This window comes from Lemur catta, chromosome 19 (genome assembly GCF_020740605.2).
Source record: "Lemur catta isolate mLemCat1 chromosome 19, mLemCat1.pri, whole genome shotgun sequence".
In the NCBI taxonomy this organism is placed as follows: Eukaryota; Metazoa; Chordata; class Mammalia; order Primates; family Lemuridae; genus Lemur; species Lemur catta.
Genome location: NC_059146.1, coordinates 28,042,140 through 28,314,656, shown reverse-complemented (window position 1 = coordinate 28,314,656; position 272,517 = coordinate 28,042,140). Strand labels below are relative to the sequence as shown.

The 272,517-nt window shown below is 54.1% G+C and overlaps 12 protein-coding genes, 1 long non-coding RNA gene, 1 other non-coding gene and 1 pseudogene across 29 annotated transcripts; 7 read left to right on the top strand and 8 right to left on the bottom strand.

Annotated features, from left to right (window-relative positions):
• Window positions 1–989: 989 nt before the first annotated feature.
• On the bottom strand, window positions 990–1,130 carry LOC123624935. Its single transcript, XR_006730290.1, has one exon. It is a non-coding gene; the product is annotated as a U4 spliceosomal RNA (small nuclear RNA).
• Window positions 1,131–22,069: 20,939 nt separating this feature from the next.
• LOC123624062 (carcinoembryonic antigen-related cell adhesion molecule 3-like) lies at window positions 22,070–31,806 on the top strand. The gene is given in 4 exon segments (XM_045531611.1): window positions 22,070–22,269; window positions 23,156–23,395; window positions 23,398–23,514; window positions 31,354–31,806. Coding segments are annotated over 4 exon segments (447 nt in total). The 5' UTR covers window positions 22,070–22,205; the 3' UTR covers window positions 31,380–31,806.
• A 14,434-nt stretch (window positions 31,807–46,240) lies between these two features.
• LYPD4 (LY6/PLAUR domain containing 4) lies at window positions 46,241–48,098 on the bottom strand. Of its 2 annotated transcripts, XM_045531609.1 has the most exons (4): window positions 47,912–48,098; window positions 47,574–47,717; window positions 46,782–47,108; window positions 46,241–46,511 (listed from the first exon to the last, which is right to left on the bottom strand). In XM_045531609.1, exons 1-4 carry the CDS (start codon window positions 47,976–47,978, stop codon window positions 46,309–46,311), a joined length of 741 nt encoding a protein of 246 aa, XP_045387565.1. In that variant the 5' UTR covers window positions 47,979–48,098; the 3' UTR covers window positions 46,241–46,308. The 2 variants fall into 2 exon arrangements, with proteins under 2 accessions (XP_045387565.1, XP_045387566.1); XM_045531610.1 differs by lacking the exon at window positions 47,574–47,717 and having other exon boundaries at window positions 47,873–48,090.
• Window positions 48,099–53,666: 5,568 nt separating this feature from the next.
• On the top strand, window positions 53,667–58,039 carry DMRTC2 (DMRT like family C2). Its single transcript, XM_045531607.1, has 8 exons — window positions 53,667–53,894; window positions 53,984–54,141; window positions 54,409–54,485; window positions 54,745–54,925; window positions 55,077–55,203; window positions 56,608–56,668; window positions 56,819–56,993; window positions 57,489–58,039. The coding sequence occupies exons 1-8, from the start codon at window positions 53,671–53,673 to the stop codon at window positions 57,599–57,601; spliced, it is 1,116 nt and encodes a 371-aa protein (XP_045387563.1). The 5' UTR covers window positions 53,667–53,670; the 3' UTR covers window positions 57,602–58,039.
• A 6,421-nt stretch (window positions 58,040–64,460) lies between these two features.
• On the top strand, window positions 64,461–73,009 carry RPS19 (ribosomal protein S19). The gene is made up of 6 exons (XM_045531608.1): window positions 64,461–64,561; window positions 65,035–65,105; window positions 65,336–65,436; window positions 71,231–71,414; window positions 71,898–71,952; window positions 72,944–73,009. The coding sequence occupies exons 2-6, from the start codon at window positions 65,035–65,037 to the stop codon at window positions 72,968–72,970; spliced, it is 438 nt and encodes a 145-aa protein (XP_045387564.1). The 5' UTR covers window positions 64,461–64,561; the 3' UTR covers window positions 72,971–73,009.
• A 2,326-nt stretch (window positions 73,010–75,335) lies between these two features.
• Window positions 75,336–79,013, top strand: CD79A (CD79a molecule). Its single transcript, XM_045531606.1, has 5 exons — window positions 75,336–75,667; window positions 77,209–77,511; window positions 77,758–77,876; window positions 78,345–78,413; window positions 78,523–79,013. Exons 1-5 carry the CDS (start codon window positions 75,409–75,411, stop codon window positions 78,634–78,636), a joined length of 864 nt encoding a protein of 287 aa, XP_045387562.1. The 5' UTR covers window positions 75,336–75,408; the 3' UTR covers window positions 78,637–79,013.
• A 1,120-nt stretch (window positions 79,014–80,133) lies between these two features.
• Window positions 80,134–99,679, top strand: ARHGEF1 (Rho guanine nucleotide exchange factor 1). Of its 2 annotated transcripts, XM_045531602.1 has the most exons (31): window positions 80,134–80,292; window positions 84,486–84,528; window positions 84,609–84,692; window positions 85,190–85,303; window positions 88,073–88,171; window positions 88,372–88,414; window positions 88,636–88,882; window positions 89,288–89,317; window positions 89,606–89,705; window positions 89,866–89,962; window positions 90,045–90,080; window positions 90,328–90,465; window positions 91,479–91,584; window positions 92,117–92,128; window positions 92,769–92,936; window positions 93,227–93,372; window positions 94,819–94,965; window positions 95,295–95,377; window positions 95,556–95,681; window positions 95,816–95,930; window positions 96,046–96,146; window positions 96,361–96,438; window positions 96,635–96,710; window positions 96,793–96,960; window positions 97,482–97,569; window positions 97,702–97,788; window positions 98,123–98,190; window positions 98,300–98,386; window positions 98,750–98,913; window positions 98,986–99,086; window positions 99,326–99,679. In XM_045531602.1, exons 2-30 carry the CDS (start codon window positions 84,505–84,507, stop codon window positions 99,067–99,069), a joined length of 2,916 nt encoding a protein of 971 aa, XP_045387558.1. In that variant the 5' UTR covers window positions 80,134–80,292; window positions 84,486–84,504; the 3' UTR covers window positions 99,070–99,086; window positions 99,326–99,679. The 2 variants fall into 2 exon arrangements, with proteins under 2 accessions (XP_045387558.1, XP_045387559.1); XM_045531603.1 differs by lacking the exons at window positions 92,117–92,128; window positions 92,769–92,936 and having other exon boundaries at window positions 80,135–80,292.
• A 244-nt stretch (window positions 99,680–99,923) lies between these two features.
• Window positions 99,924–119,134, bottom strand: ERFL (ETS repressor factor like). The gene is made up of 6 exons (XM_045531605.1): window positions 118,738–119,134; window positions 105,083–105,162; window positions 102,064–102,298; window positions 101,480–101,675; window positions 101,254–101,371; window positions 99,924–100,883 (listed from the first exon to the last, which is right to left on the bottom strand). Exons 2-6 carry the CDS (start codon window positions 105,147–105,149, stop codon window positions 100,435–100,437), a joined length of 1,065 nt encoding a protein of 354 aa, XP_045387561.1. The 5' UTR covers window positions 105,150–105,162; window positions 118,738–119,134; the 3' UTR covers window positions 99,924–100,434.
• A 19,142-nt stretch (window positions 119,135–138,276) lies between these two features.
• RABAC1 (Rab acceptor 1) lies at window positions 138,277–140,863 on the bottom strand. 2 transcript variants are annotated; one of them, XM_045531600.1, is made up of 5 exons: window positions 140,675–140,859; window positions 140,177–140,389; window positions 139,845–139,942; window positions 138,580–138,681; window positions 138,277–138,510 (listed from the first exon to the last, which is right to left on the bottom strand). In XM_045531600.1, the coding sequence occupies exons 1-5, from the start codon at window positions 140,728–140,730 to the stop codon at window positions 138,422–138,424; spliced, it is 558 nt and encodes a 185-aa protein (XP_045387556.1). In that variant the 5' UTR covers window positions 140,731–140,859; the 3' UTR covers window positions 138,277–138,421. The 2 variants fall into 2 exon arrangements, with proteins under 2 accessions (XP_045387556.1, XP_045387557.1); XM_045531601.1 differs by lacking the exons at window positions 138,277–138,510; window positions 138,580–138,681 and adding an exon at window positions 138,688–139,526 and having other exon boundaries at window positions 140,675–140,863.
• A 3,142-nt stretch (window positions 140,864–144,005) lies between these two features.
• Window positions 144,006–162,462, bottom strand: ATP1A3 (ATPase Na+/K+ transporting subunit alpha 3). Of its 2 annotated transcripts, none has more exons than XM_045531598.1 (23): window positions 162,276–162,462; window positions 158,283–158,369; window positions 158,123–158,182; window positions 157,780–157,983; window positions 156,798–156,911; window positions 156,548–156,682; window positions 156,098–156,215; window positions 155,713–155,981; window positions 154,093–154,291; window positions 153,907–154,016; window positions 153,693–153,827; window positions 151,858–152,050; window positions 151,477–151,652; window positions 151,260–151,396; window positions 150,408–150,558; window positions 150,100–150,268; window positions 147,962–148,116; window positions 147,743–147,866; window positions 146,992–147,137; window positions 146,385–146,515; window positions 145,872–145,973; window positions 145,393–145,484; window positions 144,006–145,091 (listed from the first exon to the last, which is right to left on the bottom strand). In XM_045531598.1, the coding sequence occupies exons 1-23, from the start codon at window positions 162,279–162,281 to the stop codon at window positions 145,063–145,065; spliced, it is 3,042 nt and encodes a 1,013-aa protein (XP_045387554.1). In that variant the 5' UTR covers window positions 162,282–162,462; the 3' UTR covers window positions 144,006–145,062. The 2 variants fall into 2 exon arrangements, with proteins under 2 accessions (XP_045387554.1, XP_045387555.1); XM_045531599.1 differs by lacking the exon at window positions 162,276–162,462 and adding an exon at window positions 161,449–161,481.
• A 4,858-nt stretch (window positions 162,463–167,320) lies between these two features.
• On the bottom strand, window positions 167,321–221,182 carry GRIK5 (glutamate ionotropic receptor kainate type subunit 5). 3 transcript variants are annotated; one of them, XM_045531596.1, is made up of 20 exons: window positions 220,180–221,182; window positions 216,640–216,768; window positions 216,172–216,336; window positions 213,817–213,914; window positions 213,561–213,726; window positions 211,245–211,423; window positions 209,435–209,488; window positions 209,172–209,333; window positions 207,559–207,711; window positions 207,039–207,143; window positions 206,812–206,919; window positions 199,340–199,543; window positions 183,852–183,965; window positions 183,558–183,667; window positions 182,955–183,128; window positions 174,042–174,207; window positions 172,944–173,169; window positions 171,105–171,233; window positions 170,886–171,007; window positions 167,321–167,749 (listed from the first exon to the last, which is right to left on the bottom strand). In XM_045531596.1, the coding sequence occupies exons 2-20, from the start codon at window positions 216,716–216,718 to the stop codon at window positions 167,321–167,323; spliced, it is 2,943 nt and encodes a 980-aa protein (XP_045387552.1). In that variant the 5' UTR covers window positions 216,719–216,768; window positions 220,180–221,182. The 3 variants fall into 3 exon arrangements, with proteins under 3 accessions (XP_045387552.1, XP_045387550.1, XP_045387553.1); XM_045531594.1 differs by having other exon boundaries at window positions 183,852–183,968; window positions 220,180–220,553; XM_045531597.1 differs by lacking the exon at window positions 167,321–167,749 and adding an exon at window positions 178,095–178,349 and having other exon boundaries at window positions 170,920–171,007; window positions 171,105–171,192; window positions 183,852–183,968; window positions 220,180–220,553.
• Window positions 221,183–224,673: 3,491 nt separating this feature from the next.
• On the top strand, window positions 224,674–230,209 carry ZNF574 (zinc finger protein 574). The gene is made up of 2 exons (XM_045531593.1): window positions 224,674–224,832; window positions 227,238–230,209. The coding sequence occupies exon 2, from the start codon at window positions 227,258–227,260 to the stop codon at window positions 229,946–229,948; it is 2,691 nt and encodes an 896-aa protein (XP_045387549.1). The 5' UTR covers window positions 224,674–224,832; window positions 227,238–227,257; the 3' UTR covers window positions 229,949–230,209.
• A 3,382-nt stretch (window positions 230,210–233,591) lies between these two features.
• Window positions 233,592–237,059, bottom strand: LOC123624049 (annotated as a pseudogene). The gene has a single exon (XR_006730053.1). The product of XR_006730053.1 is annotated as an uncharacterized LOC123624049 (transcript).
• POU2F2 (POU class 2 homeobox 2) lies at window positions 233,592–271,579 on the bottom strand. Of its 9 annotated transcripts, none has more exons than XM_045531587.1 (15): window positions 271,485–271,579; window positions 262,407–262,472; window positions 262,244–262,278; window positions 262,053–262,109; window positions 258,662–258,778; window positions 246,558–246,663; window positions 246,367–246,458; window positions 243,546–243,659; window positions 243,266–243,407; window positions 243,030–243,178; window positions 242,772–242,948; window positions 241,274–241,340; window positions 239,484–239,685; window positions 239,281–239,354; window positions 233,592–239,004 (listed from the first exon to the last, which is right to left on the bottom strand). In XM_045531587.1, the coding sequence occupies exons 1-15, from the start codon at window positions 271,510–271,512 to the stop codon at window positions 238,664–238,666; spliced, it is 1,767 nt and encodes a 588-aa protein (XP_045387543.1). In that variant the 5' UTR covers window positions 271,513–271,579; the 3' UTR covers window positions 233,592–238,663. The 9 variants fall into 9 exon arrangements, with proteins under 9 accessions (XP_045387543.1, XP_045387540.1, XP_045387541.1 ...); XM_045531584.1 differs by having other exon boundaries at window positions 243,546–243,707; window positions 258,662–258,844; window positions 271,485–271,547; XM_045531585.1 differs by having other exon boundaries at window positions 258,662–258,844; window positions 271,485–271,547.
• LOC123624051 lies at window positions 243,902–245,489 on the top strand. The gene is made up of 3 exons (XR_006730054.1): window positions 243,902–244,079; window positions 244,300–244,359; window positions 245,399–245,489. It is a non-coding gene; the product is annotated as an uncharacterized LOC123624051 (long non-coding RNA).
• Window positions 271,580–272,517: the final 938 nt, after the last annotated feature.

The following is a 272,517-nucleotide window of genomic DNA, read 5'->3' as shown; positions in this document are numbered from 1 at the left end:
AGAACAGGAATGATACAAACACGAAGCCCACCAAATAATCACTCCTTTCCTGGAACAGTTTATGAATTTCCCCACTTCTCCAGGTGCCCCAAGGGTGGATGTCCCCTGAGGAGGTATCTTACAGAACTCAAACTGTCACAGAGTTGTAATGTCTAAGCACCTACAACATACAGTAAAGGTCTTCCTCACCTACACATGGAGTCTCTTACAAGCGGCAGTAAGAGGCATCGTGCCTGATATTGCACTGACTTCCTAAATAATACTTCCACCTACAGTTTCTCCCTTTCAAACTAACGCTGTAATTTGTCATTGAAATAATCCTCCTGTATCATAAGAATCATAGACTCTCTAGCTAAAGAAACTCCTCTACAATCACATGGTCCAAACTTTTTGCTTTATAGATGAGGGACCTAAGGCCAAGAGAGGTTAAAAGAATAAGTGACCAAATCAAGGTCATAATATTAATATCATTTCTCTCCTCAAAAACCTTCAGATAAATTCCCAACTCTTTAGCATGGCATTCAAAGCCCTTCACAACCTGGTCTCGACCTACCTATTGAACATCGTCTCCTCTAGTCTCCCCTGCAACCCCTTGCAAAACCCTTCCTTTGGCAAGGGTGGACCTTGGGAAGACCTCAGGAGGATGGAACCTGCTGTTGGAGCCAGTCCCAGATGTCACCCTTGGTGAAAACCATTACAATACCCTGAGAGGTAGGACCATCCCAGACAAAGGTCAGGCTAAAGCATATATTCCAGCGAGGTCAAAAAGACAGAAAAAAGGTGAGTTTCAGGCACAGAAGAAATCCAGGGTCTCAAAATTAGAGTGCTATCAGGTAGATTCCAATCCAAACGGTTTCTTCTCTATCTCCTGCACTTATTCTACTTGGCCTCATTCTGATGTTTTCCTGGACCTTCCCCTGCACCTTCCTCTCCAACCTTTGCACATTCACTTGTTCAGAAAGCCTTCCCTGGCCAGCCTAGCCCATAGGGCAGCTCTCCGGCCTCCAAACTCCCAAAGCCCTCACTGTCCATGACACTTGATGGCTGGTGTTATAGGGAAATTTTTCAATTAGCAACAGTTGCACCTTGGATAAATCTCATTGGCTACGACACTGCCACTGTGCAAAACTGGCCAGTGTTACGTTACATGCATTACGTTACATACATGATTTACATGTTTATCGATCATATTGCCCCTCACCCCACCTAGACTTTAATCTACTTAAAGGCAAGGGGTTCTATTTATATTTCTCCACAGCCCCCAGCTGGACCTAAGCATGACTGTGGACGTTTACTGAGCACCTCCAGTATGTAAGTCACTGTTCTAGGGGCTGTGTGTATGTTATTTCATTTGATCCTCATAACTTTCTCACAAATGAGAAAACTGAGGCTCAGAAAAGATGAATAAACTGTGGAGGTCACACAAGTAAAAAGTGGCTGAGCCATGACAGAATCCAGGTTCCTCAGCCTCCAACACACCTAGAGCCATAAGCCATGCTGCCTCTGGCCCAGCTGGTGCCTTGCAAGGGGCAGGTGCCGGAACTGCTCACAGACCTATGGAGCCACTCCCAGGGCCACGCAGAGGGCCAAGGTACACATGACAAGGGAACAGAGCAAACCTGATGCTCCCTTCCTCTGAAACGTACATTTGGGTTTCCCTGGGTTACTGCAACGCCTCCTTGGCTTCCTGGCAATGACCCTTCACCCGGTGCCAATTCAAGCAGTAGCCCCACTCTGTTCCACAGGTGCTTATCTGGGAGCCCTGACCAAACAAATGGGTGAGACATCAGGAAATGAAAGGCCAGATTCCTCTGAAGCAGAGTCAGAAAAGTGATTCTTGAGCAATTGACTCTCTGGGAAGGAGCCCCTCCCTGTGGCCACCCAGTTTCAGCTCCTGTGTTTTCCTTTCGGGGCCTGTCAGGCAACTTTGGGGTTGCGGGGACAAGACTTTTGCCAATAAACCCTGTTGAACAGAGCCTCGCTGGAAGAAGCCCTGACACCTTGCAAACTCCAGGTCAGCAGGAGGACCCGTCTCTGTCCTGACTCACCCTGACCCAGGGCCACATCCCCCACATGCCCAGGTGGACACACGTCTCAGAAAGTCGGCTTCTCTACTCTGGTGGCAACAGCTACCACTTACTGAGTGCCTACTGTTTGCCAAGCACTATACCTGCTGCTTTAAATGTTTTTTCTCAATTACTCCTTGTTAACATTCTGTGGACTCCACGGTCTAGTGCAGTAGTTAAAGACACCTGACTGAGGTGGAACTGTCCACGTTCAGAATCCCAGCTCCACCACTTAAGAATTCCGTTAACAGGGGCATGCTGCTTCGCTTCTCTGTGCCTCCATTTCCTCGTCTGAAAAATGACAACTATAATAGTGCCTAATCTCTAAAGATGTATGAGGATTCACTGCGCTGATGTATGTAGTGAAGTGCTCACTACATTAGCTGTTATAACTATTAGATGTTACAACTATCATCTCCATCCTACAAACATAACAGTTGAGTCTTAGAGAGCTTAAGTCAACTGCCCAAGGTCACACAGCTAAGTGTGGATTTAAATCCAGGTCCATCCAGTCTGACTCCAAAGGCACTGAACATCTAGTGCCTGAAGCCCCTCTCCCTTCCTCCCTCCTTCCTCCATCCTCCCTTTCTCTCCCCCAAACTCTCCCTCTGTCTCAGGTTGAACTGTACTTCGGGACCAGCTGGGCTGGTCAAAGAGCTACAGTAGGACCCAGGTTAGAATTAAGTTCCCATGTCTACGGCCATACCACCCTGAACACACCTGATCCCATCTGATCTCAGAAGCTAAGCAGGGTCGGGCCTGGTTAGTACCTGGATGGCAGAATTAAGTTCCCAGGGTCATCTTGGAGAAGTGGAAATGGGTAAGGCCCAGAGCTTCTGTTAAGAATGTGGAGTCTGGGCCGGGTGCGGTGGCTCACGCCTGTAATCCTAGCAGTCTGGGAGGCCGAGGCGGGTGGATCGTTTGAGCTCAGGAGTTCGAAACCAGCCTGATCGAGAGTGAGACCCCATCTCTACTAAAAAAAAGAAAAAAATTAGCTGGACAACTAAAAATATATAGAAAAAAATTAGCCGGGCATGGTGGCGCATGCCTATAGTCCCAGATACCTGGGAGGCTGAGGCAGAAGGATTGCTTGAGCCCAGGAGTTTGAGGTTGCTGTGAGCTAGGCTGACGCCACAGCACTCTAGTCAGGATGACAGAGCAGGACTCTGCCTCGAAAAAAAAAAAAAGAATGTGGAGTCTGGTTCAAGACCAGCCTGAGCAAGAGCGAGACCCGTCTCTAAGAAAAATAGAAAAATAGAAAATTAGCCAGGTGGCGTGGCACACACCTGTAGTCCAAACTACTCAGGAGGCTGAGGCAGGAGGATCGCTTGAGCCCAGGAGTCTGAGGTTGCAGTGAGCTATGGTGATGCCACGGCACCCTACCCAGGTCAACAGAGCAAGACTCTGTCTCAAAAAAATAAAAAAATGTGAAGTCTGGGAAATTCTCACTCACTCTACCCCCAGTTATTTTATACAAGTGACATCAGGCTAAAATGAATATCAAGGGCAATATTGAAGGCAGAAAGAAGTCACAAAAGGGCATCATGAAGCCTTAAGAATGGGGGGAAGAGGGGAGTTGTGCAGCTTTGGTGCCTCTGTGTGGCAGAGGGGACATGAGACTAGTGTATGAGCCTCAGATGAAAGTGCGGCACCCACTGGTCTGAGCACTTCTTGTGCATCTTTCTCCCTACCCCACCCCCTTAACTACTGCCCAACACCCTGGTCTGACTGGAGGGAAGTCATGGTAGTTTCCCGGAGACAACTCTGCAGGGCCCAAATTGCCCTGCCACGTCCTTGCTAATCCCATCTCACTGCTGCTAGTGTTCTTAGGAACAGACAACTCCCATTTCAGGTCCCCCAGAGAACATGCACTCCTTCTCCACTTCTGGGTGTGTCTGAGGCCATGCTTTTGTACCCTGAGCAGCTGAGGGGCAATCACAGTTGCCATCCCCACCACATTCCCTGTGACAGCGTTTCCTAAGGAGCCCAGTGTCCTATCTGCCATGGTCACCGTGCCCTGAAGGAGAGAGTCAGAAAGCTGCAAGGGGCTGGACGCCCGCCCCACTCTCCTCCAGCAGCCGCCTGTCTGGTTCTGAGAGCTCCCAGAGGTTGCACTAGTGAGAGAGAGGCAGGTACTGGGGGCATTAGCCCCAGAAAGCCTGGCTCAAGAAAAGACAAACTATTAGTAGTTCCTGAGGGCAGAGATCAGACACGATTTATCTTTGAAATTTCAGCACCTGGCCCTTGGTAGGTACATGACAAGTATTAGTGAAACTGAAGTGTTTTTAAAGGTCGGAATGCTTAAATATTACTTAGAAACAAGCCACGAATCTGGCCAGTGTCCTGCATGTCAATGGCTTCTAATCTTCCTGGAACAGGATGATACCTCTGTCACAGAAACTATAAAATTCTCTGGGTTCCACCCACAAATCCAAGGGTGGCAATGGCTAAATAATCAGCATCTAATTTCTGAGAACTGACCTCACACTGTTCAGGAAGGCCTGGGTGTTTCATCCTCCACCGCCCCACCCTCTCACATGATGCACACCCAAGAACAAAACAAGGCAGGTTTCAGCCTAGATTGAGGAGATTTCTAGCATCTTATCAGCCTCTGACAACAAGTTACCAGTACACTGCACAAAAGGCAGACACAGAGGGACAGCAAACTCAGCTCCTAAATTCCTTCCTCTCAGCATTAACTGCCATTGGCCCCACACACCGAGCCACATGCACACACATGCAGACACACGGACACATGTAACACCCTCACACACAGTCACAGCACCCGCCCTAAACTCTTAAGTGGCAGTGACATACAAGACATTAGGACATCACACAGGTTCACATATGTGTTATCGGAGCTCCCCAGACAATTGTAATCAAACCATAAGAATGTGCCATCCCAGCCTTCACCATACTATGAATGCTGGAGCCAGAGCATGCACATGTGTCTCTTTGTGCCCTGTGTGTTCTGTCAGGTTCTACGTAGGAAGGGAGAATATGAAGCAAAGACGCCGATGTCTACGGAAAGAATTCCCTGCCATTTGTTTCACAGAACTACAGGCAGGAAATAGCCAGGAAATTTATTTAAACAATCACAGCCTACTCCGGAAACTGAATGTCATGCTCGGGATAGGTTGTAGCGGGAGGTGGGACAACAGGAAGAGAAGCCATGTCACTACCGAAACACGTGCAACGGCAGGGAAACCACCAGCTGGGCCCTCCTTTCCCAGGAGCAAGGGGGCTCCCGGCTCCAGAGATTCCTCACCACACCCGCAGTGGGCATCTTCAGCCACGGAAACACAGAGCCGTTCACGAAGAGACACGAATTGAACGCACAACCTGCTCGTTTGGGGTTCGCAGGCACGTGTGACAGAAAAAAGAAGCATTCAGGTCTGTCCTGCAGCTGCCCCTGCCTTCCCGCTGCTAATCATAGAATCAGACCTTGAGAACACTAAAGATTATCTGCTCAAATTCAATAGCTACAGATACGGAAACGCCAGTCCAGAGTGGACAAGTGACTGTCTCACAGTAACACAGCAAGTTGGTAGCTTTGCTGACACAGAACCGGGTCTCCTCACTCCCAGCCCAGGCCCCTCCCCTCCCTTCTGGATCTTCCTGAGGGCAGAGTGTGTGAGCATCCAAAAAGTAAACTGCATGGAACTCTCTGATGTCCCTGCCCATGACAGGGGATCAGCCCTCCAACCGTGCTCATGGGTGAGGCGGAAGGAAAAAGATTCGTATTTCGTCCTGTTTACCTGCACTGCCCGCCCGGGACCCTCAGGGAGCCTGACCCTCCATTTCAGGAAAGATGGGGATGCATGAAGACTGCAGGTGGCAGGATCCCCTTCACATCCCAGGCTGCCACTCCACTGCTCCCCACCCGCTGCTCCGGGCAGGTCCCCACACTTGCTCTTGAGCAGACCAAGGGGAAGCCGCTCTACCTCCAGGGCAGAAGGCGGGAGCCCCAGAGGAGCACCTCTCCCCCTCTGCCCATCCCCCACCCAGCACCAAACCACACAGAGGTCCCTACCCTGCTGGGAAGCCCCCCCAGGGGACTGGCAGAGAAGTGAAACCCCTACCTGGGGGGGAGGGGAGGGGAGACAAGCAATGAATGAACAGTGAAAGGCAAAGGTGAGTAAGAGTCGCTGCCTCCAAACGCCTCCTCTGGCATAAAGGCAGCACCGTTTCCTCCATGCTCGGTCCTGCTCCCTACGGCTCCAAGAGCCCAGAGAAAGAATGAGAGCAAAGACTACATTGCTAATCTCACAGAGGAGCAAGACCCACACTGGGGTGACTGGAGAAGCCAAGATTCCATTCCCTTCCAGACCCAGACATCCGGCCTCAAGTCAGTAGGTCTCAAACGTCAGTGAGAAATTCTGCTTTCAGTCGGCCCAAAGGGAGGCCTATATGTCTCAGTGTTTAACAAACATCCCAGCTGAGTCTCATACAGACGGTCCTATACAGACGGTCCCAGGACCACTCTGTGGGAAGTCCGACCCCATCACCGTCCCCAGCCTTCCTGCTGTCAGTCAACCTGGGAGTCGACCTGAGATTCAACACTTTCTATACCTGAGTTGCATTTTATCTATGTCTTCTTCTAAGCAGAAAAAAAGCATAGAATATCCTGAATTCCCCTTCATATCTCAAAATTAAAAAAAAAAAGAACGTCCTGAACTGCACTTAACTGAACTGCTGATGGCCAAGGGCACTTGCTATGACATCCCCCAGGCAGCCGGCCTTCCTGCGCCGGCTCCAGGGCACAAGCTGCAGGGGCCTGGCAAACGACTATACCTCAGTCTCCTCATCTGTAAAATGAGGCCAATAAAAGTCCCCACCTCCTGTGCTGCTGTGAGATCACAAGAGGTAATCCAGTGGGTGTTTAGCACCCTGCCTGGCACGTACTGAGCACACAGTATTTGTTGACTGTGAGTTGTGCTGGTTGCATTAGATGGACTAATTGTAGGCACACAACGTTTGTTGGCTATTGGTATTTAATATTGTCATGTGAACATGTAAAACTCATTGTTCCCAAGAGACTGAATACGCCAAGTCATTTCTAGCCCACAGGGAGCCTTCCAAGGAGATTCTAGGAGCTTCATCCTTTGAAGTGACTTCTTCCCCTTTACCCTTGAGTCCCACCCTCTCGCTTCTGACCCATGGACACGTGTTCTCAGCAGAACTTCACATTCATGTTTTGTTTTTATGGTTTACAGTGACAGTTAAAGTGCACAGTGTGTGTTTGACCTGCCTGCTCCTCCCTGTCATCCTTCCCCAAAAGTCCTTCCTTTCCTCACTTCTGCCCTTTCTGCCTCTCCCTTTATCAACTCACAGTCCCCATTTTCCAAAAGACTTGATAGTCAATATGTGACCCCCCAGGCTAAGAACGTCTGTGCAGCCGAAACCCTGAAGAATCACTGTGATCAACAGAGGGAAGGGTGAGAAAGAGCAGAACACAGCCTTGACCTCCTGACGTGACGCAGGGGAGCAGGCGGTTCCCACAGAGGCGGAGACCCCGGCTCCTCCCCCATCCTCAGCCTCCACCCCTCCCTGCTCCAGCCCCTGCACCTCCCAGGGCTCACCCCATAGTTCCCCCTGGACCACCCATAGGAGTCCTATCTAAACACACCCAGGACTGCGCCTGGCATCTCAGTCCCTTACCAACCTAACCCTCATCCTTATCTCAGGGCTAATGACATCTGATCCACCCAAAGGCCAAACTAGACACAGCTCAGACCATCTTCAGGCCTCCTCTCAGGACACTCACAGAGGCCAGCCAGCTCTTCCTCCAACAGCTCTCATCTGCCCCCTGCCGCCATCCCCTCTGGTCTCCCAGTTCGGATCTGAGTCTCTCTTGTGGACTCTCCTCAGCACAGTTCTCCCAACAAGCCAGCTGCCAGAGTGGGCCCTGGACAAGGACCTGGCTGGGTCACTTCTCGCTTCAAGCCCCTGCTAGTTCCCCACGCAGAGAGTCCAGACTCCTTAAGCCGGTGGTCGAGACTTTCGCCGTCTGGCAGAACCTACCTTCCTGCTACCAAAGAGCCCCCAAAATAAGACCAGCCCAAAAATATCCACTCCCTCCACTCTTGCCTAAAAGGCCAAAGGGCACGTGAAGCCTGAGAGTTGGTCTCTTCTCATAGGGACATTGGCCATATTGACTTCATCTCAGGGTGGGTTCTTGGCTCTCAAGGGACGACACAGATTTCAATGAGGAGGAGGAAAGAAAATGCGCGGCCGGAGCAGTCAAGCTGTAGAGCTTGGGTCCATCTCCTCAAATCTCATTTTGCAAAAGGCACATCTACAGCCTGGAGAGGAAAATCTACTCATTCAAGGTCAGAGCTCAGTCACCAGCACCGGGACCCAGATCCTGGCCCACAGTTCTGCTGCTTCTGCCAACAGGCCTAGAGGACTCTCTCATGCACAAGTGTCACCGATTACCACAAACTTCCCTTTCCATGAACACATCTCAGGATCCCCTACCGCACCCCACAAGCCTGCAGATTCTGAGGTGACCTGGAAGGAACAGAAGAGGAAGCCACGAGCTTTGGCACCAGTTTAGGGTGGAACCACAGGGCCCAAACACAGGGCCTTTGATGATAGAAAAAATAGGCCCATTGACTTGCTGGGTGGAACCAAATCATAACAGGAGCCAGCAAACCAGTTTCCTTGTGCCCAGAGATGAGGACTTGGCCCTAAAATATTAAGGTGGAGACAGGGGGAAGGGTGAAAGGAACATATACTTTAAGGAAATAGAGGCAACTAGGAGAGTTCTCACCCCTGGGTTTTGTTTTGCTTTGTTTTGTTTGCTCACATCCAGCTCTACAAGGCTCCTGATTCCCCCAGTGTCTGGAGAGCTGGGAAAGGCCTGGCTCCCTGGAGGGCAGGGGAATCAAGAAGAGATTCAGATGGCTCCATTATGAGGCCATTAGGAGAGAAAGGAGTCACTCTACCATTTCCTTAATTGCTAATAAAGAAATAACAAACAAAAAACTCAGAGCTACATACCCAACTGCCAACAAAGGAAAGGACCCCTCCTGCAAAGTGCAGGGCACCTGTTTGAGGACTGGGGCCCGCCCCACCTCAGTACTGCAAGAAATAATACGAGGAAAAAATCAGAAAAGGCTGAGCCTTAAACCCCAAAGATTTCATGAGCTCATTCTACCCTGCCGCCAAGTCCAAAGCCACTTAATACTGATGCCACGTTGCCAGAATGTCTCAGCTCATCCCCTAAGAGGTTGCTGACCACAGTCCCGGATTACTAGAGATTACTTCCTTTGAGTTTCATCCATGGAAATGATGGAGCATTTATAATAAAGGACATGGTCCTCCCTTGCTGCTTTTGCAAGAGCTGTTCCTGTACTGTGACATCCTTTCTTTCCCACCCCTGCGCTTAGCAAATTAATCCTTACGCTCAAATGGCACATCCCTCAGAGATCTTCACAAGGCTCACACAGGAACATTGAACATACCTCCATTAACATCACCACGTAATAATCTTTAATTTTTTTATCTTTGAAAATTAAGCCATAAAGTATGAAAAAGAAAATAACTGTCACTCATATTATATTTTCCATCCAAATTCTAGATTTAATCATGGTTTAACATTTTGGCATATTTCTTCCAGTCTCTTTTTTGGTGTAGTAGATTATAAACTCCAGGAATGCAAAAATTACATGCATTTTTTCCCCTAGTTCTTACAATTCTGGAGGTCAGAAGTCCAAAATGGGTCTCTCCAGACGAAAGTCAAGATGTTGGCAAGACGGGATTCCTTCTGGAGCTTTGAGGGGCAAATCCTCCTCTTGTCCTGATCCGGCTTCTAGAGGCCGCCGCATTCCTTGGATCATGGGCCCGTCTACCTCCAAAGCCAGCCATGGCCAGTGGAGTCCTTCTCAGTCCACGTCATCCTGCCCCCGGCTCTCCTGCCTCCCTCTTCCACTTACAAGGACCCCTCTGATTACACGGGGCCACTCAGACAATCCAGAATCATCTCCACATCTCAGGATCCTTAACTTCGTCACATCTGTAAAGTTGTTTTTATCAAATAAGTAACATTGAAGGGCTCCAGGGACTGGGAAGTAGACATTTGTGGAGGCCATTATTCTGCTTAACACAGGTGCCTTTTATAAACTTGACCCACAACAAAAATTGGCTTTGCCTTCCTTCCGTATCTCTCACTTTCCTGTCTCAACAACAAGCAAGAACACAAACTTCGAGGTGAAACACACAGCTCTGCCATGCACGGGCTGGATGACCCTGACCAGTCACTTCACCTCCCTCAGCCCCTTTTCTCATCTGCAGCACAAGGTGACGCTGACTGCATCAGGACCTCCGCGTGGAAGAGGAATTAACATCCTTGACGCATTGAAGAAAGAGCCTGGAAGCTGTGAGCCCTCAGGGACATCCCTCTCGGTCCTTTCCCTTCGCCATCCTTTTGCTCTCACCTTGCCCATCTCTCCTCTGTCTTCCTTCTCCCCAGGGACTTAGTCTAACCTGCCAGTTTGCAAAGATGCCACCCTACCCATTCTCTCGTGATTCTGCTGGAATGTTCTCATGACAGTCTGCTAGCGACTCAAGGCAGCCACTATGTTTATAGGGAGACGTCTGCTTAAAAAAAAGTCCTTTTTATGTTCACATAAAATTTATACATGCGTCCTCTCTACGTACACACACCAATCCCACTCCCACCCTGTTACTGTGGACGGCGTTTCCTTATTTCATCCTTCTTCAGTCTTTCTCTTTACACCTTGTAAATAAGGAGAGTACAGAGACAGAAATTATGACCTGGGCCACAAGAGGGGGATTCCTTTAGCAACATGGCAGCTTTCCTTGAACAAGATGAGTACTTTCTTTGGCTAAGATCAATGCTGTTTGCAAGGCACCCTGAATCTTGTTTCTAGGCTTCACTTTCAGTAAAACCATTTGACTCAAGGACACATTCCTTGACAACCCCCCCCCCCAGGAGACAATAACTGTGACAGAAGCCACACCCACTCAGGGTATTCCTGCTGTTGGGTAAAGGTATTTTCCAGAATGTTGTGTGTGAGCTCCTGCTCCCTAATCCTTCCACTCCTGGAAGTTAAGCCACCCCCTTAACCACTTTCATCTCCAGCCGGCCTGCCAGGGGCTGCAAAACACCCCCCACCCTAGATGACCAGGTGGCCCCTATTCCCATAACTACAAGAGCTCACACTGACTCAGCACTCACTGTGTGCCAGGCACGATCCTATGGGCTTTACTTGTAGTTACAATCCTCACCAAAAATCCTGTGAGCATAATCACTCCCAGTTTTACAGATTAGAAAAACCGAGGCAGAGAAGTTAAGTAATGCACCTAATGTGGCCCAAGTCCATAATTTAACCTCATCCCCCACCCTATCTGGGCAGAGGATGCCCTAAGGTTTCTGAGGTCTCCTGAATGACATCCACCTTCCAGAATGACTTTTGCCCCCTCTACTTTCAGGATGTGACAAACAGCATTTTGTTTTCTGTCTCGCTGTTCACCTGTGCACCTGTTCCCGAACACCACACTCACAACCGCACAGCCCTCCATAAATGTTTGCCAGTTTCCAAGTCTCATAAAAAGCCACTTTTATTGAATTGTCAACTATTTGCACAGTCATTCTCTGGCCCTAAAAGGGGTGCACCAGGGAAAGAACATATAATGAGAAGGAAGTAGGAGGAGGGCAAGTCCCTGGAATGGTCACAAAGAGGAGAAGATTCTAAATCCAGAACACTCATAAAACACACCCAGAGTTTATGGCCTTTAAACTATGAAAGCCCCACCTGTCTCTTTCCATGCCTGCTGGCACCTGACTTCCTTCTCAGCCGCCTCTCCTGGCCTTGCCTTCTCAGACCAACACTAGAGGCCTGGGAGCTGGGGCCAGACCAGAGCACTTAGTACTGAGCAGTGAGGATAGAGTCAGCAGAAAAGGGAGATGAGTGTTCCAGTCATAGAGGACCTGACTCTCCTAGGTACACATCACCTGGGCAGGGAATGGATCAGTGAAGGGTTATGCAGGACTCACAGCTTAGGGACTTGTACTAAGGAGTTGTACTTCCTTGATGCTGTCTGACTAAGAGCAAACGGATGGGTGTGGAAGGAATCACAGCTTTCTCTCATTTAGAAACCCACTGTCCTCCCTTCTTCCTTGTTGGGTTACATACCTCTGTCCATAAGTCACTTATTTACTGAGCTGTGTTCCAGGAAACAAAATCTCAGTTGAATTCCTTAAAGTCCCAAGCATTGAGTTCAGTTCAAGAGGGTCTGTCAGGCTGGGTGTGGTGGCTCACACCTGTAATCTCAGCATTTTGGGAGGCCAAGGCAGGAGGATTGCTTGAGACGAGGAGTTCAAGATCAGCCTGGACAACATAGCAAGATCCTATCTCTACCAAAAGATTTTCCAAAATTATCTGGGCATAGTGGTACATGCCTATAGTCCCAGCTACTTGGGAGGCTAAAGCAGGAGGAACACTTGAGCCCAGAAGTTTAGGCTGCAGTGAGCTATGATCATGCCACTGCACTCCAGCCTGGGTGACAGAGTGAGACGCTGTCTTAAAAAAAAAAAAAAAAAAAGTACCTATCATCTTAGTGATGACCAGGCACAAATATTTTTTCTTTCTTTCTTTCTTTTCTTTCTTTCTTTCTTTCTTTTTTCTTTCTTTCTTTCTTTCCTTTCTTCCTTCTTTCTTCCTTCCTTCCTTCCTTTCTTTCTTTCTTTCACTTTCTTTCTTACTTTCTTTCTTTTTTTCACTTTCTTTCTTTCTTTCTTTTTACAGAAGTGCAGAATGGGTCAGGCAAAAATATTTCAAAGGCTCCACAGGAAATAAGAGCCTTTGCACCCATGATACCTTTGGGGACCACCGACCCACAAAAATGAACAGGAAGGAAACTGCTATGTGCTGGGGACCTTTGCGTTTGCATCTCATCTAACGCTCACAATCACCCTTTGAAGTGGGTACGACTGTCCTTCTATTCCGAGACATCAGTTAACTTGTCCCTTATCTCAGAACTGGTAAAAGATGGAACCAGGATTCAGACCCACACATTTCTGAATCTAAAGCGCATGTTTCACTCCACACCATTGTAACAGAATTCAAAGAAAGGAACCATTTCTCCTTCTGACAGAAAAAAAAACCATACAAGGTTTCAATGAAGAGACAGGATCTGAAATGGGCCTTAGGATGAAGAACAGTTCAGGAGTGGGAAGGCAAGGGTATTAATGGAAGAAGGAAAAGAAGGAGAATAAATTCAGACTTGAGAAAGTGAAATGTGGGTCAGGTCCTTCTGCCTAGCTCAAGGGAGTAGATTGGGGCAGTGCTATGGGGGCTTTGAGTGGCAGCCTAGGGAATATGAACCTTATCCTATAGATGATAGGAGTCACTTGAAAGCTTTGAGAAGGGCAGACACCTGACAAAAAAGCACTTTCAGGCATATTACTCTCACAGTATTAGGCAACAGAACTTAGGGAAGTGCTTTGCAACTTTGGCAACTCACTAGAAATATCTAGAAGCTTTCTTTTCCTTTTCTTAAACTTTTTATTTTGCAACAATAATTTCAGCCTGCATGAGCCCCTAATTGCCCCTGACTGAGCAGGATTATGAACTAAGTGATATAAACATATGACCACACATGCGAAGTTGCACACTTCTGGGTATGCACAATGAACAATTCACAGAATCCAGGCCAGAGCTACGTGACATCCCTTAGATAGCCTTGTCCTCCCCACTTGGTCTTTTGTCCTTAATCTCTTCAGAAGTAAGAGAGTAAAGACCCTGGTATAAATTTCCTGAAATAGGAAAGTGTACACATCTCCTGCTACCAGGCTGTTGAAGCAATAAGACATGGTGTTCAGCTTCCTTAGAGTCATTATCCTGGGGTTTCCATAAAGCAATTTCATCAGTCCCTCCCTTAGAGGGGCCATCTGAGAATATGCAAAAGGAAACACCAATTTTACCAAAATCCAGAGGCAGGAAGGACCCTGACAACAGCAATCCCTAAGGTGCTCACAAGACCACCAGGGTCTGGACGACTGGTGCAGGAGGAACTGCTGCTAGGCAACAGCTAAGAAAAAGAGAAGGTAATTTCAATACTTAGGAAGCATAACAGAAGAATTAACTCAATTACCCCTCAATTATCACAAACCCAATATCCTTCAAGCCGGCCTATGGGGTCTCACTGAGAGGGCTGGCACATGACTAAATGCAAACACAGGTGAGATGATTTATGGAAGGGTGGGATCAACTGGGTCCGGAATGGCTGGGAAAGTTTCCATGAAAGAGGCAGAATTCAGGTCAGGCCCTCACTGGTTAAGCCTCAGGAAAGCAGAGACAAGGAGAAATATGAGCCCAGGGAGCCAGGTGTCAGGCACCACCATAGATGCTAGTTTTGAAGAGGCCCTCAGGAAGGAGAGTGGGTTTCCATGTTATTTTATTCATTCCTCCCAGCCAACATACGGGGTTATTTCAGAGGAGGAAGCTGATCCTTAGAAAGGTGAAGGAACCTGCCAAGGCTGGTGGTGGGTCTGGGATGAGAAACTGGGACAGTGTAGCCCCAGAGCCCATCCCAGCACCCCCACCCCAGAGAGAGAACTGAAAGCAGCACATTTAGGGACAGGCAGGAGCAGGGAGAGAGAGCTGGTGCAGAAAGAGATGATAAAAAAATAGGGAAGTTAGGTAAGCTTGCAAAGCGGGCCATATGTTGTCGAGCCATGAACACTAGACAAGGACATTTGAACTTGATCTTGTGGTTACAGAAGAGCCACTGAAGGTTTTGAGTAAGGGAGTAACCAACGTGACACCTTGAGCAAGACCAGGGGGATGGTGAAAATGGGTCCTGGGTTCCTAAGCTAAAGAGATGCCACTCACAACAGCAAGGGAGGCCACATGATGCAGTGGAGCAAGAACTGGCCAAAGAGGCCATAGCCCTGGGTTTAAATGCAAACTAAGGTCATGGCTGTGTTAGGGAAGTTATATGCTCTCCCTGGGCTTCAGTCTCTCTTCAGCCACAAATCAGGAGCAGGGAGAATTAACCTAAGTCACCCTGAAGTCTTGCAACTCAAAGTGTGGTCCCCAGCCAGCAGCAATGGCATCGTCCAAACATCCACCAGAAATGCGGAACCTCAGGCCCCACCAGAACAATCAGAATCTGTATTTAAGCAAAAGCTTTGGGTGATGCAAAGCACGGTACAGTTTGTGAAGCGCTTCTCTAAAGTGTCTTCCAGTTCTTTTATTTCACACTCACCTCGACTCTGTCACTTCCCAGGAGAAGGAAAAATAAAAAAGTCTACCTGTTCACCTCCTTTGTGCCCTTTCCTAACCCTAACAGGCCCTCTCGGACTCGCCCACATCCGGGTAGCGCATTAGGGAACACCGGTGGGGCAGTGCTGCCACCGTGTGGCCATACTCGGTAAATGCACGTAACTCTCGGACTCCGGTGAAGGAGCGGGAGGGGCTGGGGTGAAGTCCAAGTCACAGACTAGACAAGAGAATCACACCCGCCCATAATGACTGGAAGTAACCGTCAGAGAGAGGGAGCTCAGCCTGCACCATGCAGCGATGTCACATTTCAAAGGACAGTTTTCATAATACCTAATATGGTGTATCGGGGGAAACCTGGGTTCCAAGCCAAGCTCTGCCCTTGCAACCTTAGAAATCACTCTGACAGGTATTTTCAGACACCCAGTCCCCACCTGAACTCCGCCAGTAAACTTGTAATTTTCTAAGGAAACTTAGTCTCCTGTCACAATTCTTTTTCATCCTGAGCCAAAGTGTGTCCGATACATGCTCGTCAATCTTCATCCTACTCTCTGTAGGCACCAAAATGAGTCTAATACCTTCTCTTACAACCGATCTTCAAATCTTGGTGAACAACCACCAAGCGCTGCCAGCCCCATCTTCCCTCAGCCATCTCCCACGCGGCGGACTCTGAAGACCCCACATGCTCAAGTCACTTTCCCATGGGCAAGTGAAGTGCAGCAACCACAGGGACACTCCAAACTGTAGGGGGGTCCCACCAGAGCAGCAGACCCACGGGACTCCAGCCCCTATTTGGCACCACACCCCATTCAGAAAGCCAAACCCCACACCAGCTGATCTGGGGACACTGACTTTCCCTGCTTGTGCTTCTGCTCAGCCATCCCACACCTGCATAGGTGTAGACTTTTTATTCAATTTTATTTCTTAAGACACGTGTCTTGGAGCCTGCTCTGCACTGTGTGCTGGAGAGACAGAGATGATCAGACCTGGTCCCTGCCCTCACAGAGCTCCAGGCCACAGAGGGACCCCCACCCACAGCCAGACCAGTTCCGCTCAGTGAGACACACCACGAGAGCCACAAACACAGGCTTCTTTCGCCCATCTCACCAATGCCCTGTGGGAAACCTTCCACTTGGTTTTCTGGGCTCAGTTTTCCCATTTCAAGCTCACAGTGAAAACAAGAGAATGCAAATGTCCCCAGCAGTCCTTTGCACAGTCACAGTTGGACCAGGGGTTTCCTTCTGGCTAATCCAGGGTGTTCGGGGCTCCTGCTTCATTCTGAATGTTCTCTCTTCTGTCGGAGCTCACCACACCTGCACGTGCAGCAGCTGGTAGCTGCACACCAACAGAAAATCTAGCAAGTCAGGAAACTTGTCTTACCCCCATGGCTTCCAGGCTGGCTGACTGTACGATGTTAATTAATCCTATAACTTCCCTGCACTTTGATTGTCACTTCTGTAAAACACGGCAGGTGGATCAGGTCACCCACGGTCTGTGTGTACAGTGAGGGCTCCCCCGAGACAGCACCACCCCTCATCTCCTCAGTGTCCACCATCGAGCAAATACCAGGCACACATCAGGCACTGAAATGTTCACTGAATGTGTGTGTGAATAAACGACTATTACTTGAACAATAGTCGTGGAATTGATCAACAAATATTTCCAAATGTCTACCACACTGGAGAATGGGGAAACCAAATACCCGAGGAGAATGGCGTTTTCTCCCTACCTTCCCCTCACCCCCTGCCTGGCAGAAGCCTTCGCACCTCAGAGGGATAAAGAGTGTTCTCGAGATGGGTCATAAGAAGTTGTCAATACTAACAAGAGAAAAGTCCATTAGTCTCCGAGGAGTTTTATATCAATGGACCTCAGGGACCCAAAGCCCCCTCCTGTGACCCACAGGATGCCACCCCCACCCCAAGTCCATGGAGGAGAACCAGACGGAGTGAAGGGAGCCAGGGCCTGGGAGAACAGAAGGGTAAACAGACTGAGGGGCTCAACAGGAGCATTCTGGGTAAGATTTTCTTGCTGGTAATGGGGTGCACTTTCACACACTTTCTAACATATCAGGCCTAGTTAAGGGGTCACAAAACTATCACTCAGTTCAACAAACATTTATAGAGTAACTCCCAAAGTGCAGGCCCTGCATAAGTTCAGGAAATACAAAAACAAACAATAAAACCTCTTCCCTCAAAGGCTCCCAGCCAATAACCTCCAGAGAGTCCGTGTGCTACGACATGCCCCTCTCTGCCCTCCACCAACGCAGCCCTACCCCACCTGTGAAACCAGCTCAAGTTCCACCCAAGCCACAAGCCCGAGTCCCTCTTGGTCCCCAGGGCACTCCTGCCACTTCTGAAACTTGACTGCACTTGCACCTCTAGGCTTTATGAAGTGTATTCATCTCCCCGGCTAGACTTGAGCCTCCTGAAGACAGAGACCATTTTTAGAATTTTCCAGAAAGAATCCACATCCATGGTTTTTACAAAACCAAGCCCAGGCCAAGCCTGAGCCTTCAACTCGAAGACAGTGTCCACTGCCCAGCACAGTGCCCGGCCCCTGCGGGTGCTTTATAAACTCTGTGGTAGCAAAGCTACAATCAACTCTCCAACGTGCCAATGGGCTGGGACTATTTGAAAACTGAGAGACAAAGAATAATCAAACAAATCTCAAAAGGGGGTTCACTCATGCCTCGCCCCTTCTCCCCTCTTAGTGGAAACAAAGTCATCCCACCTGCTCTCACTCCCACCTAGAGGCTTCCAGGGGGAGCTTCCTGTTAACCTTCCCTTCAGCCCCCACAAATATCACCCAGCATTCAAGCCCAGCCTCTCCTCTTTCTCTGAGCACATTTCCTATTGTCTCTGGAATGGACAGCAAGTTTTCCCATAACCCTTAACATTTACTGTAAGTATTATTAACATTACCTTTCCTCTTTTGTCTGGGGCCATTTCCAAACAAAGTCTGGAGCCAGGAGCCCCAGCAGCTGGGCAGACACACTTTAGTACTCCTTCCGTCCTGTGGCTCCTGTTTCTCAAACTCTCTTGGACCTGAAGCTCTGGGTTCCTCCCAGCCCAGAGCCGCCTGCTCACCACATGGGTCTCCCGAAGCCTAGAGCCTCCCCTGAATCACAGGGCCTCTCCCTGTCCCAACACAGGAACAGCGACCTAATGTGGGGGATTCGGTGCAAATGAAAATGCAGGATGGCAGCACAGTATTCAGAGTTTCAACACAGCCACAGAGGGCGCTATGTTAAGTGCAGGACGCTTCCAAGCACAGGGCCCCACATGACCACACAGGTCACAGGACACGACCCTGGCCCTGTCCTGCCCTCCTGCCTCAGGTCTAAATGCCCACACTTGGGAGTGACTCAGGGATTAAGAAGACCAAAGTTCACCAGACACAGGGAGAGACACAACCCTACCATTTCCCATGCCCTGCAGACCCTCAGAGCAGACAGCCCCATAGGTGATGTGACAAGGATGGATGGAACAGACCTCCCTCTGGGCCAGGAGAACGTGGCCAACTTGGCTCTGCAAGGAAAGTCTTCATGTCCAAGTCACCCCTGAGCTCCCTGTGCCCCAGGAGGACCAGGGGCTAGAGTCCTAAGGTAACAGGGCCCTGCACCAAATGCCCTGCAAGTGAGGTCATTGTCCATCTCTGCCCAGGGGACAGTGGCCAGGGCACTAATCTGAACCCTGATCTTTCCCTGATCCAGGATCCAACAGGTGCATCCCAGCACTGAGACCATTAAGACGTGGCCAATGTGCCTCTCTCCCCATGGAAACGTTGATGGCTCCAACTTTCTGCAAGACACCATCCCCACCCGACCCCTGCAGATGCTCTTCCCTCTTTGTCTGTTTCACCACATTCTGCCTCTAATCACACCTGTGCCCCCACAGTTCCCAAAATTCCCTTGAGCATATCCGAGAAAGATGCATTCTCAGTCTTGATGCATGCTCATGGCTGGGGCAGCCTAAAAAGAAATTGGAAAAAATTGCAATGAAATAAACCAAATGGTGGCATAACAGACCTGGAAAATCTGAATGTAATGTAATCTCATTGGGGTAGACCCAAAGACCTTAGACCAAGATATTGTAAAATAGAAGATATGGGCCATGAGACAGCATTGAAATTTTGTGTAGGGCCTAAAAAAATGCTTTAAAACTGATTTTCAAATAAAAACTCCTTAGCATACTTTTCCATCTACACTTTCCCAACTTCCCACCAGGGGGCGGCAACGTCCCCCAGCCTGGAGCCTCCGGGGGCGCCGACCTCCCTCAGCGCCACCCTCAGCAGGGCAGGGTCTGACCCTCACCGGCAGCGCCTCAGTCCGTGGTGCTCCTGGCTCTCCAAGCTCCCCACACCACCCTGTCAGCTCCTCCGCCACCAGGGGTCTGCCACCTGAAGGCCGCACGCACCCGCTGCAGGCGGCTCCTGCCCTCGGCACCTGCACTTTCCTGCGGAGGGTTCTGTGATCCTCAGCGTAGCTCAGCCCTGGGGTGCCCCAGACACATCCCTTCACAGCCCTTCTCTCCTTCTAATTAACTGTTTAGTTCCATGCTGTTCCCTGAGCGCCTGTCTCCCCTGGTACCGGGAAACCCCATGAGCACAGGGACCACGTCTGTCCTGCTCTCTGTGGAATTCCCAGGGCCCAGCCCAGTGCCCTGACACTGACAGATGCTCAATAAACCCTCCTTAAATGGATGGGGACCACACAGCAGCAGCACTCACCTCCGTGGGACACCTGCAGATCAGAGCATGTCCCAGGTGGACACAGGGCACTGCTTCAGCCCGGGAAGAGGCCAGAGAGTGCCCTCGGCTGTCCCTTTACACTCGGAGCCTCAGGAGGGAGCACAGGGGCCCTCCTAACAGTGAGGAGTCAGGACACAATCATTCCCAGAACACTGACACCCCTCTCCACCTCTAACTTCTGGGTGACACCCCATCTCCTGGGCAGGTGGCCTGTGTCCTTCCTCTTCTCACAAAGACACCACACCGGCCACAAACTCGGGCTCCTCCACCCCAAAAGGAGTGGCCACAAGGTGAGGACTGAGGCCCATCCAACTACAGGAAGTCAGGAGGGGACTCCTCAGCCCTGAGGATCCCTGGTGTGTGGGGACATCTGACTATGGTCCCCTGCAGACACGTCCCCAGCCCAAGGATTCCTGGGGAACCAAGGGAACATCCCGTACAGGATGGAACAGGAGAGTCCAGGATCTGCCTTTGCTCCATCTCAGGGGGCTGAGGGTGTGAGGGGCCTCCCTCCCCTAACAGAGGAGCCCAGGGCTCTCTTGGCTGAGTGTCCAGGTGGAGCTGCCACAGTTCCTGAGCCTTGTTGGGGGTCCTGGAGCAGATGACAGACAGGGACGCAAGTGACATTGAGGTAGCACCCATAGTCCTGGGATTTAGGGGACACAGGGCATCTGGGGACCACCTCCCAGCCCAGCGTCCTCCTCATGAAGCCTCCAGAGCCATCTCCCCAGGCGCCTCCTTTGAAACCTCAGGGATGGGCTCCTTCGGAGACAACCTGTCCTCCTGGTGGACAGTTCTCCTGACACTGGACCAGGAGTCCTCTGGACAACTCCCATCCTCCCCCTGGGCTCACCCTGCACTGGATGGAGTTGGGCAGCCTGGGAACCCGCAGTGAACAGGACTCGGGCTGACCTGACCCTGCACCCTGACCTGGGGGTCAGCGCCCACCTCTGTCCAGGGGTCAGAGCCAGCTCACACCCTTTGGAACCTGGTCAGCCTCCCTGGGGCAGCCCCTGACATTGGCCACAGGTCTCCTTGTTCCCTCCAGGTGGCAACAGGACACAGACAACACTGAGGGAATTAATTCCCCCATGCAAGCACCTGGTTTTGGCTGAGGAGGTGGAGATGGAGCCTGATTTCCATCCCTTCCTTCAACAGACCCTTCTGGTCCCCCGCCACATGCCTGCTGTGTCCTACCTGATCCTTCCAGGGGCCTCTGAGGTCCCTGCTCTGCCAGGGGTCCCTGTGCAGATCCCCACTCCCTCCTGGCACCCCCCATGGGGAAGGTGGGGTGACCACAGGAGGGTCAGCTGGGCAGAGGGCAGAGGCCACCCAGGACAGTCAGGGAGAACATGGACGGGCCCTGAGCCACGGCTCAGCCACTAAACATGGAGAGAAAGGGTCTCCCTGAAGCCTTCCCCTGGAGGACAGTAGAGCCCAGAAGTCCCCAACCTCCCTGCACCACTGTCCTCTCTTCCCAGGACACGAGGAGGTTGCCCCCTCCACACCCAGGAGCTGCAGCTCCTCCTAAGACCCCCAGGCCTGGGGCTCTGTGCCTGGGTCAGAAGCCAGGATGGTGACTCTGGAGATAGAGGATGGGTCCCTCCCCAGTCATCACTCAGCTGCTCCTTTCAGGCCCCCAGAGCTGTCCCTGCCACTTGCATACCAGGCATCACTCTTCTCCCCAGAGAACTGGAGAACATGGGAAGACCCGGGGCGCAGCTGGGTTTCTTTGTCACAAAGGAAACATTCCCCCAGTTTGGGAGCCCCCATGGTTCCATGTGCAGTGCTGACAGACCTCATAGGGTCAGTGCTGAAATGTCAGGTCATCCTCTCAGGACACAGGGGACCCCATCAACCCTGCTTCTCAAAGTGTGGTTTAGGAACTGGAATGTACACAGAGGGAAAGGGGAAGGAGGAACAAAGGAAGGAGGACTAGAGGGGAGGGAACAGGGAGGTGTCCTGGGCACAGATCCTGTCCCCGGCACATGTGACCAGCCAGCTCTGGGCCCCAGGGAGGAGGCTCAGCACAGAGGGAGGAAGGACAGCAGAGCTGACGGGTCAGAGCAGCCGTGCTCAGGAGCGTTCATGGAGCTGAAGCTCTTCTGCACAGAGGACGGAGCAGACAGCAGAGACCATGGAGCCCCCCTCTGCCCCTCCCCACAGAGGGCGCGTCCCCTGGCAGGGGCTCCTGCTCACAGGTGAGAGGGACAATTTCCTGGGGATGGGTGCAAGGAGAGAGCACAGACACCGGCTGGGGTCTCCTGAGGAGGACAGGGCTCTGAAATGGTCAGAGGGCTTCTGTTGGAGCCTGAAGAAGGTGGAGGGGGATGTTCAACAACAAAAGTTCTCCGGGAACTACAATTGCTAAGGGACAAGAAAATCTCAAGTGTTCCCTGTTCCTGGTGAATCACCACTGGCTACTACACTGTGAAAAATCATAGTAACTATATCTGAGTGACATTTGACATAAAAACATTAACAGGGCATCAAGCATTGTCCTGAGCCACCAATCTCAGAAATTGGGAAATAAACACCAGGACGTGGAGGGCCCTGGGAATGATCATTCACTCACCCACAGGTGTCGCAGCCTGTCCCAGGCTCTGGGGCACAACAAAGGTCAGACACGTCCCTGCCATCACGAAGCTCGCATTCTAGTGGGAGGAAGACAGACAAGCAGAGACATCTCGAATGTGAGGTCAGCTGTGGACAAGAGCCACGGAGGGAACAGGCAGGGAAAGGTCAGGAAGGGAAGACCCAGGGTCCCTAGAGGAGGTGGCCAGGGAAGGTCCCTCCCAAGGACACCCCTGAGTGTGAGCAGGGATCTGAGGGCAGTGGGGGGTGAGCCGTGCAGACACCTGGGAAGAGGATTCCCAGCAGGGGCATGGCCAGTCCAGAGGCACTGGAGTGATGGTGGTCACACTGCTGACCTTGACCCAGAGGACACACTCACACACACTGACACACACACACATACATTCACACCCCAAGGCTGAAGGTGAAGAGACCTACTCAGGACCCAGGGCCCATCTTTCCATCCCAAATCCAAGGTCCCAATATGGATTGATTCTCTCTCTTCCCTCCTAGTCTCACTTTTAACCTCCTGGAACCTGCCCGCCACTGGTGAAGCTATTGTTCATTCCCTGCCTTTCAATGCCTCAGAGGGGACGAATGTTCTTCTACTCGTCTACAATTGGCCATTGGATGTCTATGGCTATGGATGGTACAGAGGGAAAATGATTAAGAGCAACAATCTACTTGCAACCTTCGTAATAGACACTATAGAACAGAGGCTAGGGCCTGCATACAGTGGTCGTGAGACCATACACCCAATGCAACCCTGCTGTTCCAAAACGTCTCCCTGAAGGATGAAGGATACTACACTCTACTAATCGTACATAGAAGTCTCAAGAATGACCTAGTGACTGGACAGTTCCACGTATACCGTGAGTGATCCCTCTGTGACCTCTGGGTGTTGTGGGGGTAGATGGAATGGACTGTGCCTGCCTCCCCCTCTGCATCATGTCCCATGTTGGGGTTTGGGCACTTAGTGCAGGACACACACAGGGGAGACAAACATCAGAAGATCAGAATCCTTTCCTGAGTCCAGACCCTGCAGACATTCCCTGCAGAGGAAGGACCAGTGTGACGGGTAACTCAGCAGGGGGAGATCAGTCTCAGTTTAGCCCCTGTGCCCTCCCCATGGACATGGCCCTATGAAGGACCCTGTAGGACCCGGTCAGGGCCTGGCCTGAGGGCCCCGCTGGGATCCTCACAGAGAAGCTAAGGCCCAGGGCTCCTGAGTCCAGGTGACCCTGGGGAGCCTGTAGCAGGGCTGGGTTTTGATCCCCTGGGCAGGGCTGTCTGAGGGCAGCTCAGTCATCAGCCAGGGCCTGACCCCAGAGCCTCATCTGGGCAAGGGCAGAGCCAAGTCCTTCACCTGAGACTTGCTGTGGAGAGGACAGAAGGACCAGCTCCCCAGGCCATCAGCCCAAGGATGGGGAAATTAGGAGATGCCCTAGGGCTTTCAGTGTCCCCAGGGCTTGTAACTGAGGAGACGAAATATTTCTGGCAGCTCCTTGTCCACCAGGGATCAGGCCCAGGGCTGCTCTCTCACAGAGGCATCTGTTAAGATGCCATGTGCTTGGGCAGCTCCTCTGCGTCAAGCTGTAGGTCAGGTCTGTGACTATTTTAAGGTTAATTCAGAGCCTGGAAGCCTAATATTATGTATCTTACCCTATTGTGGGGAAACTGAGGCATGGGGCGATGAAATCACTGAACCAGGGTCACATGAACAGGAGTGGCAGCTCAGAGTCACACAAGGTCTGTCTGCAGCCACACCCACATCCTCTCCTCCTCCAGAAAGGGGTTCTTAGGTTCCATGGATGCCAAGGTCATCCATTGATTCAAATCCTTTCTTCTTGGGTATCCAAACCTTAGAGGAGTGAGGAGCAAATGAGAATTAATCCATTTTACTCTAGAACTAAACCAACAATCAGAGTCAGGGCTGGGAATGCCCAGGCCTCCCCCTCAGACCCCCTGCCCACTGGACTCTAAACCCCATGTGCTTCCTGGTGTGTCCATGTCACTCCCACAGAGGGTACAGGAAAGGATGTGGCTTTCTCTCTCCCCCCTCACACCCTGCACCAGCACAGGGCCCAACGCGCAGCACTCTCAAGTAGTTCTTTGATGAAGGAGGGAATGAATGAATGAATGAATGAATGATCCACAACCTCTTCAGAGACTGGATCCTGGATGCAGAATCCTAGGAGGTTCTGACCCCGCCTGTTCCCTGGCCCTCAGGGCTGAGACCCTGCCACAGACCTTTACTCTCTTCTAGAGTAACATTCCTTTCAGCAACAAGCATCAGACCCTTGTGTATTAATGATAATTTTCACATAGGGAAGAAGTTTAGCTGCTGCTCAAATTTCTATCCCATCTGACCAACACACATGGTCCATGAGGGCCAGATTTCCAGCATGTTCATGCTCTCCTCTTTCCACAAATCTGTTCTGCATTTGCAAATGTCCATGTGTGTTTCTGGAAAGATCCACATGGTCCTCACATGTCCCGGCAGGGGGAGAAGGGACATTAAAGACCAAAGACAGGGAACATGGTTCTGCTCCAAATTGACCTGCTCCTGCCTGAGCCCTCACTCTTTCTAGATAATTCCTGGAATCTCCTTCACCACTTATTGAGTCACTGGCCAAGTCAGTCACTGTCACCTGGGCAGAACTGTCCCACCTCCAGGCCCTGCAGCCTGAGAACTCAGCTGGCCCCTAGACTTGCTCCTGGTCTCCCTGTGTTATTTCCACTCAACACCCAGGCCCCGCCATCACCCATCTCTAGGGCGTCCGTGAGAGGTGAGGCCTCAGAGGAAACACACCTCGGCTGGGCAATGTAGGACTGTGCAGCTGGAAAGGGTCAGCACCCACATGTCCCAAGGTCACTCAGGCAGTCAGCAGGTCAGGGAAAGACCAGGAGAGGTGCCAGGGAATCTCTGACTCCTGGTCCTGTGTCTGTCCCCAACTCAACGCAGCTGCTCCTTAATTCACACTTGAGAATGTCTGTGCGTCTCCCAGACAGAGCAGGCGGCCTCATGTTCTCTGAGCCTTGAGATCATCAAGCATCTGTCTCGTGACACGCACGCTTGCCTTGGTCTTTAAGGACTAAAGGTTGGCTGAGAGGTGAGAGACTCTAAATCTGATTGAATGATGCCTTTGGAGGAATCAAAGATACCACACAGGGCAATCATCTGTTATCTGTATAGTGGAGTTACCCAAACCCTCCATCATAAGCAATAACTCCAAGCCCAGGGAGGATGAACACTCAACCTATAAACCAGAAACTCAGGACACAAAATACCTGTAGTGGATAAACAGTCAGAAACCACTGGTCAATCTCAGGATGGAGCTGTCTAAGGACAACAGTACCCCCACTTTACTCAGTGTCACAAGGGATGACCCAGGACCCTCTGTGTGTGAAACATAGAACTCAGTGCCAGCCACAGTGACCCAGTCACCCTGATTGTGCTCTGTGAGTATATTCTATTCCACTGTTGCAGGAGCTGCCAGCCCAAATCCACATGGACAGACCCAGGCCACTCAGTCCCTCTTGGGTCCAAGTGCACAGACCCTTGCCCGTGAACACCCAGGCTGGCCAAGACTTCCTGTCCCAGGCAAACCTGGGCAGGCCCAGCCTTGACCAAGAATAGGAGGGATGGGCTGCTGCTGTCCTGGGAGGCTCGGGGCTAACAACCTGTGATGGGAGAAACAGGTCAATGTCTCAGGCTCAGACTCAATGGAATACAGGGTTATTGCTGTGACCTTTCTATTTAAGAGATGGTGTCTGACTACATTACCCAGGCTGGTTTAACTCCTGGCCTCATGTGATTCCCTTGCCTCAGTCTCTGGCCACCATGCCCAGCTTGCTTGGGACATTTTAAAACAAGATTGGGACACAGCTCAGAGGGACACTGTAGCCCTTCTGCAGACCAGGAGCTTTCCCTTCCCTCTGATGACATCACATGTGGCTTTATTCTCTTTGTCGGGATGACCCCGACAGCTCCACCATCCACCCCACCCACCAGACTCCTATTATCATCCAGGTGCAAACCTCAATCTCTCCTGCCACGCGGCCTCTAACCCTCCTGCACAGTATTCCTGGCTTGTCAATGAGAGTCTCCAGCAACCCACACAAGAGCTCTTCATCCCCAACGTCACTGGGGATGAAGGCCCTATGCCTCCCATGACCACAATTCTGCCACTGGCTTCTATAGGACCACAGGCAAGAATATCACAGTCTCTGAGCTCACACCTGTAATCCCAGTGTTTGGGGAGGCAGAGGAGGGACGATCACTGGAGGGCAGGAGTTAAAAACCAGCCTGGGCAACATAGTGAGAGCCCATCTCTACAAAAAAATTTTTTAATTTGTTGGGCGTGGTGATGTGCACCTGTCTGTGGTGAAGCAGGAGGCTGAAGCAGGAGGATCACTTGAGCCCAGGAACTCAAGGTTACAATAAGCTGTGATCGCACCAAGGGACTCCAGCCTGGGCAACAGAGCGAGATTCTGTCTTTAGTAAACAGATCCCTGGAGCATTGGCCCTGAGCTCTGGGTTGGAGTCTGTTGCTTTTCAAAGAAGAGCCAGGAAGAAATGATTTCCCAGTCTGTGTCCTGAGCGCAAGCAAATTCCAGCTTCCCCGCAAGCTCTCCCACTCCGTCCCGTCTCTGCAGACTGTCTGCTCCCCTGGCTTCTCTGATTTCGCACACCTGACCTTAGGTCCAGTCTAGAGTACGGGGAGGGGGTTCCCTCAGCCCCAGAGAGCCCCATCTAGTGGAAGGGGCTTCACAGGGGTGGAGGTGGAAGGATCCTCAAGGTCAAGTGGCTTCTCTCTGTCACCAACACGTCCCTCTCTGTCATCCCTTTGTTTTCTTTTACCTACTCCATGAGCTATAAGGAACATAGGAGGTTACAAAATAGGTTCATATTATTTTTTCCCCAAATGAGAGGAGGAAACCCCGTCGGAAGAGAGACAAACATCTCGGAGCTCTGCTCCCTGCTCCGCTCCTGGCTCATCTGGTGACCAACTCTGCTCTGACTGCATCTAGGGTGGGGCAGGCCATGTGGAGAAGGTGCCCTGGTGGCCTGGCCTGAATCTGGCCACATTGTGCTACCAGTTGACACCAGAGCCTCTCCTGGGTCAGGCTGCAGGAAATGGGAAGAGAGAGAACCTGAGGGCAGACTCCTGACCTGTGTCCTGGCTCTGAAGTCACCAACCACATAAAGCTGTGGACACAGCACCTGAGACACACCACAGAGAACAGTGAGTGATGGCCCCGTGGAGAAACAGGGAGATCCCCCCGTGGAGTCTCTGCATGGCAAGGAAGGGGAAGTGCCAAAAATGCATGTTGACAGGAGGGCACGAGCACCAGCCTTTTATTTTAGTTGTGGCAAAATATACATAACATAAAATTTACCATCTTAAACATTTTTAAGTGGACGGTCCAGTGGCATTAAGCACAACCACATTGTTTTGCTACATCACCCCCATCCACCTCTTTTCATCTTCCCAAACTGACACTCTGTGCCCATTAAATACTAATTCCCCATTTCCCGTCCCCCGCCATCCCCTAGCAGCCACCATCCTACTTTCTGTCTGTATAACTTGATTACTCCAGGTACTTCATACAAGTGGAATCACACGGTGTGTTTCCTTTTGTGACAGGCTTATTTCATTTACCATAACATTTTCTAGTTTCATCCATGTTATAGCATGTGTCAGAGTCTCCTTTCTCTGAAAGACTGAACGCTATTCCATCATAAGCACGTACCACCTGGTGTTTATCCACTCATCCGTCTACGGGCACGTAGGTTGTTTCCACATCTCGGCACCTGTGAATGACGCTGCTATCCACAGGGATGTGCAACTATCTCTTCAAGACCCTGCTTTCATTTCTTTTGGATGTATACCCACAGTGTGATCACTGGATCATGTGGTACTTCTATGTTAAATTTTGCAGGGAATCACAATACCATTTTCACAGATCATGAAGTATTTTGTATTCCCATCAACACTGGACAAGGGTTCCAACTTCTCCACATCCTCACCAACACTTGTTACCTTCTAGGTTTTTTTTGAGAGCCATCGTAATGGGTGTGAGGGAGTATCTTATTATGGTTTTGATTTGCAATTCCCCAGTGATTAGTGATGTTCACATCTTTCATGAGGTTATTTTCCATTTGTAGATCTTCTTTGGAGAAAGGTCTATTCAAGTCCTTGACCCATTTTTCAATCAATTCATTTTGTCTCTTTTTGTTGAATTGTACAAGTACTTTATACATTCTGGTTATTAACCCCTTATGAGAGGTATGATTTGTGAACATTTTTCCCAACTTGTAAGTTGCTTTTTCACTTTGTTGATTGTGTCCTTTGTTAAACAGAAGTTTTTAATTTGGAGATACTCCATGTCATCTGTGTTTACTTTTGTTCCCTGTGTTTTTGGTGTCATGTCCAGAAATCATTGCCAAACCCAAGGTCTTGGAGCTTTCCTCGTACATTTTTTTCTCACAGTTTTTTAATTTTAGGTATAATGTTGAGGTCTTTGATCCTTTCTGAGTTAGTATTTGACTATGGTGTAAGGCAACTTCAGTTTTTTAAACATGTGGATGTCCAGATTTCCCAGCACCATTTATTGAAAAGACTGTCCTTTCCCCACTGGATGGTCTTGGCAACTTTGTCAAAAAATTCTTTCACCGTATATGTGAGCGTTTATCTCTGCAATCTCTATTCTATTCCATTGGTCTATATGTCTTTTTATGCCAGGAGCACACTATTTTCATTACTGTAGCTCTGTAGTAGGTTTCAAATCTGGAACCGTGAGACCTCCAATTTTGTTCTTTTTTAGAATGTTTTTGGCTATTCTGAGTACCTTGGATTTCCATATGAATTTTAAGATGGATTTTCTATTTCTGCAAAACCTGTCATTGAGACATTTATAGGAATTTTACTGAATCTGTATATAGCTGTGGGGATTTTTGGCATCTTAAAAATATTAACTCTTCCAATTCATGAACACAGGATGTCTTCATATTTATCTGTTTCCTCCTTAATTTGTTTCTGCATCATTTTATATTTTTCAGTACAAGTCTTTCATCTCCTTGATTAATTTTATGCCTGTGTTTTTTTCTGTCTGATGCTATTGTAAATGAATTGTTTTATTAATTTCCTTTTCTCATTGTTCATAGTTAATATATAAAACACACATGCTTTCTGCCTGTTAATTTTATATCTTGCAACTTTGTAAACTTTATTAGTTCTAACAATTGTGTGTGTGTGGAATCTTATAGTTTACCACATGTAAGATCATGTCATCTGCACAGACAATTTTTCTTCTTCTTTAGAAATTTGGATGCCTTTATTTCTTTTTATGGTGTATTTGTTCCAGGCAGGACTTCAGGTTCTATGCTGAATTGAAGTGATAAAGGCAACACACCTGGCTGGCCTGAGTGCAATGGTGTTTACAACTAATTGATCACAACCAGTTACAGATTTCTTTGTTCCTTTTCCAGTTCACTGCTTCACTGGACTAGCCTTAAAAACAAAACAAAACAAAATAACAGCATCCTTGTCTTGTTCCTAATTTTAGAGGAAGGGTTTTCATGTTTCTCCTTGAGTTGGATGTTAACTGTAGAATTTTCATGTGTGGCCTTTATTGTGTTGAAGCTTGAGGCACATTTCTTTTTTTTTTCTTTTTTTGAGACAGAGTCTCACTTTGTTGCCCAGGCTAGAGCGAGTGCCATGGCGTCAGCCTAGCTCACAGCAACCTCAAACTCCTGGGCTTAAGCGATCCTACTGCCTCAGCCTCCCAAGTAGCTGGGACTACAGGCATGAGCCACCATGCCCGGGTAATTTTTTCTATATATATTTTTAGTTGTCCAGATAATTTTTATTTCTATTTTTAGTAGAGACGGGGTCTTGCTCAGGCTGGTCTAGAACTCCTGACCTAGAGCAATCCACCGGCCTCGGCCTCCCAGAGGGCTAGGATTACAGGCATGAGCCACCGCACCCGGCCCGAGGCACATCTCTTCTATTCCTAGGAGCGCTAGTCTTTTGTCAAAACTGTGAACACTTCTTCTCTCTAGAGATTTCCTTCACTGTGATATTCAACATGCAGACCAGGAAGTAAAAATTCTCTTAGATTAAGAAATCTTTTAGGTTGGAACCTCTCCAGGTAGGTCCTGAGATCTTAAAGACTGAGTTAGGTGTCCTTGTTCCATAATAAAATAACCCACAAGAGGAAATTACCTCCTTATTTCATGTAAATGTGCCCTGGAAAACTATGAACGCAGCTGGCAAGAATGCCTTCCCCAGCATACCCACAAGTTCATAGGAGGCGTGAGGTCTGATCTTTACGCAGTCAGAGAAAGTGCCAGGAAGGGTCACCCACAAGTCAATGGGAGAAACATTCCATCAGGCAGTGAGGACGCTGGACACACAGGACAAGAAGAGGTTCCTCCTGCAGATACGATGGTGATGTCCCAGGGAGCAATCAGGGGTCAGCCTGGGGTAATCTGGGGTCTGAGGGTCAGAGGGGAAGTGCTGCCCTCTCCTTAGAGATTGTCACCTGAACAAACACCCAACTTTCTGCAGAGGGTCAGGACCATCTCCTGGTGGTCACTCGCTGGGTGCCCAGCTCACTGGGCAAAGCTAACCTGAGGTATCTGAGGAAAGAGCATGTCCCCAGGCCCCAGGCCATGCTCAGTCGGTCACCTCCTCTGTCTTCAGGGACAGCGGCTCAGCCCTCCGTCTGAGCCAGCAGCACCACAGTCACAGAAGAGAGGAGCCCCTGGTACTGACCTGCCTCACAGATGACACTGGAACCTCCCACCCATGGACCTTCAAAAAGCACAGTCTGCGCGTCACGGAGGAGATGGAGCTGTCCTGAGACCACAGTGTGCTTGGCATAGACCCCGCCAGGAGGGAGGATGCCAGGGAGTGTCACTGTGAGGTCTCCACCCCGGTCAGTTCCAGCAAAAGTGACCCCTTCAGGCTGACTGTGAACTGTGAGTCATCTGAGTCCCCTCCTGTCAGTTAGTAAACTCTTTAAGTTGATTTTTTTTCCTGTAAAGGGATCCTTGTGATGCTCTTACTTTGGAGCTGCGGTGAATAATCAATGGGATGAAGGTGGAAAGTCCTTAGAAGATTTGCATTCAGTCAATAAACGCTCAAAACTGTGAACTGACACTGTCATTACTGTTGGCTTAAGGTCCCATTCAACACCAGATCCCACCGCTTGTCCATCTCACTGTGTCATCTCCACAGTGAGGGCGACACCGTGTTCTGTAGAGAGAGGGATACCCTGGGCGGAGACCCAGCAAGAGACAGACACTGACAAGGACGTGATCTCTCCCCGTGGGGTTTTACCATCACCCAGTAAAGATGCTTCCAGGCACCTCTGCTCACAGCAGACACAAGCCCAGGCTGAACCATGCTAGGGATGAACCCCAAAAGCCTGGACACCTCCACCCTCCATGCCCACACCAGCCCTGCAATACTCATCCTCCTCAACCTGCACCCTCAGTTCCCAGGCTAAAGGGAGTGGCCTGCACCCCAAAGGCCACAGGAGATTCTTGGAAAAACTAATGTCCTGCAGAGAGAATCCACAGAGTATCCATGTGGGGCCTGGCCTTGGTCCTCCCCTCAAGTTCCCCAAGGCTCAGGGGCTCTCACTCTGGCATCTCCCTCTCCCCACAGGCTCTGGGAACTGTGCACCCCTGAGCTGCTCCTCTGCTCTCCCTGACCCCGTGGAGGGCAGCTATGCACAGCAAGTACCAAGATGCACAACTCCAGAGGGCGCCTTCCCTAGAATACAATAGCAGGTGCTTATAGGGCTGTCCCCCTGTGGTCCTGGCCGGTGGTGCTGCCCCTCTCTAATGCACAGACCATGGCTCCTCTGACCATTCAGCCATCCTGGTGAGCTCCACCTCCCGCCACACCTGTCCCCAGGGAGCTCTCAGTGTCCCTGACCTGAGCATGGGGGTAAGGATCATACCCCACGGAACCAGCCTATGGGGGCTCATCCAGGGAAGGGACAGGACTGGGGACCCCAGGAGAGGAGCCCCTCACACTGCCACCAGGCAGGTGACTGGTGAGTGAGCACCCAGGGCCCCCTGGGCTGAGCTCTCACTGCCTCCCACAGGCTTCCCCAAAGGGGACCCAGGCATCTTCCCACATCTGTGAGGTGGGCTCTGGGGAGGCCAGGGAGGGCCAGGTGTTTGTGGTGCTGGGAGGTGGGCATGGAATGTGCTGGGTGTAAGGGGCTGCAGAGAAGCCTGGGGTCAGGGTAGGCCCTGGGCCTGAGAATGCACAGGAGCCAGGGCAGGGGCAGTGGGGAGGTCAGGAGGCTACCCCACCCCCGTCAGGGAGAGCGATGGGCCCAGCGGGCTCTCAGGATCTGAGCGTCCTCTGTTCCTGGAGACGAGGCTTGGGCCTCTGCCTGGGGCAGGGGCAGCCCCTGCCCGTCCTTTGGCACACAGGACTGTGGGGCCCTTTGCTCTCTGATGCATAGCGAGGTTCCTGCTATTCAGAAATGAACGTGGATCCTTTCTCTCAGCTGACCTCCTCCTCCTCCCAGAGTCTCAACAAAAAAGTGGGCATCTCAAATCTTAACATCCAATATCCCAACCATGTGAGAAAGGCATAAATGGACTGAAAATATCAAACTGGAACAACTGAGCACAGAGCCACTGCTGGTGGGAATAGAGGTTTGTTCAACCATTGGGCAGGAGAATCTAAAATGTGTAGATATCTTAGGAGATGTTCCAGCATATACAATGATATTTATACCCAAGGAAATGAGTTAGGCTCACAAAAGTACAGGTATCAGAATGTCCACATCAGAGTTATTCAGAAAAGCCAAAAACTGTAACCACCCAAATGTCCAATGGGACAGTGGTTGAATCCTGGGGTGTATTCCCACTAAAGGACATTCCACAACACGGGACAGGAATGGATTGCTGCTGCACACAACAGGGGTAGCCTCACATGGACAGAGCGGAAAGAGAGGAGCCGGTGCAGAGGGAAAAACGATGAATGATTTTACTTATACACAGGTCCCAAAGAGGCAAAACCAATCTCTGGTGCTGGAGATCAGAGTGGAGGGGACGTCGGGCTTACAATGGCTGGGAGGGGGAGGAGAGGGTACTTGGTGCAGGCAAAGTTCTCTGTCTTGATCTGGGCAGTGGTTTCATGGGCACACACAGATGCAGGAATTACTGCTCTATTCATTTTACTTCACAAAACACAGAGTGTGAAATCTCTTCAGGTTAAAGAAAAAAAACAATATCCACAAAACAATCAACACATCAGTTCACTCCAATCTTATGAAACTCTTGTGGAGAATAGGAAAAATAAAGAATGCACATTAGCTCAGTTTATGTGGCAGTATAACCTTCACGGCAAAAGCAGAACAGGAAAGAATGAGGACGCCAAATTGCAGGCCTTTCTTGTGAACTGAGAGGACAAGCCCCTAAATAAAATACCACAAAAGGAATCAGGATTGCCCACATTGAGTTTGTCCCCCAGGAATGCAAGGTGGGTTTAAACACTCGAAAAGCAACTGCTGCCTTTACCACATCAAGAGATTAACTAGAAAAAAACTTATAGTCATCAGAAGAGAAGCAAAATGATCTGTCATGAAATTCCACTCAAATCCATTCATGATGTGGACAACACAGAAGCCAGAGGCAAACTACGAATTGAGGGCTCCTTCAGCTGAGGAAGTGTCTGCACACCTATGGCAAGTGCCAGGCTTCCCAGTGAGTCCCTGAAGCCTCCCACAGTAACCAGCAGTGAGGCAAGGCCACCTGCAATGCCCACATCAAATCCAACCCACAGGCCTCTACCTCCCACAGGGGCACTCCTGTGGCCACCGCATGGGGACAGCTCAGAACAGGGGCACAGCCATCTGACACCCAGACCCTGCAGAAGTTAAGGCGAGAGCCCCAGGGAGCCTGGGGAGCAGAACCCTGGCTGAGGCCAGAGCTCCCTGAGGAAACATGGCCAGAGGGAGGGAGCTCTCTAGATAAGGAGAACCAGGCCCCCAGCTCCAACCTCAGACCACACACGGGAGGAGCCGATGCTCTGGGCCTTTCCTAGGGGTTCCTCTGAGGGGACCTCAGGTGTGTGACACACAGCAGGTTCCCTGAATGCACCAGAGATAAAAGGGCCACCAGGGGACACTCTTCTTGTGGCAGATCAGGCCAGAGGGCGGACGCCCTGCAGTCCTTCAGCTTCTGCAGGTCACATGGCCATGTCCAGGAAGATGGGGGCACGGAGGGGAACACACTCTCCTTCCAGTGGATGGAACCCCAAGGTCAGTGGCAAAAGGGTGTAGATGTGTAATTCTTATTTTTTTTTAATTCCCCACCCAGGTGTGGATGTGTAATTCTAACACAGGGAGGCCATGAACAGTCAGGAAGAGTGGTCTAATCTACAACACAAACCATTGTTTAGCATAAGCAGGAGGCCTGCTCCATGAATCCTTGCATTTAAATAAATATTTGTTGAAGGATTCAAATTCCCTTCCTGTGAGATCTCGCATGCGTGCAGGTGCCCATCACACACACACACACACACCACTCCGGGAACCTGGAGGATCACGGACAACACCAGGCAGGTGTCAGGAGCTGAGCACACAGGGCGAATGACCTGGGGACGTCACTCAGAGATCGTGTGAGGGTTGAGTTGGGGCTGGAAGCTGGGGAGGGAGAGGCTTAAAGAGGGCAGGGCTGCAGGGAGGAGGCAACAGGGGGCCAGGTGCTGCCTCCCTGGGAGGAAGGAGCTTCATGCCAACAGAGAGCACACCTCTATGCCCCAGTGAGGGGATTTGCAGTACAGAGTGTAGCCCCCATGACCAGGCTGACAGTGCCCCTCCATGCCTATCCTGTACCAGGTGTGCAATTTGAAGTCTGTGCTCCAAATGGGTGGGAACTGAGGTTGACAGTGACATCCCAGGAGAACCTACAACGAACAGAAACCTTTCAAAAGAAGATAGACAAATAGCCAACAAGCATATGAAAAAATGCTCAACATCACTAATCATCTGGAAAATGCAAATTAAAACCATAATGAGATATCACCTTTCCATCGTCAGAATAGCTATTACTAAAAGGTCAAAAAACAATAGATGCTGGTGTGGATGCAGAGAGAAAGGAATGCTTATACACTGTTGGTGGGACTGCAAATTAGTACTACCTCTGTGAAAAACAGTATGGAAATTCCTCAAAGAAATAAATATAGACTTACTATTCGACCCAGCAATCCCACTACTGGGTATCTACCCTAAGGAAAAGAAGTCATTTTATCAAAAGGACACATGCACACAAATGCTCACTGCAGCACAATTCACGGTCACAAAGATATGGAATCAACCTAAGTGCCCCTCAGTTCATGAGTAGATTAACAAAATGTGGTATATGTATACTATGGAGTACTACTCAGCCATAAAAAGGAATGAATTAATGTCTTTTTCAGCAATTTGGATGGAACTGGAGACTATTATCCTAAGTATCTTCAGAATAGAAAAACAAACACCACATGGACTCTCTAATAATTTGGAACTAATTGATGGGCACACATGGGCACAGAGAGAAGTAAAAGTCATTGGAAATCAAAAACGGGGAGGGGGAGGAGGGGAGGGGTAAAAACCTACCTAACAGGTACAATGAACACTATTCAGATGTTGGGCTCACTAGCAGCCCTGACTTTAAGCATTATAAAAGCTATCCTTGTAACAAAAACATTTGTACCCTCTTAATATTTTGAAATTTTTTAAAAAAGAAAATATGGTATATATACACAATGGAACACTATTCAGCCATAACAAAAGAATGAAATCATGTCCTTTACAGCAACATGGATGGAACTAGAAATTATTATGTTAAGTGAAATTAGCCAGAAACAGAAAGACAAATATCACATGTTCCCACTCATATGTGGAAGCTAAAAATTTGATTACATGGAGGTAGAGTGTAGAATGACAGATACTAGAGATTTTGAAGTGTTTGTAGGGAGAGGGGGATGAAGAGAGGTTGGTCAATGGTCAATGGTCAATCTAACATACAGTTAGATATAAGAAATAAGTTCCAACATTTGATAGCAGAGTACGGTGACTATAGCCAACAACAATGTATAGTATTCTTCAAAAGAGCTAAAAGAGAGGACTTTAAATGCACCCAACACATAAAAATGTTAAATACACAGATCATGGATAAACACCCTGACTTCGTCATCACACGTTCTATGCATGTAACAAAATTTCCCATGTACCCCATAAATATTTACAAAGATAATGTATCATAAAAATTAAAAATAAAGAGAAAAACTTTTAATAAAAATAATAAAAGATCTAAAAAACCATGTCCCTAAACAGTGTCCTCTATGCCCATCATCACAGAACTCACTGTCCCTCATCATATGTGCAAGAGCTTCAAGTGTCTCTCAAGTCTTTCACTGGGAGATATCTTAGTCTGTTATCAATTGCAATAACAGACTACAAGAGACTGGGTAATTTATAAAGAAAATAAATTTATTTCTTACAGTTATGAAGGCTGGAAAGTCCAAGATCAGGTGGCCACCTCAGGTTGGCTTCTGGTGAGGGCCTCATGCCATGTCCCACTGTGGCAAAAGGCATGAAGGGTGAGAGAGGCAAAGGCTGAGAACCAGAATGGCTTTATAACAAACACACACTCATAACTAGTCCACTCCCCTGATAACCAATTAACCCATTAACCCATTGACCCAATAATCCAATGGGTTAATCCATTCATGAGGACAGAACCCTGACGATCCAATCACCTCTTCATGGGCCCTTAGTAACATGAGTTTTGAAGCAGACAAACATTCAAACCATACCAGGAAGCAACTTAGCAAATAAAATGAGGATATTTTATCTACTTAAATAAAGTTCCTAAAAATATTTCCAGACCATCAAATTCATCTGGGAGGGGGTAAGGAAAGGTTCCCAAATGAGAACCATGGAAATACATTTTTTTAAATATACACAGATCACCCAGAATAGCAAAAACAATCTTAACAAACAAAAAGAAAATTGGAAGACTCACAGTTTCTTACTTGAAAAATTACTACAAAGCTACAGTAATCAAAACAGTGTGGAACTGCAATAAGGATACACATATACCAATGGATTAGAATTGGGAGTCCAGAAATAAACCCTCATATTTACAGTCAATTGGTCTTTGACAAGGTCTTCTGTAGGAAAATAGGGGTGACGGTTGTTTAACATCGTGAAGGTAGTTGATTCTACTTCATTGGACAATTAAAAATGGTTAAGCGGCATCTTATTATATTTTTTTAACCACAATTTTTTAAAAGTTTTTGGTGAAAAAAACCCCACCATGTAAGACACATTCACCCCAATCAGAGTCCTCATTATACTCAGGTACGGACTACAGACCCCTCATGACCTTCTGTAAGAGAGATCCAAGGATTTAGGGACATGAGACTGACCAGCCAACTGTAGATGCACAAAATAAATGTATTTGCAAAGAGACTGAGAGTTAAGCTGAACACACAGACCACAGCACTCCCAGGACATGCACCCTTCCAGTGGATTCTCACTTTATCTGACCCCGACCACTATTCAGATCTTGTTGTGGGGTTCAGAAAGGGGAGATAATGGTCCTGTCCCCTGGACGCTATGCACAAGGACCTGGGAAGCTCCATTAGGGCTCCACACACAGCTGTGACCATCTGGACATTATGAGGAGGACTCTAGCATGGGCTCAGGGACAACGCAAGAGAATCAGCTACTGAAAGGAACCCAGAGCTGGAGAAGCTGGTTGACCAGCCTGAGCTGGGTCCCTGCAGTTCATGCGTCCATTCCACCCTGGAGCAGGACCCCCTGTGATCTGGAAACCCCTCAAACACAGCTCCTCCTGGGGCCTCCTCCCTGGTGACACATCAGGGTCCCTCATCCTCAAGCTGTCCGGAAATGCAGCACCCTGGACAGCACCAATCTCAGCTCCACCCTTCCCCCCTCACAGGGATCAGGGTTCAGAACACATGACAGAGGCCGGGTGCGGTGGCTCACGCCTGTAATCCTAGCACTTGGGAAGCCGAGGAGGGTGGATTGTTTGAGTTCAGGGGTTTGAGACCAGCCTGAGCAAGAGCGAGACCCCATCTCTACTAAAAATAGAAAGAAATTATATGGACAACTAAAAATATATATAGAAAAAAATTAGCCAGGCATGGTGGTGCATGCCTGTAGTAGTCCCAGCTACTCGGGAGGCTGAGGCAGGAGGATCGCTTAAGCCCAGGAGTTTGAGGTTGCTGTGAGCTAGGCTAATGCCACGGCATTCTAGCCAGGGCAAAAAAGCAAGACTCTGTCTCAAAAAAAAAAAAAAAAGAACACATGGCAGAGGCCAGTGAGGCCACAGACTGAGAGGGGGCCACGACCACAGGGGCAGCTGCCTGGAACAGGAACAGATGAGGGCAAGCGTGGGCAGGAGACGACACAGGCTCTGTGAGGTGCAGCCCAGCGTGAGACTGTGAGTGTGACGCCATCTCAACAGGTGAGGCCAGGACCAGGTGAACAGGAGAGGAAGCAGCTCACACTTCCTGTTCTGGCCCCTGGGAGTGAGAAGTGAAGTTGCCTTGTCCCTCCTTTCCCCTCTGCTCCCCTGACACTGAACTTTCCCTCCTGCCCCTCACTCTTCCACTCTAAGACCCCTACCCAGCGCTCAGCCCAGACACATCACTGCCCCCCAGGGGCATGCACAGTGTAATCTACTGCATACAAACACAGACAAAGACATTTACAGGAATCTGAGTTTGGGGACATCTCATTGAGAAGGAGGGAAGGGCTAGAATATTTGAAGCAATAGAGATTGGGACTCACAAACCCAGAACCTGATGGAGTTCTGATATAATACAAGCAAGACCCCATGGGAAATGTCTACACATGTATGTTGAACAAAACACTCCACCTGGCCTAGGCTGGAGTGCAGTGGTGTGATCATAGCTCACTATAACCTCGAACTCCGGGGCTCAAGCAATCCTCCCACCTCAGCCTCCTGAGTAAGTAGGCCCACAGGCATGTGCCACCACACCAGAATTCTTTTTTAGAAATGGAATCTCGATATGTTGTCCAGGCTGATCTCAAACTCTTAGCTTCAAGCAATCCTCCCACCTCAGCCTTCCACATTGCTGAAAGTACAGGCATGAGTCACCATGCTTGGTTTTGTTTTGGTTATTAGATATGTTTTCTTAGAGATTCTTTGTAATTTACCTGTTGACTTTCTATCTTTTTTTCTTTTTTCCCCACTAGGTCACTGCCTCTTTGGGGGCACTAGATGGGGCCTTAAGCCCTGGTTTTGCCTTGGTTCTAGTAAACAACCAGAGTGCTGTCCACCAGAATGAAGGCGGTCCCAGAGGGGATATCCCAGTAGTGTGGGAAGGTGTTCATGCCCAGGGGATCTGTGGAAGGAACCTCCTGTAGCATGTGGCTGCTGAACAGCCACTCTCATTTGGCATCTCCTTTGGCTGAGCTACAGAGTTTCCAGGTCTAGGAGTGGTAGGCTTCCCTCCCACTTTTGTCTCACCTGACCCCAAGGATATTTCTCCCTTTGGGCACTCTCTATGATTCCTACGGGTTGAGACAGGGACAGGTATCCTGCCAGGAAACCCAAGATGGTGGGGAGGCTTTTCCCAGTATAGAAACTGTGAATCAGGGGAAATTTTTCCACATGATTTGTGCCTGGCAGATTTGGGGGAGGGGTGTCACAGATATGGATTTTTTTAATGGGAGGGATGGGAAATGGCATCTTAAGTGTTTATAAACAAAATTATATGATTTCTGATATTTAACCCAGTGGGTAGGGGAATGGATATTTATAGACACAGCAAAGTCCATCATGAGTTGATATTTCTGAAGCTGTCGATGAATATATGAGGGTGTACTATACCATTCTCTCTAGTATAATAAACTCGAGTTCATTTGTATATGTTTGTATACAAATTCTCTTTGCATATATTTGAAAATTTTTATGTGAAAGGTTTTTTTAAAAAAAGAGAGAAAAAATACCCAGCCCAGAAATTTTGTCAGTGAGTCCTACAGAACCTTCAAGATACATCATCTCAATCTTACACAAATTCTTCCATAGAATGGAAAAAGAAGGAATATGCCCCAACTCATTCTGTGAGGTAAGTATAAACTTGACATTGAAACCAGAACAAAAAAAAAGGTACAAAAGAGGACAGTATCAGGCCAATCACACTCATGAACAGACATGCAAAAAATCCTAAACAAGGTATTAGAAAATCAAATAAGTAATACATAAAAAAGATGATGCACCATGACTAAGTTTTGTTTGTTCCAGGAAAGCAAAAATGTTCTAACATTAGAAATCTATAAGTGAAAGGGAACATGAGGGAGTTTCTAGGGTGCTAGCAATGTTTTATTTCCTGATCTAGCTGACAGTTACATGGGTGTGTTCAATTTTTGAAAACTCATCAAGTGGTACATTTATGACTTATGCATTGTTCTATATGTAAGTAATATATCAATTTTAAAAGTGTGTTAAAGTATACATGACTTACCACATTAACAGAATAAAAGGAAAACTCATGATTATCTCAATAGATGCAGAAAAACCCCTTAGTAACATTTGCCACCCATTTTTCTTTAAATATTACACTAGGAATAGAAAGGAACTTACTCTGCTAAAGTACATCAACCCTCCCCAAAAAGAAGGAAGACAACAACAACAAAAAAAAAACAATAAACACCATCCTTAATAGGAAAATGGAAGCATTCCATTTAAAATCAAGAACAACCCAGCCGGGCACAGTGGCTCATGCCTGTAATCCCAGCACTTTGGGAGGCTGAGACAGGAGGATTACTTGAGGCCAGAAGTTCAAGACCAGCCTGGGCAACATAGCAAGACCCCCTTTCTACAAAACAAAATGTAAATTAGCTGAGCATGGTGGTGCACATCTGTGGTCCTAGCTACTCAGGAGGCTGAAGTAGGAGCATCACTTGAGCCCAAGAGTACAAGTCTGTAGTAAGCTACAGACTGGGCAACAAAGCAAGACCCTATCTCTAAAAAACAAAAACAAATAACCCAAAGATGCCCTGCACTGTCAATATTGTACTGGGATGTGCCAGCCGGCACATATCAGCTGTCATATAGTTATGACAAGTTATTATTATCTACCCAGAGAAGCCCAAAAAGCCTATAAACCAATTATTAGAAATAATAAAAGATTCCAGAAAAATGTCTGGTTTTAACATCAATATACTATACAAAAACCGATTGCATGTCTATAAATTAGAAACAAATAGAAAGTATAATTTTAAAAAGACACCATTTACAATAATAAATACTATAGATTATTTTGGAATAAATATAACAAAAGATGCACAAGATCCTAATGCAGAAAATAAAAATACCTTATTGAAAAATATTAAAGAAGACCTAAAGAAATGGAGAGACAGCACATGTTCATGGATAGAAATGCTCAATTTCATAAATATATAAACTCTTCCCCCATAGCATCTATTTTTTAACAAAATTCCAATCAAAAATGCCAACAGGGTTTTTATGGAACTTGACAAGCTGCTCCTAAATGTATATGGATGTGCAAAAGTCCAAGAATAGCCAAGATTCTCTTAATGATGAAAAACAAGTGGGGAGGGTGGTTTGTCTTATAGAAATAAGATTTATTTTAAGATATAAAAATTACAGGGGGTAATAAAAAAATAAATATAAAAATAAAGAAAGTAAACAATAAAATATTTTTTAAAGATATAAAAATTAAGACTGTGTAGTACTGGCACAAGAGTAGCTAATTTGATCAATGGAAAAAATAGAAGACCCAGACAGATTCATACAAATTTGAACTTTGAAATACAGCCAAGATGCCATTGCAGATAATCACGGAAAGAAAGAATTAGTCAATAAAGAGGGCTAAGCAATTAGTTACCCATATGAAAAAATAAAATTAGATTTCTACTTCAGAGATGAACCAAAATCAATTCTAAACGGATTAAGAATTTAAATGTGAAAAGCCAAACAATTTGGCCCAAACCTAATTTTTTTCGAGGAAATAAAGGATAGTATCTTAGATTTGGGGGTAGGGAAGGATCTCTTAAAACAAGGCAGAAGAAGAATCAGCCATAAAACTGGAAGGTTGATAAATTCAACATTAAAATTCTCCACTTCAAAAGATACCATAAGAAATGAAGACAATCTGACAAAGAGTTAGTGTATAATATATAAAAACACAAAAGAAATCCTACATATCACTAAGACAAAGATTAACAACCCTATAGAAAAATAGGCCCCCAAAAAGGGGCATTTACAAAAGAGGCACAATCAATACACCCATGAGAAGAAGCTCAACCTATGTAGTAACCAGGGAAATATGAGTTCAGACCATGAGATACCATTTTACACCCACCAGACTGGCAAAAATTTTTAAATCTGAAAACTTGGAGGGCATGTGGATCAACAAAAATTCTTTACTCTCTCACTAGTAATGTATAATTGGTACAACCATTTTCGAAAGGGATTTGGCATTATCTCCCAAGGCTGAACAAACCCTACAGCCCAGCAATTCCACTCCTGTGTGTATACACATACATACAAGACAAGGACACATGTATAAAAATATTCATAGTAGCCAGGCGCAACAGCTCATGCCTGTAATCCTAACACTTCGGGAGGCCGAGGTGGGAAGATCACTTGAGGCCAGGAGTTCGAGACCAAACTGAACAAGAGCGAGATCTCATCTCTAGAAAAATTAGCTGGGCATGGTAGCATGTGCCTATAGTCCCAACTACTTGGGAGGCTAAGGCAGGAAAATCGCTTGAGCCAGGAGTTTGAGGTTGCAGGGAGCTATGATGATTCCATTGCACTCTATCCTGGGTGACAGAGTGAGACCCTGTCTCCAAAAAAAAAAAAAAAAGAATATTCACAGTAGAAATGGTCATAGTAGTAGCCAAAAACTGGGGTAAAAATCCAAACACAATTGAAGGAGAATGGATAGGTCAAACATGATATAATAGCACAATAGGATGCAATACATCAATGAAAATAAAACACTGGAACATGGGTGAATATTAGAAACATAATGATGAGCTTTTTTAAACCACCTTCCAGAAAACTAGATAGAATAAGATACCATTTTTACAGAGCTCAAAAGCAAGCAAATCTAAACAATATTTATCATTTTAACATATAATACAGCCATGTGCAGTGGCTCAACCCTGTAATCCCAGCTCCTCAAGAGGCCAAGTCAGGAGGATCACTTGAGCCTCAATTTGAGACCAGCTTGGGCAACACAGAAAGGCCCTGTCTCTAAAATATTTTTTTTTAATTATCTGGGCATGGTGGCACGTGTCTGTAGTTACCAGCTACTTAGGAGGCTGAGACAGGAGGATCATTTGAGCCCAGGAGTTTGAGGCTGCAGTGAGCTATGATCATACCACTGCATTCCAGCCTGGGCAACAAAGCGAGAATCTGTCTCTTAAAAATATATGTATATATTTATACACACATATATATAATTCATATATAATCAAAACATATAAAAACCCAAGAAAAACTAAATAAAATGTGGAGTGGTGGTTATTCTGTGGGAGGAGGCAAAGAGATGGGATGGGAAAAAACACACAAGTAAGATGCAAATTACTCCTGATGTTCTAGTTCTTGGGTTGGGTGATATGTCCATAGGGTTCATTAAATTACACTCTATACCCAATATTTTTGTTACACATAGTCTTTTGTATACAGTAAACATGTCCCATCCCTGGTATCAGGATTGGGGCCATCCATTTGGGACACGTAGGACAACACTCCCTTTGACTTGTCAATTCCCTTTGAAGGTTGTTGAGATCCTCACCACCTTGGCTAGTGGAATTAAGAGAATCTGTAGAAGCGTGCATGGCCCACTCAGGCCTTGGCTGAGCCCTATAAAACTACCTAGTAGCCCAACTGATTGGAAGTTAGGAAAGGGTGGGTAAGTCCACTGACAAAACTCATCCCTAAGAAGCTCTTCAGTGACCTAAGAGCCTCCTGCCACAGGCTCTCTGCTCTCCATTCAGCCCTATTCCACTTACCATCGCCTCCTTTGGCTTCCCCGCCGCTTCCAGAACCTAGATTGGTAATGGAGGTAATCCAGGTCCATGGTAATCGAGACCTCGTGCCATTCCCACTTCTGAGGCCAGTTGCAGGCACTTGTACTTCAGATCCCGCTTTCTCAAGCTGGTAACAAAGGTGGGCTCTGGAAACTTAAGCCTGTTTCCTCATCTGTAAAATGGAAATATAGAAATGACAATATCTGTTTAATAAGATTGTAGTAAGGATGAATGAGGTAATACACAGAAAACGCTCAACCCATAGTAAACCACCCTAAGTCCCTCCCTCTAAACCTCATAAAATAGTGGAGAAAATTAAACAGAGATCACACACATGAATGGCTTTACACAGAGACTCTTCCTTCCCTATTCCCCACCCCTAACACTCACACACACTTTCTCTCTCTCTCAACCTGAAGTCATGAAGTTGCAAGGTAGGTGTATCTGCTGCCCCCTTATGGCCAGAGAGAAGAATCACACTGTCCTCTCCTAGGAGCCCAGAAACTAAACTTTGGGTGAGTACCAGCCATCCCAGCCCTGCTGTCCTCTCTCCTCCTTAACAAAGAAATGACTACTGGGCAGAGGAAAGCAGGTCTCCAAAGCTTCCAATGAAATTCCCTCAGCAGGACAAAGATCTGCCAGAAGCAAAGGAGATGCTACTCTGGGCACGTAATTTAAGACTCAGCTTCTTCTCTGCAAAATAGGGATAAAAGTTCTATCACTGGGGTCTTGTAAGGATTAAATGAGATCTGGTATGTAAAACACTAGCACAGACACTAGTACTGTGTCTGACACACACAGAGTAGACACTCAGTAAGCGATCACAGTTAAAAAATCACCATAGGCTGGGTGCGATGGCTCACATCTGTAATCCTAGCACTCTGGGAGGCCGAGGTGGGAGGATCGCTTGAGGCCAGGAGTTCAAGACCAACTTGAGCAAAAGCGAGACCCCATCTCTACTAAAAACAGAAAGAAATTATCTGGACAACTAAAAACATATATATAGGAAAAAAAATAGCTGGGCATGGTGGTGCTTGCCTGTAGTCCCAGCTACTCAGGAGGCTGAGGCAGTAGGATTGCTTGAGCCCAGGAGTTTGAGGTTGCTGTGAGCTAGGCTGATGCCACGGCACTCTAGCCCAGGCAACAAAGTGAGACCCTGTCTCAAAAAAAAATAAATTAAATTAAAAATAAAATATTAAAAAAAATCACCCTAATGAAACTCAGCTCTACCTCATAAGACCCTTCCTTTTAGAGAGAAGGAAACTGAGGCCCAGAAAAGGGGAGAGATTTGGCTGGTATTTCATATGTCTAGGGTGAACCCAGGCTACAGATCAGGCCCTCAAAGGAGGGGGAAGGAGAAAAGGAATATTTGAGTTCCCCCAGTTGCTGGGCATGACATTGTCACTTTGCCTGGCTTCTCTTCCTCTGGGCACCCCTGCCTCCCTGGACATGTCTGGCCCTCCTCACACCTTCCACACCTCCACACTCTCATGGACCACAAGACAAAGCAGAAAGGTAACTCTGCAACTTTATTTGGTGATGCAAAGGGGTCTGGGTGTTTGTCTAGTCCAGCTAGACAGTCAGTCCCTGAAGGCAAGCAGGAGACCTAAGAGGATGCCCCAAGCAGGGCGCTGCCTGGAGGGCCCTGCACCAGCAATCTGGGACTTCTCTAAGATGTTGAGGACCTCAGACACTCTGATGCTCCCAATATGCTGAAAATCTGCTAAAAGCTGGTGATGTTCACGAGCACAGCCCATGAGGAGGAAGGTGGTATTGAGAAGCCCTACGAGGAAGAGAGCGAGGAATCAGGGACACTTTCAAAACTCAGAGCCCTGCCCTCTTCCCAGGCCCCTCATAAGCCAGGACACCTGCTCTCCCACCAGAGACTTGGGCACCAGGTACCTTACCCCTTGTTCCTTGGAATTCATGTACCTGGTCCCCTGCACCCCCAGTCCCATCTCCAGATCCCACCAGCCTCTCTCAGAGATGTAAAGACACCAGACAGCACCTGGCATAGAGTACGATTTGATAAGCAAAGTTCCTCTCCTCTCACCTGCCTGAAATTTTAAGGTAGAACTGTAACACGTAGGAGCGGTGTCGGGGCAAGCAGCGGTGGTGACAAAATTTGGAAGGCAACTCTTAGTGTGCTCGCCCACACAGGTTGGACAATTGTAGGAAGAAGATGTTGTAGACTTAGGAGCTTTGGCTTTGAGGTTCACAAAAGGCTCCAAATTGGTAAGGTTGTTGCAGAGATAAGTCCGGCAGACTCGACTATAGGAGGCAATGGACACTCCAGGTGGTGAAACGAGGTAGGAGATTTGGGAAGGGTAAGATAAGGCTGAGCTGCAGCCTTTAAAACCCACAACTCCTCTTCTGGCCCCTGCAGAGTAGAGGATTAGACAGCTCTGATCAGTGTTGTTGCCTTACCCAGAGCCCCCTGCCCCCTGCTCCTCCTGTACCCTTCCCACCCCATCACCAGCTTTGCTTCTGCCCCTGTGTCCGCTCCTAGCAGCTGCACAGGGCACAGAGTGGGGTCTCCATCTAGATCTCTGCATTCTTTGCCCCGCAGTAGCCCTGCTTCTCTCCCTTGCACCCCTCCTTCTTTTCTACTCCCCCAGACAGCCCCTTCCTCCAGGGATCTGCCCACCTCCATGCTGCCCTTTTATCCAGCTCACACCACAACCACCTGGGTCCTGCCCCTCTCCTGCCAATGTCCTGACATTATTCCAAACATCTAATGAGGGAAATATTTGGAACTCCAGTCCAGAGTCCCTGGGTGCTGGGAGTGGAGCTGGGGATCAGCAGAGCAAGCAAAGAGAAATGTGTCAGACCCACCCCACTTCACCTGTCTCGATGAGCACTAGCGTCTCCTCGCAGCCTTCCTTCAGCTTACACACCATACTTCTCATCAGAAGCCACTTCCAGTTATGAAAAGCAACAGCTCTGAAGGCTGAGGCTGTTGCCTCATAGCACAAAAGAGCTTCAGTCCCTAAAAGGAGAATGCTCTTCCAGTCATCAGCCCCTCACATCACATTCTCAGCCCCTGAACTGCCAACCAAGAGCTCAGCCTCCACAGGTCCTGTCCCCTGAGGGACCTAGACAGCCAGCCCTCCTTCCCCCAGTGATGTGAATCCGGCCTCCCACCTTTTGGGGTCTTAAAACATCCAGCCCCACAGGACATACGAGGCAGCGTGGAGATAGTCCCCAGGAGGCAGAGCAGCTGCACAGGTCTCAAATGCTGGGGTCCCATGGCCCTGTGTCTGGGTCCTGGATGCTAGAAGTCAATCTGGAACCAGTTTCAGTCTGGGTTCCAAGCTCCGTTTCTGTCAGTCCCTGAATTCTTTGTCCACCTGCTTCTGGGTCACTGTTTCTGAAGCAAAAAGTTGATTGGGTCAGTTTCTGGGACATAGGCTCCCTGAGACCTTCAGGGACACAGGTCTTCCCAGCTCCATTATTTCCCTTCCAATCTAACCTATACCCACCATATTATTTAACAGCTTTTCTTTTCTTTTTTTTTTTTTTTTTTTTTTTGAGACAGAGTCTCACTCTGTTGCCCGGGCTAGAGTGCCATAGTGTCAGCCCAGCTCACAGCAACCTCAAACTCCTGGGCTCAAGCGATCCTCCTGCCTCAGCCTCCAAGTAGCTGGGACTACAGGCATGCGCCACCATGCCTGGCTAATTTTTTCTGTATATATTTTTAGTTGTCCATATAATTTCTTTCTATTTTTAGTAGAGACAGGGTCTCACTCTTGCTCAGGCTGGTCTCGAACTCCTGAGCTCAAACGATCCACCGGCCTCAGCCTCCCAGAGTGCTAGGATTACAGGTGTGAGCCACCTCGCCCGGCCTACTAACTTTTCAAAGCACAACTTTCACCCTCCCACTTAGGTCCTTCCATCAGACACGGTGTTGAGTAGAGGATGCTGGCTCATCCAGACAATCATTATTTCACAGGCTGTTCTCCAGCGAGCGACAAAGAGACAGTACAACAAATGGACAACCAAAACTCCTGTGTGTGTGTGTGTGTGTGTGTGTGTGTGTGTAAGTATCAACACATTATTAAATAACCTTGGTTCAATAAGGAAATTTTAAAAACACTTAGAAACGAATAATAATAATAAACATACTACATATGATGCACATTCAGACTTACACACACACAAGTGCATGTAAAGTCTGTTGAAAACCTAAATAAAGTCTATAGTCTAGTTAAGAGTATTGTACAAATGTCAATTTCCTACAGTTATATTACGGTTATATAAGATGCCTCCATGGAGAAGCTGGAGGAAGGGTTTAAGGGACTCTGTACCATTTTTGCAACTTCCCATGAGCCAATAATCCTTTTGAATATCAAGTTTTTTTTAAAAAAAACTACATGTGAAAATTCGGGACACAACTAAAGTAGCATTTAGAAGTAAATTTATACTTTCAAATACAGTTATCAGAAAACAAAAAGCATTTAAAAATAAATACATTCATAATTAGCTCAAGTTGTATAAGAAGCAACAAAGCAAATCCTCCCCCACAAAAAAAGAATGAAAATAAGGATGGTGGCAGAAATCAATGAAATAATAACCAACAACAAACATTATTACAAAAAAATCATTCTTTTGAAAAGATTAATGAGTTAGTTCTTTGGTAAATCTGATCAAGATAGAAAATGCAAATAAAACACAGAATGAAAAATGGGGAGTAACAGACATCAGATGTTTCGTGAATAATAAAAGTATCATTGGTCAGGCACCATGGCTCATGCCTATAATCTCACACTTTGGGAGGCCAAGGTGGGAAGATCACTTGAGGCCAGGGCAGCAAGACCCTGTCTCTACAAAAACTTAGAAACAAATCAGCCAGGTGTGGGGACACGCACCTGTAGTCCAACTATTCAGGAGGCTGAGGCAGGAGAATCACTTGAGCCCAGGAGTTTGAATCTACTGTGACCTACGATCACACCAACGAATTCCAGCTAGGTGATACAGCGAGACCCTGTCTCAAAAAATAAATTAATTAATTGAAGTATCATTAACAACTCTACATTTGTAAATTTGAAAACCTAGATGAAGTAGATAAATTTCTAAGATAAGATTAAATGCCAAAATTGGCATGAGAAGAATATATATAATGCCTTAAACCAACAAGAATGGCCAAGTATCTCCTGCAAATTGACAAGAAAATGAGAACAACCCTAGTAGGAAAATGGGCCAAGCATATGAAGAGACAGTCCTCAGGGTAGCAAACCAGAAGGGCTAACACACACGTGAAGAGACACTCAAACCCAACAAAAACCAGGGAAATGCAATCTATAGAACTGTACATCTATCAGACTGGTAAAGATTGGTAAGCTGGAAAAAGACAAGTGTTGGCAGGGGTGTAGGGATGAATGAATCCTTGTGTCCTGTTGCTCATGGGGTGGTTTGGGAGGAAGGGCTAGGACCCTCTTCTAGATCCCCAGGAACAGAAGTCGAGAGCTCTGATCAGTGTCTCAGGCCCAAAACAGCAAGCAGCAGGGAGGAGTTTGACAATACTTAGTCAAATTACGTTTATAAATACCCATTTCTGGGACACTCTAGGTATAGAAAACAAAAATTTCCAGGCCACATGTGGTGGCTCGCGCCTGTAATCCTAGCACTCTGGGAGTCCGAGGCGGGAGGATCGCCTGGGGTCAGGAGTTTGAGACCAGCCTGAGCAAGAGCAAGACTCCACCTCTACTAAAAATACAAAAATTAGCCAGGCGCAGTGGCGCATGCCTGTAGTCCCAGCTACTCAGGAGGCTGAGGCAGGAGAATCACTTGAGCCCAGGAGTTTGAGGTGGCTGTGAGCTAGGCTGACGCCACAGCACTCTAGACCAGGTGACAGAGCGAGACTCCATCTCAAAAAAAAAAAAAAAAATTCCACCTTCATCTACAAAGGAACATGTGCAAGGATGCAGCAGCGTTGTTGTGGTGACACTACATATCTTGGAAGAACACACACAAACCAAAAGATACACACTAATCATCTTAGAATGACTGCCTATGAGAAGGTTCAGGAATGAAAGTGGGAACTGGGCCTTAGCGAAAATAACAAAAACAGTGTGGAAGGGTTCATAGGCGCTGGACTCCAAGATAGACCAAGGTTGGAATCTTTATCCCTCTACTTACTAGCTGTATGATATTGTGCAATTTGTTGAACTCTAAACCTGGCTCCTCATTTATAAAATGGGTTAATAATACATCTCATAGGGTCACTGTGAAGATTAATAAAATTATTAATGTTTCAGGCAAATGGGAAGCTCTCTATAAATGTTGGTTCTCCTCTGTCTGTCTGTCTCTTTCTCTCTCTCCACTACCTAAAGGATCAAGTTCAACCTCTTTAGCTGGCATTCGAGTCTCCCCTCACCCCAGCCCAGATTGGCCCCAAACCACCTTTCCAGTTTTATCTAGTACGGCTCCCCTGCACAGCAGTCCAGCTAGAGGTCATTTTTGCCACCCTTTTCTGCCTGGAAAGTCACAGACACCAACGCCCTATAACCCAAAATTCTGTGGCAAACAAAGGGACTGAGACCCACAAAAAAGATGGGACATGGGAAGGAGAGATGAAGGCTGACGAAGGATTACACAGAGGGGTTGGGCCAATCAGAGAAGATGGCACACACCAGCGTGGGATGAAGAACGAGAGGACTCAACAATCTGAGCACAAGTGGGGACACAATCAGAAAAGACTGAAATGAAATCCTCAAGAGAAAAAGGATGGAGTAGTCAGAGGGGATGCCACCCCTACAAAACACAAACCTACAGAGGAGGTGCGAACTGATGGAACGGACCTGGCAAGGACACCGAGGAGCAGCAGAGAGCACACAAGCGGAGGGGTGGAAAACGGGGCGTGGGGCACAAGGACGGGGCTCTCGGGGTGGCGGTGGGGGAAGGAGTCAGTCTCAGAGGATGAAAGAGAGAAAAGGAGACAGGGCGGGTTGCACAGAAAGAGGCGGGAAAGCGTGAGTTGGCTCCACTAGGGATACACAGACAAGGCAACGCTTTTCTGTGGGAGGGGAACCCCAAGAGGGGGTGAAATCCGAGAGGGAGATGCACACGGGGCGCAGGACAGAAAAACTGGAGGCGTCTCAGAAAGCCAAGAAAGCGGGGAAGGGGACCAGGCTATTAGTTAATGAAGCATGGGGAGAACGTGGGTTCGGAAAGCAGCAGGATGGGCAAGCAGAGAGAGACCGAAAGGGAAAGCCGAGGTTAGGAAAATCAGAACTGACAGACAGGGAGACACGAGGCAAGGGGCGCAACCTGAGAAAGTAGAACCCAGGAAGGAACAGGAAAATCACAGGGTGGGGCGGGCGCATGAAAGGAGAGGGGAAGCTCGGGAGTTAGGTCACCGGGTGAGAAGCGAGAGAAATCACGAGCGTCCAGCCAGCGAGGACGAGCCACCACAGCAAGCGCAGCTGAGGCGGAGGCAGGCCACACAGGCGAGGATGCGCGTGCGCAGACGGGGCCGACTCACGGCTGAGGGGCGGAGCTGTGTGGGCCGTTCCTGGGGGGCAGGGCCAGCCTCAATACCGAAGGTGTACTCGACGCCCCATTGGCCACCTTCCCAAAAGGGAAAGAACAGTCCAGGAAGGCAGGCCACATGGGGGGAGGGGCAAGGGGCAGGAAACTCAACTCGACGCGCCATTGGCTGGCCTCATAGTCTGGTGCAGGGAGAAGCTAGCGGGAGGGAAGGGGCAGGTCATCAGGTCAGGATCTCGAAGCGCATTGGTTGTCCGCTACGGCAGTGGGAGGCAGCGCTTGAACCTCATTGGTCCTCCTGAGAAGGGGCGGGAAAACTGGCGCGAGCGAGGCCGTTCCTCTCTCCACTTTCTGGCCCGGTACCTTTGTCTCCTCCTGTTTGAGTGTGACAGTGCTCGAAGCTGTGGTAACCACTGGCCGGTTGTGCGAACACGGCGTCTCCCCTACCTGCCCCTTCTCCTCCCTCTTTCTGGCGCCAGACCACTCCACCCCACCCCAAGCCCCCCCTCGCTTCCCTCTGGCGTCCCTCGCGCCCCTCTTCTCCCCTCCCCCACCCCGCGGGCCCCTCGAAGCGTTCCCCGTGCCCCGCCCCCTCCCTTGGATCCCAGATGTGGGTGGCCACAAGCCCGTTTTAGGGGGAAGGCTGCCTGAGGGAGCGGGGAGGAGGATGCTGAGATAAGTTGTTGGATGCGGGCACGGGAGCACGAAGCGCTGGGTGTAGCGACTTCGTGGGTTTGCATGAAAACCTGGACTGTGGGTACAAGAGAAAAATTCGTGCCCTGGGAGAGGGCTTTCGGCCTAGATCAGGCCTGGTACATGGCAAGGGCTCAGTAAACTTTTGCAAAATTAATGGAGTGAATGAAAATAACTATTGAAAGTGGGGCAGGAAATCCTGAGAATAATGTAATTACTTTGGGTGCAAGAGGATTCTGATTTAAAAGGGTGCAGGAACAAAATCAGTCTAAAGGATTGCAGACAGGGGATTGAATTGCAGGGCATGCATGAGACTAAGAATTGAAGAGGGGCATAAAAATACTTGTAGAAATTGGATAAATGCAGGAGGGTAGGATGATAATCGTTGAAGGGTGTGCCAGGAAAAACTGTTGGATGAAACTAGATGTTTGTGGAAAGGGGGTGTAGGAATCGTTGAAGGGAGTATGAGGGGCTTGAGGATGCCTGAAACTGATTTATGCATGGGAAAGTATGCAGGTGAGCAAAAGGGAATACTGTTTGGATTGAAAGAATGAATGCAGAAGAAAGGAAAGAGGAGAGGGGTTTTTCTTAGGAAGGAGGATACCTGAGAAAGGTCATGGGGTGGAAAGGGCAGAAGCCAGGATGAAGGCGGGGTCCAGAGGTGGGCAGGAGGGAGACCCACAGGTGTGGCCTCCCAGGGCAGGAGAGTTAGGGGAGGGCCCACATGGCCGTCCTGACCCTCTACTCCTGCCTCTAGATCCATGGAACCCAATGAAATGCCTGCTGACCACCACTGCTCCTCAGACTCTACCCCAGGGGGAGAGACCAGAGCCCCCCAGGGCACCGAGCTTATCCCCAGAAGAGCAATCAGTCGCTCTCCAACTTGCGCCCGCTGCCGCAACCACGGTATCACTGCTCACCTCAAGGGCCACAAGCGCCTCTGCCTCTTTCAGGCTTGCGAGTGTCACAAATGTGTCCTCATCCTGTGAGTATGAGGTCCAGGAGGGGAGGAGGATGGACCTCCTCTAAAGGGTAGCTGACTTTTGACTAACAACAACCTCCCTCCACTTGCAGGGAGCGCCGAAGGGTCATGGCTGCCCAGGTGGCCTTGCGTAGGCAGCAGGAGGCGCAGCTAAAGAGGCATCTGGCTCAGGGACTGATGAGGAGAGGGGCGGCCCCTCCCAAAGCTCCCAGCCATGTCAAGAAGGGAACCAGTCTACCAGGGGTCTCCTGTGAGTGTCTTTGGCCAGGGGTGGGGCAAGGATTTGGGTGTAGAAAGCATAAGTGGGGAAAAGAGTCCCAGTCCTGCCACTGAATTGGTATATGACCAAGAGCAAGGGGTTTCTACTCGCTGGGACTCAGCCATCCCAGTGTTGGGAGGATACAGTGAGATCTGCTGGTAGAAAATGGCCAGAGGAAGATAAGAACTCAGTCTGGGGTTGGGGTAGGGTACAGGTCAGGAGAAAGGGCTCACAAGAGCTCTACCTGGTCCTTCACAGCTGGAAAGGAGAACATAGCACCCCAGCCTCAGACCCCCCATGGAGTCGTCCCACTGGCACTGACACCCCCTGGGAAGGTAAGGAGAGGCTGGGCCCTGAGAGAGTGGCTCTCACCCTAGCTCCTGCCTCTGTGCCCTCAACACCTGGCTTCTAGCCCCAACGCTGACTTGCTATGAAATTGTGGGCAAATCACTTTTCTTCTGTGGGCAAAATGAGAGGGTGGGACTTTCAGGCCCTCCCAGCTCTAAAGTTTAGGGGTTCTACCCCCATCCCAGAACATGCCCACTCCTTTAGCCTGTACCAAACTCCAACCTTTGCCCTCTGCCCTTGCAGGAGAACTCTCGGGGGCCTCTGCTACTTAGCCGTCCCCCAGAAGCCTTGCCTTTGCCCTGGACTCCAGTGCCTCCGGGCCCATGGGCCCCTGGACACTGGCTGCCTCCAGGCCTTTCCATGCCACCCCCCGTGGTGTGCCGCTTGCTGTGCCAAGAACCTGCTGTCCCTCTGCAACCCTTCCCTGGTAAGATGATAATTCAACATTTCTTCAACAGATATTTGCTGATTTGCCATGTGTCAGAAAGGGAGGAGGAAGAGGACACAGGTGGGGAGAGGACAGACAGAAACCATAACCTTTGACCCCTACACATTCTGCATTCTCTTATCCTCATTAGGCTTTGACCCTGGCACTTCCCTCCGGCTGCCCTCTCATGGGCCCTTCACCCCCTGCCCAGGATCTCGCCCGGTATTGACAGCTCCTCTTTCTGGAGAGCCACAAGGGCCCTCTAGCCTACCCCGCACGTGAGTACAGAGAGAAGGATGTATGTCATGAGACTAAGCCTGTGCTGGACACCACAGTGTATGATAAAGAAGAAAAGATCTCAGACTAATAGGCAAGGCAGAGCTCTCCTAGTGCCACATTTCTTAGCTGTGAACGTTTGCACAAATACCTTTGCCTCTCTTAGACTGTTTTTCTATCAGTAAATTGGAGACACTATTATTGAACTCTTGAGTTACCATATGAATTACCAATAATGTATGGAATGCACACAGCAAAGTCTCTGGCCTTGAACAGATAGTGGCTATTAAATCTGCTTAAACAGATTTGGTGGGGTAGGATTGCCTACTGAAATGCAGGGCAGCGATGATGAGAGCCTCAGAGGCCCAGGAGAGAGGCTAAAGGCCATTAGGGAAAGCTTCCTAAAGGTGAACCAAGCTCTCCTTCAAGTTCCATGGGAATTGGAGAACTCGGGGGAGAGGAACCAGACTCTGGAAGGGCAGTGACAGTAACCCCAGTCCCTCTAGGTGTTTTGTCAGTTTTTTAAAAACTGATACCAGGCTGGGCCTGATGGCTCACACCTATAATCCTAGTGCTTTGGGAGGCCAAGGCAGAAGGATCAGTTGAGGCCAGTTCAAGACCAGCCTGGACAATATAGCAAGACCTGAGTCTCTACCAAAAAAAAATTAGCTGGGCATGGTGGCATGTGTCTGTAGTCCCAGCTACTCAGGAGGCTGAGGCAGGAGGAGCCCTTGAACCCCAGAGTTTGAGGTTGCAGTGAACTATAATCTCACCACTGCATTCTAGCCTGGGCAACAGAACAAGACCTTGTCTCAAATAAATAAATAAAATAAAAACTGATACTAGGCCGGGTGCAGTGGCTCACATCTTTAATCCCAGTGCTTTGGGAGGCCAAGGTGGCAGGACTGCTTAAGGCCAGGAGTTTGAGACTAGCCTGGGCAATATAGTAAGACCCCATCTCTACAAAAAAAAATTTTTTTTTTCATTAGTCAGGCATGGGGGTACATGCCTGTAGTCCTAGCTACTCGTGAGGCTAAAGTGTGAGAATCACTTGAACCTGGGAGTTGGAGGTTACAGTAAGCTATGATTGTGCCACTGCACTCCAGCCTGGGTGACAAAGTGAAACCTTGTCTTTTAATTTAAAAAAAAAAAAAAAGCTGACAACAGTGATTTCCTGTAATCCTCACAGTACCCCTGGGAAGAAGAAGCTGGCATGGATTTTCACCTTACAGAAAACACACCAGGCCAAGACAGGGGACAGGATTTGTCCAAGCCCACAAAGCCTAATGGCCTAGCAGGCTCCTTGATTCTCAGATCAGAATATAGCAAAATCCTGCCCCTCTTTCAGTGTGTACATGGCTGTCCATGTGTTTAACCACCATGGTATCTTCTCTCCTTGATTCTAGGTGCTCAACTCTGATACTCCAGTCCTGTGGCACATCAGACCCTCTTCTGCTACAGCCACAGGTCCTGGGAAAGAAGTGGGATCCAGGACTCTGGGAAGAGGTTGAACCTGGGGAAGAGAAGAGCAGGAAACCGTGAAGGACCAGGGTTTGAGGAAATGGGATAGCCAGAAGTAGGGGTTCCCAGTCTGTTTCTCTCCCTTTCCCTTTGCAGGCCCCCGGAGCCTCTCGCCTGGCCTGGACATCTGCCCCCTCAGAGAGGCAGCTGCAGCAGGAGGCAGCTGAGGCCCTCGTGGGCCTGAAAGATTCATCCCAGGCTCCCCGCCTGACCCCTTCTGTCCCTCCTAACCCTGCCTGGATCTCCCTGCTTCACCCCTGTGGCCCACCAGGTAACCTGTTGCCTGAAAGGAAAGGATGGGATAGGGATAGTTGGGAAATGGAGGTCGCTGAAGTAAGCAGGGACTAACCAAGGAAATCAGAGATCAGCAAGTTGAATATCCTCGGGGCCAGGCCCCCAGGCTCCTCAGCCTAGCCCCTGGGATTGCAGTTGAGAGTTATTCAGTGTATCCATTTCATCGGTTTTGCACTCAACAGCAAATATCCAGTGCTCTGAGGTCAAGGAAAGTGAGGCCCTGAGAGGGAATGTTGCTGAACTAAAGCAGTGACAAATTCAGAGACCCTGAGCTTTAGAAAGACAAGTATGGTGGGTTTGATGGAGGGATTAGAGGCGGCAAGACTGTAGGTGGGAAAATCAGCAAGGAGGAGGTCTGCATAATAAACCAGGTGAGCAAGGATGAGGCCTGAATTGGATGGAGTAAAAAGAGGGGTAGTTGGGAGGGGAAATGGATGTGACCTCGTTCTGCCCTCTTCCTTCCTGCCTATAGCTCCTGCTGGAGGAAGAGGATTCCAGCCTGTTGGCCCCTCTCTCCGACCCAGCCCAGCCCCTGCTGTCGCTCTGCATATTGGGCGTCTGGGATCCATCTCCCTCCTGAGCTAGAAGCCAGAGGTGGAAGCTGCCTGGCTGAGGCTGGGAGGTGACAGCCTGCAGGCACTATGTATTTAATGTTTTACTTACAGATTTATGCATGGAATGTAATGTAGTACAAGCTTTCAGCTTTTTTTTTAAAGCTTTCAGGTGCTTCATTAGCTTTCAGTTCCTTTTGTAATGTGGGCATTTACTTGGCTGAAGGTGGATATTCTTGTACCGCTTCTTGGGTCCTGGGACCTTAAGTCTCCAACAAAGAGAGTTGTGCAGTTTAAGCTGACTGGTATCTAAATATGTTTTTCCATGAGTTCATGTTCCAGGGCTCCATGATTCTGTAAATACCTGTACGCTCATGTCTGTCTCTGTGCATGTGAAAACAGGAGAGTATTTCCATTCTGTGTGTAGGTGTGTGTGAATAAGCAAGAAATAAACCTTTGTTGTTTTAAGCCACTGAGACTTGAGGGTTGTTTGTTACCACAGCCTAACCTAGTCTATCCTGACTGACCGAAAAGATTTGTTCAATTCACTTCTGAAAGTGAAAATCAGTTATTCAATAACTACCACAGATAAACACAAACTTGGATTTCTTATTATGGCCAGATAAGAGTGATAGAGGGAAATAGTGACGGATTCACTGATTCAATAATTTGAGTGCTCTGTGCCAGGTACACAGTTCCAACTGTCTAGAGGACCACAAACTGAAATGCCTACATGGCCAAGCAGATCACATGAGTAACGAAGGCCAGACAGACCCGGGCAAACTGAAAGTGTATGCCTTACCTGAGGGAAAGCCTCCTCTAGGCCCTGCGGATTGTTGCCAGGCAGGAATGTGGGCTTGCTGTTGCCATATCTTCTGATTTTTCAAGAGAAACTAGACTTCTATGTAAAACATCTTAATTTTCAAATGTTGGCATAGTTTTCTTCTCTAAATCCTATGTGGGCCAAATAAAACATATCTTCCAGCCAGCTTTGGCCAATGAAATGCCAACTTGATGCTAATCTAACATGACATTTTTCAGATGGTGAAACTGAGGACAACCAGAACAGGCAAGAATCAAGTTAGTCTTTATCAAGGGTTTTTCCTCAACTAGGAAGGTTGATGTGTCTAAGTTCTGAAGGATCCATAAAAGGTTAGAGACAATCACTAACATTTATTGAGTGCCCACTGTATTTGAATCACAGATATCCTCACAGCAACCCTGTAAGCTATGCATGATTATTCCCATATTGCAAATCAAGAAATAAGCTTAAAGAAATAAAATTACTTGCCTAAGTATTTTAGGGAAAAATTCTACACAAAGATCAGGGGAGGGGCCGGGTATGGTGGCTCACGCCTGTAATCCTAGCACTCTGGGAAGCCGAGGTGGCCGGATGGCTCGAGGTCAGGAGTTCGAGACCAGCCTGAGCAAGAGTGAGACCCTGTCTCTACTAAAAATAGAAAGAAATGATCTGGACAGCTAAAAATATATATAGAAAAAAATTAGCCAGGCATGGTGGCACATGCCTGTAGTGCCAGCTACTTGGGAGGCTGAGGCAGGAGGATCACTTGAGCCCAGGAGTTTGAGGTTGCTGTGAGCTAGGCTGACGCCACGGCACTCTAGCCCAGGCAACAGAGTGAGACTCTGTCTCAAAAAAAAAAAAAGATCAGGGGAGGGTTCCTTCTCTTTGCAAGGCCCCAAATTAGTTCATAGATAATTTTATAAAGCATAGAGTGAAAGATTCAGGACTCTGGGAGACAGACATGAGTCAAAAGTGTTTTTCAAAAAAAGTCTTTTATTTTTCTACTCAAGATACCACTAAGTAATAATACGATCTTACTTGCATTTGTTTCTTAGTCCTCCACTGTCAAGTCCTTCTCCTTGAACCATTCCTTACACATAAAGACCTGTTGAGCTATTCCAAAGATTTGAAGACCTGGAGACTCCCAACTCCATTCCCATCTTTAGAAGGGGCTCAGGGGACATGCCTGATCACTGATTCTTTTTCCTGAGGTTACCCACACCCCTCTTTTTCCTCAAGATGATTGTTGGTGATGGCATCTAAGTACAACTTCTTCTTTCTTATTTAGGGTCTTAAGAAAGAGGGGCTATTTCTACTCCTTAACAGATTACAGAGTAACAAACCTGCAACACTTCTCAGGAGGCATTGCAAGATGTCAAAAGACTAAAATCAGCTTTATACTTCCCTTCTCTCCCCTAGTTATAATTTGGATATACATTTGTGCTCCTTAATAGACCTGCCTAAGACTTGCTATGCCATGCTGTCCCAGTAACAGCTGACTAAACTCACAGTCACAGAAAAGGGAAGCAGGCAACATGGCCACGACCCTGCTACTCAGAGCTGACCAAGGGTCCCCAGAACACCAAGGTCACACAGCTGGGAAGGGCAAAAGGGAAACTATAATTTGGGGTTAGAGGATGGCATGAGATAAGGAAGAAAAGAGGAATAAAGTGACAGAGACTGGGGAAAGGAGCAGAGACGGGCCCCTCTTTACAGGCCCCTTCCATTTCTCTGCAGCCCACCTCTCCTCCAGCGCCACACCTGGCAAGGCTTTTCACACCAGTGGCCAGGCCAACTTTGTCTTTCAAACCATTAGGGCCTTCCCATTGGTACCTGAGGGAGAGAGGGAGCTTCTGCAGAGGTCAGCCTTGGGAAAAAGGGCAGATTTAAGAATTGCTCTTGCTCCTAAATTGTTGCCTCTTGGGGTGCAGCACTCTTTACCTGCAATTGTGGGGAGCCAGTGGGCTCCTGGCCTCTGACCTGCTCTCAGAGATTATTACAGCTAATGAACTATGAGCACTATTTCCTATACCACCCCCTTTCCCACTTCCCATTGCAGGGTGGGGAAAGGCATTCATTGCCCTGGTCCAATAGTATTAAGTAAATGATCCCCCTTCTAAGCTTCCTTTGTGTACCCTCCTGGCACTCTGCCGAAATAACCAATGAGAACCCAAATATAAAGCACTACCCCTGCTCCTCTCTATTCTCACAAGACTTCTTCCCACAGCCACCAGGTTTTATTTCAGGAGCTCATTTCACATTCTGCCCTTTGGGAACCCATGCTCCTTTCACTTCAGCCCTGTTAACTTGGTCCACTCCTGACCACACTTTTAATCCAATGTAGAACCATTCTATACTCAGATCCTCATTGCCTGGTCCACATAGGCCTCATTCTGTACCCCCATTCCATCGTGTAGCTGGATTTGCAGCCCCTGACATATTTGCCTAGACACAGTCCTGTAACACGTGTCCTGCGTAGACCCTCACAAGGTCCTGAACTCTTCTCAAAAGCAAGATTCATCCTTTTCACCTAACTCAAAATAATAGCCCCGTTAAGCCCTTCAGGCAGAGTTTCCCATATTCCTTAGGGGCCCTTGGTCCCTACTTCATAGGCCTGATCACCCAGGGCTGTGCCTATCTATGTCTCCTCTTCCAAGAATAAGTACTCTCAAAGGACAGGGCCTGCCTTCAGTTCCTCTCTGGGGGCTCAGAATAAATGACTAAATAAATACAGTCTGTCCGACTCCTTAGGAATTGCTTTTTTTCCTACTCAGTTAATACACTCCAACGCGGCCCCTTCCCCCATCAAAACATGAACTTCCTGACCTCAAACCATTTCTTTAAATATAGTTCATTTTTTAGAGCAGTTTTAGGTTCACAGCAAAATTGAATGGAAAGTACAGAGAGTTCTCGTATATCCCCTGCCACCCCCCACACAAAGACAGCCTCCCTCCCTAACAACATCCCACACCAAAGTGGTACATTTGTTATAATCAATGAACACAGCATTATCACCCAAAGTCCACTGTTTACATTAGGGTTCACTCTTGGTTTTGTACATGCTACAGATTTTGAAAAATATATAATGACATGTATCCACCATCATAGTTCCACAGAGAATGGTTTTGTTGCCCTAAAAATCTTCCATGCAACACCTGTTCATCCCTCTATCCCCCCAACCCCTGACAACCATTGATCTTTTTCCTATCACCATAATTTTTCCTTTTTCCAGAATGTCATATAGTTGGAATCAGACAGTATGCACCTTTTCAGATAGGCTTCTTTCACTTAGTAATGTATTGAAGGTTCCTCCATGTCTTTTCACAGCTTAATAGTTTGTTTCTTTTTAGTGCTGAATAATATTTCATTGTCTGTATATACTACAGCCTCAAACCATTTTTAAAATCTCTCTTTAAAGAGTTTATCAAAAAAGCTTGAGCAGTCATCAGTTGTGGGTATAAACCTTAACGTAAGGCTTTAACCTTCCATGACTTTGGACAAGTGACTTGACTCTAAGCCTCAGATGCCTGGTCTATAATCATCTCACAGAGTTGTTGATTATGAACCTGCAAAAACTAAAACCTATAAAAATTAACACCAAGGATGTTAGATGTTTAGAAATGTTTAGAAAATGTGTTCTCTTAAATCATAGACTATCAGAAGTTTGCTCTTTAAAAGCATAGCAATAGTGAGAATGGGATAGCTCACTCTTACCTGGAAGGTCTAAGTCACTTTGACACAGAGAAGCAGTCATGATTTCCAACCAGGCTGAGAGCTTCAGAGGAGAGGTTGCTGGATACAACATTGCACATTTATCTTAACCTTGTAAAGGAAACAGGATCCTAGGGCTGCTCCTAGCCCAGGCATGATGTAACTCCTTTGCCTTAAGTCCATCAAAACTCTGCTTAATATAAATTTTACCTAGGTTTCATCCTTCCCAAAATCCTATATTTACTCTGTCTCTTCCTTTGATGAAACATTCCACACTTCCTCTGCAGAGCTTTCTTTTTCTAGAAGAAATATTTAGTGAATTGACTCAAATGAATTAAGTGTAAATGATTCAGAACTGACATTAGAAATATACATTAGAAATCTATAAAAAGTGAATATAAATTACCCAAGTACCTGGAGATTTCTAGTTAAACATACCTAACAAATACATATTCAAACACATATGTTGATTCTGAAAAAATAAATGAAATAATAAAATCATTCTCAAGTTTTAGAAACAGTATGAAATAGATTTTGTTAACTTAAATAATAAATGGCAGAAAATGAGAGTCACACTCAACTGAGGTTTATTAAGCCAAGATTTTGAGAACACGCCTGGGAAATACACAAACCTTAGACAAGCTGTGGCTGTTTTTCAGAAGGGAAACTTGGAACCTTCAGCATTTTAAAGGCACAGAGAGAGAAGGAAAAAGGTAGGGGGAGCAGGCTGATAAGGCAAAGTGGTTACATGCTTGTGAGGCCCAGAAAAACTAAATTTTAGATAAAATAAGGGGAATGTTAGAAGGGGGAAAGGGGAGTGAAGGAAGCATCAATTATGTAGGTGTCCCTGGGTAGGTGGAAGAATGTCTGATTCTGTCTTGTCTCCAGTTCTGTTACCTGTAAAGATAAACCTGTGATTCGTTATTAGATTGAAATTGGATAGGCTTTAGTTTTCAGTACTAGACATAGGTACAATTTGCATGTCCTTGCTTATAAGAGGTTAGCAAGGAATTTCCTTAATGAATGATCTATGACCCAGTTCTTCACAGGTGCCTGAAGCTTTTACCTTCTCTTTTGCATAAGGAATTGAGAGGGAGGGGAGTGGCCCTGAGACTTTGATTTTCTTTTTACAATTTCCACGACATTCTACATAAATGTAAAACCCTGATTTAAGTACCATTTTATCATGCTAGAAGCATGGTTTTAACTTTTTAACAGATATTACTATCAGAACATATTGGCTTAATCATAATTAAGACATTGTGTATACATGGTATTAGTGTGGAAAAAATTTTAACATTATTTGCTCTGTTTTAAACTCAGTATTTCCAACATAAGAAAATAGCTACATATGTTTAAGTGTTTCCTTTTTGCAGCAAGTTAACATAATTGTATTGGACTACAGGGGGGTCCCTCATGTTCTTTCGTTGCTGGGTCTTATAAGGATTGAATGAGATCATGCATGTAATAACTACAGGACCAGCCACATGATAAACTTGCAAATAATGTTTACCTGTGCCTGGCACAGAGCAGTCACTAAAAAAATATATTTATTGCTAGAATGTGTGACGCACCATGTACAGGAGCAGTTAAAATGTGAAATAATGACGATTTCAGAGTCTTTTTTTTTTTTAATGGTGACATTGAGCTCTGAACGAGCAAATGGAGTGCCTAAAGCTACACAGGTCAGCGGAGCAGATAAATCTAGACAGGCAAGGTAAGCCTAAGTGCGGAGCGAACAGATACAGACACAAGGCAGAGCTGAATTAACTTCTCCAAATGTCCCGCCTCCGCCTCTTTGTCCCTGCCCTCATCTCCTCCCTCCAGTGCCTCAGTCCCACTCTGGTGGCCTCAGCCGAGCTGAAGCAATTTCCGCCCTAAGGGTGGGGCTTCCGTCTCGGGCTCTCGCGACTACTAGCGGTGGAAGGAGGGGAGATGGTAGCCACATTGCTTCCTCGCCCTTTCTCTATGTTCCCCATCACAGTTCCGCCCTTACTACTCCCACTTCCGGCCAGGTAAAAATCCACTTCCACCCGGAAGAGGGGTTGTCCCGTTGTGGGAACCGCCTATGACTGGGTCTCTTTCCTGTTCCCTCAACTTACCCCATACTTCCGCCATCATCGTCTCCACCATCGCTGTTCCTTCCAGCCACGAACGAAGCAAACGAAGCCAAGTTCCCCTAGCTCAGGACAGGAGCTCTCGTCTCCTCTATTATGCTCTGGGAGAAGGATGGGCGAAGAGGAAACCGGCCTCCACGCCTGTCCCCCGGGCCTTTTCTTTTGCCTCTCCAGCCCTCACCCCACACCCTCCCACCGCCCAAGCGGAAACGAAGCCGCATTTGCCCTGAGAGAGGCGGAGCCGCCTAATCTCTAGTCTCGCTCTCGCGAGTTCTGGAACTCTCGCGAGATCCAACGCCCGACTTGTGCGCCCGGGAAACCCCGTCGCTCCCTTTCCCCTGGCTGGCAGCGCGGAGGCCGCACGGTAAGCGGGCGCTGCGGGTCGAACTGGGCTCGGGGCGTCTAAGCCGGGCCCTTTGGCCCGGGAGCGCGTGTCTGAGGGTCCCTCGGCCCGGCCCGGGGTCGCCCCGCCCCCTGGAGCCGCGGCCACGTGCGAGCGGCAGGCCCGGACATGCCCGGTCAGCGCCGTCTAGGAACCGAGAGTGGGCCTGGTGGGCAGCGGCGGGGTGCGTGGGGCGTCCAGAATCCCGGGCCTGAGGGATGGGTCGCGTAGGATCTTAAACTGGGACCAGGCTGTGTTCGGGCGACCCATAGAGACCGTGGGCGTCGGTGAACTCTCGCACCCACAGGAGCCGGGGCCCGGAGTTGTAAGGCCTTGGGAGTCTCGGGGGTGCTGCGGCTTAGGATACGTTGGACTGAAAGCTTTGGGGCTGGGCCCGGCTCTTGTCGGTCGCCTCCACCAGGCCTTGTGTTCACATGCTTGACCTTATCTCACAGATGCCTGGAGTTACTGTAAAAGACGTGAACCAGCAGGAGTTCGTCAGAGCTCTGGCAGCCTTCCTCAAAAAGTGAGTCTGGGGACTGAGGTTCCAAGTGGGTGGAGGCTATCGCCTTTACCTGCTCCTGGACCCCAGTGTTTGTGCTTTCTTTATACGGCCTGGGTTGTGTGTCAGTATCAGTCTTTTTGTTTGTATCCTGGGACATATCAGGCTCTTGTTAATCTACAGTTGTGTTGCTGAGGGGATAAAGTAGTTGTGGAGATTTCTGAACTGTGCCTTTGTCACTGTCTTGGTCCTAGGTCCGGGAAGCTGAAAGTCCCTGAATGGGTGGACACAGTCAAGCTGGCCAAGCATAAGGAGCTGGCTCCCTACGATGAGAACTGGTTCTACACACGAGCTGGTAAGGAAATTGGGCCTTTGGCTGGAGAGTGGGAAGCTGGGTGAGCCCTAGCACAGACCTGTCTCCTCTGTGAACTCTTTTCTTGCTCCCAAGGTTGCAAGAGGAGGAGGAACCTTTGACTGTGTCACCACATGCTTTGTGTGACACAACATTCAATAACTTCATGCTCCAAGTTGTTCTTCCCTTCTAAGAGGCTTGTGAGAGGACCCGTGGCTTTGAGTGAGCTTCAAGGGAAACCCAGAGACAGATGTACGTTCATATTTTGCTTAGAGGTGGTTCGTTTTACAGAGGCAACATTCTTTCCATATCCGTGGAGTCAGGCTTCCTGAGTTCAAATCCATCTCTACCATTTAACTAGCTGTGTGATCTGAGGCTAGTTATTTAACTTGCCTGTGCCTCTATTTTCTCATCACTAAAATGGGGCTAATGATTGTGCCAGTACAAGATTATTGCAAGGATTAAATGAGTTCGATTAAGTCAAAGTGTTTAGAAACGTGCCTGTTGCATAGTAGTCCATTTAAGAAAAGTCAGCTGTCTTTATGGTTAATCTGATCATTGTGCTAGTTTTCTCCCTGTCTCTTACAAGTTGTTTTCTAACTAAGTGGTTGGGGATCTGGCCAGGTTACTTCTTGCTGTAAATCTTGATGTGACTTCGAAGTCCTCAAAAGAAAACTTGCTGACCTTATGGTCACCCTGTGACCTCGTGCCAGCTCTCTCTCTTGTCTTTTTAATTTCCCACTAATAATTTCAATACAGTTCTGACTACATAGTGCTAGTTCTCACTTGTCCTGACATTTCAAAGTTCAGTAAGCTGTCACTCTTGAAGGCCTAACAGAGAATGGGAGGGTCAGTGCAAGGGGCTTTGGCCTCTCCAGTCTTCCAGCTTTTCTCTGTGAAGTGGGGGCCCCATCAAGGAAGTAGGTGGAAAGCAGTTTGGAAATTGCCAAAACTCCAAAATGACCCTGGGAAGAGTTGGCCTTGGTACAAGATGCTCAGCACTTAAGAACATAAAGCATTTTGCAGATTGGTGGTGCGTGTGTCAAATGGCCGTGAGGCCCACTCTGTTCAGACCTTGAACTGGGCAACATGACTTGGCCCCAGCCTCTGGCCTCTGAGGACTAAAAGATGTGCACTGTGGGGTGGGTAGGGTTGATGGCATACCCACCCACTCACCACTATATTTTTAGAAGGAAAATGGGGCTGGTGAGGGGAAGCTAACTCCTTGGGCACACAATGGTGATGAGGCCTGGATGAAATATACCCTCTACCCCTTGTCTTGGGAGGCAAGGCTGCCTGGTCCTGAATGTTCGTTGGCAGTGCTTTGAGGGTCAGTACACCAAAAGCGGCTTTGGATCTAGGGTTAAGAATCTAATGGCCTTTCTCATTTGGTGGGATGAATATACATTCTGCATTATGTGCCCATATCAGAAATCTCCAAGATAGGACTGGTTGTGTCTGTGTCACAGTTGATGTTGGAGAGGTTGAGTAACATGTCCAGGGTTGGTCAGCTAGTGGTGCCACAATCACCCACACTTGTTGCAACTTGGAGTGGATTCCAGTTTGGGTTTTTTTTGTTTGTTTGTTTTTTGTTTTTGTTTGTTTGTTTTTTAAGGGGAGGGATTAACAAGGAAGGGGATGAAGACCCTGAATAATAAACCTAGGTCATTTTTACAGTTACTGTGGCCTCTTCCCGGACATCTCACTTAGAATATGCACCCCCGCCTGCCTGCTGGTCTCCCTCACTTGAGGTTCCTAAAGGTTCCTCTTTGACCTCATTTTTCCCAGCTGCCCTGGTGGCATCAGGTGGTTGGGTTCTAGAGCAGAGGCCTGTTGGCCATGTGTTCATGTGCACAAGGGCAGAGTTGTGGCAGAACCTGTCACCTGCAGACCCTGGAATACTTAACTATCTGAATCTTTACAGGAGAAGTTTGCCAGCCTCTATTCTAGAATTTCATGTACTACCACCTGGTTTGGCAGTCAGCTTACACTCTTGACGAGTTGTGGTCATAGTAGAAATCCATTTTACCAAAGAGGAAGCTGAGGTATAGACTAGTGAAGTGACTTCCTTAAAGTCACCCTGGGAGCTTCACAGGCTGGCTCTGTCCAAAACTAGGTTCTATGGTGTCTTTCCGGTTTTCCTTCTATGGATCCTGGGGGCTAGCCTATTTACACCCCTCCAGGGGGTTGAGGCTAAAGTACAGTGGGGTGGTGAACAGGGGTAAATTCTGGAGGCATGTAGAAACCAGCATGACATTGCTAGGTCTTGATCTTGGGGTGCGGGGGATGGAGAGGTCCACAGCAGAAGACTGGGTCCTCCTGAGCATGGTCTGGGAATGGGGCAGAGCTATGGGAGCAAGAAGTCCCAATACAGCAGTATAAGGGTTGGGGCTGGGGCTGAAGTAGAGATAGAAAGAACCCATGTCAGGAGAATGGAGAGTTACACAGGGCTGAACACGCACTTAGGCTATGTTGGCGGAAGGCATGAGGCCTGGGGGGTATCACAAGATTGAGTTAAGGGATGAGTGGAGGTCAGGGAAGTGGTTTTTTCTTATAAGTTTGGCAGAGAAGGGTCAGGGCAAAGTACCTGGGAGGGTTTCTTTCTCCTCTTTTTGACTCAGTTAGGATGGGGCCATCAATCTTAATAAATTATTGGGTGCTGAGCTGTGACAATTCTTGAGAAGCCTTGCTTGTTTGATCTGCCCTTGGCCCGGTAGGAACACACAGCTATTCTCCCGTAACTGTGGACTTGACAGGGGTGGCCTGCTTTGCCCCTGCTTTGTACTTCTGGGAGAGGGGGTGACTCCTGGACAGGGTTTCCTGGGGGAGTGAGTTGCCTTCCCAAAGACATGCAGGAGAGGAACAGAATGCCTATGGAGGGACTGCAGGAGAAGCTGTTTGTGACAGCTCCTGGCTTACTGTCATAAATACCATCTAAGGTGGCCCGGATTTGCACAGCTCCACTTCAAAAGGTGGGGCTGGGGCCTGGGTCTCTAGGGGTGAGAAGAGGGTGGAAAAGATGTTTGGAGGACACAATGTTTTGACAGCTTGTGATTTGTAAAGTTAATTCCCTTCCTCTCTGTTCTAGTGGGTGAAAGCATGAACTGGGGAGGCAGAGGAAGACCTGGAAATATCTGACAAAGGTTGTTCTCCATGTGAGATAGTTTTTAAAAGATGTTAAGAAAAATTTTAAGCCCCATTGAAGAAGCTAATAGATTTTATTGGAGCTTATTCTCTGCCGGTTCCAGTGCTCAAAGTAAATCGTCTCCTTTGGTACCATGGCAGGATCTACCTGAAGGATGGGTGGATTCTGTGGCGTTGCTCATGAGGAACAACGTTGGGTTTCAAACCACCGTCTACCTGGCAGCCCAGAGCTTGGCTACCTCTTCCACGCTGACTCCAGGCCAAGACTGATCTGAGGTCTGAGCACTGTGGTCCCAGCTCAGCAAGACCGAGGTGTGGAGTGTCCCATTTCTGGTGCACAGCATCTTTGGGTGTCTGGGCTTAGGAGTGTGCATCTTACTTCTTTCTGGGGCTAACCTGCTCTCTCCAGAGCCAGGGCACAGCCAGGTACAGGTGTAGGAGGGACGGCAGTGGCTATTGGGCATTTCAGCCAGTCTTGTAAGATAGAGGTTTCCAGTGATGTCACTCTCCTGGCAGAAAGAGTGTGGGAGATGGCTTACACCAACTGAGTATCTTGATCCTGGCTCGGGTGGGGGACTTAATGCCTGGCCAAGGGGTAGGGTTGTAGGAATAGGAAGTCCCAAGGCAATGGAGTAGGAGGTGTAGGGCCTTGGGTAAGGTGCAAGTAATAAAGTGAGCAGAGGCAGTGAGACCATGGTGGGGCTGCACTCTTGGCCCCCAGCACAGCGTGGTTGTATAGTCCCTCAGTATCCCTAAGGGAATTGGTTCCAAGATGGCCCCTGGTACCAAAATCCACAGAATGCTTGTCCTTAATATAAAATTGCATAGTGTTTGCGTATAACCTATGCACATCTTTCCGTGTACTTCTCTAGATTACTTTTATTAGTTAATGCAGTGTCAATGCTATGTGAACAGTGGTGCTGAATTTGTTGGGGTTTTTGTTTTTTGTTTTTTTGAAACAGAGTTTCGCTCTGTTGCCCAGGCTAGAGAGTGCTGTAGTGTCAGGCTAGCTCATAGCAACCTCAAACTCCTGGGCTTAAGCGATCCTTCTGCCTCAGCCTCCCGAGTAGCTGGGACTACAGGCATGCGCCACCATGCCCAGCTAATTTTTTCTGTATATATTTTTAGTTGGCCAGATAATTTCTTTCTATTTTTAGTAGAGACGGGGGTCTCGCTCTTGCTCAGGCTGGTCTCAAACTCCTGACCTCGAGCGATCCACCCGCCTCAGCCTCCCAGAGTGCTAGGATTACAGGCATGAGCCATGGCACCCGGCTAAATTTTTTTTTAATTGTTGTATTTTTTTCCCCTGAATATTTTTGATCTGTGGCTGGTGAAATCTGCAGCTACCTAGGGGAGGGCTGGCTGTATCTGGAGATGATCTCAGGGCAGGAGGCTGGGAGCAAGTGTGCAGGGACTGCTTCTGGGCAGAGGCAGCTGGAGGGGAGGAACAGCTCCCCTCACGTCGTCAGTCCCACCCAAGCGCGCACACATGACACTGCCTGGCACCTGGTTCTTAGTAGTTAACTGGAGAAATGAATCCCCAGTTCCCTTACTTCATCTTCAGAGCTAATGGAGAGAAGTCACTTGGGCGGGGTTAGGCCATTTCTTGGTCTTTGGGCCCCAGGGATAGACCAGAGTCCCTACCCTGTGCTCCCCAACCAGGCAGGACCGTGTGATGGTTGAAATCTGGGTGCTTCTGCATCTCAGGCCCCCGTGCCTTCACACACAGTGGCAGAACCAGGGTGGTCCCTCCAGAGCTATGTGATGGGGAGCTAGTAAGTACCCTCTGGAGCCTCAGTGTCCCTTTCTACAAAGAATAGCACATGACGTGTACCTGTTCCGTCCTCACGATAGCTGCAGTCTGAAAGACTGTTACTCCTGGTCCTCGGGTGAGATTAGGTGACTTGTCTAAGGCCGCACCATCAATCCAGCTCCTGAGGCCATCTCAGTACATCAGGAGAGAATGTGTGAGAAGCATTTGGCACAGGGCCTGGCAGACCCTGTGTGAGCATTACTGAGGAGGCTAGCATCTCAACTGGCTTTTGCTGGGCTTGCCTTGCAGGCAGGGAGGGTGGCCAGGGTGGACCAGGGACTTACGAGGCCAGTCTAGGGACAGTAACTCCTGTGTACATTTGGGGAGAAGCGGGGGAGTGATGCACATTGCACGCGGTGAGCATGCACTGCAGAGGATGTCTGCCCTGCCCCTGGTGTCATCCTAGGCCCTCCAAACTGATGTGGCCCATAGAATACACTCTGGCAGTAGGTTCCTTCTCCACTATCCTGCCTCTTTGGGGCACATGGAGATGGTCACAGCTTCTTAAACATTTGCTAGGCTCCACCCTTGCAGCGCCTCATGTTCAACCTCACAGCGGCCCTGCTAAGGCTGTAACAGCAAAAGAAGTCAGTCTCAAAGAAGGGGTGCCCCACCCAGAGCGCAGGGCCATGGGAGAGCTAGCTGGGGGTCAGGGACAGGGAGAGAGATCGGTCAGGTCCAGGTCTTAGTCAGTTTCTCTCCTTATAAAATGGTGAAATTTAGCTGTCGACACAGACATGGAATTATGTGTGGCCTTGAACAGGCCCTTGCCTCAGCTGTGGAAAGGAGACTCCTCTGCCTGAGAAGCATCCTCAAGTCTCCCTCTTACTCTGCCCCCAGCTTCCACAGCACGGCACCTGTACCTCCGGGGCGGCGCTGGGGTTGGCTCCATGACCAAGATCTACGGGGGACGTCAGAGAAATGGCGTCATGCCCAGCCACTTTAGCCGAGGCTCCAAGAGTGTGGCCCGCAGGGTCCTCCAAGCCCTGGAAGGGCTGAAAATGGTGGAAAAGGATCAAGATGGGTAAGCAGGGTAGGGGTCAGTACCCCCAGGTTACCTATAATGAAGTTGTCGGGCACCACCCCCATAGTCCCCATGAATAGAGAGGTGCAGGTGCCAGGCCTGTCCTCGGAGGCAGGCAGGGGATTCTGCAGAAAAGCGAACAGCGAAGGGCCTCACCCCGACCTCTCTGGCTGACTACCCCGAGCTCCGGGAAGGTAATTTAGCGACTGTCCACTTTCATTAGCCTGCTCGTTAACTTTTCCCAATTGATTTTTCGGGGCTTTGATCTAATGCTTGCACAAACAACACCCTGTCAGCTCTCAGGGGGGCTCCCACTCCTGCTCCCAGCTCCTTAGATTGCAGCCAACCTGGGCCCTCAGTGGGATTTGGCTGGCATCATGTGGTCCCATAGCTAGGTGCCTTCTTGGGAAGCCTGGCTCATGACCAGGAGGGAAGGGGCTGAGAACCTGAGCTCACGGACTGCATGATCCTTCCCTCCTGCAGGGGCCGCAAACTGACACCTCAGGGACAGAGAGATCTGGACAGAATCGCCGGACAGGTAAGGACTGTCCGTGGGCCAGGGATGGGTACTTAGTCTCTGGGGACTTGTGCTTTGTCACTAGATCTGGCTTACTTTCTCCCTTGGAAGGCATAGCCCGGGGTGGTGGGGTTCAGAGGAGGGCTGCCCAGGGACAGGAGAAAAAGGACATTTCTGACTGGCTTTCCTACTCAAGCTGCTTGGAAATCTGGGTGCTGGGGTAGAGGGAACCCAGGCCCAGGGTGCCACTTGGCTTCTGCAGGGCACATAGCTGCACCCACACACGTGACTCCCTCTTCCCAGGTCAGCCTACTTACGGACTCTGGCTGCCATGTCTGCTTCGTGCTTACCGAATGTTGGACAGGGGCAGCTTGGGAGAGGTGGAGATGGGGAGGCAGACTAGCTTAGGCCCCAGAGTCCACATCTCCACCCACATTCGGGTTGCCGACACCTTGGGGCAGGGTGGCTTCACCTCTGGAGCCACAGGCTCCCTGTCTGTAGAGGTCTACTCTGGCCCACCTCGGGCAGTGGTGAGGAGTCAGAGCTTCATACAGTTCCGCAGGAGCTCCTAGGGCCTGGCATGAGCTTGACACTGGTTTTATTTCTGTCATTGGCACAGGCCTTCTAGCAGCCGTGGAGTATTTAGTCACTTAGTTGAGTGTCACAAAGAATGGAAGATGTCAGCCCTCTGGGAGTTGGGGATGACCTGGAAGGAGAAAGCTCTTCCAGGCAGAGTGGGGCCCGGCACAGCCATCAGTGCTGATGGTTGTTCTTCCCCTCACGTGGGGCGGTGGGCGGAAGTTGGACTCCTGCTCTTCCACGCCCTTCTCTTGAGTCCTAGTTTACATGTCTGTAAAATAGGAACATGCCTGCAATCGTGAGGGTTTCGGGAGATGAATGCATTTGAAACCATGAGTCGGGGTGCCCAGGGTCTGGTGGGTAGTACGTGGCTATTACAAAGTGCCCCAGCAGAGACCCATGGTTGATCTTAACTCTTCCATCTTTCCTACAGGTGGCAGCTGCCAACAAGAAGCATTAGAACAAAGGATGCTGGGTTAATAAATTGCCTCATTCGTAATCCTGGTCTTGTTCTCTCTTGATCCAGATGCTCTTTGCGGGCATGAGGAAGAAGCACTTCCTCCCTTCCCTTGTGGAAGGGGGCGCAGGGGTCCCTGGGTGGCTGTGTGCCCAGCAGCTGGCAGAGCCTTCTCAGTTCCTCCCTGAATGGGCAAGATGTCCCGGCTGGGCTTGGGTGAGGAGGCCCTAGTGCCTCCCCCACATCTTGTCTTTGCAATTATCAGAAAGTGAGAAAAAAGAATGCGTGGTTAAGCAGTGGCCCAGGCACCACGGGGGTGGCTTGTCCTGGAGTAAGGACGGAGTCGCGGAGGGATAGACCTCATTCCAGTCACCTCCTTTGATGTGCCTACACCAGCAGGAAGATGTCAGGGCTGAAAGATTTGTGCTTAGCACTTAAAGCCAGGCACTTTACAACTACATTATATACACTTAGCAACCCTGTGAAGTAGGTGCCCAAAAGCACCACATTTTGGAGAAAGGGAAAGTAAGTCATAGGATGGGAGATTTGCTGGTTGTCCAATGGCTAGAGGGTAGCTAGAGCCATCAGTTGAACCCAAGCAAACCAGCTCTATCCCTTGGCCTGGCTGCTACAGGACACTATGCCTCAAAAGTGAGGGAAATGAGAAAATGGCCCAAAGGGTTACACTCCCTGGCCTAGGGTCTGGTCCATGTGCGGCCCGGTGCCATAAGTGGAGGTGGGGCTTCCTTCATGAGCCACGTGGGCCTGCAATCTGGCAGCCTTGGCTCTGTAGCCACTAGGGGGCAGCCAAGGCCTGGAAACAGGCTCAGCTGCAGAATGATGCTGAAGAGGGTGAAGTCCTAGGGCTTCTGGGTCTGGAGCCAGGCTTATTCCTGGGAGGGAGTCAGGAGGAGGAACTAAGCACAGAGGGATTGAAGACCTGCCACACAGCTTGGGACCCAATGGAACACGGGTCCCTGGTCCCCAGCGCCAGAGAGAAGTGGGTCCTAGGTCGTGTGCTAGGTGCACTTTAGAATATCCATGGTATCACAAAGTGAGAGATTGTGCCCACGTTACACGAGAAGAAACAGGCTCAGATGAACCGGTCAGTTGGCAGATCTGAGATGTGAACCCAGGAATCTAGAATCCTTGAGGCTCATGCTCTTCAGTGTGGGTGACAGTTGTACTTTTTTAAAATTAGGAAATATCTCAGGCATGCAAAACAGTATTCACAATAGGGTAAGAAAAACCTATGAACCCAGCACCCAGTTAAAAAAGTAACAGGAAATAAAACCAAAATAGACAAAGTCCTCTGTGTCCTTTCCCAGCCCCAGCCCTCCTCGCTGTCCCCAGAGGTAGCCCCACTCAGGAACTGGGCATGTGTCACTCCCCATGTATGTCCCTAAGCCACACACGGTGCTGTTTTGTCTTTTGGAAGTAAGTCAACTGTATCATACCACAGTATTTTTTTCTCATGTTCATGTTTCTGAGATGCAGACATATGGACACTTTCCCCTACTCTAGTGTTCTGTTGGCTGACTGCGCCACAATTTATGCATTGATTCTCCTGTAAATGAACTTTCCCTTAGCTTATCAATTTTTGCTACCAAAAATCTCCCTGCAATGAACTTTTCTCTATGTGTCTCCATGTGTGTGTGTATAGGTCCCCCAGCTGCTCACAAATATCTCCACAACCCCACTGTCCCCACTGAGACCTCACTTCCCTCCTACCTGGTCTCAAATGACAGGCTCAAAGGAACCTGGGAGTCACACAAAGGTGACTGGATCAATCCATGCTCCACCACTCCCAGACTATGACACTGGAAAAGGGACAACCTCCCCTCTCAGGGCCTCGGTTTCCTCCTCTGTAAAATGGCGGCCTCCCCTTGCCCAGCTGTGGGGAGGCCAATATCAAAGAACTCCAACAAAGAGCTGATCACGGCTCTCACTCCTTGGGCACCAGGAACACCAGCTCCTGTCACAAGGCCAGGGAGGTATTCTGATCATCATCTTGCAGATTAAAAATGCCAGGGCTGGGAGGAGGGAAGTGACCATCTAGTGGCCTGCCTTATGTATTCCTCATGATCATTGACAGTGACTAACATTTCCTGAGCACCTGCTATGGGCCAGGCCCTGTGGTCAAGGCTGTACATGCAACAACCCCTTTAAGTCCTTGTTTCCAACCCCAAGAATCCAAGAAACAGAGGGTCAGAGAGGGAACAAGGTTGCCCAAGTCCAGGGAGGGGCAGAGGTCAAGCTCAGAATCACCACCCTGTCCCCAGCAGCCACCCAAAACTCTGGCTCCCTCAGCTTCCTTCCCGAGACTAGACTAACCCATCCTCTTACCCGCCAACACCCCCAAACAGGCAGCCACGCCTCAGGGGAATTGCGGCCACCACAGGTGCAGGGAACAGTTCCTCTGCACTCTCGGCCTGAAGCATATGGCAGGCCTGAGGCATATGGCAGGGGCTGTCCCCAGGCCTGACGGCCCAAGGTCCCAGCAGCAGGGACCAGTGGAGCCCATCTCCGGCAGGGCTGGGCAGGAAGTGGGGCGGGGTCTGGGGTGGGATCTGGTTCGCCGGGACTGCTGCAACTCAGACAAACCAACCCACCGGGAGAAGATGCCTGGGGGTCCGGGAGTCCTCCAAGCTCTGCCTGCCACCATCTTCCTCCTCTTCTTGCTGTCTGCTGCCTGCCCAGGTACGTGGCCAAAGGGCAGGTGCTGGGGGGAGGTGGTGGGGACCTAGAGAGGCTGGAGAGAGGACACAGGCAGAGGAAGGGCGCTCAGGAGTGGGGGAGAGGAGGCAGAAAGGGGGAATTGCAGAAGGCCCCTGTGGAAATCACATCTGTCCCAACCTGGGCCAAGGTGTGGCTGACTGGAGGGAGCTAGGGAAGGCGAGGGGTGTCCACAGCGCTGGGGAGGGAGGCAGGAGTGAGAGAGACACCTCCCCCACCTTCTCATCCCCATAGGTGAAAATAAGGAACTAAGGCCCCTCTTGACTGAGCACCAGGGCTGGGGGCAGGGAGGGGACGTGCGGGTGGCGTTCAGTGTCAGAAAGGAGAGAAAGCTTTTTCCCCCTCTGCGGTAAATCTCAGTCAGTCCCACCCCTATGTAGGGCGCCCCTTCTCAGCATGGGGGAGAGGATGCTCCCTGGACCCGTCCTCACCCTCCCCTGCCCTGCCCAAGGCCAGCTGGCAGGGCCATGACCACATCGAGGAGTTCAGAGAAGGCTGCTCGCTCGGGGGACACTGGGAGCAGGGGTTGCAGCTCTCAGCCCTCTGAGTTTTGAGCCTGTGACCCTGAAGTTGCTCGGCCCCTTTCCCTACCTCTTCCTCCTTCTCTCTTCCTCCCACCTCCAGAAGAAGGGGAGGCAGTCACAGGGGCTGGCGGGGGAGGCTGACAGCTGGGACTTCCCAGAGGAGCCAGCCTGGGCTGCCTCTCTTTCTCTGAGACATCCCTGTCCTCACCCTGCTGGGCCCCTTCCCAGCCCCCAGCCCAAGGGCTGAACTCCCCTCTAACTCTTAGGCTGACACATAGTCGCTGCAGAGAATGAGGGACAGGCCCAGGTCACAGGCCCAAAGACTGGCTCCTCAGTCCCAGGCAGGGAGAGGCTCAGAGAGCTGGGAGTGTGAACCAGTGCCACTCTTGACTGCCTGGGGACGCTGGACAACCCACCTGCCTGGGCCTCAGCCATCCCTCCTGTAAAATGGGGATAATGACAGAAACTACTTCTAGGGTTTCGTGATGACTACACAAGATAGAGTGCCAGGTGCAGGGCCTAGCTGAGGCTGAGGGTGGGAACATGGACCGGGAAAGCCTTCAGGAGGAAGGGATACCAGACCTGATTCTGGAAGGAGCTATCTGGGCAGGGGCACTTCCAGTTCCAGGAAACCAAACCTCAAAACACCAGGGAGTTCACAGGGACCAAAGCACAAAGTGGGTGTGCAGGAGGGTGGCAAGAGATGGTGCTGGAGAGGTGAGAAGGGCCCCCGGGGTGTCTCACCATCCCCAGGAGTTTTATTCTCCTCTCCACCAAGTGTTTCTTCTCTCCTCATTCTCCCCTAACCCCCCACCAAGGTGTGTCAGCCCCTGCCAAGGGTGTCTTTCCCTCCCGCCCCCACCAGGAGTGTCCTCACCCTCCTCCCCCTCCATACCCAGCAGTGCTGGAGCTGCAGGGGCCAGGGCTGGGGGCCTGTGCCACTGTCCCGTCCCTAGTCTTGACGCACCCCACCCTCCGCAGGTCCTGGGTGCCAGGCCCTGTGGGTGGACAAGGGCCCGCCATCGGTGACGGTGAGTGTGGGGGATAAGGCCCGCCTTCCCTGCCAGTACAATGACAGCAGAAAAAACGTCACGGTTACATGGTTTCGCATCATCCAAGGCAACCATTCCTGGCCCCCGGAGCGCATAGGCTATGGCCACAACCTCACTGGTGAGCTGACCATCCCCAACGTGAACAAGAGCCACGGGGGCATGTACAGGTGCCTCGTCCATGAAGAAGGCGAACCACACCAGCACTCCTGTGGCACCTACCTCCGCGTCCGTGGTGAGTGGCCCAGCCCTGGCCCCTGGGTCCCACTCTCCAGCTGGGGACACTCGGTTTACTCATCTGTGAGCTGGGGAGAGAGCTGGTACCTTCACTGTGGGCTTGGAACCAGCAGGACACAGTGACTGATGTGTCCATATGCAGAGTGGGGACTTCAGGGGTCTCAGGCCTTGCTGCAGGGGTGGGGCTGGGAGGCCAGGGAGGGCAGGAGGTGCCAGGGCTCTGAGCAGCACCCCTTCCTCACAGAGCCACCCCCTAGGCCCTTCCTGGACATGGCGGAGGGCACCAAGAACCGCATCATCACAGCCGAGGGGATCATCCTTCTGTTCTGTGCCGTAGTGCCTGGGACTCTGCTACTGTTCAGGGTGAGCCACCTGGGACCCCCGAGGCAGCTGGGCGAGGGCTTGGGCTGCGTGACTCCCAGTGCCCAGCTGGGCCTCTCAAGTCTGAGGTTCCCCACCCAAAACTTGGGAGAATGACCGCACCCCCCACTCTCAGAGGCTATGCAGGTTAAATGAATTAATATCATGAAAGCATTTTCATCGGTGCTGGGCCCAGAGGGGTGTCCTTGTTTAGTTTCCCCTTCAGGATTGTCCTCACCATCCAGCCCCCCAAAAGTGTCTCATTCTCCCCCCAGGGGTGTCCTCACTGCCCTCTCTAGGGGTGTCTCACTCTCCTCCTGCCCCCACCCCAGAGTGCGGTTGCCCCCAGATGTAGCCGAGACCTTCACCAGCCTCTCCTCTGGCCACAGGGCAACTATTAATATTACTATTTATTACTATTACTATTCACCTCCCCCTGCTCACCCCACTCACCCCCCCCTGCCCCCACAGAAACGATGGCAGAACGAGAAGTTTGGGGTCGATGTCCAGGATGACTATGAAGATGAAAATCTCTATGAGGTGAGCGGAGGGCGGGTGGGCAGGGGCAGGTGTGCTGGGGGCCTGTGCGGGTTCCTCCCTCTCCCTGGGAGTGTCGCGTACTGATGTCCACTGCCACGTTCCACCCCAGGGCTTAAACCTGGATGACTGCTCCATGTATGAGGACATCTCCCGGGGCCTCCAGGGCACCTACCAGGATGTGGGCAGCCTCAACATCGGAGACGTCCAGCTGGAGAAGCCATGACACCCCTCGCCCCCACCAGGCTGCCCCTGCCTGCTGTGCCCCAATTCCAGCGTCTGTCCTCACTCCCCTGGAACAAGCTCTCCGCAGTCTTCCCTGGGAGCTTCCTCAGTCATCTTCTGCCGCGGGGTGTCCTCTCTCTTCTCCCCCCAGGCCTCCCCAGACTACTCCTGGGTGTCCTACTGTTCTTCCCTCTAGACTGTCCCATCCTCCCCCAGCCCAGTCCTCCCCCTGCTGCCTTTCCCAGGCTCCCTCCCCAGCGGGTAATGAGCCTTAATCGCTGCCTCTAGGGGAGCTGATTGTAGCAGCCTCGTTAGTGTCACCCCCTCCTCCCTGATCTGTCATGGCCACTTAGTGATAATAAATCCTTCCCAACTGCAGACCTTGGCAGGAGTCATGGATCTCATGGGGACCGATTCCCACTCCCCCCCCCACCTTCCCTAGGACCCAGGAGCTTGGCCCCAGCCTTCTCTCAGACCCTGCAATCCCGGCCGAGCCATCCCCTGCCCACCCCCCACACCGGGTCACAGGTAGCCAGTCTTGGCTGCCCCCCAGAGAGAAACAGGAAGTCTCTTGGGGAAGTCCCCATCCCAGTTTAAGGACTGGTTTGGCCTCCCTCGAGGGCCTCACCCCAGAGCAAAGAGGGGGTGTGGCTACCGAATTATTTACGCATATTTAAGCCCGGGAAACGCAGGGGACTATCTTGAGGGACTGGTACAGAAAGCAGACCGAGGCCACCCTTCCTCCATGGCTAGACTGATAGAGGGGTATTGCAGAGTTTGTGGCCCTAACTTGGGGACGATGGGGAGACCCAGGGGCAATGACAGAGAAGCACTGACACACACGGTTCCTGAGAGAGGGAGAGGACAGACACTGAGGCACGGGGACAGTTAGGAGACGCAGGGAATCAGAGAGACAGAGCTCCAGACAGAGAGGCACGGAGAGAGGGGCCGAGACAGAGGCGAGGAAGAGAGAGACCAGGAAGAGGGGCCGCTGAGAACGGACACGGAGAGGCTGACTCCGAGGCCCTGAGGGAAAGCGACAGTGGGGCAAACGACAGAGACGGAGGCTCAGAGGGGAGGAGGCTGTGAGGGAGAAAATGAAGGACAGGAGGGACAGCGGGGAGAAGCGGAGGCCAAGGCGGGAGAGACCCCGACGGAGACGGGGAGCCAGACAGAAGGACACAGACGGAAACACACCCAGAGGAGCGAAGGAGGAGAGGAAGACCGAGAGAACCACAGGGGCAGGGACGGAATGCAGGGAGGCTGCCGCTCAGGCTGGGCGGACGGGGGCGCAGGACTCGCCCCGGGCCCGCGCGGCCGGGAGATCAGAGCCCCGAGCCCGCGCAGCGGACGGCCCGACGGCCGGGAGGGAGCGGCCGGGCGGGGGCGGGGCGCGGCCGGAGCCGGAGCCGCGGGGCCGGGCGGGGCGCGGAAGGGAGGGCCCGGCGGGCGGCGAGAAGGGGAAGGAAGCGGAGGTGCCGGGCGGGCGCGGGGCGCGGGCAGGAAGCGAGGAGGGGCGGCGGGGCAGGGGCCTCCGGAAAAACGCCCCAACTTCCTGCCCCGCCAGAGCCAGGAAGCGGGAGCCGGGACTCAGGGCCCGGGATCGCCGAGCTCGACCTCGGGCGCCCCGCCGGTCACCTCCCCGCGCGGACACCAGGTACACCGGCCCCGGCCCCGCCCGGCCTCCTCCCCTTCGCCGCTGGGGGAAGTGGGGCGGAGGAGGGAGGGGCCTGGGCGCTGCCGGCCGTGGAGGGGCCTCTTGGGGCCCACGGAGCCGGCGGCCGCCCCTTCCGGGGTCTCAGTTTTCCCATCTGTCAAAGGGGGCAAAGAGGGGAGAACTAACATTTGCCGAGCGCCCAGCAGGGGGGGGATGAGCGGTGCGAGGCCGGGGTCCAGGCCTCCCAACTGCTCGGTGGAGGACAGGTGATCGCTCCCATTGTACGGGTGGGAAAACCGAGGCCCAGGGAGCGGAACCGACTTGTCCCAGGGAACACACAGCGTGAGACTGTGTGGAGTTGGGATTTGAACTATCTGACGTTTTCCGCTAAGAGCCATCCTCCAACCCCGCATGCTTTAGCGCCACCTAAAAACAAAAAGGACAATAATAACAACGCCCATGGGCCAATGTGAAGCTGAAAGTTGCAGAGCACGTTTGAACGCGCTTTCGGAAAGCTCTTTTCTGAGCCATTGATTATACTCTGGGAAATGAGTGTAGGGGAGAGAGCTGGAGACCTTCCCCCATTGTACAGATGGGGAGACTGAGGCCTGAAAAGAAGTCATTACTTTTTGCAGGTTACACTGCTTGTCAGAGGGAAAGGTATGCCCAAATCCAAGATTTTTGCATTCCAGCTCCTGCGGAACGGGTAGTGGGGGCGCGGAGGGAATTGATGTACGAGCATTAGAAATTCAGCTGGTTTCCGATTTGGGGAGGCATATAGAGCAGGGGAGCCCCAGTCCGAGGTTCGGGTGCTTAGCGCCGGGCGGCTCGGGTCTCTGATTGAGCTCCGGCCAGGTGTTGGAACAACCCGCACTTCTGGGCAGGGGGCGGGGCCCGCAGAGTGACGGGGGCAGTCGAGATACGGAAACGCCGGCCCTCCAAGACAGGCCAGAGCAGCCCTATCTGGCCAGCGTGGCGCAGTGGAGAGCTAGAGCGGCTGGCGGGAGGAGTAGAGTCGCCGGGGCAGGAGCCGGGCAGAAGTCGGGCTAGAGCGGCTGGCAGGAGGAGTGGAGCTGAGCGCCAAGGGGCACTCTGGGGCGGCTAGAGCGACTCGGCGGCGGGGGTGGGGGGAGCCTGGAGCCGGCGCGCGGAGGCTTTGGTTCCGGCGGCTGCAGTGGCTTCTCTTCCCACCTGGAGCAGGTGAGGGACGCGGCCCCTGGCGGGCGTCAGACCCTAGGTGCGCGTCCTCCCCGACATCCCCTGCTACGCATATTGCCACGTTCCCTGCAGGATTTAGGGCCGTGTAAACCTGCCATGTCTATGTAAGATTTGGGACTCGTGTAGACCCGCCAGGTTTCTTATAGATTACGAGATGTTACAGGCCCTCCAGGCTCCTGCTAGCCGCCCTCCCATTGGAGACCCAACTTCTTATACACGTGGGGTCGTCATAGATAAATAAGAGCATCCCCCAGAGTCCAGGGCCCTATAGACCCTGGGTCTTGGGACCCACTGCACACCACTGCACCGCTTTTACCTCTCCAGAGGTCCCATGACCGGCTTCTTTCCTTGTAGAATCATGATCCCGTATGATCCCCAGATCCTTTAGAACCACCGCGTGTCAAGTAGAATCTGGGGCCTTACACGTTCCAAGGGCTCCTTTAAGGTTAATGTTTTCAGAGGTTCTTGGAGGCCGTGGGCCATCCACTCAGTATCTTATAGACCCTGAGCCCTGCATAGAACCCAGGTGCCCATGTAGTCCCCTATGTGTGCCAGCTTACAACCCCCACCCCTGTGGACCTTCTGAACCTGCCCTAACCACCCCCCCCCAAGAGCCCCATTCACACAGTGCTCCCTCTGCTAGACCCCAGGCCTTATTAATTGGCTATAGATCGTCTACCCTCTGACAGCTTCACTTGTAATTCCTCAGCCTTTGTGGGACCTCCTCACCCCATCATCTCCTAAACAGCCAACACTCCCCGTCCCCATCCTCTCTGAGCCCCAGTCTCTGTAGAGCAGCCGAGTCCAGCCTGCATTCCTGCCCAGGCCATAGTGACCACATACTCCTGACTTTTCCTGGCACCATAACACCATAAGGAGACTTGATGTGTCTCAGAGCTTTGGGTCAGATTTTAATTTCCAAAAGGTGGGGTGAGGGGCGTCCCCATTCCCTGAAGCAATGCAGTCTGTGTTAAATACATAAATTCAGGCAACATTGCCTATGTCTGAATTTTGGCTCTGTCCCTTATGAGCTGTACCTCAGTTTCCTCTTCTGTAACATGAGGATAAGAATAATCTTGGGATCATTGAGAGGATTAAACGAGTTAATACCTGAAAAGCAGTAACGCTGTGTCTGGCACATACTAAGTGTACCTTAAGTGTTAACTGTTATTTCATAATGTTGTGCTGAGGAATAAGGAGATACTTGTCAAGTGCACAGGTTGGGGCCTGGCATCAAGCATTTGCTCAGATAATGTGCAATCCCCTCCTTTACCCTTTTGGAATCTCCTTGCCTCAGTCAAACCTTTCCACCCCTGCATGGGATGAGTATGGACCATCCAGGTCCATGGCCATGTTTTCCAGCTCAGAAATTGCACCTGGTGGTGTGGTGAAGGTTCCCCATCTCTAATGGGAATAAGAACAAGTTGGGGTGCTTGTGGTTGGGAGTGTTTATTGAGTTGATACATGAGAACACTTAGAGCAATGCCTAGCACCCTGTGCGTGTTACGTGAGTTTAGCTCTTGTAATAAATTACTACTATTGTTCTGCCTTGGTTTGCAAATTTATTGATGCAAATGTTTAACAATGCTCAAATCTTGAATTCTAAGCTTGGATGTTAGACAAATATACTTTATGGAAAAGAATAAAAATGATGCCTGCTTGGGTGGACCCATAGGATCTGGCATTTGGACACTCCAGAAAGCATCACTGTTTAATAATCACAGTCAAAATCATAGTGACCATTTACTGGGAAGCTAGGGAGGAGGCCCATGGAAGAGGGAGAAGGGTGGGTCTCAGGCAGCTATGGTTATAAATAGCTTCGGGCTGTGGGGAGTCCCCCCACGGTCCACCACACCCGTGTTTCCACAGCTCCTTCCCGCCTGACACGGGCTCCATGGCATTAGTCAGACTAATTAAGGACACAGAAGATGTCAGTGGAAAGACTCAGGGAGAAGTGAAGACTCGAGGAGAGGCAGCAAGACATGGGGGAGAGAAGGGGATGGAGAGAGATGAGAGACAGCACATGAGACCGGGAGGAGGTGTGAGGATGGTGGCTGCAGAAGCCAGATGTGGGAAGACAGAGGGGCAGAGATGGGGGGGAGAGAAGCAGGGAGGGAGGCAGAGTCGGAGGGAAAAGTGAGACAAACCTGGAGGAAGGGAAGGAGAAAAATGAGGAAACTGGGAGAAGAGAGGCAGAGACATGAGGCAGTTTTGAGCAGAGCCAGCCAGGGAGAGCCGGCTGGGGAAAGGAGGGAAGGCAAGACGGACAGAGGGTGGAGGGAGACAGACACACCTGGGCTTGGGCTGCCTGAGGACCCCTCCCTCGTTTGCTGGGACTGGAAGCCGGGAAAGATAGGAGGCCCCTGAGGGAAGGAAGAACTTCTGGGTTTGGGGACTCCTGGTCCCAGAGGGAGGAGGGCTCAGAGCTTTGTTTTCTTAAGGTGGAGAGAATCGGGGATTGGGGGTTTGCCATCGTGACTTCCTGTCACAGGAAGTGGGGCGGGTGGGTTCAGAGGCAGCATCCTGCCCCGGGCCTATCACAGATCAGAGGAGAGCCCCCCACACCCCGGTTCTCTCCTTCCACCTCCCCTTTAGCTTTCCCAACTCCTCTTGCCTCCGGGCCCTGCCCCATCAGGAGCCAGCCCCCGGCCCCAGGTCCCTCCGACCCAGGAGTACGGGCCCCCAGCCCCCTCCTCCATCAGGCACCCCAAATTGCAGGCTCTCAGACAGCCCTCCCAGGGACCCAGGATCCTTAGCCTCCAGCTCCCGCCCTCCAGGCTCCATCCATGGGCTCCCCGCCCTGGCTGGCTGGACTCTGAAGGGCTCTTTGTCGCCACACAGAGGCCCCATTGAGCTGTGGAGGCCGGGATGGGGGGAGGCTGTTTACTCACCTTCACACCTGGGCCAGGAATCTGTGAGTAACCGCCCCTGCCTGCTCCTCCCACCCCTAACCGCGGCCCCTCCTCTTCCCACAGCCCTGCGGAGCCCAGGGAGATGGAAGACGTCGCCCGAGGGGTGGTGAGTGGGGAGAGCCAGGGGCGAGAGCGTTGGGGCTGTGGGGGGGGGCCTGTGGACTGAAGCCCCCTCCCCTTCCACAGGCCCCAGGGCCCCCCCGGCCTGGCCTGGTGCCCGTCAGCATCATCGGGGCTGAGGATGAGGATTTTGAGAACGAGCTGGAGACGGTGAGCAGGAGATGGGGTGTGGAAAAGCTTCTGTCAGCGTCCCATCCCGTGTCCCCTCCCACCGCAGTCCAGTCCTCCCTCCTCAGAGGCCGCCTCCCACAGCCCGTCTCTCTTTCTCTCACCTTCTCGGCATCTCCTTCCTCATCTCACTGACCCCACCCTCAGGGCCCCCACTGCAGCGTCGACTCCCACCCTTAACCCCAATTTTGATCCCTGCTCCCTTCTCCCCCACCTTAGCATGGGTCCTGTTCCTTCCCTCCTAAGTTCTGTCCTCATCAGCCACCAGTACAACATTGAATCTCATCCATCCCCCCTGACCTCCTGTCCTTGCTGTCACCCTTGCGGCATAGATGCCATCACCACCCCGCACTTCCCAGCATCTTCCCAGCTTGGATCCATCGGGAAGTGCCAGGGACCGGGTAGGATCAAGCCCAAGGCCCCTCCTCTTCTCCCCATTGTACTCACACACCCCCATCCCTCCCCATTTCCACCCCCAGCACTCAGAGGAGCAAAACAGCCAGTTCCAGAGCCTGGAGCAGGTGAAGCGGCGCCCGGCCCACCTCATGGCCCTCCTGCAGCACGTGGCCCTGCAGTTCGAGCCGGGACCCCTGGTGAGGGCGGGGCTGGGGAGGCATAGGGAGGGTGAGGCTGGGACGGGTCAGTCATCTAGGCCCATGAAGATGAGCTGGGAGGGTCTGGGACCCAAATCCAGACTGCACAGCACCAGATCCAGAAATAGCACCATAGTCGAGAGCCCGAGGGCATGCCGTGGGATCTGGATAAGGTTGAAGGTGTCCCATGTAAGTCTCAGTGAGCTCCCCGTGCTGGCCAGGAGAGTTCACGTGGCAGGGTCGTGCAGAGAGCACCAGAGACTCCAGCGGCCTGGCAGAAACCACATCCTCATCCCACCCCTATTCTGTGCCTGTGGCAGTGCCACCCTTCAATGACAGTGCCCTTCTATGGACTCCAGGGGATCACACCCTTCTCTGCGAGGCCTTCTCGGGCGGTGCCACCAGTTAAGTCATTCAGGGTTGGTGCTTGGGAGAGAGCTGTCAGCCGTCCCAGTCTAGGCGACACAGCAGGCCCTGTTCCAGAAACAAGGAAAGCCCCACGAGCAGCCCACGAGGCAGACAGGATATAACTGTCGACCCAGAAACCTCCTGGATGAGGCAGGTGACACCTGGGAGGTGTGAATGCCCAGCTGTGCTGTCCAGAAACACCTGCAGAGTCTAGAAAACCCTGCAGGTGATTTAGGAAGGTAGAAGCCAAAGTGCTGGCACTGGGTGTGTAGACAATGGTCTCGTCCCAAGAAGACCCCAGTGCAGCCCAGCACAGGACAGGAGTGGGAGACAGCCCAGAGCATTGTGCTATACGGAAACGCACAGCAGATCCCTCCAGAAAACTAGGAGACCTCCTGGGGGTGCAGCAACAAGGGCACATTATCCATGAGGCAGGAGGCTGGTTATCCTGACACCAAAGCTTCAGAACCTGGTAGGAAATGGAGAAATTAACCAGGTGCGGTGGCTCACGCCTGTAATCCTAGCACTTTGGGAGGCTGAAGCAGGAGGATCGCTTGAGGCCAGGAGTTCCCAACCAGCCTGAGCAACACAGTAAGATTCTGCCTCTACAAAAAATTAGCTGGGCATGGTGGCACATGCCTGTAGTCCCAGCTACTCGGGAGGCTGAGGTAGGAGGATCTCTTGAAACTAGGAGTTGGAGGTTGCAGTAAACTAGGACGATACCACTGTACTCCCGCCTGGGCAACAGAGCAAGACACTGTAGCAAAAAAAAAAGAGAAAATGGGTTATTGCCAGTATCTTCCCTGTCTGCATTCTCTCCCCTGGGGCATGGAGGCTCCCGCCCTCTGGGCAAGGGGTCCCCCACTTGAGCCTTGGGGTTTCTAGAACAGGAGAACTCCAGATCCTGGACCTCAGCTCAGGGATGGTGCTGACTGCCGTGATCTTTTACAGATGTGTAAACTGAGGCCGAGGGAGGGTCAGGGCTTGCCTAAGGTGACCCCGACAGCCTCCAGCATGTTGAGATTTATTCTCATGCTGTGCTGCTCCCTCACCTCCTCAGCTGAGGGGAGCAGTCCAGAGACAGCTGTGGCCCCAGGGCTGCTTCCTGCTGGGCTTGCTATTTTGGGGGCGGGGAGAGCCGACATAGATGTATTCTAACTGCTTAAAGTGGAGAAAGAGTCCCACCCCCATTGGAGTGAGTCCCTGGCACACTAAGACCATGTCACTTACCAGCTGAGAGCCCCCAGGAGCCAGGACAGGTTGAAGTCCCCACTGCATCACCAGCATCCCCCAGCACAGGCCTGGCTCTCGGGCAGCCTCGGGAAATGTTTGAGGAATGAGCGAGCCCCACTTGCGCACCTGACTATTTGCCACGCCCTCACTGTGCACTGGGCCCTGTCTGGATGCGGATGAATCAACGTACCCCACACACAAAAACCCTCTGGATGCTCACAGTATTTCTAGGGAGTGGGGTGGAGTGGACACAGGCTGCTTGAGCTCTGTTTTCTCATGAGCAAAACAGAGACAAGGATGGTCCCTGTGGTTGAACAGCATATTTCTCATCAGCACTCCGTGTAGCTGGTAGTGATAGTTATTGTCATCATAGGGAGGAGAATCGCAAAGAACCATATCACAGGATAGAAAAATCAGAAAATGCTCAAGGTGTTCCCAGGGAGGCTGCAGGGGAGGTGGGGGCGGGGGCTGGCGTGGAGATCTGGGAGCGCTTCCCAGAGAGGGTTCTGGGACCTGAGGCTGAGGGGGTTGAGGGGAAACAAAGTCCAGAGGTGGAGACATGGCACCAGGAGAGGGTGGGGCCAGGCAGGACCAGGGTGGGAAGGGCACCCCAACGGAAGGGTGAGGTTACTAGTAGCACTAGTGACCAGGAGCAGGGAGGAGCAGATGCCCAGACCAAAGGGGATGTCTTTTTTGTTTTTTTTTTGAGACAGAGTCTCACTCTGTTGCCTGGGCTAGAGTGCCGTGGCGTCAGCCTAGCTCACAGCAACCTCAAACTCCTGGGCTCAAGTGATCCTCCCGCCTTGGCCTCCCAGAGTGCTAGGATTACAGGCATGAGCCATTGCACCGGGCCGAAGGGGAGCCCTTGCAGGGAAAGGTTTCTGTTCCAGGGGGCGCCACCAGGGGGCTGGCCCCACTCCTGTCCTGTGGTCCTAAGGACCTCACAGAGCCCGGACCCAGATACTGTCACCTGGTTCCCGGTCTGGGTTGTCCCCGGACAGAGGGTGCAGAGAGATTCCCACAGCCCTGGGGTGCCCAGGAGGCTGGGAAGCTCTTTAGGCTTTTCAAAGGGAGAGCGTGGCTTGGGAGGGGAGGGAGGCGGGAGAGTCACGCCGCTGTCTCCCCCAGCTCTGCTGCCTGCACGCAGACATGCTGGGCTCCCTGGGCCCCAAGGAGATCAAGAAGGCCTTCGTTGACTTCTACCACAGCTTCCTGGACAAGACCGCAGTGAGAGACCTTTACGTGGCCCCAGTTCCCCACACCCTGCCCAGCCCTGAGAGCCAGTGTGCAACCCCAGCCTCCGCCCAGCCAAGGGCCGCATGAAGGGTGGCCAGGGCGATTGCCAGCCGGGCCTTCCCCACTGGGCCCCCTGGGCTGCACCCCACCTCTCCCAGCCCTCCCCTCACTGCAGTCTCTTTCCTGGGCAGATTCTGCGGGTGTCTGTCCCTCCCCACGTGGCCTTTGAGCTTGGTAAGAAGGGGAAGAGGGGCCTAGGGTGAGGGAGAGGTCTCTATAGGGGCCCCTGGGAGGGAGGCCACACTCCAGTGCTCTGGGTAGAGTAGCCCAGACTCATTCATTCCTTCTTGGTGGTGGCAGCCCGAGCAAGCATGGCCTTTGGAGTCCAAGGACAGGCAGGAACCTTGGTCCAAGTGACTAGGGAGCCGGTCCTCAGCCCGAGTGTGTCCCTGCAGACCGCACCCGGCCAGACCTCATCTCCGAGGATGTGCAGCGGCGGTTTGTACAGGAGGTGGTGCAGAGCCAGCAGGCAGCCGTGGGCCGGCAGCTGGACGACTTCCGCTCCAAGCGGCTCATGGGCATGACGCCCTGGGAGCAGGAGCTGGCCCAGCTGGAGGCCTGGGTTGGGCGGGACCGAACCAGCTACGAAGCTCGGGAGCGGCACGTGGCCGAGCGGCTGCTGACCCATCTGGAGGAGATGCAGTGAGTGGGCCGGCCCTGGGGCACCCCCGCTGTCTCTGGCATGTCCCATCCCCAGTGTGTGAGCTCCCTCTTCAGCCTCAATGTCCATTTCTCAGCATCTGGGGCGGGTTCTTCACTTAGTCCTGGCATTTCAACTCATCTTTGCAGTTTCCGGGTCTTCCCAGCTTTGGGGTTCCCTTGCAGTTTCCGGGTCTTGTCTGTGGTCTGGCACTTAGTCTCAGCCTCCCAGACCAGAGGTCCTCTTCCCACTTGTGATGGTCCTGGTCGCTTTGGCAGTTCCCCCCTCCCCTGCCCACCCCCACCTCTCTCTCCCTGCCCATCCCAGGGGAAGGCCACCTGCAGACCGGGTGGATAAGGACCTCAGGCTTAGCGAGTTTGTCACCAATATCTTTCTTCTCCCTACAGACCTACCATCTCTACCGATGAAGAAAAGAGGTGATAGAGCAGGGAGGACGGCGGGGAGAGGCGTGTTGGCTCCTGGGTCTGAGGGAGGGGGCGCTGGGGGCCGGACCCCCTGGTCTGAGCGGGAAGGGGCTGGGGCCCAGACTCCTGGAACCTGGGCATTGAGCAACATGCCTGGCCCTGTCCTCTTAAACCCTCTTTCCTCAGACACTGGCAGGAAATAGTTGTGGGGCTGGGAAGGGAAGGCGGGGTGTCTGCCTCTAGGGGCAGCGTGTGTTAGAGTCTGTGTGTCTGTCGGGCCCTCACCGTCCCTCCCCACAGTGCCGCTGTGGTCAACGCCATCGGCCTATACATGCGCCACCTTGGGGTACGGACCAAGAGTGGGGACAAGAAGTCGGGGAGGAACTTCTTCCGGAAAAAGGTGCTTCCCTCAGTGCCCAAACCTGGCCCTTTCCTCTGCAGAGGCCGCCCTTCCCCCCCCAGGACAGCAGGTGTCATGGCTCTGGACATCTCGGGTCAAGTTCGGCTCTGCTGGTGTTTCAGGAATGCTCAGCTCCCTCTCGCCCCTCATCCTCCTGCAGGTAATGGGGAACCGGCGCTCAGACGAGCCTCCCAAGACCAAGAAAGGACTGAGCAGCATCCTGGATGCCGCCCGCTGGAACCGGGGAGAGCCCCAGGGTAAGATGGCCCTGGCCTCTGCCCTGCCCTGTCTGTCGTACCCAGGCTGCACCCGCCTCACTGACTCTCCCTCTTGTTGCAGCTCCAGATTTTCGACACCTCAAAGGCGAGGTTGATGGTAAAGGACTTGTAGTCAGAGCTTCCATACTGGGGGCCTGAGGGAGGAGGAGGGCCTGGGGGCCTGGACCCCTGGGTCCGAGGGAGTGGGTGTTGGGGGCCCGGACCCCTGGGTCCCAGGGAGGAGGAGGGGTATGCTGGTGATGGGGAGGAGGGGGTTGGTTCATAGCATCTTAGGTCTCCCTGGTGGCTGTGGGTTAGAGTCACTGTTCTCTCATTTCCTTCCTTCTCACTTGCTGTCTCCCCAGGTGAGAAGCCAGCACTTACAGAGCGGAAAGGAGGCCTGGGCATGCCCTCTCGGGACCGGAATCTGGGGGCTCCTGGGCAGGACACTGCTGGAATCTCTCTGCACCCTCTGTCCGGGGACAACCCAGACCGGGAACCAGGTGACAGTATCTGGGTCTGGGCTCTGTGAGGTCCTTAGGACCACAGGGCAGGAGTGGGGCCAGCCCCCGGTGGCGCCCCCTGGAACAGAAGCCTTTCCCTGCAAGGCGTCCCCTTCTGCCAGGTGCAATGGCTCATGCCTGTAATCCTAACACTCTGGAAGGCCAAGGTGGGAGGATCACTTGAGCTCAGGAGTTTGAGGTTGCCGTGAGCGAGGCTGACACCACGGCACTCACTCTAGCCCGGGCAACAGAGTGAGACTCTGTCTCAAAAAAAAAAAAAAAAAAAAGCGTCCCCTTGGCTCTGGGCATCTGCTCCTCCCTGCTCCTGGTCACTAGTGCTACTAGTAACCTCACCCTTCCGTTGGGGTGCCCTTCCCACCCTGGTCCTGCCTGGCCCCGCCCTCTTCTGGTGCCATGTCTCCACCTCTGGACTTTGTTTCCCCTCAACCCCCTCGGCCTCAGGTCCCAGAACCCTCTCTGAGCACAAGGCCAGTTGCCCTCCTAGCTGCATTTCCATGTCCCCTTAGATAGTGAGCCCGCCGGCCCCTTGGCGCTCAGACAGTGGCTTGGCCAGGCCTGGGTGCAATCCCGCTGCTTCCTTGTGTTGTATCTGAGCCTCAATTTCCTCATCTCTAAATGGGGTAGATCTATTTTTCCCACAAGGCCCAGCTGGGGGCCGGGGAGGTGACTGGATGTGGAGGCATCGCAGCGTCCGGCCCGGCCTCGGTCTCTGGGTGGCTGCAGTCTGGTTGGGTGGGCATGCACAGGGAGCACCCCAGTGCTGCGGCATCTTCACCCACCTGGCCCCCAGCTGCCTACCGCCGTGTGCTTGGAGGTCTTAACATCTATCTGTCCCCTGAAGACTTACAGGGTAGCTGCTAGGTGTCTGCCAGGGACAGGGTAGCTACTGACCCCCATTCCAAGGTGGAAGAAACTCAAGCCCCCAGAGTGTGGGTCTCGTCACCGTCAGGGCCCCCCCCCAGCCAGCCTCACTCTCTCCTTCCACCCCACAGGTGCTGACAGCCCCCTGGAGCTGGGGGAGCCACCCCTACAGGGCCCGACCAGCCTGGATCCTCCAGCGCCCCCAGAGAGCACTGAGGAGGGGGCCGAGACAGAGAGGTACCCAGGCCAGGGCGGGAGGCAGGGCCGGGCGGTGGGGGGTCTGCTCAGCACTTCTCTCCTGCTCTTCCTGGTCTTCCTGCACTCCTGCTGTCCCTCCTTTTCCTTTCTTTTGCCCCTTTCTTTTCTCATCTCTCTCCTTCTTCCTCCCTTTTTTCTCCCTCCCTCCTTCCCTCCCTCTCCCTCTCCCACCCTTTCCTCCTTTCCCTCCCGCCCCCTCTCCTGCTGGGTTGTCTCCCCTCTGCTTCCTCCCCACCCTCCACTTCTCCAGCCTTTCGCTCTTCCCCCCTTTGCCTTTCTCTTCCCAGCCCAGCGCCCAGCCTTGCTCCTGCCTCCCAGCCCCAGCGCCCTCCCTTGGTCCCCCACCCTCTGTGCTCTGTGCCTGGGGGCCCTGTCCCCCTCACAGTTGGGGGGCAGGCTCTGCCCCCTGCCCGTCCTCGTGCTGCTGCTTTGGGGACCCTGTGGTGGGTGTGGGGAGGTGGATTGGGTTCCATCTGGGTCCACCTCTGACCCTGTGCCCCTCTCTCCCCAGAAGGTGGAAGAGGTGGGTGCCTGGGCCCTGGGCGGGGGGAGGGCTAGCCCCTCCCCCATTTCTCCAGCCCCTTCCCATTCCCCATGGCCACCCCCTCCCCTTCACCCCCCAATGAGGGCTGGGTGGGGACGTCACCCTCCCAGATGAAGAGCTAAGTATGGCAATCCTCCCTCTGCCCCCAGCCCCCTGCTGCAGGGAAGGGAGGGGGTTGGTCCTATGCTCCACACTGGGTTCCCTTCCCCACCAAGCTTCACGTGTCCCTCCTGGCCACCCCTCAGCACCCCTCAAATCACACTACTCTTCTGACTCCCCTCTCTTCTGTTGCATGTTCCATCCCTGTCCTGGTCTTGCCTGTCCCTGTCCTGGTCTCTCCCTGTCTCTGTCCCTGTCTTGGTCTCGCTTGTCCCTGTCCTGGTCTCTCCCTGTCTCCCTGTCCTGGTCTCTCCCTGTCTCTGTCCCTGTCTTGGTCTCGCCTGTCCCTGTCCTGGTCTCTCCCTGTCTGGGTCTCTCCCCATCTCTGTCCCTGTCCTGGTCTCCCCCCGTCTCTGTCCCTGTCCTGGTCCTGGTCTCTCCTCATCTCTGTCCTTGTCTTGGTCCCTCTTTGTCTCTGTTCCGGCCTCTGCCTGCCTCTGTCCTTGGCCTCGGGGTCCAGGCTATCAGGGCGTCTGGGGCGCTCAGAGAGCCTGCGGGTGAGTGACCGCCGCCGGCCTTCCCGGGGCAGCCTCGGGGCTAAGGGCCGGGGTGGGGGCCGCTCCAGGAGCGACGTGGACATGGACCCCAGCTCCGCCACAGCTGTGCTTGGCCCTGCCCAACGAGCCACGTACGTCACTCCCCCCTCCACCACCATCCACTGAGGAAGCCTGGAGAATTGGGGAGGGGGGTTGTTGCCAGAGGCGCAGAGAAATGGGCATCGGACGTGGAGGTCACTGAGAACCACCTGCGGTCACAGGCCTCGGAGGAGGAGGGGGTGGAACGCTTCTAGAGATTTGGGGACTGGTCTGCAGCACAGGCCACCCTGGGGCGTCAAGTGCTGAGGCCGTGGAGAGGGGTTGAGCACTAAGGAATCGAAGGCTCCCCAGGGTGGGGCCCCAACAAGGCCTCTGTCCACAGCCCTGAGCCCGGAGATGAGGCGGAGCCGGGACGCTCAGGATTAGAGCTGGAACCAGAAGAGCCTCCGGGCTGGCGGGAGCTCGTCCCCCCGGACACCCTGCACAGGCTGCCCAAGAGCCAGGTGAAGCGGCAGGAGGTCATCAGCGGTGAGTGCCACCCCCGCCCACCCCGGGATTGCCAAGGACACAGCCCAGCTCTGGCAGAGGCTGGCGCAGACAGATGTTCATCCTGGTGTTATTTACCGTGGGGAAGACTTGAAGGCAGTTCCAGTCTGCTCCAAGTTCAGATTGTTCCAACAGAGAACAATTTGTTACGTAAATCATAGAACAGCCACTCGATGGGACATGAACGCAGCTGTCAGACGAGTGACATTCCCAAGAACTCGTAGTAGTTCAGGACAATGCTGGTGTGAAGAGCCAGAAACAGTGTATAAAGTTGTATTTCTGGTATAAGCCTCTGTGACATGGGCACAAAGAGTTGCTACCTGCAGAGATTGTCACGAAGACGACACGATTTGAGTGCAGTGTTGGGCACAGACGAGCCATTAATGGGATTGTTGTTACCTGTGTGATCTTAGTCAATGAGGGGGAAAAAAATTTTCCTTCCAGGTAGAGAGATGATAGGTGTATCATTTTTGTCTTGTTTTTTTTCTTTTTTTGTTTTTTTTTTCTGTGCTTTGTGATTGTGTATGAGGGCAGAGTGGTGGCAAAAGTAGAAAACTTTTGGAAGCTTGTTTGAATGTTTATTTACAGGTTGCTTAATAGAAAATAACTCATTTATTCAGAATTTTTAGGGCAGTAGGTGACTACTTTTTTGGGTCACAGATCTCTCTAAGGATAGGATAAAAACATGATCGGTGCTATCCCATAGAACTTTCTGGAATGATGGAAATGTGCTTTATCTGCATGGTAACCACCAGCCACACGTGGCTGGTGAGCACCTGAAATGCAGTGAATACAACTGAGGACTGAATTATAAATTTCATTTTGTTTTAATTAATTAAAACGTAAAGAGTTGTACGTGGCTGGTGGCTACCACATTGGACAGTATAGTAATTTTTCTCCCCCGAAAAAATATGCATAACACGCAAAATTGTGAGTTTAGTCTCAGGGGACTTCTGGGCCCCTGGAACTCACGCACGTACCCTGTCTGGATCTGAGGCTGCCAGCCCGTGCGTAGAGGGAATCGTTGCATCAGAACTGAAGGCTGGGAAAATGGCTGGACAGTTAGATATTGAACACAGCTGCAAACTTGCTGGCAGGGCGGCCACCTACCCGCTCATCCTGGTTTGTACAGAAGTTTCCCAGTTTTGTCACTGAAAGTCCCATGATAGGCAGACTGGGACCATTGGTCCCCCTGGCTGGCTGCCACAGCAAAAAGAGAAAGGCAGTGGGTTGAGGAACCCTCAATGGCTGCTTAAGGGGTCAAATGACTCCACCTAGAGAGAGCTCCCCTAACCCCACCAGTGTCCAGGAAGCGCCCCTCCCCTGCTTGGGTTCTGCCCCTCCTCCGAATTCCCCCAACCTGCCTCTGAGGCCAGCCCCATAGTCTGCATGCTCCCCAATATCCTTCCTGCCTTGGTGGCCCCACAGAGCTGCTGGTGACGGAGGCGGCCCACGTGCGCATGCTGCGGGTGCTACATGACCTCTTCTACCAGCCCATGGTGGAAGGGGGCTTCTTCCTCCTGGGGGAGCTACAGAACATTTTCCCCAGCCTGGACGAGCTCATCGAGGTGCATTGTGAGTGCAGGGCTGAGGCCCCTCTGCGCGCCCCACCGCTGTCTCCCTCCTTCGAGGCCTGTGCAGTAGACCCGCAGCCAGCACCTTCCCCTGAGCTGAGTGCCTGCCTCTTCCAGGACTGGGGACAACCACCCCAACCCCCAGAGCTGACACGCGGCGGGGAGGGGCAGACTGCCATCTAAGCACACTGGGGTGGGGGACAGGCTCACCAGCCCCAGGGATCAGACACAGACACACCTGCAGCCCGACCTCCACCACACCCAACCAGGTGCTACATGCCACCTTCCGGGCCATAATGAAGCACCCCCTTTCCTCACTGCCCCCCACAGCCTTGTTCCTCGATTGCCTGATGAAGCGGAGACAGGAGAGTGGCTACCTCATTGAAGAGATCGGGGACGTGCTGCTGGCCCGGGTGAGGGTGCCCAGCCCACCCCCTCCTCCCAGCCAGGGGCCAGGTCCTGAGAGGTCCCCTCGAGTCCAAGGGCCTGGACCCCAAGCCTGTCCTGCTACTCTAGGCCTCCATCCCCGTGCAAGGCCCCGTTCTTGCCCAGCCCACCTGAGACACCTCCCTGGCCTGAATCTCTCTGTAGTTTGATGGTGCTGAGGGCTCCTGGTTCCAGAAAATCTCCTCTCGCTTCTGCAGCCGCCAGTCGTTTGCCTTAGAGCAGCTCAAAGCCAAGCAGCGCAAGGAGCCTCGATTCTGTGCCTTTGTGCAGGTGAGGTGGCCGTCTGGGCTCCGGGGTCCCAGGGGAGGAGGGGGCTGGGGACCTAGACTCCTAGGAGAGAGCTGGTGGCCCTGCCCTGGGGTGAGCCTGAGGCCTGGGCCACCTCAGCACCATTTTCCCCTCAGGAGGCCGAGAGCCGTCCACGGTGTCGCCGCCTGCAGCTGAAGGACATGATCCCCACGGAGATGCAGCGCCTGACCAAGTACCCGCTGCTCCTGCAGAGCATCGGGCAGAACACAGGTACCGCCCGCCCAGCCCCTGCGGGCCTCAGCTCTCCTTCCACTGTCCTTGGGTGTCGCACTGGGAGCCTGCAGGGGTGGGGCTCACCGGAGCCGGGTCTCTCCCCTGCCCGCAGAAGAGCCCGCGGAGCGAGAGAAAGTGGAGCTAGCAGCCGAGTGCTGCCGGGAAATCCTGCACCACGTCAACCAAGCCGTGCGTGACATGGAGGACCTGCTGGTGAGCCTTGGCATGGCCCTGTGCCCGGACAGGAGGCAGGCCCTGCCTCCACTTGGCCCTTAGCAACTCCCTCTCGGGGTCACTAGAGGTCAGGCCTGGCCCTCGGCTTGTCCCCCTTGGAAACTGGTCTTGGCTCTCAGCTTATCTTGCGGGGTCACTGTGGGTCAGTCCCAGCACTGGGCTTGTCCCTATAACACGGAGGTCTCTGCTCCAGCGGCTCAGGGATTATCAGCGGCGCCTGGATTTGTCCCACCTGCGGCAAAGCAGCGACCCCATGCTGAGCGAGTTCAAGGTGGGCCCTGCCTGCCCTTCCCTCCCTCCCCTCGGCCCACCCTGGCCCTGCCGCTCGGGGTCTCTAAAACAGCCCCCAGCCCTCCCTGCCTATCCTCGTGCCCAGCATGATTCAGCTATGATCCCCACCCCATGGTCACCCTGCCCTCCCTCCCCTCCTGTCACCTGTGTGGGCCATTGCTGCCTCCTGCCCCCAGAACCTGGACATCACCAAGAAGAAGTTGGTCTATGAGGGCCCACTGACGTGGCGGGTGACGAAGGACAAGGCTGTGGGTGAGTGCCAGGGTGGCAGCGGGCGGGGGGCCGGGCCGCGTGGAGGGCACCACGTGAACTCCTGCCTTGGCCTGCCCCGCAGAGGTCCACGTGCTGCTGCTGGACGACCTGCTGCTGCTGCTCCAGCGCCAGGACGAGCGGCTGCTGCTCAAGTCACACAGCCGGACGCTGACACCCACCCCGGACGGCAAGACCATGCTGCGGCCCGTGCTGCGGCTCACCTCCGCCATGACCCGCGAGGTGGCCACCGGTGAGCACAGCGGTGGTCTGGGCTCATTGGAGCAGAGCTGCCTGGTGGGGCGGGGAGGGGAGTGCGCATTCTGAGGTGGGGGAGGCCACTGCAGAGGTTGAGAAGGGGGCAGTCTGGTGGCCGAGTGGGGGTGAGCAGGGCCAGGCTGAGAGCGTTTATTGAGCAGGGTGGGAACCTGCCCCAGGCGTTTGCACAGAGGCCCAGTGAGGAGGGCTTTGCAAACCGCTGCTGAGAAGTTGCACCAAGGCCATGGATACCGGGAGTGGCTGTGTGGTGGGGGTGGCTGCAGGGTTTGTGTAGCAGAGCCAGCCGGGGACTTGGGGCCTGATTCCGTAAGGGGTGTGACAGAGGGAGGGCTCAGGAGGGCATGTGGGGCCCTGGATAGTTATTAGCAGGACAGTGAGGGGTGAACTGAGTCATGGGACCCCTGAGGGTGCCACCTTTGGGGCGGCTTCCCCAGCCTCCAGCCTGTGCTCAAGGAGGGGCCCTGCTCTGAGCCCCGTCTCCTCTTCCCCCTGCAGACCACAAAGCCTTCTATGTCATTTTTACGTGGGACCAGGAGGCCCAGATATATGAGCTGGTGGCACAGACTGTGTCGGAGAGGAAGAAGTAAGGGGGAGTCTGGGTTCTGAGCGGGGTGGGAAGCCCAGGCCTTTGGGCTCCCAGAGATGGTGCGGGGTGGAGGCCCTGGCACAGGGCCTGGCGGCTCTGACTGCCCAGGGCCTTGGCCTGTCTCCCCAGCTGGTGTGCCCTCATCACTGAGACGGCTGGATCCCTGAAGGTCCCTGCCCCTGCCTCCCGCCCCAAGCCCCACCCCAGCCCCAGCAGGTGAGGGGGGCCAGGGAGGGAGCTGGATTTCCCGGGTGTTGGAAGGCAGGGCTGGCTGCCCTGTGCATCCCCAGAACCTGAGCCCCAGTTCCGTCTCCATGTGCGTGCGTGTGTGCGTGTGAGTGTGTCAGCCCCACCATGGCCCTGTCTGTCTCCTATCCCCAGGCCTCTCTGTCTTCCATTGTCTGGGCCTCTCTGTCTCCCGGCCTCAACCCCTGTCTCTGTCTCCGGACCTCCCCATCTCCCCACCTCCCCACCTCCAGCTGTCTGTCTCCCTGTCCCTGCTGCCCCCGGGGCCAGGGGTGTGGGGTCACCCAGCACTTCCTCCCCCCAGCACCCGAGACCTCCTCCTTAGCAGCTCTGAGAATGGCAACGGTGGCCGAGAGATACCTCCAGCTGACGGTGAGGCTGGGGGCAGTGGGGGAGGGGCTGGATCGGGTGTCCTGGGTGACAAGAGGCGTCCTTAGGAAGCCCAAGAGAACCTGAGCACCCTCCCTGTTCCCCCACCCAGCCCGGACTGAGAGAATTCTCAGCGACCTCCTGCCCTTCTGCAGACCAGGCCCCGAGGGCCAGCTTGCTGCCACGGCCCTCCGGAAAGGTAGCCCAGCCCTGCCGGCTCCAGGGCGGCCCCCAGCCCAAACCACCTCTGTTCCCCCCTTAAAATTCCTGTATGCCTAGCTGCCAAGAATAAGCCCATCCCCCCAGCCTGCACCACCGTCTTGGGTGGCCCCATGTCCCTCTTCCTTCCACAACCACCAACCCTTCCTTGACCCTAAATTCAGCCTCTGCCAGGACGCATCTCCACCCTCAGTGCCTTCGTGTCCCTGGCCCAACCCTAACTCCAGCCAGACCTCTGCACCCTTTTGAATCTCCCAACCCCATGTGCTCAGTCTTGCCTGGACCTACTCTCCCCTCCAGCCCAAACCCCTGTGCCCCTGACTCCACCCTCTGTCCCTGCCAGTGCTGTCCCTGAAGCAGCTCCTGTTTCCTGCTGGGGAAGACAGCAGGGCGGGGCCTCCCCGAGATGGGAATGGGGTCCCAGGGGGTTGCCCCCTGAGCCCAGCGCAGACCCAGGAGATCCAGGAGAACCTGCTCGGCCTGGAGGAGACCATAAAGCAGCTGGAGGTGGGGCGCAGCTCGGGGGACCCTGAGCGGGCTGGGGAAGGAAGGGGCCCCCCTCACGAGTGACCCCCCCAGGAGCTGGAGGAGGAATTCTGCCGCCTGCGACCCCTCCTGTCTCAGCTCGGGGGGAATCCTGTCCCCCATGCTGGCTGTACCTGAGGTCCCTGTCCAGGCAGGTGAGTGGGGGACCTGGGGGTGGATGCTACCCTGAGATGAGGGACCACAGTGGGCGTCTCAGGTGCTCCGGTCCCCCTACAGCCCCAGCCCACCAGTCTCTCCCCCTGCCTTTGTCTTTTCTAAATCTTCCCGTTCCACCTCCTGTTTCCTGTCTCTGCCCACCTCCCTCTCTCCGCTCTCCCTGTCTGTCTCCCCCTCTCTCCTTCTCTCCCTGCCTCCTGTCTTCTCCGTGCCCCAGGCCTTTCCAAAGGAGAGGAGGGGGAGAGGACGTGTGGGGGCCGCCCCCACCCACACAGCTGCCACAGCATCTCATACCCCGAGGCCTGAGGAGAGGGAGCTGCTGCCGGGCCACACCTGGGAGGGGCCCAGCTGGGGTCACCGTGTCCCCATTGGCCTCGGCCTTCTCCCTCCTGCCTCTGCTTGGGGGACTCAGGGCTTCATTCCAGGGTGGGCACCACAGCGACCCCCAGATCCTGGGCCATCTCAGTATTGCCTGCGGGGGCCACCCCTCCATCCCCTGCCCCCAAGTGCCTTTGCTCTGTTTTTATACCCTGAATTGGAGGTTTATTTTTTAATATATATTATCTAAGGAGAGGTCTGTGTTTGTGAGGGCGGGGTGGGGCCCGGCGTGGTGTCTGGAACCCTCCGTGACTGGCGGTGACATCCCAGGTCTGTCTGCCACGTTGCCTCTGTGCCTCTCACCTTCCTCTGGTGGTTCATTCACTCCTTCCTTAAACAGTTCTCCCCCGGTGCCCCCACACACAGAGCACAAGGAGCCCCCCACACCCTCCCAGCTCCCACCCCGAGCCCCCACGGTCGACGCTGGGCGCCCCACATCTCACTGTGTTCTTTTATTTTTGTAGTAAACTCTGGAGGTGGCTGTGAGGGTCGTGGGGGGCTGGTGGGGAGGGGGCCCCTCCTGGGTGGGGGCTGGGGGCGGGGTTATTGCTCTGAGCTCCCTGTCCCCAGGGGAGCCTGTGTGGGAGGGTGTCAGGACTGGGGCCGGCACGGGGGGTTAGAGACACGGCCACACAAACACACAGGTCACAGCACAGGGGCGGGTGGGGGAGGCTGGGCGCCATATTGCACTTTGGGAGTGGGGCCAGGTGGGGACCCCCTCCAACAGGAGCCTAGGGAGGAGGCTGGAGGCCATCACGTTCGCTCCCCCTGCTGTGGAGGGGGAGGTGGACCCCCACTCTGGGGCTGGGGAAGAAGGAGCCGAGGGCAGCAACGGGCCCGGCCCTGGGAGGGTGCCAAGGGTGGTCCTGGGCCTTGGACAGCACATCGAGGGCAGATGGGTGGCTGCCCTGGGCCCCGCCTCTGTAGAATCCGTCAGCCCACGCCTGCTCAGCTGCCGGTCCCCCCTTTGCCCGCCTTGGCCTTGGGGGGCACGGGGAGGCCCTCATCGCCCTCACTGTCAGAGCTGCAGCCGCTGACGTCGGTGATCTCCAGCTCCGAGTCGCTGTCCTCCTTCCCACCCAGCGCGGCCTCAGAACCCCCAGCCCCAGGCAGCGCCAGCCGGGGGGCCGCTGCCAGGCCTGAGGGTCGCTCAGGGCCCAGGCCCTCCCCTGTCGCAGCAAGCAGGGGTGCGGCTGTGGGGCCTCCCCCTGCCCCTGCAGAGGGCAGGTGGCCCAAGGAGCTGGCCAAGGGGTTGGGGTAGAAGTGCGGAGGGTACAGAGAAGGGGGCAGCTTGGGGAAGGGGCCCGTGAGGTATGGGTTAAAGTTCCAGGGGTACTCAGGGAAGGCGCGGCCGTAAGGACCCAGCAGGCCAGGGGGCTTGGAGTAGCCGGTGGCACCTGGGGGGGCACAGGGGTACATCAGGCTGGGCCCCTCTGCCACAGCTAAGTAAGGGGGCCGCCTCCTGCCACATCCCATCCCTCCTTCCCCACTGTCCCTCCCACACAGCCTCCTGCCACCTTCACGTGCCTCCCCCAGCTCCAACTCCCCCACCCCGTCTCCCCATTCCTTTAGCACCCCTGAAAGCCCTTCTCCCAGCTTGTTATCCCCGTTCCTTCCTCCCCTGCCTCCTGTCCTCTGGCTTTTAAATATGCCACAAATGCACCCCAGCCTCGCCAGGGCCTCCTTCCTCCATCCTGTCCCTCCTCCCTCAAACACGTGCAGCATCCCCCCCTTCCCCGCAGCTCCCCAGGACCCCCAGGCTCTTACCAGAGCCCAGGAATGGGAAAGGACTGTCCAGACGCAGTTTGTCCGTCTCAGGGGAGAACAGGGGTGTCCGGGCCCCCGGCTCTCCCAGGCGTGGGGCAGAGAACAGGGTCTGCAGGGTCTGGAGAGGGAGGTGGGAGGTGGCTGCTCAGATTAACTGCCCCACCCGGGGGTTCATGGCTGGGGGGGCCCAAATGCCCCAGTTCTGGGATCCCAGAATCAGACTCACCTCAGGGGTGAGGGGAGGAGCATCTGGCCCAGGGGCCCCCCCAAAAGGACTGGGGGTCAGCAAGAATGGGGAGCCAGTGGCAGCTGCCGCCACATCCAGCAGCGGGTAATTGACAAGCACGACTTTGCTAAAGTTGAACTTGTAGGTGAACCTCTTCCCTTTGGTCTTGTGGAGAATCCGTTTGTTGTAGTAGTAACTGTGGGGAGAGGCGCGTGGTGCTGGGGGGACACCCAGGGAGGTAAAGGGGGGCCCTGGGGCAGGGTCTTGGGTTTCATAACACGTGCTCTTTGCCCAGAGCACAGCAATTTGGGGAAACTGAGGCTCACGGAAGTCCCTTAACCAAGGTCACAGGGCAAGGAAGGGGTGAGGCAGGAGCTGGGATCCTGCCGTGTGACTCCAAAGCCCAGGACTCAGGTCTTTGCCTCCCGTCCGCTGACAAGTGGTTATAATAGCTGCACATGCAGAGCCCTGCGCCTGGGATCCAACAGGACCATGTCCTGGGATGTAGAGGGAAGCCCCCAGGGGGTCCCAGGAGGACAGCAAGGGAGAAGGAGGTGGGAGCCCAGGCCCCCAGCCCTCCTCACCGCAGGGCCCGGCTCAGCTTGTCGTAATTCATGTGGGGCTTGCACTTGCGGATGCCCCAGAGCCGGGCCACCTCGTCGGGGTCCTTGATGACGAATTCCCCGTAGTCCCCCTGCCAGGCAATGACGCCCTGGTACTCCTCCTTCTGCAGCAGCTCCAGGATAAAGTGCCACAGCTGGATCTGCCTCGAGCCAGGGGACGACTCCGGCTTGTAGGCCCAGTCCGGGAAGGCAAACCCTGGGGACAGGAGGCAGAGAGTGGCGCAGGGTCAGGACACCAAGTTTGGGGGCTCTAGGTCCTGCTGGACTTAGGAACTGGGAGGCATCCAGTCTTCCCTGACTCCAGGTCTGAGGAGCAGCCGCCCAGCCTAAGGCATCTTCAGGGACCTGGTTTCCACTCTCCAAACCTCTTTCCCTGGTGTCTAGTCCCCAGATTGTCCAAATATGGGAGAAAACCCAGTCCTACGGGGACCCTGGGTTGGTACTTCCGTCCTGATCCCCTCCCTTGGCACAGCTCCCCCAGGCACATCGGGGGTGGCGGGTGAGGGGGGCTGGTTTCCTGCACCCATGTGGTGGGGAGGAAAGGGTACCCACCTCACAGCACTGGCCCTTCTCCCTGCTACCCCAGCCTGCCCTGGGAGCCTCTGGTCTCCTGCACCCAGAACCCCCCGGCTCTTGCCCCCATTCCCAAGGCCCACTGCTGACCCCACCCTGGCACATCCCTGCTAGATCTGGGTGCACATCTGTCTTGCAGCTACCTGTGTACTCGTGCCTTTCACAACCCTGCATCCCCTCCCTGTGTCCATGCCCGTGTCCGTCTGAGAGCACACACACACACACACACACACACACACTCAACAGATACCCACAGAAGACAACATGTCACACAGACATCCGCTCACCCACCAGAGACTCTCAGCCACGCCATGGGACACACACACCAGAATGCCACACTCCTGCTGGGGGCCACCAAGGCTACACACCAGACACAGGCTGCCCAAGACATGAGGTCACGTCATCTCAACACACATTACACACCCGTCACAACACACACAATTACACATCTCAGGCCCCTCAGAACTGGGACCCACTGTATGACAAGAGACATGCAGGACCCCAAAGGCCTGGATAACACAGTGAGATGGAGACAGCAAATGCAGCACCAAGACATTCCTGTCCCCAGATACACAGCCCGACGGCCACACACAGGGTGACACCATGACAGCAGAGCAACCTCCCACACCCACACGCAGGCACACACGTGTCAACGCTCTGACACATTCATCTGCATCACATTTCACACTCGGGGTGTCCTGTGCCCCACTGTCCACAGACACCCAGAAGCTGGGTACACTGGGGGGCGTCTTGCCCGGCCCTGAATTTCACCTCCCATCCAGAAGGCCCCAGGCTTGGTCCAGCTTCTGTGCCCACTCCCATGCATGTCACATCCTCTGTCCCCTTCCCCTCCTCAGAGACCCCAGACCCAGGCATGAAAACAGAAGGCAGAATTAGCCTATAAAAAAGCTGGGAGCAGTGCAAGAAAGGGGAGGCCGCGGGTTGGGCAGGGGACGACCCTGAGCTGAGAGACCAGGGTCCTTGTATCCACTTGCTGTGTGGTCACAGGGCAGGTTTATCCACTTGCTGTGTGGTCACAGGGCAGGTCCTCACCCTCGCTGGCTTAAAATTTCAGAGGTGGGGGGCAAGGAGGAGCAGGTCCTGGTGTATAAAGGTGGGTGCTGATGCCTCCTGACCTGAATGCTGGGCAGTTTCCTCTCTGAGAGAGAATTTTTCTCAACTCCTTTTGGGGTCTTCTCAGATGCCAGGGCTCAGTGAAGACCGAGCTCTGGCTCATCCTACACCCAGAACAAGTCCTACTGGGGAAGCGACTGTATCACAGACACACCCACACACGACCCCAAGAAGACAATGCAAAACCCAACCTGGAAATACCAGTTGTCCTGGAATCACGTCCTCAAATGTGCTATACCTACTGAGACACAGCCAGAGAGGCCCCCCAGCCTCAGCAGGCAGACACACATCGTGACAGCCCCCAGTACTCACACTCACACACAGACCATGGGCTGAAAACCAGACACAGAGCCCAGGGACGCGTCCCCCCGCATTGCCCCAAACGCCGAGACATCATTTGGAATGCTACACACCACGCGACAGACCTGCAAGAAACAGGCGAAGCCTCTTCACCCGACTGGGGCAGGGGCACACTCGGGGGAGCTGGCGGACTCCCCAGTCCTAAGACACAGACATGCCCAGCCCAGAGACACTCAGGTGGCCCCCGATGCGCACGTACAAGCAGTCACGCCACTCACACAAAGATAGGAAGACACTGTGCAGACACACACTCCCAGTGTGACCCCTTCTTCGAGAAACGCAGAAGTGTGACAGGGACACACTGAGAGGAAACCCCAAATAAGCAGGCACAGAGTCGCGGTCTCTGCCGTACACACATGCACAGACACACGCACATGCTGCACATCGGCAGCGCCTGGGACCTGAGCTCAGTGCATGTCCCGCAGCCTTACTGTCCACACCCCCAGTTCTGAGCCTCTGCTTCCGAGCAAGCCGTGCTCTCTCCGGCTCTCTCTTCCCCAAGCTCGGGCCGGCTGGGTCACGTCTCTGTCCACACCCCCCTTCCTGGGTCCTGCCAACTGTCCATCTGTCCATCCGCGCATGGCCTAGTGCCCCTCCAGCCCCAGTCCCTGCTCTCTCTGCCCACGGGTCCCGTGGGAGCAGGCTGAGACGGACTCCTCACCCCTCCCTGCCCTCCATGCCGAGCCCACCCTCCGGAGAGCCCGCAGGTCCCAGCAGGAGGTGGCAGGGAGATCTGGCTGTGAAGTTTTGAGCCAAGTTTTTCAAGAAGGGGTTTGACTGGGGGGTCACCGACTGAGACGAGGGAGATGGACTCGGGACATGTGTGAGCACACGGAGATACAGAGAAGCGGGTGTGGCTCACTGGGGGGGCCTGAGGGCGGGGGGACGGGCTGGGGAGGTCCGGGCCAGTTACCGGGGGTCCAGAGAGCCGGCAAGGCGGGCGGGGCGAAGAGAAGGTCGGAGACACAGCTACAGTCCATGGCGGCGCCGGCTCTGCAGAGGCCGGGACAGACACGGGGACAGGGACAGGGAAGGCAGGAGAGACAGACACAGGTCAGCCAGCAGGGGCACTCCCAGGGCTTCCCCCCTCCCAGGTGCCCCCCAGCCTGACACCCGCGCCCTCTCCGCCCACATCCCTCCCGGCTGCTCCCTCCACGGGCTCCCTCTGCCCGCTGGTCTGCTGGTCCCCGTCAGTCCCCATCAGCCGATCCCAGCCTGAGCCACCGTTGCTGCCCTCCCAGCCTCTCCTGCCCGCAGCCTCCTCCTTCCTCCGGAGCCTCGATCGCTGACCACCCGCCCCCAGCCTCCCTCCTCGCCACTCGCGCGCTCACACTCGCTGGCTCTCGCGCCCGCCCGCCCCGCACCGGCTCTGCTGCTGTCTCTCTGTCCCCGTCTCTCCCTGACCTCTCAGGTCGGCGGTCCCTGCATCTCTGGGTCTCCCTGTCTCTCTCTGGCTGCCCCAGATTTATCTCACTCCGAAACTCACCCCCACGCCCACCCCGCCCGGCTGACCCCCAGGCTGGCTCTTCCAGCCCGGCGCAGCCCCGCGCTTCTTCTGAGGGCTCAGACCTGGCAGCAGCCCAGGGCGGGCTTGGGGACAGCCCCAGCCCCTACCCCTGCCCCCTGCCCCACCCACCCTGAAGGGCAGCACTCCCACAGACCCCCCCAAACCTGCTGGCCACCCTGAAGACCTCAGCCACTTGGATATGCCTCCCACGTGGACACCCCCACAGACACCCCTTCCCCTCAGATCTGCCTCCCCCCAGACACCCCTCAGATCTGCCTCCCCCCTCAGACCAGCCCTCCCTCTCAGACCCCCTCCCTCAGATCCCCCCTCGCTCAGTCACCCCTCTGCTCAGACACCTTGTGCCCCTAAGGTGCTCCGCCCCTCCCACCCCTTCCCCCTTGCGACAGCCCCTGCCCCTCGGACACTCGCCCCACCCCACACCCAGTGCAGACTCAGACTCGGTGCCCCTCAGACACTCCTCTTTGGGTTCCCCTTAGATACTTCAGCCCCTCACAGGCCACCCCCTCAGACCCCACCTCTCCAACACTTTCCTCAGACTCCCTCCTTCAGACCCCCGAGACCACGCCCATCGGAGCCCCCACACCTTTCCTCTCAGACCCCCAGCAGCTCCCCACAGGTGCCAACACCCTCAAGCCCCGTAAGCCGCACCCCGGGACACTGGACAAGACTTCTCAGGACCCCATGTCCCAAAGACACCCAGCATCCTTCCCCACGGCCCACCCCAGGATCTCCCCCACGTGCACCCCCAGCCTCGTCTGCCTCCTGGGGTCTCCCCTGCCCCAGGTCCCCCCTACTCCCACCAGCCCCCATCTCCTCCCTGGCTCTCTGCGTCCTTGGTCTCTCCTCCCTGCTGTGTCGCCTCCCACCAGCCCTATTCTCTCTCCTCCACCTGGGGGGGTCTCGCCCTCTGTGGCCCCCTGCACCTCTCCCCAGCGCCCTCTCTCTCCCGCTGTCACTCAGTCCCTTCCCAATCTCGGTCGCCCACCCCCACCTCTTTTCCAAGTGTCTCTCCCCGGCCCCTCTCCTGTTTCTCCCTCCCTGTCTCCCTGTCTCTGCTGCCTGTGTCTCTCCCTCTCCCACCGCTGCCCCACGTCCCGTCTCGTCTCTCCCCCCCTCCCCGCCTCCCGCGCTCGCCTCCCCGGCCCCTCCTTCCTCCCCCGCCCCCACCCCCCGTTGGCCCCTCTCATTTCCGTGTTGGTTTTGATTTCTCTTCCCGACGCTTTCAACTCCCCGCCGCCTCCTCCGGACACGTTATAACGAGGAGCCGTGGGATCGGCGCTCCGGGCCCTGCTCCCACGCTCCCCCCGCTGTCTCTCGCATGCATCTCTGCCATCTCCAGGTCTCTGCTGCCACTTTCCCCGTCTCTGTGCCCAGCCGCGTCCTGCTTCAGGCCCCACGGGGACCTCGGCCCCCACCCCACCCCTCCCGCTGGGTCCCCGCCCTGCCCCACTCGCCCGCCCTTGCCTGCCTGGGTCCTGTGCGTCTCTGGGTCTCCACATCTCTCTGTCTCTGTGTCCCCCCATCTCTGAGGCTCCACATGGCTCTGTTTTTATGTCCAGGGTCTCCACACCTCAGCCTCCCTGCCTCTGTTTCCTCATCCCCACATCCCCTCCTCCCCACGTCCCTGTCCCCGTGTCTCTCTGTCTCTCTCTATCTTCACCTCCACACCCATCCCCGTGTCTCTGTGTCTCTGTCTGTGTGTCTCCATCTCCATGTCTCTGTTTCCGTCCCGGTGTTCAGTGTTGGTCTCCTGGGGTCCCTTTGATCTTGCCCTGCCCCTGGCACCCCCCTGGCCCCATTGATCGCTGATCGACCAGCCAGCGGAGGGAGTGGGGCCTGCGGCCCGGGGCTGCAGGGCCGGACAGGGGCCCGGTAGGCCGGCTGGACAGACGGACAGACGGCCGGCCCAGTAGAGGCGGAGGGGGAGCAGCCGCAGCCCCCGCCCCTCCCCGCCGGCCGGCGCGGTGCGGATGGGGACTCCGGGCAAGCTTTAATTTTTAATTTTATTTTGCTTCCTCCACCCCCCTCCGCCCCCCACCACCGCCGGCAGCCATGGCACCGAGTGTGTGTGCGCATGTGAGTGAGGCAGCGTGGAGGGCACCGGGCAGCGAGAGGCCGCCTCCTGCTCTCCCTGCCGAGCACAACCGCACAGACCCGCCAGCCCCGGCACGCACACCCCCATGTGCCACCCGGCACACTGCACAGGCACACACATCAACACTGGCACACACACCACTGCCACACAACACACATCTCACAGATGCATGTGTCAAAGTCACACGCACCAACACGGGCACACACAGTCTCACACACACACATCAGCACAGTCACATTGGCTCAGAAACACAGACGCACGGTTTACAGATACACACACAAGACACCAATTGGATCCCTCACCGAAACAAAGACACACAATCACTACACAGACACACACACTGCACAGACACACAGTCACACGCTGAGGCTCCCAATCAAACACAGAAACACGGATCTACAGCACACACGCAGAGACATCGCACAGGGACACACCCAGACACAGGTGCACAGCCACGCCAGTGACACAAAAGTATGCAGAGTCACACAAGCAGCAGAGACCCTCGAGTGCGCACACCTGTACTTAGTCAGGTGAGGAGCAGCAGAGGTGCACACACAGCACCAACCTAGACGGCCAGACCAGACAGCAGGCACACACGGCCACACACACGCACACACACACACACACACACACACACACACACTCTCACAGGACGATCCTAGGACCCGCACAGCGGCTCCCGCAGACACACACTCACACACAGACAAGACACACTCGATGCTCAGTGGGGCGGGGGTGGGCGCTCAGAGCTAACCCCACCCCAGGGTCCCTGCTGTTCCTGCTGCCATCTGTCCATCTGTCTGCCTGTCCCCCCGTCCTTCTCTGCACTTCTCAATCACGTCTCCGCACGTGTGTGAAGTGTGCACTTGTCTCAGACCTGCCAACGTCGCTGTCCCTCATGACACAGGTCTCCGGGTCTGGTTGTCAGCGCCTCTGTGTCCCCTTCTGTCTCTCCCACTGAAGGTCTTTGTTGCTCGTCTCTCTGTCTGCCTCTCTCTCTAAATATCTCCATCTCTGAGTGTCTCTGTCTCCACCTATCTCTGTCTCTGTCTCTGTCTCTGGGCTTCTCCTCTGTCTCTCTTTGCCTCGTCTCCTTGCCCCCCCATCACCCCGGCCCCGGGCTGGGGTTTAACCAGTTGTTTTGATTTCTCTAAGCTGCGCCAGCCGCCTCGGGAGCCGCCTCGGGCCTCGCACCCCCCCAAGCCCCTTCATCCCTCGCCCAGGCCCCCCCATCCCCACCTCCCCTTAACACAATCTGCACAAGTGGAATGAAAATTGATTTTTTTTTTAAATTTCATATCTTCTCCGGGGCTCTGTCTAAAGAGGAGAGAGACGCGGCCCAAGACCCTTCTCCCGCCCGCCGCCCCCGCGTGTACACACCATGCCCTGGCTGCACCCACCCGCGGCCACACATCCAGACACAATCTGGGGACACATCCCTCCCTACGCCACATGCCCGTGCAGGACACATCTGTGCACACAGTGGAGACCCACAGCAATGCCCACCAGTGGGCACAAGCACCATGCACACCCTGGTGTGGGCCTGCTGCCACCCCCCACCCACTTGTCTCCGCAGGGATTAGAGAAGACCAGCCCCCACCCCGTCCCAGCTGGGCACAGCAGCCTGGCTCCCCGTGGTCACACCCTCCATATGTGTGCTTACACACCTGTCCACCCAGATCAGGACCACGGCCACGTGCACACAGACCCAGGCTCAGGGGCTGTCCCACCACAGGCACTGAGGAGACCCCGTGGCTGTCCTGGAGAAGAGGGGGCCGGGGGGTGACAAGGGCTTTCCTATATGGACGTGTCCCCCTCACCCCCAATGCCACCCCCGTTCCTGCCCCGCCCACATCATCCAAAGTCCCTGGCCCGACCCTGGGTGGGGATGTCTCTGTGCCTGGGGCATACACACACATCACACTACACACACATCACACCACACACATCACACCACACACACATCACACCACACACATCACACACACATCACACCACACACATCACACACACATCACACCACACACACATCACACACACATATCACACCACACACATCACACCACACATATCACACCACAGACATCACACCACACACATCACACACACATCACACCACACACATCACACCACACATATCACACACACATCACACCACACACATCACACACACATCACACCACACACATCACACCACACACACATCACACACACACATCACACCACACATATCACACCACACACACATCACACACACATCACACCACACACATCACACCACACATATCACACCACACATATCACACCACACACACATCACACACACATCACACCACACACATCACACCACACATATCACACCACACACACATCACACACACATATCACACCACACACATCACACCACACATATCACACCACACACATCACACCACACACACATCACACCACACACATCACACCACACATATCACACCACACACACATCACACACACATCACACCACACACATCACACCACACATATCACACCACACACATCACACCACACATATCACACCACACACACATCACACACACATCAAACCACACACATCACACCACACACATATCACACCACACACATCACACCACACACACATCACACCACACATATCACACCACACACATCACACCACACACATATCACACCACATACACACACACATCACACCACACATATCACACCACACACATCACACCACATATGCACACACACATCACACCACACACACATCACACCACATATGCACACACACATCATACCATATATGCACACACACACCACAGAATACACACATCATACCACACACACACATCACACCACACCACATACACACACCACGCCATACACACTCATCACATATAAGACACCACATCACACACATCAAACCACACACATCAAACCACACACATCACATACATATGCATACCACACATACCACACCACAAACACACACCTCACACCACACACATCACACACCATATCACACATATCACATCACACACATCACACTACAAACCACACCAACCACACACATCACACCACAAACACACCACATACACACACATCACATACACACATCACATGTACACACCATATCACACACACATCACACCATCCCACACATATCACACACCACACACATCACACCATATACACACATACCACACCACACACATTACACACCACACCACACACATCACACACACCATATCACACACATACCACACACATCACACACCACACATATCTCATATACAATTACACACACCACATACACATACATACTACACACATCTCACGCACACACCACCTATACTACATATACACATACCAAACTAGACACACACCACATACACACAGTACACCGTACCCATCACACACGGACACCACACACACACACACACATACCACATACACACCACACACACACACACAGATGCACCTTACTACTCCTCTCAATGCCACACACTGCCATCCCCACACGGGCACACAACAGGACAAAAACACACAGCCACTCATAACACACAGACCAGGAAAGCACACACAGAAGCACACACAGTCACACCAAACACACATCAGTGTTCACACAGCACAGAACACGGCCTCACACACAGACTTGGGCACAAGTTCACACAAGTTGTACCCACACGCACCACCCAGCAGCCACACACAAACACACAACCACACAAAGACACTTAGGCATACCCTGTGCACACACAGCCACTGGTACTCTTTAGGGCTGGACACACCGTCTCACTCACTCAACTGGTACGAACAACACGCTTCCTGCCCGCCCCGCACAGAGAACACTGCCCACGTCCGAACCCAGACTCAGACACAAGCCCACGGGCTCAGAGACAACAGCAGCCCCTTAACGCAAACACACAAACTCACACCTCCAGTCTCTGACACACAGATTTCGGGGGCTCCTCCTTGGTGGCATCCCTCACACCCACTCACCAGCCCAGCTCCTGGGGTCCTCTCAGGGTCACACCCGCTTGGTCCTTCCACCCTGTTTCTCTGAGACTCAGCCTTCTCATCTCGCCCTGGTCACTCGGGCCCACCCTCCATGACCACATGATTTGGGGACACAAGACACAGCACAACTCTAGAGCTTAGGACAGTCACACCAGACACCACTGAACACCACACACAAGTCACATGGACATGCTCACAGACATGACATGTGTGGCTTTACGTGGCCCCATGCTTGGTCACCTGTGTCCAGGAACATGCATATCTACACTTGTCACATTTACATACGCTGTGACACAGTCACACAGTCATGCACACACGTACTACTAGAAGGCGCACACACACACACACACACACACACACTCATGGGGACCTCTGCCAAGGCTGCATTGCACCAGACAGACAGCGACAGGCTGGCAGACAGACAAGCACTGGCTTCCTGGCCTGGAGCAGGTGCGTCTGTGACCCCAGGTTTGGGGGTTGGGAGGCGCCAGGCTAGGGACAGGGAGGCCTATCTGGTGGGGCAGGGCGGTGACCCACTCCCAGCCCCTCTCTGTCTGGGGCCCTTATGTGTATGTCTCTGAGTCTCTGTCTCTCTCCCCAAGTCCCAGTCTCTGCACGGATGTCCCTGGGGCTGCAGCCAGCACTCAGAACAGTGTCAGTGGGGGAGTTGGCGAGGGAGCGTCCCCAGGGAGGTGGGAGCCGCAGTGCCACGCACCCCGCCTACCAAATAGCACTGGGGGAGGGAAGCGGGAGGGCGGGAGGCGCCACCGCCAGGCTCCGGCTCTCACTGCTCTCCCACCGCCTGCGCCCCCTCCCCTTGGAGACCCAGAGAGATGGAGGAGGCTGGGGGCTGGCGGGGGTGGGGGGCACAAAGACACAGAGACACGCAAAGAAGTAGAGAGACAGAGGGGGGAGAGCAAGAGGGAGAACAGAGGGGCCGAGAGAGGAAGGGGAGATGGGGAGACAGGTTGACCCTGACCCCAGAGAGGGAGGAGGGGCAGAGACAGAGAGAGATGGGGGACTATGGGGAAGACAAGTCCCACAAAAACAGGAAGAGGAAGTGAGATGAGAGAGATACAGAGAGAGATAGTCAGAGACAAAGAGACACAGGGGGATCTGAGCTGGGGAACGAGGGAAGAGGGAGCGGGTGGAGGGAGGCTGAGACAAAGTGAATCAGAGGGCTGAGGTCGCGGGAGAGCACAGGCCGGAGCCCCCGGTGAGGAGGAAGGACAGGAGGGGCAGAGATGCGGAAAATTGAGGGATTAGGGCGAAGGCAGAAGAGTGGATGCGGAGGGCTGGGGCCAGCAGGGAGAAGGCTCCACCCAGCCCACCCGTCCTTCTTCAGTCCTGGGGGCAGTGTCCCTGGGGCCTGACCCACCCCAAATCCCAAGCTGCCCCCCACTCCTCACCTCCCTGACAGCCCCACGCCAACCTCACCACATCGTCCTCCTCATCCCCTTCCCAACTCCAAATCCTTCTTTAATCCCAGCTCCACCCCCCACTGCATGCCCCAGACCCCAGACCCTGCCCCACTTCCTGGGCTAGACCCCCAGCCCCACCTCCTGCACCAGGGAAATGCCTGGTGTCCAGTGCTACTGCAGGGGTGGAGGACGGAGGGCTGAAGGGGAACTGTCCTGGCACCAGAGCCCCTCCAGACCATAACCACCGAGGGCCAGGGGCTCAGTGTCCCGTTTGTGAGGCTGGCACCTAGTGCGTGCTGAGGAAATAGTGTTTAAGTGGAATCCGGATGAAACTGAGCAGGGCAGGGAATCAGGACAGAGGGACAGGGATGGGGAACTAGGGATGGAGCTGAGAGCTACAGAGGCAGGGAGGGACGGGGAGCTAGACTGACAAGGAAATGGGGAGAAGTAGGTGACTGAGGGTTAGGGAGAAGGAGGAACAGAGAAATGGGGCCAAAGACCCAAGAGGGTGCACGTGAGGGGCAGAGAGTTGGGGACAAGGAAGCAGGAGGCAGAGGCAGCGGACAAGGCCCCAGGGCCTGGGAGAGGTGCGGGGCGGGCGGCTGGAGCTGGGTGCCCCGGCTGCCAGGATCCCACAAGGGCCAGGGTCCGGCCGGCTGGGGGAGGCTAGGGCTCCAGGGGCATCAGGCGCGGTGCTAATTCAGCGCCATCGATCAGACGGGATGAGAGCAATAAATTATTGTGACAAGATGCAATCCTGGCCCGCGCACTGCCGCCGAGGCGGATCGATCCCTGTCCCCAGCCCCACACCGGGTCCCATGCCCAGGCCTGGGCTGGCTGGGATGCCTCTGCCCACCGCTCCCTCCATTCCCCCTCCACGCACTCTCTCCCACCGACAGCCAGGCGGGTGGCAGCGCTAGAGAAAGGCAGTACCAGAGGGGGACCCACAGAGGGAAGTTCAGCCCCTCTCTGACCGGCCTTTTCCCTCCCTCAGCACGCCATTCTCACCACCATCTGGGAGGTAGGAAATGCCACAGTGCCCATTTCACAGATGTGGAAACAGAGGCTCAGATAGGAAATGTGACATGTGACGTGGCTAAACTCCCTAGGGGGCGAGGGGTGGAGCCTGGACTTGAACCCAGGGCAGTACGACTTCAAGCCCTCCAGTACTGGCACTGTTAGGGAAGAGAGCACAGGACAGAGACAGAAAAAGGGGAGAAGAGACAGAGAATGAGACAGAGACAGTGAAGAGTACGGAGAAACAGAGTCGGAGAGATATACAGAGACATGGAGAGAAGCAGAGACATGGAGACAGAGAACCAAGAGAGACAGGGAGAGAGACTGAGACTGCAACAGAGGGATGGAGAGACTGAGAGACAGAGACACAGAGACAAGGAGACACTCAGAGACAGGCAGAGATGGGCGGATGAGGGGAGGTGCAGATGGGGAAGGGAAGAAGGGTGGGGTGGGATGGGCTGCAGGAGGCCAGGGTGTGTGGGGAGGCAGGTGTGTGCTGGGAGGGGCTGTGCTGGCTCCACAGGGCTGGGGGCAGGTGGGGTGAGGATGCAATGACAGCCCTGGCCCCAGGAGTCACTCACTGGGAGCAGGTGTGTGAGCGGGGTGGAGGGCGAGGAAGTGAGGCCAGGTGCAGGGAGCCCAGGCAGTGATGGCAAAGAAAGTGCTGCCGCAGTCACTAGGTGGACGGCTATGTCTGTGGAGGGAGGAGGTCACCTGATGGGCAGGTGTGGGAGGCAGGGACACCTGGATGACAAGAGAGCAGTCTCCGAAATCAGACGGCCGGGGTTAGACCCAGATCTCCAATATCTACTGGGCTCTGGGATGGCAAAGAAGCTCTCTGGGCTCAGTTTCCTTCTCTGTAAAATGGGGATAAGAGTTAAATGCCTGCCTCATAAGGCTCCCATGAGGACCAATGGGACAATAGGTGTGGAGAACTTAAACAGTGCTGGTCACAGGGTCAGGAGGTCTCCTCCTCCTTCTCCTCCTCCTCCTCCTTCTCCTCCTCCTCCTCCTCGCCATTGCTATGTATGGGTGAGGGCAGGTGTTCCCTGGTGAAACAGGTGGGGAGCAGTCAGGAATGCAGACTCTCAGTCCCTTGCTGAGGCCCCGGAGTCTGCGCTCTAAGGAGCCCACCAGGTGTTTCTGATGCAGGCTGAAGCTGGGGAACCTCAGACTTGAGGCATTCTGTCTGCTGCAGGGAGAGGTGTCACATGTGTTTAACACATGGTACAGGTGTTACTGTGTGCACGGAGAAAGGCGTTCCCTGACGAGATAGCTGGTCAGCAACACGTGCTATGAACAGGGACAGGTGTTTCTGGAGAGAAGCAGGCTGGAGACAGGTGTGAGGGATCTGAAGGTTTGGTCCTGAGGGTGTGGAGGTGACAGGTTGCATGGACAGTCAGTGAAAACGAACATAGAGAATGAGGCAGTTGGGGGTGGACAGTGGGTTCGTGATGCTCACAAAGGGACGAAAGGACACGGGTCGTGTGGATGTTTGCGGGGAGTAAAAGGAGAGCGCTGGTGCCATGTGGGGGCCAGGTTCCCATATGTGTGGCAGGGCTGTGTCCAGGAGGAGCTGTCCCCTTTGGGCACAAGTTGCTGAGGACAGGAGTGTGGCAGAGACCCATCTGAAGACATGTAAAGAGAGATTACGGGGCTGCAGGGGTGTGTGGAGGTCTCAGTACCTGTTTGCTGAAGAAACGAATGAATGCGGCACCTGAGCAGAGGAAGCCTGGGATAAACAGGTGAGCAACAGCAGGTGTGTGGAGGTGTTCGTGTGACCTTGAGCAGAAAGGAAAGAGGAAGTGACAAACACGGGAGGGGAAAAAAGAAGAGACATGGACAGATAGTACCTGAGGGACAGATGTGGGGAAACAGGTATACAGGTGAGGCAGATACCTGTGGCCAAGGACGTATTTCCTGTCCAAACGTGTGTATGTGTGAAGTGGTGTTGTGTGTCGTGGGAGAACAGAAGTGGCAGAGACAGAGTGAGGAAGAGTCAGACCCAGGTGAGCAGCAAGTGTGCAGGTGGGACTCAGAGGACAAGGGCTTGCGGGATACAAGGGATATAAAGGAGGGTGTGCACGACACCCAGGGACCAGCGGATGTGTGAGGAAATAGGTGAAGACGTGCCTCTGTTTTCTGGAATAAGTTACCTGCAAGACAAGTGGGAAGGACAGGTATGGGGGACTGTGGTGGAGTTGAATGAAGCTGGCAATTTATGTGGAATGAGACAGGAGTCAGGGAGTTAGGTACAGGCAGAGAGTGGTGTGAGCAGCAGGTGTGTGCCAGAAGCTCTTCTGGAAGGATGCGGGTGGGGTGGAGGGGGAGGTGCAGCATTATAAAGAGCGGGTGGGAACCAGGAGGGTGGGCAGGGCAGCCGTTACCTGAGCAGACAGGTTAAGAGGTTGCCTGTGTGAGCGCTTGAGGGGGTGTGAGTGAGTGTGTGTGTGTGTGTGTGTGTGTGTGTGTGTGTGTGTGTGTGGTGAACAGGTACTTTGTGCTTGAGGGGAGGGCGAGGTGAAGAAATAGGAATGTGTGAGAAACAGGTGTGTTCAGAGCATTAGAGGACAGATGGGATGGTTCAGGTACGGGTAGGAAGGGGACAATGTGGCATGAAAAGAGACAGATGCAGAGATTCAGGTGGGAAGGGGCACATTTGTTACCTGGAGGAGCAAGTAAAAGGGGACGTGTGTTACCTGCAAAATCACGGACATCTTTAGGGTAGGTTTGAGGGGGACAAGTGTTACTTGGAGGGGCAGGTGAGAGAAAATAGGTGTTACCTACAGGGGCAGATAAAGGAAACAGGTGTGGAGGACAGGTGTTACCGGCAGGGGACAGGTATAAGGAGACAAATGTTACCTGGAGGTCCAGATGTGGGGAGCTGAAGGGGAAACATGGATGTGACAGGTGTGTTGACAGACAGGTGTGAGTGAAAGGTGTTACCTGAGGCCACAGGTGTGTGCAGCATGACTCTGCCAGGTGGTTTGCTGACTCGGTTTCTCTCGCTTCCCTCTCCTCCCCTCCCTGGGGACCAGTTCCAGTTCTTAGTTCCCTCCCAGGGCTCCTGCGCTCCGCAGGACACGCAGTTAGCTCTGGGCTCAGCCAGGCCCAGCCTGCCGGGCAGCCGAGGCTCCTGAGGCTGCTTGGCGATGCGGAGCGCGTCTGGGCCTCGGCGGGCCGGCCAGGCGGGGGGAGCGGGCGGGGGGGGCCGTTTAGCCGTGATAGATCCGCGCGCCGCTTGTCTCTTAATCTCCGGAGCGACCGATCGATTCGCTATTTCCCTTTGTTGCCAGAAAATTCGATCCTGGGCCTGGAATTAGGTCCCCGGCTTAATCTGAGCGGAAACCAGCGAGGGGGAGACAGAGACAGAGATGCTGGGAGAGACCGAGACAGAGAGATAGTGAGAGACAGAGAGAGGCAGAGACTGAGAAGCAGAGAGATGTTGAGAGAGAAAGAGATATGGAGACAGATAGGCACAGAGATTGGGGGGAGACAGTCTAAGAGTTGAACCCAAAGAGCTGGAGAGAGAGGCTGTGAGAGACAGAGATAAAGAGAGAATCCGGGGAGATTTAGAAGTGGACACAGAGACACTGTCAGAGACAGAGACAGAGAGATAGTGAGGAGACACCTAGCCAGGAGAGAGATGGCAGAGGTGGCCCAGCAGGGCCCTTTGACAGTGGTGGAATGACAGATGGAAAGGGTGTCCCAGGGGAACACAACCCCTCCAAGGTCAGGGCCAGGCCTGTGCTCCCTGCCACAAAAGTGTGCAGACCCCAGAATTGGCCCGGATGTCCTTCCCACAGACCCTGTGACCCCTCATACCAAATAGCCAGACTCCAAATACCCAGATCCAAATTTGCAGACCCTCAGCCTTGAACTCCAACTCCAAGTCCAGACTTTCTGTCCCCCACTCAATCCAAACCCCCATGCCTACCCCCAACCCTAAATGTCCACACCCCCAGTCCTGACTCCAAACAGTCACTCCCAGCCTCAAATGTCTACATCTTCAGCCCCAAATATCCAGTCTTTTGGCTCTGAGCCCTCAGGTCCCAAATAGTCAAGCCCTCAGCCCTGACCTCTAAACCCCACGCGGACTCTAGCTCCAAATATCCAGACTCCTCAATGCCAAATATCCGGACACCCTCAGGTCGGCCCGCCAGCCCCCATTCCCAAATATTGAGACCCCAGTCTCTCACCGACCCCATCATGGTCGTTGTCACACACAGTCCCCTCCCCGCATCGCACCCCTGTCCCGAGACGGCCCCTCCAGCGCTGTCCCCCTTCCGCCTCCCCAGAGTTGGGCGCAGCCCCAGCCCGCCCCCCCAGCCGGGGCTGGTGACCCCCCGGCCTCCGCGTCTCCCGCCCTCCGAGCCCAGCTCCCGAGGTCTCCCGAGACCACCTCCCGCGCCCCGGCCCCCGCCTCGGGCAGGAATCCCCGCCCCCCATCCCCGCCCCTGCGCCGGCCCGCGGCGCTCACTCACTTTCTGGGGTTTGCGCATCGGCTCCGGTCCGGCGAGAAGTGCTTAAAGTTCGGATCCCGCAGCCATGGCCCCCGCGGCGTCCTGGGGAGGGGGCACCGGGGCAGGGGGCGGGCGGGGGGAGACGCCCGGAGACCCGGGAAGACGGAGACTAAGGGGACGCGGAGACCGAGTCTCCGAGACACCGTGCCAGGGAGAGACCCAGAGAGACAGCCAAGGAGACAGAGACGGGGGCGAGCAGAGACAGGGAGATGCAGAGAGAGGGGGAGAGACACCGAAAGAGAGACGCCAGAGGTGCAGGCGCGGAAAGCCGGGAACCGAGCTCCGGGCGGGAGCGCAGTGAGCTCGGCGCGGGCGGGCGCCGGGGCAGCGGGGTCGGCGCGGGGCGCGGGGCGGCCCTGCCTCCTTTGCTTCCTCCTCCTCCTCCTCCTCCTCCTCCTCTTCTTCCTCCTCCTCCTCCTCCCTCTGCTCCTCCTCGGCGCCCGCGCGCCTCCCGCCCTCGCGGCCGCCGGCCCCGCTCCGCGCGCAGATATATGGAGGCGGCGGCGGCGGCGGCGGGCGGTGCGGGGGAGGGGGCGGGAGCGCGATCGATGGAATATAATTTTCCTCAAACTCGGAAAATAAAGTTCAGAGCTGATCAAATTTGAAAACAGATGTCGAATCGCGACTCTAAATAAGGTTCGATCCCGGGACTGAGGGAGTGGGGGTGGGTGGAGGGTGGAGAGACCCCCTCCGCTCCCCTGGCCTCCCCCCCCCCGGCCCGCCCCGCCCCGCCCGAGCAGGACTCGCGGACAAACCGACAGGCGCGGGGCGGGGGTAGCAACTAGGTGGTCAGGACCCTGCTGGCCGTGCAAAGCTGGACCCGAACTGGAACACAGACCCGCAGACACATACAGGGCCTGGGTGGAGGACACACGGACAGAGGGACACCTGGGTACTGTGACGCACAGTGCAGACACTCGCGGGACACACAGCCACACACAGACACAGACAGCCATCTGTACACAGCACACACATGGATGCCATAACACAGTGGAAACACACAACCCATACACCGGGACACACACACAGAGAAACAAACAGATGGACACAGCCTTCACACCATACCTGTCCCAACCCACGACCTCTCCCTGATCCACTGGCCCACAGGGGGACACGTGGACACACAGATCCACCCCCTGGCACAGCCTGGACACACAAACCCTCACTGACACACAGACAATCGCGGACAGAACCCAGGGCAGACACACTGACACGCCCAAGAGGTCACAGGCGTGCACACACTCACACACACCTGCAGTGACAGGGAAGGGCCCAGCCCAGCCGGATCTGCTCCCAGTGAAATACCAAGTAAATATCGACAGGCCTCAGGGCAGGTAGAGCAGCAGCCCCTAGACCCACAGTTCAGCTCCTCAGGGGACCTGCTGGCCCAGCCTGACCCTCACCCTCACTGCCCCTTTCTGCTGCCCTCCCCCACTTTTCTCTCCCATTCGCAGGTCAGACTCCGCCCCACCAAGTCCCAATGCTACATTCTCCAGGGAAAGGCTGCTCTCCCCAGGACAGCCCTGGAGCTGCCTGTCACAGGAGGGGAAAGTATGTCTCAGGGCAGGATGACAGACCCAAAGTGGGCGGGCTCCACCCAGGACAGCTCTGTGGTATCTCACCAGCCCCACTGACCCCCAGGTGCTGAGATCAAGGTGCTGAGGGGCTGGAAGAGAACTTCAGCCCTGCAGAACAGACAGGGCTCATCTCCACTGCTGCTCACTACTCACTTGGGCAAGTTGCTAAGCATCCCTGAGCCTCAGTTTTCTGATCTGCAAAACGGGGCAATAATGACGACTACCTCCTAGGGTGGTTGGGAGGGTTAAACAGCAGGACATGTGGAGGGCTACTGGTACCATGCCAAGCACCAAACAAATACACATTTGCTATGAGCGTCATTACTTTAGAATAATCATATTGAAAATACTAAAAATTCTGTTAGAAAACAAGAATTCCTTTACTTGTTTCTACCTGTTTTTGTTAGACTGTATGGAATATTCTTTAAAGGAGTCACCCTGCACTGGGTGTCTATACAGCTTCATTAGGCTACATTTAAACTCCCCCACCCCCACCCCAGGAGAGCCGTAATCCCCTGGGTGTCTACAGCAGCCCCGGGACTGTACACAACCTCCCTGAAGACAGCTCACCAACTAGCTAGTCTTTCAGACTCATATCCCTTGGATGTCTATAACACTCCTCCAATACCTTCCCAGTGTCTGGCTCTGAATACCAGGGAGTAGGTTCTGGAACACCCTTTGTGGGGTAGGAATCCCTTATCTGCACAGGACACCATTTGGGAGAAAGATGGCACCTTCTGAGTAGATATAACTCTTTGGCCTGTAGGTTACAGCCTTCAAAAGAGTTAGAACACCATCAAGGCATGGAGAACACCAACTGGAAGGCATTCCATGCCCACTGAACACCTGAGACGAGAGAAGGAGCACCTTCTGAGCAGAAAGAACTCAACTGACTGTAGATAACACCTTTCAGTAAGATAGAACACCCTCTGGGAAGATACAGTTTATTGCACTGTACACAACACCCTCCCGGAAAATAGAACATCTTTGGAATGTTCGTGACACCCATGAGACAGCAAAATACATCAGTCAGGAGGGCTTTAACACTCTTTAATCTCTAAAACTCCGTCTCTAGGAGAGAGAATAACATCCCAGGGTGTCAGAAACACCCATTAGACTGTATACAACACCTTAGAGGGGCTTATAATGGGCAAGTTAGAGAGTGTGGGGGACTCCCCTCTGATGCCCTTGGGGGGCCAGGACCCCTTGCACTGCACATCACGCCCGTGGGGATGTGAACAGCACCATCTGACTGTATAGAACACCTCCAGCCTCCCCCGTCCCAGGGGGCACCTTCCTGATTTCTGTAGCACCTTTTGGGCTGTGCCCTTTTGGCCGACTTACATTCCCTCTCTGAGCCCCAGGGTTCGGGGAGGATTCATAAGAAGTCAGAGGTCAGAGTGTGCAGCGCCATGTAAGGCACTCAGCTGGTGCTCAGTAAGAGTGAGAGCATCCCCGAGGCGGGCAGGGCTGCAGGTTCACTCCTTAGCAGCATCGCCCACACCTGCTGGACTGGAGGAAGCCGCTCGCAGGAGGGGGATCATTACACTGTAGTTAACATCCCCAGGGAGGCTGCAGTAGCAGAAGACTGTAGTTAATACCCCACTGAGAGAGGACACCCTCAGGGTGTTTAATGCCCCCTAGGAGAAAGAGGGAGAGAGAGAGAGAGAGAGATCACCATCACCAGCCTGCAACACCCAATGGACTGAATTTATTAGCCATGAAGGAGAGAGAATACCTCTGGGGTCTGTAATATCCAGTAGATTCTTTAAACCCCCAAGGAGCAAGAGGACCCCTCCTTGAGGATTAATGCTTCCCTTAAGATTGCCTTTAACACCTTCAAAGATGCCTCCAGATGCAGCTGACAGCACTAGAGGTGACAGAGGGTGAAACCAGAATGAGTATAAGGTGATCCCCTCACCCCAAGATTCCATCTCCCTAACCCACTCCCCCACTACATCCCCGAACCATGAGAGCAGAAGGGGGCTGCCGGCGGGGATTGGGTGGGGGTGGGGGGTGGAGGAGGTTGACTGGGTGCAGTCCAAGCACAATTACAACAGTCATGACAATTAGCACTTTAATGGTACTTGCTTGGTGCAAGCACCGACCTAAACTCTATACACAGATGAACTCATTCAGTTCTCACAACAGCCCTACCAGATAGGTGCTATTTTAAGTGTCATCCTCATTTTACCAGTGAGGAAACTGAGGCACGGAAGTCACTTGCCCGCTATTACACAGCTAGTTAGCTTTGGAAGTGGGTGTGGGTCTGTGTTCTTAACCCCGGGGCTGTGCTACCCTGCTGCATACATCCCCACCCCCTCCCAAAGATTCCACTAGGAGCTCGCTGCGGACTAGCTCCCAGCCCGGCTCAGCTCTGCAGCACCCAGAGCAGAGCCCACCCTACCCTCTGTGTCCTCTGGCACAATCTGACTACCCAGGAGATCCTCTAGGGGCTCAAGGCTCCCTGAGGGCAGGGCCTGTGTCTAACTGGTCCCTGGTTCCCGCTGAGGGCAAAGCTTGCCGGGGCCTGGGGAGGAGGCAGGGAGGGAGGGAGAGGGTGTTACAGAGAGCAGGGAGGCGAGGAGAAGAAGGGCAGGGAGCCCTGGGGGCTGAAGGAGGCAGGGAGCTGGGGCTGGAACTGGGCTGAGAAGTACCCTGGCCGTTGGGGAGAGCAGAGGGAATGGGGGAGTCACGTCTGCTGGGGGAAGGGTGCAGACAGAGGGCATCCCCACCCCCTCCCTCGCCCCACCCCCCACCCGAGAGAGAGGATAGACCCAGAGGGCCCTGGAAGGTAGTGGAAGGATAAAGGCAGGGGACCGAGTTCAGGGAGGACAGACAGCCAGCCACGCGGGAGAGCAGGGGAGGCAGCCAGCCAGGGGGGTGCACATGCCCGCGGGGGTGGGAAGTCAGACAGACGGACAAGGGCGAGGAGGGCACAGTTTCCAGGCAAAGGATGGGTAGAGTGTCAAAAGACTGGTGGACAGATGGGGGCGTGCAGGAAAAGGACAGAAGTAGGGCCAGGGAGGACAGACAGACAGCAGGGGAGAGTGGCCCCCAGGGAGGGGAGGACAGGCAGAGGGCGTCCGCGGAACTGGTGGACAGATGGACGGAGCCACAGCCGTGCAGGCGCGGCCCGCGGGGCCAGGGCCAGGCCGAGGGCGCGCGGTGGCGGCCGGCCGGGGAGGCGGAGGCTGCGCGAGCGGCGGTGTTTGTGGAGCTGTCGGCTGCGGTGGAATTATGAAAAATAGCAGGCATCGGAGCCGGCCTTCAGCTTCGATTAGGGGAGATGGGACATGACAGGTGCGATCAATACGCAGCCGTTCTATAAAGTGTCAAGTAATGAATCAATTTCGACTAAATTTTCCATTTTTCAGAGGCCGTTCTCCGAGAGAAGAATATCCTCTTTTGTAAAGATATTATTATCGATTTCGGCGGCAATTTGACATCAGGGGTAGTTAATTCCACTCAGAATAAAATTGAAAACACTTGAGAGAGAAAAGAGAGAGGCGAAGAGTGAGACAGAGAGGGAGAGAGGGGGAGGGCCGGGGGGTGGTGGGGGGAGATGGATGGACAGAGAGACAGAGGGAGGGACGGACAGTGCAAGAGGCCCAGAGATGGGGGGATACACAGAGACGCAGAGACATGGAGAGACAAACTCGGAGACTGTAGAGCCTAGAGCCACAGAGAGACAGAGACTGAGAGAGACACTCCGAGAGAGACTCAGAGATAGAGAGACGAGGTGAGACAAAGAGACAGAGAGACCCTAAGAAAGCACAACAGAGAGACAAATCAAGGTGTCTCGGAGGGAAAACCCCAGATGTCACTGACTTGCCACAGAGGTACCCAGAAATGGACAAAGACAAATTCAGAGAAAGGGACACATGGAGACAGGGGCAGGAGAAGTGACAGACAGACAGACAGACAGACAGAGGGCAGTGAGACTGAGGACGGATTTAGGGAGTGGGGGAGAGAGACGCTGAGGGCTCAGGGGAGCCTGAGGCATGCAGGAGAGAGCCCTGAGAGGAGAGGCCTGGAGGAGGGGGCGGGGCAGAGGAGGGGCCCAAAGGAAGCTTCCAGAAAGGCTGCCAGCTTGTGAAGAAGGGGGCGGGCGGGAGGTACCCAGGGCCCAGGAGAGGGTCAGAGGCTAGGGGTCGGGGCTGACGGCAGATGTGAAGATGGGGTCTGGGGAGACCCTCCCTACCCTCTACCCTACCTCTGCTGCCCCCCCAAAGTCACTGTGAATGGACGGAAGTGCAATGTGTGTGGGGGTGGGGTGTCCCCAGTGTTGGGTTCTGGTGTGCATGCCAGTTTACTGGTGTCCGTATGTGTCCCTGCATGTTGACTGAATCCCATTACTCGTGTGTTTCCCGAGTGCATGTGTGTGTGTCCCTGCTCCTGTGCCTGCACACGGGGTGGGTCCCTGGTCTGGCAGCCCCATGGGTCTCAGCAGCAGGCAGTGGTGACAACATTTCTGGTTAGAGCCTGTCAGTCCCCCAGCTGAAATCTCCATTTATCCCTGAGCAGGTCACAGGCCACCTAGGAGGAAGAGAGGGAGGAGGGGCTAGAAGACAGGACCCCTGGGTTTTGAGAGAGAAGGTGACTGGGGGTCTGGATCCCAGTCTGAGGGGGGAGGGGCTGGGGCTGGACCCCTGGGTCTGAGGGGGGAGGGGCTGGGGCCGGACCCCCGGGTCTGAGGGAGGAGGGGCTGGGTCTACACTCCACGAATGGGATGTTCCAGGCAATGGGGCTGGCTGGGAAGCTCCTCAGCAGCGCTCAGCGTCCCCACCAGAAAAGCCTGTACCTGCTGCCCCCTAGTGGACATGGAGATCAGGCCAGACAAGGGACAGGGAGCTGACAGGTCAAGGAACTTCGGCAGAGAAGCCAGAGGCACTGACCCAGATGGGAGCAGAGATGAGGGGTGGAGGAAGAGAAGAGACGGAATGGAGAGGGGAGAGAGGGATGGAGGGAGATGGACAGGGAGACAGAGACCGGCCGATGCAGACAGGGACAGAGATGTAAAGGGAGCAGAGAAGTGGGCAGGGGCCAGGAAGACCCAGGATTGAGAGCTTGGTTGAAAAGAGAGGGAGAGAAAGGGGCAGGGGGCATGAGGCCAGGGTGGAACTGCAGAGAGACAGAGAAAGACGGAGGACAGAGGAGAGTGTCTGCCCTAGGCGGTGGGCAGGGAGCGAGGGCCCCAGGGAGGTGGTGTTGGACAGACAGAGGCTGGGCTGATGCCACACGGGTACAGAGTGTGAGACAGGGATGGGAATGTGGACAGGACAGTGTGTGTGACAGAGGGACGTGGGATAGATGCAAAGAAGGGAGAGAGAAAACCCAGGGAACAGGCAGAGAGAAGACAGGTAGACGTGAGAAAGAACAGGTGGACACACCCAGAAAGATGAGAAGGAGGTGGACAGAGAGAAAGACAGGTGGACACACGTGGACAGACAGGCAGACAGAGGGATACAGAGGAGCCAGGGCCCCCCATGCCCGTGGACACCCCGAGATGGAGCAGAGAGCGGTATGTGGGGTCAGGCTGGACTGGGGAAGACTGGGACCTGGCGGGGGGTCCAGGCTGAGGGGCTTCCTGTGGCAAGGCTGAGGACAGTTGCTGGGGAACGGGCTCCCCTGGCCGGGGTCTCTGCCCACCACCCCTCCCAACCATCCCCCCCACCCGGCGGGCTGCCCGGCGGAGGCGACAGATTGAGCGATGAGACGCATTACGCACTTAATCCGCCTGATTGAATGTTTTGCTTTCGCCCAAATTGAAACATTAAACAACACGGGACGAGAAGAGGCGGCCGCAAATCACTCATGAAAGATTCATCTTCTCCCCGGCAGCCGCCACCGCCCGCCTCCAACGCTGCCCGCCCCAGCCAGGAAGCCTCAGGGTGGGGATGGGGGCTGGGGCAGCACCTCTGCCCACTCTGCAGGCCGCAGCCCTGACGGCCCAGGGAAGTTCCTTCCACCGTCTGGCCTCGATCCTACAGGTGGTTTCAGAGACAGGGACCCCAGATCCTGGGCCATCCTGGACAGCATGACCTTGGCCCTGTCCCTGCCCCTCTCTGGATGGGAAGCCCTTTTTGCCCTCTGTGGATTCCATCTCTCCAGCTGTCTTCCTGGCCCAGCCCTGGACCTCTGGGACGTGGAAGGGGCTGCCCCGGGTGGGGGATGAGGTCTGGGAGCCTCCTCCCCATGCGGGCACCTTTCTGGGTTCCCGATCCAGGAGTGGGGGTGTGTCTTGGGGGGTGAGTCAGAGGGAGGTGGCCGTTATGTCAGGATGAGTGGAAATGGGGAGATGGGGAGTGTGTGTACGCGTGTCCTCTGCCACGCCAGAGCTCGGTGTGTCGGTGTGTCTGTCTGTCTGCCAGCATGGCTGACTGTGTACTTTCTGTCTGCCTCGCTCTGCCTGTGTTGCTGTAACTTGCTTTGGGATTGTGCCTCCCTCTCTGTGTCACCACCCCAAGTCTAGGTGACCCTGTGTGTGACTGCAACTCTGAGGGCCTGTGGGTGTCCGTCTGTCTGCCTGTCTGTGTCTGAGTGTCACTTTCTCTGTGTGCATCCTATGCGTAGCATTTTCATGTGGTATGTGTCTGTGTCAATGTGACTTTCAGGATGTGACCGTGTGTGACTTCCTGTTTGTGCATCTCTTGGTGCCTGCCTGCTGTGTCTGTCTGTCTGTCTGTCTGCCTGGCTCTGTGTCTATGCGTTGCCTGCTCTGGGTCTGTCTGCAGGTCTGTGTCTAACTGTTTCTATGCCTCAGTGTGTTTCATGCATCTGTGTGTCTCTGTGTCTGCCTCTCTCAGTCTCTGTCTCTGGCTGAGTGAGGGGGCAACTGCTGGGGCCAGGGATGAGTCACCAGAAGGCCAGAGTGGGGAGAGGCCAGGGAGAGAGGAGGTGAGAAAGACAGAGAGACAGGACAGCAGTGACGCCTGAGAGCCGGGGAGCAGACAGCAAGCGCGAGGGAGCTGGGGGGGCATCTGGGCGCCACGGCCGGAGCGGGTGATCAATATTCGATTTAGGTTTTAATTCCGGGGCTTTCGGAGCCTGTCAGCCCTGATGTATGAGCTCACACTGGGGCCGCCCAGCCAGCCACCCCACCAATGCCCATGGCCTGGTGGCCTGTCCTGGCCCCAGCTCCCTTGCCCTGCCGGCTGTGGTCTGCAGAACAGGGGGAAGGGAGATGGGCCCAGTGAACTTGAGCCTGGCTCCTCACTCGCCCAGTGTGCCCGCAGCCCCTGCTCCTGCCTGCCCTGAGAAGCAGGGCCCCAGAGGCCCCCACAAACTGCCTCAGGGACACCCTGGAGCAGTCCCACAGCCTGCCTGTCAACACTGGTCACACACACACACACACACACACACACACCTGTGCACATGCGAACCCTGGCACACAACTCCAACATACATGTATCCACACAGACCTCTGGACTCATACACACATGTGCACACAGAAACTCTGACACATACCCACGGGTCCACACACATAACCCCTGCGCACACAGACACATACAGGCTCCATGGTGCTGGGAGGGGGGAACAATGGGGAGACAGCATTCTGGAAAGAGAAGCAAGAGACAGAGACACAAACTCAGAGACACACTGACATAGTGACAGAGATAGAAGAGACAGAGACGGCTGAAGAGCACAAGAGAACACTCAGAGACTGGGGACAGACACAGAGAGAGCAGCCGGAGGGAAGGCTGGAGGGGCTGGGGCAGCAGTGGACAGGGCTCAGCAGTTGGGGGGATGGGAAGCCCCCCCAAACCCTGTCTCTCTCAGGAAGATGGATCCACCGCCCTCCCTGATGACAATGCTGTCTGCGAAAACTTTAATTAACACTTTGAGTTAATTAGTTCGAGATCATTTAGGAGTAAAATGTTTTTATTAGGGAGGCTGCAAGCCTGTTGATGGATGGGGCGCGATTCGCTCTTCCGCCTGCGGGGACAGCCGGTAAACAGAAATCAATCAGGGGCCTCCCAACCCAGCCCCCCCAGTGCCAAGCTCCCAGCCTAGGGCCCAGGAGTCTGGGATCCCAGCATCCTCTTCCCCCCAGGACTCAGGAGCCAGCCCAGCCCCGCAGACCCAGGGGTCCGGCCCCAGCCCCTCCCCGCTCAGGCCCAGAGGTCTAAGACCCCAGCCCCTCCTCCCTCAGACCCGGGGGTCCCGGCCTGAGTCCACTCCTCTCCCAGGCACAGGTTTCCGGACCCCCTGCTCTGTCCCCACTCTGACGCCAGAGGACCCTGACTCCACGCTCCCTCTTCCACGTCCGTCCCGTCCGGCACAGAACTGGGCACAGCACCGAAGCCGGATTCACGGCTGGGGGGCTCCCTAGGCTGTTGGTCACACCCTCCCTCAACTGCCCCCAGGGTCTCCGACTCCGCATCTCAGAACTTTCTCCCCGTCGTCTCTCGGCGTCGCTGTCTCGTCGTCTCCGAGAGACGCCGGGGTCGGCCGCGGCCCCTCCCGCAGGTGACGGCTTCATCAGGTGTCCGCGCGGGCGGGCGGGGCGAGGCCGGGCCGGGAGGGGGAGGCGGGGGCGGAGGGGGCGGGGGTTCCGGGGCCGATAAATCTTCATCAGGCGGCGGCGGGGGGGCCATTAGGCGCTAATGGGAAGATGGAGGGGCCTGTCGGCCGCGCGGGCCGGGCCTCATTTGTCCTGCTTCCCGCTCCATTGGCCGCCGCCCCCGCCCCGCCCCTCCCCCGCCGCCGCCGCGCGCCCCATTTCCGCTTCAAACCTTTGCAAGGGACGTGGGGGGGTCCCCAAGGGGAGGACTGGCGAAGGAGGGAGCTCGAATGCAAGGGCAGAGTTGGAGAAGGGGGAGGGGGCCAGGGGCGTGGAGGGGGCCGGGGTAGGTGGCCGAGACCGTGTAGAACGCGGGCGACTCAGCTAGAACGCGGGCGGAGGGGACAAGAGCGCCGTGGGGAGGGGTTAGAAGGTGCAGAAAGTAAATAGAACTCCTTGGAGGAAAAAGGAACGCGGGAGGGGCCATATGGAACGCGACAGGGGACACGGAATGCGGGAGGCGCAGGGACTGGAAGGAGGCGAGGGGGGGGGCGGGGGGTCGCAGGGTTGGAATTAGGGGACAGGGTCGGATCACCGGCCCGGCCTCCAGGGCGGGGGTCCGAGGAGGCGAGCGGGCGGCGTCCCTGGAGGCATTGGCGCGGCCCCCGCCCGTCGCTGCCGCCGCCCGCTCCCGGACCCGCGCCCCCCCGCGCGTCCACTCTGATTTCTCGGCCCATTTTTCTTCCTCTGCTGTCACTCCGGCGCTCGCCCTCCCGCCGCCGGCTGCCCCGCCGCGCTCCGCTTCCCGCGGGAACCCCCGCTGCAGCCAGCCCCGGGGCGCAGGCGGCTCCGTGCCGCGGCGCCCCCACCCCTACTCCCGCCGCCGGCCCGGACCCCTTCAGTCCCCGCCAGGACCACGTATGCCAGGCGTGTGAACCCCTAGTCAGTCATCCCCCGTGAAGACCCCCACGAGGGGCCCAGCCTCAGGGGTGGGCAGTGAGGATGGGTCCCCCCAGACCCGTGGGCCAGGTCCCTAGGACTTCTGGGTCTTAGTCTCATATTCCCCTAAAGGAGGTGTTTAGATACCCACAAACCAGGCTTGTGAGCCCCCTCACTCCTCAGAAGCCCCCACATGGACTGGAGACCCCTGGAATCAGTCCTAGACATGGAACCAGATCATTCCAGGCTATGTGAATGGCCTCAGAAATGCAGAGAACTGTACCCCAGCCCGGACACCCCCAAACAAGTCCTCCAGCCCAAGACACTTGTAGGACAAGGGAAATGGGCCTTAGCTCAGTCATCCCAAAACATGCATCAGTAACTCCACAAGTCACCCTAAACCAGGCATTTATTCCCCCAGACTCAGTCACCCCCAAAATTGGGCATCAGGGACCCCAAAGCTGGCACACCTCCACTCAACTGTTTCACTGAACCTCATCAGGACCCCAAGGTAAATCACCCGTGATCTAGACAAATGGGTCCCGGCTGCTATCACCCCATTCAGCCTGTGACCCCCATTTTCAACACCCTCAAATTAGAAAATGGGACTGAAACTCAGTCACCCCTAAACAGAGCAACCTCAAACTTGACATCTGGATCCTCAGACTCAATTCAAAATTGGGATCTGGGTCCCACCTAGCTAAGGTTTCCCCCAAACTAGACATCTGGCTCCCCAGACTCGGTTTCCACTAAACCAAGATCAAGAGTCCCCAACAAGTCCCCCTAACACTAGTCATCTAGGTCTCCACCATCACCCCCAAACCTTTCATCTGGACCTAATCATTGGTGACCCTAATCTATGCATCCAAACAACCAGCTTTAATAACCTCCCTATTTGGCATCTGGAACCCCAGAATCAGCTGCCCTTAAAATACACATCAGAGCTCTCACCCTCAGTCACCCCCACTCATAGGAGTTAGGGAGTCCTCAGTTATCCCACAAATTCAGCATCTAGCCTCCCAACCCCAGATACCCCTAAAGTTAGGACTCTGTGGTACTGAAGCTCAGTGATCTCCTACACCTCTTGTTCCCAAACTTCAGTTGCCCCTCCAGTAACCATTAGAACCCCATAGGCTGTTACCCCCCAAAGTAAGGAGGCCCCACATCTGGTATCTGGAGCTGACCTTCAAGGTCAGTCATCCTAATCCAAACTCCAGGAATCTCATAATTAGAGAGACCCAACTTTGGGAGTAAGTGTGCCTCCCTCATAGCAGGTTGAATGGTGGCCCCCAAAAGATACGGCCACAGCACACCCTAACCCTGGATCCTGCTAATGTGACCATGTGGGGAAAGCGTATGCAGATGCAATCAAACGAAGGGTCTTGAGATGAGATCATCCTGGATTACCCAGGTGGGCCCCAGAGCCACCGTTGAGTGCCCTGGGAAGAGACAGAAGAAGAGAAGACAGGGACACAGAGAAAAGAAGAGGATGAGGCAAAAGTGATGTGGCCACAGCTCAGGGACACCAAGAGCCACCAGGAGCTGGGAGAGGCAAGGAAGGGGCCTCTCCTGAGCCTTCGGAGGGGGCGTGGCCCTGCCCACACCTGGATTGTGGATTTCTGGCCTCCAGAACTGCAAGAGAATAAATTTCTGCTGTGTTAAGCCACCAAGATTGTTACAGCAGCCACAGGAAACTAATATAACTCCCCTCGACCAAGCCTCTGCATTCCTAGATGCAGTGAGCCCCAAAACTAGTCATGTAGACTCCTACAGTCAGGTGCCCCAAACTAGCCTCTGCCCCCCAGACTAGGTTTTTGGAGAACGGAGCCCAGACCCAGAAGCGCAGAGGACTAGCCCAACCACCCCCCCATCATGGCACCAGGGACCCACAGTCACCCCCAAATTTGTTAACTAGGTCCCGAGGCTCATTCAGCCCCAAGGCATGTATGGGGACTCACAGCCACCATCACCACTAAAATAAGCAGTGGGACCTTCCCCAGCAGGAACCTCCAACCTTGTCATGCCACAGCCTCAACATCCCTGGAAACGAAGCAGCAGACACCTGACATTGAGACACCTCAGAAGAAGGCAGGGGAACCCAGTTTCAGCACCCCTAAAGTAAAGTAAACATTAGGTCCCCCAGGTGGTAAACCCTAAACCCAGCAAGTGGGCCACAAGGTAAGTCCCCCCCAGATAAAGCCATCCCTAACCCAGGCATCCAGGCTCCCCAGGATCTGAGGCTCACGGCAGTTACCCCTCACTAGGCATCTGGGTGATTAGACCTGACACCTCCACACTAAGCAACAACACTCCAAACTCCATCACCCCTAAACTAGGTACAAGGAACCCCAGCAATAGTCACCTTAAACTTTGGCAACCAGGTCTAGAGACTCAGAAAGCCCCAAGTTGTACATAAGTATTAGGAACATCGTCAGTTACCCTCAGACTAGGCATATGGTCGTCCCTTCTCAAATGCCTCCCCCAAACTAGACTTCTCTTGCATAAGAATGACCATCCCCTGGGAGACATCTGACGACACAGTCAACCCCAGCTTGGTGCAGGACCCACCAGAGAACATCTGGGCCCCACCTGGCCCCCAAAACTGGTATTTGGACTCCACATTGGTCATCCCAACCTCAACTTCTGGGCAGAGTGGTTTGCCTCAACTACCCACAAAGTAGAGCTTCTTGAAATCTGAGCCCCAGATTCAATCACCCCCAAACTAGGGCTCTGGGTCCCCAGCCTCAGAACCCCTCACATGGACACCATGATAAGTTACCTCTAGTTTAGACTTGGGGCCCCAGCCTTAGTCTGTACCCAAATTAGAATACAGGCTCACTCACCTCTAAAGTAACCTTCAAGTCCCCGCAGTTAGGAAAACCACGAGTCACTCTCAAAATAGGCATCTGAACTCCACAGCTAGTCACCCACAAATTTGGCATCAAGCCTCCCAGTCTCAGATGCCCCCCAAACCAGGGTCTGGGACACCCAGGCTCAGTGACCCCAAACTAGGCAAGTGGACTCCAAAGTTCAGTCAGCCCTAAAGTAATCAACAGGACCCCAAAATCAACATGTGGGTTGCCAAATTTGGTCACTACTAAACCCCAAAACCAGTCACCCTAAACTTGACATCTGAGTCTCCAGACTCACTCGCTCCAAACTTGGCAGGTGAAGCGCCACAGGGAGTCACTTCTAGTCTAGACATCTAAGCCCCCCAACAGCTGTCACTAATGTGAGCACCAGCCAGTAGCCCTCTGGCCCGGCTCCCGCGGTGAGTCTGTGCTATTGCAGAAGTCCAGAGCCCAGCGTTAGGCATCCCAGGCCAGGAACGTGGGCTCACAAACACTCAGAATTGGCAGGAGGGAGTCCAGTCACCCCAAATTCAATATCTTAAACCCCAGCATCCATCTCTTCAAAGTAAGGATCTGGGTCCCCAGTTTTAAGTCACCCATGAAACATGCATCTTGATCACCGTAACCATTTGCCCCTGAACTAGGCTTTGGACCCACAGGATCCTCTGTGGCCAGAAAAGGCAGCTGAGCCTCCAGGGCCAGAAACCCCATGGGTAATTGTTCCCCAGCCTCAGAGACCCCTCAGCTAGGCATTAGGGCCCCAGCCTCAATCTTCCCCAAATTCCATATCTCTACCCTAGTCTCCATCACCGCCCCTGTCAGGTTGAGGTGGCACCAGCCTGGAAAGCGTTGTCCTTTCAGGACATCCTCACCCAGTCAGGCACCCTCCAGGGGACCCTGGACCCTGGGTCCTGGCCGCCTGCCAGCCCAGCTCCAAATGCCCGGACTCCCAGCTTCAGTGACCCCCAAATGAGGCTCCACAGCCCTGGCCACACTTACTGAGGGAGCCCACACCTGGGTGCAGGAAACGCCTGACTCATTTGCCCCGGGAATACTCAGGCATCAGCGTTTTCCGACTCAGCCATATTAGAAGGCACTAGGACCTGGGGCTCTGCACCCCAAACTAGGACTGGAACGATGATCCCTGCCACCCCAGACTAAAAAAGGCAAACCTCAGCCTCATCACCTCCAAATGCACAGCTACACCCCTGTCTCTGTCCCCCAAGTTAGGCAGTCTCTGTCCCAGGGAACCAAGAAAGTGTGTCCCCCATATGTGTTACCCCAAAGCAGGGCCCTTGACATCTGGCCTCATCACGCCAAGCTAGACAACTGATCCCTGGCTCTGCTTCCCGCAAATGGACAAATAAACCCCAATCACTCAACTGGACAAAAGGAGCCCAGTCATTGTCACCCCAAACTAGACCAATAGTTCCTGTCACCCCAAACATGACAATGATGAATGATGTCTGGCACATCAAGATAGACAACCAGACCCTAACTGTCACCACAAATTAGCAAGCTGAGCACCCAGTCCCCAGCCCAGACTAGACAACCAAACCTCTAGTCTTAACCAGTCTGTCACCTCCAAAATGTCCTACAACACCAGTGTCTGTCCAACAACACACACAACTAGGCCCCCACTTCTTTTGTTTTGTTTTGAGAGACAGGAGTCTAGCTCTGTCATCCAGGCTGGAGTGTGGTGGTGTCCTCATGGCTCACTGCAGCCTCGAACTTCTGGGCCCAAGCAATCCTCCTGCTTCAGCCTCCCAAGCAGCTGGGACTACAGGCATGTGCCACCACGCCTGAGGCTCCCATTTCTGTTACCCACAAATATACGCAGGGACGTCAGGTCTGTCTCCCAAAAGTAGACAACTAGACCCCAGTCTCTAGCACCCCAAATATACCCAGGGACCCTAAACTCTGTTTCCTAAATGAAACCTCTCAATCCCAAGGTCACTCTGGGGAGACAGACAGGGACATGGGCCCCTAGTCTCCATCACCCCCAATGGAAGCTTCTGATCTCAGCATCTCAATAACTCAAAACCAGAATTAGGGACCTGTAGTCAGTCACCCTCAGAATAGGACTCTGGCCTGACTCTCAACCTCCCCGTGGACCCCAGACTGCCTCAGTGATCTGAGAACTGGGCGCTTGGGCCCTTGTCCCCAGTCACCTCCAAGCAAGGCAGCCTGACCACCTTCGCTCCAGGCCCTGAGGTGTAAGCTGGGCTTAGCGTCCACCTACCCACGTGGGCACAGCCAGTCTCCCCCAGGAACACCGGCGATGTTGTATCAGCAAACAAACCGCCCTCTGCTACCCCAGAATTGGGATTGGGACCCTGGCCTCTGAGTGGACCCAAGTGACCTGACTCCCAGCCTGGGGCACCCCAGGTCCCCGCCGGGACTGTTCTTCGGGGCTAAGTCTCTGGCTCTCTCCCTGGAGAGTCTGGAGGAAGCGCTCGCCTGCCCTCTGGTGGCAGCCACTGGAAGTGCATGCCCAGTGACTGGTACGCACGTGGACCGAACACCCAGGCCCCCTCCTCTTCCCATCTTGCCAGAAGGCTGGAGATCATCCTGCTCCCTCCCACTCAGCTCCCACACAGGTCAGCCACCAAGCTCTGTCCACCCTCCTTCTGCATCTGTCTTCCCTGTCCCTCCTGTCCACCCCATGTCCCTGCTTCATCTTCCTCAGCTTGGATCATCCTCCCTGGTCTCACTCCCTCCAGCCCATCCCCCACGTGACCCCACAGGGATAGTTTCTAACATTCAGCCTGACCCTGTCTCTCCCCTGCTCAAAACCTTTGCATGGGGCTGGGCGCGGTGGCTCACGCCTGTACTCCTAGCACTCTGGGAGGCCGAGGCGGGCAGATTGTTTGAGCTCAGGAGTTTGAGACCAGCCTGAGCAAGAGCAACATCCCCTCTCTACTAAAAAAGAATAGAAAGAAATTAGCTGGACAACTAAAAACATATAGAAAAAATTAGCTGGGCATGGTGGCACATGCCTGTAATCCCAGCTACTTGGAAGGCTGAGGCAGAAGGATTGCTTGAGCCCAGGAGTTTGAGGTTGCTGTGAGCTAGGCTGATGCCATGCCACTCTAGCCCGGGCAACAGAGTGAGACTGTCTAAAAAAAAAAAAAAAAAAAAAAAACCTTTGTATAACTTCACATTTTAAGGTACAATCTAGAGACCTTACCATGGTCTACAGATCTGACCTTAGGGCCTTTGCACTCCCTGCTCCATCTGGCTGGAGCACTGTTCCCCCAGACCTCCAAAGGGCAAGCTGCCCCTCAGTCCCCAGCAAGGCCCTACCCACCCCCCCACTCCCCAGTCTCGCCCAGTCCTGTTTGATTGGCTTCAGAGTTACTTAGCCTTCTCGGAGTTTCCTGTCTGTTGGTTGTTTGTGTATTGTGTACACCCTGAATGTGAACTCGGAGAGGGTGCTGTCGTTTGCCCAGCATCTAAGCTAGTGTGTCATACAGAAGCAGAATAGAGGCCAGAAATGTAACTCTCTATTTGCTACTTAATCACATTTTCAAAATTAAGAAAAAAGTGAAATTAATATTTTAACCCAGTATGTCCCCAAATTATCCTTCCAACAGACATAATCAATATAAAATATTAAAAAAAAATTTTTGGCCAGGCGCAGTGGCTCACGCCTGTAATCCTAGCACTCTGGGAGGCCGAGGCGGGTGGATCGCTCGAGGTCAGGAGTTCGAGACCAGCCTGAGCAAGAGTGAGACCCCGTCTCTACTAAAAATAGAAAGAAAATATCTGGCCAACTAAAAATATATATAGAAAAAATTAGCTGGGCATGGTGGCGCATGCCTGTAGTCCCAGTTACTTGGGAGGCTGAGGCAGTAGGATCGCTTAAGCCCAGTAGTTTGAGGTTGCTGTGAGCTAGGCTGACGCCATGGCACTCACTCTAGCCTGGGCAACAGAGCGAGACTCTGTCTCAAAAAAAAAAAAAAAAAAAAAAAAATTTTTTTTAGAGACAGGGTCTTGCTGTGTTGCCCAGGCTGGAGCACAGTGGCTGTTGACAGGTGCAGTCACAGCTCACTGCAGCCCTGAACTCCTGGCCTCAAGCGACCCTCCCACTCCAGCCTCCCAGGCAGCTGGGACTACAGGTGTGTGACAGCACGCCTGGCTCAATATATCAATAAAAAATTATTGAGATCTTTTAGCTCTTTTCATACTAAGTGTTCAAAGTCTGGTGTGGATTTCACACTCACAGCACATCTCAGCTAGGACCACCCATGTTTCAAGTGCTCAGGAGCCACACGTAGCTGATGGCGGCCACACCTGACTGCAGGATTCCAGAACACTGGGTACTCAGTGGGCTCTGGAAAAACATTTGCTGAATCGCAAGAAGCGGGTGAATCTTGGTGATGAGACACGAGGTTGGAGACATGGGGGGGCACATCTCGAGGCCTTATCACTTGCTGTCCCTCTGCTTAGGGGACTCCACCCGTGGCTCTTCTGCAAGGCTCAGAGAAATGGCACCTGCTCAGAGAGCTCCCTGCCCAGACCAGCCCCAGCTAAAGTAGCTCCTGAGGCTCTTCAGCCACCTCCCTTTGTCGTCTTTATCTGCCTAGTGTTTTCCCTACCAAGTTTCTTTCTCTTTTGTCAGCGTTTCCATACGGCCATCTTCACTAACGATATAGAGGCTCTTTCAAAGCTCTCACCGTGGCCCACAAGGCCCCCTCGTCCCCCACGCCTTCCCCTCGTTCATCTGCTCTGGCTACATGGGCCTCCTCGCCACCCTCAAGCCGCCTGGCCTGCTGCTGTCTCCGGGCCTCTGCACGGCAGCCTCTGCCCAGAACATTCTCTTCCAAAGGATCTGAGGCTGCTCCCTCTCTCAGTTTAGGCCTTCACTCAATGTCACCTCAGGGAAGACTTCTCTGGCCAGCCTCTTTAACCTGCAGTTCATTCCAGAAATTTCTCTGTGCAGGAAAGAGTTAACACAACAGGCCCCAGACTGCTGTCCTGAGACAGGCCTGTGTACACAGCTGGCCCTTGGCTGGCGGCTGGGAATTTGGATTTGGGAGGAGCTCTTATCATTCCCTGATAAGAGCAGCTCACTGTGTCTACACTATTGTGCCAAGTGTCCTGTATGCCGAGCACCTGCTTTCCTCTGGGAGTCGGGCATTTTGGCCTGGGCTAGACAGAGGTGCCTACACAGCCACCCCAATAAAACCCTGGGCGCTGGGACCCAGGAGCTTCCCTGCTTGACCTTTCACACGTCACAATCCATTGCTAGAGGAATCAGGCACGTCCTGTGTGACTCTGCCAGGCGGGGACTCTGGGAGGCTTGGGGTGGTTCCTCCCAAGCTCACCCCATGTGGCTTTTCCTTTTGCTGACTTTCCTTTCGTCATCATAACTCACAGCTGTGAGTGGGACTGTGTCCTGAGTCCTAGAAAATCATCAAACCTGGGGGTGGTCTCAGGGACCCCCGACACACTGTCCCTTCTCAACTCTTTTCTCCTCCTTAGCACTTGTCTCCACTTGGCACCCTGTGATGTTCCCTTCTCTGCTTCGCTGATGGTCTCCCCACACGCCGGACCCATCTTGGTCTCTGCAGTAGTCCCAGCTCCACCCCGAGACCCACAGAAGACACTAGGGAACACGTGCTGAATGACAACCGTGTTTATTTTCAAAGGTGGAATCCCTCCCTGGGCTTGCGATGGGACAGGCACCTTGGGCCCGAGCAGCGGAGCCATGCAGGACCGGGGATGGGGCAGCTGGCCCAGGGGGCCGACAGGTCCTTGGGGACGCCTCACACGGGCTCCATCTGCAGCTCCTCCCCGTCCACGGGCTCGATCTGGTGGAAGGCAGCGTGGGAGCCGATGACCACCAGGGTGGCTCCTGCAGGAAAACAGCCAGTTCAGGGCCATGCGCCCTCACCCCCAACCCCCCACCAGACCCTGTACTCACCCAGCACCCAGAAGACAGCCGAGCCCGCACCAGCCAGCCAGAAGAAGGGGAAGGAGATGCCTCCGGCCAGAGCGTACTGATGGGCCGGGCTCACCTCTCGGCCTGGGGACAGATGGCATTGGGGCAGCTGTTCCAGCTCTCTGTGCCCTCTCCCAAAGTAACCCCTGCAGCCCCCCAACAATCTGTGTCACAAGCTCTGGGAGCCTCACAATCTAATCCAAACTCCTCCTACCAAGGCCCTCCAAGTCCTGGCCCCTGATGTCCCTGGTGCCACCCAGAACACAGCACACCTTCCTCACCCTCCTCAGCCCCCGCCGTCTGCCCTCTGCCCCAGAAGCTCCCAGCCTCCCACTGCCCCAGACGAGGGTTCTCCTGCGGCAGCACTCTCGTGGACCAGGAGTCTCACACTGGTGGCCCAAGGGCCAAGTCTGACCTGTGGATGTGTTTTGTGAGATGTTTCACAAGAATTTGATTGGAGGCTGACAAACTGAATGATTTCACATAAACATATAGACTTCTGGCTTCTCACAGAAGGCTGGAAGCTCGGATCTGCTGCTGAGGTGACAGCAGTCAGCTGAAGCCAAGCAGTGGCTGTGCTTAGGCGCTCTCTCCACACCCCTCCACCCCAGCCCAACTTTGTGCGGACACACCTTGCAGGACCCCGAAGAACCCTGCCTGAGGGTCTACCTGAATGTCTGACTCCCAACTCCCTGACCCCACTCCAAACCTTGACTTTCCCCTGGGGGATATTTCCCCTGGCATCTTGACTTCCCAGGGGTGTTTGCTACCAGTCTGGAAACGCATGAGCGACAGTCCTCAGCTTCCCTCTCTAAGAAGTCCCCAGACCTTTCTGGTCCCATCCCAGGAAGCAGGAAAAGGGACGGGGCCAGATGTAGACCCGTGGAAGGTCGCCACCTGGTGTCCAATGTGGGTACCGGCAGAGGATGCTTTCCGCAGAGAGGTTCCGGAGCGGCGAGTGGGAGGGGACAGTGGTTGGGAGAGGAGCAGATTTAAGGCACAGCAGCCGGGTGGAGGGTGGGTTCGGGGGTATCTCATTGTGGGTTTGGGGAATAGCAATTTGGGGGGCTGGGACTGGATGGGAGCATCAGGGGTTTCTGAGATTTTAAGGGATCGGGTTCGGGGAATCTAGTGTACATCTAGGCTTGGGCAGACTCGGGTTCAGGACTTTGTGGGGTCTGAGGTTTGCATTCCAAAAGACCAGGATTTGAGGGGTCAGGGATCCATCCGGGCAGGAGATTTCTCACCAAAAAGCACAAGCCTGGACTGCAACGTGCGAAGATAGAGAATGTAACAGGCGCCAAAGAAGACGGCCAGAGCCACCAGCAACATGGGGGACGTCACCCTGGAGAAGTGCAGGGAGGCAGTGGTCAGGCAGCTGGGGCTGGGCCAGCCAGGGGGCCCAGGCCTTCTACACCGGGGGGAGGGGGGCAGGTTATATCCTGGAGGCCAGGAAGGGCCTGGTGATATTTGGTCACGCTGCATCCTGGCCAGGCTGATGCAGAAGTAGGGACCTGGCCCTTAGGTGACAAGGGCTGGCAGAAATGACCCCTGGGGGCGGGCCGGGAGAGGCACTCACACGCAGTACAGGATGAGGCCCAGGAACACGAACACGTAGTTGCTCTGGTAGTACTCCACGTTGCGTACGAGGCGCTGGCACAGCTCACCCAGGTTGCGGGGCCGCGAGAAGCGCTGCTGGTCCACGAAGGTGCCCCAGGGCCGGATGGTCGCGCGGCGCCGCTCCAGCCACTCGCGGCCTGCGCCGGCTGGAATCAGCTTCGGCAGCAGCGTCCTGGGGGTGGGGGCGCGACCAGGTCGGCGGCAGACCGGGGTGGAGGCCTAGACCCCCGCGCAAGAAGAGTGCTGAGGGGAGCCGGGCTCCGGGGTCCGGGGAGGGGGCCCAAGACTCCTGGATCCCAGGGGAGGAGGGGGACGGGAGCCCCGACTCCAGGGTCCCAGGGGAGGAGACCGGGGGCCTAGATTCCCGTGTTTGGGGCCGGGACTCCTGGGACCGGAGAGAGGAGGGGGCCGGGGCTCCCGAGCTTCGGGGCCGGGGGGTTAGAGCCGGTTCGCTCACGTGGCACTCAGCCCTTCAGCCTCGGCATCCTTCTGCTGGTCTTTCTGGGCCGCCATGTCTGCGTTGTGAGGGGTAGAACTGCGGCGACGAGCCCCCGGCCCTGCAGACCCGCCGGCCCTGCCGGACCCCGGCCTCACCCAGCGGAGCGGACGTGGCGCCGCCCGGGAGCTGCTGGGGCGGTAGTTCTGCCGCCGAGCATTGTGGGAGTTGTAGTCCCGACTGTGCCTGGCAGGGTAGGCGCCATGATGGTGGTCTGGATCGCAAGGCACCTTGGGAGATGTAGTCCCAAGAAGCGACGATGAGCCTCTCTGGGCATTGTGGAAGTTGTAGTTTCAGCCACGGACGCGTGAACTCCGGGCAGGTGGGCTGTCAGTAGTGCGGCCGTTATGGGCTGTAATGGCAGAAGCGGGCGCTGTGTACTCTCCCGTGGAGGGCACAATGGGGCCCTGCAGAGCTGTCCTTCTGACTCTAGAGGGCATAGAAAACACCTGGAGGGCTTGATAAACACTGATTCCTGGGCCCCAGCCCCAGATATTCTGGTTCAGCAAGTCTGGGGTGAAGCCCACATTTGCATTTCTAAGTTCCCAGGTGATGCTGCTGCTGCAGCCCAGGGACCGCATTTTGAGTAGGGAGATTGTAGAGACTTTGTGGGAATTGATTCCTTCCTGGGAGGCAGAGGCTACTGCGGGGGCCATGGTTGCTGGAGGGGGTATCTGAGGTTAGGAGCAAAGCCCCCTTTCCCCACCCTGGGACTCCCAGGGATGAACGAGTTAGGACTGGGGACACCCCCTCACACACACACCTTTGGACAGGGAGAGAAGTTGAGAAAGAAGAAGGTTGAGAATTCTTAAGAGGAAGTTATTATACCTAAAAGAGCTGAAGTTCTGGATTCAGACTCATGAGAAAATCCACGCTATGAGGCTTTGACCGAGTCACCTCCCTGAATGGCAGTGTCTTCATGTAGACTATGGGGATCCTAATGGGACCAGACTCGGGGTCATGATGATTCAGTTAGATGATCCATGTAAAGTGCTTGAAGGAGTGTTGACATTCTATGACTGTTCAGTAAATGATAGTCATTGCTACTACATTATGAGGAATATTATGATTATAATTTCTAGGGTTCAGTCTCCTCAAAGTGAACAGTAACACGTTATAGGCTGCTGGCCCCTTGGATGTCACAAGGAGTGACTGGTGTCTGAGGCATGTCCCCTTCTTTTCCCTGGTTCCTACAGCCATGGTTCCCTCTGTCTTTGAACAAATTCCTCAGTGGCCTGCCCCTGCCCTTGAGTGAACTGTAGGAAAACAGGGCCGGAGTTCTGAAGAACAGGGCCTCAAGAAATGTGTGTGGAAGTATCGGGAAGCCTGGTCTCTCTTCCATGGACTGAGATTCTAATTTTCCAACTCTGGGTGGGGCTGCAGGGAGAATATCCACATGGAATACCCAGGTGATTCTTGTAGCCACAGCTCCTGTCTTCCAAGATCTACACCCATGTAGGGTTCCTGCTTTGAGGCCTGCTGGAATGCGCTCCCAGGAGCTGGGGGAAGTTGGACCCTGCCACAGGGGCTGGGGGGGAAATAGGCAGGGAGGCCCCTGTGGGAGGGTCCCAAGCTGAAGATGAAAGAGCCAGACTTTGAAAATCAGATTGGCTGGTTACTGTTAATTTCCTCTTTGTTGCTCCTAGGCTTTTGGTGGTTTTCAGGTTTTCCAACTTGGGTCCCAATTTACTTCAGGAAATCACAGGAGGACTGTGAATGCCCAGTTAGCCCAGAGTGCTAAGGAGGGAACAGCACCTGCGTTCAGAGTGACCCAGGAGGAGGTAGCCAGTGCGAGATCCCCCTCGAGGGAGATGCAGCTGGGGAACAGCTGGAGGCGGAGGCCCAGCAGCCTCTTCCATGGCCGGCCTTGGAAAACCTGGGTTTGACTTTTGTCGTGAGAGTTGGTGGGTTTCCTTGTAGGAACTGAATGTAAGCGATTTCATTCCACTACACACCAGTCCTTGTTCCAAGCAGAGGCCGGACACGGAAAAAGGCCTGGAGATACTGAACAGTGTGGGCCGTGGCGAGAGACGGGGCTTCAAAGGAGGGGGACAGCGGGGTCCAGAGGCAAGGCTATTGTGGGGAGGGGCCCTCTCAGCAGGAAGATGGGAGAACTTTGACTAAGGGAATTTCAGGAGATGGGGCCTGGACAGGGGCACTGCAGAAGAGGGGCCCTTACAGCAGAGAATGGGAGAGATGGTGGGAGATGGGGCCCCGAGAAAGGGGGCCTGTGGCAGGTGGGCCCCAAATCAGGGGGTGTAGGAGACCAGGGAGCACCTCAGAAGATTGTGGGAGGTGGGCCCTGGGGTCCCTCCAGCCTGAGGCCTCGTTTCTGCCCCTTGGGTTCCCCGAGGAAGTGGAGCTGGGAGGGCAGGAAGACCTTAGCACGGATGACCAGAAACCTGGCTCAAAGTCTTGGCTGTGTGACCTCAGGGAAGGCCCTCCCGTCTTGGCCGCAGTCTGCCCATCTGTCTATGGAGTGTTTCTTTCCCTGCACCAGGTGAATAAAGCAGTATCCGTGGGCTTCCTGGGAGAGGCCCGGCTCATGCAGCCCCTACTGGGACCAGGCTCTGCCCTGGGATCATGAGGGCTGCCTAGTGCACACGGCCCCTGCCCCCTGGCTGCTTCCCCCTCAAATCTGGGCGCTTCTCCTTCACCATTGTCTTGCGTGTCAGCGTGTGCTCACACTCACACACTCACCATACTCACGTGCACTATCAGCACCCTGGCCTCCTGGACAGCCGCGCTGAGGGGTGGGCAGGCCTGGCCTCGGCCCCAGACCCTGCTCTGACGCGCATCTCGGGCTGTTTTAGAGAGGCTGCCTTCGGGGACGTGGTTGAGCTGCCCAGCCAGATTGGCTAAAATTAAAAGGACTGACCATACCTAGGGGTGCCAGGGATGTGGAGCAACTGGAACATTCACACGGTGTTGCATGCAAAAGCACACAGAGCTTTCGAAAGGGTCTGGCAGTTTCTATGAAAGCTAAACGTAGTCAATCCCATGACCCAGCAATTCCGCTCCCAGGCACGAATGTACCCAGCAGAGTGTATGTACGTGTCATTAAAAGACATGCCTGGAATGCTCCTATGTCTAGCAGCACCAATGGGAATAGCCTCCAAATTGGAAACAACCCAAATGTCCCTCAACAGGAGAACGGATAAACGAATTGTGTGATAGTCACACAATAGAATACTACACAGCAGTGAAAAGGAACGGGCTACCCACACCTGTGACAGCGTGGATGCCGCTCAGACGCAATGTGGAGGACAAGGAGCTAGACACAGAGACAATGTGCTGTACGGTTTGGTTTATATCCAGAACAGGTGCCACTAACGTGTGGTGACAGAATCAGATTGGTGGCTGTCCCTGAGGGTAGGGGCAACTGGAAGGAGGCTCGAGGGAATTTTTGGGTGGAGGGAAATGTCCTATACCTTGATCTGAGTGGTGGCTACATGGGTGTAATTTTAAAAATCTTTGCACTGTACCCTTAAGATTTCTGCCTTCACTGTGTGAAAGTTTATCTCCATAAAAAGAGAGAGACTGGCACAGTGACCTAGAGCTCAGACAGCCTTGGTTCAAATCCCAGTTTTGTTTCCTAGCTGTGTGACTTTGAGCAAGTCACTTCCCCTCTCTGTGCACATTTAATCCACACCTTGTGAGGGTTAAATGGACTAATAGACACTGAGTGCTTAGAAGAGGGCAGAGCACATAGTGGGCACTCAGAGGATCACCGTCATCACCTCCGCGGGTCCTACCCCAACATGACAGGGTCCCCGGTCTGCCATCCGGTTCTCTTCCTCCCACCCCCTGTTCTGACTCCATAATCCCATCACCTGGTGGATGCAGGCTGCTCTACCTTCCTGCCGTCTAGAACTCGAGATTCGATGACTCAGATGCCATGCCTCCCAAGCTAGTGCCAGGCTAAGTTCCCGGGGCTGTGCATGGCCAGGGCAGCAGTGAGTGACAGCAGAGGGGACACCATCCCGCCCGCAGCCCTCATCTAGACAGCAAGCACAACACACGCACAGCTTCTGTCCCGCCGATATATTTGATAATTGTCCAGAACCAGAGACGGCATCAGTCGGGGGGGAGGGGGGAGTAAAAAAGAACCCAGGGAGGCAGCTGGGGGGGAGGGGTGGGGGGAGACGGAGAGAGACAGACAGAAAAGGGGGGGCAGGGGGAGAAGCCAGCCAGAGGGGGAGGGGGAGGGGTGGGGGAGGGGAGGGGGTGGGGGCCGAGGTGCAGCATGGGGAGAGAGGGCCCCTTCCCCCAGAATACAAAAGGGAGCACCGGAAGGGACTGTCCCGGGCTTGGGGGTGGGGCGGAGCCGGCAATGTGGTGGGGTGAGGTCAGTAGTAGGTTTCTTTCTCCACCCAACCTGGAGAGACAAAGGAAAGAGGCCGAGTGAGATGGGGGGACAGCCCAGAGAGCAGCAGGTGCCAGAGCGGAGCCAGGGAAGGAAACAGCCACGGGAAGCCAGAGGGACAGAGAGGCAGGAAGGCGGAGAGGAGGCAGGAGAGGCAGGGAGAGAGAGAGCTGGGAAGGGCAAGCAGGGACAGCCAGAAGGGCGGGCTGTCCACGTGCCTCCCCGCTGCTCGCCTGCCTGGGCGCCCTGTCCCCCCTGCCCTGTCCCCTCTGTCCCCCCTGCCCTGTGCCCTCTGCCTGCCGAGCCCCCTCACCCCCGGGGTTCCTGCGCAGGATGAGTTTGCGGATTTCATCATAGACGAAGATGAGGAAGCTGTAGGGGAAGGCACAGAACCACCAGCTGGGCCTGCAGGGGAGGAGAGGGGAGGGCGTGAGTGTGGGGCCCTGAGGGGGCCGCTGGCCTCCGTCCCCAGCATCCTCCGCGCCCACAGGTGAGGGGTGCCCTGGGCCCTGGCTGGGGCCTGGGCCTGCAGAGCAACCCAGCGTGAGGAGCACCCGTGTGGGAGGCTCGGTGGCATCAGAACAGGGACTGCAATGGCTGACACAGAGCAGGGGCTCCAGAGAGACCCCGGGCGAGGTGGGCTGGGTCCAGGCTGGGACCGGCGGTTGCAGGGCGCCCGGCCTGTGCGGATGCCCCACAGGGAAGTCTCCTTTTTTCCTTTAGTTTAAAATGAGTTTTCAAAGTTTACATTTTGGCTAGAACTGGCTGCAAGACCCCGGGGAGGGCACTCACTTGAGAGGGTACATGCGGAGGGCCACGTCCATGCCGGGGCAGTAGGACAGGAAGGCAGCCAGGGCCGTCTCTTCAAACAGCCCAAAGATCAAGATCTTGTTCCTGCAGGCACAGGAGAGGCAGGGCTGGACCCAGAGAGACTCCGCCCCGCAGGGACAGAGAGGCAGACACCCAGAGACACACACGGAGATTCACAGAGACGGAGACACCATTGTACACAGAGAGATAGCCACAGGGACAACAAGATGCGAGACAGGGCAGAGGCAGGGAGAGCAATGGCGAAGCAGAAAGATAAGGACAGAAAGACGGAGGGACACAGAGAGACAGTGGAATGAAAAGAGAAAGCAGGTCTGGGGAGGGACCCAGGGGACTCCTCCTCTGAGACAGACTGAGAGAACCCAGGCGACATGTGACGCTGGGAGAGAAGGTCAGTGCAGAGGCAAAAAGCACAGCAGGAGCACGGGGAGGACACAGACAGACACGCGGACAGGACAGGCGGCCGCCGGCCCTCACTTCATGCCCTGCTGGAAGACCGAGTTCCTCCGGGTCTTGCAGATGATCAGATCGGCCCACTGCACGACCACTATGCTCACGAAGAAGGCCGTGTGGCACGTGAACTCCACCACCTTCCTCTGCTCGTACGTCTGTGGGGAGCGGGAGGGGGGCACAGGCGTCGGTCAGCCCCGCAGCGTCGCAGCCCCGGCCGCCATCCCGCCACCGATGCTCTTTGTCCACCCCCCCACTTGCACGGGGTCCCCAGGGCCCCAGGGGTGTCTCCCTTCTTCAGGCTCAAAGCCCAGAGGGAAGAGTACAAGGAAGGAAAAAGGTTGACAGGGCCAGGGAGGAGGACGAGGACCCCGTGGGTGCCCCCAGGAGGACAGATGGCTGCTGGGCATCAAAGGGACAGACAGAGGCAGGGAAGGAGGCCTGGCGGGGCAGAGAGCACTAAGAGCAGCAGGAGGCCCCGTGTGCCCGAGGGTCTTGCTGCTGCCCCCGGGGCCGAGGCGCCATCTCAGGAGGTGGCCACGATGGCTGGGACGGCTCACCCAGGCCCCTGTGGTGGGCGGGGACACTGACTCGGAGGCCCCCCACGATGCTGTGGAGCCTGGTCCCCACTCACCCACTGCTGCCCGTAACTGTCCTCCAGGTCGTTGACGGTGCGGTCGTCCCAGTTCAGCCGGATGCCCACGAGGTTGCTGGGTAAGAAGCCGTTTTCTGCCAGGATCACAAAGTAGGAGAAAAAGCCACCGAGAGCCTGGATCATTCCTGGGGGAGGAGGGAAGGGAGCCGAGGAGAGGCTCAGGTGGGAGCCGGCAGCCAGCCCAGCACACTCGGGGGCCCCTTGAGACCCCCACAGAGAGGAGGGGGGCCACCTCAGCCCTCCTGCCCCAGCCCTGTCATCGGGATCCCAGAGGCAGCCTGAGGGTCCTCCCTGGAGCTGAGCCCCTGAATGTGCCACCCAGGTTGGGGCCTCAGGGAGGGGCCCTCCCAGATGGGTAACCTACAGCCCCTCTCCCATGTGACCCAGGGCACCTGAGCACCATCACATCCTGGGGGGCCCCAGGCTTGAGTCTGACAGGGCCGCCAGGGCAGGAGTGACCTCCCAGGCCTCTGACCACTGCCGGGAAGCCCCTGCTTGCTGGGACAGTCCCAAGCACAGCTGCTGTGCACCGCTAGGCTCTGCGCACATCGCTCCAGCGGCAGGAGGGGAGAGGTGGAGAGGGATGGGGCGCAGGCCCCCCCACCCCACAGGGAGCTCACAGCCTGGTCCTGTCTGTTCCCCGCGGTCAGCACCAGGGTCCTACTGTGGGCCAGGCGCTGCCCTGGGCCCAGGCACTCAGCCGAAGGCAAGGTGGCCCCCAGCCCCTCACCAATCTGCCCGTAGGCCATGCTGATGAGCCTCTCGTTGACCAGCTTGTCCGTGCGCGGGTTCCTGGGCTGTCTCTTCATGATGTCGCTCTCGGCAGCCTCGTATGCCAGGGAGATGGCAGGGACCTGGGTGGGAGAGGCCAGGTGAGCTGGGAGGAGAGGGGAGGAGAGGGGAGGGGGGACCCCGCCCTCCCAGGGCCCGGGGTGGCTGCCGGGCTCACCATGTCGGTGCCCAGGTCGATGCAGAGGATGGTGATGGTGCCCAGGGGCAGCGGGATGTTGGCCATGATGAACAGCAGGAAGGGCGTGATCTCGGGGATGTTGCTGGTCAGGGTGTAGGCGATGGATTTCTTCAGGTTGTCGAAGATCAGGCGGCCTGCAGCGGGGGCAGGCTCGGAGCTCGGGTGCCCACCCAGGGTGCCCGTTCCCCCTGCCCCTCCCCTGCCCAGGCACATGTCCTTTCTAATCCCGCTCACACCTATGCCCCCCCCCCACATAAACATCTGCCTGCGTCGCCTCTGTTCAAACATTCTAGAAATGCAACCACTTTGCAAGACGGTTTGGGAGTTCCTTTTTTCTTCTTTTTTTATCCTAGCCACTAGACCACCAGGGATGTTTGGGGAGTTTCTATTAAACATCCCCCTGCCCCATCGACGCAGCAATCCCACCGCTAGGCTTATCACTAAGAGAGATGAGTGCTTAAGTCCACCAAGAAGCAAGTACAGGAATGTTCACCATGGCATGATCCATATTATAACTGCCAAAACCCAGAGCCAAGGCCAACGTCTGCAGCAGGTGAGGGACGAGTAAACTGAGGTACCTGCACATGGTGGAATACTACTCAGCAAGGAAAAGGGACAGGCTACGGACACAGAATCGCAGATGCCGTGTTAGCCGGACACAAGCACGTTCACACCATGCACTTCCGCCTAGATGAGGGTCCACACTAATCTCTGGCACAGAAGCCAGGGTATCGGTTACTTCTGGGAGCGGGAGACAGGCTGGGAGGGAACCAGACAAAACCGGAGTAGGGGCTGGGAACGTTCTCTAGCTTGACCGGGGTCTGACACTTGCATGGGGGTGCACACCTGTAAAAATTCAGCAAGCTGCCCGACCCACTGCATGTATGTTATAATGTTCTATCTCAATAACAACTGGGCCAGTACAGTGTGTACAGAGTAAACTAGAGATGAACCCCGCCTGCCCCACCGTCCGCCTTGCCCACTTAAATGTGAGGCAGCAGGTCCCATGTCGGGGCCAGGGGGCGGGGAAGAACCAAGGGGGGCCAGGAGCCGATCCGGCTGCCGCTGGGGTGCAGGCCGGGGCTCGTCGCTCTGCTCTTGCATCTACCTGCAATTCCCCTGGTGGACGTTAAATCTTTTTTCTCCCCACTTTGCAGACGCCTTCCTTGTCCTCCCTCTCTGGGCAGGACTCCTGCTAGTACCCACCACAGCCCGCCAGCTGTTTTCCTCTCTGCACAGATCACGATTTGTGATTAAGTGTCTCTTTGTTTGTTGCGTCTTTAAGGCTGTCTCCTCCCACCCCGAGTGTCTGCTCTGCTCGGCCCACAGCTGCGCCGAGCACCCTGCACGATGCCCGCACCGGGTTTGGAAGGAGCATGCGCACCGCAGAGATGTCCTATGGGTAAGAAAGTGTTAACCATGGTTTCCTCTGGGGTGTAGGAGACAAGGATCAAGGGCATTGAATTTGTCACTTTGGGCTCAGCTTTACCATTTGACGTGAACTATTTTCTACTCTAGTAACGTTTCAAATAGGAGAGAGAAATTAGAAGAAAACGCACCAAGGCATGAACAGCAATTATTTATGGATGGTGAGGTTATGGGCGATTCCAATTTTTTCCCTAATGCTTTTCTGTATGGTCTGTAATTATCGTGCGTGACTCTGATGATCAGAATAAAATTGAATGGGGACCAGCGCCTCTGCGGCCACGTGCGGGGGTGCCTGCCGGGCCTGCAGGGCTCGGGCGCCCCCTACCCCAGCGCCAGCCCCTCAGGAGCCTCGCCTGTGCGGTTCCCTCTGCCCGCGACACCCGCCCCTGGCACTGCTCTCCGTGGAAATCCCAGCCGGGCCCACTGACTCGGCTCAGCCTCCCCTGTCCACTCTGGGAAGCCGGGTGAGGGGCCCTCTGAGGCCTCCCCCAGGATCCACAGCTCGGGGACCTAGAAATGCATCAGCCTGGCCCTGCCTGCAGGGAGCTGTGACCCCGTGGGGCAGGAAGACAGAAAAGGACAGGCTCAAGCCCCGCCATGGCCTCGGGGCAGCGTCCTGCTGCAGCTCTGGCCTGTCCCCCTCACCTTGCAGTGACCCCAGGCTCCAGGGCCACCCCTGGCCAACTCACCCTCCTCCACACCCGTGACGATGGAGGCAAAGTTGTCATCTAGCAGAATCATGTCCGCAGCCTGCTTGGAGACGTCAGAGCCGGCGATGCCCATGGCCACCCCGATGTCAGCCTTCTTAAGAGCGGGGGAGTCGTTCACACCGTCCCCGGTCACCGCCACAATTGCACCCTGGAGGGACAGAGAGTGAGGATGACACCCAGAGGCCAAGCCCCAGCCCCTCCTCCCTCAGACCCGGGGGCCTCGCTTGCTCAGTGGGACCCAGGAGTGGAGAGTCCGGTCCCCTCCTCTGCGGGACCGCCCAGCGCACCTGTCGCTGGCAGCCCTCCACAATGATGAGCTTCTGCTGGGGGGACGTGCGGGCAAAGACGATCTCAGTGTGGTTCTGCAGGATCTCGTCGATTTGCTCGGAGGTGAAGTCCTTGAGGTCGGTGCCGTGGATCACGCAGGCCTTGGCGTCCCTGGGAAGAGCAGAGAGGTGGGGTGGCCGAGGTCAGGGCGTGCGAGGAGCGGAGCAGCGAATCCTGAGGGACAGAGACAGACAGGCCAGACCCACAGACCGGGGAGCCAGAGGCCCAGGGCCCCGGGATGGGGGTGGGGGAGGGCAAAGGGTCTCCGTGGGGACGGGGGAGGGGCTGCAGCAGCAGGGAGGGAGGACAGACCTCAGGAAGTCCTTGGGATGGTGGGTTTAGAGGAACAAAGGGGAAGGGAGACACGCAGAGGCACGCGGATGGGAACACTGAGTACGTCAGAACAACAAACACAGAAGGGAGAGACAAAGATGGACAGAAATAGAGAGACAGACACAGAAATACAGCATTTCACTGAATCCTTTCCATTAGGAATTATTATTAATACTAGCCCATTTTAGAGATAGGGAAACTGAGGCTCAGGGATGCTAAATGACTTGCCCAGGGCCACACAGCGCGTGCGTGGCATGGCTGCACTGCAAGCCCATACCTGGCTAAGCCCTGTGGCTGCGACCCAGGCTGCCCACCCAGGGCAGGGAGGAGGACGGGGACCCAGGGCCAGAGTGCACAGAGGGGCCCCAGGAAAGACGGGGTTGGGCAGTGTCTGGGGAGGCTGGACGGAGCTGGACCCCCTGTGTGAGCCCCCTGGTGGGTCCGTGGATCGCAGGGCCCAGGCGGGGCGGGTGGCTCACCGGGGGTTGACCTGGCTGACGGGGATGTTGAGCCGGGCGGCGATGTCCTCCACGGTCTCGTTGCCCTCGGAGATGATGCCCACGCCCTTGGCGATGGCCTTGGCTGTGATGGGGTGATCGCCGGTGACCATGATGACCTGTGGGCATTGTTTTTTAGGGACCGTGCATCGTCCCCCTGTGGCCCTGACCCTGCCTCCCCGGCCGCCCCAGGCCACACCTTGATGCCTGCACTGCGGCACTTGCCCACCGCGTCAGGGACGGCCGCCCGGGGCGGGTCGATCATGGACATGAGGCCCACGAAGCAGAGGTTGTCTGTGGTGAAGTTCACGTCATCACAGTCGAAGGCGAAGCCCTTGGGGAACTGCTCCTCGGGCAGGTAGTAATGGCAGAATCCTGCAGGCAGGGACAGTGCGCGGCGTGAGGGCTCCTACATGTGCATCTCCAGCCAGACAGTCAACATTCACCTGCTAAAGATGCCTTCCCCTCTCGTTCATTCATTCACTCATTCATTCGCAGTGCGTTCTGGGAGGCCCCGTTCTGAGCCTGGCTCTGGGCACCCCTCCTTGCCCTCCGGGGGCCCCATGACCCCACCCCGTACCAAGCACACGCTCGCCCAGGCCGCCGAGCTCGAGGTACGCGTTCTGGAAGGCCTCCTTCATCTCCTCGTCCAGCGGCTGCTCCTTGCCCTGGAGCAGGATGGTGGAGCAGCGGTCCAGGATGCGTTCGGGGGCGCCCTTCATCACCAGCAGGTATCGGTTGTCGTTGGGGTCCTCGGTCTCGTGGATGGAGAGCTGCGGACAGAGCCATGCAGACCCCTGGAGGTCACCCGCGTGCGCCTGGCTGGGGGAGGGCACTGCCCACGTCTCTCTACCCCAGAGGGATCTCCATCTGTTTCTCAGACTCCCTTATAGAGATCTCTGCTCACCCCTACCCGTTTCTGCCTGTCTCACAGATATTTCTGTCCCTCTGTGTCCTGTGCAAAATCTCAGCTGTCCCTAGGTCACGTGCCTCTCTCTCTTGGCTGCGCTCTCGGACCCATCATCAACCTCTGAAATACACCCAGAATCTGGCCTCTTCTCCCCGACCCCGCTCCTTGCCCCCTGCCCAGCCCCTGCCACCCTCACTCGCAATGTCACAGCAGCCCACACGCTGAGGTCCCCGCCCCGCAGCACCTCCTCCCCACGGCAGCCGGAAGAGCCTTTAAAAAGTGTGAGTCTGTGGAAAAGGGGCGGCCACTTTGGCAAACAGTCCAGCAGTTTCCCAAAAGGTCAAACACAGTCACCGTGTGACCCCACAACTTCCCAGCACAGACCCAAGAGAAACGCAGACAAATGGCCGTGCAAAAGCTCGTCCCCGGGTGTTCATGGCAGCGTTATTCAGAGCAGCCAAGAGGTGGGAACAGCCCACGTGTCCCTAACAGGGAGGGGATGAACATGTGCAGAGCCACACAGCGGAGTATTATTCGGCCAAATAAAGGGATGAAACTGATGCTCGCTACGGCAGGGACGGGCCTTGACGACATTATGCTCAGTGAACAGAGCCAGGCACCAAAGGCCACACGTTGTATGATTCCATTTTTACGAAGTGTCCAGAACAGGCGGATCCACAGAGACAGAAAGTAGGTTAGTGGTTGCTCAGGGCTGGGAGTATGGGAGGAAGAGGGGGCGGGTGACAGCTAAGGGATGTGTGGTTTCTTTTTTGAGGTGACAAAAATGCTCTAGAATTGTGTAGATGGTTGCCTGTAGCTGTGAGTACACTAAAACTACAGAGTTCTACGCTTTAAAGGGATGGTCTGGGGTATGTGAATCATATCTTAATAAAGCTATTTAGAAACATGTGCGTTAACTCCTGTCTGTCCTCTGCTCGGAGCCCTCTCGGTGCTTGTGTCACCTTCAGAGTCGCTGCCAAGTCCCCTCCGTGGCCTGGGGGCCCAGCGGGCTCTGGGATCCGGCCCAGCACCCGCCCGCCGCATTCCCTGGCTCCCTGCTCCCCGCGCTGGCCGTCTGGCTGTTGTTCAGCCAACTGTGTATATCTCCTCCTGCCTCTGTCCTTATCTGTCTCTGGAACCAGAGTATGAGCTCCAGGGAGGAGGGACTCGCTCTTTCACTCACTGCTGTGTGCATCCCGGCACCTAAAACAGGCCATGCGGTGGCTACTCAAAAAAAACTTTGTTGAGTGAATGAAAGTTGCTGCTGCGGCCCCCGAGATCTCTGGCTGGTTCCCACCCTCCACCGCAGGAATATCTTTGCTCCTCTGCCTCTTGCTCTCCCCCCGGGGTGGGTATCATTATTCCTGTTTTACAGATGGGGAAACTGAGGCTCAGAGATTAGTAACTTGCCCAAAGCTGGAGGGCAGTGGGGCGGAGGTGACTGTTTTACAGGCGTCCTGGGGAAACTGAGGCCCGGCCCAGCTCTCCCGGGAAGCCCAGGGTACCTGGTATTTGTTAGTGGAGTTAAAGGGAATCTCAGCCACTTTCTTGTTGCGTTCGCGCATCAGCTTCACGGAGCCTGAGGACAGCTCGATGCACTTGAGCAGGGCGGACTCGGATGCGTCCCCGGCCACATCCCTCTGTGGGAGAGGGGACATCAGGGCAGGTGCAGCAGAGGGGGGGGGACACAGGCAGGGGGAGGCCGGCGGCCAGACCCACCTTGAGCACGGGGATGTTGTCCTGACCACCCTTGAAGACAGCGCGATTGCAGAGTCCGGCGATGTGGGACAGGGCCACCCAGGTGTGCGAGCTCTTGTCGAACGAGGTCCCTGGAGGAGGCACGTGTGAGCGCCGGGGGCTCCCTGGGGCCAGGCCCCCACGGTGTCCACCCTGGGCCCCGCTCACCTGACTGGTCCTCAGTGGTGTCGGCCTCGTGGATCTGGTTGTCGAACCACATGTGGGCCACCGTCATGCGGTTCTGGGTGAGGGTCCCCGTCTTGTCCGAGCAGATGGTGGACGTGGAGCCCAGGGTCTCCACAGCTTCCAGGTTCTTCACCAGACAGTTCTTCCGAGCCATGCGCTTGGCGGTCAGTGTCAGACACACCTGAGGGACGCACAAGGGCGGGCAGGTCACCGGGCAGCAGCCTGGTGGCAGGGGGGCTGGGCACCGAGAGTGGCCACAGCCCAAAGGCCCAGCCCAGGGAGAATCCTGGGGTGCCTGGGAAGAAGGACAATGCCACCCCGAGGTACACACCAAAGAAACAGGGTCAGAGGTGCCCCCAAAGACGTGCACTAGAATGTTCCTACAGCAGCAACATTGATAATCGCCCAAAACTGAAAGCAGCCCATATGTGCACTGACAGCAGGAAGGATAAATTGTGGAATGAAAGATGGGATACTACACATTGATGACAAAGAACACATCACTGCTGCCTGCGTGGATGAAGCTCAAAGACACGTTTAGCAAAAAAGAGCTGGGAATGAGAGTTCATACCGAATTATTCCATGAATATGAGTTTGAAATCAGGCAAAGTTAATCTAAGCTGTTAGAAGCCAGATCAGGGGTTACCCTGGGGTTGGGGAGTAGGGGCTGACCAAGGTCTTGAGGGACTTCTGGGGGACACAGTCTGGGCACGCTGACCAGAGTGAGTTCAGTTGCCCAAAAGCATCAGACTATTGTGTGTGTTACGCGCCAGTGAAAAGCCTCTTGGCACAGGCTGGCTTTGAACGTGGCAAACTGCACTACATTAAGCCAAAGAAGCGAGGAGCACAAGGGTCTCTCTAGGATGCTTCCTTCTGCGTGTCTTGAACACATCAATCCATATGCCCACAGCTCTCGGGGCACAGCGTGGAGAACGTACTTCTGGGGCGATGCTGGTGGCTGGGCAGCAGGAGGGGAACTGTTATTTCATTTTTTAACTTGCCATATTTTTCAGACTTTCGACCATGAGTGTGTACATCTTCTTTTTTTTTTTTTTTTTTTTAAGAGACATGGTCTTATTCTGTCACCAAGGCTGGAGTGCAGTGGCCTGATCACCGCTCACTATGACCTCATGTAACCTTGACCTCCTGAGCTCCATCGATCCTCCCACCTCAGCCTCCCAAGTGGCTGAGATTACAGGTGTGCACCACCAGCGCAGCTAATTTTTAAATTTTGTGTAGAGACGGGATCTCACTAGGTTGCCCAGGCTGGTCTCAAACTCCGCGGCCTCACGATCCTCTGGTCTTGGCCTCCCAAAGTGCTGGGATTACAGGCCTGAGCCAACATCCTCACCGAGTGTGTGTGTCTTAATTTTGTAAGTTAATTTAAACAGTGATAGGATTGTTAGCTCTTTATGTCTTGAGTTTCTCAAGATTTCTGTTTGTTTGTTTGTTTGTTTGCTTAGTTAATGAGGCCCTCTGAGGTCGAGCCCCCCTTACTCAGGATCTAGGAAGCTCAGCCCCCAGGGCACAAACTGTTCTTATCAAGGACAGTGCAATGCAGGCCCAGCCCCTCCTCCCTCAGACCCAGGGTCCGGGCCTCACAGTGACAGTCGCTAGGAGGCCCTCTGGGACGTTGGCCACGATGATGCCGATGAGGAAGATGACAGCCTCGAGCCAGGTATATCCGAGAATGAGGGACAGGATGAAGAAGGAGACGCCCAGAAAGACGGCCACGCCGGTGATGAGCTGGATGAAGTGCTCGATCTCGATGGCGATGGGCGTCTTGCCCACCTCCAGCCCCGATGCCAGGGTGGCGATGCGGCCCATGACAGTGCGGTCACCTGTGGCCACCACCACACCCCGAGCCGTGCCTGCGGGCCAGAGGGTTAGGCTGGCGGGGTGGGCTCAGGGAGGTTCCGAGGGACCTGGCCCCTGAGGCACAGCCCTCTGTCTGCCCCCCGAGGGTCCCCTCCACGCCCTGCCTCACCTTCCACGCAGTTCGTGGAAAAGAAAGTGATGTTCCGAGTCTCCAGGGGGTTGTCGTGTGTGCAGTCGGGAGAGCGGGTCTGCGGCTCGGATTCACCGGTCAGGGAGGAGTTGTCTACCTGGGGGTGGGTACAGCAGAGCCAGGACTCAGCCCAGGGCCTCGGAGCAGAGGGCATCTGTGCAGGCGGCATTAGAGCTGAAGCCTGTGTCCCTGGAGGTCACAGCTAGAAACCTCTGTGCCCAGGTGGGCGAGTGGTGCCTGGGAGGCCAGAGGCTGGGCTCTTGAAGGTGGGGCGGACACAGGGCTGCTTGCCACGGTCTAAGGTACCCGAGGGTCTCAGAGGGGTGGAGGCTGGGGCCCCGGACTCCCGACTCCTGGGGGAGGAAAGGCTGGGAGCCTGGACCCCTGGTTCTGAGGGAGGACAGAGCTGGGACCCAGGCCCAGGCCCACCTTGCAGCCGTGGGCCGAGATGATACGCAGGTCAGCTGGGACTCGGTCTCCACCCTTGATCTCCACCAGGTCCCCAACCACTACCTCCTCGGCGTTCACCTGCATCTTCTCACCTTCCCGGATCACCAGGGCTTGCTGGGGGTGGGATGGAGAAGAGTCAGCTCCCAGCCTCTCTCTGCCTGGGCGTCCCTTGGCTTGGCTCCCCCCACCCCGCCCACCCCTATCTGGCCCCTTCCTGGGCACCCCTCACCTGGGGCACCATGTTTTTGAAGGACTCCATGATCTTGGAGCTCTTGGCCTCCTGGTAGTAGGAGAAGCAGCCAGTGATGATCACCACGGCCGCCAGCACGATGCCCAGGTACAGCTGAGGGGACACAGGCGAGAGACAGGGGTCACGGGCCACCCAGAGCCACGACCTACCAGCCCATCCCTGAGTTTTGTGTCAAGTTGAGTGTGTACTTGTGTGTCCGACCCCAGGGTTGGGAAGGTCTGTGTGTCTGTGTTTGTCTTTGTGTGTGTGTGTGTGTGTGTGTGTGTGTGTGTCTGTCTGTCTGTCTGCTTAGGTTTTAATTTCCGAGAATACTGCCTGTCTGTGCTTGCCTTTCCTGTGTCTATTACCAGGTTACACCCGAATCTCTGGCGTGTTTGTCGGTGTGTCAGTCCTGTGTCTGTCTATCAGTCTGTCTGTGGGTGTGACGAGGTGGCTGTGTTTGAATCTGCATCCCAGGGTGACTGTCTGGATTGACTCTGTGTGTGCGTGTGTGCGTGTGCCCACATGTACGAGGGTCTCTATGTGGCCAGTGTGCAGGTCTGTGATTACGGACATGGGATCTGTTGAGACCATGTCCCACATGTGTCCCCTCACTGGGTGGACGGACCCTAACGTATTAGCAGGTGGGAGAGCCTGGGTCCCTACATGAGCACGCTTACTCTCTGGGTATCTGTCAGGCCATGGCCACCTGACAGCGTCTGTTCCGAAGGCCACTGAGGTCACATAGCCTTGGGTCAGAGCCCCAGCTCACACATCCTGCTGTGTGACCTTGGACAAGTTACTTGGCCTTTCTGAGCCTCAGTTTTCCTCTTACCTGATCTGATTCTCTCACTGGGTGATTGGAAAAGTTGGGTGGGAAAGGAGAGGGGCTTTGAAAGGTCTAAAGGGACAGGGAGAAGTGGGGGCAAGTGTGTTCCTGAATGTGCAGGGCCTCCAGAAGGGCAGGGTCCAGGGCACTCACATTGTCACCAGAGGGGTCATCTTCGGTGCCCGCCTGGATGCCGTAGGCCAGGAAGCAGAGGATGGCCCCAATCCACAGCAGGATGGAGAAGCCCCCGAAGAGCTGGCGGCAGAACTTGACCCACTCCGGGGTGGTGGGTGGGGGCGTGAGCGCATTGGGCCCGTCTCGGGCCAGGATCTCCTGGGCTTTGCTGTGCGTCAGACCCTGCGGGACAAGGACTCATAAAGGACCCTCCCTGAGAGACCCTGGCATGCCAACCCTCACCAGCACCCCCGGCACCCAGGAGACCCCAGCCCCTCCCCCGTCAGACCCAGGGGTCCAGCCTCCCCCCAGGGGGCCGCACCTGCACGCAGTCCGTGTTGTACTTCCGGCAGACCTCTTCCACTGACATCTTGTGCTCTGTCTGAGGAGCAGGAATTCAGGGGAATGCGGGTGAGCGCCCAGGCCAGCCGGGGCGGGCGGGCTCGCTGGGAGGGCGCTGGGGCACCGAGGGCAGGGCTTACCATAGCCACCTCCTTCTTGAGGTCATCCAGGTCCCGGCGCTCCTTGGCCTTGTTCTTCTTGGGCGAGCCCTTGTCATCTTTCTTGTCCTGCGAGGTGGCGACACGATAGCTGTCAGAGCGACCAGACTGCGGGCGAGAAGGGGTTCCAGGGGGACACCGGCCCTCCGTGCCCCGGCTCTGCTCCTGGCCTGCGGCTCTGCACTTCCCGTTGGGTCCGGCTGCCCCCCAGGGCCTCTCTGTCTCTGCCCAGTGTCTCTGGGCATCTCTCAGACCCTGTGAGTCTTGTCACCTCTGACTGGCCTCGGTCTCGGCTCCATGGATCTCTGGGTCTCTGTCCCTGAAGGTCTCTGTCTGGCTTCTGCTGTGTCTCTCTGTTTCTGTGCCCATCTTTGTGGGTCTCTCTCCTTCCCTCTCGATGTGACTTTTTATCTCTGTGTGTCTCTTTCTGTCTCTTTCTCCCTCTCCCTGTCCTACGTCTGTCCCTTGATGTTTCTGTTTCTCTCCATCCCTTCCCGCATCCGTCTGTCTCTCTAGGTCTTTCCGCTCTGGTTCGTCTCTGTTTCCTTCGATCTCTTTCTCTCTTCATCTCTGTCTCCCCAAGGCTGTTTCTGTCCCTTGCTCTCTCCCCCTCTCATCCCTCACGTCGTGTCTCTGTCACTCTCCAGCTCTTTCCTCTGCCCCTGGGTCTCTCTGCATGTGTCTCTCTGCGGTTTTGTCTCTCTCTGATCTCTGCTTCCTTCTGTTTCTCTGTCTTGCAAATGTCTGTCCCCTCATTTGTGGCTCTGCGTCCTGAATGCCTGAGTCAGTGTCTGCTGGGTTCTCAGACCGTCACCAAGGGTCAGTGTTTTCTACCTCTGTGTCTTTCCCCAGCTTTTGCTGTCTCTGTCTCTGTCTCTGTCATTGCGTCTCTAGCTTCACTTCTCAAGCTGTCTCCTTTGCTGGGACACACGGGGTGTCTGTCTCCCTTCCTGTTTCAACCTGTTTGTCTCTGTGTCTCTGTCTAACTGTCTCTCTCTGGGATTCCCCTCTCTGTCTGTCTCTGTCTAGGCTATCTCTGTCACTATCTTTATCTCTGTCTCTCTCTTTCTGAGGTCTCTCTATCTCTGTCTCTCTCTGGGATATCTCTGTCTATCTCTGTCTCTCCCTCTCTCCTCCTCACTGTCTCTGTATCTTATTGTCTCTCTCTGATATCTCCTCTCTATCTCTGTCTCCTACTATCTGTCTCTTGGATATCTCTGTCTCTGTCCCTCTGTCCACCTCTGTCTCTCCTCTCCAACTCACTGTCTGTCTCTGGGATCTCCCATGTGTGGCCCATGGGTGGCCCTGAGTGTGGTGTGGGCAAGTTAGGTCCCTGGGGGCCAGGCAGGAGCCAGGTGGGGTTTGGGGTGCAGAGCGCAAAAGGCAGGAGCCCCAGGCCCGGCTTGACCTGCACGTGGTGTGAGGGGAGTGACTGAAGTCCCAGTCTGGGGGCCTGGGCAGATGAGGAGGGTGGCCTCCAGGGCCGGCAGGAAGGGTGGAGCGAGGCCGCTGCTTGCAGAGGGCCGCTGACAGATCCTATGGGCCCAGGGCCAAGCTGGGATCCGCGGCTCAGCGGCTCAGTGCTAATCTCCTCGTGACCTTGTAGAGGGCCTGAGCTGCCTGCTGTCTGCCCCCAGACCCGGATGCTGAGTCCGGGGGTGCAGGGAGGGGCTGCAGCCTGGAGATCTGGGAGCCTCAAGGAGGGGCACAGGGGGTGGGAGGGAGGCTTGGCCCCGGGCCAGCCCTGCAGCAGCACTGCGTCTCAGACACGGAGGCACAGAGGCTAGGGGGCAGGGAGGCCACGCTTCCACACAACTCCAGTGCCAGGGGTGGTCTCAGCCTTCACAGATGGGGTAGACTATGGATGGGGAGATATGAAGCAATGAAATCACGGGGTCAAGAAATGTACAGGGAGGCAGGAGAAGGGAGCAATGGGGGTCTGGGGAGAAAAAGCAGCTGCCCACCTTAGGGAGGCTTGGGAGCTGATGCTTGGGTGCCTATGAAAGAGGGGCTGGGGCCCGGGTGCTTGGATCCTGAGGGAGGATGGGTGGGGGCCCGGGTGCTTGGATCCTGAGGGAGGAGGGGCTGGGGCCGGACCCCTGGGTCTGAGGGAGGAGGGGCTGGAGCGCCAGGTCCCTGGCAGGGGAGCCATGGCTCCCGCTTGCCCTTGCGGTGACCAGACTCCCTTGGGGGCGGGCTTCCATCTGTTGGAGTGGGCAGCTGAGGCTTTCCCAGTCAAGGCAGGAGGCCCAGATGGGCGCACTGCGGGGCGGGAGCACCTCCGAGGGTGGGGGACACGCCTGTCTCGCTGTAGCCCGCCTCTGCAGCACCTCGCCATTTTCGTGCCATCTGCCTCTCGCTGAGACGGCAGCAGCTCACGCAGCCTCTGCACCGTGGCCCCCCCAGGGGACCTGTGGCCGACGTCTCTGAGCATCTCTCCCCAACCTGCTCTTTTGCCCTCTGCCTCCTCTTGCCGTCATTCGGACTGACTTTGGTTGTGCCTAGATAGGAAATGGCTGTCCTCGTGTCTCTTCATCATCTCAGCCTCAGTTTCCCATTTTGTTTCTCTCAATGTCTCTCCATGTCTGTCTCATCCATGTCTCTCTATCTCCATGTCTTTCTGCTTGTCTCTGTCTCTTTCTTTGTCTCTATGTCTACGTCTCTTTCTGTCCATCTCTTTCAGAACATCTCTCCCTCTGTCTCTGCCCATTTCTTTCTGTCTTCCCATGTGTCTCTGTGACTCTGTCTCTCCCTCCATCTCTAATCGAAGCTTCTCCTCTTGTCCCACTTCTTTTCCTAAGACCCCCTCCCCTTCCTTCTCTAGGGCAGTGAGCCTCTGTCCTCTCCCCCGTCTGTCCCTGGCTTCTCTCCCTCCGTTCCACTTACCTTAAAGCCATCACTGACTACCCCTCCTCCCTTCTCTCCCCTAGTCCTCCCCCAACCCAATTCTCCTCCCATCCCCCTCAGCCACCCCACCCCCTGGATCTGCAGCCCCATCCCCCACCCAGTCTCTAGGCCCATCAGCCTTTATCCGCCATCTTTCTCCCCATCCCTCATGTTCCCTCTGCACCCTGCCTCCTCATCCCACCTACCCCAACCCACCCACCTCCTCCCTGACCCCCGCCCCACACCCTTGCCCCAGACACACAGGGAGGGATCCAGGGCTGCAGCAGGGGGTCAGGTGGTCAGCCAGGGAAGGAGGCGGCATCTGCTGGAGAGACTCACAGACAGACAAGGACACACGGACACAGAGGCAAGGACATAGCAGGCATGCACGCTCCCCTCGCCACACATTTGCACACATACACCCTCAGCCGTGCAGTCTGTCTCCCTGCCATGGCTCTGCTGTTCCTCTCCCTCCTCCCAGTCCCCCATGTCTGCTCCCCCAGATTAGGGGCTGCACACACACGGCACAGCCCCAGGACCGGACACACTGCAGAGCCACCCCCATCCAGGCCTGGAAGGAGAAAGAGAGGTCATCTGGTGTCCATCCCCTAGCCTGGCCCCATCTCCACCCCACCAGGGAAGCTGGGGGGCTTCACTGACCCCAGGCGCACTAACACACGCTCTCAGACACACCCAGACACGATTGCAGACTCTCAGACACCAGCGGGGTCACACAATCGTTGCCAGGGCCTGACGGGGCCAGGAGCTCACACACGCACACATGCAGCCGCACACATGCAGCCGCACAAGGTCAGGCGGAGATGCTAAGGGCCGGTGCACGCCCCCGCGGACCCCGGCGCACAAAGCCCAGCCAACGTGCGCCCCCGGCCCCCGCCGCCCCAGGCGGCCCCGCGCACGCTCGCACCAGCCACACGAACACGAGGACCGGCGGGTCAGCCGGCTCGTGGGGTCCGGAAGACCCGGCCCTGGAGCGCAGCAGTCCCGGAGCCCCCGCCCCCTGCGCACACCCAATGTCATTGGACCCACAATGTCACACACATGCAGTGCCCGGCCGGCCCCAGCACCTACCCCCATCTTGGCGGCTCGGCGGGGAGAGGGGCGGGCGAGCGGGCGGGCGCCTCAGGGCGGGCTCGGGCTGGGGCCTCCGCAGCGCCCGCGCCTCGGTCGGGGCGTGAGTCCGTCGGTCTGTCGGTCCCGCGGCACAGAGGCTGCGGCGGCCCGCGCCTCCGCCTCCTCATATGCCCGCGCCCGCGGGGGGGGCGGCGCCGGCCAATCAGGGGCGCCGCCGCGCTGACGGACGGCCCGCGGCCCCGCCCCCAGCACTGCAGCTGTCCTCCCCCTGGTCTCCGCAAAGTGGCGGCGCGGCTGAGAAGGGGGAGTTCTGAGGGGAGGGGGTGCGGGGTGATTCCCGGAGACCCCCGCAATGGAGCCCTGGAGACCCCCTCAGTGTGGGGTGGAGCCTCCAAGGAGGGGTTGCTGAGGGGTTGCTGAGCTCTGGAAGTCACCTCATTGTGGGGGTGCCCCAGGGACAGGGGTGCTCTGAGGGGAGGGTGACACGCGGTGGGGGGAAAGCCCCGCGAACCGCCGCAGTAAGGCAAGGGCCGCAGATGAGCACCCTGCTTTGCAGTGTGGCAGGGGGGTCCCCAGAGACTGCAGGGTGCTGTCCAGGGGGAGGGCCCTGCAGGAGGGGAAGTCAGAGGGAGATACAAGAGAGCAAGGAAGACCCCCGAATTGAGGAGGGGTGCTGGGGGGAGGAGCCCTGAGAACCCCTCACTGTGTGGGGGCCCCCCCACCCCGTGTCTGAGCTATCCAATGAGACACAACACAGCCTAGGGCTGATCCTGGAGGCCCAGAAACCGCCCGGCATCCCAGTTCCACACGACCATCACCCAGATAGCCCAGACACTGGGGACACACACACCACCACGGGGTCACACTCACGTTCCATCACACACCAGCTTGTACCCAGAGACTCACAAGCGGGAATGAAATGCACACACACACCTTGCACACCCATCGCACAGCAGAATCACAAGCGCAGTTAAGTGCCGTGTAGACTAACACACACCCTCAGAACACTACATCGCAGACACACATCACACACTTGGCCACACCCGACCTGACTCTGTCTTACGCTGTGCAACCTACGAACCAACACACACCTTCTCTCGGCACTGTCACAAGTGCACAGGCCTCACAGCCTCCAGACACGCCACCTGAGCCTTTGTGGACACTGTTGCATGATCACACAATCCACACACATCACACACACTGCTCCCCAGTGTGTCTGGGCATGAGCAAAAGCCCACAGTGCAAAACCCTTGCTAACCATGAATGACAGACAAAAAGGTGTGCATGCTCATACACAGCACAATAACTCACAGACACATGTCACACGACACCATCCCACACCCCTCCCACACATATACGCATCATGTATTGCAGCACTGTCACAGACACTTTTGTTGCACCTCCAAGCACACCCCAACGCCCTCACCACACACCCCCATCACAGTGTGTGTACACACACACACAGACGCATGGCCAGCACCCACAGCCCAGGCCTGCCACCTACACACCACACCCCTCAGCCACACCACTAGGGCCTGAGGAGCCAGGGCATCCCACGCCCACCCCGGCACCACTTTGCTCCATGAGGAACACCCCAGACTCTCCCTGGCAATTGCAGAAGGAGGAGAGAGAGAGAGAGAGAGAGAGAGAGAGAGGGAGAGAGAGAGAGAGAGAACCCGACCTTGCAGCTTTCTCAGAATGTGGGCATCCTCCCCACATATGGGAGTGGAGGTGTGGGGGACACAGGCAAGGGAGAGGGAGTGAGCTTGGTGCATGGGGGTGGGGGTGAAGTTTAAGGACCTGGTCAGGGACATGTGTGAAAGGCTGAAGGCCAGAGTGAGAGACACAGAAACAGAGACAGAGACAGAGATTCAGAGCCACAGAGAGGTGGGCATGGACGGGGCCGACACAGAGTAGGAGGCACAAAGGCTTCTCCCAGCACCCAGAGCCTCATCCCAATCCTGTACTCTGACCCATCCCCATCCCTCCCTCCCTCGGTCCTGTGTTGCCATGGTAACAAGGAGGCTGACTCTGCAGCAAAGGAGGCTGGGCCTGCAGACTAGGCTGTTGCCACGGAGACTGGGAAAGGGGGAGGAGCCACATCTTTTAACCCAGGTGCATCGCCCCCAGATGCCCCCTTCCCAGTTCTGCCCCCTTCCTGGGGGAGGGAGAGCTTGTCAACACATCATCCCTTCCCTCTCTTGACACCTTGGCCCGAAGGTATGGGCCTGGACCCTGGAGGATAGGAGTGGGAGACAGAGAAGCCTGGGGAGGTGGGGGAGGTCTGGTTTCCAGGAGCTTCTAGGCTGTCTCTCCTCCTGCTCTCCAGCTGGGCTGGGGGAGGCCTCGGGCCGTACACATCCCACCTCAGACACAGGCTCGTGTCCCCCCTCATGCACTCCCTCCTCCGACACGAGCCTGGCGAGACTGATGACTGTGCATTGTGCTCCCAGCGAGGCTCTGCAGAGGTGGGGGGTGAGGAGGAAAGACTCGGGGAAGGTCACAGGGATGGACGGGGAAAGGGGAGCTCAGCATGAGAGATGCGGGGAGAGGAATAAGAGAAACAGACACACAGTCCAAAACCAGAGACAGGCAGATACAGACAGACAGACTGAAAAAGACAGGGATATTGGCAAAGACAGAGATGAGAAAACAGACAGAGGGAGACAGAGCAACAGAAGTACTCAGTGAAGGTGACAGAGAGACACAAGGACTTAGCCAGGCAGAGACAGGTTTGGCAAACTAGGGAGATGCAGAAAGATTGAGGAGAGAGGCCGGGTGTGGTGGCTCACACCTGTAATCCTAGCACTCTGGGAGGCTGAGGCTGGAGGATCACTTGAGGCCAGGAGTTCCAGGCCAGCCTGAGCAAGAGTGAGACCCCTGTTTCTACAAAAAATAGAAAAATCAGCCAGGTATGGTGGCACACACCTATAGTCCCAGCTACTCAGGGAGCAGACAGGAGGATCGCTTGAGCCCAGGAGTCTGAGGTTGCAGTGAGCTCCGATGACGCCACTGCACTCTAACAGGGGCCACAGAGCAAGCCTCTGTCTCAAAAAAAAAAAAGACTGGGGAGAGACTGAGCAGAAACTTGGCGGGGAGGGGGCTGTGCAATGGGGGAGAGACCCCAGAGGAGATCAGCCTGCTGGTGTTGGGGCAGAGAAAGTGAGAGACCAGAAATGTCTGCAGTCATAGTCTAGTCACCTCGACAGCAGGATCCAGCCCAAGGGCAGAGACGTTGATGGAATCTGCGAAAGAGATGTGGAGACTACGGAGACGCTGAGACCAGAGAGAGGCCAGTGCTGGCCCTCACACCTGTCCCTGAAGGGCACACAGGCAGCAAATGTCCAAGACACAGAGGGGCTGGGTGGAGACCGGGGACGCTGTGTGAAAAGCCCGGCAGGAGGGGTACTGCGTGCGGAGGGTCTCTGGGGGGTGACCCGCCTGCTGAGGACAGCGGGAGGCAGCCGGGCCCTGGAGGGAGACCGGGGCAGCCGCGCTGGCCGGTGCTGAACGGACAGCTCCCGGGCTCCGCGGCCAAGGGGCGGGCCAGCCTCTCCCTGTTCTCTCGGGTCTTGTCTGGCTTTGCTCACCGCTCCGGGCCTCTCCAGGTTCCATGTGCGGCTGGGAGTTGTTTATGGCTTCCTGTCTCTCACCCCAGCTCCCCGTGTCTCTTTCCCTCCCTGCTTCCTCTCTGCCCTGGCCCTCCACTCCTCTCAGATAATCACAGCAGCTCTCCCTGTCTCACCCCCCTTTGCCCCTAACTCCCTCTCTCCCCATCCCTGTGTCAACTCACCCCTCCACCTCTCCCGTTTCTACTCGGCCTCGTTTTGGCTCTCCCTGTGTGACCTTCACTCGTCCTTTCTCAGCTGCAGTTTCCACAGAAACCTCCAGCGGGGCGAGGGAGGGCCGGACAGAAGGTGGACCCACCCTTCTCTCTGCTAGCAGCCCTCCAGCCTCTCCTGCCCCTTCCCCCCGGGATTCCTCGCTTCCTCTCTTGGGGGCTGGGGAGCTACATTTGCAGGAGAAACACAGGGTCACAATTACAGACAGCTCAAGATGGCCTCACGGATGTACTCAAATGATCACAAAGTCACTGAGTCACCCTGACCCAGGCACACATTCGCCACCATGGGGGTCACCCCAGGCACCCACATTGAACAGCTCACTGGCCCTCCCCACCCGCAGCCCCATCTGGTTTCTGTCTTTCTGTGTCTCCGTTTCCGGTGTCTCCGCCTCTCCAGATCCCTGCATCTCTCTCCATCTGTCTCAGGCCTCTGTCGCAGCCTTCCTCCGTCCTTAGAGAGACGAGCGGAGAGTGGCCAGCTGCAGGGACCTGGGCTGACCTGCTGGCTGTGGACAGGGCCGAGGGTGGACAGTGTGGACGTGACCACGGAGGCCGTGCTTCTCAGCGGACACCCTAGGGCCCCAGTCTCCACTGCCCTCACACCCCCAGGAAATGAGACCCGGTTTCCCCAGTTTTGGGGTTTTGTTCTTTTTTTATTCCAACAGGGGCTGAGATGTGGCACGGGGAGGGATGGGGGCCCAACTGACCCCCTCCCCGGGGGGATCTCATAGAAATTCCGAGGTTTCTCCCCCAAAAAAAGAGAGAAAGAGAAGAATGGAGGGGCACCAGGAGACACCCATCTGTCCAGAGGCCCTCCCCACCTCCAGACGCGTGGAGGACTGCGTTAAGTCTTGGGGGGCCTGAGCAGTCCCAGGATGGGGTCCTCTCCGCGGACTGCTTTCCGCTTCCGGAGACAGCCCCCGGAGTCCCCGGCCCCCGGAGTCCTCGATGCCTGCGCTCCTCTTGCCCGCAGCGGGAGGCGGAGCGCGGGCGTCCGCAGCACCCTCTCGCGAGTCCACTAGGGGGCGCAGGCAGGCTCCCGAGCCGGGGCTCGGACTTCGCAGGAAACCGAAGGCAAAATCGCGGCGTCCGCACCCAAGTCCTGTCCCCCGCCCGCTGGGGAAGCGGGGGCGGCCGGGGCCCGGGGCGGGCCCTGTCCCCGCGGTCAGTCCGGGCGCCCGCCCGGCCCCGCCCGTGGTCACTCGTGCTCGGCCAGCTCGCGGGGGACGGCGGGGCCGGGCCGCGGCCGGGGCGGGCTGGTGGCCTCGGCGGGGGCGCCCAGGCCACGGGGGGGCGCGCCGGCCCCCGAGGCCCGCAGCGCCTGGATGCGCCGGCACTCCTGGCAGACGCGCACGTGGGTGCAGGGGGTCGGGGCGGGGGGCCGGGCCCCGCCCGGCGGCCCCGGGTCGTCCAGGAGGCGCTGCGGGCCCCCGTGCGCGCCGCCCGCATCCCCGCCCGCGCCGGCCGAGTACAGCTTGCCGTTGCTGAGGCGCATCTCGCGGACGGCGCGCAGCGACAGCAGGGCTCGGCTCGGGCCGCCCGGGCGCCGGCGCCGGCGGGAACGCGACGTCTTGCGGCAAGACACGGCGTGGCGCAGCTCCTGCAGCATCTCCTGGCACACCGACACCTGGGGGCGCGGGGCAGTCACCGTCCGGGCGCTCTCTTGGCTTCCCCCTCCCCCAGCTCCTGCAGCCTCCTTCCCCTCCGCGCCCCAGCTTCTCTCCACACCCCACTCCTCCTCTCCTCTTCCTTTTCCCTCTGCTCACTTCCCACTCCTCTTCCGCAGTTCTTTCCCTGTGTCTTCTGTCGCCTCCACCTCTCCACTCCTGTCTCTCTCCCCACTTCTCTCCCACGTCTCCGTTCTCCCTCGGGATCATTCTGAATCTGCCCCTCACCTCCTACCTAGGCTCCTGTTGCCTCTGGTCCTAGCCAGTTCCCATGCTCCGCCCCTGATTCATGCAGTCATTATTGCAAGGCATATTTACCGAGAGCCTACTGTGTGCCAGGCATGGTTCTGGGCACTGGGGATACAGCAGAGAACAAAACACACAGAAGTCCCAGCCCTCGTGGAGGTTATATTCAAGTGTGCAGAGACAGAAAATAACAAATATGTAAATGTGTGTAGTATGTTAGATGGCCACGAGCACTTTGGACAAAAATAAAATAGGGAAGAGAGGTGGGGAGTGAGGCTGAATTTTGAGACAGGACAGTCAAGGAGGACCTCACTGAGAGGAGGACCCTTAAGTAGAGATGGGGGGGCACGTGGCACCCAGGAGGAGAGTGGCTGGGCAGACACAGCAGGGCCAAGGTGCCAGGGTGGGAGCAGCTCTGAGGACCCCCAGGCAGGTCAGGGTGGCTGGAATGGGAGTGAGGGAGGTGATGAGGTCGGAGAAGCAGTGGAGGCCAGCATGGGTGGGGCCTGAAGGCCATTAGAAGGATTTTGGCTTTTATTCTGAGTCAGATGGGAGCCACTGGAGAGTTTTAAGTAGAGGCCTGTTGTGTCTTCACGGGATCACAGTTGACCACAGACTGTAGGGAGGCCAAGGGCAAGAGTAGGGAGGAAGAGCCACAGTAACCCAGGCAGGAGATGGTGAAGGCTGGACCAGAGAGACATGAGAAGGGGTTGGCTTCTGGCTACATTTTGAAGGTGAGGCCAGCAGGATTTGCTGGGAGATTAGCTATGGAGCATGAAGGAGAAGGAGGGAAGGATAACTCCACGTATTTTGGCCTGAGCAACTGGAAGGATGGCACTGCCTTGCGGGTGGGCAGGAGCTTGGAGCTGTAATTTACACACATACCTCCAGACAGGCATGTGGGGAGGCTGAGTACGGAGCTGACCTCACAAGCCCTGGCTTCAGGGAGATACCCACCTGGGGGTTAAGGTAGGCATCCTCCAAGATCCCACCCTGACACTCACAGGGCTGGTCTGTGTGACCAACAGAATACAGTTGGGACACTGCCATTTTGGCTTCCGCCTTGCTTTCTTGGGTCTCTTACTCTGGGGGTCATCAGCTGCCAGGGCGTGAGGACACTCAAGCAGTCCCATGGAGAGGTCCTTGTCTGAGGAACTGAGGCCTCCTGCCAACTGCGGCGTGAGTGTATTCACCATGTTTTTTATTTTCTGTCTTGGGATATTCTGACATCTTAAAAATCTTGCAGCCTGGGGAGAGACTGCCCCTCCCAGAACTAGCCCATTCTTAGAGATAACAAAAGGCTCAGGTGACTATCATAGGTAAACCAGCCAATCCTGAGGCTATACCCCCAACCGTTCCCCCTTTACCAAACCTGAATCTACCAAATCTTTCAATGTTGTCACTCAGACACCTCTATAACTTAAAATCCCATGGGGACATTTGAGACAGTGAGCCATTCTGGAAGTGGACCCTCCAGCCCTGGTCCAGCCTTCAGACCACAGCAGCCTTGGCCAACAAGATGACTGTGACCTCAGCAGGGACTGGGGCAGCCAGAACCACCCAGCAGCTCATGCCCCCAGGCTCCCAGGCCACAGAACTGACAACTAACTGATGCAAGGGACTGTTTTAAGCTATTAAGGTAATTTGTTACGGTAGCAGTAGATGACGAGTACAGGAGTCACCAGCACAGATATGGTCCTAAAAGCCAATTGGCTGGCTGGAGTCACCGAGTGGAGAAAGACAGAGAGGCTGTCCAAGGACTGAGCCCCAGAGCCCCCAACACAGAGGTGGGGCAGAAAGAGGAACCTAACGACGGAGCCTGCGAAGGCACGGCCAGAGAAGGAGGAGGAACATGAGGTGCGGGTTTTGGGGAGAGAGAGGGATTAGCTGTGCTGAAGCCTATTGCTGCCTCATGTAGACCAGGCCTGAGGCTCAGGCATTGGATTTAGGACATGGAGGGTGCTGGTGACAAGAGTGGTTTCAGCGGAGTGGTGGGCACAGAAGCTGGACTGGAGCAGGCCAAGAGTGGATGGGAGCGAAGAGACTGGAAGCAGCAGGGAGACATAGCCCTTTCAAGGCTGTAGAGGGAAGGGGAAAATCAGGTGGTGGCTGGGGGGAGAGGACAAGAGAGGCTTTCCCTCAGTGGCTGAAATGACAGCACAGCTGCCTGCCAATGGCCTGACTCCAGTAAAGACAGCTGACGGTGTGGGAGGAAAGACTTGCTGGAGGGATGTCCTTGGGAAGGTAAGAGGCGGCAGCCTGCGCCCAGGTGGCGGGCGCCTCTGCTGGCAGCACGGAGGCTCCTTCAGAGGTGCCTGGGCAAGTGGGGACCGCAGCAGGCGGCCGAGGCTGAGCGGGCTGGGGAGCAGATCCAAGGTCAGCCGTGGGAAGTGAGCAGAGGGAGGAGAGGCAGGCGGTTGGCAGAGAGAGGGAAGCGGGGAACTAGCAGCCCAGGGGTGTGGCAGCACGAATGCTCTAGAAATGCAGGGGTGTTGCAGCCCCTGGACACATACAGCGTGAGAGCAGCCAGGAAGGCTGCGTCCTCTTCCAGTCGCACCAGCAGCTTTCCCATCGCCTGTTTCTCCCCTCATTTCTCTTATTCCTTCTGGCCTCGCTGCCCCTGCGGCTCTCCGCATCCCACCCTCTCGCCTCCCCCACCCCTTCCTGGCTTCCTGTGCCTCTTTCCCTCCTCTCCTGCCTGGACTCTCTGGCCCTGTCTGCTCTCTCGCCTCCGGCCCCTCCTCCCCTTTCTACTGTCCACCACCCTCAGGCTCCCAATGCCACCGGCTTTTGGGCCCAGCCCCTGGGTTCCCACTTCCCACCCACCCCGCCCTTGGCCCACCTCCTCACCTCTTCGGACTCCGCTGACCGCCGCGTGGACCATATGAACTCCATGACCGCCACAAAGACAGCAATGATGAGGCCACAGATGAGCACGACAAAAATGCCGCCAATGTTCTCCATGCCCAAACCTGAGGGGGGAGCGGGGAGAGCCACGGGGTTGGGGCTGTGTGGGCTCGGGGACCTCAAGGGAGCGGGGAGAGTTCCGCCACGCGTGGGGCGGCTGACCTTTAGCTCGATGGTCCTCCTCCTTGGGGCACCGGCCGCCCTCCCACCACTTGCGCTTCAGGATCTCCAGCCGGTTGTTCTCCTGGAGCTGCAGGATGGCCAGCGTGATCTCATCCCGGAACGGGGAGCCTGCACCGCGCACGACGGGGTGGATTGGCCCTGGGGGCCCTGGAGAACTGCCTGCCCCACCCAGGCTGCCCCCTCACCATGGCCTTCCCCGCCTCTGCCGTGTGCTCAGGGTCTTCTCTATGGCTCCTCCTCCTCCCCCCACCCAGTCTCTTTTCAACACAGCAGCCAGAGAGACAGTTTTAGGAACAGTCGTAAGCATCTCCTGTGCTTAGAGCCCTCCAGTGGCCTCCCGTGGCAGCTGGCACAAGGTCCTCCCTCCGCCTTCGGATCCTGCACTCGCGCCCGGCCACTCTCAGATGCCCCCAGCCCCAACCCCACCAGCGCTCTCAGCTCCAGCCTCCTGGCTGCTCCCTCAATCCACCAAGCTCAGTCCCACCTTAGCACCCTTGCCTCTGCCTGGAAATGTTCCTTACCCCACTCCACTCAGGTCTCTGCCCACATACTGGCTCCTCAGGGGTCTTCTCTATTTAAAATGTCTCTTCCCCTTAAGTTACTTCAGAGCAGCTGTCACCGCCTGACATCATGTTATGTAGCTACGTGTTTATGACCTGCTTGTCGTCTGCCACCCCTGGCAGAAAGCAGGTGGGTGGGGACTTGGCAGCTGCCCCACCATGGAATCCCAGCAGCCAGTGCAGGGTCTGGCACACGGCAGGGCGTCAGACAGGCCCACCGAGTGTGGACCCCCAGCCACCGTTTCCTCTGGGCCACCTCTCTCCTCCCACCCTCAGACCATCCTAGGCCCCCACGCCCCTCACACCCTATTCTATACTTACTTCTTCAGTCACTAAGGTACTTGAGCATCTACCACATGCCAGGAACCAGGAATACGGCAAGTGGAGGTGATTAATATTCATAATCTTACCACCTCTACTGTGTGCCAGACCCTGAGCTTATTCAATCCCCCAGTGGTCCTGTGAAGCAGTTATTGCCATTCGAGATAAGCACTTCTGAGTGAGGAAAGTGATACTCTCATGTAAGGTCGTGCACTGAGTCAGGGAGGGAACTGGGATTTGGATCCAGGTTAGTGCAACTCCACAGCCTGTCCCCAAAGTACCAGGCTACACTGCTTCCCTGGCACAGCCCTCACTCATACAAAGCTGCTAAGATTTTCTGTGCAGTAATAGATAACTGATAACAGGCATCATCAGCATATTGATGATTTTAAAAGCCAAAATGCCAAAATTTGGTGACAAATTAATGGTGGGTTTCCAGCACTGAGCCCTGGGAAAGTACGTCCTGAAGTGTAAATAGGCACCCCCAAGTCTCCCTGGCATATCCTTCCAGCCAGCCAGCCACCCATCCATCCCACAAACATCTTCTCAGCACCTGCTCTGAGCCAGGCTATGGGTCTGGTGCAGAGAATATGACACAAATAAAACCAGCTCCTCGCCCTCGAGAGGCCCTCCGGCCAATGGCAGGGAAGGCGGCCACCTCATGGCCCACGCGTCCTGAATTGCCCAGAGCCTTGCTGGATTCTCCCAGTATCCCTGCAGGGCTAGAACTCATTGTTCCTAGGCCCAGGTTTGCAGGTTGACAGTACAGAGAGGTTCAGGATGGTGGTGTCACCTGCCCAAGGCCACACAGCCAGGAAGCCACACAAAACACACCCAGCCTGCCTCAGGGAGGGCCTGGCCCGGCCCTGGGCCTGCTTGCACATCTTGGTTTGGGATGTCCAGGGCCCGCCATAGGCCACCCCCGCTGCTGCCATACCCAGCGGCATGCCGATGCCGTAGCCCTTGGTGTCGAGGAGGCCCCCGATCTGCGTGAGGTTGCAGTTGAGGCGCCGGTGGTACTCGTTCATGGTAGACTCCAACAGAAAGGCGTAGCGGGAGTTGAGGACGCGGGCAATACCCTCTTCCGTGCTCTTGACGAACACACTGGGCTGCTTCGACTGCATGTAGTTCCACATACGCTGGTATGTCTGGTACCGAGAATTCTGGGCACAGGGAACACAAGGGAAAGATGAGGCCTTCCCACCCCCTTCTTTTCCCCGAGCCTTGTCCCCTATCCTCCAAGAAGTCCCTCAATCCGAGAGAGCGAGGAGATGAGAGGAAGACAGAAAGAGCTAAAGACAGGAGGAGACAAGACAGACAAACTGGCCACGGCCAGGTCCAAGTCATCCCCACAGCCACCAGTCCGGCAAGGAAGCCACTATCCTTCCTAGAGGTCCCACAGCCCTGCCCAAATCTGCTCCTCCAGTTTCTCACCTGGGTGGTACCCACCACCCACCTGGGAGCCCTGGGAGTTTCCCTCCCCCCAATCCTTAACCCTTCAGCCAGCAGGCCCTGCCCATCTCTGGCCTCCTTCAGAACACGATCCACCCCCAAACCAGCTACAGAGGGAACTTCCAGCTCTAAATGCTCCCCACATACGGGTTCCAGTCTAAGTGCCCTGTCCTGGCCGTCGAGGCCTCTGCAGTCTCTGCCCTGAACCTCCTCACCAGGCTTGCTTTCCTTTCGTTTCCTTCCCACCACCCCAAAAGATAAAGGATCAAGTGCCTTTCACCTTGAAGAACCTTCCCTTCTCTCTGCTACCCATTTTCCTGGGCCCGACCCTTCCAGAAGTCTCCTCGAACCCACGTGGCCTGGATGGCTCTGATTCGACATTAGATCCCATATCTGCCTCTTTGCCCCCATTTCCCGGTGAAAGTCCAGTTCCCCTGCAAGTGCGTTTTCTGCTCCCCAGTCTCCCAGACTGTCACTGATAGTCAGTCCCCTGGACCCAGGAGGCTCTGCCCAGCCCCACCCTGAGCTGCTGGGCATAGCAGGGATCTCAACACCAAGCCCAGGAGGTTCTGCGTGGCCCCACCTGGAAGAAGGTCATGGTGGAGCCAGCGTGGATGGTGCCGTACTCAATGTTGGTCTGATCCGCCAGGTCATCGGCCGACTCCACGGGCACCTCCATGCGCTGCACGGTGAGGAAGGCGGCCAGGTTGGCCGTGTAGGAGGAGATGATGATCAAGGTGAAGGCCCACCTGAGGGGTGGGAGGGGTGAGCTGCAGGCTGGAGCCACCCCTGCTGTCCTGCCCCATGGCCATGTACCCCATTGGTGGTCCCCCTGCAAGTGACCCCCGCATCCAGAAGGCTCAGTGACTGCTAACTAGTGGAGAGGCTAGGAGTGTGGACTCTGGAGCCGGACTCCCTGGGTTTAAATATTGCATTGGAGACTTCCACTTCCAGGTATAAGAGAGTAAGATGGTCTGGAAATACCCACCTACTGTAAACAGCTAGAAAACTGGACAGAATATAGGAAACTATTTAAAGACATAGGGCAACAGGTATCACAGGACTGTGATCCCTGAGAAGAGAAACAAAGTGAGTCTTATCATTGTCCTGGCCCTCTGGCTGGATTTAATTTATAGACTGAGGCACCAGGAAGGGAATCCCAGACAGCCCAGCAATCCTGCAGAGTTGCAGAAAGAGATCGGCGATCAGGGAGGCCCAGATGGCTGGAATTTGTGGGAAAGAGTGCCTGAGAGGAGGGGCTGCACAGGGAGGAGGTTCAGAAATCTGGGTGCCCTGAAGTCTTTGGCTGAATATCAATCTGTGCATGCAGGGGGTGAGACTCCATGGGGCCAGACAAGAAAAACTTTCAAGGAGAAAACACTTCTTAGGGTTCACACAGGGCTGGGAATCTTTTGAGCTCCCTCCAGTCAAAGTTGAGAGATCTTACTGAATACATGAGACATTAAGTAGAAACCTAAAAGTGCAACATATTAGAAATAGGGTTAAGTTGGCCCTAGAACAAAGGAAATGCTAGATCTGCTCTAGAAGAGCTTAAAAACAGGCCTGGAAGGATCAGAATAATTCACAACTTAACTGCCTGACTAAAAAAGTCTAAGACTCTTTAAGGAAACACGTTCAACAATGTAAATAATAAAAAATTCACAATGTCTATCATCTAATAAAAAAAAATGACCAGATACGCAAAGGGTAAAGCAAAATATGACCCATAACCGAGAGAAAAAATCACTCAATTGAAACAGACTCAGAATTGACGGAGATGAAGGCACTAGCAGACAAGGACATTAAAACAGCTATTGTAAATATATTCAGAAGTCTCAAGGATGTAAAGAAAAACATGAGCGAATGAGAAAAATGGAAGATATAAAAAAGAAGTGAATGGAACTTCTAGAGAATGATATACAAACATCTGAAAGGAAAATTTTACTGGAAGGGCTTATGTGGATTAGACCCTGTAGCAGAAAAGATCAGGGAATTCTTTTTGTTTGTTTGTTTGTTTGTTTGAGACAGGATCCTGCTCTGTCATCCAGTCTAGAGTATAGTGGCATCATTATAGCTCACTGTAACCTCAAACTCCTGGGCTCAAGCGATCCTCCTGCCTCAGCCTCCCTAGAGGTTGGGACTACAGGTGCACGCTACCACACCTGGCTAATTTTTCTATTTTTTGTAGAGATGGGGTCTCACTCTTGCTCAGGCTGGTCTTGAACTCCTGACCTTGAGTGATCTTCCTGCCTCAGCCTCCCAGAGTGCTAGGATTACAGGCGTGAGCCACCGTGCCCAGCCTCATTTTTCAAATTTGATGAAAACTGTAAACTTGCAGATCCAAGAAGCTCAATAAACCCCAAGAAAGAGAAACACATGTTTATAAACATACCAAGGCATATTATAATCCTTTGCTGAAAACCAGTGATAAAGAGAAAAATCTTAAAAAGCAGCTAGAACAGGGAAAAACTTATTATATAGAGAGAAGCAAAGATAACAGTGACAGGAGACTTCTTGTCAGTGTACAAGCCCAAGGACAAGCACTAAAGAAAAATAAAAACAAAACTGTCAATCAGAATTCCATATCCAGCAAAAATATCCATCAAAGAAGACACACTGACACATCTTTCATACAAGCACAAGCTGGAAGAATTAACTGCCAGAAGACCTGCACTTTGAGAACTGTTAAAGGAAGTTCTTCAAGTAAAAGGAAAATAATACTAGATGGACATGTTGATATACAAGAAGGAATGAAAAACACCAGAAATGGTAGGTATATGGTTAAATATAAAAGACATATTCCTTATTTAAAAATTTTGTTACAAGACATTTACTATTTAAAGCACACACACACACACACACACACACACACACACACACACACACATGTCTAATACACTGTGGGGTTCACAAGATATGTAGACATACTATGTATAATAATAGCTCAAAGGAGGGGAGGGTGAGATGAATGTATACTATTGTCAGGGTTTTACATCTTATGTGAAGTGGTATTAATATAATGTTACTTGGAAGTATTTTGTAATACATTAAAGATGCATATTGTAAACCAAGAGCAACAACTAAGAAAAACAAAGAAGTATAGTTAAAAAGTCAATCGTAGAGATAAACAGAATCCTAAAAATCCCAATAAACCCAAAAGGTGGTAGGAAAAGAGGGAAAAAGGAATAAAGAACAGATGGGACAAATAGCAGGATGGCAGACTGGAGCCCAACCACGTCAATAATTACACTAAAGGTAAATGGTCTATGTCGGGGTTGCCAAACTACGGTCCGCAAGCCAAATCCAGCCTGCTGTCTATTTTTATACAGCCTACAGGCTAAGAATGGTTTTCACATTTTTAAATGGTTAAAAAGACATCAAAAGAAGAAGAATATTTCATGACACATGGCTTATATGAAATTCAAATTTCAATGTTAGCATCCATAAATAAAGTTTTATGGGAACATAGCTATACTAATTCATTTACATATTATATCTGCAGCTGCTTTCATACTACAATGGCAGAGTTGAGTAGCTGTCACAAAGACCATATGGCCATCAAAGTCAAAAATATTTACTATGAATTTTGGAGTGACATTAAAAAATATTTACTTAGAAGAGAAAAATTGTAATGTTCTCAACACAAAGAAAAGATACATGTTTGAGGTGATGGATATTCCAATTACCCTGATCATTACCCATTGTATATAGGTATCAAAATATCACACGTATCCCCCAAATATGTACAACTATTAATACCAATAAAACATTTTTAAAATATTTACTATCTGGCACAATAGAGAAAAGTTGCCAACCTCTGCTTCAAGGCCTAATTATATGCTGTTTGTAAGAAATAAAATGTAAAAACACCTAAGTATGAGAAAGCTGGATTGCCTATATTAATATCAAATAAAGTTAACTTCAGAACAAGAAATATTACCAGGAATGACATTATATGTCAATTCATCAAGAGGACATTAACAATTTTAAACATTTATGCACCTAATTACAGAGCTTCAAATTCATGAAGCAAAAACTGATAGAACTGAAAGAGAAATAGACACAATTTCTCTACAATTACAGGCTGAGATTTCAAAACTCCCCTCTCAATAATTGATAGGACAAGCAGACAGAAAATCAGTAAGAATATAGAAGACTTGAGTAACGCTATCAACCTGTTGGCTCTAATTGACACTTCAGAACACTGCACCCACCAACAACTGAATATATATTTAATGCAAGAAAACAGAGAACATTTACCAGGATAGCCCATATTCTGAGCCATAAAGCAAGCCTCAATAAATTTAAAAGGATTAAAGTCCTACAGAGAATGTTCTCTGACCACAATGGAACTAAATTAGAAATCAATAATAGAAAGATCTCTGGAAAAGCCCCCAATCCTGGCTCCATCACTGCCTAGCTGTGTGACCTTGGACTTGTGCTTCAATTTCCTCACCTGTCAAGTAAGTACAATTGTAGGCCCTTCCTCACAGGGTTTGTAATGGGTAAGTGAGTTAATCTGGCACACAGCAGGTGTTATGGAAGTGTTCACCCTCATTGTGTTGGTGACATGAGACTGACTGGAGAGAAGAGGCACCCACCAGCCTGGCTGTGGGACCCCAGGGCAGCCACTTGCCTTGTCCTGGCTCTCTCTGTCCTCCCTCTGGGCAAGTAAGAGTGGACAGGCTCCCTGCAGATCACACAGATCTGTGGGACCTGAAGGCAGAGGAGATGCTGGGAGGGCCTCCCAGAAACCCCACGTCTATATCCCCAGCAGATGATAATGAAAACAGCAGCTGTCTTCCGCTGAGCACACGTGAGAAGCATTGTGCTAGGCACTGGGGTGAGGGGTGGACTGGGGGCTTGATAGAGGGATGAATGATACAGCCTCCTGCAAAATAAAACCAAAACCCCAACAGCGTCTGATGCAACCTCTCCAGAAACCAAGTCTCTCCAAACCCACCCCATGGATCAATGTTGTCATTGACTCAAAACAAAATTATTCAGTGCCTGGTATGCCCTGGGCACCCCCCTAGCCCCTGAGAATACAGTGTGGGTGACTGGTGCTGGTGATGGGGCCACTCCCTGAGAGCAGGGGGAACACAGATGGGGAGTCAGATTTGGGAGTAAAGACATGAGCTCTGTTTTGCACAAGGTGAGTTTGGGAATGCCTGTCGGGCACCCAAGAGCAGCAGCCCCAGCTGGCTGGGTACATGGAGAGGTCTGGAGATGAGGACTTTGGAAGTGTCAGTGTACAGACAGCAAGGTGAGCCTAACAGTGGGCGAGACGGGCCGGATGGAGTGTGCAGGGCAGTGGTCTCCCGTGGGAGGTGTTTGGTAAGGTGTGGGGTAAGCTGGTGGTCAGAGTGGCTTCCATGCATGGGGCAGGTGCCCAAGACTGTGAGACCCAGTCTGAACAACAGCGAAAATCCAGTACATGCTTATCTGAGCCTAACTCCTTGGTTCATAAAAAACAAAGTATTTTTTGCATGATTGGAATATAAACTGAAATCTCCAGAAATGCACCTGTTGTTTAAATCGAGGAACCACTGGATGTTGTTTTGTTTGGAATTTGGCTCTGAGAACTGTTCACCATTTTGGGAAATCACATCTCTGACAGCAACTCCACTCATATCTGCGTCACCCAGTCAAGACACCTGCCCCAGCTGCATTAGTAAATCGTCTCGTTCACAGTGACTCGTGTCTGCGCAAACACACTCATGTGCTAACTATTTCAAAGTGTCAAATATCAAGTGTTGACAAAATTCTATTAAGTGATCTCCCTTCTCATCATTCCAAGCTTATCCATTCTAAGTAGGTGCTGCCTGACTGTCACATTCCATCATCTGTGTAGCCACGCCCAAGCATTTATGTATTGCCATCATATTATTTTATTAGAAATTGCTTCCCTTCTTTGTCTACTTCGTATTACAATTGCGTGTGATATTGATTTTTAAAAATTATGTGTGTAGGTAGGCATCTTACCCTTGAATTTCAGCTCGGGGTGGGAAAGGAGGTATTAAAAAATATTTATTATAACAAGAGGGCATTGGGTCTGTGAGCACTGAAAATCCGCTGGTGAGGGTGAGAAGCACCACACGAGGGTGGCAAGGGCAGAGCGAACCCACAGCAGATGAAGCAGGAACAGAGAGGTAGGAGGAAACCAGAAGGACACAGAGCCTAGAAGCAAGGAGATTGTTTCTAGAAGGAGAGTGGTGACACGGCGCACGCTGCCTGCAGATAAGACACAGATTGGACGTATGCATAGCAGGGTCGCATGTGAGCTGGGGTTGTGGGGAGGGAGTGAAGCCAAGCTGCTGGCTAGATCCGAGGTTTTGGGGTTTTCTTGCCATGAGGGCATGAGGAAAACATGACCCGGGGAAGAGTCAAGGACAAGGCTGAAGAGAAGACCTGGGAACCCCCTGGAGATGGACGACGTGAAAGCAGGCAGGGCTCAGAGAAGGAGAAGATGGGGGTCAGAGGACTCGCTGCATAGAGTGATGAAGGGGAGTCGGAAGAGACAGGGCCCATGGTCAGAGTGAAACCTTGGAAACGGTGACTTCTGAGGCAGAGCTGTCCTGGATGACAAGCCCTGGGGTGCGGCTGCGGGAGGCTCTGGCTGACTAGATGCAGAGATGAGGCAGGTTCCGGCCAGACTACTGCACCAGCCAAGCCCCCCAGACCCCCACCTCCATCTGGAATGTGAGTCCCTCGAGGGTGGGGACCTGGCCTGCTGAATCATCATGCTGGGTCACATCCAGAGATGAACAAACATGTGCTGAGTGACCAAATGTGTGGGAGGACACGGGGCGCAGAAGAGAGTGGGCCCCAGGGTCAAAGACTCCAGTGAGGGAGGGGACATGAGCGGAGCCTTCCCAGGCGACAGCTGGCTAGAGAGCATGATCCTCACTCAGGAAGAGCCCTCGCTGGGGAGCAGAAAGGATGGCTGGCAGAGAGGAGGCCACGGGTCCCCCTACCCCTGACGTGGGACTCAGCCAGATTTGTCACAGCTGGTCTTCTCAGGCCCCTCTCAGCCCCTTCCTCACACATCTGGCCCTTTCCCGCCTGTCTGGAATGCTCCTCCCTCTCCTTGACACGGAGGACTCCGTTTTTGCCTTTAGGACTCAGCCCAGAGTCACCTCCTCAGGGAGCCTTCTTTGACCACCCCCATTCTCTACTGTTCTCTGTCACTGGTTTGGTCCCTCAGTAGCACATTTTATGTGCATCTGCTACACCATTATGTTGACAATTTTTTTTTGTTTTAAAGACAGAGTCTCACTTTGTCACCCAGGCTGGAGTGCAGTGGCGTCATCATAGTTCACCATAACTTTGAACTCCTGGGCTCAAATGTTCCTCCAGCCTCAGTGTCCTGAGTAGCTGGGACTACAGGGATGTGCCACCATGCCCAGCTAATTTTTAAAAATTTTTTTAAAACAAGGTCTTGCTATGCTGCCCAGGTTGGTCTCAAACTCCTGGCCTCAAGCGATCCTCCCACCTCAGCCTCCCAAAGCTCTGGGATTACAGGCGTGAGCCACTGGGCCTGGTCTTATAGTGACAATATTAAGACACCTCACCTGGGGTGCATGGTTGGCAGAATGAGCCCCCTCCCACAACCACCACCAAAGATGTCTCCATCTTAATCGCTATGATATATGAACATGTGACTTTACAAGGTAAAAGGGACTTTGCAGGTGTGATTAAGTTAAGGATCTTAAGATGCAGAGAGGACCCTGGATTATCCAGGCAGCCTAAAGGAATCACAAGCGTCCTTATGAGTGGAAGAAGGAAATCAGAGTTAGAAAGAGAGATCTGAAGATGTTCCACTGCTGGCTTTAAGCCAGTGGACCAAGTGGATGGCAAACGGTTGCCATAGGTCAGTTAGTTCTGCTTAGCTGGGAGAGGGAAAAACCTGCCACCCATCAAAGTTAGTCTTGAACTGATCAAGTTCCAAATGAGCCAGTATCTTTGCCACATACTCTTTGAATAAAATATGATGCCCAGTGTCTATTTGTCTGTTTACTTGTGTATTCTCAGCTTCTTTTGAGGGCAGAGACAGGAGTGATTCTTCACCCAAGCGCCTGGTACCTGGAAGGGCTCAAAGCCATCTGTGGGATGACTGTGGACGCCTGAACGCTGACGGGGCGGAGGTGAGGAAGATGCGTTCCTCAAGGAGGCCAGATGCCTGGATTGCCCTGGGGAGCTCCCGAGGCCCAGGCAGTGCTGAGGGGCAGAGAGCCGGGTTCTGGCCTGGCCCTGCCTCCAGCAGCCACTCCCTCTCCCTGGGTCTTGGTCTTCTCATCCATAAGAGAGGGAGAATATTCCTTGTTCTAAGCACTCTCCTCATGAGGAAAAGGAGGTGAGAAGAGTTGTAGGAACTGCAACCAAGCCCAGCTGCTGTTTAAAAGACCAGGGTCAGGCCAGGCATGGTGGCTCAGGCCTGTAATCCTAACACTCTGGAAGGCCGAGATGGGAGGATCACTCGAGGTCAGGAGTTCAAGACGAGCCTGAGCAAGAGTGAGACCCCGTCTCTACTAAAAATAGAAAGAAATGATCTGGACAGCTAAAAATATATATAGAAAAAAAAAATAAGCCAGGCATGGTGGTGCATGCCTGTAGCCCCAGCTACTCGGGAGGCTGAGGCAGGAGGATTGCTTGAGCCCAGGAGTTTGAGGTTGCTGTGAGCTAGGCTGACGACACGGCACTCTAGCCCGGGCAACAGAGCGCGACTCCATCTCAAAATAAATAAATAAATAAAAATAAATAAATAAATGAAAGACCAGGGTCGCAAACGCAGGTGCTTAAGGAGGCCAGGCCAGCAGGCGGCTGAAGCAGGCAGCGGGGATGGGGACAGAGGCAGGTGGGAGCAGACCTTGACACCTGGCAGGAATGCCAGCCGAGCACTGCCAGATCTCCCAGATTATCAAGGAGAGCAAGGAATCTGGATTTGTGAGAGAACATTTGCCCAAAGTGTTGGCATCTAATTCCTAATTTTTCTTAAAACCATGGGCAACTTGTGTCTGCTCTCTGCTGCATGGTTCCTTGGGGCTTGTGTCAGGAGCAAAGAAGTTCTGCCCAAGACACTGGGTGCCTGTGGGGCTTTGAGGGAGCATCTGGACACAGAAGGCTGCCCCGGCTCAGAGACAACCAGGGCAATGTCCAAGACAGCGACAGCAACATCAATCCTGTTAGGACCGTGCCCCTGGTGCCAGCACAAGGCTGTCCCGCTCACAGAGCGCTTTTCCATAACAGCCTCACGGAATCCATACAACCCTGAGACGTGGGCATCTTTAAGGAGACTGAGGCATGGAGCGGGGATGTGGCCCAGCCAAGGTCACAGAGCCAGTGAGTGGCGGGGCTGGGGCTCTGCCCTCCCCACCCCATGCTCTGTCTCACAGCTCCTGGTGGGGAATGGGGAATCCGCCCACGGCCCTCCAACCCTGTCCAGCTTCACCGGGCCCCTCCCCAGCCCCGCAGGGGCAGATAGAAAGCTTCTCACCAGACTCCGCTGACACAGCGCGTGGACAGCGCCCGGGGCATGATCTCCGAGCCCTGCTGCATGAAGCCCCCCACAGGAAACCAGAGGCTGTTGCCCAGCGTGTACTGATTCTCCAGGATGTGGGGGCGCGCCCGCAGGCACGGGTGCGGGTTATACCATTCGTAGGGACTCAGCCTGTGGAGAGATGTGGGGAGGGCGGAAGGGGCCGAGGTGGGGAAGAAAAGGAAAGAAACAGAAGGAGATAGAGCATCTGTGATCACAAGAGAAGGGGAAGAGATGGGAAAAAGAGACAGAGATACACACAGAAAAGAGGTAGAAAGAGAAACACACACACACACACATACACACACAGACATAGAGAAGACAGTGGAGGCAAAAGAGAAGAGAGACAGAAAGGACAGGAAGGGGACAGCCCAACACACAGCCACAAGGGGAAAGAATGAGACCCAGACACGGCAAAAAAGGGAGAAAGGGGGGTGCAGGGGATCCAAGCCTCCACAGTGGAGGCCAAAGATGGTCCACACAGGAGACAGAACGTACAGGTTGGCCACAGGCCCCGGCTCCTCCTGGCCCTCCTCCCCAGGCAGCAGGCAGTGGACTCACCTGGCGGCCAGAAACAGGACGCAGCTGACAGCCAGGTAGGCGAGAAGCATAAAGAGCCACACAGCAGGGGAGAAGGGGTCCAGGAAGGAGAAGTAGCCAGGCTTGCGGCCCTGGGGGGAGTCGGAGTGAGACCCAGAGCCACCCCTGACCCAAGCCACGTGCCCAGCCCCTGCTGCCGCCGGAGACCCAGGAGCCAAGGGCCTAGCCGAGGTCCAGTGGGCATCGGCTCCCTCTTGCAGCCCCCAGCCCTAGCTCTCTGCCAGGAAGCAGCCCGCGGTCTCCAGGGGAACATACCATGTGCACCCGGTAGAGGATGCTGATCCCCAGGGTCATGAAGGGTTTGGAAAAGTCGATGACCTTCTCCCGCTCCGCTGTGATGGTGAACGCAGCCACAGCCAGGTCTGCCTTCTGCTGGAGGGAAGCAGGGCGGGGCGGAGCGGGCAGAGGGAGGACAGACAGGGGCGGTTAAAGAGAATTGCCCTGAGCGCCCGCGACTGAGAGCGAGGGAAGAAGACAGAGGTAGACAACACAGGGGGCCAGGAGCCCACCTCGGCCTGAAACCAGACCCTCATCACCTCACAGCCACTGTTAAGAGTCTCCTCTGGCCTCCTTCCTACCCAGCCCTCCATGCCCTCCCGCCCCCTCCCCTGCGGAGGCCTCCCGAAGGCCTGCTTTGCAAAACTCCGCCACCCACCCCCACTCCCCACCCCCCTGGGCGTCGGGCAGACGGCTTGACACAAGAGTCCAGACACTTAGATACCAACCCACTCCAGGACCCTCTTTGGGGCTTGTTTCACCTTTTCTGTCTTAATGGCAAATAGGTGACACTTATTAAGTGTCAACTGTGTGCCAGGCTCCACACTAGATAGCACTTTACATAGATTATCTTGTATACTCCTCCCAACAGCCCCTGGGGGCCACTCCTGGCCCCATTTGACAGATGGGGAAACTAAGTCTCAGAGAGGCAAAGCGCTGGTGAGTAAAGGCAGGAGCTGGGGACCACAAGGCAGGGATGTGACGGCAACTCTCCTGGGGACCTACATGTGTGCACGAAAGTGCCCCCGAGACACAGAGCCAGGGCCCAGCACAACTGAGGTAACGTAATGACCTTGGTGAGGCTGCATGCTGACGCCCCCAAAATCCCTGATCCAAAAGGGCCACTTCACTCTGGCCCAAGGGGACATTAGCCAGCCTTTAGCTGAGGGCTGGACACAAGGCTGGGAAAACACCTGGCATTTCACACACCCTCCTGCGTGCACACGCAGACACACGCATGCACACGTGAGCGCTGTGCCCTCACATCTGCAGCATCGCTGATGGGTCTCAACACGCCACACGCACCCGTGCCAAGACCCAGTGACGCGGCTAACGCAGGCCGACAGCAGAGACACACGGGGTGGGGGGCCATTCCCCAGAGGCACACAGCACACACCAGCACGCACACGTGGCACTCACACGCACACATACATGACAGAGCAGGTGGGGCAGGGTGCCCCAGCGTGTTGGGTGACCTTGGACAGGAGCTTTCGCGTCTCTGGGCCTTTTGGGCCCCCATCCCAGGGGACAGGAGCTTTCGCGTCTCTGTCCCTTCCTGGGCACGCGGACTCCATCCCTCAGGCCTCAGCTGGGCCCCAGCACCAGGGCCTGGAGGCAGAAGGGCCCCTAAACCCAAATTCAAGCAGAGACCTCCCCCTGGGGCTGAAATAAGAGAACTGAGACTGAGAGCACGTGAGGTAACACAGGCCCGGACAGAACACAGGGCAGGGAGAGAGGACACAGGCCCCAGAAATGACCTGGGATGGAGAGAGAGGGTGCAGGTCAGAGTATGTCCCCACCAGTGGAGAGACAGCCCAGGCCCTAACCCGATCCACAGTCCGGAGAGAGGGCACAAAACTTACCCCAGAGTCAGGAACAGACGGTACAGGACCCTAACACAACCCAAGGTCAGCAAAAGGTGACACGGCCCAAAAGGTAACCACGAGGTAGAGAGAGGTGGCACAGGCTAAACATAAAACCCAGGGTCAAAGGGAGAACAGATGGGCCCAAAATGAAATCAAGGGTCAGGGAGAGAAGAGGCAGATCCCAAAGATACCTCCTCAATGTCAAGGAAAAGGAGGGGATAGACCTAGCAGACGAACCAAGAGTGGAGAGAGACGACGGCACAGGTCAAACAACCAACGCAGGGTGAGTGAGAGACGGCACCGGGCCCTGTTTAGGAGCAGAGAGAGACGGCACAGCCCCAAAGCATGACCCAGAGGTGACAATGCGTGGCTGGGGCCTAAACATGGCTAGATGCTTAGAATATCTTTGGGAATTCTTGGGTGTGAGAGTTAGGAGTTTTTAATCCCCCTTTTTGCACACTTGCCACTTTTATGACTAGTATGTGAGTTGCCGTGGAATAATCACAGCTAATGCAGGACCCCTATGACTGCATGCACCCATGGAGGTCTACCCTGGCAAGGCCCTCCACAGTGGCCAAGTCCCCGTTTCTGAGAGAAGGAAGCAGTGGCCTTTCAGATGGGCTCAGGGGGCCCCTAGTGGTCCCTGGGCAAGGTGCTCAGGACCCCACTCTCTCCTGGAGGCCTGCAGGGCCCCCTGCCCCTCTCTGCACCTTCCCCTGCTGGCTCAGTAGTCTCCTCACCCACTCCTGGGGCTGAGCCTCTGCCCAGAAACCTGGGCCAGGCCCTGCTGCCTGTTTCTCCAGTAGCCAGGGCAGCAGCTGTTCCCAAAACACTCCTTGGGTCTGTCCCTTTCTCCCCACCCCACCACCTGGCCCCAGGCCACCAGCATCTCTCTCCTGACAGCCTCATTTGCCTCCTTACTGGCCCCTGCTGCCACTCATAATCCCCAATCCATTCCCCACATATAAGCCAGAAGGATAGTCCCCTGTTTAAAACCCGTCATGGCTGCCCACAGCACCTGAGACAAACCCTTTCACAGCCAGGAGGCCCCAGTAAAGAGAAGCCCACCTGCCTCGCTGGCCTCCCCTCACGCCCTTCCCCCTGCCCCTCTGCTCTAGCTACGGTGGCCTGCTTCCTGCTCTTCAGTACAGCAGGCTCACACCCCACCTCAGGACCTTTGCACATGCTCTTCCCCCAGCTCTCTCACCATTCCAGGCCTTGATCACACCTCCCCCTTCAGCCCTCCCCAAAGCAGCCTCCAGATCCCACCTCACTCCAGCCCAGGGTCCTCTCCTCTCTCTCACATTCCTCATTACCCTGCTTTATATCCTCCTTAGCACAACTGGAGGCAATCTTGCTTTTTTGCACAGTAACGGGCTGTCCTCCCTACTGCATCCCAAGCGCCTCGCCTGTCTGGTTTAGTGGGCACCCCAGAGCGTGCCCAGAGTAGATTTCCAGCAAATACTGCTCAGGTTGACCAAGTCCAGCCTCTATGAATGGCATCCAAGACTGCCGACGGCTTCCCCACCGAGCTCCTGGGCCGCTTGCCACCCCTCTCTCTCTCATGCCAGCTTCTTTCTGGCCACCGACCTTTGAGCATGCCACTTCCTTTGCCCGAAGCGCTCCCAGTGTCCCGCAGAGCTGGAACCCACGCATCCCCCCAGCACACCCTCACGCCTTCCCTCCTCTGGGACACCTTCCACGGGCCCCTCCCGCCCTGGACACCACTTGATTTCAACACATAGCTCAACTAGGAAAATATCTGTTGGTTTCTCAAAGGCTGGGCCAGCTGGACACATCCTGTGTCTCTGGCACTGCTCAGAGGCCGGCTCAGAGCAGGATCTGCTGCATCTCACATCCCGTCCTCTGCTGAAAGCCCGGGAATGTCACCGCTTCCTCTGGGGCCCTCCCAGATGCAGAGACCTCTTCTCCGGCCCTGCAGCGGAACCTCACACAAGTCAGACACTCCCACACGCACAGCTCTTACCCCGTGTGGCCGCTGTTCCAGAGTTTTCCCCAGAGCAACCTCATGCAGAGGGCCCCATTCCCACCATTCTACATGCGAAGAAACAGAGGCACAGACAGTAAGTACCTTGCTCTAGCTGACCAGGGGATTCAGGACCGATTGGCTTTATCTGTCTGCTGCCTCTGTCTCCCCACAGCAGGGAGCACCCGAGGTCAGGTCTAGGTGTGTGACTCCTCCCTGGGTCCCAGGGATTTAGGAAACGAGCACTGACTGACCAGAGGAGTGAGCCAGTCCTTGAACCTCTGATGAGCGTGCAGCAGGCTCAGCCTCTGCCCTCTGCCCTCGCCGTTTCCCCAACACCATCCCAGGCAGAAGCCTGGGGGTCCTGCCCACGCCCCTCCCCCTCAGCCCTCACTGCATCCACCCTCCAGCCCCTCCATTCTGCCCCCCAAACACTTCTGGAATTGAGATGCTCCTCTCTGCCTCCACTGCCTGCCCCTCCCCAGGCCACCCCTCTGCCTGGAAAGGGGGTCTCTCCCTCCCAGGCCACTCAGTCCGCAGCCCAAGGGATCCTAATGCACTACAATGTGGTCACACCACTCCCCTGCTTACACTCTGTAATGATTCTCCTTGTTCTTAAACTGTCATCCAAACTCCTCACCTGGCCCCAGGAGGCCCTGCCCCACACCTGGCCCAAGGAGGCCCTGCCCCATCTGGCTCCAACAACCTCACCTGTCGCCCCCCCCTCCCCCCCCGCCGTCTTGCCCACTAACCCCACGTGGCCACCACTCTGCCCTTTCCATTTGTTCATTTGTTCATTTATTCACCTGCTTGACAAATATTTGCCAAGCACCCTCCACTGGCCAAGCTTTGGGAACACAATAGTGAATAAAACACACGATGGCATGTGGTGACAGGGCTATGATGACAAATAAAGCAGGCAACAAGATGAAGACTGTGGAAGACACTGCCTCGGATACACTCCCCGCTGTGGGGAGCTCTTCTCTGAGTGGGAACATGAAGGAAGTATGGGTCGAGGCAGGAGAAGAGCTGGGGTGAAGGCTTCAGGTTCCAGGCTGAGGGACCAGCAGGTTCAGCCCCTGAGGAGGGAAGTGACTTGCAGTGTCCAGGAGGCTGGAGCAGAATGGGAGGGGCAGGAAGTGCCCCAGGGCAGGGACCAGAGCCCAGTGGGGACCAGAGGCAATGGAAGACACAGCATTTGAAGGTACAAGCAGGGGGGGTGACGTGATTTGGCTGCCACGGTCACGTGAGAACAGACCACAGGTGCAAGGGTGGACATGGGGACCAGGGGGCCTAATGAAGATGCCCGTGGAGTCGCTGGAGGCAGAAGTACGTGGCGGCTGTGGTAGTGGAGAGAGGTGGACAGATTTGGGTTTCATTCTGAAGACAGGACAGAAGCCTTAAACACTGCAAGCCTTCTAGGCTCCTCTCAGAGACTTTATTTTTTATTTTTATTTTTTTTCCTTTTTAATTATTATAAATTTAAAATTTTTCTTTTTCTGAGTCTGGGTGATTTGGGATCTCAGAGTCTGCAGAATCCCTCTCCACCTCCTTACCCTTCATTTTGCAGAAAAATTATCTATTTCTTAGAGAAGTCTTCCCCACCCTGACATACACACCCCACTCCCGCCCCCATGGGACCCTGACAGTGGTTTAATCTCTGGAAGGAAGTATGGAAGAATATGAATAATGAGCCACTTGTAGAAATGACAAAAACAGGGTCATCTAAATGCCCAAAGCCAATGAAAGCACTTGTGATTTTCCTTCAGCTCTCGGCTTGCCCTCTACACCCGGCCCTGCCAACAGGGGGCACTGGAGGGAGCTGCGGGTGGGAGGAGGAAGGGCTCACTCCCTCCTGTCTACTGTGCCACCAGCCCCACTTCTGCAGCCCCTGGCAGCAGCGGTTCTGTAGCAACAGATGACTCCCGTTCCAGCTTCCCAACACCTACAGAACTGGCCTCACCCAGCCCCTCTCAGGCAAACCAACACCAGCCACCAGCACCTCTCCACAGGGTCTGAGTTTTGGCTCCCAGAGCCCTTCCTCTAAGTTTCCAATAGTTTCAGCTCTTCCCCTTCTTCCTTCGAAACTGGGGATGAGGCCACTTTCTGCCGTGCTACCTCCACCGACACCTGAGAGCCAGGGTGGGAACGCTATGGCCCTCGGGCCATGTCCAGCCCATCTGCCTGCTTTTGTAAATAAAGTTTTATTGTAACACAGCCATGCCCACTTGTTTCTGTACGGTGCTTTCCCTACAGCAGAAGAGCTGGGGAATTGTGACCGTATGGCCTGAAAGCCAAAAATATTTACTCCCTGGCCTTTAAAGAAAAAGCTGGCTGATCTCTAACTTGGGATTCTCCTTTTACCCTCTCGGTTATGCAGTTAACAACTTTATACTTAGGAAACAATTCTCTTCGTGGCTTGTCTCCTAGCAGGACCTGACTGGTGCAGAATCGGCAGCACTCGGGTCATGATGGGAGCTCAGGCCCTCTGGTTACTCATGGGCATGAGCAGGTGTTTGGTCTCTAGCAGGGCCCAGGAAAGAGCCAGGAATCGTATCTCAAAAGCAGAAGAGTTACTGCAGAAGAGGGCACACGTTTGCCCCCAAAGCCCAGAGGGTCTGTGCTGTGAGTCCCCTGTCAGCGCCTGCCCGAGGCTGCACGGCTTCCCTATTTCTCACCAACGCTGAGCGTCCCGGGTGTGCCGGGTGCATGCAGCCTGCTCTTACCCTGCGCTCGCTGCACAGCCTTCCACGCTCAGCTCCTCACTTAAAATGAAAAGCATATTGGTTGTTTGGAAAGTAAATGGACTGAAGTAGCACACTCCAATGTAGTACACGCTGCCACCAAAATCCAAAAAGCCCACCAAATGTCACTGGCATCAACCAAACGGCCTCCCTCCTCAGAGGTCTGAGCCTCGGCTGTGGGGCCCTTCCTCTGAGCTTCCAGGTTTTCCACCTTTTCAACCTCTTCCCCTCCTCCCTTGAGCCCTGGGGGTGGCAGCTGCTGCCTGCAGTTGCTACCTCCATGACCCCTTAGTTTTCTTTTTACCCTTCTATTTAGCTGGGTAACAACTTTCCCTTTCGTTAACAATTGTTTACACTTAATTCTCTCTGTTCAGATAACTGGTGCGATTCTATTCAAACAACTGGTGCTGTTTCTGCCCCCAGACTGGACCCCAACAGACTGACAACAGCAGAGGTTTTCCTGCCAGCTGCACTTACTAACCAACCTCCCGCTCATCAGACCTGATCGGCATCACGTCATCAATGTATCGGACCAGTGTGATGCTGTGTTGACCGTTGAAACCAAGCTCTCTGCAGCCTATGTTATGGCAGCAAGTGGGAGAGCTCGTGTCACCTGGAGCAAGACTGAAGATGTGGACCCCTGGCTTCTGGTGGTCCTTGGGAATTGGTATGAGAAAAAAAGCATTTGCCAGGTCAGTAGCTCACACCAGCTGCCAAGGGCTGCGTTGACTTGCTCCAGCAGAGATACTTCATTTGGGACAGCAACTGCAATTGGAGTCACCACCTGATTACGTTGACAATAATCCACAGTCATTCTCCAAGATCCATCTGCCTCCTGCACAGGCCAAACAGGCCAGCTGATTGGGGACGGGATCACTACCCCTGCCTCTTTCAAGCTGTTCATGGTGGCACTAATCTCCACAATTCCCCCAAAGGTTGTAGAATTGCTTTTGAATTACTATCCTGGGAAAGACAGAGAGTTCTAGGGGCTTCCATGAGGCTCTTTCTACCATAATGGCCCTGACTCCACGGGTCAGTGCGCCAGGGTGGGATTCCACCAGCTCCCATGTATGTCTGTCCCGATTATACGACCAGGGACTAGGAAACACGGGGTGGGACCACGGCCCCAACAGGCCCATTCTGAGTAGAACTTAGGCTCAGACTCCATCTATCACATGAACACATAAGCCCCACTGTGGTCTGTCAGTCAAAGCAGGAAAAATCAAAATGATGTGCTACTATAAAATGACAAGAGATTCTTAAAAATAAAATTAAATTAAAAATTAAAAAATGACAGAGAGTTGTCTAAATAGCAAAAAGCCAATCATACACTCAATGCTGAGAAGGAGCCCGTATAGAAACTGGTGTCATCTTTCTGGAAAGCAATTTAACAAAATATAGCAAAAGTCATCAAAAGGGTCTTCCTTTTTCACCCCGTCATTCTATTCAGAGAATCAGTCCTAAGACAATAAGCTGCAAAGCAGGCAAAGCTTCTGTGCATGAAGATGTTTGTTAATGGTTGTTTATAACAGCACAAACAAATAAAAACACTTGGAAACAGCTAATTATAAAAAGTGGTTAAATAATTATGGTACATCCACACGGGGATTAGCATGCAGCCACGTAACATTCTGCTTAGGTTGAAACAACAAGATATGATTTTTGGCCTTTCAGATTGACAAAGATTCATTTTTTTTAGATTGATAATACCCACCGTTGGCCAGAGTGTGGGAAATGTGACATGCTCGCCCACTTTTGGTGGAAACATAAATTGGTGAAACCTTCGGCACAGCCACTTGGCAGTGTGTATTTAAAATTCACGCCCTTTGACCCAGCACTTCTACTTGGAATTTACCCCTTAGGAACACTGCAAAACCACAGGACAAGTTTACAGTGACATTGGCTACGCTAGCAAAAACTGGAAACCACCAAACATCCATCAATAGGGGACACTTTAAATCTGTAGTCCCCAACCCCCAGGTCGTGGACATAGAGGTACCCCTCCATGGCCAGTTAGAAACCAGGCCACACAGCAGGAGGTGAGCCTCGGCCAGTGAGTAAAGCTTCAACTGTATTTATAGCCGCTCCCCATCGCTCGCCATCCCCCCGCCCCAGCCCATGGAAAATTTGTCCTCCATAAAACCGGTCCTTGGTGCCAAAAAGGTTGGGGACCGATGCTTTAAATAATTCATGCTTCAACCACACAATAGAATCCTTATGTCTCCACTTAAATTTCAAACAGGCATCTCAAATGATCCATGTGCAGAGAAAACTCTGGTTACCCAGCCCCACCAAACTGCTTCTCCTATATCCTCCCCACGGTGGAAATGGGCCTCGTCATTCCCCCCACTGCCCGGCCAAACCCCACAGTCACCCCGATTCCTTCCTCCAGTCCAGCAGAGCACCTGACACAGCTACCACTCAAACCCAAGCCGACGTCCCCTCTGGTCTGCATCCTCCAGCAGCCTCCTAAATGGACCATTCTGTTTCTACACTTGCCCTACTACAGTGTTTCTCAAGAGAGCAGCCAGAGTAATAATTTTATTTATTTATTTATTTATTTATTTATTTATTTTTTTGAGACAGAGTCTCACTCTGTTGCCCGGGCTAGAGTGCTGTGGCATCAGCCTAGCTCACAGCAACCTCAGACTCCTGGGCTCAAGCAATCCTCCTGCCTCAGCCTCCCAAGTAGCTGGGACTACAGGCATGCACCACCATGCCTGGCTAATTTTTTCTAGATATATTTTTAGTTGTCCATATAATTTCTTTCTATTTTTAGTAGAGATGGGGTCTCGCTCTTGCTCAGGGTGGTCTCGAACTCCTGAGCTCAAACAATCCGCCCGCCTCGGCTTCCCAGAGTGCTAGGATTACAGGCGTGAGCCACCGCGCCCGACAATTTTTAAATGATTTACAAATTAGATCCAGATGGTCTACCTATACAATGGAATATCATTCGGCCATGAAAATGAATGCAGTGTATGCTACAATATGGATGACCTTCGAGAACATCATGCCGAGTGAACATAGCCAGACACAAAGAGCATGTGTTGGATGATTCCATTTATATGAAATATCTATATAGGTAAATCCATGGAGACGAAAAGATTGGTGGCTACCAGGGGTTCTGGGTGGAAGGGAATGGGGAGCGACTGCTTAATGGGTATGGGGTTTTCTTTCAGGGTTATGAAAATGTTTTGGAACTAGATAGCAGCGGCGGTTGCCCAACACTGTGAATGTACTAAATGCCACTGAACTGCACTCTTTAAAATGGTTCATTTTATGTTATATGAATTTCACCTCAATAAAAAGGAGGAAAAAAAATAGATCACAGCACATTCCCTGCATAAAACCTTCCAGCGGCTGCACAACACAATAAAAATAACAGCCACACTCCTTAGCAGCATCTGTGAGGCCCGACGATCTGGGTCCTGCTCTCGGACCTCACTGTCCCCACTCTCCCTCCCTCCCTCCCCTCAGCCACACTTCGTTTCCCCCTCGGGGAAATGGGGCAAGTTCACTTTCCCCCCGAAGGCTCTACACTGCAGGCCCTGTACCTGGAAAACACTCTTCCCCCAGATCCACTGTTCATTCAGCAAGTACTTACTGAGCACCTGCTGGCAGTCAGATGGTTCTAGGCACTGGGGATACAGACGTGAGGAAAGCAGACAAACCCCTGCCTTCGTGAAGCCCTCCTAGTGGGTCTTCCCAGGGCTGTCCTCTTCACCCCACTCAGGCCTCTTCTAAAACGCTCCCCAACCACCTTGTCTGAAACAGCATCCGCATGCCAGGCGCTCTTATCCTCTTACCTTGCTTTATTTCTATTAGCAATGCTCAGCGCCTGCCACGGTATTAATATATCTGCTGTCCGTTTCCCCCACTAGGTTGCCAGCATGGGGTGGGGGGGTGTCTGTTCTGCACACTGCTGCCTCCTAGTGGCTGGAACAGAGCAGGCACAGAATAGCTGCTCAATAAATAGTATAAGTGAATGACTAAAATGTAGCTGTTTTTAAAAAATGAGGCAGATCAATGTGCACTAACACAGGAAGAAAGACACAACTGCAAAAAAAGCAAATTATACAAGAGTATGTACAGCAGGATACCATTTTTGTAAAATAAAATGCTTAACAAATTTAAATATGTGCATATATTAATGAATGCGTAAAAAATGAGTTGGAGGAATGTGTCCTGCCCTCATCCCGGTGGTCATCTCTGAGGTGTGACCAGAATTCACAGCCAGTGTTTCTACCACCTGTATCATCTGACTTTTTGTCACTGTGTGTTACATACGTAAATGGAGAAAATAAAGGGGTTGTTTTTAAATAGCTTGTGAAAATTTTATTTACTTATTTTTGTTTTACTTTTTTTATTGTCTTTTTTAAAAACATAAAACAAGGTATCCTGGAATAATATCTTTCTTCTCTGCACCTACCTGTGTTTCTCACAATGAATAAACATTTTAGAATTGAAAGACAAACACTACATGCCATTTGAAAATACCAGTGTAAGTGATTTGCTGCAACCCCAGGAGAGAAGGTTGGACGGGAAATCTAAGCAAGAAAGTCCAAATCCAGCAATGTGTGCTTGGCTAAAGAAAAACTGTGCTGGGGTGTGTGTATCTGGAGAGGATGGGGGCAGCATTTCTAAAGACCCTTTAACAGAATCAGTCAGTCACCCATTCAGTGCTAATTTATTAGGCACCTGCTGTGTGCCAGGCCCTGTGCCGGGGACACAGAGCCAAGCAGACAAAGTTCCCGCCCCCAGGGTAAGGATGCCACAGGTGATGTGGGTGGGCATTGTCTTGGTCATGACAATACCTGTGTCCTCTGCTGATTTCATCTATCCCTTGTGATAGCCCTCCAAGTTAGGGGTCATCACTCACCATATTAGGGGACACTGAGACTCAGAGGGGGTAGCCGACTGCCTGTAAGTCACACAGCTACTAAGCAGCAAGTCCAAATTCGAACCAAGGGCAGCCTGTCCAAAGCCCATGCTTCTAACCACACTCCTATACATACTGCCTCACTAAAGGTGACCAGAGTAGTGTCCACCAACATACCAGGCATGGACCAGGCTCTTTGCAAATGCTCTCTTATTTAATCTCCCCAAAACTCTGTGAAGGATGTAGTATCAGCCCCATTTCAAAAAGGGAAATTGAGGTTCAAGAGAGAAGAGGCCAGCCAGGGATCACGTGGGAGGGCAGGGAACCCGAGCTGGCTTTGCCTGGCTCCTGACCAGTGCACTGCTGTAGTGGACACTGTGGGGGCCACCCGGACCCTCCTTCAGGGCTGGGGCACTTGTCAGCTACCCAGGGCACTGGTGGCTGACAGCTCTCAGCTCCACTGGTGGAAGAGAGCCCCCTCGCCCAAGGCTCTGACTCTCCCAGAGGGCATCCCATGTCCAATGACATGATAGTGGGGGGTATAAAGTCCTGGCCCCCTTAACCCAGGGAAGATGTCTTTGAAGGCCACCCCAGCTCCAGAGCTGCCTGCGGGACGGCTGAGGCCCAGTCATGACTGCACTGCAGCTCAATTCCTCCCCAGATTGCTTCCTTCACTCCTTCCCGGGGCAGGTTCCCCAGGGCACCCCAGCACACTTCCTGCCTGTGAATCTCCATCTCAGAGTCTGCTTCCTGGGACTTTGACCTAAGATATCTGCTCTGCCTTTTAGGGCCAGGCCTGAAGGCACAGACTTCATCCTGAGGGCCCTGGGGGCCACAGCTACAGCATGCGAGAGACAGATCAGACTTGTATTGTAGAAAGACCCTACTGGAGAACAAACTGGGGGGTGGAGACACCCGAGGCTGGGGGGCCAGTGAGGAGGCTGGCAAGAGGGCTGGGGCCTGGCAGCGAAGGCAGGCAGGAGAAGGCCAATGCCAGCAGTGGCCGCTGGGTGGAATAAACGGATCATAATTTGAGACTAGCCAAGGAGCCGTGTGCCTGGCTGGAGGTGATGGGGGGATGCTGGTGCCCCGCGCTGTCTTCCATCTGGAAGTCACTCACCAGTTCAGGGCCAGCCTGGTGGGGTGCCCACCTTGTCCCTCCCAGTCACCAGCCGTGAAGCCTGGACATGGTGGCTCGGTGCCTCACTCTGTGCATTTGAGAAAACAGGCTAATGCCAGTCTCTCCCTCACTGTGTGGCTGTGAGAAGTCAAGGGCTGAGTACAAGTCAGAAAGCTCGGACAAGGGCCTGGCGCAGCGTGGGTGCTCCACCAGCGTACTCCAGGCCTCTCCAGTACCTGCTGGGGTCTGGAAAGGCCACGGGCCTTGGGGCAGACACACCCGGCTGTAGCCCTGGGGGGTAGGGGGCGAGGCTCTCGCACTGGGCAGCGGTCCCCTAGACCATGAAGGATTGTTAGGAAAATTAAGGAACACTTGAAAAGTTCCTGGCACGCAGTGTGAAGTCAACAAACAGTAGCTGCTGCTGTTGTGACGGTGGGTGGTGGTGTGTCCCCCTCAGCTCCCCACCCTGGGCCATCCCTCAGCAGGCAGCTCAGGCTCCACAAGGCCAAGGCCCGCCCATCCTTTGCGCTCCAGCTGGCTCCTCCTCCAGTGTTCTCTCTGAAAATGTCACTGCAGTCACCCAGCTGCCCAAGCCAGACTCGGGAGGCATGCTCAGGTCCTCTCTCCAGCCCCTCCCCAGTCTCTATCCCCAGAGCTCTGCTCTCCAGCCCCTTATCTCCCCCCTGGTCTCCTGATGCCTCTGCCACCCCACCCTGATCCTGGGCCCATTCACTTGAGCCACCTCAAGACCTTTCAAGGGCATCGACAGGCCTCTGGCTAAGGCCCAAACGCTTTAACCCACTCAGTAAGAGCGTGTCGAACTTGTTCGCCACTGTATCCACAGGGTATAGCAGAAGACCTGGAATACAGTAGACACTTAATAAATACTGGCTGGATGGACAGTGGATGAACACATGAATATATTTATGCTCTGGCCACGCTGGTAAGAATGACAGCAATAATAGTAACAAAAAAGGCACACAGGCACACAGCACCCACCACACACCAGGGCCTGCTCCAGCTTCGTCATTGCAAGCTCACATTGCAAGCAAGTGGCTGTTATTCCCTGATTTTACAGTTGAAGAAACTACAGCCTACAGGGAGGGTAAACAACTTGCCCAAGCTCACACAGCTAGTGCACGCGCTAGCTCAGATTCAAGCAGCACTCAGGACTATAACCACAGAAGCTCCCGGCCGCCACGCTTTGCCCACCCCAGGCACCAAATCCTCGCGGCGGCCCTGCTGAGCAGGCCCTGAGGCGCAAAGGTTGAGACTCTTGCCCACAGCCGGGCAACTGTAAATAAGGACTGTTCCAGACGTCCCGCTTCTTTGCGGATGAGTAAACTGGCATCCAGTTCACAGTCACTCTAGCCGCAGGGATGCTCTCCTGGAGTCTGCCTATTCCTGGGGGCCCCAATGAAAGAACATTTCTGAGCTTATGTGGCTGAGGACCGGGCTGCGGACATAGGTCACAGGGAAACCTGCCAGGCGGGTGGGCGTAGGGTCACAGCCCTGGGACTCCTCACCTCCTGTCTCACCAGGTGCCTCTTTGGGTTTCAGGCCTTAAAACTTCCCCTGACCTTAAAACCCACTGGAGACAGCAGCTTTCAAACCAGCTGGCAGCCCCGTGGGACAGTGCCTCAGGGCCTGCCTGGGGCTGGGTGGGAGACACCCCCACCTCTCTTCCACTAGAGCAGCTCTGCTTCTGTCCAGGGTTCTGAAGGAGCTTTCAATTGGAAAAAAAGTTCTGCTGTCAAAATAACTTTTGAAAATCAGTGCCGTAAGCGATAAATGACCTTGTCAAGCAAAATGGCCTTCTCATGTCTTCCTGGATGATATTCAGGGACGAGGATGCAGTAAATTCTGGCATGTGAGAGACAGGAGGGTGAGAATCTCTGGTGTGCTCAGCCACGTCTAATATCAAGGCGCCCTGACTGTCCCTGTTCTGCACACCAGCTCTGGGCCTGTCCTCAGCAGGGGCCTCTCTGTCTCCCAGGGCACAGTCAATGGTTTCTCCCACCAGGAATAAAAAGAGGAATTACATATTGGTTCCCCATTCTGCCCAGCAACATGTGGGGTCCTTGTCCCATTTCCTATAACCTCACCACAGACTTATAGGGTACTATTATCCCCATCCTAGGGCAGGGGAAACTGAGGTTCAGCAAAGAGAACAACTCCCCCAAGGATTCAAACCCAGGTTGGTCTGACTCCAAAATATTCTTTCCACTGCACCCTTGCCTGCCACCTCCCACAGCGCTGCCTCTCATCCCTCCTCACCTTCCTGCCCACACTTGGGCCCAGCTGGCTCTTCCAGTGCACCCCACTCTTGTACCACCCCCTGTTGTAAATGCTGTTTCCTCTGCTCCAGTCTTCTCCTCCCACACCCCCTTCACCTGCTGAGTCCGTCAAACCCTCTGGGAATCAGTTTGGGCATCACCTCTTCTGGGAAGCCCTCCCTGGATTCCCTGGCTGGGTCAGACGCCTGCCCTGGGCCCCCTCTGAGTTTCCTCCATCGCAGCCCGGATGGCCCTGTGTTGTGGTCATTTGCTTTTTTGTACCCTAAATGGGCCCTAAGCTCTTGGGGGTGGGGGCAGGGTCCAGGCGTACCGTGCTCACAGCTGTACCCTACAACCGCAAGAAGCGAGGCGCATAGCCGTGCTCAAAAAACACCTACTGAACGAGCGAATGTGTGTTCAGCAGGCAGCCCTCGACATCCGCAGTGTGCCAGGCCCTCCCTGCAGGTGCTGGGCACAGCGCACAAATGAGGTGCAGTCCCTGCTCTCAGCCCTGCCTCCTGCAGGAAGCCTCCCTCGACCTCAGACCTTTGCCTGATTTCCACTCCCTGTCTCTTTGATTCACTCAACAAACCTTTGAGCACCGACTAAGCCAAGGTGGCATGAGAAGTGGGGGAGCATTTGGCAAATCTGGACACAGGTGGTGATGCACTGCCCACCTCTCTTCCCCTGTCCTGCCCCATGGTACCCCCAGGCACAGTGAAGCGCCAGTGAGGTTGGTGCGAGGAGCCCTCAGTGACTCTTCCCTCTTTTCCTATGTACCAGGCTGGTTCTCAGGCTCGACTGGCCGCCTGCCTGCCTGCCTTCCCTCACGTGCCCAGTTCCCGGCCCCCTCCCCAGCCCCAGCCCGGCCGTACCCGGTTGATGAGCTCGCCAACCATGCCCGTCCAGGAGCCGTTGGGCTCAGGCGCCCCATACAGCCCGTCCTCCACCAAGCGCAGGCGGTAGCGGAAGCGCAGCAGCTCGGCCAGCTCCCGCAGCATGTCCACGCAGAAGCCCTCAAAGCGCTCGTTCCCCGACAGGGCCTGGAAGTTGGGCCGGCGCATGACGTACGGGTTCTCCTGGGCGGGCAGAAGAGAGCATGGATCAGAGACTGGGCAGCCAGGGGCTGGGCTGGGGATCCTGGAGCCCAGGCGGCGGCCCAGGCCCTGACCAGGCAGGTAGAGCGGGAATCTACTGGAATAGAGTGGGGATGATGGATCCACAGTGTACCTTCCTCACCTACAAATGCTCAGGTTGGGGAACAGACCTGAAAGCCAGGGAAAAGGCACATGGACCCGGCAGATTGCATGAAGCCATTTTAATCTCCACCAACCCACCCGACGTTCACTGGTCTCAAGCTCAAGTGCCTACAAGGGAGAAGGTAACGTCACAGTGAATCAGACTGAATGGAGCTTGTGCCAAACTAAGCAGGGGCTTTCCAATTTTTTATTACAACCAATGGTCTACTTTGCAACCCAAGTGAACCCCACACACAGAAACATGGAACTAGACTTAATTCCACAGAACAGTCCTTACCCCTAGTAACTAAGGGCAGTACCCTCATATTTTCCATTCTGCTATACTTTTTCACATGGCCAGTAATGACTCACTAAACCAACTTCATGAGCCACCAATGGGTCAAAGAGGGTACCCACCCCCTCAGGGATTTAGCTCTAGCCCAATGCCACCATGAGGGCAGCAGGCCTGAGATGCCAGATGGTGCAATTTTAAGAGAATTTGGAAATCTAGATTGTTTTGTAAAATCTCCTGATTATAAATGTTAGCAACCAATTTATATTTTAATACCAATTTTTTTTTTTTTTAATGCTCTGCAGGTCACACAAACACACCATCTCTGGCCTACCATCGGTTTGCTACACAGGGTTTCAGCAAATTTTACTAACTCTTACTGAGCTAAAGAAAAGCAAAAGCAGAGACAATGGTCTAAATGCTCGTAAGGTGAGGCATATAAAGACAATGGTGAGAAATGGGAAATATGCCAATGTAGATATTGTCTAAATGATTGTTTGTGCAGTGCCATTTGGGCCAATGAACAAAAGGACTTAGGACTTAGGGAACAGCGGGGGAAGAGCTTGGGTAAAGACACCCACAATGGTTTCTGTGTACTGAGCACCATGATCGGATCACTTCAGTTCCTCACAGTGGCCTTACACTAAAGTGAGCATTATTAGACTCATTTCACACATGTGGACACCAAGGCTCATGGAAGTCAAGTGACCCCTGTCATCTCTCATTCATTCAACACATAATTACTGAGCTATATGGCAGACGTGGCCACAGTATTGCGCTGGTCTCCCATCTACAGGTGGAGTCCGTCACTCCTTAGGTCCAGACTCTTAGGTCTGAGCTGGCCTTGCGACCTCCTTTTGCCAACAGAATGTGGCGGAAGTAATACTGTGTGTCTTTCAGAGCCTTGGCCTTCAGAGCAGCTTCTGGGGACCACCATGGAAGGAAGCCCAGACCAACCTGCTGGAGGCTGAATGGATTGAGGCGTGCCAGCCAACAGCCAGCACCAACGGCCATTCTGGACCTTCCAGCACAGTCTGGCCACCAGCTGAATGTGGTCAGAGTGCACCAGGCACAAGAGCAGCCAAAGAACTGTTCCGTCGACCCACAGAACCAGGAGAAATAATAAATTGTTACTGTTCTCAATCTCTGGGTCCTGGTGTGGTTTGCGATACAATGATAGAATCTCCTACTATGGTGCCAGGTGCTGTCACAGGCGCTGGACTCCAGGACCGCACGGAGGCCCACAGCCACGGGGTGATGGATAGTGGGAAGTCAGTGCTTCTCTCTCTCTACTAAGCTGCCTTTCCAAATCCAAAATTGTGGAACTGGGAACGAGAATGTGAGATAATACTAATAATAGCGGCAGCAGCCAGCATTTCTTGTGGGTTTGCTGTGTGACAGCTCTTCTGTCAGCGTGGGAGGACGGTATTATTACCTCTGTTTTAGAGATGAGGACGCTGAGGTTCGTGAAGTAGTAAGTGGCCGAGAAGGACAAGTTGGTCTGATTCCACAGCTCTGCTCTCATGCCCTGTGCTAGACTGAGCTCAAATAGACAGAATCAGAGAGCAGACATGGAGAAGGCAGACAGAGATGGGAGACCCAGGTCGGGTATCAAAGCTAGAGAATCAGAAATCAAGAATCCTAGAGACAAGTACCCAGCTTCTGTACAGCCCTCTTGACACACAGAGGAAGAACCAGGCTCAGGGAGGTTAGGTGTCTAGCCCAAGGCTGCAGAGCTGAAACAGGGCCGTGGGATGGGGAGGCGAGGCTGAGTGGGGTCCACAACCCAGCACTGTACACGTTGAAGCCCTGGTTCCTTCCATCATACCAAGCTGATCTGCAAATTCCAGACTGAAGAACTTGGGTTCAAGATCTCAGAATCAGAGTCTGAGCCCATAGAGAAAAAGACAGAGACTGGCACATAGGAACAGAACTCAAGATCAGACAATGATCTAGGACTGAACTTGAAGTCCCAGACCATCAGCACCAAAGAATCCTTAAGGAGCCTCTAATCCAGGCTTTTCAGACTTCTTCAAAGACAATCTTATTCAGAAGCCCAACATTGCAGACAGACAGTGGGATACTGCTAAGCCCAGTTCTAAGAATTCAGCCTACAAATGGCTGTGCATCTATACACAAAAATGTACGTCCGAGAAAGTTGTTGCAGCATTGCTTGTAGTGGGAACAAAGACTGAAACAACCTAATTTGGGACAAGTTAAAAAGATTATCGATGTCATAAAAGAATCCCAGGCAACCGCTAAAATAGCAAGGTCTAAAAGATATATTAAGAGGAAAAAAACAAGCTACAGAACAACGCGTACAATATGCTACTGCTTGTGAAAGAAAGAGTGGGGACGTGCTTGTACATGCAAAGACATTTCTGGAAGGATGGTGGCCTCTGAGAAAGGAAAATAAGGGACCAGTGAGGGAAGGAGGCTGATTTTTCCTTAACCCTTTTGTACTCTTTCAATTCTATGTTACCTAGGTTTGTATTAACTTCTGTCTCTCCCCCAGTGTTTTTATTATTATTATTATATATTTTTTTACAGACAGGGTCTTACTCTGTCACTCAGGCTAGAGTGCAGTGGCCTTATCGTAGCTCACTGCAGCCTCAAGCCCCTGGGCTCAAGTGATCCTCCTGCCTCAGCCTCCCAAGTACCTGGGACTACAGGCATGTGCTACTATGCCCAGCTAATTTTCCTATTTTTTTTACAGATAGGGTCTCACTATGTTGCCCAAGGCTGGTCTTGAACTTCCAGCCTCAAGCAATCCTCCTGCCTTGGCCTCCCAAAGTGTTGAAATTATAGGTGTGAGCCACCATGCCTAGCCCCTCAATGTAATAAGTTTTTAAAAATTGAAGTATGATCTTTAAATGCGTATGGAGATGCAAAGGGTTAAGAAGGACCAAAGCAATCTTAAAAAAGAATATCAAAACTAGAGGATTTACCCCATCAAGTATTAACACTTAATTTAAGGCTATGGTATTTAAGACAATGTGGTATTGGAGCAAAAACAGACAAATGGACAACAGAATGGAGTGTATGGAAACCCACACACATAAATGAATATTGATTTATGACAAAGGCCAGGCTGTGGTGAAGGGGGAAGGAATGATCATTTTAATAAATGGTGCTATTCAATCAAATATCCGTGTGGACAAAATGTATTCTGACCCCCCGCTTTACATGACACATCAAAATCGATCCCAGGTGGATTATAGACTTAAATGTAAAAGGCAAAATTATTCAGTTTTTTTAAAAAAAATAGGAGGGTATCTTCATGGTCTTGGGGTATGCAAAGAATTCTTAAATTCTAAAAGCATTAAACATAAGGGAAAAAAGCCGATGGAGTGAACTGAATTCAGTAAAACTAAAAATCAAATCTTTTTATCCAAAGGATACTACTAAGAATGAAAGACAAGCCACAAAGAGCGAGAAGACACTTGCAAGACATACATCAGACAAGGGAATTGAATCCAGAGTGTAAAAGTTACTCACAAATCAATAAAAAGGTCATATATCCTAATTTTTTAAAAATAGAAAAAGACATAAATGGGAACTTCCCCACAGAGGAATTCCAAATAGTCGATAAACACAAAAAGGTGGTCGAGTGCCCTGATCATCAGGAAAATGCAAATGAAAACCACCACATGTGGTCGGTGCCTTCACACGCTCACCCTGGCAAAATGGGGAGCCACTGGGATTCCCATTCACGTACTGCTACTGGGAATCAAAGTGGCACCACCACTTTGGAAGACGCTTTTGCAGCATCTGCTGAGGCTGAGACACATGCCCTGCCACCCAGCAGTTCCACTCCCTGGACTAAACCCAACAGAAATGCCAATACATGTTCACCAAAAGACATGGAATAGAATGTTCCTAGTAGTACTATTCCTAGTTGCAAAAAAACAGAAATAAATGTCCATCTAGATTTGATGGACAAGTAAATTGTGGTACATTCATACCACAGAACATACAACAATGAGACGAAACTACTTTTGACGACATGGATGAATCTCCTAACGTTGACCAAAGAAGCCAGACACAGGAGAGAACACACGGTACGATGCCATTTATATACATGAAGTTCAAAGGTGGCAAAGCTAATCTATGGTGAGAGAAGGTGAGGCGGTGGTTACCCTCGGTGGGTTAGCGACTGGAAAGGGCACAGGGAGGCTTGGGGTGGGGGAAGCTGGTTACACAGGTGTGTTCAGTTTTTGAAAATTGAGTGACAACTAATGCAATTTGTGCAAGTTTCTGTATGTATGAAATCTCTTGAAAGTACAAACAAAAAATTGATAGGTTGTGTTCTAGAACATTCCTCATAAGCTGACTGTCTGGACCCTTTGATGAACCCAGAACCCAAATCCATGTGCAGGACTTCCCGGAGTGTTATTTTATTTTTTATTATTATTCTTTTAATCAGGTGTGTTTGCCCAATAGAGTGCAGTTTAAAACACCCTGATCTAATCCAATCTCTTCACTCTGCTGTGAATATTTTAACCCCTCATTTCAAAGGAGGGAACTGAGGCCAGACAGAAGAGACTTGCCCAGGACACAGAGCATGTAGACAGTAGTGCCAGGCCCAGAACAGAGCCCTGACGACTCGGGAAGCAGCAGAAATAGAGGCAATGTGGGGCAAAGGCCAGGTGCGTGGGCTCTGCCACCTTCTAGCTGAGCGACCTGGGGCACGTACTTAACCCTTCTGTGCTTCAGTTTCTTTACCTGAAAATCGGGGCTGCTGTGAAGACTGAGCTTCACACAGGGCTTGGCACAGGGCTCAAAGACATCGGCCACTGTGACTGCCCTTTGTATCAAGGATGCTTCCTGACATCCAGACCTGGCCCTGCCCCTTCCTGCCCAACACTCTCTCTCCAAGGCAAAGCGTGGGCACAGCTGAATCCCTCAGAGACCCTTCCCCACCTGCTGCCCACAGCCCCTGGGGCCACCTTTGCCCCATCGCTCACCACACCCCTCTGCACTTGCTAGGTGCCAGGCACCACTCCGGGCCCTGGAGACAGAGAAGAGAATGAGACAAGTCCTGCCCCACATCCTGCCCCAGGCACCCAGTTTGACTCACGTCTGAATCCCCAGGTGCCCAGAAACCCCTGCCCCTGCTGCTCCTGCTGCCTGGGATGTTCTCTGTACACCCAACTCCTACGCAACTTCTAAAACCCCATCTAATGCCACCTCCTCTGTGAAGCCTTCCTCAGGCCTTCTAAAGCTGAGTCAGTCCCTCCTTTCTTTGGAAGTCCCTCATTGTGGGAATGATTGTGTCCAGGTGGGTCTCCTCCATCAGGCAGGGATCGTCTCCCCCAGTGCCACTTGAGAGCACCTGTGACTCATTTCTGAGCCTCTAGAATTTGTGTAAGGGCCAGCACACAGCAGCTGCAGCAAATATTTATGGAACACATGAGTGAGTCCATCAAGAAATGAAGAACAATACTGGCTCTCGGTCCTTGAGGAGAGGGAGAGAGGAGTATGAGAGACAGACTCAAAGCCCCCAGGGTCATGGCTCAGCTTTCCTGATGTCCCTCCCTGACCTCTGACCCCTGTTCCCCACCAAGGATCCCACCTCTTCCACCTCCAGGAGGCTTCAGGGATTGACCACACACCCCAGGCACAGGCCGCCAGCCCTCAAGGCCCCTCGGTGAGGCAGTTAGGAAGTGTCTGGTTTCCCGTCTGCAGGCCATCTGTCCCTCTGCAACAGGCTCACTGGCCCTTCTCCAGAGGGACTCCAAGTCCATTTTAGATCAGGAGTTCCCTAGGGACTGAGGGAACAGCTCTGCCACTCGCTGCTTTAGGGGGCCGTTGACAGCCTGTGGAACTCTCTGGTTCCTCAGTATCCACAGCTCTTCGCCAGCCCAGCTCACTGAGTTACTGAGGGGCTCCCGTGGACCACCGAAGCTGGCAGGCCATGGACTTGGCCACTGTGACGAGCGTGTCACCTGGCGTGTCCTGCCTCCAGGCCAGCTACTCAGGGAAGCTTTCTGCTCAGCAGGCCCTGGGTGTCACCTCCCCTGACCTCGCCCCACACCAATGGCCCATCCTGCCTGGTGGGAGGCAATAGGGTGCAGCAGGGAGAGCACAGGCTCCACGCCTGACATTCAGCTCCACCATGGACTCGCTGTGCAACCTGTTTCCTTACCTTCAAAAGGAGGAAAATAAAACCAACCTCACGGGGAGCTGTCAGTCTAAAGACTGACGCCTGGAAAGGGCCTAGCACAGAGCCTGGTGCAGAACAGGTGCTCAGTAAATACTTGTCGCCACACAAAGGCCCTTCGTCTCTGCCTTTGTAAACTGCAGGAGCGGCACCCTGGGGCTAGCAGCCAGTGTCTCGGCTGGCGCTCAGGTACTGAGAGGACTGGAGACTCTGGAGCCTGAGAGATGCAGCCTACGCCACATACTTTCTGTGTGACCCTGGGCAAGTCGCTTCCCCTCTCTGAGCTTCAGTTTCCACATCTTCAAGATGGATAGTAAGCTGGCATGTATCAACACACTCGGTTGGCAAGGGTGGCAAAGCAATCATTCTAGCGACCATGATTAACTAGGGCCCAGCATGGGTCAGACACTGCGAGGAGCCTGGGTTGAGCCTCCCCTTCTCTGGCAGTGGTGAGGATGGTGATGCCTTGGTCACAATCTGGGGTTGTTGGGTGCACGGGGTCACGCCCCCCACTGGCCTGTGTGCCGTGCAGCCAAGGCAGCCCTCCACGTCTAGGGGGCAGCTAGGACTGGGCTCAGGGTAACACTCAGGAAATGCCCAGCATTCAGCCCCTTCACTTACTGCACACCCACATCCCCTTCTAGGGCCACTCACCAGGATGGTCGTGACCACCAGGGTCTTGTTGGCCAGCGTCTGCGACAGGTTGATGTCCAGGGTAGTGGCATTCATGGCCAGGGTCCGGTTAGAGTACCACACCCCAATCTGGGGACAGAGAGTGTGCTGTCAGTGCAGGCTTGCCCAAGGACACAGGAGCCCCTGGGCCTGCCCCGGTCCCAGTGGTCACCCCGGCAGGGCTCTAGCATTGCCATAGGTCTGCTTACCTCACGGTGGCCCTGCCGGGACTTCTCTAGGATGCGCAGGGTGTAGTTGGTCCTCTGCCCTTTGCTGTTGAACTCTACCCGCCCGGTCAGCCCATCATACTCTACCTAGCAGGGCGGGGAGGCGGGGCAGAGGGAGGGGGTGGCGGGGCCAGAGGCGGGCGGGAAAGGGCCGGGGGGATAAGACAGCCACGGAAAAAGGAACAGAGACAGGGTGAAGGGGAAAAGAAAGAGGGAGAGAGACCAGGAAGACCACAGTCAAAAGAGCAAGACAATATCCCAGGAAACAAGGGGGCGATGGAACACAAGGTGAAAAAGAATAAGACCGGGAAAGAGACAGGGAGTAACCGAGACAGGCAGGGAACGGCCAGGTGAGGCGAAGAACGAGGAGGCCCAGAGCCCGGAGGCAGGGGTGGGGTGGGAGGTCAGGGGAGAGGGCAGAGGCCACAGGGTGGACACAGTGAGTGTCCCCACCCAAGGTGGCTACTGCCCTGTCTCCTCCGCCCGCCTGCTCCCGGCTCACCATGCGCAGGTAGTTCATGAGGCTGGTCCCGTGAGGCCAGATGTTGGCTGACGTGCAGGCCAGCGGCTTCACGCCGATCTCCTGGCTGCGGTTCAGCTCCCGGACGGCGCTCACCACCACGTGCACAGCGTCAAACATCAGGGCGGCTGACAGCTGGGGTGGGGGCGGGATGGCAGAGAGGCAGCTCAGCCAGGGAACCCAGAAGGCCCTTGTGGAGCTATGCCCAAGCCCTCACACAACTCCTCTCTGTCCAGGAATGGGAAACCCGTGGGTGGGGAGCCAAGAAGTGGCTCTGGTGTCTTTCTCGGGAAACGTGGAGGACAGTGGGGAAGGTGTAGGCCTTGGGGGAGTAACTCTCCTGGACTGTGCGTGGCCATGTGTCTCAGACAGGGTTTGCCTAGACAGCCAGTTGTGCCACCCACAGGGGCAGGTGTGCCCGACACAGGCCAAGGAAGATGGCCACGGTCCCTGTCTGAGCGTGTCTGGGGCATGTTTATGTGAGTGGGGCTGGACAAATGTGCCATCCGTCTGCACACAGTGCATGTGGTGTTGGGGAGAAAAGAGTATCACGGCTGATCCTAGGCCTAGAGACAGGCAGGTTGCAGCTGGAGGCCCAGCTGGGCTACTTCCTGACTCCGTGACACGGCCACGTTCCCATCCCTCTCTGAACCTGTTTCCTCCTCTGTAAATAGTGATCTCTGCCTCTAAGCACTACGGTGGGGACCCAGTGAGATAATGCCTGTGAAGGGCATGGAACAGTGCCTGGCACTCAGTGAGTGTCTGATACACCCTGGCCACTGGGCTGTGACTGATGGCCATGGTGTCTATGTGTGCCTGTGAACGTGTGTCTTAGCAGGGTGGGTGTGAAGGTCTGTGGATCTGTGTTATGCAGGTGTGCACAGAGGTGTGTACCAATGTGCCTCTGTGTCAGTGTGTGTGATGTCCCTGCATGCACACATCTGGTTGTACAGCTTGGTGCCTGTGTGCACTTCTGTGTGTGTAAAAGTCTTGGTACATGAGTAGATGTCTGTGAACAAATACACATAAATATGCATCTTTTGTATGTTTGCATTTATTCAACATATATTATCAGACACCTACTATGAGCTAGGCTGTTTTAGGTGCTAGGGATACAATGGTGAACAAAATAGAAACTCCTGCTGTCATAGAACTTACAACCTTTAAGTCTATGTCTATATATGAGTATAATACAAAGTAAGCCACATGGTGACCATATAAATAAAGTTCGGTGAGAAAAAAGAAGGCAGGGAAGTGGGCTAAAAAGTAGGTAGTTTCCCATTTTTTAAACAGGAGGACCAAGGGAAATCTTACAACTGAGGAGACATTTATGCGATGACCTAGCGACAAAGGGGTGAGCTGCTGCTTCTCTGGGGAAGTGCAGGGAAAGCAGAGCGAGAGCGTGTGCAAAGGCCCTGGGGTGCACCTGTGCTTGGGTGTGGCACAGCATGAGAGGTAGCAAGGGGAGGACATGGGTCAGACTCATCACAGGCCCCTGGGAGTGCTGAAGGGCTCTGAGTCTGATCTGAGCGAGGTCTCAAAGGGGCCCCTGCAAATGTCTGGCACAGGGTGTTACAGGGTATCTGTGTGCTCACCGCGGGGCCCGGGTAGGTGCTGGCTTCACAGTTTTCTCTCCAGGACATGTTGAGGCTGCGCACAAACTCAGGGTAGAAAGGGTGGGAGGTGTTGAACATGGAGAAGCCCAAGATGTTGGAGGAGTCCTCCACGATACCGTCTAGATGCAGGATGGGGAAGTCCTAGGACAAAGAAGAGGTGGTGAGACCTGGGGCCTGGCCCCCACTGGGGCAGTGGAGGTGGGAGGGAAGTCGGGGCAGGGAGGGGCCTGAGGGGTACGCACCATGGTGGTGAGGATGTACTTGTAAAACGCCGAGGTCATTCCCAGCTCTGAGGCCTGGAGGACACAGGAGGTGAAGAGGCAGTGTGAGAGGCAGATATGGGCAGAGATGGGGAGACCCAAGAGAGGAAGAGAGATTTAGAGACAGACCTGGCAGCACGACGACCATGGGAAACTCAGTAAGATAGGCCCAGAGACAGACAGGGAGGAGGAGACAGTGAGGGCAGGGTGAGACCTTGGTCCCTTGCATCCCACCATGCGGACTGGTGCCCCAGGTGGAATGGGGACTTTGCTGGAGGATAGAATAGGGCCCTCAAATGCCCCCATCCCTCATTAGGACACTTAGAAGTCTTCTTTCTTGGAGACAGGCAAGAGGGAAGCCTCAGAAACAAGGTGGAGAGGAAAACATTAACCTTAACCCCCCACACTCTCCAAAGCCAAGTTTGAGCTGCTAAGGAGCGGAGCTGAGCCCAGTCACAAGTTCAGAGAAACTACCCCCTGCGATCTCTAAAAGCACTCTGCCATGAAAGGCAGCCAATTTGAATGTCAAGATTCATTTTTGAGACCCCTTCCTCACAGTCCTCGAGAACAAAGCCGGAAAACCTCTCCCTGCCAGGAGCGCCCAATCCTGTGCCTCCACGAGAAGTATAACATGAAAAGGCACCAGCTTGCATTTCCTGGGTGCTGGGAGCTGGCTCTCACGTGGGTGTCAGGGCAGGGCAGGCGTGGAGTGGGAAGGGACGACTGCTCACAAGGTGGCACGGGAGGGGCCAGGATCCCAAGTGGGCCCATCTGCCTTCCAAACCTGCAATCTCTTCCATAAGCCCTCCTGCCTCAGGGGCCCGATGGGTTTTGTTCACACTTCTTTCTGTAAGCTACGATTAGCAGTGACATTTGGTTTTAATTTTTTTTAAGTGGAGAAAAATAAATAACACAAATTTGATTATGAAGAAAAATCAAGAGCAGGGAAGCAAATCAATGGTTAATGAGTGTGGGTCATTGGTGGACGGAATGTGCCAGGCCATGAGTGGGGGGTCCTGGTGCTCTGGGCCCCCTGTGTGCTCTTGAGCCAGTGCTTCCCCTCGGAACCCCAGCTTCTTCACCCACTAAATGCTCAGGACACCTGCTCTGCAGGGTGGGGAGGCAGCCCAATTAAAGAACGCACACAAAGCGCCTCAACACGGGGCCTCAGTGGCCTCAGTAAAAATCCTAAAGCCAGGCGCAGCGGCTCGCACCTTAACCCCAGCACTTTGGGAGGCTGAGGAGGGAGGATCACTTGAGGCTAGGAGTTTGCGACCCTAGCTCTACAAAAAATGTTAAAAATTAGCCGGGCATGGTAGCATGAGTCTGTAGTCCCAGCTACTCAGGAGGCTGAGGTGGAAGGAGTGCTTGAGCCCAGGAGTTTGAGGCTGCGGTGAGCTACGATCACTGCACTCCAGACTGGGCAACAAAGTGAGACCCCTTCTCTAACGGAAGAAAAGTTTTGAAGTAGCTATGACTTAGCGTTGAAGCTGAGCCAGGCATCGCCTGTGCTTTACCTGCCATTCCCTCATTAACCCTCACAGCATCCCACTGAGGCAGGAACTACTACTGTGTTCACTTCACGGAGAGATGAGGTGAGACTCTGGGGCCACGCAACCATGCAGCAGCCAGGCTGGGAAACAAACTTTATGATTATCATCTGCACATAAGAAGAGGGTCTCAACACTCCCTTTCAACCACTAAGGCCCATGGGCATTGGGTGACTTGTTCCCAGTTGCCCCATGTTCCCGCCTCTGGCCTTTTAGGGAATCAGAGACAGAGGGGGGCCCACCTTACGGAGGATGAGGTGGGAGATGGACGCATTGGCGTCAATGATGATGGTGGACACCTTGTCATCTCGGATCTCCTTAAGCAGTGGCGTGGGGTCCCGGCTATCGTCCAGCATCCTCACCGATAGCGTCTCCTTGGAGATGAGGAAGCCACGCACCAGTTCCTCCAATCGCAGCAGGCCTGGGGGTGAGGGTAATGCCTCAGGTTGGAGCTCTTCCAAATTCGTGGGCATGGGGTGGACATGGGCAGCTGGTAGAGGACTGGTGGGTGTGCCAAGGTGACAGAGCAGCTGTCTGGAGTACAGCTGGGTCCCTTGGGGTACTGGGCTCAGGGACCTGAAGCCTGTATCCTCCCCAGTTAAAACCCCAACCTAGACCTCTCCCCAGAACCCCAGATTCCTGTCTCCCCCACCTTCCTGACCCCCAACCAGGATGTCTGACAGGCACCGCACACGTAACACTCCCACTCTTCTAGCCTAAACCAGTACACCCCACCCATGTTGGTGAATAGCACCTCCAGCCTGCCAGTCAGGCCAGACCTTTGGTGGCAGCCTGGCTTCCTCTCTCTCACACCCATGCCCAAGGCATCCAGGTCCCACCTGCAAAACACACCAGACCCCATCACACCATGCCCCTGTCAGTGCCCTGGCCCAAGCTGTGACCACCTCCTGCCACGCTTGCCCCGAGTCTGTTCCCTGCACAGCAGCTGAAACGATGTGAGTCGCATGTGTTCCTTCTTTGCTCCAAACCCTCCGACGGCTTCTCCTTTCATTCAGAGTCCTAATAGCCGAAGTCCTCACAGCCTCCAAGTCCCCACACAATCCACTCACCGCCCCACAGCCCCATTACCTCCCAGACCTCCTCTCCTGTCACTCCGTCACTCACTCGCTTGGCTCCAGCCACACCTCAGTCGCGCTCCCATCCTGTGGCCTCCGTGCCTTGGCCGGGAACCCTCTTCTCCCACATCCCCATGTGGCTCCCTCCCTCCCCTCCTCAGGTCTTTCCCCAAATGCCACCTTCTCAATGAGGCCTCGCCCCCATTTCATTTAAAATTGCAGCCCACCCCCACACCAGACTCCCAGGCCTCGTTACTCACGGTACCTCCCCAAGGAACTCACTACTCCTCACCACGTAATGTGCTTCTTTGCGGTGTTTACTGCCTCACTCCTGCCATCGGAACATAATCCAACAGGGGCAGGGATTCCTGACTGCTTCACTCACTGCTAGATCCCTAAAACCAAGACAGCGTCCGGCACACAGCAGGTGCTCAATAGATACCTTTGGAAAGAGCAATTCCTCTAGAGGTTACAGAGCACAATGCCCCCCCCTTCCTTAAGCTCCACACTCACAAATCCACCAGCCTACCAGACAACTCCTGTGAATGTCTCAAAGATACATCGCACTCAACACGTGCCCCAAAGCATTGTGCTCCTCCTCGGCAGAAGCCCCTGCCCTCTCCCTTCCTCCATCTCCGAGCCCATCCTGGCCCCTCTGTCCCAACTCCCACCACCTGAGCCCAGACCAGTGTCACTTCTCCCCTGCCTCTTGCTGGGCTCCTGCCACATCTCAGGTCACTCTCTCGCCTGTTCTCTATACTGCAGCCAAAGAGCTCTTCCTATGACACACGACACACGTGGCCGGGGCCCCTCGCCCTGCCCGGTGTGGGAACCTTCCCCAGCTCCCATCGCCTCCTGCTTCATTGCTCCCACACTTGGGCCACCGGGGGGCACCTTCAAGCCTCTCAAAGGGGCTTTGCTCCCCTGAGCCCTTCGCCTCTGCCCCCACCATACCCTCTGCTCAGAACATGTTCCCTCCCTCCTTCCCCACCCTTCAAGTTCAGCCTAGATGTCCCTTCTTTGGGCCTGCAAGCTCTGAACCTCCAGATGGGCCAGAATCCCTCCCATGTGCTCCTAGAGGCCCCACACGCCTCCCGGCAGCACACGTACCACTCTGTATCACAACAGCTCAATGACCTGTGCATCCACTAGCCCCGGAGTCCTGTGCGTTCAGGGACCACGCCCAGCACTGCTCCCTGCACACCCTCCAGGGCCTAGCAGAGGGCCCCGACACAGCAGGTGCTTAGTCACCATCTGAGGACCAAACAGATCTTTTTTGGAGGAGGAGGAGGAGGGGTCTGTGGAACCAGAGTTCTCGGTCTCTGAAGGGGCACAAGATGGTGGGGATGAGGAGAACCTGGTGTCTGGGTACTCCAAGGGGTCTAAACCAGGGGGCACTGAACAACTGTGTGGGACACCAGATCTCTTGGGAAGGGGCATTTGGAGGAATAAAAAACAAAACATCCAGTTCTCCTCCCTCACACTCAGCCTTGGCGCAGATGAGGCTAGCCGAGGGGTAGTTGAAGGACTTGAGGATTCGGGAGACTGCCAGGCTGACGTCCTCGTTACTGGGGTACAAGCTGACAGACGCGAAGCGAAGGTACTGAAGGCGGGGCGTCTCCTCGGGACCCACCTTGATGTGGGGGATCTGGACAGAGAAGGAGCTTCGGCTTCCATCCTGCTCCTCCTCCCAGGGACCCGCTCCCCCACCTAGCCCAGCCCACGCTCCCCACCTCACCTCCTTCTCCCCACAGATATGGCTCACGGTGGAGGCAGATGCTGGGCTGGAGGAGGGCCCCAGGACAGACACGACCCCCTTGGGCAGGATCTGACACACTGCGAGGGACAGGGAAGAGACCACAGAGTCAGGGACCCCCTGCATCCTCTCCTCCATCCTCCAGGGAGCCACCCTGGCCCAGGGGAGGATCCAGACACTCAGAGCTGCCTGATCCTCTTCCACCACCTGGGACCCAGAGGGCCAATCCCTGACCCACCCAACACAGTGACAAAGGAGGGGGCATGAGACAGAGACAGACAGGGGCACAGAGCAACAGAGGGACAGGTCAGACCAAGAGAGATCAAAGGAAGAGACAAAAGAGAAAGAGACACCAGGGGACCACCACTCTGGCCTGCAAATCCAATGCCCGGTTCCTCAGCTTTTGTCCTTCTCAAACTTTTTAGCCCCCCAACCCTGAACCCACAGCCAAGGGCCCCTAGGTCCTCAACACCCAGACACCACTCTTCTGTGGCATTTGCTCGCTCCTCTTTCTTCTGCTTTCTTTTCCCCTTAAACATGTGTGTCTCAAGACTGGGAGGTGGAAGGCTGTTGCTTTTGCCTGTTCACTGCCTGTTCTCACAGCAGAACCCTGACTTCTCCTGGGGGAACTACCCCCACCCTTCTGTCCACGTGGCTCCCAGGATTGACCTGTACCCGACTCAGGCCTGGTCAGCGCAGAACCACATCCTCCTAGCCACAGACTGGTTCAGAGATGGGTATGGGCTCAAATCAGGTCTGCTGCAGTTACGACAGGGTTTGCTAAACTGGCAAGATACAAGCTTTGAGCTGTTGGGCCATCTTGCCACCAGCTGGGGAGAGCATTCCTAAAAACGAAGCCAACCCAGAAGAAAACAGAGCCCAGAGATAAAGACAGAGATTCTTGGGACATCATTTCAATGGCTGGATCTAGCCATGCCTGAAACAATCCTGGGACATCATTTGAGTACATGGATCTAGCCAAGCCTGAAATTAGTTCTTAGGCCTTTTAGTAACATGACCTAATAAGTTCTCTTTTTGCCTTAAACTAGCCTGAGTTGGGTTTCTGCCACATTTAACGAAAAGCATCATAACTGAACGACTCATCTTCCTCCAAACTTGTTCCTTCTGTGCCTTCCACGCTGCTGAGGGCCCCACCATTTGCACATACCATATGCCTAGAAATGGCACTTGCCTTCAATCCCTCTCCTGACAGCCAATTAGTCACCAAGTCCTATCTCTTCTTTGTCCTCAGATTTTCTCACATCTGTCCCCTCTGTCCCTGCCCTACTTTAGGATTCTCAACTCAGGCATGTACCAGCCTCCTCACTCATCACCCAAATCCAGCCTCCAGATTCTCCTTCCAGACACCCATCGATGGCTCCCCACTGCTGGCACATGGAGGTGGCATCTTTCACCCTGGCACTGCAGTCCTCTCCAGCCGCCTGCCAAATGGCCCAGCCTCACTTGTCACTGCCCTGTCATGCTCGGCCTGGAGTCTCTCACAGTATCCCTAAACATGTCCTGAATCCAGGTGGTCAGGATGGACTCACCCCAACACCCTGTTCCTTGGCTCCAAATACTTCCCCCTGCCCTCTACCCCAGCTCCAGACTCTAGGTACCTGCCTGAAATGTCATCTGCCTCCTCACCCTCCATCCCAGCTTCTCCCAAATTATGCTCTATGCTGCACCAGTCAAAAAAGACTGGGAAACACTGTATCCCATTCTCCCACTCAGTGATTTGAAACATGCATGAACATAATAAAGCCTCTGATAAGGCCTGCAGCAAAGAAAATTGTCTAAAACACATTCTAAGGCAGCATTTCCCAAAGGTCTATAACCCCACAGCATCTGTTCAAGTGACACCTATGAACATTCATTCAGTCCATTATTATTCAACACTTAATGTAACCCTACCGCGTAGCCGGCCATGCTTGGAGCAAGGCCACTCCTTGTACAACCTGTTCACCTTTCAAAGCTCAGCTTCAGTCTAGCCTTCTCCAAATTGCCTTCACTGACCCCTGCCCTGAGCCCTCTGGCCTAGCTGCCTGGGACCCTTGATATTCAGCTCTGGGAGCTGACAAGTGACCCCGGCCAGCTGTGAAACTTCCTCCAAATGAAGCCCTGAGCTCCCCCAGGGCAGGACTGGGGCTTACACTCTCACCCACCCTGCCATGCCCAGCAGCAGCTGTCTCTGGGAAGAAGGTAGAGACAGACACAAAAGAAGGGGCCAGGCAGAGCTAGAAGAGGACAAGGCCAAGCTGGAAGCTGGGGCAGAGGGACATACTGAGGGCCACCGGCCTGCCCTGCCTCATCCCACACCCCTGTGGCCCCGCTCACTGGTGTCCGTGGTCTCGTACTGGCTGTCCCGCTGCAGCTCAAAGATGTCTACTTCCACGCGGGCCTTGGCTGGGACCTCGATGATCCCGTTGATCTGCTCCCGGGCTAGGGCCAAGGCCAAACGCTCACCGCGGCCACACACTGTCTGGTCATCCAGGATTGCAGCTGAGGGGACACAGGGGTTGGGGACCAGACTCCAGGGTCCTAAAGAAGGAAGGGGCTGAGGTCCTGGACTCTTGGGCTCTGGAGTGAGGCGGGTGTAGGGACTAGGAGTCTGGATTCTTGGGTCTGAGGGTGGCAAGAGCTGGAGGTCTGGACTCCTGAGTCCAGGACGAGGTGTTGGAGGCTGAGACCCGAGGCCCAGATTCCTGGGTCCTGAGGAACTGGCATGCCTGGGTCCCCAGAGAGGAGCCCGGGGCCCAATGGGAGAGTCTCTGAGGAGGTGGGGCAGGGTGCTGAGGGCCTCACCCATGCGCAGTGATGAGAGCACCTGGCAGCTGGGGCTGGCGAAGGCAACAATCAGCAGCAGCAGCAGCTCAGCCGGCATCTTCCTCCCCTCCTCATGGGGACGCAGCTGCCGCGGCCCCCACTCGCCACCTGCAGGGAGATCCCCAACCCACTGTTGATGTCGGGGGACGTGGCCCCTTGGAGGACTGCTGGATGGAGTGGCAACCGCAGCCCCCAGGACATTGGTGGCGAGGAGTTCGCAGTTCTGAAGGGCCCTGCTCTGGTTAGAAGCTTGCGATACTGAGGGCATTGCTAGAAGGCTCACAGGTCACTACCAAAGAGGAGCTCACGGCACTCAGGCGCTGAGTGGGACAGGCTGGGAAAGGATGGGCACAGCTACCGAAATGGCAGGGAAGCATGTGAATTCTAGGGACCAGTCCCACCCCAATAGGAAACCAGGAAGTACCACCCCCCAACCAGTCCCACCCCTGTCTCTGGGCAGGCAGCCGTTCCCAGGCAACAGAAACTGGCTGGAGAGGATGCGGTGGTTGCTAGGCAACTCCATCCCAGGCCTCACTTGCCACTTTCCTGACGTCCCTGGTTCCCACAATCCCATGGGGAGAGAGGCCTGGACATCCAGGGTCTGGAGGGGAGAGTATCTGGGAATTAGGAAACTTGGGGGGAGATCGGGGGAGGGAGAGGGAGAGGCATGGAAACCCAGATGGATGAACTCAAAGCAGCAAAAGGACCAAAAAATATACATAAAGAGAGAGGAGGGGGAAACAGAGAGACAGAAAGTGGAACAGAGGCTTAGAGATGGGAAAGATGAGAGACTCAGAAAAGGAGAAAAGACAAAACAGCAGAAATATAAGGGACTAGAAAGATGCTAAGATGACAAGAAAATGGGGACAGAAATGGAGAGAAATGGGAAGGAGAGTTACGGGGAGCTGGGGACAGGACTAGGGGAGAGAGAGGGAAGAGACAGGGACATGGGGAGATGAGATGGAGAAAGCACAGAGCAGGGAGAAGAGCGTGGAGGAGGCTGAGAAGGGGAAACCAAGGCACAGGAGAGATGCAGAAAGAGATCTGGGTTGCAACCAGGGAAGGCGGAAAGTAAGGCAGGGAGTGAGCTGCCTGCCAGAAGTGGGTGTCCAACCACTGTCCCCCACCCTGCTCTGGGAGCTGAAGCAAAGGGGCAGACAACATATCTCTGCTCCTTGCAACTCTCCACCCCCAGGGAGTCAGGGATTCCTCCAGGTGCCCCTGGCCTTCTCCAGGGCAACCACTGAGCAGGGAGGAGTTTGACCAGGTGTGCAGCTCTCCCTGGCTGAGGGCCGTGTCCCAAGGGAAGAGACACTGGGTGTCCACGGAGTACGGTTACTGCGGGGCCCAGAGTGCGGTGAGGTGAGCCTGGACCCCCCACACTCCACCCAGTCCCCATGGAAGGAGGGCCTGAGCTGGGGAAACAGTGGGATGAGAACTGCCAGGGAAGGGCAGAGACACAAGTCAACTCTTCTGACCATCTTGTGGGTCTAGGAAAACCCAGGCCAGGACAACAGGAGACCAGAATAGTCCCAGCTCTGCCCCCGACTCACTGTGTGACCTTGAGCAAGTCACCACTCTCTCTCTGGGCCTCTGGGAAGGAGAGGCTGGAGGTGGAGGCTGTAAACTGTAATGGGATCTAAGGTGAAGGCTTGTCAAGGGTGGAGGAGCAAGGGATGCTGGGAGGCCTGGAAGGAGAGCTCACCGGGAGGGTGTGAAGGGCGGGGCTCGGAGAGGCAGCAGTGGGGTGGGTCATCCTGAGACACCAGGGACTTCCGGGGCAAATCAGGGAGCAGAGACTAAAGGACAGAAAGACCCATGAAGAGACGGGGCAGAAGGACAGGGACCCACAGGTGGGAGCAGAAAGATCGAGACAGAGTGTAGGACAGGGTTGGGGGCCGCAAACAGACACAGAGGTGCAGGAAGGTTCACAAAGAAGGACACACAGCCCAAAAGGTAGGACCTGGGGCTAAATGAGACACAGACACAGCCTAGCAGTGAGACACCACAGAGAACAGAGACAAGACAGAGGGTGTGAGAGGGGAGGGGAGGGTGGCAGGCAAGCCTGAGACTCACAGACCCCGAGACTTAGGCAAAGCTGGACAAAGGTGGAAACACAGCAAACAACTGAGTCAGGGGCCCCACCCGGGGAAAGAGACAGACAAGTGGAGTAAATGAAAGACACCAGTCAGCCAAGGTGAGAAGCAGGCAGGTGAGTGAGGACAAAGGGGCAGAGGGAGTGGGCAAAAAACAAACAGCAGCTGGTACAAGAAGCGTGGGGAGGAGAGAGACAGCAAAACTCTGGAAAGAGAGAGAAAGCATGTCGGAGCTTCATCACAGGCCTCCAGAAGAGGAAAGGGCAGAGGAAGAAGCACTCGGGGGAGAGACGCTTGCAAACTAGGAGAGGAAGAGCACCAGGGAAGGAAACTGAGGCGGGGAGGAAGAGTGAGTGCCCTGGAAGAGCACAGGCAGAGATAGGGCGTGCGCGCCGCTCGAGAGGACAAGCCCACACGAGGCACAGCCACCCTGAGACACTCAGGGATGCCGTGCGGGGGAGCAGAAGATCCCAGGGCCCTGGAGCCCCCAGGAGCAGGGAGGAATGGGAGCGGAAAGGCCATGCAAGGTAACGCAGATGTGGGGAGAGAGGACGGGGGCGGGAAGAGCGAGCCCAGCAAGGAAAAGCCAATGTGGACCGAAAGGCAGGGACGCAGGACAGCGGCTAAGGAGTGAGGGATGGAGGAGCCCGGTGCCCAGAGTGGATCAGGGGGAGAGCAAAAAGTGAGAGATGGAGGACAGCCTCAAGTCCTGGGGCGGAGGGAGGGAGGGGGCCAGGGGAGCACAGGCACAGCAGAGGCACAGAATGGAGAGAAGTGGAAAGAGACCTGCCAAGGGAGCCTCAAAAGAGAGAGGCGAGAGACACGGGGAGCGGGGAGCTCTGACAGAGAGAGAGGGCTACCCACAGAGACACGCCGAGGAAGGGCTGGGCTACAGCAAAGAAGAGAGAAGTTGGGCATAGTCTGCGAGAGGCCCAGGAGATACATGAAATGGAGACTCAAAAACAGAAAGACATTTCCAGGAGAAAGAGTCTCAATGGGATGGGGACAGGGCCCAGGGCAGGCAGAGGGGATGAGGCTCAGAGGAAGGAAGAGAGACAGAGAGAGAGAGAGAGAGAAAGAGAGAGAGAGAGTCGGTCTGGGCTGGGACCGGGACTGAGGCTGGGAGAAAGCAGGGGCAGACACATGCCAGGGGCCTGGGAAAAGTGAGCCCACAAGTAAGACACAGTCAGCCCCTTAGCACCCCAGAAAGCTGGCGGTCTGGCGCAGGGGGTGGGCTGTGCACCCAGAAGGGGTGAGAAAAGGTCGAGGTGAATGGAGGCTGGGGAGATGGAGGTGCAGGGCAGGCCCCCGGTGGGGGAGGGTACTTGCCAGTTCGGGGAGCAGTGGGGGCCCTGCCAGGCGGCACTGAGCCCAGCCTTCCAGGACCCAGAACCCAGCCCAATCCCCGCCTGCAGACACTCACGGATCCTGGTGGGACGGAGGGCTGGGCTCCCTCGAGGCCCGAGGAACGACAATGACAACGGGAGATGCTCTGGCGCTGGGTGGTGGTGTGGCTGGGGCGGGGGGGAGAGGGCAGTCCACAGGGCCCCCTCCCCCGCCACCAGCGGTGGCCCCCAACTAATCCAAAACGGTGGCTCCCCAGGAGCAGGGAGGAAGGACAGGTGGAAGAGGAGAGGGTGGGCCAGGGAGGGGAGGAAGGGGAAAGGAGAAAATGGAGGAGAGAAGGGGAGAGAGGAGAGGGGGAAGGAGCAAATGGAGGGGAAGGAGGGAGGAAAGGAAGAAAGGAAGGTGAAAACAGAAGGGGGGGCACAGGCAAAGCCGGGGGAGGGGGAAGCCGGCCCGGGAAAGGGCCCCCGCCCCCTCCCCTAGCCGGGCCGGCCTGGGGGGGCCACAGGGGGCGAGGACAGGGTGGAGAAAAGGAAGCCGGCCATCAGGAAGAGTGGGGGAGGGGAGGGTCTGATTGGGGGGAGGGGGCCACCCCCTTCCCCCCTCCCCCCAGAGCCTTGGCCCTGCCCTGGATGAGGCAAGGGCCCGGAGTCCTCAAGCCCTCAGCCCCCACGGGAAAAGCACGCTGGGGGCCAGGAGAGGCCTGGGAGTGGAGGGGCTGGAGAGGATGGGGTGCTGGGAGACCCGGAGAGGCCAAGAAGGGGGCAGACGAGGAGGAGAGATGGGGAGGAGGGAGAGGAGGGGGGAGGAGGGAAGGGAGCAGGTGGAAGAAGAAGGCGGAGGAGGGTGGGGTGTCCCGGGGGCTCCCGGCGCAGGGCCTCGGCGGGAGGGCCTGGCCACAGACTCCTGGTCCCTTGCGAGCAGCAGCCGCTGCCGCTGCCACCAGCTCCAGTCCCTGGCTGGGCCTGCCTCGCGTTGCTGGCCGCCGCCACCGCCACCGCTGCCGCCACCGCTTGTCTCCCCTCCGAGGCCGCCGCCTGCCTGCCCGCCCGCCGCCCGCGCTGGGTCCTGGAGCGCAGGGGGGCGGGGTGGGGGGGAGAGGAGGGAGGGAGGGAGGCAGGCAGGGAGGAGGGCTGGCAGGAGGGAGGGAGGGAGGCAGGCAGAGAGCAAGGAGGGAGGGGAGTCGGGGGAGGGGGAGCCCGTATTGGTCGGGGCTGGGGGCCCCCGCGAGGAGAATGCTGATGAGAAGAAGGAGCTGCATTGGATGGAGGGCCCACCCCTGGCCACCCCCTCCACCACCCCACGCCACCGCCCTGCCCAGGCAGCCCTGGGCACAGGAGCCCACGGACATGAGAGGCCGGGAGACCTGGGGAGAAGGCCATGGAGATGGGGGAGAGGGCTGCAGAGATGAAGAGAAATGCAGAGAGATGAAAGACAGCCATCAAGACCCAGAAAGGTGGGCCAAGTCCCACAAACCCACAAGGACAAGGACAGGGAAAAGCCCAGGGATAAGAAAGCCCCAAGGAGACAAGGGAGCAGCCCACAGAAACATGAAAAAGGACCTCGGAGATAAGGGGCAGTTCATAAACACAGGCAGCTTCCCATGAAGAAAAAAAAGGGCAGAGGCCAGGGACACAAAGCCCTCCCCTTGGGTACAGGGCCACACAAATGGGAACAAGGCAGCACACCACAGAGGCAGGGAGAGGGCCAGGGGGAGCTGGAGAAGGTCACAGACACTGGGGGGAGGCCCACAAACACCAGGGGACCCACAGACACATGGATGTGGCGCGTAGACACAAGAAGCCCACTGAGGCAGGAGCAACCAGCCACAGAAATGAGAGAGAATCCCCCCAAAATAGAAATAGCTCCCACAGAGGTGAAGGGATGGATGGTGAGTGCGGGAATTCTCTGTAATGCATAGAGAAATCCTTGGGACACACAGAGATGAGTGGAAGGGAGCAGAGAGGCACTGGCAAAGAGGGTGGGACAACAGGGCAGGGAGCTGGAGGGCAGAGCCAGGAGAAGCAGGAGACTTCCTCCCTGGAACACTCTGCAGCCTCTCAGAGGCAGCTGAGCAGGGCAGGAGGATGGAAGAGAGAGCAACACAGATCTTAGAATGGGGGTGGGTGGTGCACGGCTGGGTGGGGGTGAAATTTGGGGGAAAGGAACATGACAGTTGGCGCTGAAGGCTGAGCCCGTGACTCACCACCACCCCCGATGCTCGTGATGGGGAGGAGACACTGACATACTCACGTGCAGCCCCCAGCACATGTGACCGCATGCCTTGAACACACAGCTGGCACATGGCAACTCTAGGACTACATGCCAGCCTAGCATGGGAAGCCCTCAGCAAGCTGGCATGTGGGACATCCCCAACATACATCTGACCCCAAAGGACCACCAACTTTGCCCTTACCTCCAGCCAGGCCTGAAAGCCCACACTCATACCGGCCTTTAGGCCTTTGCTTACGCAGGACCCTAATGTAGAACACCTATCCTCTTTAAATTCAACCTGTCCCAGAAGTCCTAGTCCCATGCTACCACCTCCAGAAACACTGATCCAGGCTTCAATTACTCCTGTATCGTTTGAAGAAGAGGGACCTAATTGACCCAATAAGTTGGGCAATCCAAGGTCCTAGCAGAAAGAGCCCTGAGAAGTCAAGCTAGACCCTCAGATTTTTAAATGGGGAAAAGGAGGCCTTAGCAGAAGCAAGAAACCACTGAAAGTCACAGAGCCTGTCAAAGACTGAGCCTAGCTTCCACTTCTCTGGCTAGCGGCCCCAGGTGATTCCGCCCTAAGGGCAAACCCAGACTTCCTGGAGCAGATTTGGGCTAGCTTGAGCCTCACTGGTTGCCACCAATGTCTTTCCTCTACTTTTTGCATCCATCCCCTCAACCTACAACCGCAGATTAGAGACTGGGGGCCAAGAGTGTACACCTTGGAGTCAATTCCTGGGTTGGAATCCTGGCTCTGTCTCTTCCGAATTATGGGAACTTGTACAAGTTACTTAACGTCCCTGAGCCTCAGTTTCTTTGTAAAGTCAGGCTAATAGTTTCTCCCTCATAGGAGTGTTGAGAGGATTAAACCGAATAATGCATGTAAAGCACTGAGCATAATACCTAGCACATCATGACACACCCAGGAGATGTTAGCTATTATTATTAGACTCCTGGAGATAATAATAAAAATAACTAACTCCTACGTACATCTTACTCTGTGCGTCACAACAATCATGAGACAAGGGCTGTTATTATCCCCATTGCACAGATGAGAAATGGAGGCACAGGGCAGTTGGCTTGCCCGAGGTCACAGCTAGGAAGTGGCAGGGCCAGGATTCCAATGCAGGCAGCATGGTTTAACCACATGGGTCTGGTGTTAAATGGAGTTTAATCTAGGGGAAGGTCAGAACGTCTAGTTAGAGACCAAACAGACACAGCAAAGCTCATGACTGAAGAGTCAGACCTGGGTCTTACTCTGTGTTCCATCCTCTAGCAGATTTCTGGCCTCAGGTAGGTAAATGACCCAACTCTGAGACTCAGTTTCCTCATCTGAGAAATGGGTGGTGGTGAGGGATGAGAGATTGGACCAAGTGAATTTCTTGCAGCTCCCCCGTCTTTGGGTTCAGGGAGTAGCTCTGGAAACAGTTCTAACCGCACTGAACCTACCCACTCCCCAGGCCCTAAGTGCCGCAGGTGAGTAGGGATGGCCATAGCCCCTTGGACACATTGGGCCCCACTGTCCTTGAGCTGTGCAGGGTCAGAGTCACCCTGTAAGGAAGCAAAATAGAGTCCTACAGGCTCACTTCATTCACACTCTCACCCTAACCGTCCTTCAGGTCCTCTACCCCCACACTCGGTTTCTTCAAATTAAACTTTTTGTTCCTGCTTTTCCTTTGATTCCCTCTCCTTGCTTTCCCTCTGACATTTCTCCTCCCTCCCTCAAAAAAAAAAAAAGTTCTCTCGGTTCCCTTGGTTTTTTTTCTCCTTTCGTTCCTATTGCCTTCACTCCTCTCTTTTTAATAAGAGTCTTGAGCATTGGTTTCCCTTTTCTCCCTTCATGTGATTGGTGTCACTTTCCCCTCTCCCATTCGCGCTGAGCGGTGTTTCACTTTCTCCCTTTGGCCCTTGGGGGTTTCTGAGCCTCAACTCCCCGGCTCTAGTCCTCCGAGCGTCGCGTGCCTCAATTTCCCAGACTTTCCCCCTCCCTGACGCGGACGCCAAATCCCGCCCGGCGCCCCCAAGATGGCGGCCGCAGCCTCGCTCCGCCGCCTGACGTCATCACGCTGCGCTCGGCTCAGCGCTTCCCTCACGAGCCGTCAGAGGCGGAGTCGACGAGGAGGTGGAGGAGGAGTATCCTCCAGGGAGGTTTAAGGGGGCGGGCATTATCAACCAGGAGGCCTGCCGGTGAGGGAACATCGCTAGAGGATTGGTTGGGCTCTGCTGGGCTTCTCAAGGCTCCGCGCTATTGGGCCAAGCCTCAGAGACATGAGCGTCGATTGGCTGAACGGTAAGGGACAGACGAGCGATGATTGGGCGCGTTCGGCCGTCCGCTCGGCGGCCGAGGAGGAAGGTGGGAGGGGCGTTGCTGAGGGTGGCTTAGGGCTCGAGCGAGGCTGCGGAGCAGGCGAGACGCGACGGCGGGAGCTAGAGAGGCGTAGCGCTAGGGTGGCCGTGCAAGGGGAACCGTGGCCTGGGCCTGGGTCCGGGGCGTGCGAGACGGCGGAGGCGGGTGAGTGCAAGCGGGCGCGCTGAGCGCCGGCCCGGCTCCCCACCCTACCCCGCGGCCTTCTCTCCTCACCCCGCCTGCGCACTGAGGGCCCGAGCGGGGCGCGCGCCGGGCGGTGAGGGCACAGCGGCACCAACGGCCGCCGGGGCGCGAGGGTGGCGGGGCGGGGGTCGGGCCGGGGCGGCTGGTGGGGAAGGGGTTTGAGGCTTGTGGCGGGGCTGAGGAGAGGCGGGGCTCGGGCTGGGGGCTGGGAGGGACCGGGGCGGGAAGGGGAGGCCTTACAGCTGTCCCGGAGCAGGGCTTCGAGGCTCCATAGGGTGTTGGGGTAAAGGGGCTTGGTGGTGGGACGAGTCCAGGACCGCAGGGGCCAGGGCGGTTAGACGGCACTTGGGTTCCCGGTGAGGGGTTTAGGCAGTGAGAAAGGAGGTTAACATGGGGAGAAAATGTAGTTATGCTTGGGCAGAATTAGGGCAGTGAATTGGTGTGAAAAGGTATTAGGAGTCTCCCTAAGGAAGAGATCTAGAGCTAAGGGAGAGATCCAGGTGTGAAGGATGGGGTTAAATTAATATGAAGAGACGTTAAAGCAATGTGTTCGGGGGGGGGGTGAGTACCCTTCGAATGCGTTAAGAGTGTTATCTGCGCAAAGAAGGGCCATGTTAATAAGAAAAGGGTCTCTAGGTGTCTCTAGAATGCGCTGGGAGGAGGTCTTTTTTTTTGTTGTTTTTTTAAAGTACAGGTAATTAGGCCAAAGTGAAGATGGGATTTGGTTATTGGGGGTGGGGAATAGGGTGGCAAAGAGATCTGTACGCTAAAAGGAGGGTAGGCTCTGGGTATTCTTGGAATGAGAATGAGGTGGTAGGTTGATAAGTTGGGGGTCTGGGTATCCCCAGAGTAGTAGGCTGGTGCGAGGGCTTTGGGTGTGAGGAAGAGGTGTCTGTCTACAGGATTAGGGTGGTGATGGGATTTCTGCCTGAGAAGAATAGGGAGTCTGGGCATCTCTAAAAGAGATTTGGGCGGTGGGAAGGGTATGTGTGAAAGGAATTTAAGCCATTGTGAAGGGTCTGGATGTCCTTGGAGTCGGTTAGAGTGTGTGGGGATATTTTTGTGAAGAAGAGGAGTTAAGTTGATATAAAGAGGGCTTCTGAGCATCCCTGGAATGGGTTAGGGTGGGGTTGGGTCTTTTTGCAAATAATAAAAGGTTAAGTTAATAATGTGAAGGAGGATCTGGGTATCCCTGAAATGGGTTAGGGTATGTGGGTGTATAAAGGGTTTAAGACAATGTGGAGAACGTATCTGGCACCCTCAGAATGGGTTAGGGTAGGCCTGTTTTGCAAAGAAGAGGTGCTTAGGTTGATATGAAGAGAGGGCGTGGGTATCCCCGAATGACGTGGGGTGGTTGTATATGAAGAAGAGAGGTTTAAGTCAATGTGAAGGGGGGATATGGGGATCCCAGAAGGGGTTAGAATTGTAGATTTGGTCTTGGAACAAGGAAGAAGTGATTAACGTGAAGTGTCCGGATACCCTAGAGGCATGAGTTAGAGTGGTGGGACAGGTCTAGAAAGGAAGAAAGGATTAGGCTTTTGTGAAGATGGGTCTGGGTATTCTGGATGGGGGGGTTAGGGTTGTGGGAGAAGGCCTTGATATGTAGAGGAGGTTAAGTAGTTTAAGGGGAGGGTTGGGTAGCATGAGGAAGTTAAGGTGGGGAAGGTCTGAGTGTGGGGATAGGTTAGTGTGAGAAAATTTGACTGGGGAAGGGATAGTTGGATATGAGGAATCTGGGCATCATAGGAAGAGAGTTAGTGGGTAGCAGGGGTTGTGTATAAAGGAAGAGGGATTGTACCACGTAAAGGTACTGGAAGTGGATTGGTGGGGCATTGGGACAGCTTGAATAATCTGGGTGTAAAAAGAGGTCCAAGAACCTGGGAGAAGGAGCAGAGGCCATGGGAAGGGAAGAGTGTGGCTGGGAGAAATAGGCAGTTAAGGCCTATATGAGGTTTCACCTGGGTACCTTGGAGAGGGAATGGGGTAGTGTGAGTTCATTAGGAGAGGAGACAGGTTCCTGTCAATGGGCGGGACTGTGGGGCCTGCTGGGAGGCATAGGAGATCAGGGGATTGGACAGGTTACAAGGATCTGGTGGGTGGAGTTTGGTTCCAGTTGATTCAGAGGTGAGATTTGAGGTAGATTCTGGGGAAGGGAATGCTGGGAAGATTTTTATGTTTGGTGTTTTTGTTTTATGTTCAGGGGAGGAAGGATTGTTAGGGAAGGAGGTGGGATTAGAAAAGTCAAAAGAAGTTAGAGGGGGAAATAGATTTAAGGCTTTGGGCGGTGGGAGTGATAAAGGGAAGAATTATCACTGGGAAAGACTGAGGAAAGTGGCTTAACTGGTTCTCACTCTCCCATCTCCCAGCCCAGGGCCTTGCCGCTGCCATGACTGAGGAGTCAGAGGAAACAGTCCTGTACATTGAACACCGCTATGTCTGCTCCGAGTGCAACCAGCTCTATGGATCCCTGGAGGAGGTGCTCATGCACCAGAACTCCCACGTGCCACAGCAGCACTTTGAGCTGGTGGGTGTGGCTGACCCTGGAGTCACTGTGGCCACAGAGGCAGCTTCGGGCACGGGCCTCTATCAGACTCTAGTGCAGGAGAGCCAATACCAATGCCTGGAGTGTGGTCAGCTGCTCATGTCACCCAGCCAGCTCTTGGAGCACCAGGAGCTGCACCTGAAGATGATGGTACCCCAGGAGGCAGTGCCAGCTGAGCCACCACCCAAGGCACCCCCACTGAGCTCCAGCACTATCCACTACGAGTGTGTGGATTGCAAGGCTCTCTTTGCCAGCCAGGAGCTCTGGCTGAACCACAGGCAGATGCATCTCCGGGCAACACCTACCAAGGCTCCTGCCCCGGTGGTCCTGGGGTCCCCAGTCGTCCTAGGGCCCCCCATGGGCCAGGCCCGTGTGGCTGTGGAGCACTCATACCGAAAAGCAGAAGAGGGTGGGGAAGGGGCAGCTGTCCCATCTGCAGCTGCCACCACCACTGAGGTGGTGACTGAGGTGGAGCTGCTCCTCTACAAGTGCTCTGAGTGCTCCCAGCTCTTCCAGCTGCCGGCCGACTTTCTGGAGCACCAGGCTACTCACTTTTCTGCTCCTGTCCCAGAGTCTGAGGAGCCTGCCTTACAGCAGGAAGCGCTGACCTCATCACCTGCAGAGGCGCCTGTGTCTCAGCCGGACCCCTTGCCAGCCTCTGACCACAGTTATGAGCTGCGCAACGGTGAAGCCATTGGGCGCGATCGCCGGGGGCGCAGGGCCCGGAGGAACAACAGTGGAGAGCCAGGTGGGGCAGCCACACAGGAGCTCTTTTGCTCAGCCTGTGACCAGCTCTTTCTCTCACCCCACCAGCTACAGCAGCACCTGCGGAGTCACCGGGAGGGCGTCTTTAAGTGTCCCCTGTGTAGTCGTGTCTTCCCTAGCCCCTCCAGTCTAGACCAGCACCTTGGAGACCACAGCAGTGAGTCGCACTTCCTGTGTGTAGACTGTGGCCTGGCCTTTGGCACAGAGGCCCTCCTCTTGGCCCACCGGCGAGCCCACACCCCAAACCCTCTGCATTCGTGTCCCTGTGGAAAGACCTTTGTCAATCTCACCAAGTTCCTTTATCACCGGCGTACCCATGGTGCAGGGGGTGTCCCTCTGCCCACGACACCAGTCCCACCAGAGGAGCCTGTCATCGGTTTCCCTGAGCCAGCCCCAGCAGAGACTGGAGAGCCAGAGGCCCCTGAGCCCCCTGTGTCTGAGGAGAGCTCAGCAGGGCCCACTGCCCCAGGCACCTACCGCTGCCTCCTGTGCAGCCGTGAATTTGGCAAGGCATTGCAGCTGACCCGACACCAGCGTTTTGTGCACCGGCTGGAGCGGCGCCATAAGTGCAGCATCTGTGGCAAGATGTTCAAGAAGAAGTCTCATGTGCGTAACCACCTGCGCACACACACTGGGGAACGGCCCTTCCCCTGCCCTGACTGCTCCAAGCCCTTCAACTCACCTGCCAATCTGGCCCGCCACCGGCTTACACACACAGGGGAGCGGCCCTACCGGTGTGGGGACTGTGGCAAGGCCTTCACGCAAAGCTCAACGCTAAGGCAGCATCGCCTAGTGCATGCCCAACACTTCCCCTACCGCTGTCAGGAATGTGGGGTGCGTTTTCACCGCCCTTACCGCCTGCTCATGCACCGCTACCACCACACGGGCGAGTACCCCTACAAGTGTCGCGAGTGCCCTCGCTCATTCTTGCTGCGCCGGCTGCTGGAGGTCCACCAGCTCGTGGTTCACGCAGGGCGCCAGCCCCACCGCTGCCCATCCTGTGGGGCTGCCTTCCCCTCCTCTCTGCGGCTCTGCGAGCACCGCTGTGCGGCTGCAGCTGCGCAGGCCCCACGGCGCTTTGAGTGTGGCACCTGTGGCAAGAAAGTGGGCTCAGCTGCACGGCTGCAGGCACATGAGGCGGCTCATGCAGCTGCTGGGCCTGGAGAGGTCCTGGCTAAGGAGCCCCCAGCCCCGCGGGCCCCGAGGGCCACTCGCACACCAGGTGCCTCCCCAACGGCCCTTGGAGGCACTGCCACAGCAGCCCCCGCAGCCCCTGCCCGGCGCCGGGGTCTGGAATGCAGCGAGTGCAAGAAGCTGTTCAGCACAGAGACATCACTACAGGTACACCGGCGCATCCACACAGGTGAGCGGCCATACCCATGTCCGGACTGCGGTAAAGCCTTCCGTCAGAGCACCCACCTGAAAGACCACCGGCGCCTGCACACAGGCGAGCGGCCCTTTGCCTGTGAAGTGTGTGGCAAGGCCTTTGCCATCTCCATGCGCCTGGCAGAACATCGCCGCATCCACACAGGTGAACGTCCCTACTCCTGCCCCGAGTGCGGCAAGAGCTACCGCTCCTTCTCCAACCTTTGGAAGCACCGTAAGACCCACCAGCAGCAGCACCAGGCGGCTGTGCGACAGCAGCTGGCAGAGGCGGAGGCTGCTGTCGGCCTGGCTGTGATGGAGACTGCAGTGGAGGCCCTGCCGCTGGTGGAGGCCATTGAGATCTACCCTCTGGCTGAAGCTGAGGGGGTCCAGATCAGTGGCTGACCGTGTCCTGTTTTCCTCTTCAGCACCACCACGCCCTGGTGCTGAAGGCCTTCTGACATCCCCTTAAACTCTGTACAGACTGTGCCCCTTCCCCGTCCTGTTCCTACCACCGTGTAAGTTCTGTAATTGGATTTATTTTCCCTTCTGAGGTGGCAGTACTTTGGGGTCCTTGATATGCATAAAGGTACTCCCCCTGCTTTCCACCTTTTAGCACTGGTGACCCCAAAGTGAAACCATTAATAAAGACTGAGTTGGACATTATGAGCTTTTGTCGGGCCCAGCTGTGTAGGGTGGAATTTGAGGAGTCATGAGGCCAGGTACTGGGTCTGACTTCTCATGGCTGCATCACCATGACTCAGAACGGGGCCTGCGGGATAGTAGGCGCTCGGTAAACATGTGCTGGACTGAAGAGAAGGACCTGGCATCCTCCACAGGCATGGCTCTCAGAACAGGGACTTCAATCTGGTGCTGGAGGGAGGCAGCATGGCTTTCTTGCCACTAGGGGTCCCCACATCCCTGTGGAAAATCTTGAAGCTATTTCTGGTGGTTGCAGGAACAATCACAGATCAGATTCTTAGCACCCCTGTCCCTCACTTTTGGCCTGATGTGGGCTGTGTCTCCCAAGGCTGTCTGGTTTTCTCACTGGATGCCTGAGGGCAAATGCAAGCATGATCTGTGGGGCAGTAGAGGAGGGTAGCCCCTTGGGCCAGACCCAGCTGTGGGGTTGGAGGAGATTCTGACTAATCTGTGTCTGGCGGTAGGGAGCCTCCTAAGGGGAGGTGCCTTGGAGGCCCCCCCCCCACCCAAGGAATTGGACTTTGGCTTAACCAACAAATTTTTGTGGGGCAGGGGATCATTGGGGTGGCTGGCCAATGTTTAAACATCTACTTACTCTCAAGTTCCTTCCTGCATTATTTTGAATAGTATTCATGCTGATCCCATGAGAACATTTTGCAGGGAAGGAATCTGCAGTCAGAAACATTGAGATGACTTGACCAAGGTCAAATTCAACCCAGTCAGGCCAGAGCTGGAATTTAAGCCTAGTTTCATATATTCTAATCACCTGGTGCTTTCCTCTCCACTCTGCTGCCTTCTGCATACTTGGGGGAGGGTGGTGAAGACAGGAGATGGGGAATGTGTGACTGGTGGAAATGCTGAGTTGCTGGGCTAGCCTTGCTTCTAAGACCTCCCTGCCCAGATTGCTCTAGGTCCTTCTCTTGGAAAGAACTCTTATTCAGAACCCCAATAAATCAGAGGTAAAAGGGAAGCTATTTATTTTGAAACTCTGGGAAAGGGAGGCCCAAGAACTGCCCTCACAGTCAACTCCCTTTGGGGCCTTTAGCCCTCTGCAGGCAACAGGCCTCTGGGACATAGTTTGAAAATCACTGGTTTGACCTGTTGCTCAGATGAGAAGGGGGCTAGAAGTCAGGTCTCCTAACTCTACTACAATATGCTTATTTTAATAATTTTTTTAAAAAGAAAAAGCACCCATTTGATGTCATAACAGCCCCTGTTAAGAGCAAATCTCTATTAAGCAGTTGTTTCTCACTAGGGGGTGTTGATCGTGGACACCATCTTTCGGTTACTGCATACCCTGTAGAAAGGACTTGAGCCATTGTAGCCCAGTGTGCCGGTCCCCCTAATCCCCAGGTAAAGTCATAAGTGCTTTCAACAATTGGAGCAGTCATCCTTAAAAAAACAGATAAAAATCAGGCCAAATCAAGAAAAGGGACAAGAATGGAGAAAAAAATCTGAGGGTGCTGGTTAACTAGATGTTCTCAGCAGAAAAGAATGGCTCTGTGACAGTGGTTGGCTATACTTCACCCATTGTTCTTTTTGGGAGCCTCAGATGAAAGTTTTAGACTCCTACCCTGAGAAAAAGTTTATGTGTACAAACATGTTTATGAACAAGTTCGGGGGATTCATTGTTCTCTCTCACCCCACTGAAACGTGCATGGTCCTCAGTTGAACTGTGGTCCTAAAAAAGATAGCACAATAGCGCTAATCACTTGTTGGATGCTGGTGTTCAGGTTGGATGGTTCCCCAATTTTAATGTGTTAGGCAGTCCCTCCAAGACTTCGATCCAGCAGGCCTATCTACACTGTGCACACATACCAATCCTGATGAAGGTGGGGCTTGTATTGCCTGTTTTTAGCTGGAATGGAAGTTGCACAAGCCAAAGTAGTAAAGGGGACAGAACTCTGGTCACCTAGTGTCCAATATAGGTTGGTGGTTTTTTTTTGTTTTTCTTAAGAGATGGGGTCTTGTTCTGTGCAGTGGCAGATCATAGCTCACTGCAGCCTTGAACTCCTGGGCTCAAGTGATCCTCCTGCCTCAGGCTACTGAGCAACTGGGACTACAGTGTGCACCACCACTTATGACTAATTTTTTATTTTTATAGAGACAGGGTCTCACCATGTTGTCCAGGATGGTCTCCAACTCCTGGCCTCAAGCAATCCTCCCACCTCAGCCTCCCAAAGTGCTGAGATTACAGGGATGAGCCACTGTGCCAATATGTTGTTAACCTGAGCAATCTGACTAGAAGGCTGGGCACAGAAAGCAGTTGAACACACTCACCAGGCTACAAGTGGACGTGGAGTTAAGGCTTCAGGTGCTCTCAGGTGTGCCATCTGCTTGTCACAAGATGGCCTGGATGACAAGGAACTTTAGGGTCTGTGTGGTTTTGACTGCACCACCCTGAAGGCAGTAGGTTTGACTGAATAATTTTCCTCTGTGTACTATCCTGAAGCTCCATCCCTGCTGCCTTATCTTGAGAATTGAGGAGGTGCTTTTTCTTTCAATCTTGCCAAAATGATGCATGCAGCGATAACTTCTTAATTATCAAACCCATCTCCCATTCTCTTCCTTTCTCCTGTGCCTCCATCCGCACAGCCTTCACTATTTCATTTGCAGGATCCTAGCACCTGTGTGCCAGGCATACATCAGAGGATGGAACAGTAACAAGGAAACCCAGTGGTTTCTCAGTATATTTTCATTAATACCATTTCTGATTTTCAATGGTGGGGGGTGGGGGTCAGTCCATGGCCTGGATGGTATGAAGCTGTTGTTAGTGCCAAATGACTAAGTCAAGATGTGCACAGTAATTTGAATAAGAGTTAATCTGCTTTAAAAAGGAAAGGGGGTGGTGTGTACATCGCACCACCAGACAACTTTGCAGTCAACTCTGGTTTTACAGGGTCTTTTTAGTCCTCTGGGGAAGCATCCAGGGGTGAAAATGGGAAAGTACTTGCCAGCACTTGCTGGTCTCCTGGTTTTCTCATAGTTCTTCCGTATTTGTGGAAGATTGTGCTGGAAAGCTGTCCTAAGCTCTTTACTTACACCATCATCTCATATAATTCTTACAACCCCATGAGGTGTAGGTACTATCCCTGTTTTACAGATGAGGACACTGAAGGTTACATATCTATAAAATGGCAGAACTGAGATTTGAATTTGTCCTACATTCCAAGACTTGGGTTTTTTGAGTGTTGAGAAAACTTGTTTGGAGGCATCTGCTTCCGAACATTCACTATTTGAACAGAAGTAACCACCACCCCACCACACCCCAGCACATACATCCCCCTCCGCATCCGCTGATTTCCTCAGTGCTTCCAGGAAAGAGGAGACCAAGGGAGAGCAGGCATCATTTCTCTCTGTACAGTTTTTAATTTTTTATTTTTTGATGTTTGTTGTTCAGATGAATGACACACTCAAGTTACAAAAATGGGGCCTTAAAAGAAGCACATTGTACAATGAACAAGCAGATTGGAGTTAAGAACACTGAAACGCTAACCCGCTACCACGAGAAGAGACAGGGAGAGGGTATAGGGTGGGAAGGGCAGGGCTACCAACACGGGTCAGAACCGAAAGCGGGGCTAACTTGGTGAGAATGTAGGAAAGGCAGGTCTACTCTGGGGCCTACTCCATTTCTGGATGCCACTTCTTGGGTCTCCCTTGCCCACTATTTGCCTCCCCCTCCGAGTCCCCTCACCCTCATTCCAACCTGGTCCTTCAAGTGAGTAGGTGAGACACCCCACACCAGAAAAGGCTGAGCCAAGCAGACCTTTCCAAGCGAGGGTGGTCACCTTACCCTAGTGCAGCCCTGGATTTGGGAGGTGATGGTGGCAGCAGTGGGACAAGAGGCCAGAAAGGAGTTGATCAAAGATCAGGCCCCTGCTTTTCCCAAAGATTCCCTGCCCTTTCCCCACCCCACCGTGATCCAAAGGCCCTCTGTGAGTTGTCAAGAGGCCCCCAGTCACCCTGCGATTATATAAATAAATAAATACTGAGCCCCTGGGCTTGGGGGACAGGTTGGGGGAGGGACAGCAGGGGTAGAGGAGAGGAAAGAGGAGAAGGAGGGGAGGGAGGCAAAGGGGAGGGGTCACAGACATAGTAAATAGTTGTCTCCGTCCCAGCAACACTGCTCTCTGAATTTTTCTCTCCTTTTTTTGTTTGTTTAACAAGGAGCTAACATCTCAAGGACAAATACTTAAAAATATACATTATTTTTTCTTTTTATTCCGCCTTTGTCGTCATCGTCATCTTGCTTTGGAGACTGCTGAGGTCAAAGTTCAAACCGCACGAAGGACCTGCGGCTTGGAGTTTTTTGTGTATTTTTTTTAATTTTTATTTTTAAATTTTTTTCACTTTTTTTTTCCAACATATAAAAAGGTAGCGGAGTTGTCTGTGGGTTTTTTTTTTTTTTTTAATGGTTAAATCTTTGGTTTGTTTCTTTTTTCTCTTGGAGGCCTTTATCTCTCGCACTTGCCTTTCCCACTCAGAGACCAGTGGGGGCCCGCGTGTCTCAATCTTGCTCACTCGGTCTCACTCGCTCTCTCACTCAGTTCCCCCTACCCTGGGCTAGAGGAAGAGAGAGGCACCCTGGGGTTTGGGTGGGTGAAAAAAACTAGGCAGGTTCAGAGGTCACCCCCAACTTGGCCAGTGCCTCACCGTATCTTCCCAGGGTTTGAAGGCCCTCTCTTGGCCTTCCCCAGGGAGGAGGTGGGTGGAAAACTCACATCCTTCCCCTCCTCCTGATCTTAGCCCAACTCCTACAAGGGCCTGGGTTCCCCCATCGCAACCCACCCCCACACACATCCCAACCCCACCCCCCAGAGAGAACAGAGAGAGGTGGTTTAGTTACTGGCATTTTTTTTTTTTTTTGGCACAATCAAAAGGCCCACCATTAGGGTAGACCCAGTCTCTGTCCCTCCCTTATGCAGGAGGTCAGGGTAGGGGAGAAGAGAAATTCAGAGGGCTCCCCCTTGCTCCAATCCACTCCTCTCGCCTCTCTTTCTAGCCCAGGCCCCTGGCCCCCCACCTTAGACACCTAACCTAGCCCAGAGCCTGGCCTGGGGTTTTTCCCTCCCCGTCCCCCACAGAAAGCTCCCCAGCCCTCCAACTCTCTCGCTCACACACAGACACACGGACACAGGCTCTGTACAGACCACAAAATAAAAACGATGAGATAGTTTTGTTTCCCGGAGTCGAGGGGGACCGGAGTGGAAGGGGCAGAGGGGGGTGGGGGGCGTGAATTCCCCCATCACCTTCCCAACCCTGGCTCCCTCCAGCCCCCCAGCCCCTTGCCCTGGCTGGCCCCCAGCCAACGATATTTGGTTTCCTTTTTTTAATATTAAAGTTCTATGAGGTATTTGGTGCCTTATCTCGAGTCCTCGGGGGAGGGGGGCCCAGGGGGGAGACCTGGGGCTCACCTGCCCCTCCCTCCCTCCCACCCCCCTCCCAATATTTGGTTTCACAGCTGTAGTTAAAGCTTGGGATTTGGTTATTTTTTCCCCCTCCCAGGAATTTTCTTTTTTCTTGCTTTACTTTTCCCAGTTGTGGGGGTTGAATGGGGAGGGTCCCCAGTACCCCCGGCTGCACGGGGGTCCCTCCACCAATGTCAGGGCATCTGCCCCATCCCTGCCCCCTGCTTCCTCCTCTGCTCTTTGCCCCACTCCCCCACCCTGGGGTGGGAGAGGTCCCAGGTGGTGGGACTTGACGGGGAGGAAGCAGGATCAAGTGGGTGATGGTGAGTCCTGGATTTTCTTTTTTTTTTTGTTTTTTGTTTTTTGTTGTTTTTTTGGTCTAGAATCATAGTTTTTGTTTGAGTCATCTCCACCATGCCTTCCATGCTGCCTGTCTTCTCGGAGGGGGTTTTTGGTTGTAATTCCTTTCATTTTGCTCTGCTCAAATGTCCTTCCTATCTGGTCAGGAGCCCTTGGCCCCCTCTCCACCCTTGGGCTGGGGCCCAGGCCCTCTCGCCAATCCCTTCTCTCTTCAGGAAATAAACATGGACAAACTCGGAGGTAGGGTAAGGGCAGGGAGTCGGTTTGGCAGAGATGCTTACATTCCGGCGAGGATGGGTCGACACGGTGCCAGGCCCCATCGGTGCCAGGGTTGGGGGGGGCGGCCACTCCACCGCTGCCCAGAGAAGGCACCCGGAGGTCCCTGCAACGGCCGAGTCTCTGCTGCCTCCATGGCCCAGCCCAACAGTTTCATTTCCCGGGTGGGAGAAGGGAGACAAGAAAAAAAGAGATCGCTGAGGCCTGGGGCTCCGTTTTGCTCTCCCCGGAGTGTCCAGCAGAAAGTGGAAGCCGCCCAGCTGCAGCGGGCTCTCCCCTCCCTCTGCTCCGGCCCAGCGGCTGCTGGGCTCCACTCAAACTTCAATGGCTCGCGTCCTTCACAGCGACACTTTGGTTTGAGGAGAGACACAGAAAGAAAGAGGTTGAGAGAGATGAGAGAAGAGCAAAGGAAGAGGAAGAAGAGGGAAGGGAGAGAAAGAAGGAGACAGGAGAGGGGACAGAAAAGAACAGAAAAAGAAATCAAAGGAGGAATCAAACCACCCGAAAGTTGTTAGTTTTCCTTCGTCCATTCTTTTTGCTCTTACTCCTTTTTTTTCCTGTCTTTTTTTTTTAAAGCTTTTCAGTTGATTGGGGGGGCGGGGAGTTTGGGGCTCTTCACCCCTGTCCCTGACACCCTCTCTCAGCCCCGCCCACCCGCTTCCATCCACCCTGGCCCAGGGACAGGCCCTGCCCCAGCCGCCCCCTCCGGCTTTCCCAAAGACGACGTCCATGAGGTATTTGTGAAGAGAAAGAAGCATCCGTCCTTCCATCCGCCTTGGGGACCAAGGGCTTGGCTCCACTTTGCGGCTCCTTCTTCTTCTCGAAGAGTCCTTGTCTTCTTTCCCTTTTTTATATATATATATATATCTATAAATTCTTTTTTTTCTAGTTTAAATTTATTGTTTGTTTGGTTTTCTGTTTTTGTTTTTTGGTTCAAAACTTCGTTGGCCTCCACAACGGCAGGAGGGCAAGGTGGCTCCTGGCGGCGTCTCTCCTCCGTCCCCCGCCAACCTGCGTCCAGGGCTGGACACACAGGGGGTTCAGCCAAGACTGGTGGAGGTCTCATGGGAGTGGGGACCACCACTGCGCCCTCTCAGATGGGGACCACAGGTCATGGCACTGTCCCTGCCACGGGGACCCTGATGGGGATGCCATCTCGAGGGCCCCCACCACCGGGGTGCGTGCGTGTGTGCGTGTGGGGGAGGAGAGGCATTCGCCAGTATCAGAGGGGCACAGGGTGGGAAGAGCGAGGTGAGTTCTCTTTTTGGTTTCTGGTTAATGTCAAAGAACGTGAAGGATCCCACGGATAGGCACTGGAATATGAATTTTTTTTTTTCAGGGAAACTGACAGACAAGATGGAAAAAAAGACAACTTGAATGCCCTCACCTCATCCCCTCTTGTCTGAAATTTCCACCTTCCCATGGGCTGGGGAGGGTATAGATTCCAGAGCAGAGAAGGTGACAGGGGTGAGGAGGGACTTGTAAGAGCTAGAACTTGGCAAAATGGCCTAGCCCACCCTTCAAAGGGGAAGAAGGGGAGGAACAGGGGATGAAAGTCATCCCCAGGCCTTCCCCTGAACTCTCCCCTGGCTGGGGGGAGGGAGGAGGTTAAAGCAAGACCCCTGCCCAGATGGGGAGAGCTGGGGGGCCAGGGAAGGGGGGGACACATGATAGGGACACATTCTGTTGAGCACAATGCTAAAAATTCTGTACATCCTTTGGATGAAGCTACTGAATATTTGGTGTAAGGTTGTTCAGGCCCTTTCTCTTTCACCTTCTGGAAAAGAACATTTGGCAGCTGGTTCCAAGCCCCAACCCATCTGCCCTAGGCTGTGCCCTGTCTTCGCTGGCCCAGGGCTGGGGGCTGGGGCCAGGAGGCTGGCATATTCTCTTTTTCCTTCTGTAGCCCCCGCTTGGGGAGGCAGGGTTGGGGGTTGGCCCCATAGCCAGGGCTCGGTGGCGTGAGGTCCAACCTGCCGAGGCTCCTCCGCCCCTGGCTGGGGCTCTTATTTGGTGTCGTAGCAGTGAGGGTGAGCACACTGAGGTCTGGCTCGAGACTGGTTTTTGGTTGGTTTGATTTTGTAGGGGTTTTTTTGGTTTGTTTGTTTGTTTGTTTTGTTCGTTTTTCACCTCTGGTTCCTTTGGGGCAGCTGGTTTCTGTTGTGATTATTTTTGGTTTTCTTTTTGGTTGGTTGGTTTCTTTCCTTTTTTTTTTTTTTTTTTTTTTGGTTGGTTGGGATTTTTTTGGTCTTTCCTCCCTTGTCACTCCTGCTCCAAGGTCCCTCTGCATCCCCACTGCTGGCCTCCTACCCTCTTCCTGGGCAGGGGACCTAGGTGGGGGTCAGAGGAGTGGGAGGGGAGGCATGGTGGGCCCTCACTCAGGCTTGGACCCTGCCTCGGGCCCCCCTGAGCCTCCAGGGGTCTGTGCTGCCACCTCGCTGCAAGTGGAGGAGGAAGAGGAGGAGGAGGAGGAGGATGAAGAGGATGAGGAGAGGCCAGGAGACTTGCTGGAGATGGAGGCTGCCACGGCTGCAGCTGCTGCGGAGACCAGGCCCACGCCAGGCGGGGCGCTGAGCAGGGGCAGCCCTGCGTGGTTCAAGAAGAGTGGCGAGGTCACCAGGCCAGGGCTCCCCGGGGCCGCACCGGCTGGCCCCAGCACCAGGTTCCCGCTGCCATCAAGGCTGGTAAGGGGCAGGGTTCCACCAGAGGCCAGGGCTGGTGGGGAGAGAAAGAGGCTGAGCTGAGGGCATGCCGGGCCAGGGAGATCTTCGCCTTCCAGCGTCCTGCCCAGAGTGCCCCCCTATCTTCCCATCTGTCCCCCGGGTCCCCATCAGCACCCCTCACACCTTCCCCAGAGGCGAGATGGGTATGAAGAGGCGAGCGATGCAGTGAGCAGGGGCAGGATGGCATGGCTGGAGCAGCAATGGGGGGGGCTCGAGGCCCTGGGGGGCAGGGCTGGTGACGATGGGAGTGACATGAGGCAGCACGCACCTTGGATAGTGGCCAAAGGGTTGTTGCTCATGAGGGCTGGACTAAGCCCGGAGCTCAACCCCACCATTGTGCTTCTGCAAGAGGCAAAGCAGAGGCGTTAGCAGGGGCAGGGACCCACCAGCAGAATTGGGGTGCAGCTCCCCACCCTGAAAGCAGCAGCAACCCTGCTTCTACCCACAGCCTCCCCACCTGCACCCACTTACCCCGTGCTGGGGTTCAGGCCTGACAAGCCGATAGCCGAGTGGCTGCCTTGAGGGCTGGGGTTTGTGCTGTTGGTGGTGGCCGGGGGTGGGGGAGTGACAGAGGGGATGGAATTGAGGGGGGGCGCGGCCCCGCCCCCGCCCCCACCCCCTCCAGCTGTCCGGCTGGGGTGGAGCGTCCCCACAGCTGAGGATAAGGTAGTAACTGCCAGAGAGAGACAGAGATGGGGTCTTCAGCTTCCACTTGTCCCCCACCAAGGAACTCGGGGTCAACTACTTGTCTTCCCCACCCAGCTCACACAGCATCTCCTGTCAGAACAGACCTAGACCTTCCTGCTCTCTCTTCCCAGAGCTATTTCTTTGTGCCTCTGCCATGGTGACAGCAATCACAATAATCAAAGTAAGAGCAGCTGTCACCTACCGAGCCCGTGCCCTGTGCCAGATGCGCTGATACTACGCATGCCCCGCCCTGCACCAATTTCACACGGACAAGGAGACAAAGCCCTATGGCTCCCTCTAGAGGCCAGGGAAGGGGCACAGGGTGCCAGGCAGGCTGCTGGCAGCTTAGGATGGGCAACCTGCGAGGGCTAGGAGCCCAGACTCTGGGGTAGAAACTCCTGTGCCCTTGGGCGAGAGCTTTAACCTTTTGGACCTTCCAATCTCTCACCTGGAAAATGGGGCTAATAATAGAACCTACCTCATAAAATGGGTGTGATAATTCAATCAATATACTTTTTGCTTTTTAAGAGATAGGGTCTCACTGTTGCTTGGGCTGGAGTGCAGTGGCTATTCACAGGCTCGGTCATAGCTCACTGCGGCCTCCAACTCCTGGGTTCAAGTATCCTGCCTCAGCCTCCCTAGTGGCTGGGATTACAGGCTTGTGCCACCACGCCTAGCTGATAAAGAGCTTAGAACAGTGCCAGGCATGCCCTTACTACTTTATAAATCTCTATTTATTATTTCTTAACCTGGGGAGGGACAAAATGGTGTTTGTTTTATATTATTCTTTTATATTACTCTCATATATGGAGCTAAACATGCCCTGTCTCAGTAAGGGGGAAGAGGGGACTTTGGGTAAAGAGTACACATATACACACATACACTCTTATATGTATATGTTTATGTATATATCTTCTGTATGTGTTACACATTTACAATAATTTTATAAAAGCAGAGGCTCAGGGAGGTAAATAACTTTTTTTTTTTTTTTTTGATACAGGGTCTCACTCTGTCACCCAGGGTGGAGTGCAGTGACACAATCATAGCTCACTGTAACCTTGAACTCCTGGGCTCAAGTGATCTTCCTGCCTTGGTTTCCTGAGTAGCTGGAACCATAGGCGTGTGCCATCATACCCAGGTAATTTTTCTATTTTTTGTAGAGACAGGGTCCCACTATGTTGCTCAGGCTGGTCTCAAACTCCTAGCCTCAAACAATCCTCCCACCTCAGCCTCCCAAATTGCTGGGATCACAAGTGCGAGCCACTGCATGCAACCTTAAGGTAACTTCTTAAATTCACACAGCTTATAAATGACAGAGGCCAGGCCCAAAACCTAAGTGCCTCACCTTTTACCAATCCCAAGTGTTTCTCATGAAATCATGGAGCAGATTAAAGCCAGGTTGCTCTCTCATAGGAGGGGTGGGGCCTGCCCCTCCCCTCTATCCCTGCCATGCTCCCCACACCCCCAGGCCCAGCCTTGAGGCCCATGGATGCCCAGAGCCACAGGAGAACCTCAGGCTCCAGCCTGTGCTGCGTCCTCCCAGTCCCTCCTCACCGACTTCTGCCCTCCCTGACCTGTTGTGCTCAGACTGCTGGAAGCTTGGGACAACGGTAAGGTCCCTGCACCCCCTTGGGGTGTGACCTGGGGAGAGAGGAAAGGAGGTATGGTTAGGTCACTGTCCCCCAGCAGCCCCGCGATGCTCCCTGTGGGAATAACTCCCTCTCCTCTCCCCCTAGGTGGGGGAAAGGGGAGCTTTGGGTACAATGCTGCATTTGTGTTATTCCACGTGCTTTCCATCATATCTTTCCTCACATTTACCCTGAGTGAGCCTGAGCCACAAGCAGGAAGGAATAATTCGAAATTGAGAGTGCTCCTCCTCTCTCATCTGACCCTGGCCAGCCTGGCCAGTCTCTGCAGTGCTGCATCCTGTCTGCAGCCACAGTGCACCTGAAGAGCCAGTGCTCTCTCTGTGCCTGCTGTCATCGGTTCTGCAAAACTGAAAATCCTTTCCTTTCACTGACCTTTTAAGAGTGGAGTTGGCAAGCCATGTAGGAGAAATTGTTCAAAGTGACCCAGGCAAGGAAGGAGCCAGTCTAAAGTGTGTGTGTGTGGAGGGGGCGGATTTATGAGGCTAAATTGACACAAATCTTTGCATCAGAGTGCTGGGATGTCACATTATTTGATCTTCTGGTACCATCTACCAGCTTCCTTCTTGGCCTCCTGGCCTCCAGTTTCACCTTTTCGTCAGCCCCAGAAGCCTCACTAAATTTAGCCTAACCTTCCCCAGCTGAAAATCCCTCCTTAGCCCTTCACTGCCCATGGTTCAAGTTTAAGCTCCTCATCTTGAAACCTGGGGTGTCTGCCCTCTGCCCAACCTCTGCCCCCACCCTCATTCATATACATTGCAGCTCCAGCCACACTAAATTGCACTGGAGTTCCTCAAATCGGGCTGGGGTCACTCTGGCTTCAAGGCCTTTGTGCACACTGGTCCCTTTGCCTGGAAGGCCCTCTCCTTCTTCTCCTTCACGGGGCTTTATGACTCAGCCCAGACAGTCCCTCCTCTTTCCACACCACTCCAGGCAGGGGCTCCTCTCTGGAGTGTCACAGCCCTTTCCATGAATGGAAATAAAGGGATGGAATAAAAGATGTCCCAGTTATGTCCGATATCAAGTGGGTCTGTGTGCACCTGTGGACTTACAAGTACACCCATGGGTGTGACGCTGTCCCTGCATAAACACCTCTGCTTGTTTCTGCATGGTTGTGAGCCTGTGTCCCTACCTGGACCATGTCCCTGGACATATGTATCCATCACTGTGTGGCTATGTCCCTGTGATAACTCTATGTCTGGCTATGTCATTGTGCATCTGTGGGTGCTTGTATCCCCCACATACGATCACAGTTCCCTGGAAATTATGTGTCCCTGTGTGACTGTGTTCCATCTATGTGACAGCCTGTCCCCAAGAGTGACTCCCTGCCTCTGTTCTAGGCTCTGTGGACAACCAGGTAGGGTGTGCTTCACAGGGGTGCCTGCCGAGCCTTGTGCTTTCCCGCCCCCCAGAGGGCCCCTGGTACCATGTGGGGGCTGTAGCTGGCCGGCTTCCCCGGGCTGGGCAGCATAGGGGCCGCACTGCAGGGGTTGATGCGTTTCTCCTTCTGGCGCCGGTTGCAGAACCAGACGCGGATCACTTCTTTCTCCATGTGCAGCTGCTCGGCGATCAGCAGGATCTCCTCTGAGGTAGGCTTCTGGTTCTGCCGGGGCAGAGGGCTCGTTAGCCCTGGGCCCATCCGCCCACCACCCCTCAGGGCCACACGGGACGGTGGGGGCCTCACCGCTAGAAAACTCTTCTCTAAGGCGAAGCGGACGTTTGTTTCGATGCTGGTCCTCTTCTTGCGTCTCCGGCCCGGTAGCCCGTCAAAACCCAGGCTGGGGCTGCTCAGCTGGTTGGGGCTGGGCAGGCTTGAGTCCACAGACATAGTCTCTGTGCCCCGGAGGAGACGAGGGCGTGAGAGGGCACCTCCCCCGACCGCAGCCCGCCCCCCGCGCGGAAGCCCCAGCCTAGTCCCACCTGCGTCGTTGAGCCACTTCTCCAGGAGGGGCTTGAGTTTACACATGTTCTTGAAGCTCAGGTTGAGGGCCTCGAAGCGTGAAATGGTCGTCTGGCTGAAGTCGTTGCCGTAAAGCTTGCCCATCGCCAGGCCCACATCACCCTGGGCCAGTGGGGCGGGGATGGGGCGAAGGTCAGTGCGGGGCCTTCCGGCGCTGGGCCTGCCCCTCCCACCCAGGCCCCGCCCCGCCCGCCATCTGGCCACGCCCCCACGCCCGCCTGCCTGCCTGGGGCCCCAGACCTGCGTGAAGCCCAGCTTGATACGGCGTTGCTTGAAGGTGCGGGCGAACTGCTCCAGCTCCTCCAAATCACTGGGCTCCTCAGGGTGGGATGGTGGCTCCAAGCATTTGGGGGGCTGCGGGTGCGAGAGGTGCGGATCGGGCAGCGTGGGGCGGGTCACGGCCTGGTGGGGTGGGCAGGTGGGTGGGATGCAGGGCGGAGGACGGGGGGGGGGGGCTCAGCAATGACTGCACAGTCCCCCGCCCTCCCTCTCTGCGGTCCAGCTTCTTCCTGCAGACTCCCCTCCACCTGCCCCAGGAGGCCCCTCCACACTCATTATCGGTCCCTTTAAAGGTTTGACTTTGCTGCCTACTTGGGTCCTATCATTGCCTGGAACTCTTTGCACTGTCCCTTCAAGCCTTCGAACTCCCAGAAGGAGCCACCAGCTTCTTTTGCCAAGGGCTATCTTCCTGGAGCTGGGGGCGGTGGTTTTATCCTCCTCTCAGGCTGGGGAATCAAGGACTGGCTCTTGCCACAGAATTGCTGGGCAGCTCAGGTAAGCTTCTTACTTCCCTGGGCCTCACTTTCCCTCTCTGCATGATGGGAACAATCACTGCTGCTCTGCCTACCCTATGGGGCTATTGAAAGACTCCGGTTAAAAATGAGTATGTTGTCCAAACCCATAGAATGTACACCACCAAGAGTGAGCTGTAATGTAAACTGTGAACTTTGGGTGATAATGATGTGTCATTGTAGGTTCATTAATTGTTACATAGGTTCCACTCTGGTTGGGAATGTTGATAATGGCCGAGGCTGTGCATGAGTCGGGGCAGAAGGTAGGAGATATCTCTGTACCTTCCACTCAATTTTGCTGTGAATCTAAAACTGCTCTAAAAAAATTAAGTCTTAAAAAAATGAGTAGGCCGGGCACGGTGGCTCACACCTGTAATCCTAGCCCTCTGGGAGGCCGAGGCGGGTGGATCGCTCGAGGTCAGGAGTTCGAGACCAGCCTGAGCAAGAGCGAGACCCCGTCTCTACTAAAAAAATAGAAAGAAATTATCTGGCCAACTAAAAATATATACAGAAAAAAATTAGCCGGGCATGGTGGCGCATGCCTGTAGTCCCAGCTACTCGGGAGGCTGAGGCAGTAGTATTGCTTAAGCCCAGGAGTTTGAGGTTGCTGTGAGCTAGGCTGACGCCACGGCACTCACTCTAGCCGGGCAACAGAGTGAGACTCTGTCTCAAAAAAAAAAAAAAATGAGTAGATTGCAAATAAAGTAAAAGTAAAAAAAAAGCAACAGCTCCATCTGGAATGCTTCATTACCCTAAAAATAAAAGATCTGAAGCAGTTGGTGGGTGCAGGGATGTTTGTCACCCAGTTCCTTGATCCGTTATCCAAAACGCAGGGGCCAGATGTGTTTTGGAATTCAGAAGTTTTTCAGTTTTTAGAAAGCCTACATAGGGCATAAATCACAGATAATGTGACCCAGCACCCTCCATCAGGGTCAAAGCATTACCCCGCAATCAGACACATTAACAGCTCTGCAGCGGCAGGAATACCACACCAAGAGGAATAAAGAAAAGTCATACACTGCCTCATATCAGGGCAGAGCAGCTTTTGCAGCCAAATGAGTTCTGAGGTCAACGTTACAAGAACAAATTGACTTTCAGAACATTTTGGATTTCAGAATTTCAACTAAAACCTCTATTAGTCTCTAAAGTTTTTGGTCTTTCTGAAATAATTCATATATTTTTTGAAAGGGCTGTAAACAAAACTGAGTGGGAAGAAGGTTTGAAATTTGTAAAGGGTAGTGAAAGATTATTATTAAAGTCTGGAACCCAGGCATCAAACTGAAAAAAGGCCTTGGGGTCCAGGTGCTGAGGTGGCCTGAAGAGCTGGCACCTTGCCTATGAGGACCCTGCTCCTGCCAGTGGCTAAGCCAGCTGCTCGCTGCCACCAAGCCACTACGTGGACACAGATCCAGTCTTCCCAGATCTTCTGGTTTGTCAAGAGAAGCTGGAAATCTGGTGCTTTCTTGGAATTTAGTCAACACTGGCCAAATAAAACACATTTGTGGGCCCTGTTTTCAATCTCTGTTCTAAGAAGCAGATGTGAATTAGTACCTAACAGATACCTTGCTCTGAGAACCCTCCAGTTGCGGCGCTGGAAGAGACTGGAGGCATTCATAACCTACAGGTTTACAAACCCCTGAAATTTTGTGTGTTTGTGAACTTGTGCATTTGGGGAGGATCTAAATCTTTCATCAGATTCTCAGAGGAGTCCATGTGCCTGAAAGGGTTAAGAACCACTAGTCTGGCTGGGCATGGTGGCTCATGCCTGTAATCCTACCACTCTGGGAGGCCAAGGCGGGGGGATTGCTTGAGCTTAGGAGTTCAAGACCACCCTGAGCGAGAGTGAGACCCCATCTCTACTAAAAATAGGAAAATTAGCTGGGTGTCATGGTACATGCCTGTAGTCCCAGCTACTCGGGAGGCTGAGACAGGAGAATAGCTTGAGCCCAGGAGTTTGAGGTTGCAGTGAGCTACGATAACGCCACTGTACTCTACCTGGGGCAAGTAGACTCTGTCTCAAAAAAAAAAAAAAAATCACTAGTCTGGTTCAACTCCTCTCATTCTATAGTAGAAGGGGCTGACCCAGACAGGGAGTGTGACCTGCCTGAGGTGCCACAGCAAATCACTGGCAGAGTGGGGCTAGGCCCCAGATCCCTTAACTCCTGTCTTGGCCCCTATGGCTATGGGGTGGGCCACATGGAGAGGTGACTCTCCCCCCTCTACCCCTCCTGCTGCTGGCCTAGCCTGGCACACTCAGTGGACAGTCTCACCTGTGTGGGAAGCCCGGCCCGGGGCTGGGAGGTCAGAAGAGCTCCCTGGGTTTGCTGAGGTAGCTGGAATAGATTTGGTGTCGGCAGCAGGCCTGGGGAGACAAAGGGGAACACATGGGGTGAGCAGGAGAGGAGAAGGTGAAGGACTTCTGTGGCAGCGTCAGGGAGGCCGTCCAGGGTGGGGGCCTTACCTGGCTGACTCTGCTGGGCCTGTGGCAGCAGGAACTGAGCAGGTGGCTGGAGGTGGTGGCCTGGCACAAGCACCAGCTGCTGGAGCTGGAGGAGCTGCTGTATGTCCTGGCAGGGAAGGGGATGGACAGAAAGACAGCCTGAGTCCTGGCCAGGTTTCTCCCTCTGTGTCACCTGAACCCCACGGGGCGGAAACCAGGAAGCTTTTCCATGGGCAGTCTGGCCTGGGCAGTGAACGATGGTCCACTCAGTCTCTGAACGGCATCCCTGAGCTAAGGGCACCCAGAGGCTTCTCTGGACCATGGGGTACCAGAGAGTTCCAAATGGGCTGTCCCAGGAGGGCTCACTCTTTATTTACTTTTTCTTTCTTATTGAAATATTTGCCTTGTCTTATATTCCTGCAGAACAAATAGACTCATTTAAAAATGTAAACCAGACCAAGTCTTTCTTCCTTTTAAAACACTCCCAAGGCAAATGATAGCATGCCTGGAATTATCTTTAAAATACTCCAGCAAACAGTGGGTGTATAAATTTGTACAACTACTTTGGGAACCTCTTTGACACTGTTATGGGTTGAATTGTGCACCACCCTCAAGAAAAAGCTATGTTGGAATTCTAACCCCCAGAACCTCAGTGTGACCTCCTTTGGAGATAGGATCTTTGCAGATGATCAAGTTAAAATGAGGTCACTGGGGTGGGTCCAATAAGACTGGTATCTTTATAAAAAGGGCAAATTTGGACAGAGACAGACATGGCTAGAGGAAAGAAACTGTGAAGAGACACAGGCAAAAGATGGCTATCTATAAGCCAAGGAGAGAGGCCTGGAACAGATTCTCCCTCACAGTCCTCAGAAGGGACCAGCCCTGCCGACACCTTGATTTCACACCTCTAGTCTCCGGAACTGTGAGACAAACAATTTCTGTTGTTTAAGTTACCCAGCTCAGGGTCCTTTGTTATGGCAGCTCTAGCACACTAATACAGGCACCATCTACTAATGCTGAACATGCAACTGCCTTCTGACCCAGCAATTCCACTCCGACTCTGGGCATAACCCACCATAAATGTGTACATGTATTTGCCACAATTCACATGCTAGAATGTTGACATGGACCATTCAAAATAGCCAACACCCAGCCGGGCACAGTTGCGCGTGCCTGTAGTTGCAGCTCCTTGGGAGGCTGAGGTGGAAGAATCCCTTGAGCCGAGCTATTCCAGACCAGCCTGGGCAGCATGGTGAGACCTCATCTCTAAAAAAATTTCAAAAATTAGCCAGGCATGGTGGCATGCACCTATAGTCCCAGCTACTCAGGAGGCTGAGGCAGGAGGAGCCCAAGAGTTTGAGACCAGCCTGGGCAACATAGCAAGACCTCATCTCTAAAAAAGTAAAAAAAATAAATACCATAAAAAATAAAAATGAAACAGCCATGACCTGAAGATAGCCCAAGTACCCAACAATAGCAGAATGAGTAAATAGTGATTCAGTGGAATGCTACAGCAATGAGAATGAGTGGCCTGTACTCCACAATCACACGCAACAATAGAAACTTCCCAAATGAAATTAAGTGAAAGAAGCTAGTCACATTAGAGGACATCCTATATGCCTCCATCTGTGTTCTGTTCACAGGTAAGAAGTTTGGGAGGCAGAGAAGAGGCAGGGGGGCGCTGTGAGGGGATGGCCAGACTCAGTTTCTTTGGCTGGGTGCCAGTTACATGGGTGTGCTGTGTTTGTGAGTATTCACTGAGCTATCTCTTAGGATTTGTGTACTTTTCTGTATTTGTTACACTTCAACAAAAGATTTTTTTAAAAGGAGAATGACGAAAGAAAAGAGGGAGAGGAAAAAAAAAAATCCAACCCCCCCCCAACGAAAAAAGTAAGAATATAGATGAAATTCTGTTTGCCAGTAGGATTGGCAAAATGTTGGTATCTGTTGAACGGGGTGATTCGTATGTGAGGTTCATTATATTAATATCATTCTCTCTACTTTTATATTTAAACATTTCCAAAAGAAAAGGCAAAACCCCTTTCCACACACTCTCCCATGGCTTCTTGTAGCCCTCAATACAAGCAAAACTTTTCATCTGGCCTCTGAGGCCTGCACTAGTCTCCCTGAGCTCAACTCCCACCACCCTCTCCCTGCCTGGCTGTGCTCTGGCCATCCAGCCTTTTTCTGTTTTTCAAATGCACCAAGTTTTTCCTGCCTCAGGGTCTTTACACATGCTGTTCCCTCAACTGGGTAGTTCTAGTTCCTACACTCATGTCTTGGTCCTAACACAAAGTCACCTCCTCAGAGGTGCCCTCTTGGACCACCTGATCTAAACCAGCCTGTTGCCACGCCTCCCTTTATCACTCCCATTTCATCTGCTTCGAAGACTTAGCACAAGCTCCAGGTACTGCTCTTCCTGCTTGCTCAGTCACAGCATGCCCCTCACTGGAACGTCAGCTCCACGGGAGCCTGATCTTGACCGTTCGGTCACTGCTGTATCCTCAGCACCCAGAAAGCATCTAGTATTCAGTAGGTGCTCCACGTATATATCTTTCTTCTTTTGTTTTTGAGAGTCATGGTCTCACTCTGTCGCCCACACTGGAGTGCAATGGCGCAATCATAGCTCACTGAAACCTGGAACTCCAGGCCTCAAACGATCCTCCCACCTCAGCCTCCCAAAGTGCTGGGATTACAGGCGTCAGCCACCTCGTCCAGCCATGTATGTATCTTAATGTACAAAGACTGATGTGTCTTTATTTACTTGTCAAATTTTATGTACCAGTGAAAGCTGTAATATGTTACTTACAATTTTCCCCTTCTACAAAGTTTGGGGGCACAGCACACGTGCCTCAATTCCATTATTTGGATGCCATTATTCCAAAGACCAATTTAATGTCCCAGAAAGTGAACAAACTGGGAAAAAAATGTAAGCAACTGAACAAAAAGGGCTGATTTCTCTAACATATGAAGAACAATTACAAATCAATAAGAAAAAACCCAACAACCCAGTAGTAATACAGCAGACAGGTGGGTCTGGAGAGTGCCCAGCAAAGGACATACAAACAGCTCTGAATAAAACAACAACTGCACCGAGATACCATTTTTACCTGTCATATCAAAAAATATAAACACAGTTGGGGAGTGTGGGGAAACAAACACTCTTGTACATTGCTGGTGAGAGGGTAATTTGGCAATGCCTATCAAAATTACAAATGCCTATGCTCTTCGATTCAGTCGTTCCACAACTAGGAATTTATCTTAGGGATACACTTGCACTTGTGCAAAATGATCTCCGTAGAAGGCTATACCCAGCAGCAAGTGGTGTTCTAGCAAGAGTAGACACAAGCTGAGCATGCAGCAATAGGGGATGAGTTGGATGAGTTGGGGTGGAGTTTTACAGTGGAACACCATGCAGTCATCAAAAAGAATGACATCTTTGTGTCCTGATACGTACGGAACAATCTCCAGAATGCCCTGTTGGGTGCAAAACTCAGGAGGCAGAACAGTGGGTATGAAGTGCTACTGTTTGTGCAAAAAAAGGGGGGGGCGTGGCTAATGCCTGTAATCCCAGCACTTTGGGAGGCCAAGGTGGGAGGATCATTTGAGCCCAGGAGTTCCAGGTTGCAGTGAGCTATGATCAAGCCTCTGCACTCCAGCCTGGGTAATAGAGCAAGATCCTGTCTCTAAACACACACACACACACACACACACACACAATATATATATAGGATTTCAAATGAAATCAATTATATTGAAATACCGTCATCAAACATATTTCAAATTGTGACATAGTAATCTATAGGCTTCTTTATTAGCACGTTAACAAGATCCAGACATAGGTCTGATGACTAATTTCAAAGCAGTGATGAATGAAAACAATATTTGAGAGATCTGCAACAACTATAAGAGAATATGAAAATATCTGTACATTCTATTGGTAACAAAGTCCAAGTAAGTCTGTTGACATTCACAATAGAAGGAAATACTATATTGCAGTTAGAAGATAGTAAAAATGGAGACGTAATTTTTTTTCCTATCCAAGTTCATGGACCCTCTGAACTCTGTCCTCAGACCCTGCCAGGGGTGGTCTGTGGACTCCAGGTCCCTGTTCTAAAATTCTAAATTCTCACCATGGTCCTGCATGAGCCGGCCCCCTACTCGCCTCTCCTTCCCCACCTCACACGACTCAACTCTCTCTCTCCCTAACTCCAATCCAGCCCCACGGCCCTCCTTCCTGTTACTGAACCCACAAAGAGGTCTCCACCTCGGGACCTTTGCTAGTTCTGCTTCTAGATTTGCACATAGCCGGCTCCTCCCCGCCACTGAGGTCTCCATCAAATGCCCCCTCCTCAGAGAGGCTTTCTCTGGCCACCGCTCTGACAAGGAGTCTTTCTTTTCCTGTGTCACTCTCTATGACATCACACTCTTTTCTTTCCCTCACAGCAATTATCTGCTTCCCGTCTCTGTCCCCAGCCCCAGTGCATGTCAGTTCCATGAGGGCACAAGCTTGTCTACCTTATTCCCCATTATATCCACTGGGTGTGGTGATGTTCACTCAGTATTTGCTGACTAAAGGAAGGAAAGAATGAAAGAGAAGATTCTGTGTGAACAGCGAGCTGGCGCAGGACTGGCATTAGCCGGTAGGAGGCACCATTTCTCCACAATCTAGAGGCTGCGTGACCGTCTAAAGCCACTGGGGGCGTGTTATGTCCAAGTCAGATGGAGAAGTTAAGAATGAGTCCAGAGAGGGCAGAGAAGAACCCCGGGCCAGCATATTTCATGGCTCGACTGCTCTCTCCCTGACCTGTGGGGAAGCCCAGAGCAGAGGGCGAGCACACTCCGCTGAAGCTGAGAAAGGAAGGGACCAATTCTTGCTCGTTGCTAGACTCTAATCGCCCTCCACCCCTAGTGCAGGCACCTAATAGGTGATCAACCTTGGGACAGACTGGCTGTGCTTTGCCACAGCTGGGAGTTTGGCCACAGATGGGGGCAGAAATGACTGATATGCAGTTTATATGATGTACAAGTGAACTGGAGTGTAATCGCCCACTTTCCCACCTGGGCTTCGTTCCACCTGAGGGGGAAGAGAAAGCCAAGAGAGTGAACTGGAGGAGGCCTGGGCCCCAGAGCCAGCCTGCGGCCACACAGCCCAGGTGCACGCCTTGCCTCGCTCCAGCGCGCAGGGCCCATCCTCTGTGGCCTCGCGCCCCCCACCCCACAGACCTCTGCACGCACCAAGGCAGCCACTGCGACTGGGACGGTGTTGGCGTGAGAGTTGACACTCCACTGCCTCCCTGATACGGCAAATGGTGACCAGTTCTGGATCGCCCATTCCATGACATGGACAGCCTCAAGTTAAGTCCACAGTGGGGAGAATAGGAAGGGGTGGGGTCTGGGCACCATCCAAATTATATTGTGATCGATTGTGTTCAAAATGAGGAAGGGGACAGACAGGGAAAGGGGAGCCCTTGGTCAATGGGTACAAAGTTTCAGTTAGCTAGGAGGGTTAAGTTTGGGTGATGTATTGCGCAGCACAGTGACTATAGTTAATAATAATGCATGTTTCTAAACAGCTAAAAGAGGATTTTAAATGTTCTCACCACAAAGAAATGATAAATATTTGAGGAGATGGGAATGCTAACTGGCCTGATTTGATCATTCCACAACGTATCCATGCATTGAAACATGACATTGTACTCCATAAATACACACACTTATTGTTTGTCGATTAGAAAGAAAATAAAACTTAAAAAAAAAATAAGGACGGGCTTCCTGACACTCTGGGCAGTGTCAGTCTGTCCAGCAGTGGGGCATGTTGCCCCGGAAGGCAGTGAGGCCCTGTCACAAAAGCCACCTGGGGCACATCCCCACCTGGCAACAACAGTGCCAAGGGAGTGCCTACACTGGGTGGGGAGGTTAGAACGGTGGGGTCCAAGGGTCCCTTCCAGCTTGGAAACTTGGGGGTTTGAGTCCTGGCCCTCTTGCTTCTTGCTGTGTGAACTAGGGGAAGCCACCCCTCCCTTCTGGGCCTTGGCCTCCTTAACTGTACAGGACACTAGTGCAAGGTGTCATGGAAAGATCTGCTTTAGAGATGCCAGAAACCTAACTGCCTCTCACACACCATGGTACTGTGGGCAGTTCCCTACCCTCTTTAAGTCTCAGTTTCCTCAGGTGACACCACAGTAATTCTTACCTCACGGAGCTGTTAAAGGAATTAAATGAAACAATGCATATAGAATGCCTGATTCCTGGATACCTCATTGGCCCTCCATAAATGGTAGTTATTAGTACTGAGTCATTGCTCTCTCAGGGCCTCAGTTTTCTTATCTGTAAAATGGGACTTATAATATTTAATTCTTTACTGGGCTGTCCTGAGGCCTGAGTAATATTATGATTCTGAAAGCATTTTGGAAATCACAGCATACCCTCAAAGACGAGCATTTGCTACCATTGCCCCCTCACATCACCCCACTCAGCAGTGAGCTCTTGAAGGTGGGACCCCATCTGGCTATGGAGCCCATTCTCTTCTTGATGACTACAACTTCCAGCTCCTGCCCCGACACCCTGCTGAGCTTCAGCCTCAAATATCCACCTGCCTACCTGGTGTCTCCACTTGGGTGATTAATAGACTCTTCAAACCCTAACATGTGCAAAATGAAACTCCTGGTTCCCTACCCCAGCTTCCAAAACACCTTGCTCTCCTCGTCGTCCCCAACTCAGGAGAACAGCTCATCTCCACCCAGTTGCTGAAGCCAAAATCTTTAGGAGTCATCCTTGACCAACCCAGTCTCTACAAAATAGCATCCAGGACCCCCACCATCACCCTCCTGGCTCAAGCCTCATCTCCCACCTGGATGCCTGCAAGGACTTCCTGCTGGGCTCTTGTTTCTAACCCCAACCCCGCCCAGAAGCCCATTCTCCCCATGGCAGTGGTGAGACGAGCTTGCTAAAGGGTCAATCAGGTCATGTCACCCCCCCCTATAAAACCCTCCAACAGCTTCCCACCATACTAGAATACATTTCAAACCCCTGGCGCTGGCCTATGAGACCCTGCAAACCCCAGTCCTGCCTGCCTCTCCTTTCACTCTTACGTGTCTGCCCCTCGCCCGAGGGCCTCAGCCATACCACCTTCCTCTGTGTCCTGAACAAGTCAGGCCGGTTTCCACCTCAGGACCTTTGCACCTGCTGTCCCCTCTTCCTGAAATGCTCTTCCGCAGCTTCTTCCATGACTGACTCTTTCAGGCCTTGGCTCCCAGAGGCCACCTTCTCAGTGAACCTCTCCTAACCAAGCCACTAAGAGTGGCCTCCTCCCTTTCTGACACTGCCCTGTTTCATTTTCTTCATTACACTCACTCTGAAACTGCCTTGTTTTGCTGGTCTGTTTGTTTACTCTCTGTCTCCCTACCAGAGCATATGGTCCTCAAGGGCTGCCACCTCTGGCTGGTTCACAACTACCCCTCAGGCCATGAATGGGCACCTGGCATAAAAAGGTGTTCAACATATGTCAGTTGAATGAATAAACGACTGTAATTATTCCTGTCACTCCACTAGGGAAAGCTTGAAAGATGGGGTGGAGGAAGTGGCCATTCTCAGGTGTGGGCTCTTCTCTGTCCCCTGTCCCCCAGAGGTTGGCCCTGCCAAATGGAGCCCAGGAAGTCCTGGCAGTAGGGCAGACCACCACAGAACAGAAACCCATTTGGCAAGGAGAAAAAACACGTACATATGGATTGTGTTATGTCACATGCTACCTTATGCTAAAATTCCAGGACAGACAAGCAGCAGCAGATTCTAGGTGGGCAGTTTTGGCTGGCCTGGTACCCACTGCCCCTTCTTCAAGCAATTTGGGGGGATTACCCACCCCCACTCTAGGTGGGGCTGACCCTGCCTTCTCAGGGGTGGGGGGCATTGACTCAAAGCTGGCGAGCGGGTATGTTTTATCTCCCTGGGCAGGACAGCTGCAAGTCTGAAAACGCTGGCACCCATGTTGCCTGTCCCAAGATGAAACAGGGAGACAGACCCCTGGAGATGGGCCTGATTTCCAGGCCAGGCCTTTTCAGTGATCTGAGCTGAATATTCTCTGTCCTCTTCAGCCCCCTGGAGCTGGGCTTTGCACGACCCATATGCCCTCCCAGAGCATCCTCCCCTCTTCCACCACCGGCTCCCCCACCCCCAACTCCCGCCTCTGCTTTATCACTTTGCACTTGCCATTCCCACTGCCTGGAAGCCCTTTCCGGGAAAACTCCTACTCATCTCTCCTCAGTGCAGATCCTGCCTCCTCCCTAAAGCCTTCCTGATTCCCTCAGACAGGCAGTCACACTTCTTTTCCCATATTCACATCACAACCGGTAGGTTTCTCCCAGAAATCTTTATTCACTAGGTCCTACTAGCCTAAAAGATTTTGTCAAGCTTTATTTTCCATGGTCCTATTACAATAGGGATTTTTTTCCTATGCTCTAATATAAAATGATGTTTTAACCATTAATGTAAGTTTTCAATCAATGCCCATGCCTACCCCAGACATTCTGAAATAGTCCCCTGGAGAGATGTCTTCCCTTCCCTTGATTGAAAAACTGCAGCAAAACATCCCTCATTGATTCAGTAAACATCCACATGGCCCCCTCGGTGGAAGGCATTGCGCCAGGCAATGGACAAATTATGAAACTGTATTGTAATCATCCCTTCATCTGTACAAGCCAGGAAATGGCAGGGAAGGATCCTGCCAAACTGTTGTTTAACTGGCATGACTTCAGAAGTTGACATCAGAGGGATGGAAGGGGAACTTTTCCTAGTACTTTATGTAAGTTTAAAGTGATAGGTTAGGAGGGCTTTTCACTTTCTTTTCTGGGCTGCTTAGCATTTTTCAAGTGAAACATTTCTTAGTGGTTTGGAGATGTGTCTGTCTCACGACAAGACGGGGAGCCCCTCAGGGGGCAGGGACGGCTGTGATTCACTTTGAGTCTTCAACTTTCCTGCGAGGGCCTGACATGCAGGAGGCCAGGAAATGTCTGTGAAATGACTGCAGCATCAGAACTGAGCAGGCACGAGAAATGGAACGCAGGCTGTAGGCGAGCCGTTCAAGCTTGGGGGGCCGGGGAGGGCTGCAGCAGTGGCAGCTAGGGCAGGAGGAGCTGGTCCCCACTGCAGCCTGGGCCCAGCATGGGGCCTGGCACATAGGAGGTGCTGTTGGGGAAATGATGTCACAGGGCAACCCAGCCCGTGAGAAAGAATTCCCAGAAAACAAGTGTGGCTGGGCTTCCACTTGCTGAGGACAGACAGGGAAAGATCAGAGTTGAGGGAAGCTGGGGAGGGAGGAGCCAGAGGAAAGGACTTGGCAGGGAGGGGCTTAAGGAGACCTTGACAATCAGGGCCTGGGCTGGACAGCAGGTGGCAGAGGGTCAGCCTGCTACTGCTAGGGTCCCCAGGGAGCTGGGAGGAGGTTGTTCTGGGGGTGCATTAACAGGAATGTCTGCTGCCCACAGGGGCCAAGGCCTGGCTGGCTCTGCACTAGGCTGCCCTGTCCCTCTGCCCTCCCTCTAGTCTCTGTTCCTTAACTGGTATTTCCTGAGGCATATTCAGGCACAGCTGGAGCGAGGGAAGTCAACACAACTTCCTGGAGGTGTGGACTCCGGAGTTGGAGCTTAACAGATAAAGAGGAGCTGTCCAGGTAAAGGAAGGGAACAGGCCTCCAAGCAAAACAGAAGGAGAGCAGGGGCACCAAGATGTGAATGAGCCCAGCCCCTGTGAGGAGCCCAGGGCCCTTGGCCTTGCTCCCTGAAGGGCCTCGTGCTACACCTGCTGCAGGAGTCTCTCGTGGCCCGGGTGGGAGGGGCTGGAAACCACGTTCCCGTGAAGGATGGCTAAAGGAAGCAGCCACATCATGTGGTTAGAGCCTTGGGCTCGCAGGTTGGCTCTGCCATTCCTGCTCATGGCATGACCTGGGGGAGGTCAGTCTGCCACTCAGAGCCTCCGCCAGGAAGATTTGTGGGTTCAAAGAGGTCATCGTTGGCACAGTGCCCGGTATAGACTATAGTTACTGTTACTGTGGAGAGCCAGGTATTGGGAGGCTGTGTCTGGAAGGGCCATCATGGAGCAGTGGGCCCAGATTGCTCTGTCTCCACGGTGCCGAGCCCAGTGGCAGGGAGTTCTAAGGAGGCAGGTGTCAGCTCAGCATTAAGGAAAGTCCTAAATGAGAGCATCGGTCAATAATGGAATGGGCCCGTCTGGAGGGGTGTCAATGGAACAACCTCTCAGAGGCTGGACAACTCCCTTATGTAGACAGCATCTGCCCTCAGGTGTTCTGTGCAAGAGGGTGGCTGGGGGAAGAGAAAAGCCATCTGTGGAGTCGTCACTGCGGGAAACTCTAGGCCAAGGGAAGTTAAACAGGTTTCTTTGCTGTAGGACTTCTCAGGACCTTCCCCACCTCAGGACAGCACACACCACAGATTCAGATGCTTATTGAAACCAGACACGCAGCACAAATGGGCGACGTGAGCAGGTGCGGATGGGGGTGGGCTGGAGGGAGTGGCCTGTCTGAAGGGGAAGCTGCTCAGCTCCTGCTCTGCTCCCCCTCCCATGAGACTGTCCTCATGGGAAACCTCCTGGCCACTGTTACGGGTTGGGTTGTGAACCCCAAAATGACATATGGAGGCCCCAACCCCCAGTACCTGCTAACATGAACTTATTTGGAAATAGGGTCTTTGTAGATGTAATCAAGTGAAAATGAGGTCATTAAGATGGGCCCTAATTCAATGACTGGTGTCCCTACAAGAAAGGAAAGTTTGAATACAGAAACAGACACACATACAGAGGAGATGGCCATGTGACGATGGAGGCAGAGATTGCAGTGACTCATCTACAAGCCACGGGACACCAAGGATTGCCGGCACCACCAGAAGCTAGAAACAGCACGACGGATTCTCCCCTAGAGCCTCCAGGGAGAGTGCAGCCCTGCCGACACCTGGACACATGGTCTGAGACAACACATTTCTATCGTTCTAAGCCACTCAGTTTGTGGTACTTTGTTATGGCAGCCCTAGGAAACTGAGACAGCACTAATTCATGGTTAACTGTACACGAGCCAACTCCAGCATGGTGAGAGAGGATGCAGCACTTCCTAAGTCATTATATCACGGATACTTTTTCTATTTTTTTTTTACTTGAATACACTTGTAACCCAAATGGACCTCTTTTCTGAAAGGAGCATCTTGTTGGATGAGCCAGGGGACATGATGTGGGGCACTAATTCTGATTCTCAGCCTTTTGTTTGTACTCACACAGGTACCGTTTGTGGGGGTGACTTCCTCACCTATAAGTTAGGATAATGATGTCAACCTCCTAGGAGGCTGTGAACCCTCAGTGAGGCGCACAGAAAGTGCTTAGCCTGGCACTTCATCAGGTGGAGGGTTAGCATGTGGGATATTCCTCCCTGGGAGCCTCACTTTACCCCTCTGTAAGATGGGATGGCAACATCTTCTAAGGCTTCCTTCCTAGGGTTGCTGGGAACAGCCTGGCACGTCCATGTGCCCCTCCCGCACACCCACTGCTTGTGCACATCCTTTGCTGGAGCGAGTGGGGTCCCAGTGGCTGCCCTTACCTGTGCTGTGAGCTGGATGGGTTGGGACAAGGTGAGCTGTGGGGTCCCGGGGGGCTGGCTGGCAGGCTGTGGTGGTGGCAGGTCACCTCCCCCAGAGGAGGCTGGGGGCTGCGAGGTCGAGGAGGAGGCAGAGGAGGAGGAGGAAGAGGAGGAGGAGGAGGAGGAGGCGGCGGCGGCGGCAGCGGCGTTAGCGGCAGCGGCGGCACTGGACTGCTGCACGGCAGCCGCCAGGAGCTGGGCCTGCGCTTGCTGCAGGAGGAGCTGCTGCTGAGCCGGCATCAGCGCCGTGAGCTGTGGGGGGTTGGGGGCGGGCAGCAGGGTCCAGAGCAGGGGAGGAGCAGAAAAGGCAGAGAAGGGTTAGTGTCTGAGCCAAGCAGGTGAGGGGACAAGTATTCCTGGAGGACAGGAGGGCAAGAGGCAGGCGTGAGAGAGTGGCCATGTCCTTGGTGGGATACGTCATCACTAGCCCTGCAACCGATGGGAGGTGGCTGGTTTGTGCCCCCGTCCTCGCCCTTCCCCAGGTACTTACCCCAGCTAGCTGGCTGCCTGTCAACATGAGTTGGGCCTGGGGCAGATGAGGCTGAGCTGGCTGGGGGGGCGGGGGTGCTGCAGGGGCTGAGTCACCACTGGGGTCTTCAGCCTTGATCTGGGGAGGAGAGAGGCAGGGTCCGGGACCCCAGAATGTTAAGTGGAGGCCAGAGAGAATGCCCACCTGCAAACCAAAGAGAGGGCACGTGTGTGGCAATGGCAGCCTCAGGCTGGCACAGGAGGAGCAGACTGGGGTACAGAGGTGAGGCTGTGGATCGTGGCCCTGCACTGACCAGCTGGGGCCTCAGACCACTCCTCTGGCCTCAGTTTCCTCATCAATAAGACAGGGCTAACACACTACCTGCACCCAAACTCCCTACAGGAGAGGTCACCTTTGGAGAGTGCTTTTGCCCTCCTGGGAGTCAGTTTCCCCCTCTGCAAAATGGAAGAGTGCCATTGGGCACCTGGGAGGTCAACAAGGGGGTCCTGGGGTCCTGTACCCCTCATCTGTGTCAGCCAGGTGGAGTCTTACTCCATTTGTCCCATGAGCCGGATGGGTTGGGACAAGGTGAGCTGTGGGGTCCCAGGGAGCTGGCTGGCAGGCTGTGGTTGGAAGAAAAGGCCTAAGGGTATTAAAACCACTGCCTTGGAACCCAGGTCACTAACTCAAATGCTTACAGAGACAGGCAGACAGCACACAAGGGTGACAGGGAGAGGGTAAATGGGGGCAGGCTGTCCTATTAGTCACTAAAACAAAAACGCTGGTTGGACAAGCAGAACACAGCATATGTCCTGTGCTGTGGACAGGCCAGATGTGGCCCAGGTGCTGCCAGGCTTCAGCCTCTGCCCCCGGGGTCTGCCGAGCCCCTCTGCATCTCTCTGAGTATGGTGTGGACTCATGTTGCATCATACCCATAGAACAGACTGGCACAGAGCCATCCTGGCCTTCTTCCTTTCCTAGATAAAAAGCCAGTCACCAAGTTGGGCATGTTGGCATGTCTACAGCCCCAGCTACTCAGGAGGCTAAGGCAGGAGGATCGCTTGAGCCTAGGAGGTTGGAACTGCAGTGAGCTACAATGACACCACTGCACTCTAGCACAGGCAACAGAGATCCTATCTCAAAAAAAGAAAGAAAGAAAAAAAAAAAAGCCAGAACGCAGCGGCTGTTGGCTGAAAGTCCTGCTGGGTAAAGCACATGTGCAGGGGGAGGAGGCGTGCCTTGATGGATCACGTACTCTCTGCCCCAGAGCAGACATTGGGATCATCTTTTGGCCTGATATCCCAACACCATTTTGGAAAAGGAGATCCAGAGAGGGAAAGCAACTTGTGCGAGGTGACACAGCAAGTTGGCGGGGGCGGTGGGGTGGGGGTGGTGGCATTTGGAATGCAGACAGAGAAGAACACAGGCCAGGGAAAGGCCAGATAACAGACAGTGAGTGACATGTACCAAATTATGGGACACAAGTGTCAGACAGTTTAAGGGCTACAGGGATGCAGTGTGAAATGACACCGGGTCTCACAAGTGAGGGCAATGTCTACCCCCGGCAGGGGCAGTAGGGGCCTCTGGAAGGCCGGTCCTGCTCTGCTTCTTGATGTGGTACTGGTGACATGGGTGTGCTGGTGACATGGGTGTGCTGGTGACATGGGTATGCTCGGTTTGTGAACGTGCACAGCGTCAAACACTGAGCATCTGTGTGTGTTTTGATGTATGTCATATTTGAATATAAAGTTTTTAAACTATAACGTTGAATGCCATGGTGAGAACACTCTGCCTTTTTGGGTGCCTTTTCATTCTTTCTAGTTATCTTTGGTGCTAGGATGTCTTTAACTCCTCTCCAATATTGGCTAATCGCTTTTAATAAACGGAGAACAGGCCTCGGGTCTAGACCCTTCGGCACGTAAGAGACTCTGGGTAAATTTTAATAATCATTGCATTTATTTCCATGGCAAGTGATTCTGGTTTTCCATTCATGAAATTTCCATTTAAAAAACATTTATTTAAGCTGTTGAAAAAGCGAGCCGGTTCATGAGTGGGTAATTGGTGAAGCTGATTGATGGGTACCTGGGGGTTTATTTTCATTATACCCTTCTCTCTATTTTTGTATCTGCTTCACATTTTCCATAATAAAGTGTTTTTAGAAATTGAGCCAATTAGCAAAATTATTATGTAAATAACCATCCACAGTGGTGCGTGGATACATCTGAGACGGCGTCGGGAGCCCATGAATCATGGCAGTTAGGGAAAGACTGACACAGAAGAGGTGTAGGGAGGCTGAGAGGCAAAGGCCAGAGAAACAGGCGCGGTGTGGATGGAGCCCAGGTCCGGGAAGGGGAGAAAGACCCCTTCATTCCCTCGGCCCCACTGGCTTCCCCAAGAGAAGGAAGGCTGCGGCAGGGCGAGATCCGATTCCGCTGAGGAGGGACAGAGTGGGGACAGTGGACACATGCTCCACTCTGAGGGCTAAGGCAAGAGTCAAGCCTGAGGTCAGAGGGTCGAGGAGGTCGAGATCCAGAGCCCTTCTCCCTCGGGCCCTGTGCAAAGCGCTCAGTACAGAAGAGAGGACACCTGCTCACAAAGCACTTTGTCCTCCCACTGAGGCATCAGGGCACACCAGACTTCGTGACCTCTGGGGCCATCCAATCTGACTGCCCCCTCCCCCCAACCAATGTTAGAGAAGAGGAAACTGAGAAGCCCAGAGAGGGGAAGTGACTTTCCCATGGTCACAGAGCAGGGCTGCAGCAGGGTGGGGAGCAGTTCCTAGCCTCTCATCCCACCCCTCGGTGACCACTGGTCAGGGTCAGGGTCTGGCTCCTGCCCCCTCTGCCCCCACCATCAGTGCTGCCTTCCAGCCTCTGGGCCTGCCTGCTGCCCTGACCAGGCTGGAGGGCAGAGACCTGGGCCCAAGAAACCCCAGGAAGCCAGCAGTGCTTAGCAGGGGCCCCATCTGGATCTGGAATTTGCACCCTTTGGCTGCTTCTGGCCTCCCTATCATCCCCTCCTCCCGCATCCTGCAGCTGTCCTCACTAGGTCTGCCAATCCCTCTCACCTCAGCTTGCCCCTAAATGTATGTGTTGGGGGGCAGGGAGTGGTGCAGGCCCCTGTTGGGTCAGGGAAGTCGGGATGGGGGCGGGGCCCTTGGCTTCCTGTTGTTCATCACCCTGGGGCTGTGGGGGGGATTTCCCTGGCCACCCCCACCCCCTAGGGAAGGGGAAGGAGCCTGGGTGAGTCACAGGCTTGGGGCGGGAGCCCGAGGGTGAGAAGGGGCGGGAGGAACCTTGTCACCAAGGTACCAGGGCTTGGTGCTCCCTCAGGCCCTGGGCCTGTGGCAGGCCTGCCCTGGACCCTCTCCCAAGCACCACGTCCTTCCCTGGCTGTTTTGACAGGTGCTTACCTTGGTGCTGGGGCCAGTTGGGGACACGGAGAACGGGGAGGTCTTATTCTGAGGGTTCTGCAAAGAGAAAGTAGGTGCAGGGCAATGGGAATAGTGCAGTGAAGCAGCTTCTGACCCCCTGGCCCTCCCGGCACAGACCCCTCCACTCCCATCTCCCCCTCCGGCCCCTTCCGTATCCACTCCTTCCTGACCTGATGGTTAGTGTCTGGTCCATTTCTTTCGGTGTCTGCAAAGAGAGGGAAAGGATGTGTTGTCATCAGCCACCCCCACCACCCCTGTCCACTCCCTGCTGTCTTCCCACCTGTCCCTCTTCCCCTGCCACGGTCACCCCTGCCCCCACTCCCCCCCACCCACCTGTGTGCTCTGACGGGGAGTCCAGACCTTGCTTCTCGGCCTCCAGGGGCTTAGACATTCTTATTTCTGGGGACAGAGGAGGGATGGAAGTGGGGTGAGGGAGGGGAAGCCGGAAGGGCTCTCAGGCCCCCCTCTGCCACACCCTTGCCTTTCCCCAAATCCCCTCCACCCCCACCCCCCTGCCTCCTTGGAAGTGTCTCTTTCCGAGAGACGTGCCCTCTGTTCTGGGCCTCTGCCCTTCTGCGGCAGGACGAGAGGGGGCCCTCGGGCCCTGAGGGATCTTGCCTTATCCTTCAGCCCTCCAGAGAGTGGCACAGTGGGTGTCACCCACCATGAGGCCCTGAGGTGGAGGTAGAAGGTGGTCCTGAGAAGGTGTCAGCTGCCCAGGAGGGGGCTGGTGATGTTGCAGAGGAGCGAGTGCAACCTTGGGCCTCCTCCACAGGCGGCTGCCGAAGCTCCCCATCCTGCCCTACCAGGTTTCGGGTGAGACATGTTTTCCACTCTGAGTGGGGCCTGGGGGATGTGATGGGGCTGCAGCATCCCCAGAGGAGGGAGCTGTCAGATCTCTGAGTGTGATTCAGCTGCCCGCTGGCCCCCTCCCCGGCCCACCACTTTCCCCGTCCACACCTCACTCCCACCTGGCCTTCCTGCTTGCTCAGTGCAGGGGCCCAGCAGCCCCACCCTGATCCTCTCTGACCCCAACCCCAGCCGGCCCTACCTCTGATCCTGTCTTCCAGTCTAACCCTAGACCTCACCCCGGACTTCAGCCTTGGGCCCCAGCCGCACCTCATGTCTGCCCCTGCAATACAGTCCCGTTCCATAGTTCCCTAGACCCAGGAAATGAAAGGAGGTAGCCCAGGGAAGGCAGCAAGCAGCAAGCTGGGCACCAGAGGACGCAAACGAGTGGACAAATGCCTGTCCTCAAAGCACTCCGGTACTGATCACAGAAAGGTGAGTGCTCACCAATACCAAGCACTGAGCCAGATGTGACTCAGAGCTCACATTAGTGGTTGGTGCTAATATCACCCCATTTTACAGAGGAGGAAACTGAGGCTCTCCCAAGAGCACAGTGGGACAGCAGAGGTGCCCTGACTGGACCCCAGATCTTTGTGATTCCAGAGCTCCACTTTGGTCTAATGGCCCAGTCCTGGCTTCTACCCATTTCATATCCAAAAGTACCCCCCGCCCAAGCTCATCCTGATGCCACCTCCAACCCTTCCTAGTCTTAGATCCCAGGACAAATGTAGGCTTCACCCAAACACCGGACCCATTCTTAGTCCCCTTACTCACCCTGAATCCTAGCTTGTACCCAGATGGTCCAAGTCCTTCATCTGACCTTGACTCCCAACTGTCCTGAAACCTTATTCATGACCCTTCCTCTGACCCTAAACTCTCCTCCACAACTCACTCCAAAATCCCCATGTAAACTGTGACTCCAGCCCTACTAAAGGGAACTGTCCAACTCTGGTGTGCTCTGCACCAAGATATTTAAAGAAAGCCAGCTAAAGTGAGGGATGGGAAGAGCTCAGCAACTGAAAAAAAAAAAAAAGGCTAGGAATTTTGCAATTGAGGATTACTTGACATGAATCACTGCTTGTGTTTTAAATTCCTAATTAAAAAGTCAGGTCGCTGTCGCAGTGGCTCACTCCTGTAATCTCAGCCCTCTGGGAGGTCGAGGCGGGAGGATCGATTAAGCCCAGGAGTTTGAGACCAGCTTGAGCAAAAGTGAGACCCCATCTCTATTAAAAATAGAAAAAAAATAGTTGGGCATGGTGGCGTGCACCTGTAGTCCAAGCTATTCAGGAGGCTGAGGCAGGAGGATCACTTGAGCCCAGGAGTTTGAGGTTGCAGGGAGCTAGGCTGACACTGCAGCACTCTAGCCCAGACAACAGAGTAAGACTCTGTCTCAAAAAATAAAGAATAAATTAAAAAAAAAAAAGTCAGGCCAGGCCGCAGTGGCTCACGCCTGTAATCCTAGCACTCTGGGAGGCCGAGACAGGCGGATCATTTGAGCTCAGGAGTCTGAGACCAGCCTGAGCAAGAGCGAGACCCTGGCTCTACTAAAAAAATAGAAAGAAATTAGCTGGACAACTAAAAATATATAGAAAAATTAGCCAGGCATGGTGGCACATGCCTGTAGTCCCAGCTACTCGGGAGGCTGAGGCAATAGGATTGCCTGAGCCTAGGAGTTTGAGGTTGCTGTGAGCTGACGCCACGGCACTCTAGCCAGGGCAGCAGAGTGAGACTCTGTCTCAAAAAAAATAAAATATAAAAATATAAAAATAAAAAGTCAGGTCATATGTTGCTGGTGGGAACATAAATTGATACAAGCAGTATTCAGAAAACTGAATAGTGAACCCCACAATTCAGTTACGACACAGCATGTCCACTCCTGGGCATCCACCCAAGAGACACACACGAGCTGCCCACCAAAGGCCATGGCTCTCCACAATGGCCCCAAAGTGGAAACAACCCAAGGGCCCATCAACAGGTGAATGGATAAACAAAATGTGATACGTCCATACAGTGACAAAGAACATACTCCTGCTTCACACTCGTCACTGAATCTCACAGGCGTGAGCCTGAGTGAAAGAAGCCAAACACCAAGGCAGACATACAGTTATGACTCCAATTACGTGAAGTTCAAAAACAGGCAGGCCAGTATCAGATGATCAAGGTCAGATTAGTGAGTACCTTTGAGGGTTGCTGACTGGGAAGGGTAGAAGGGCATGAGGAGTTCCGGCTAGAAAGGATCTGTTTGGTAGTTATAGGAGTCTATATGTATACAAAAGCTGAGGGTTGGGTGCTCAAGCCTGTAATCCCAGCACCGTGGGAGGCAGAGCCGGGAGGATGCCAGATCGAGACCAGCCTGGGCAACATAGCCATTTATACAAAAAAATTCATTGAAGCTCCATATTTAAAATTTAAGCACTTTACTGTAGATACATTATGTTTTAACCAAAAACAAAAATATTTAAAGCTAAAAAAAAAACAAAAAAACCCGCACATAATCTTATTAAAGCACAGGCTGCTGAGGATAGGGGCTGGGGAACAGGTGCCCAAGATGCTACTGGAGCTCAGGTCCTGTTTCCGCGCACTGGGGATGGGACACTGAATGGCTAATGATCATGGGAGAGTCAGAAAGACAGAAAGGGAGCCGGTGACAAGGCCTCTCCTGACTTGGGGGCAGCAAAGGCAGAAATCCTGCCTGATCCTAGCTCCAACTTACCTAGACTTTATCCCTACTCCAAGCAACGTCGAACCCATCCCAGCCCTAAATCTCGCCCCTCCAGCATCCCTAAAACTCCAGCCTCCTTCCCGGACCCTCCCTCCAGCCAGGCTCCACACTGCCCCAGGTCAATCCTTCCTACACCCAACTCTCCCTGGCTCTACACCCTTCCATGGCTTCTGGGCCTGGCCTTCTGGGTGTGGCCCGTCACCCTCCGCTTCTCTCTTGCCATTTGCGCACCCTGCCCTTCAACCGTGTCTTATAGCACATCTCCCTCGTCTCGGGGGTTCTGCTTGACGGGGAGCCCAGGCCTTGCAGGCTCTGACTCCCCACCTAGCTGGTGAACGCCTCTCCTGCCCACAGACCGGGCAGCCTCTGCCCTCACCTCCACCCCAGAAAGTCCACACTCACCCATGGCCTCTGCTATGGGCTGATTTGTGTCCCTGCCAAATGCGTATGTTGAAGTCCTAAGCCCTGGTACCTCAGAATATGACCATTTGGAGACAGGGTCTTTGGAGAGGTAATTAAGGTAAAATGAGGTGTTTAGGGTGGGCCCCAATCCAATCTGACTGTCACGTCCTTATGAGAACTGGGAATTAGGACACAGGAACAGGCTGGGCAAGGTGGCTCATACCCGTAATCCTAGCACTCTGGGAAGCCGAAGCGGGTGGATCGTTTGAGCTCAGGAGTTCGAGACCAGCCTGAGCAAGAGCGAGACCCCATCTCTACTAAAAATAGAAAGAAATTATATGGACAACAAAAAATATATATAGAAAAAAATAAGCTGGGCATGGTGGCTCATGCCTGTAGTCCCAGCTACTTGGGAGGCTGAGGCAGGAGGATTGCTCGAGCCCAGCAGTTTGAGGTTGCTGTGAGCGAGGCTGACATCACAGCACTCTAGCCTAGGCAACAGAGTGAGACTCTGTCTCAAAAAATAAATAAGTAAATAAATAAAGGACACAGGAACAGAGGGAAGGCCATATGCAGACACAGGAGAAGACAACCATCTACAAGCCAAGGAGCGAGGCCTCCAAAGAAATCACCCCTGACACCCTGGCTCTGACTTCTAGCCTCCAGAACTTCAAGAAAACAAATTTCTGTTGTTTCAGCCATGCAGTTTGTGGTACTTTGTTATGGCAGCCCTAGTAGGCAAATATGGCCTCCCACGGCTCCTGCCCCCCAACCCCAACCACGGTCCCAGCCCTGAGCCCCCAGGGCTGTGGCCGTCTGTGTCCAAGTTCCTTCCCCACCAGACCAGGGGGATGGGCCTGATCTGACTCATCGCTAGGTCCCCGGCGTCACCTGCTTGGAACAGGGTATAACTATCTGCTGGATGTCCCTCCCTGAAGCTCTCTCTGTCTCTCACTAGTTCCTGCCCCCGTCCTGCTGCCTGCCTCCCTGCCATTTAACACACGTTTCCTGGGGCCTCGGTGTGGGCTGGTCCCTCTGCCTGGAACGCTGCTCCCCACCTGCCCACCTGGCGACCGCCTACTCATTACTCAAGACCCAGCACAGGCTCTATCCCCTACGAAGCCACCACCCTGATGCCCCAGCTCGGTTGGGTCAGAGGTCTCTCCCCAGCTCTCCCTGCCCCAGCACCTCCCTCGGCACTGTCCTAGGGGTTGACGGTAGCCAGCTGGGCCTCAGTATGTCTCCGCTATCAGACTGGGAACTCCTCAAGGGCAGGTGTGATTGTGGGCCCCCAACAGTGCCTAGCAGAGGACATGAGGGTCAATGGACAACAGTGGCCCCCCCTCCCCCAGACCTCTGCCTCTGCTCCTCTCCCACCTGGGGGACCCTCTCCTTCTCCATCAGCAAACTCCTGCTCCTCTTTAAGGCCCAGCTCAGACGTTACCTCCTCTGTGAAGTCCTCCCTGACTCCCTGGGCAGTCAGTGTCTCTCTTGTCTGAGCTCTGCCACCCCTGCACCGCCCTCCATTGACTCTGACCACCCAGGGTGACCCCATCCCCACCCATTCCTGGAGGGCCTAGGCTAGAATCATCGATGCACAGGCCTCAGACGATGTTTTTGGAATGAACGAATGCATGAGAGACTCCCCCGACTGACCAGGGCTCAATTCTACCCAAAACAAGCTCCTATCTCTGCTGTCACCCAGCACCTCAACCCTCAGCTCCCGTCCCCAAGCAAACCCAACTTAAACCTTTAACATAAGGCTTCCTCTGCAGGGATAGAGGCTGGAGAGGCAGAAGCAGTTTGAGGGGAAATTTCCACCATTCAGTTACCCTTATTCTCCCTAATTCTCCCAACCACTCCCACACGAGCCCGTGCTCTCCCCACCCGGCGCTCAGCTGGGCCACAGCAAATAGCCAAGAGCTGGCCTTGGCCCAGGTCTCTCGCTCCTTCCTCCTCCCCTATCAGAGCTCAACATGAGAAAAGGGTCAAATCATTCCCACCAACGATGAATAGGGGGCCTCCGTTTTCACCCTGGACCAAAAGCCAAGCGATGATGTAACAGGGACTCCAGGGCACTGGCAGCCGTGGACTTGGAGGGTCCATCCAAAGGCTCTGCCTCAGCCTCGGCCCAGGCAGGGATGCCCCACCTCCACCTCTCAACTCTACAGAAACACTGACATTCTGATTTCAATGGCACAGTGTGCGACCTGGGCACCTAGGTTTTTAAAAGACCCTCCAGGTGATTCTAATGTGATCCAGGCCCTTGCACCTTCAGAAGCCCCTCTCAAAGCTTCGTTTGCACAGAAAAGTTGGCTGGTTATTTATGGTCAGCCTCACTGCCCAGCCCAGGTAGTGTGTAACTTTTTTGAGAAACCAGCAGCGAAAAGCGATGCATAACCCTACCGGGCCCCTTGGAGCTGTGCTGCCCCTTGAATCCCACCATCCTCGAGACAGACCACCCAGGGCTGCCCAGGCCCTAAGCTCACACTCACTTGCCCCACTGCCCCAGGTCTGGGACCCTGGGACTCTGGGTCCCCTCCGTCCTCCCTCCCCACCCTCCCCGGACTTTCACTTCTCCTCTGCATTTCCCCCAGCCAGTTTTAGCAGACTTAGGCCAGCTTCTCGTTAGCACTTACTGAAAATGAGGCTAAATATAGAGGGCCCAAGGACTGCCCCTCACCCCTCCTGGCCCCGCTTGGCCTGTCCCCTGGGTCCCTGCCTCCACACCCACCTCAATCAAGGCTGTGGCCTGGGAGCCCCTGTGGGCAGGTTGGTGCTGCCGGGAACCTCTGTGGGCCCAGCTGGCCCAGTCCCGGCCTCCCCGGGAGCAACACCTCACACCCCCCCACCAGCCCCACAGCTGTCCCTGGGTGGCCTCAAGGGACTGAACACTTCTGAGCTGTCAGGAGGGAGGGATGGAGATACGGGCAGCAGACACAACAAGAGAGGTGGCCCCACAGCTGTGCTGACAACAGGCAAAAGCACCCACACCACAGCCACAGCCAGGCAGGGGCCCCGCCAACACACACAACAAACAAGTATGCCAGATTCCAGACAGGAACACACACAGGTTTGCAGATAAAGACACATGCCCAGACATGATGCCACAAGTAGATATGCAAAGCACACACCCAGACGTGTATACGTATACATGTACTTACACTGTCACACCGAAGGACACGCAGCCAGCCAGCCGGCTGGATACACACACATGTGCACACACTCACACAGCCAGAGTAACACACAGACACATACAGACATCCCCACAGTCACTCACAGACCCAGATGCGTGTACACACACACACACACACACACACACACATGCACTTACACACACCCTCACACCAGCCAGCCAGATGGACACACCCAGATATGCACACACGCTCACAGCCAGAGTCATGCACAGACATACACAGGTACACACAGATGTGCACACACTCCCATACCCAGAGTCACACACACAGACACACACAGATGTGCACACACTCCCACACCCACAGTCATGTACAGACACACAGATGTGCACACACTCCCACACCCACAGTCATGCACAGACACACATAGATACACACAGATGTGCACACACTCCCACACCCAGAGTCACACACACAGATACACACAGATGTGCACACACTCCCACACCCAGAGTCACACATATAGACACACACAGATGTGCACACACGCTCACACCCAGAGTCACCTCATCCTGGCAGCTGGCCGGGGCAGACCCCTGAACCCAGTTCACAGGTGTGGAGCCCAAGACCAGCCAAGGTAAGTGATCTGTTCAAGGCCACACAAGGTATTAATTCACGTCCAGGCAGGGAAAACCCAGGCAGGTCCTCCCAGGCAGGGCTGTTCTATGAGAAATCCCAAATAAAAGGTCTAACCTACTGCCCAGTACCTACAAAGTCCCCATCCAACCCCAGACAGGGACAAGTCAGTGGTGGAGCAGACACCATGCATGTGCAGACACCCCGGATCTGTGTGTCTACGCTGCACGGGCACACACACATATACACAGTTGCACATATGGTCGCCTCAATAAATACACATACGCCAGCCTACAAATAGTCTTCCTTCTATGCCAACCCCCTCCTCACCTCCTCTGCCTTGTTCACACCCACTCACCCTTCACATCCTAGCTCAGATACCCCCCTCATCCAGGAGGCCCTCCCTGACACCCCACCAACTAAATCCCACATGTCTTCTGGGCTCCCACAATCTCCTATATTTCCCTCACCCCCTCTGCCTGTTCCCCCATCCCAAACCTGACCACTCTGTGTTGTCCGTGGTCATAGGTCTGTCTTCTCCACGGATCTAGGGGCTCCAGGAGGGCAGACTTGAAGCTGTCTTTTTCAGTTATGTTTCTAACACCCAGCACAGAACTGCTCAATGAATATATTAATACATTGATGGAGGACACAAGGATGCCCGGACACACGGACACACATAGGCTGGCATATGCCAAACCCAGAAGTGTGCCCACAGTCACACCTATCCATCCACAGGTAAAACCGTCATGAAGAGTCGAGTGCTCACAGGTCCAGGCCCCGAATTAAGCATGTTACACACATCACCTCAATATGGCTCCTGTGCACACTGCCGAAAGATGCCTGTTGCCATGCAGAGACATACACGTTATACCAACAACTATAAATCACCTTGTACAGTGCCCAGTGCCTGGCACACAACGCTCACTTAGTCAGATGCCATTTGGCAGAGGAGGCATTTAATAAGCACACTAACAAACACATAATGAAATTTCCAGTGGTGATAAGTGCCGTGAAGAAAAGATAAAGCAGGGTGAGAGGACTGAGAGTGACAGGATCAGTGCCAGTTTGGGTGGGGAGGTCAGGGAAGGCCGCCCTGAGGAGGTGACATCTGAGGCAAATGAAGTGGGGAAGTGAGCCAAGAGCCCAGGGCCAAGGCTACCCCCAGGATGCCACACACAACAGCCCCCTCCCCTCACTCATACACAAGCACACAGCAGTCACTCTCAGAGGACTCAGAATTACCGCACACCCAGACACACATCCATACACATTCAAAAGGAGAATGACACCCTTCAAGTCCAGCAACTTGGTATCCAACCCCTTTGCAGCCCCCACCCAAGGATCACCCATGTCACCCATCCCACTGGTTCCCCATATAAGGGCCCATGACCAAAACCTGGCTCCATCCCTCTTTCCCCAGATGACAAAGATGGGGAGAAGACAGTGGAAGCTTCATTGTCTGATTTGGAAGGGGAGGGCAAGGAGGCACTGGGGCAGGGGGACCCAGCATAGGAGAGGGGAGTTGCTAGAGGACAGAGTAGAGGGACAATGAAGACAGCTGAGGAGGAGGGGCAGGGAGGGCCAGCAGAGGTGGCATAGCAGAACAAACCCAAATGTGCAGCCTGTCCTCCTGATCAGTGGCGCAGGCACCAGCCCCCTTACCTGGAGCCCCCATGCTGGAGTGAACCATGCTGCCCGCCCCGCCAGGGCTGGGGGAACAACTGTGTCATCTCCCCGCCCTCTCTGGGGGCTGAGCCCTCCCTGCCGGAAGTCACCCAGGGAGGAAACCACAGGGCCGGTCCGCCCCCTTCAATTTTAGTATATGTGCTGCCCAAGCGAGCACGAGTCCGCCCCCTTTAGAAGGGAAAATACCCAGGAGGCCTGCAGACCCACCCCAGCAACCCCGCGGATCCCAAATCATGTGTGTATGTTAGGAGGGTGGGAGTTAGTGGGGCAGAGGACAAGCAGGCTGGAAGATCATACTCCTATAGCCTCCGCCCCAGGAGGTGCCTGCAACAGTTGCTCCTGCCCTTCTGTCACTCCCATGGGGGCAAACAGATATGGAACAGGGCCTGTGGGTCTGGGAGAGAAGGTGAGCCCAGAGCAGTAACAACAATAAAACACCAGCTAACAGCTTATTGGAGGGAGGGCTTTCCCAATGTCCAGCCCTGCACTTCACACTTGACAGGTGTCATCTCCAGAGGTGGGCACTGTTATTTGCCCTGTTTTACAGACGAAAAGACTGAGGATCAGAAGTGAGAGGTGGCTTTCCCAAGGAAAACTTGAAGCCAAAAAGCACGGTGCGTTGGGGAGGACCAAGTTTGCACCTGTCTGCAGGTGAGGTGTCCAGGGCCACCACTGGGGGGAAGGGGTGCCCGTGGGAAGTGGCAGTGAGGGCGGTCCTTAGCCTGGGGTAGCAAGAAGTCCGTCAGGGATCAAATGCGGGAGCCCGAGGATGCTCTGGTGGAGGGGAGCCCTGGTCCCCGGCTGCCGCCGGCTAGCCCTTCGTACTGCGGCGCTCCCAGCCCAGCGCGTCCCTCCGCGCCCGCCAGAGGGCGGCAGCTCCCAGCCAATGGGCCGGAGGGCGGGGCCGGCTGCGGAGGATGGAGCCCCTCCCTCCGCCCCCCTCTCCGACCCCCTCGTCCCCGCCCCCACCCCGCCCCTGCGCGCACACCTGCGAGGGTCACACAAAGGC

Excerpts from the sequence above, each read along its gene's own strand:
- ERFL (XM_045531605.1), bottom strand. The coding sequence starts at position 105,149 with ATGGACTGTAGCTGTGTCTCCGACCTTCTCTTCGCCCCGCCCGCCTTG. Across the intron at positions 101,372-101,479 it reads CTCCTCCCCTCACCCCTGAG|ACCCTGCAGACCCTGTTCTC; the intron begins GTGAGTCTGATT and ends CTCCCTCTCCAG. Across the intron at positions 100,884-101,253 it reads TTTCCCATTCCTGGGCTCTG|GTGCCACCGGCTACTCCAAG; the intron begins GTAAGAGCCTGG and ends GTGCCCCCCCAG.
- ATP1A3 (XM_045531598.1), bottom strand. Across the intron at positions 151,397-151,476 it reads GCCGCAGTGCAGGCATCAAG|GTCATCATGGTCACCGGCGA; the intron begins GTGTGGCCTGGG and ends CAATGCCCACAG. Across the intron at positions 147,867-147,961 it reads TCGACCTGGGCACCGACATG|GTCCCTGCCATCTCCCTGGC; the intron begins GTGAGCCCGGCA and ends TCTCCCACCCAG.
- LYPD4 (XM_045531609.1), bottom strand. The coding sequence starts at position 47,978 with ATGGGACCCCAGCATTTGAGACCTGTGCAGCTGCTCTGCCTCCTGGGG. Across the intron at positions 47,718-47,911 it reads GACTATCTCCACGCTGCCTC|GGACTGAAGCTCTTTTGTGC; the intron begins GTATGTCCTGTG and ends TTCTCCTTTTAG. Across the intron at positions 46,512-46,781 it reads TACCTTAAAATTTCAGGCAG|GGCTTCTCAATACCACCTTC; the intron begins GTGAGAGGAGAG and ends TCTTCCTCGTAG.
- DMRTC2 (XM_045531607.1), top strand. The coding sequence starts at position 53,671 with ATGGAACCCAATGAAATGCCTGCTGACCACCACTGCTCCTCAGACTCT. Across the intron at positions 54,926-55,076 it reads CCCTCTGCAACCCTTCCCTG|GCTTTGACCCTGGCACTTCC; the intron begins GTAAGATGATAA and ends TATCCTCATTAG. Across the intron at positions 56,669-56,818 it reads CTCTTCTGCTACAGCCACAG|GCCCCCGGAGCCTCTCGCCT; the intron begins GTCCTGGGAAAG and ends TTCCCTTTGCAG.
- POU2F2 (XM_045531584.1), bottom strand. The coding sequence starts at position 271,512 with ATGGTTCACTCCAGCATGGGGGCTCCAG. Across the intron at positions 262,279-262,406 it reads CTCCCCGTCAGAGCACACAG|ACACCGAAAGAAATGGACCA; the intron begins GTGGGTGGGGGG and ends CTCTCTTTGCAG. Across the intron at positions 239,005-239,280 it reads CCCTTTGGCCACTATCCAAG|CCCTGGCCTCTGGTGGAACC; the intron begins GTGCGTGCTGCC and ends TCTCCCCACCAG.
- CD79A (XM_045531606.1), top strand. The coding sequence starts at position 75,409 with ATGGCAGGCCTGAGGCATATGGCAGGGGCTGTCCCCAGGCCTGACGGC. Across the intron at positions 75,668-77,208 it reads GCTGTCTGCTGCCTGCCCAG|GTCCTGGGTGCCAGGCCCTG; the intron begins GTACGTGGCCAA and ends CACCCTCCGCAG. Across the intron at positions 77,512-77,757 it reads CACCTACCTCCGCGTCCGTG|AGCCACCCCCTAGGCCCTTC; the intron begins GTGAGTGGCCCA and ends CCTTCCTCACAG.
- GRIK5 (XM_045531594.1), bottom strand. The coding sequence starts at position 216,718 with ATGCCGGCTGAGCTGCTGCTGCTGCTGATTGTTGCCTTCGCCAGCCCC. Across the intron at positions 199,544-206,811 it reads TGGTGGTCACGACCATCCTG|GAGAACCCGTACGTCATGCG; the intron begins GTGAGTGGCCCT and ends CTGCCCGCCCAG. Across the intron at positions 183,129-183,557 it reads GTCCTGTTTCTGGCCGCCAG|GCTGAGTCCCTACGAATGGT; the intron begins GTGAGTCCACTG and ends ATCTCTCCACAG.
- RPS19 (XM_045531608.1), top strand. The coding sequence starts at position 65,035 with ATGCCTGGAGTTACTGTAAAAGACGTGAACCAGCAGGAGTTCGTCAGA. Across the intron at positions 65,106-65,335 it reads CTGGCAGCCTTCCTCAAAAA|GTCCGGGAAGCTGAAAGTCC; the intron begins GTGAGTCTGGGG and ends TCTTGGTCCTAG. Across the intron at positions 71,953-72,943 it reads TGGACAGAATCGCCGGACAG|GTGGCAGCTGCCAACAAGAA; the intron begins GTAAGGACTGTC and ends TCTTTCCTACAG.
- RABAC1 (XM_045531600.1), bottom strand. The coding sequence starts at position 140,730 with ATGGCGGCCCAGAAAGACCAGCAGAAGGATGCCGAGGCTGAAGGGCTG. Across the intron at positions 138,682-139,844 it reads GTCCAGGCTTGTGCTTTTTG|GCCGAGAGGTGAGCCCGGCC; the intron begins GTGAGAAATCTC and ends ATCTGTCCCCAG. Across the intron at positions 138,511-138,579 it reads GGCTGTCTTCTGGGTGCTGG|GAGCCACCCTGGTGGTCATC; the intron begins GTGAGTACAGGG and ends GTTTTCCTGCAG.
- ARHGEF1 (XM_045531602.1), top strand. The coding sequence starts at position 84,505 with ATGGAAGACGTCGCCCGAGGGGTG. Across the intron at positions 90,081-90,327 it reads CCTCAAAGGCGAGGTTGATG|GTGAGAAGCCAGCACTTACA; the intron begins GTAAAGGACTTG and ends CTGTCTCCCCAG. Across the intron at positions 95,931-96,045 it reads GAGCATCGGGCAGAACACAG|AAGAGCCCGCGGAGCGAGAG; the intron begins GTACCGCCCGCC and ends CCCTGCCCGCAG.
- ZNF574 (XM_045531593.1), top strand. The coding sequence starts at position 227,258 with ATGACTGAGGAGTCAGAGGAAACAGTCCTGTACATTGAACACCGCTAT.